Here is a 227,532-nt window from a genome sequence, read left to right as displayed (position 1 = left end):
CAACGGGCGAGATTCTCCACCCTCAGATTTCCTTACCTCGCGAATCTTGATGAATCTCATATCAAATCCATCGTTGATCTGAAACACGCAACACGGCCTGCCGGCTGGCCTCCACGAGGTTGTGGAAGCGATACTGTGCGCTCGAGCTGGGAATAAGAAGACCCGAACAATACTTTTCCGCCATTAGATTCTTACTTTGGACGAATATTGATGCAACAGCACCAGCTCGACTGCACTCTGATAGGATGCGCTCGGGTTCACTGTATCGTTTGTCTTTTATCACTCTTAACACTCGGACATCTACCTTACCCGCATACACTGTAACTATTTAGGTGGGGGCTACACACTATATCCAATAACACTTTAGGTAACGCAATTATAGGATATCCTATCCTTGCTCGAGTTATCTCCTCATCGACAAAGGAGAAGAGCTATTCAACGCTTTCTCGCCAGGGTTACGTCGTCGACTCGTCATCCCCCAAATCGGAGGTAGTTTCTTGCACACCTTGTTCTCTTCCAGGGCATCATCTGCTCGTTTGGCTCAGTGGCTGCAATCATAGGTGTCGAATCCGCCTCGTTTGGACGGATCCTTCGGGTTAGATTACGGAAATTTCGGTTCATCAGGCGTTGTTTTCTTTCCGACTGTCATCACGTTAATGATCTAGTCTCCTTTGATTTGATCGTTTCTTGGAAATCTAGGCTTTCATTTGATTGTACAACGCTGTGGCTTGTGAGTCGTATAAGCGCATTAGATGTACCTGATGTAGAGCTGAAATTCTTGATTCGTACATGATTGCTGCCGAAATCCGTTTCTTGGATAGTATAGTTTGTTCAGTGAGTTGAAGTCTCCGATCGGAGTAGAAGTTGGGACGTCTAATTTAGTGACGGTAGGGCCGCTCATGGTTTGCCACAATCTTCTTCACGAATGACTGTAGCTTCTTTTCACATTGCAGTATTTTCTAAATTACAACATGAATTTATATGAAACAAGTGTATAGTAGGTGTTTGATGTTCTTGATTTGACTTGTTTTAATATATAATATTCTGTCTATTATTGCTTTCTGAAAAAAAAAGGGCCTCCATACATGCTCTGTGAGTGATTCCGTGAACCCTTAATGATAAAGAATATCATAATACTTTTTCAATGTCTCTAACTATCCTTCATATTGTGTATGACAATACTGGGAAATTGATGCAGTCCTGTTCTGTGCCTTCGCAATTTGATTGTTTCTATTTTTCTGACTTTAACTTGGTAGTACGCTTTCTAGATTCAGGGTTTCTTTTTGCTATTTGCATGTTACAGCTTTTCCTTTTACCCTAATACAGCTCTTTATATGACACCTTTTCCTTTTGCTATGCTTGGCTTATCCCATTGAATTCACTATGCTGTTAGTTATCTAGGTTTATAATTTGTTGAGAGGGGGTATGTTAATATATATGTCCTTCAATTTCTTGCTGCCTGCAGGTGTTGTGAAGATCTGTGAAATTGTCTCCTATTAGAAGAAGAGATGGCTGGTTCTTTGGTTCAGTCAGCAATTCTTCCTACTGTTGCAGTGAACAGGATCCAAAGTCATCTCCAAGGCTCTGGAAAGGTTAAAAGAGGTTCCAAAATGATGTGCCAACCGCGAAAGCACTCGCTACGACTGCAAGGTTTTGCAGGCTTGCAAAGATCAGATACTGTGGAATTCTCATCAAGAAATCAACGGGATTTTCATTCAGTGGTTTCAGGATATATCTCTTATTCACGAGGAAAAGCCAGTCGAGGTGTTGCTAAAGCTATGTTTGAACGCTTTACAGAGAAGGCAATTAAAGTTATCATGCTTGCACAAGAAGAAGCTAGGCGTCTAGGCCACAACTTTGTTGGAACAGAACAGATACTGTTGGGCCTAATCGGCGAAGGGACTGGTATTGCAGCAAAAGTTTTAAAATCAATGGGAATAAATCTTAAAGATGCTCGAGTGGAAGTGGAGAAGATTATTGGAAGGGGAAGTGGTTTTGTTGCTGTTGAGATACCTTTTACACCACGTGCAAAACGTGTTCTTGAACTCTCTTTAGAGGAAGCTCGTCAACTCGGTACTTCTCTAAGACCTTCCTTTGTGGATTTTTGCCCTAAAACAAACTTTTTGGTCTTGTTTTTGTTAATTTGAAATACTTAAGTCGAAAGCATTATTCTAATGACTGCCTATCTTGCTATCTGCTAATATCATATTTGTCTGTTTAGGATATCTAGTTCATTCCAAGTTTTCGTTTATCATGTGGATCATACTTCCTTTGCAGCAGGGAACCTTTGTATCCACATGATTTGGGATGCATTAGAGATTTAGTTTGTTGAAGTGGATGCATTTGTATTCTATATGAAGAGTAAAAAGTAAAGCATTAATGGTTCCACCATAACTAGCAAGTAGAATACCATCAAACTGATGGAACTCTGCTGAAGCAAAATTTAAAGCTTCTATGTGTATCTATCTGAACAATGGTTCCACTTTTCATTATTCCAAGCTAATGGCATGTTCGATTGTTGCTGTTGGTCTTACTTGCACTGGTTAGGATTAACTGACAAATTACAGGTTGTTTTTTTATTATTGGATCTCATACCTTCTGAATTTTCCCATCAACATTTGTCGACAAGTATGATCACATGAATGAACAACTTCTTGTTATTCATTTTTCTATTCATCTTCCTTGTATTTAAGTTGGACTTAATGTCTGATTTTGCTGAATATACAGGTCATAACTATATAGGATCTGAGCACCTGCTTCTTGGGCTTCTTCGTGAGGGTGAAGGTGTGGCTGCTCGTGTGCTCGAGAGTCTTGGAGCTGATCCAAGCAACATACGGACCCAGGCAATTTTTTTATTAGATCTTGTTCTGCACTGTCATAAATTTTAGTTGTGACGTGACTTTTTGAGCTTCATTATCGAACAGGTCATTCGAATGGTCGGTGAAACAACTGAAGCTGTTGGTGCTGGGGTAGGGGGAGGAAGCAGTGGTAATAAGATGCCTACACTTGAGGAGTACGGAACTAATTTGACAAAGTTAGCAGAGGAGGTAATTTTTTTCAATATTTCACTCTGGAAAATGCTTGTTTGATCTTATTTATATCTGAGAAATATAATTACTCCACAGGGAAAGCTAGATCCTGTTGTTGGCAGGCAGGACCAGATAGAGCGTGTTACGCAAATTCTTGGAAGGCGTACGAAGAACAATCCATGCCTAATTGGGGAACCTGGTGTGGGAAAGACAGCAATTGCAGAAGGACTTGCTCAACGTATAGCTAATGGCGATGTTCCAGAAACAATTGAAGGAAAAAAAGTATGCAAAAATTTAAATATTCATTGAGCACTTTCATATCAGTTACTCTTTATGATATTTCTGTTGTAACATGAAGAAATTTATAAAAGCTTGTTAGTGGAAGAGATTTTTAATGCCTGCTGCAAATTCCCATGTCTCTGTCATTCTGCTTCTGTCAATTTAAAGATAATTAACTAGCTTTACAATCCAGGTGATTACTCTTGATATGGGGCTTCTTGTTGCTGGTACTAAATACCGTGGAGAGTTTGAAGAAAGGTTAAAAAAGTTGATGGAGGAAATTAAACAAAGTGATGAAATAATACTCTTCATTGATGAAGTACACACATTAATTGGAGCTGGAGCAGCAGAAGGTGCAATAGATGCTGCTAATATCTTAAAACCAGCTCTCGCCAGAGGTGAATTGCAGGTCGAGACTTGATAATTATATCCGTTTCTTTTGTGCCTGTCATATGTGATCTCATCCTATTTGTTAAGAATCAGTTTTTTTCACTACAGATTCTCTTATCTCAAAAGTCTTAAGGAAGTATCTTTCAAGTTTCAACATTAATTTCTTATATAATTTATTTCAGTGTATTGGAGCCACAACACTTGATGAATACAGGAAACACATTGAGAAGGATCCTGCTTTGGAGAGACGTTTTCAACCTGTAAGAGTTCCAGAACCAACAGTTGATGAGACAATACTGATTCTTAGAGGGCTTCGTGAAAGATATGAGATTCACCATAAACTTCGTTACACTGATGAGGCTTTAATTGCTGCTGCTCAGTTGTCTTACCAGTATATTAGGTTAGTGAATTATGTATTAATACGTCTGTTGTATTTAACAAGCCTAACAGATATGTTTGACATGCATAAAATATAAGACCTTGCCTCTTATGATTCTTCTTTTTGACCTGATCACATTCCATTGCTGCTGCACATATCGATAACGGTCGGCATTTAAAACCTTGCCTCAATGTGTTGTTGCTGTTTGTTATTTTCATGTGGATTGACATGCACCAGTTGATGCAAACTAATTTTGTGTTGTTTGTAAATTTGATATTTAAATTCAGGGCACGTGTCTTTCCACTGGGAATGATCCATTTTATTTTTCAGTTGATTGATTTCTTATTAAATGTTCATTATACTAGAATTGACTTATAATATACTTGCGGCAGTTTACGACAATACAAACTAGAAATACTTAATTGAGGATTATTATAGTTGAAGAATATAAATATCATAAAATGTAATAAATCCTAGGAAGTAGCAGTAAAGAACATGCATGGTTGATGATTTATGTATAAATTAGAAGGGTAGGAAATGATATTTGATGGATGATAATTGTTTCTAATAATGCTACTTGTCCTTTGTTTTTAATGTTAGACAAGACAAATTTAATTCCGTGGTGGAAGAAGTGGAGAAACATCTTTGGCTTTTAGGAAGTTTCTATTTTAGTAATCAGAGAGAGTTCTAGGTTGTGATCGATTTTCAAATTCATTGATATACATGTAATTTGCATGTAGGTCTTTGCAATACTTGCCTATTAAAAATATAAAGACCAAGCAGTTTGGTACACTTGGAATGTTCAAAACACTTGTTGGATGTTGAATTCTCAAGATTATAGTAAGGTTACTGTGGAGGTTCTAAAATTGAGTCGGGTACCAATTTTGGTCCTTAAGTAGATTGGTTTGATATCTTTATGGTGGGGTGTACACTATACGGCCTCATGCCAACCGTCTGGTGGATGTACCTTCCATGCCAACAAATATGGGTTCGGACGAAGGAGGTCGTGGAGGATTGAGAGGAGGTTGAGGAGGAAAAGGTGGAGAAGAAAGAGAATGCAGAGGAGGCAGAGGGGAAAGCAGAGAGCGGGAGATGACGATGCATACCAGAAGGAGGTGGTGACAATGATGCAATGGGGAGAAGGTGGTGGTGATACAACGGGAAGAGGAGACAGCAGCAACATAGTGAGAAGGCAGTGGCAGAGACATGGGAAGGAGACAATGGTTGGGAAAGAGAGAAAGCGTAAGAAAGAGGGAGAGATACGGAAACAACTATGTCGTAGCTGTCATTAGGAGGAAAAAAGGGAATGAGAGTGTCGGATGATAGAAGTATTGCCCAGGTAAGGTAAGCTTGGTATGGTGAGATCACCAGGTGGTGTGGTCAATACCAGATCGAACTTGGCACTTTCGGAAAGCATAAGAGTGAGATATGGAAATAATTGTATGACAACTCCTAAGAAAAAAGGTGATGTGGGTATCGGACAGTATGCTTACTTTCTAGTACCATTTGACATTGAGTGTTTATTGCTTGGTGAGCCGGTTTGGTGAGCTTGTCGGGTGGTACAATCTGTATGGGACCAAATCAATGTCAAATGGTACTTTTTAGTACCATTTGACATCAAGTGTTTATTACTTGGTGAGCCGGTTTGGTGAGCTTGTCGGGTGGTGCAATCTGTATGGGACCAAATCATGCAAAATTGCTCAGTTCATGTTCCAGTTGGTTGTCAAACCAATATAATCGGCCTGTACCAACTGGTATGGGCAGTATTTTATAACTTTTTCTTATATTTATATCAACAGAATGTTCGAGTATATAGAAGGGTATGTAAGGCTTTTGTTCTGCATGCTAGATGATTTATCTTTATCCTTGTGGGTGGTTTTGATCATCTGTCATTAACACCATAAACCCCTAACATTTTAATATTTCCATTGCCATAGACAACTTATGCTGTCATAACCATTGTAATTACCTACATTCAGATAATTCAGTGCTATTGGCATTTATTGCCATGGCCTATATAACTTCTTCATGTTAGCACCACATTGTGAGTGACAATATTGCCATGACATATGCTTCCACTCCTTTTTGAGCCTGTGTCAAGTTCACTGGACCTGCCTTCAGCACTCTAGCAGCCATCATCATATTTGCAATGCTATATATTGTCTTAGGACATTCATGGAACTTCCTTTCTTGATAATCTAAACATTTTGATGGATTTATTGTCTTTTTAAGTTGCTGGAAAAAACTTAATACTCCTTGTGGCATATGCTTAGATTCACAAATTCTTGTGATGCTTTATCATGCTATTCTATGAGTGTTATATATTTTAAAACACTTCATTCGTCTTGGTTTAACAAGAGAAGGAAATGATCATTCAGAAGTGCAATTTCTTTTTTTTATATTCAAGAGACTTCATATTCTACACTTAATACAACAGTTCAAGTCATTCTTATTCTCATTCAAATTTTTCGTACATTCTTCTGTACCTTCAGTGATCGGTTTCTACCTGATAAAGCAATTGACTTGATTGATGAAGCTGGTTCTCGTGTTAGGCTTCGCCATGCACAAGTAAGGCCTTATATTTACTGGTTCTTTGTTCTGTCACTGTGCGCTTCAGATAAAATTTTTGTTTTTGACAGCTTCCTGAGGAAGCCAGAGAACTTGACAAAGAGCTTAGGCAGATTACGAAAGAGAAAAATGAAGCAGTCCGCAGCCAAGATTTTGAAAAGGTCAATGATCTATTCTAATTTAAACTCAAGTGATTTGATTGCTTTAAAAAGCACAGGTTGGGAATAAAGATGTGGTTGTTCGATCGCTTTTAAATGATGTTGTGTTTTAAAGAACATGTTACGCCGAGATGGTGTCCAGGACGAGCGGTCAAATATGCATAATTGAAGTATTGTAGCCTAATTACATTACCTGAACTTATTTGTGTATCCTGTAGCTGCTCCTAGATATGTGAACCTAAAATACCCTGTACAAATCAACTTTTTTGACAGGCAGGGGAGTTGCGCGATCGAGAGATGGAGCTGAAGGCTCAAATCTCAGCCTTAATTGATAAGGGCAAAGAAATGAGCCAAGCAGAGAGTGAGGCTGGTGATTCAGGTCCCACTGTGACGGAAGCAGACATACAACACATAGTATCATCTTGGACTGGAATTCCTGTGGAGAAAGTATCGAGTGATGAGTCTGACCGTCTCCTCAAAATGGAAGAAACTCTCCATAAACGTGTTATCGGCCAGGATGAAGCTGTCAAAGCGATAAGTCGAGCCATTCGTCGAGCTCGTGTTGGTCTCAAGAATCCCAATCGTCCAATTGCCAGCTTCATATTTTCTGGTCCAACTGGCGTTGGAAAATCGGAATTGGCAAAGGCACTGGCTTCCTATTATTTTGGCTCTGAAGAAGCCATGATCCGGCTTGATATGAGTGAATTCATGGAGAGGCACACTGTTTCCAAGCTCATCGGTTCACCACCTGGTTATGTTGGTTACACCGAGGGTGGTCAGCTTACTGAAGCAGTTCGACGTCGCCCCTACACTGTTGTCCTCTTTGATGAGATAGAGAAAGCCCACCCTGATGTTTTCAACATGATGCTCCAGATATTAGAAGATGGGAGATTGACAGACAGCAAGGGGCGGACAGTAGATTTTAAGAATACTCTCCTGATCATGACGTCCAATGTAGGGAGCAGCGTCATCGAGAAGGGAGGACGGAGGATTGGTTTTGATCTCGACTATGATGAAAAGGATAGCAGCTACAATCGGATCAAGAGCCTTGTTACTGAGGAGTTGAAGCAGTACTTCCGACCAGAATTCCTGAATCGGCTAGATGAAATGATCGTCTTCCGACAGCTGACGAAACTGGAGGTCAAGGAGATTGCTGACATAATGCTTAAGGAGGTATTCGACAGGCTGAAAGTGAAGGATATAGAACTTCAGGTGACACAGAGATTCAAGGATAGGGTGGTGGACGAAGGTTACAACCCAAGCTACGGAGCTAGGCCACTTAGAAGAGCCATAATGAGGCTCTTGGAGGATAGCTTGGCTGAGAAAATGCTGGCTGGCGAGATCAAGGAGGGAGATTCGGCTATTGTGGATGTCGACTCTGACGGGAACGTCACAGTTCTAAATGGTGGGAGTGGTGTGCCTGAGCCAATCCCCCCAGCTGTTTCCGTATAGATTCAATATCTTTTGTGTCTGCGGTTCGGTGCCATGTTGTAGGTTGCTAGTGTAGGGCCAAGGAAAAAAACTGCTGCTGTTCGTTCAAATTTATACCATGTGATCTCCATTTATATTTTAGGGTATTAACATGAAAATTTGTTGTAAGAGAAACGGAGCAGACAAAAAAGATGGGACTGAAGTGAGACTTTGTTTGTTTACTTGATTGTTTACTTGAAGCCAGAAGAAGTACACTGCTTGTGACACTTACGGTCTATGTGCTCATGTATGTTGGATATGGGTGACCTCATGGAAATCATCCAAGTTACTAGTAAACACAAATCTGTCTTGTCTGTTTCCAAGAATAGTTTCGATGTGCTACTTCCTAAGATAATGTTTTTGAGCAAAACGATGTGCTTCTGCTGTGTTTTTCGTCGTCACTTAATCTTCTATGCAAACAATAATATCTCAGGATGTTTTCGATGATTACTCTAAAAGTGGTTCAAAAATGGAAGAATTTGATTGCCCCTCCCTTTGTTTTTTTAGCCTACTTTCTCCTTGGAGTGGCGAACAGTAAGTACACCTCAATGATAATGGACCTTCCATGCTACGTTACATTGAAAACGAGAGAGAGGATCTCTCTCTGCCTCTGTGCCGGCGAGTGGAGGAACTATACGAATATAACTCACTAAAAATCGAAACATTTTAGATTCTAGAAACCTATGAAATGATCAATTTTATTCACGTTTTGTAATGCTTTTATTTACATGGATCCGACGCACCTCCTTGGGTGTGTCATTTCACTCCACCTAATCGGAGGCGGCGAACGTGCCAACTGCTTGTTGGGAGAGAGACAGCTCAACGAAACACATCGCTTTTCCTTTTCCAGCGGCGAAGCTCAGTCCTTTAGCTTCGTAACAGTAGCTTTCTAAAATCACCGTCCGCGTGACGCGAGAAGAAGTCGTCGTGAATTCGCTGGATGATCTGGTCAACACAAAAAAGAAAGGCAGGGCGTGAGATGCAGGAATCACGAAAGTTCAACGCTCGGGGAAATCCAGTCAAGTCAATACCGCCAAAGAAGACGCAAGAGTGCCGTCTTCCTCCCTCTCGTCACGATCCATTTCCAGAAGAGAAGGCCCGGGAACTCCAAATTTGCGTCTGCTGCTTGGGAAGAAATGATATCTGCAATACGACAGCAGGAACAACATCAGGCCACGGAGTTCGACGCCGACCGAACATGCATGCTACAGGACGGTTTTTACCTCTCTACAGCAATCAAATTGGGTTGGCTACTCGGCCACACACTCGGAGTGTCGTCCATGATCACCGCGGCACATTCCAGTCCTAAAACCCCTTTCAGATCTTTGCGCTGGGAGACCATTCTATCACCATCGTCTCTCCCCGACATGACACGCCCGCCAAACAAAGACCCGGTCGGGTCAAGCAGCTTTGCCATCGCGGTAGCGTACGGCCTGCTTCCCAGAGTGTATATATGCAACTCGTAAAGCTCATTAGCCTTCTCCAGAAAATTCCAGATGCCCGGTCTCAGTTTAGTCCACAATCCCATGTGTCGGAGGCGGAAGAGATGTCGTTGTGGCTTCGCTCGGTCTTGCTCTTCTTTCCTCTTCAAAAGCTCTTCCTGCATTGGATCCACATCTACAAACTAGAGGGGCAGATCACTGTTTCAGCAAGTCATCGTCAACGTGCGTAAACAGTAGGGCAGAAACCAAGGTGTGGACGTTTGTGTTCTACCTTTGTTGAATTGAGGAGGGTGTGGTCCAAATCGAGGACGAGAGAGAGCTTCCTAGAAGCGAACATTCTATTCTGTTCCACGAGCCTTCTCGCTCTCTCTCTCTGGATAGCCGCTTTCCGCTCGAGACTACGCCCGTCCAGCGGATGATTTGCATTACCTTTTGCACTTTCTGGGGAAGCCACAGCAGGTGCGGGCGTTGGAGTCGGCTTCGCATCCTCCACCTTACTAGCTTTGCGTGGAGCGAGTCGGATGTGACCGTGAGGAACTGCCGTCGTAGAAGCAACGGTCGGTGCTTGTTTTCCATGTCCTGTGGTGTCGTGAGGACCAGCGATGACACGATTTACTTTGTTGGGTTCAGATGCAGCGGCCACATTGCGAAACAGAGAATGACGGGGCTCACGAGGTTTCAGGTGGATCGTCCTTCTGTCATTTTGAGAGCTCTATAAATACAGAACGATAGGTCATTCAGATTGCAGCAAGTAAATGCAGAGTTAAAGAGTCTGGTGAGCAATAAACAATATTACAATCAGAACATTGACATGGCCATTCAGATTGCAGCAAGTAAATGCAAAGGTTTCGAGTCTCGTGAGCAATGAACAATATTACAATCAGAACATTGAGATGACCATTCAGATTGCAGCAAGTAAAGGAATAAGTATCAAGTTTTGTGAGCAATAAACAATATTACAATCAGAACATTGAAATGGGCATTCAGATTGCAGCAGGTAAATGTAAAGATTTCGAGTCTCGTGAGCAATAAATAAACATTGACATGGCCATTCAGATTGCAGCAAGTAGATGCAGAGTCTGGTGAGCAATAAACGATATTACAGTCAGAACATTGACATGGCCATTCAGATTGCAGCAAGTAACTGCAATGGTTTCGAGTCAGAACATTGACATGGCCATTCAGAGTTTCCTTACAAATGGCTTCCGGGAGGAACAAATAAGAAAAGAAAAAGAAGTAAATAAATCTGTCACAAAGCGACTGACTGCCAGGCCTCACCATGGAAGCTGATTGTGGAGTTTTCCCAGTTTCATTGGATTTGAATGGAGAGTTGTTCAGTGACAATTCTGATCCAGTTAGTTTTTTTGTGGTATGGTCCAAAGGTACATACTCCTCAACTCTTTTGCGTTTCCTACTGTTTGTGGTTCCTCCCACAGATACAATCTCTTGTGTGGATGCAGAATGACTGCCTTCATTGTAATCCGCACAAAGATTCAGCAATGGATTACACTTCACTGTTTGTCTAGAAGGTGTGAGTAATCCCAACTCGGGCAAATCAACTGCTTCCGAAGCGAAATATGGTTGCTCCAAAGAAACCATACCGCCAGGAGAAATGGCGGGCTCTTGGGTCAAGTTTGTAAGGATATGATTGCGGGTGCCACCATACTGCTCTTTCTCTGTTTTATGACCCTCAGAAACAAATGAGTCAACTATAGCATCGATCTGCCAAAAGCAAAGAGAAATGAATGGTTCAGGGTTTACCAAATTCCGTAAATGATGGCTTAACTAAAATGCATGGAATATTCTAAGAACCTGTTTCGTTTGTTCAGTTGTTATAAGAGTGGAATACTGGTCTTTTATGTGAGTCAGCAAACTGCACCGGATACAACAGAGTTGGATTTAGTTCATAACACAATATTGTAGTAAGGATTGATAGGGCATAAGAACTAAGCAAACCTCAAAAGCAATTGCTCCTGCTGCTGCAAATTATCAGGATGAAGCACCTGTCGCAAAATTCAGAAGCAGTTTAAGCATCAACCACAAAAATCAGCAACTATTGCTCAATACCAAGTGAGTTTTTGTTGTTCTTACGGAAGGAACTGCTTGAGTTCCCATGAATGCTTGTGTGGACATTGGGTTCATGTCTTCAAAATATTTGCACAATCGTAAAGATCTGTATGTACGAGGAAACGAACAACATCAAAATGGTTCATTCATCACCCAAGAACCGCTAAGATTTCAGAATAATTCAGCAAAAAGGTATGAATTGCTCTTTCTTTATATCGATGAATTGTTTTCTCGTGTATTCTTTTTGGTGTTGCTTATTGCAAATTCTGATTTCTGTGGTTTCACATTATAGTCCCTGCTTCTCTAAACTTGGTCGTTTGCTCAAATTTATGCCGTAAACTCTGCCCCAATCATGGACCCAAGCTCACATTCCTGTCAGATTCTCCCCGTATCGTGCGATTCTTCCACCATCCGATCCCCTTTTCTATGGTTCGTTCTCCAATTTATCTAAATCTCGCCTTCCTCTAAATCCCCTTTCTCCTCTTCCCTTCCGCCGTCGCCCTCCTGATTGCTATCCTCTATTTTGCCATCCTATCCAAGGCCTTCTTCTAATTTCCCTTGCTCCTCCTCCATTCCACAGTCACCTTCATGTCTGCTATCCTCTATAATCGCATTACAAGATTTCTCTGCCGTCCTATCACCGAAATCATTTTATGAGGCGAGATCGCCGCCCCTCGCAGGCATCAAATCCAACTCGAGAGGCTTGGTTTGCACAGCCAGCGCCCTCGGAGAGCCATAGAGGCCGCACCTCATTTCTTTTTTTGACTCTAGCGTCCTTCTTGAAATTAGGTCTTCACCACCGGCGACTCCGACGAGTTGCCGTCGAACGCTTGCCCTACGGCCCTCCCTGGCATAAAAACCAACTTGTTCTGAACGCAATGCGCCCACGCAAAACCACAGAGGTTGGGGACCGGGGGCGCAGTTCTTGGACATGGGGAACCCATCCAAAACCTCGCCCTCCCGACGCTCGCGTCTACCCAGATGGGATGATGGGATGATCACGGAAGGAAGAATGAGAAAGATAGAAAAGACATGCCTGCGTCCGCCGAGCGACTTCGCTCCTCCTCGATGGCCTCCGACTCTCCGAGGAAGAGAAAGAAAGCGAGATGTCAACAAATAAACCCTAAAACCCCCACGGCGGCCAATTTATAGGGGAACTCCGCAATCCTCCTACAAGCGATAGGAAAGCCCATATCACTTATTGGATTTCAAATCGCCCACCCGATTATGGTTTGACCCCTGGCTTACCCGCCGGTCCACCGTGGGGCCCGGCACGACCCATAGAGAGGATAGGACTACAATTGGGCTTGGTTTTTGGGCTATTCTTAAGAGTAGGCGTGCATACGTTCCAAAAAGAAGGCTTCTCTTCTTCATCCCACCGTCGGCCAGAATAATTGGTCGGCAAGAAAGGAACCGGTGGCTGCACCAGCACAGAGATAGTGATGTGCCATCACAGAGAGATGTATGCTTGCTTGTGTTGCAAGTGGTTTTTGGGCTATGCATGCTTGTGTTGCAAGTGGTCTCGAATCATCGCCTGAAGAGATGTATGATCGTTTGCTCTGACCTCAAACATCTTATGATGTCTCCTTTCCCCTTTCCTAAGTTTTCTTTTCCTTAGTGGAGGATTTTGATATTGAGAAAGAAAAAGGACACCTTCTCTCTCTCTCTCTCTCTCTCTCTCTCTCTCTCTCTCTCTCATGGCTTATGATTGGAATAGTTCGCGTTATTCTGAACATTAATTTATTTGACAGGATGGATGCGAACAACAATTCAGTACCTCAAATATGTTCGCTCATAGCACAGATATCGGTGGCGGTAGGTCGCGAAGCAATGGGAAAGCCTTCTGCTCTCTGTCGATGGAATGTACTGATTACTACGACAAGCGAAGAACAGTACTGTTCCTATCTACACATGATTTATTCATCTTACCTACTCTCTGATTGATTCAATGCATGCGACAGTGATCTCTACATGTCAGTATCTCCGGAAAATACTTTGTTATTCTATTTTTCTGGATTCAGTAAGGGATAAAAATTTATCTGAAAATAACAAAAAAAAAAAAAGGCACCATCTCATCATTTCTTCAGGCAACATCGACACAACCCACTTGGCGCACAAACTCATGCATGCAGTCGGTGGCAATCATCAATCGTGCAAATGGGGGAAACCGGATCTTCTCTCTCTCTCTCTCTGGCGGTGTTGCCTTCGTCTCATTTGTTGGATTCATCTAGGTCAAACGGAGTTTCTATTATCTTCTCGACCGTGTGCCCTTTGTCTCTTCCCGAGTGTTGGGTTGATGACGAAGCTGATGATGGTGCCGTGACGCACGGAAGAGTGCAGGTTTTACCGAGCAAATAGTATACATTGGAGACGTAAAAGCTACTGCTACAGCCTCTCTTGTGGTGTTCCGAACAACAAAGGTAAATCTCAGTTTCATCCGCAACAATATCTTTCACAGTCACACGCAGTATCAGTTGATTTGGCTGCGTCTGTGGATCGGAGAAACCAAAGAAACTCATGCTCCATTAGAGGACAAGGTCGCAGATGTGCCTCTTTACCTATATGTCTGCGATGACGACAAGAACAAGCCTCGGATTTAAGTCCCAATTCCTTCATGAACCGTGGAGTATATATGCATTCGCAGTTCGCCGACAGCACTCCTCTCTTTTCGCTATACATGCAGGAATGAGCCGGAAATCGTCTGCTCTGCTTCGCATGAAGTCATTACCTCCCATCCGTGCCAAAGTGTAGGGTAATTAAGGCTCCCTTGTCGCCCAAGAGATCGATGATGCCCGTCGAAAGCCCAACCGGTAAGCGGTCTTTATCGCTTTCAATCGCGAAAGCGAAGGTTGTAACTCTCCTGCCATCGTAGCGCGAGCTGTGATGACTGTGCATGCATGAGGTCGACGCATGCATGGATATCGTTCGTTCGATGGTCCGATCGCCCAAGTTTGATCCATTAATATTGCGCTGAGATTGTCACTTACGTGAGACCATTTTTATATGTTGAGGCTGTCCAAATAATAACAATGATCCCCTATTGATCTGTACTTGGGTTGGCATCGCATCGATCCGATTGAATTCCTCATCAGAGAATTATTCTTGCACCGAAGGATGTGATGAGCTATGATCCCATTGAATCAGGGAAGAGATTATTGTTGGCGGTGGGCCCCGCAGTTAAGGCGATTGGTCTATTGGTTTTGTTCTTTTTTCTTTTTTGTATTTTTTCGGGTAAATGTTACATCAAAATAAATAAAAAAGTGAAAAGAAATATTGTGTAATTATTGTTTTTTTATTGGTTAGAATTTATATAAATAAGGGACACACGTCGTGGTCATCTCTTTCGACAAGCTGAGAAAGGGAGGTTAAGCCGGTAAGCTCACCACCCGCTCTTAGAATTCTCCTCCGCCATGAACATCTCATCCACCTCCTCCTCCTCCCCTAGTTCTCGTACCTACCGCGTCTCCTTGGACTTGGATCTGTAAATCGATTAGGTTGGCTGGAAGCGAAGGCGGGGAAGATGCCATAAGAAGATGGTCCAGGTTTGCAATCTCCTCCGTCGACAACACGAGGAGGCCTACGGAGCCCGTTTCGCGGTGGACGCCTGTTGCGATGATATCAAGAATTATTCTTCCTCGAAGTTGAGATCGATGGCCGAGGAGCCTTCTCGAACCATAACACCGGAAGAGGAAGAAGAAGAAGAAGAGAAGGAGGAAGAAGGCGACCCCGGTACCTCCTCCGGAGATTGGCTCCGATTAGGCCTGGCGTCGCCGCCGTCAGAGCGCGCTGAGGGACGACAGGTATTGACCGAGCTCCAGCTGTTGAGAGATAGGCCTTCGTCTTCGTCATCATCCGTGGTGCCGGTGGTAGGGTTGGCCCCGCCGCAGATGCCCTGGGGAAGTTGGAAGCCCGGTGAGATGATCGGAGCTGATGTGTCGTCTGTGCCGATGCTGGCCATTCCGGAGTTCACGACCGCCCAGTTTGCGCGCCCACTGGGGAGCCCCGGGGCGTCGGCGGAGGGTGGCTTCGGTATAAGGGTGGTTAGTCCACCGAGAAGACAAACGGGCATTTGGCTCATACTTCAGGCTGCTCCAAATCAGTAAGTTAACATGGACACTATCATCATCTTCTGCTGCTGCTTCCAAGTCGAGCACTTGTGCTACCACCGGGTGCACTTCACGTGTTTCGTTCTTCCCAATATTATGAGTTCTCATTCTTTCTCGCAGAGGAAGACAGCCTTTTTTGCCTCAGATACCTAGGAGCTACTTGAGGATAAAGTACTTGCAGCTTCTCCCTCCTCTGAAGGACTTCATGGCTGTGCTAGCAACGATTAAATCTCTTTTTGTTACTGCTTTTTACAGGGATGAAGGCCTGACGATTAGTTTGCTGATGAAGTACTTGGTGAAGAAGCTGGGCTTGGAGGACGAATCAGAGGTATCCGAAAAATCTGAGCTCACTTATCTTGTGTTGCAACTTTGTCTGTTTGGATGGAAAATGCATGGTCTTAGGATGTAGGATTACTCTAGCAATGATTTGATGAAGCATCAAGAATGCGATCGGAAGCCAGCCATGAACGGGAGCTGCTTCTAAAGCTCTCCTTCTTCCTGTTGCTGTTGTCTTTTTGATATTCGTAAATATTAATCCTGTGGTTTCCTGTGCATGGTTGGTGCCGAGATGCTGAAAGAAACATGGGAACTAGAAGGGCCACCCTAGAATGTGGGTTTGCAACTTGCATACTAACTTGGGTTTTCTGGTGAGATGTTAATGTCTGAGTGGCACATCATTTCTCACCATGATTAAGGCTTCCTGAGCTTTGCTTGTGGTGCAGCTTCGGTAGGGTAGATGGGGTGTGTGTGTGTGTGTTTGTGTGTGTGTGTGATAGAGAGAGAGAGAAAGAGAGAGAGAGAGAGAGAGAGAGAGAGAGAGAGAGAGAGAGAGAGAGAGAGAGAGAGAGAGAGTCTAAGTGGAGATCAGACACACAGATGTTTTCAGTGTTTGTTGTGGGTGTGGTCAAACTCTAGATAACATTTTCTATTGGAGGACTGGCATGCCATGGATGGAAGAGACACGCCTAAAGAGAGGGACCCTTTATAGGTTCTCATGGAATAAGACAACCACATGAAACATTGCATGCAAACATTGGATTCAGACTGTTTCCACACATCCCTTAGGATCATTCTTCACTGTCCTTTGCTGAAATCTATGCAGTGTCCTAGAACAGCACTGCATCTAGAATTCTGCATATCATCAGTATAATTTAGCAGACTTGTCATTAAAATGTTTCATATCAAAGATAAGCTAGTAAAGAAGTCCTCCTCTTTGTGCCCCCAAACATATGGATCCATCCATATAGGTTCCAAAGTGGGACATCTCCCTCTCCATTCTGTATGGTCCCATACTCATCTTCATGTTGATTTAACATGCTTTGACACCATGTGATTTTTGCACAATTAGCTACCTCTTCATCAAACTGAGTTGCTAACCTCTTCAATTAATTAGGGCTGATATTATGATAGAGGTGTTAGCTTGTTGTTTTCATCTACCAGAGAGAACATGATGTTGGTTTAATAGTTTATGTATGCATATAAGAAGGTAGAGATAAAATATCTATCTGATGGGTAATTACTGAGACAAATCTCCTCATGCATGTGTGGTTATTCCTGGAATAGCCACATTATAAGGATTGTGGGTAGTCACAATATTAGTTAATTATTTCTGAATGAACTGAATGATGTAGCAACACAAGTTCTATCTCTTGATCTAATGATCTCTATATGACATTTGGATGTCAGATTTTAACAAAGGACATTACATGAGGATCAAAATCTACAAAACTTTGTATTGGGTCTAATGCTCCTTGGACACATGGTTAGCATTAATCCACCTCTTATTAATTTTGATCATTACCTAAGGCTACATATATATGTATGACATGTATAATAACATTTACAATTAGAAGAACAAAGATTTTGAACTATATATGTGCAAAGGTAAACCTCTCTATCACACTTGATGATGTTGAGATATAGGTTAAATGCCTGAATTGATCAACAACTATGAGTACCTTGTGATGGACAATAAATGCCAACAATAGTGTCCTTTTCTTTTCTTTTTTCGAGTACTAGAACATTAATGTCCATATAAAACATCATATTTCATGTGTTTGAGATCAAGTTAATGTCAATACATTTCTTACTACTTATTTAATCATATAAAAATGAAATCATATGTTGGACCAGTGTGCTAAAAGTCAGGTTAATCATCTAACTTTGATCTTGAAGCCAGGCAAGAAGGTAAGGAACTAGATGTTGTTCAACATCATCTTAAACTCAGCTAATCATAGTTCTTTCTATTACCATAGTTGTTGTAACAATTATTATGTCTTTCTTAATAATATTTCATAGTATATTGCACCATGACTGATTGAAAGCTGTGAATAAATGAATTGACTTCCTATTTCTCTTGACTACAGCATAATATATATAAACCTGGTAGCTAGCATGCCTAGTGCAGCAGACTCAGATTACAGAGTCTAAATATTACTAAAGGGAGAGTAAGTTTTTGTACTAACAATAACATTTAGACAGTTCTTTTTTCCTTGCTGTTTTGATGATTGATGTAATTGGCAGTTCATATGATAAGACATTTGTGTCCAAATCTAAGAACATTACATCTTGTTTTTTTCTGCATTGAGTGGTAGACAAAGTAGAACACATGAAGTGCGTTTGAGGATTAGGGAATCCATGCGCAGTGAGGTTTGGATGGAAGAAAAAAGAATACATCATCATGGGGAGATTAATCAGGGTAAGCATGGAGGAGATGGAGTATTTGCATGTCATGCTCTTGCAGGCCTCACATCATTCTGACGTCCATCAACTGCATGATAGCATTACCCAACATCACATTAAAGGCTAGAAACATTGTTGGAAGACCCCATCAAGAACATAAGTGGTGGTGCACTTTATGGGAATAATCTCTGAGAGCCCCCACACACCATCTCCCAACACCATATATCGCAGGGATAATGCATGCATGGAGTGGGGACTACGTATCCGTAGCTACAAAGTGATGCATCATCTCTGGTAGGTGGCGAAGAAAGCATCAAGTCATGGACAAATCACAGGACCACAGTTCAGTACCGGTCGAATCACAGGCTCCAACACTGGCTGAGAACGAGACTCTCTCTCTCTCTCTCTCTCTCTCTCTCTCTCTCTCTCTCTCTCTCTCTCAAGACAGAAATGAGTTGTTTTCCCAAAGGGAGGAGGAGGGTTTTCGTACCCGTGGTGAAGGGGCAATGTGAAGGAGACAGCGCATGCAACTTTATTGTGATGTACGATTTAGGTGGAGAGGTTGATACATGGAGAAAACTAGTACCGGTAGGGTTCCGAAAGAGATGGGCTCATTGCTAGTTGTAGGACCAGTAACTTCCTAACACAAGTATGTTTTGATAGCTTATACATACATGATGGAGCATAAGTGACACTTTGTTATTGGAATTATAAGGAGATTGCAAATGATTGTTTACTTGTTTTTCTATCTATATTATTTTCATTAATACAATATTATTTTTTTTGTTGTGCTTAGTTCAAGAATAATAGTGAAAATGCAATTACTTGGACAGTGAGGGGGCAGCCCACATTGTGCAAATCGTAGTTGGATCCCTATCATCTTTGTCACCAACTTTATCTTCAATAATTGAGTGCTATAGATTAGTTGGAATGTCATTGGGATTATCCATATGCAGTACATGTTTATCATCCATCTTATGATTATGATGCAACTCATGTTTGCATGCCTGAGTTGATTGTTCAAGTCATGGCCAAAATATATAATGAGAATATTTTGAGCTTAAAATATAAAGCCTAATAAGATATTTAGATTGTCTCTTTACTAAAATTTGAGTTTTCATCATCACAATGTAATGTTTTCTCTGGTTTCAATCAAATCAAATAAGTAGATGGTAATATGAGTCATTCTGGCCTCAACTAGCTTTGGGGGAAAGAAGACCTTGTTTCAGATTGAGGCAATATGCATCTAGGAATGAAATGAATCAAGACAGCAAATTGTTGTGAATTATCAATCCAACTTTGTAATGCTTGTAATGCTTCTGCTATTGTGTACATGGATCTCAGTGAACTAGCCATGATAATTGCTGGTACATTGGAGATGACAACAATTTGATACAAACAGATCCTAAAGATGAAACATCACATCACATCACTCACATTTGAGTCATCATGTCCAGCAACAAGGATTTGTTTGCCAATCATTTTCTGGTCATTATCTCATTGATGTTTATTTCACAGATCTGCACTTAGACTGCAATTTTACTTATACAACTGTACGAGACCAGCATACTGAGAAAGATAACTGTGCAGATTCAATATGTTCATCTAATCTTGCATCAACTTGAGCCAGGTGGAGATTACATGCAGAGACCAGCAGCTTCTTCCCTTCTTGACCTTGCAATATGTTCGAGATAACATATGGTGTTTGCGGGATATGATGTCCATGCTTGTTGATCCTCCCAGCATTGATCATGTGATGACATTGCAGTATAGGAGAGGCAGGGATCGATATCGATCGATGTCTGCGCCACTCTTTTTGTAATCAACCATTCTGCTAATCTTTCCAATGCGACTCCTGTTATTTCTGTTCTTCCCAATATGATTCATTCAGCAGCAAGTGGAGAGAACATGACGCCTTATGAAGTAAAAATTTCCAGGTAATCTTACCGTGGTACATTGTTCCTCAGCTAATTCAGCAAACTCTGATGTCTGCTGCAATCTTCAATCCTGTTTCTGCTGACTTCCAACTTTCTCAATGTACAGCCAGATGGATACATATGATTTTGTTCCTGCTGATATGCTTGGATGTCAGGTGCTACAACCTCTTCTTTTTTGCTGCACTCAAACCTGAGAAAAGACCCATAAATTTCATCAGATAGTTTGTACTGAAGGATATGTAATGGTTCAATTACATGTACAAGCACAACTTACAAATCATAACAAGGTTTAAATTGTCAGTCCGAGACGGTGCGATGCCTTGTAGACCCATATATCAGATGGTCTATTCACTTGCACCGCTCCATATCATCAAACAATATGACACAAGATTGATCCTTGATCAAATTGATAAAAAGTGATTGATATGTATTGGTCTGATTCGTATTTAAAATCTTAAATAGTCGCACGTTGAAAAGAAATGAAACATTGAATTACCAAGATATTGCATCAAAAAATTGAGAAGATGAACACGAGAAACAAAACCAACTCTCACAACTTATTTCACTCACTGTACAAGTTGTAACATGACGCAAATAAGAAGTGTCAATTGGGGAAATAGATTCAATTTTCAAAGAACAGCCAAAGAAGAAGACGCACTTCAAACAGCATGGAATAAACATAAATGGTTGATATGACTCAGGTTGCTTCCATGGCATGATTTCCTGTGAATCAGTCACTGCCTCCTTTTCCATTATAGGTTCTTCTTTTCCTGTTCGGCATGCTTAGGTGGTTCTGCAGGGAAGTATTTGATGCCCACAAGGTCACCAACTTTGCTGATAACCTGGAGTTGCATAACCAAAGGATGAATATAACACCAGTGGCTATAATTTATCTGAGGATTTAAATCATGTTTGGGAAAACTGGATGTAGGATATTAATTTACCTCCAGACCTTTCATCAGGTCTTCTTTGGAGTGTGAAGCAGAAATGCATATCCGAGCCCTCGCAAGAAGAAGAGGTGTTGCTGGGAATGCAACAGTCACTACTGCAACCTGCAATGTTGGCAGCATAGTTATCACCATCTGGGATTCACAGGTCAAAAGGAAAATAAAGGCATATTGATGAACGATAGCCAAAAGTTTGGAATAGGATGACCAATGAATGGTCAAAAAGAGAATCTGAAGGTAAATGTGCAGGCACATCAAAGTGCCACCTCATAGATAGTAGCAGGTGCCAGACACACAGGCACTTGAAAGGCTGTTTCTCAATAGATGATGCCTCAGCTAGGCATGCATATCCTACAGTAATGGTGCAGTTTTGCAGGGAAAACTGTCTACATGGTCATAGGGGCATCTTATTGTGCAATTAACTGGTCATTCTGGCTCAGAAGAAGTTTGTGTAACATCATTATCTGAAAAACAATGCAATAATAGAAGCAAAACATAGAACCCACTCAATATATACTGAATCTCAGAAAGTTGTATATACTATTATCAGTTATGATAATATAATTGTCAATTAATTGTGTCACTTACATTTTGTCTGAGGCATTCCCTGGAGAAGGCTGGGATCTTTGCTGGATTGTAGAGCATTATTGGCATAACCGGAGAATCATTATCACCCAGAACCTCAAATCCCATTTTCTGAAGTTCTGACCTGAAGAAGTTGCTGTTTTCACGAATGCGTGCAAGTTTCTGGGCACCTAGCATAACCACACCAACCATAAATAAGAAACTTTTGTACTTTACAGGAGATCAATTAAGAAATCTAACTTTATAATAATGTAAGATGCACATGTGATTTGGTAAATACCTCTATTTGACCCATCTTCCCCAAGGATAACCTTAATTGCAGAGATTACTTGCTGCACAGCAGGTGGTGACATGGAAGTGGCATACAGATGTGCAGGGCAAGTGTACTTAAGATATTGAATGATTTCCTGCATAAGCCAATAAGTGTTAGGAAGTGCATCATAAATTGTCTCTATTCTGTTTGAGAGTTTGCAAAATTTGTTTCAACAAGATGAAGACCTTTGATGCTGCAATGTAGCCTCCACAAGACCCAAATGATTTTGTAAAAGTGCCCATCATGATGTCCACATCAGCTGGATCCACTCCTAGGAGCTCACAAACCCCCCTGCCTGATTTTCCAATAGCACCAATGCTGTGGGCCTCATCCAAGTATGTATAAGCCTATTTCATACAATAATTAAGTCATATTAGTTTAGTAAGTTCTTTATTTTTAACAGCAGCCTAACGTTTAACACTTAAGCATGAGAAAAGAAATATCTTTCAAACAGATTCTCTAAAACACATGTCAATTGATTATCAGAAAGCAATGTTAGCATGTAACTAATCAAACCTTGTATTTTTTACAGACAGCTATAATTTCAGGAAGCTTGCAAAGTTCTCCTTCCATGCTGTAGATGCCCTCCACAATAACAATTATCTTTTTCCAGGGTCTATGTGTCCGAGGCTGTCCTTCAGCTATCTGCTCTCTTAGAACATCTTCTAAATGTGAGGGGCCTAGATAACCATGCAACCAACTTATGAGCAAGGGAAAAAAGGGGATAGTATTAGCATGTGATGGCTTAAACATACTGTTGTGCTGGAAAACACGTACTGCTGCACCAGATCCTCGAGCACCATTGACAATAGAGTTATGGTTCAAAGAATCACTGATGATCAGTCCTCCCTAAATATAGCCACGATTAGCGTCAATCAGTAAGAACTACATGAATTTCATACTTGCAGGTCCAAAGATTTTAACAGGTTAGTGAATTTCGGAAATTATAACAAACCTTCCCAATCAGAGCAGGGATAATTGCTGAGTTTGTCACATAGCCCATGCCAAAAAGTATAGCAGCTGGTTTTCCCACAAACCTTGCAACTAGCTCCTCAAGCTCAGTGTGTAGGTTTGTTGTCCCTGGCACCAAACAGAACTTAATCAGATCAATCCAAAAACGGTGATATTTGTTCTCTATTGACATCACATAATATTCATACCACCATCAACACGAACACTGCAGGTACTGGGTGAGTATCTCTTCAGAGAGTCAATAACACGAGGTGTGCAGTATTCATCTGCTGCAGCAAACCCAAGGTAGTTGTATGATCCCAGATTTAAGCATTTTGTAGTATTTGATGTTCGGCTGCAAGAAGTAACAGAACCACATAAATCTTAACATGTTCCTATAGAGACTTATAAGTTCACAGAAGCATTCCACAAACTCGCTAATAGCAGCAATTTCAAGATAAGCTCTTCTCTAATGTTTTCAGGATTTTACAGTTCCTGCACCTTTGGGGGTTGAAGTACCACGTATTTCAGATAAGATACCTTGCATGTATATATATACATATATGTATGTGTGTGTGTGTGCGCGTATATATATTAGAGAGAGAGAGAGAGAGAGAGAGAGAGAGAGAGAATTTTAATTTATAGATATAAAAAAATTGCAGACTCTGATAGATCAACCCTATCAATATACTTACTGTAGTGTCTTGTTATTGTCATTAGAATAACGCTCAACAACATCAATCCAAGCATCTGGTGCGCTTGCAATTGGTCGGCTAAAACAGTCCTGCCAAATTAGAATTATTAATAACATTGTTCAAATACTAGCAGAATACCAACAGAAAACTTTGGTGGGAACTACTAATTTCTGAATGTGCATGAATATCTCACCGAACAGTTCAATCTTGTTTTGAGGTTTCTACTTCAAGAAAATTAAATATTCTAACTCATCTTATATCCTCTGGCTTAGAAGCTTATGACGATGACTAGATCAGGAATAGTACTCACAGAAAGAGAAACAAAGGAATGGATGCAATGTAATCTCATACTTGGATCCTGAATAATGTGGATGTCGAATGAGGCCGGTCAAAGGACACATTCGACTAAAATATTGGTGTCACAAGTGAACACTGGATGTTGAAGAAGCTGAGATTGTAAATAATGTATTTCATATTTTTATAAATAAAGAAGGGATATCCGACAGAAATACATGTTAATTAGGTCACAACTCTGTTATCTCAAATCTAAATTTAAGCACCATGTTCTATTAGTTGTTTTCAAGATTTAGTTATTAAGAAAGACACAGAAATAAATATAAGTTGGAAAATAGAAATAGATCAAACTTCTAATCATGTCAACACGGCCTTAGACTCCTACATCCATATAGACACTTCCTTTCATGAGACATGTACCTAGTGACTCTATCTCTCTCAATCTAGTTTGATAATCAATTATTTAATTTTCCCCACCTCTTTGTTATCTTTTTTTTTTGGTCCCCTCCAGATTATGATCTTATATTTTGAAACCAATGTTTTCAACATTTGATGGTATGAATTTTTTTTTTTTTGTCAATTATAGAGTTCATTGTAAAAGGCAGTTTATCATGTACTCGCCAAAACAACCCTTTCTTTATCAGAACATTCAGAAACTGCAGAATTCATTTTACAGCACTATATATAGGGTTAAGTAATGAGGAAACCAAGTAAGGCAATTTTTTCTTTCTTTAGTTAATAAACATCTAGGAGCAAAACGCCCAAAATCAACATTCTGAACAGGAAACAATTAAATCACAACAAGATGATAATTTAACGGAGAAACGGGATAGAGGAACAAGGAAAGACCAAACCTGAATTCGGAGATAAAGCCGGCGTGTGTAGAAATCTTCAAGCCCTAAGCAGATTGGCGCATACCCCTGTTCCAAGGGCGAAAAGAAAAAACCACATTAGAACCTCAAAATCAGGTGTACAATCATCGAAAAAAGGGCAAGCCAGAGCAACGGGATGCGAAAGGAGAGGGTTAGGGAGTAAAGGACAGACCTTGAGGTCCTTGGACTTGGATCTGGACCAATCGATGAGCTTCCTGAAGAAATCCCTCAGCTGGCCGAAGGCGAAGAGGAGGCCGTAGCTGAAGAGGGTGGTGAGCGCGGTGAGGTACGGCAATCTAACCATCCTTCAATCGCCGGTGTTCGGCTCCGTCGGAGATCAAATGGCTCGAGGGAGGCAACGTGGGGCCGAGGACAGAGGCGAAAGCGGACGACGGTACATATGGAGGACACAGAGAGGGACTGGTCATCATTGGCGTCGCGGGTTAACACAAACAACATACACAGAGATCGAACGTCGAATAGAAGGGAGGTAAGTTGACCGTGCATGCAGCCCAACCCTCTCTTCTCTCCTATTTTCGTCTTCTCTTAAAATTTATTATTGTGATTTATATTATTTTTGTATAATTACAATACATTCTTATTATTATTATTATTATTATTATTATTATTATTATTATTATTATTTACCTTCCCACTTTGTTATTATATATCCATGAAAACTCGACGCCACAAAAAGAATTTTAGTTATTATCATCTCCACAATATTCTCCATCAGAGCAGAATAAGTGCATTTAATTCTTTGATGGATGATAAACAAGAAAATTAAGTAGGGAAGGGTTTGCCGCCCGTCACACTACGAGTGCGTGCTGAAGACCCACGCCGTCCCTCCCTCAACTACAAGTTGACAAATGATGCTGGACTTGGGAAGTCAACGTCAGAGAAGGTATGTGTTTCCTGTTAGTCAACATCGTGTTGCGTACGATGAAACCTATTCGAGTCAACGGCGTGTTTTGTTTTCACTAAGAATTATTGTAATAACAGTATCGCAAGTTCCTAAATTTATGATTATGAATAATCGCAATCTAATACATTTGATTGGAATTGGCCAACGAACTGGCACCAGAAAGATCGATACCCACACCTATCGACTCCTCCTTTCCTCTCTCAGAACTAAACGACAAGAACTGGGACCCACCAACCCCCCCAAACTCCTCTTCTCCCCTTCATCAGCCTCCGATCCCATCAGCAGCCGTCCATCACGGTGGTGTACATGTCGATCCCATTCCCCTGATGCCATCATCACCGTCCCCGTCACGCGATCAACCAGATCAACCGCCGTCCTTTCCGCCGCACAACCCCCGAAATATTCGTTCCCTTAGAATAGTAAATAATTATTTTATCCTGTCACACCTAATCATTAGAGGCTAATGATTTCATTTAATCGCGATGGCAGAAGCCGCAATTTCATGCCGAGGAGAAGGGCTTTACTGGAATTCGGTACTCTCCGTTTCGCTTGTTCCCCTGCTCGCCTTGTCGGATGGGAAACGGGAATCGTGATCCGACGGCTTCTGTTTCTTCCTGGGAACGGACAAGCTTCTTCCGACCGTCAGATTGGAGCACCGGGGAGGTATACAAAGTGAACCGGAACGTCGACTTCGGTTGGATGGCCGTAGTAGAGGAGATGGGTGGGAAAGGAGAGTGTGAGGCGGATCTCCTCTTCCCTACCTTGGATCTTGATCTAAAAGTTCATCTTTTATGTGGTAGTTGAGATTCGTTCCTGCGTGTGCTGGATTTGTTGTTCTCACATGAATCTGTAGGTTTATCTTCTAGTTTTCTTGGGTTTTTCGTGTGATTTGTGTGAGTTCTCCCCCCAAAATTTCTCCTTTTTGTGGCCGATGTGGTACGACGAAAAAGGAGATGGGGGGGTTCTTGCTCGATTTGGCGCTGTGAAAACGTTATCTTCCGTGGACTATACAAGAAAAGAGGGCTTTTTAGTACTTCTGATGCAGATCTAAGCTTGCTGCCATGTGAAGTTCTGGAAAGGGGGCGGTAGTTGGCGTTCGTACTTTGTTCTTGCTTACTTCGGTAGCTTCTCGTGGAGTTTATCTACAGATCTGATCGATTACTTGTTCTCAGTCAGTAAAGATCGAATTTGCTGGAGTCTCTGGCCATGACTTACTTTCCGGAGGAGGTGGTGGAGCACATCGTTGACTTCCTTGGCTCACATCGGGACCGGAACGCCGTGTCGACGGTGTGCAAGGCGTGGTATCAGGTGGAGCGGCTCAGTCGCCGGAACGTGTTCGTAGGTAACTGCTACGCCATCCGGCCCGAGCGAGTGATGGCCAGGTTCCCTTGGATGAAGTCTCTAGGTGTCAAGGGAAAGCCCCATTTTGCTGATTTCAACTTGGTCCCCTATGATTGGGGCGGCTTTGCGCAGCCCTGGATCGAGGCCGCCGCTCGTGGCTGCCCAGGCCTAGAGGAGCTGCGGTTGAAGAGGATGGTGGTCACTGATGATGACCTCGAACTCCTAGCGCGCTCCTTCCCCAATTTCAAATCTCTTGTTCTCGTGAGCTGCGAGGGCTTTAGTACTGACGGGCTCGCTGCGATTGCCACTTATTGCAGGTGAGCTGCCTTTGCTAACTTTATAGAATGTGTAGCTTACAATACGTATCTTGACGTTCTACTCTCTGCTGGAATGTTCTTTGGTATATGGGCCATTGAGTTGTGTCGAAGGTTGAATAGCGTACATCTGTGTTTATCATTAGGTTCATAAGTTTCTTGATACGTTATTGTTGTGTTGGATTTGAATCAATTTTTTCCTCAAGCAGGACTCTTTTACCGAGCTTTACCATGTTGTTTTGCTAAAAATACAATTTTTGCTGTATGACAACATCAATCTGGATCAGTCTGTTGGATGATTAATCATTCAATTTAATTGGTAGTTGCTTGTTTCCTCATTTTTCTTATTTCTGAAGGGCTGATATGAATTTTGTATATGAAACTACTCACTTGCTGGTGTGGTAGTGATGATGAAATAACATTTTTTTCCTGTTGATCGAAGTGCTTGATTATAACTTATAATATTTCTCTTTTCTGATTCTGCTTTGTTGCTGCCTATCAGAGGTCTTAGGGAGTTGGATTTACAGGAAAATGAGGTGGAAGATCATGGACGCCAATGGCTCAGTTGCTTCCCTGATTCCTGTACTTCTCTCGTCTCCCTAAACTTTGCGTGTCTCAAAGGGGAGATCAATACAAATGCTTTGGAGAGGCTTGTTGCTAGGTGCCCTGACCTCAGGAGCTTAAAGCTTAATCGTGCAATATCCGTGGAGTCACTAAACAGGATACTTGCTCGGGCACCTCACTTGGTGGACCTTGGAACTGGTTCGATGACGGTTAACCACCATACCGAAGCTTATCACAGGCTGATCAATACCTTCCTCGGATGCAAATCATTGAGGAGCTTGTCGGGGTTCTGGGATGCCTCTTCATGCTGCCTTCAGGCGGTCTATCCCGTCTGCGTGAACCTGACTGCTCTAAACTTGAGCTATGCTCCTGCAATCCAGGGCGATGACCTTATCAAGCTGATTTGCCTTTGTTTTAAGCTTCAAAAGCTTTGGGTGAGATTTTGTTAATTCTTTGCTAAAATTTTATTTGTTTCCTTATGTTTCATATGATGACCACAGGCCATGGTTCCGCAGGTGTTGGATTGCATTGGGGACAAAGGATTAGCAGCCGTGGCCTCCACTTGTAAGGATTTGCAGGAGTTGAGAGTATTTCCTTCTGACATCTATGGTGCTGGAACGACTGCTGTGACTGAGGAAGGTTTGGTTGCGATATCTTCAGGATGCTCGAAGCTTACCTCATTGCTGTACTTTTGCTACCAAATGACAAACACTGCACTTGTAACCGTTGCAAAGAATTGCCCACATTTCACGCGGTTCAGATTATGCATCCTCGATCCAGGGAAGCCAGACCCGGTCACTGATCAGCCACTTGATGAAGGTTTTGGTGCAATTGTGCGTTCCTGTAAGAATCTCAGGCGGCTATCACTATCGGGTCTTTTAACAGATAAGGTTTTTCTATATATTGGCATGCATGCTGAACATCTTGAGATGCTGTCGATTGCATTTGCTGGTGATAGTGATAAGGGCATGGTATACGTGCTCAATGGATGCAAAAATCTCAGGAAACTTGAAATCAGGGATTGTCCATTCGGAGATGATGCACTTCTGAAGGATGTGACAAAGTATGAAACAATGCGATCCCTTTGGATGTCATCATGTGATGTTAGCCTCGGAGGTTGCAGGGCTCTTGCAGCAAAAATGCCAAGCCTCAATGTGGAGATTATAAATGAAAGTGATGAAGCCGATGAGTTTCAGGAAAACTTGAGTGATCTTCACAAGGTGGAGAAGTTGTATGTCTATCGAACTGTAGCCAGAGGAAGAACCGATGCACCAGATTTTGTTTGGATTTTATAGCTTAATATGATTAGCTGTTGGATGTTTTATTTATTTTAACTCGGTAAATGAGCTATTATGTTTTAGACTAGCTTTGTAGATCAAAGCTGGGGTAGCCAAACTGAATTCCAAGATATGTAGATTATGTTCTATGTAGTTCTTGTTGTACTTGTAGGTCAAAAAGGTTAGTAGGATTATCACTAAGCCTGCCTCTTTCTTCATGGATATGCTTGTTGAACACATTGTACCTAGGATCTATGTGAAATGAAAGAGTGAGTTTTCTTGTAGTCTTATACTCTTTTTGCTTCTTGCAACAGATTGATTTTGAATATGAGTTACATTTCTTTAATATTCATCAGCATCACAAAGAAAATGACAGGTACTTCTACTTCATTAGCTAATCAACTAGATGATGATCATAGTTTATTTAGAAGTCCATAAAAGCCACTACAAAACTCTATTCCCTCATTTCCTTGGTCCAAAGTCTTGATGATCGACTCCTCCATTCTCATTTGGCCCTATATTTAGTGAGTTTATTACTAGTATGTTTTAATACAAAAATTATTGGTCCAAGCAGAGTAGCTTTCTAAAGGAAAGCCAGTTTGCATTTTATTCATTTGCCACTAATGCTGCAACTCCTACCATTGCACCACTTTGATATAGTCTCCTATCTTTTAGGAAGAACTTTCCCTTGTCTTCTTATCCCACTTTATTTTAGCACTCATCACAACAGTGGGGGAGTGGGAGTAGGGGATAAGATTGTGAGTTGGATCATCCTTTTTGTAGAACAAAGCCCCATGTGTTTTGTCTCTCTTGGAGCACTGTATGAAACTCATCATTCCTTCCATTATCTTTCTTCATCTTTCCCAGCATTTGTGTAGACCAGCTTGGCTGACCATGTCCATTTTCTTTTGGTCTTTTCCTCTGTAGAAGCTGCTGCTGAATTGTTGCATGTGCTGATCTTTAACATAGCACTATGGTAATGGAAATGTGTTTGACATTTGTTATAGAGACTATTAGATATACAAGTCTATTACAGCACCAGCTTTCTGATTTATGCCATGGATGTGTTCCATGGAGACTGTAGACCATGAACACAGAGAAAGAAGAGAAGTTTGCTGGAACTTGAACAACAACAGATCTGATGTCCAAGCATGCTGGCACAAACTTTAGCAGCAATCCTGTCTTTAGTAGCAGCATTTCTCCAGCAGACAGCAGCAGCAGATAGCAGCAATGCTGCATTGAACATTGAGACACAGTGTCAGGACAAATGGGTGCCAGTAAACAGCATGAAAAGAAGAAATCCAGTCACACACTAAGGGCATAAGCTTTTGCATTCATTAGCCTCACTACATCAAATAGTTTAAGCTTCAAGCATATCAACAAGAAACTGCAATCACCCAATCATGATCATACTGAATACCAGAAACACAACTAGAAGAATCCCTTAAACCGTTGGAAGTCCTATCAAGAGATATACCATCCTTGCAGGAAAGAGAGGCAAGATCCATCATCATCATCGTAGGCCCGGTAGTATGGCTGAGATGGTGGTGGTGGTTGAGGTGGAGGGTATTCGTCGGTGAAGTAGCCCGGATATCCCTGGGGTGGTGGGGGTGGAGGGTACACCCCTGACCTTGATAGGGGAGGTTGATAAGGGTAGCCATACTCTAGTAGTGGAGGAGGGTAAAGATTTGAGTGCCCTGCAACCAAACAAATTGCAAACCTTCTAAATTCATTGAAGGATCAGGAAACCTGCAAGCTCAATGCTTCGTCAAACAATCAAAACAAAAAGAATAAGCTTTTGAAACCAATAGCTATCATCCCAAGGCATGAGGGGATGAGGATTTTTTTGCCTGTGGAACGGTGTGGCTCTGTGACATGCCTGTAGCTCATTGTTTCTTTGTTCTGCCGTTGCCGTTGCTGTTGCTGTTGCTGAGGAGACGATGAGCGAGGGGTATCTGCCGCTGCCGCCTTGCATGAGAAAAAGGTCAAAAGCTTCGGTGTTTATCCTCGCATCACTCTCTGGAAGTTTGTGCAGAAGGATAGAGGCACTCTAAGAAGGTCCTTCTTGCAGGTGGTGACAAAACAGTTGTTACATGGACTACTTGCTTAGGTAAAGAAGTCTTATTTAACTTGCTACTACAAGTTTGTATGTGAATGATATCTATCAGCATGAAATATTTACATCTGCAAGTGTTCTTTGGATCAAATTGAAGCTAATGAGCCCTAAAGATCTTTCAATGAAGTTAACAGATGGAAGCTAAGCCCTTGCAGAGCTGAAACTAAAAGTTGGACTCTGATTCCCCAATGCAGAATTGAATTGTGATAGAAGATAAGATTTTCCCAACTTGATAGAAGATAAGATTTCCTCAACTATATGAGGAAATCTCTCTATTCTGTTTAGGGAAATCCTTCCTCCTAATCTGTATAAATAGGAGAGGGAACATGTTAATATATTCAAGCTAAAGCTATTTCATTTCTACAATAAAGCTTCTTCAATTATTGTTCTTATCTTCTATTATTTCTATCATGGTATCAGAGTCGCTTGCCTAGAGCAAGCTCTCTTCTTGCTGCCAATCTTCTCCATTGCCACTCTGCGCCAACGTCCGTTCCCTTCCGCTACGGCATCTCTAGTGCTGCGCTCATCAGCACTGCCCCACCTTTCTTCCTCGTTGTAGCTATTTTCCTTCCTCTTCTGCTATAACTTCCTCTTCTGCTACAGCTTCCTCCTCTGTTGCAGTTTCCTCCTTTGCTGTAGTAGCATCACTGCAACATTGCTGTAGATTTCTTCTCTACCGTCGCAGCCGTCGTAATCGCAACCACGACCAACGTCATTGAGAAAAGCGAAGCTTCGCTCTTACCTTCGGCCAGCGACTAACGTCGCTGAGAAAAGTGAAGCTTCACCCTTTGGCCAGCGACCAACGCCGCTGAGAAAAGCGAAGTTTCGCCCTTGCCTTCGGCCAGCGACCAACGTCGCTGTAGTCACATTCCTGAGAGGCTCCACGGCCAATCCTCATCTTCCTCACCGCGGTAGTCTTCGCTGATCCGCCAACAGTCGGCGGACTTAAGGAGAACAAAGGGCGGACGCAAGGAGAACGAAGGGAACGCCTATGCCCTCACAGTAACAACAATCGCAGCAACAACAGCGATATGCTCTTGCCCTACTCACGAAGCCTCTCGCTTTAAACCATTCTTTGCATCGATCCAAGATTGGTATCCTTATTAGGAGCACCATCTTGCGGGGGCATGATAGAAGATAAGATTTTCCCAACTTGATAGAAGATAAGATTTCCCCAACTATATGAGGAAATCTCTCTATTCTGTTTATTCTGTTGAGGGAAATTCTTCCTCCTAATCTGTATAAATAAGGAGAGGGAACAGCTTAATATATTCAAGCTAAAGCTATTTCATTTCTACAATAAAGCTTCTTCAATTATTGTTCTTATCTTCTATTATTTCTATCAAATTGTCCATAGAACAATGAGCTATCAAGTAATCTTAATGCACTAATTGATCTCATTAGTAAGAACTAAATTCAGTTGACAAAGACCAGAGGCAATGCAGCAAGAAAACATAGAATGATCCATCTTGTTGAACTTTAAAAGCTGTGGAAAAGCTGAGTGATGTTATTTACCTGGGAAGCAAACGGAAAGTGCACATCAACATCATAAATATTTGAAGTGGGTAATGTAATCACTCTCAGTTTCAATGAGTGGTCTGTCATGCCTATGCAGAACAGCAGAGAACAGTGCATGAACTTAGACAAGTTTGAACTTTATAATATACTGAATTACTGATATCATTATTCTAGCAGCTGATTCAAACTCAATAGCAGGAATTGTTGTGAAACCAACCAATTCACACACCTTCTTCTTTGTTTCTGTCAATTGATAATGGAAATATAGAAGAGTAGCTGGCATAGCATGAAGGATGAGAACCAGTTAGAATAGCCAACCAAGGAGACTGCCTACAAACCACACAAAGATTTTGATTGCAATGCTGGAGATCTTGAAAAGGCCATAGGCAAGTCATCCTTGGCTATCAAAGACAGGGTCTTATCTTCATGGAAGGCCACTCTTCTGCCCGTTGCTTCAAGAATTGACATAATTCTCGATAGAACAGCCCTATTTATAATGCAAAGTGGAGAAGAGATTGGATTAGGCTCACCACGTGAAATTGTCAATGCCAAATTGCCTAATCCACAAGTCCTTTCCTCTGAGTCCTATTGTTGGATGTTTCTCCATGCAGAATATATTCCCCTGATTTCTAGGGACCGGTTTCTACGCGGACATTCATTCTACTCATTTTTCTCGTTGGCATCGGCAGGTAATCATATAAATTCCATACAACAAAAGAGATGCATTAAGCTTGTTGTTTCTCCCTAATCTTAGTGGTTCTAATGGCTGCATTAATGCTGCTAAGCATGAGGTAGGCTGCTACTTGCTTTGAGCTCTTACACTGAATAGTGAGTGTCATGATCTTGCCTAAAGCAGAAAAAAATATTCCATCTTTTAGCAACCTAATCTTCTCTGAACTGATAAGCCCAAGTGGAAGGAATTCATAAACTTTAGTCTTTGTTCATGCTTTGAGCATATATATTGTTCCAATTACAAATAAAGTTAGTGCTATCCACCACTCTTTTAGAGATTTTTGTTCTCTCCAAATCGGTTTTGACCCTTCAAATCCACTACCGTTAAGCCTTGCAAGTGATGGCAATCCAAGCCAGCCATATGCGAAACTTCTTTGATAAAAGAAGGTTCGCAGAATTATGATTTATTGCATTTCCTCAGCATTGGCAACCTTACCTGCGGATAATGAAAGGAGAAGAGATAAAGGATGTACAGGAAATGGGGAATGACCTCCTTGTGATGGATTCCTCTGTTTGTATGATTGCTAATATGATTAAATTATGCGCCTTGATCTAGAAAGGTTGACAATAAGTTCTTTGGGCAGGGAACTTTCTTTATGATTGCCAAATCTTCTAAAGAAATTAAGGCACTTCATTTAATTTATGTAGTAGCTTAAAACTAAGATCAGCCTCATTACATTTGCTATTTTACTAAATTAATTAATCAAAGCCAAGTTGAAACTCCAGTATCGGTGTTTAATAAGCAACTGGATGTTCCCAGTGTTCTTAGAAAGGACTTGTTTGTATTTCTCTGGTTGCAACATTTTAATGTTGACCAGATCAGCTAGACAGTGATGACCACATGTGTTTGACTTAACTTCACATGATAGTGATTCATTGCCATGGATCTGGATTGGATTTAGAACAGAAGGGATTACTGTTCAATAGCATGCCATAAACGTCTTCCAGATGGTTGAAGGAAGAAGTCAAAACTTCCATTCAGCATAAGAATATGGACCAACCTAATGGCTGAAGGAAGAAGTCTGAACTTAGATCTTTGACCAAAAGATCTATAGAAGTGAGCAGAAACTGCGTTCACGCACTGTGCCTCCTGGAGAAAGAAGATAGGAGGAGGAAATTGATACTGCAACTTGGAACCCCAACATCAATTAATCTGCTACCATGAAGATTCAGCATATAGCTTTTCTTTTGCTTGGACTTGCAAGTGCAACAGTGGTGAAATGCAACATAGAAGGTATGATGCAAAAATTATATATCAAATCTGTACTACTTAATCATAGTTCAGCATGTGTAAAGCTCCAATCAAACTTCTGCTTTCACCAATTCAGTAGAGAGAAAACTTGCCAAAGATTTCATGATAGTAGTATGGTTTGTTATTATCACAGAATTTTGTGAAGCATACAAATCTTTTGTTATGAAAGCCTAAAGGATTGTCGATTAAGAAGTGAAAGTTAAATTTAGTTGGCAATCAATCATCATCTAAGTTTGTTTGCAGACCATTTTATTCCTCAGAGAATTCAATTGTTCTTTTTCTTGTTGGATTAGCATGTCTTGCATAATACATGTATTTGGACAGGTGATATCCTCTATTCTCAGAAGAAGGCATGGAAGGATCCTAACAATGTCCTCCAGAGCTGGGATCCAACCCTTGTCAATCCATGCACCTGGTTTCACATCACCTGCAACACTGAAAACTCTGTCATACGAGTGTAATTTTTCTTCCTATGCTCTAATTGTTCATCATTTCTATTTCCAAGAAATCCAGATTTCTTATCTCATTGCTTTATATCTGATAGCAAGTTTACTTCATCGACAGGGATTTGGGTAATGCAGGACTCTCTGGAGGTCTTATTCCAGAGCTGGGAAGATTGACACAGCTTCAATACCTGTAAGAAACTTCTCTCTGCAACTCATTTGGAATACTGAGATTGGCAGAAAACCTCAAGATTGATCCAAATAACTTTTGTCTATAAAGAGAATGTTGTAGCCTACCTACCTTGAAGTAACTTTATTACTTATTTGAAGAATCAGTGGCTTTACCAAGAATGCTTGCTGATGAAAGAGGATGATCTTGCAGGGAGTTATATGCAAACAATATATCTGGGTCCATACCAGCTCAACTTGGGAAATTAACAAAGTTGGTGAGCTTGGATTTGTACCACAATCAATTGAGTGGGCCAATCCCTTCTTCTCTTGGCAATATCAAGTCTCTGAAGTATCTGTACGTTTGGAATACTATCTTAATCTCTCTTCCCTTTTCTTCCCAAAACATGATATACTAGCAGAAGAAAAAGGCAACAAAGCATCCTCAATTAAGACGGTAATAATACCGGACAAGAGTTCCTGTTTATGTGATGCATGTATGACACATCAACTCCTGAGTGGTTGGGGATTAGATCATTTTCCTTCATCCTGACAAATTGTAGAGCAAGCCATAAAAAGTGACAGAAAGTGATTTATACTAGTAGTACCACCAAAAGAAGATACATGATCAAGAGAAAATCTGACTCTAAAAACTCTTCATGATCAAGTAAATGTCTAAATTGCCGCACAAGGCCTTCTATTTTTCGGTATTGGTAATTTAGGCAGGCCAAGCATTAACTGGCATTTGGTCTTTAGTTTGGATCAAACAAAGACCCTGGATCAGGAAAAACATGGAGTGCTAGTTCTAAGCTTGCAGCTCTCAGCTTGGAGATGTTATTCTTCGAAGGCATTGCCTGACCAGGGAGCTCAGATGATCGATTGAAGTTCATTATTTTTTCTCATAATTCCCGTAGGACTTTGCAATCCTTTAATTGTTTCGGCAGACCTTTATCTGAATCTATGATTGACTCAAACAATGAATTGGTTTTCCAGGAGGCTTAATGGAAATGGACTCTCTGGAATAATACCCAAAAAAGTGCTTGATCTTGTCCTCACTGGCAACCTGACTGAAATGTAAGACATTCTGCAATCCCTCACTCATAAATTGTAAGATATGCCAGTTATCCTGAGTTTGGTATATCCAGCTGACTTTTTTTTATTATGTTCTGATAGGAATGTTTCAGATAATGAGCTGTTTGGGACAATCAGAACATCCAAGAAAAGGGGTAAATGATATCTTTTGACAGCTAAAATTGGCTAAATCTGAAAACATACATCCACAAAACTTTGATGTTTTAATTGCATCTGATCTGCAGTTACAACAATTACTCAGGACGCAAAGATTTCCAGCTAAGTTTGAATTCAGTGCAGCTCAAGAAATATCAAATTTGCTCATGTTCTTCTTTAAGGCTGACTTCTTTTCATGCCAAAAGCTGAAATGTTTGTGGTGTAACTTTGCTTTATAATGACTATAGTATAATATAAGAGGAAAAACAATCCAATAAGTTGCAAGTGAATCTGCAGAATCTAGTGGTAATGGCCCTATTGGTGGAAAGCACCTTCATGAAGCTTGTCCCTGGACTAACCACTAAAGCATCTCCCAAGAGAGATACTGTGATCAACAATGTTCTCCTTCTCTTAAATAATATAACAATGTTGCCAAGGACAGAGCTCAATCCTAGAAAACTGAAAACATCTATGTGCTTGCAATGAAATGGTGCTTTCAAGAGCAGTGGACTGTGTTCTCTAGGTTGGTCCTTGGAAGAGGTGAAAGAAAGCTATCAGAAAGAACAGAGCCAACACAGTGCCCATTACAGCAGAGCAGTTGTCACCACAAGGACAGCAGAATTTTGAATTATCCTTGACTCTAGATTCTCCTATTTGAGGGAAAGTGGGACCCACTAACCAGAAAGGTAACCACATTGGCCATCCTCTCTTGCTTCAATGCATTAGGAGTCACTGGATCTTGTTGTCATTGGTCAACACCAGAAAGCAAGTAGGAAGAAAGGAGAGGGGAAAAGATGGCAAAGAAGAGGGCATGTAAAGGTGCAACTTTCAAGAGCTTCTTTATATCCTTGATGATATAAAACACTTTCTTGGACAAAATTGATGTTTCGAAATCTCCTTTAGCATGCACAACTGATCAAATTGCCATTTCTTTCCATGTTAATGGCTTCACCATGATGTGGCATGATTTAACCCTGCATCTGCCAGCCCTCACATTGTTCATTGTTTGAAAGGCCATACAGCAAATATCCAGGGCTTGCAAGTGGTTCTAAGTGAATGTATCAACTAGCAAAGCTAAACACCTGGAATCAAAGAACAGCCATAATTGCATTCAAATACAAACTTGCTGTCAGATACCATTATTGACAGGAAAACCTTCAGAAATCAAGCATTTCTTTAGCATGCCAAACTTTGTTTTTGTCTGAAATAGAATAGAAATAGAGCCTTGGATACACATCGATAAGACAGCAATCTCAACCATCAGCACCCAAAGAGTACTGCTTAAACAAAGGAACATATCCATTCTTAGTTTATGCATGCCTTGTAAGCATGCTGATCAATATTTGAAGCTATCCAACAAACAGAGCCAACAGATTGCATGCTTTTCTTGGTTTCTACAGAAACAACAAATTGCATACTCATTAGGACAATCTTCTAAAAGTTACTGAGATTAAGAGTAGGAAATTAAAAAAGGATTTTCCATTAATATTATATCTGACCAATGGCAACTTGTTGCAATTGTTAGAAAGATGAGTAGGAAAAAATATAGGTAAACCACATGAAATTTAAAATCTAAAGGTCTAAATCACTGGCTTTCCACCACCTTGTTTTGACACTACTTGTGAAAGAAACAATGAGCTGAAGAACATCACAAAATGCCATGTCTGGGTTTAGTTTATGCAGAAGCGAAGCATTCTACTGAGACTATTGACAGCTCAACTCTCATGAAAGGGATTCTTTGTGATATCTTAATAGAACTCTTCAAATATGAACATTTGATGACAAGGACTCTCAATACCACAGACATATCATATCATAGAATACATACATGTACAGATGACTCGAGAAATGATGCTTTCTATTAGCTCTTGACCGATTGCTTTGTTGCATGGCTTATGAACTGCAGAACTTTGATTATTGAGCTGACTTTTAGATGGTGAATCCCATGCCTTGTGTTCCAATCTAATGAGCTTTTCCAAATTGTTGTCTGGTGCATATGTCTGTGTCCTGCTCCACCAAGTGCTCTGAGCCACAGCCATTTGTAGATAGACAAATGAATCTAAATTTATGACTTGAGTTTATCAACGGATAATGTACAAAATACATGGATAACACCTTCTCCACAGGACTCTCTCTGCCTACAGAGGTATTCAAAAAGGAAGAAAAGAATGGAACCAGCACCAACCAATAGGACAAGACTGCAGCTTGGTTTGTAAGCTTAGCTCAAACCAGTTGGGATTTCTTCTTATGTGTCAAAACCACTGCCATTTGGGATGTCATTTTCTCGTGATATTTCTTTCTTGCATTCATTTACTCTCTACTCTGTGGTACGCATGAGTGCATTGGATGTCACCGATGATGAATACCAAGGCAGCATTCATGCTTGCAGTTGAAGTTGAGGCACATTGGTCCCACTGACTTGCATCTCCATGGATTCTTCTCTCTCGAAAAAACCCTTCCCATCCATACGATCATGGAATTCAAAGATAGAGAGCTATCTTCAACAAAAAGGCAGCTTCGGGTTCATGTCATGCAAGATTTAAAATTAAACCCAATATTTATAGCAAATATATATCGTTAAAATAAGAATGTTGAGATTTGCTGTTTGCTGGGGGGGGGGTGAAGACACGGGATGGGGAGAAGAGGAAGGGGGACAGTTGGGGAAGCGGGTGGGGGAATGAATGCGATGGACAGGGGGCATTTAAAGCTCTCGACACGTGGCGGACTCTGATATGAAGTGTAAGCTAGCGTTCCTCCCGTCAGAGTTGTGCACGAACTCGGTGCCGTTGACTTCATTCCCGTCCGCGGCAACAGTGTTTTTGCAGTATGAAAAAGGCGTCGACTAATTAGCCCTGCTCTACAATAGATCTACGAATCTACCCTTGCCTCGACTCCAGTGGTAGTCATGCAGTAGCATGTACGTTGTGGTATTTGAAGGGAAATCAAAGGAATAAAGGAAATAATCTTTTGGTGTTTACTTGAATTTTGTTTCCATCCTTGAAATTGACTTTTGACTCTTCTTCTTCTTCTTCTTCTTCTTCTTCTTCTTTTATTGGGTGTTTTTTTTGGTCTAAAACTATGACTTGACTGATTCCACAACCTGCGTTCTTCTCTTTCATGTAGCAGATATCCTAAAAAGCCTTATCGCTTTTATTTTGGCTTCGGCCAGTGTCAATCCCGCAATATTCTTCGTTTTGGTTCCCTGTAAGCCGGCTGCCGTCTCTCTCTCTCTCTCTCTCTTCGGCCACCGGTGGTGTAGTGCCCACGCCTCAGCTCTGTGATACCAGAGAACTACTTCCCGTCATCCTCCATGTAAGTGGTCACCCATGGGCTGCGTCGTCAGCAAGCGCCAGGCCCCCGCCGTCGCCGCCGAGAAAGAGCGCCCTCCGCCGCCCCACGACAGCCCCCGCATCCCCTCTGCCCCCCGTTCCGACGCCTCCGGCTGGCCCGCCTGGCTCGTCGCAGTCGCTGGCGACGCCATCCGTGGATGGACGCCCCGCCGAGCTGACTGCTTCCAGAAGCTCGCCAAGGTACGGTTCCTCCTCCCCTCCCCGTTGTAAAGATCGAACCTTTGGCGCGTTGTGTTGAGGAAAGGTTCGACCTCGGCGTTGGCGCGGGGTTTCAGATCGGGTCGGGGACGTATAGCAACGTGTACAAGGCGCGGGACGTGGAGACCGGCCGGGTGGTGGCGCTGAAGAAGGTGCGGTTCGACGCGGTGGAGCCGGAGAGCGTGCGGTTCATGGCGAGGGAGATAACGGTGCTCCGCCGGCTCGACCACCCCAACGTCATCCGGCTAGAAGGCCTCGCCATTTCCCGCGTCTCCTCCGCCCTCTACCTCATCTTCGAGTACATGGAGCACGACCTCGCCGGCCTCGCCGCTGCCCCCGGCGTCCACTTTACGGAGCCCCAGGTCACCATCGGGAGTCTCCTTTACCCCTTTTCTTAGACCACAAAGTTGCTTCCTTTTCCATTCATTCGGAATTAAAGGGCTCTGTTTCTTTCCGCTAAGCTCTGTTCAACCATCTCACTGTTCTATTACCATACCCTTTTCCCTCCTGCAACGTACAGAGACACCATGTTACAGACATCTTGATCTCCTGTGATTTACCGCAGGTGAAATGCTACATGAAGCAATTACTCTCCGGTCTCGAGCATTGCCACAGCCGAGGAGTTCTGCACCGCGACATCAAGGGCTCAAATCTGCTTCTGGACAACGGAGGGACACTCAAGATAGCTGACTTTGGACTTGCTTCCACCTTCGATCCTGACAGAAGAGTGCCCATGACCAGTCGAGTGGTCACCTTGTGGTATCGTGCTCCGGAACTCCTGCTCGGTGCCACATATTATGGTGTTGGTGTCGATCTGTGGAGTGCAGGCTGCATTCTGGCAGAGTTGTTACTGGGGAAGCCCATCTTGCCTGGAAGAACAGAGGTAGCTCCATGGTATTACTCTTTAAGTTCCTCAGTTAAGATGCCACAACCATTGTCCTCTTCGTGTAGGTGGAGCAGCTGCACAAAATCTTTAAGCTGTGTGGATCACCTTCGGAAAAGTACTGGAAAAAGTCAAAATTGCCGCATGCTACCATTGTTAAGCCAAAACAAAACTACAAGCGTTGCATCGGAGAAACCTTCAAGGATTTTCCACCTTCTTCCCTCTCTCTCATCGACTCGCTCCTTTCGATTGAGCCAGCCGACAGGGGCACAGCTACTGCTGCTTTGAACAGCGAAGTGAGTACCCATTTTCCATTTTTCTTGGATTCCTAGCAAATCAAACAATCATTGATGGAGATTCATAAAAATGGCTTGCTGGTTTCTGAGTAACGAGTGTTAGCTAGGCATGTTTGTGGATGACCAATTAGCTTTTTTGTTGATGCAGTTCTTCGCCACCGAGCCTTACGCATGTGAGCCGTCAAGCTTGCCTCAGTATCCCCCAAGCAAAGAAATGGATGCAAAACTAAGGGATGAGAAGGCCAGAAGGTGAATTCTTCTCCTCTCACCAAAACCTCCATGAACTGTTCTCCATCTGATGGCCAAGTCCTGATTTCTACTTTTTTCTCCTCTGAAGGCCGAGTGCTGCGGGTAGGAAAGGCAATGCTGAAGCAACAAAGCCCCGTGCTCATAATCGCCGCAGAAGGGCAGTCCCAGCTCCAGAAGCCAATGCAGAGCTGCAAGTCAACTTGGAAGTATGTCTCTATACATTCTGTGTTCTTTTCCATATAACTTCTCAATCATCAAATAGAATCTGCATCATTTGGTTCTTAATTATATTAAACCTGGGTGGAAAAGATCAAGCAGAGGTTAGAATGTCAACTATCTTCTAGATCAAATTATCAAAATGTTGACGTTGACGTTACGACTATGTCCAATTCCACAAGAAAATGATAACTGTACAGATTGTATATTTAGCAGAGAAAATAGACTTCATGGATTGTTCCCTTTAATTTTGAACAACCTGAATGCAGACTTGGAGTCAGAATGAAGACTTCTTCTAAGAAGGGTTCCCCAAACAATTAAATATAAGAAGGAAAAGTGCAGCTATGACTAATAATGGAACCAGGAAAAAACATATGAAAGGATTGTTCTACATATATCTTTTTATTTGTGAATCAATTTGGGAGTTGGATCTTTGAATAATTTGTTCCCGATTTACGGTTAAATCTTGAATAGCATAGCATGCCGACGAACAAAGAGTTCTGTGGAATTAGAACTCTTGGAATAAGTTCCTGAAGAAAATTCTGGAGTTTAGACAACCTAAGTACGGTTTCGATTTCTACCACTTGCTGATAGGCCAAAAGAGACTAAGAATCATAATTTGGAGTTGAGATTCAGAAATGTATCTGAGCATCGTATTCTGGAATCAGTCATTAGTTCTTCTCTCTATTTACATATGCATTTATCGATCTATCTTTGAGCCATCGACTCTAGTCCCTATTTATTTTCTCTTGCTAATTAACAGAGAATGAGGCTGATGACTCGCATAAACGTCACAAGCAAAAGCGAGAAGTTCCCGCCACCTCACCAGGATGGAGCTGTAGGGATCCCATTGAATGACTCGTACAAGGGGCCATCATCTTTCACAGCATTTGATGCATCCTTTGCTTCATCAATCTTTGAATCAATGGAAGATTCTCGCAATACATTGAATGGATTACCAGAAGCCATTGTGAATGCTGGTAAAAGCGCTGCCAGAAGAACAAGCAAAGAGGGGACCCAAAAATTGGCCACTTCACTTGCTTTGAGGAGACTGGTGGAGCTCAACAGGAGTAGCAAAGTACATAGGACTAGAGGAAAAGAACTGGAAGTTTTTGGATCTGTCAAATAAGTGGCTGTCTCAGTAAAACTCCCCTTCTTACCATTCCACTGTTCATGTCCAATTTACACTGAGGATGTTGGTAGAGCCCCCCTGCTGAAACAAAGAGATATGATTAATATGTTACACAGTTCATCTAGATGCTCATGTTTTGGCTGTGTTTATGTATCTTCTTATAATGTAGGCTTGCATCATTGTGATGGATATTATACCCTCCTCACCTGCTTGTGGACTAGAATGAATGGATGTGCATCACTGTTATGGCCCATCACAGATAGTATGACTGGGCTTGATCATATCGGCCCACATTGACCCAACCCAGCCCAGTTCTGATCGGTTTCGATGCGTACTAGAAACATATTTTCTTTGAAAAAGTAAAAGATTTATTTTGAACATGATCCCAAGCACTTGAACAATTTAGGTATTTAATTATACTGGAACTTGGACAACACATCCAAAGTCATAAGAACAAGGTGCTGAACTTCATTTGTTACAAGGCACAATATACAAGTGTTGCTTTGGTAGAGACTGTCCTACACAAGATGGACTTTCATACTCATCGATTCATCAACTGATTATATACAACACTGGATCCCTTTGACAAAGCCTTAAATCTGTTTCCTTTGTCCTTCTTGGATGATTTGCTCTCAGGTTCCTGTTGATGCAAGCAAATGTGCTCTTAGGGTCCAAAGAGTAACTCATCTAAATCAAACCCCAGAGTCTAATAGAGGATATGACTGGAGCTCGGAACGAAGGTGAAAGATAAGGTGATAATTTCAGAACAATAAAGAAATGTAACAAAAATCACCAATAACAAGCATTTTAAATAAATCAAAAGCTTTCAAACGTTCATCTGAGATTCACACATTTCACAGAATTTCTACTGAGGCACTGTTCCATTCCATGAACGAAGTTTGAGGACTTGTCCATGATGACATTGCTATTAAAATTAGCAGTATACCTGGCTCATACTCGAGGATTTGATGGTATCATCCCTTGGCTGCAAACTATCTTCTTTCTTCTCATCAATCTTCCCTGCTTTTTGAAAATTGAGAAGCCAAAACCCAAAGAGAAAAAGAAATGTGCATCACTTTTGGGAGTCACTCACAAATATCACTAATAGAAGCTAGTTGTCAATCATTTCAAAGATGATCTCAAATCAAGAAATTCTTACAGGACACTGTTCTAGCCAGAGTTGCTAGTTAGGTATCGACATGGCTATATGTTAGATAAGGCATCTTTATAGCATAAAGAAAATGTAAGTAGCTAATGCAACTTACTGTAATGATATGGAGTCATAAATTCATGAAATTTATAATGCATCTAACCTGCTAAGGACCATAATGAATTCATTCATTCATTCAAGAGAGACACACACACAAAAGGCAATTATATAAACCAATAAGAAATGAAGCTATTAGACTACTCGTCTGCCATATTATGTGGTTGACTTAGATATGGACAAGCAGTCGTTCCTAAATGTTCTTGGAGAAAAAGAAAATCCAAGCATAATGTGACATTAAAATAGCTTCAAGAAACACCAAAAATAAAAAAAGAAAAATCATAAAATAGCCAATGGAAACATGTGAAAACAGAGAAAAGCCAATGTGCAATCCACCTCGGTAGTTTTACAATGCCTTTTTTTGCAAATGATAAGACAGAATTAACCATGTAATCAAATTCTCACATTTTTCGAGTCCAATATCATGGAAATGCATTCCCCATGAAGCTCTTTATAGAAAGATCCATTATATTTCCAGATAATTATGCATTATATATAAATGTATCCAAGACATCAACAAAAAAAGACAATGCAGAAGTTTCTCACTATTCTTGATCTTAAAGAATCATCGTTATAATATTTATGACTTATAATCCATATTTGATCTCCTATTTATAACGCAAAGAAAAAGGAGAGAGAGATTGAGGAAGACAATACCTTGGTCTGTCCCCTCGCCTGCGGTCACGGCCGAGTCTTGGTCGATCAACGGTTCATCGAAATAAAACCTAAAGCTCGGTGATCCCGGCGCCTCTTCCCCTTCATCCACCTTCGCACCGTCTTTCCCTTTCCCTCCCTCTCCAAGCCGCGGCCCTAATCCGGCCTTCTTCTTGCCCTCCGCGGACGATGGCAGCGGGGCGCTGGAGGCAGGATGACCAGCGGTGGTTCCCCGCGCCGGCATGGGCAAGTCGTCCGCTGCCTCGGAGCTCTCCGGGAGGACCTCGGCGGAGGAGATCAAGCTACCCTTGCGGTCCCGCGGCCTCCGGCGTAGGCGGAGGTCCTGGATACGCCGGCGGCCGGGGGCCCGCGGCTGGAGATTGGAGCGGACCTCCTCGTCCGGTTCGAGCCGGGATTGGGTGCAGCCCATCGAGGAGGGTGGGCAGAGAGGGGGAGAGAAGCGAGGGCGATCAGATGTGAAAGAGAGAAAGAGAAAGAGAGAGAGAGAGAGGGGTGAAGAGGTGATGGGAGATTGGATTGGGGAGGGATTTGAATGGAGGAGGGGAGGGATTTGCGGAGAGGACAAAGGTGGGATTTTTCTTCCGCAGGTGTGTTTCGGTCGGGAAACGGTTTCAGAAACGGTAACACAGGCTGTAACTACGCTGTGGTAATACGGGCGGCAGTTGGAGATTGAGACGTCATATGAACGGTTTAACCGTTGGCATGTTGGTGGACCGCTGCTGCAAATTGGGCCGACCCATTATTACATCATGTGGCCCTAACATCAGCATAAATTATTATTTTTTTTATGTTTATAATTGGATCTCATATTTGATGCATATTCTGAATGACAAAGTTTGTTTACTTTGCTTAGTCTATAGTGTATAGTGGACTCCATATGTTGCACAACCCTTCCCTTTTTTTTCTTTTTCTTATATTGTTATTTTAATTTTATTTTGTATGATATGTTAAGAACTAATCTTAGTTTTTAATATGAAAATAATAACGTGATCGACATTTTGATGCTAAGCGACCGTCACCTTACCACCAAATGACAGACACCTCGGTGCCACATGATTAACAACACATGAATAAAAAAAAATTATTATTATGTCTCGGATTCAATACACTGTAATTAAGTCTGAAAGAAGCATATCACCTTCTTTATAACTTATGCGAAGATAACAATATTTAGAGTCTATTATAAAATATTCGTAACTATTAGAAAGCTAATCAAATCTTGAGAATCAACGACTAACTTAAGTATCATAAAAGTATTATCAAGAATAACCCAAAGTTGTTTCGTAGGGCTCAGTAAATTTGGAGTCAATCCAAAAAAAGACATCGTTTGTATCCGAATCAACCCCTAATTTGGATAACAAAAATCTGGCTTAATGATTTATAACACCTCTTGCATTTTTTTACTTCATTGTGAAGAAACTAATGGTCTCAAACCCTAGTCCTAAGTATATATATATATATATATATCTTTCATTCTGGCCTGAGTCACAAGTCTTTTCTTCTCTGGATCTGTGCTAATTGGCTTTGTAGAGATTTACATGGAAAAACAAAAGTCTCAAGACCCCAGAGTTAGTATTCAAGCGTAGATCAGAATGGGAGAATGGGATCAACAAAAGAAGACCACTCGAGCAGTTAGTATACTGAGTTAGGCAAAAGTACAGGTAAATTAAGCTATCTAAGGCTTGTCTGTATCACTCTGATATATGTATGTATCTATTTGAGATTTGGAACGTTCAGCTTCTGGTTGATGTCAGAAGGACATGTACTGGATGTTCTTAATTGTCCTCCAATTCTTGTTGAGGTTGTACCACCTAATCGCATGCTTTTATAGTACCAAAACTGCACACACAAATGCAAGTTTTCCCGCCATGGATCGAAGCTGATTGAATGATTCATTGCAGTGGTTGGCAGCTGTCCACCCTGTTTCGAGTCAGAGATAGAATGCTACCCTTCCGAATGTAGCAAGATAAAAAGCTGCAAATGTTCTTTGAATCAGTTAGTTGTTCATCTTATCGAAGAACAAGGAAACCATAGAGGTTGAAGAAGCTATAATAGCAAAACCGGATTACTTGAACTGGTCGTCACGTCCCCAGCGGACGAGAAGGGAAACAGAGGAAGATGTCTGCACTAAGCGTGTTTGGTATTAGTGGCTACTGAAACTTCTGCTGCAAATCCCACAAGGATCGATATATAAAGCGATAATCGAATGGAATTGCATCTTCTGATGTGAAGACGATCGATCACAGAGAGTTGTTGAAGTAGAAGACAAGCAGTAATTGTTTATGGCCGAACAGAGTGTGTAATCATGGAAGCATCTGTTGATGGGCAGCCAATGATAAGCCAACAGAGTTCCTTCATGGCGCTAGGATAACACTAACATGGCAAAAGGATTGGGATTGGAATTGGACACACAACAAGGATAAGGTTTAATGGGCCATGATCGCATTGAGATGCTTATCACAGAAAAGTGTGCTGAATTTTCTTTCTAATATTTTCTTTTTACTCAAATGCATGGGTGAATCATCGAAAAAAAAAACTCTTTGCATTTACTTTTCTTTTGTATATCGGCCGTGTTTTTTTGGTATTATAAAAAATATCGTATCAAAATATTATAATTAAATCAGTTCATCCTACGGATCGATTAGTAAGAAAAGAGATAATTGAAGGTATTGGAGGTATTAGCTAAGAATGATGACATTATTCGAGAATTATGAAAACGAAAACACTTTTCTAAAGAAGAAGAGAGAGAGATAATTTTAGAGAATTGACCATGTAGTTTTCACCAAAAATGAAGGATCACAAAGCTTGGTATCAGCTTAACGCAATGTGCATGCCAAAAGATCTCCACCTCTGAAGCTATAGATAAGCCTATGAACTAAACCAAGCTGGTCTTCTAAGTTCCATATTTTTCGCTAGCTTTCAGGTTCAGCAAACCGATGCAGCAGCAGAGAGAGAGAGAGAGAGAGAGAGAGAGAGAGAGAGAGAGAGAGAGAGAGAGCAAAAGGAAACAAGTGTTTGCTTATGTCTCCCGCTTGCCTTTTGTGACGTCTCAGAGTAACGCTTGGAAAGCAAGAAAGCCATTCGCGTATGCGAACGGCATAGCCGCAGGGAACTCCACCAGAAACAAAACGACGCATACGCATTCGCAAACGAAATCAACACTGTTTACGAATCAATGAGGTGAGAGAAATCAACACTGTAGATGTATTGCGATGGAATGTTTACGTGTGCTCCTTGGGATGATACACATATGGATAGGCACCTACAGAGGCGAATATGAATTTTGGGGTGCGTATATGTCGAACAATGGGGTTCTAAAAATGCTACTAATTGACTGGAAAAAGAAAATTAGAATGTCCAAGAATCAGAAAGAGAGGAAAATTGGGGGAAGCAAAGGTGGCGGAGTTCTGAATTCATGGAGAGAAGTCCGGTCCTTTTGGTGTGTGTGTGTGTGCATGCCAAGGGAAGGGATGGGTGCCGATGAACTGATAACTGGGAAGGGCGGTGTGCATGGAATCACATGAAAAGGACACTCATCGAGTGTAACGTAAGTGCAAGCTCCAACATGAAGCCGCCTGAGCCTCGATTTTGATTTGTGTGTTTGGTGCATCGATTTGGATCTCTCTCTCTCTCTCTCTCTCTCTCTCTCTCTCTCTCTCTCTCTCTCTCTCTCTCTCTCTCTCCGAGTGGATTGTGGAGTAAGCCATCGAACCCTCATGTTAACCAAATGAAGATGTGCTCACCGATCGCTCCTCCCTCCTCTCCTATAAAATGGGCTCCGAACTCACATCTACTCGTGCCATCACCACTGCCGCATGACCTCGGAGGAGGTCAGGGAGCCTCCTCGTGATCCGTCACGAGCGCTTGGAGGAGGAAGAGTGCTTGGGTGGAGGACAAAGCTTGCTTGCTTGATTTGTTCCTTCCGTTGAGTGATCGACTCGTATTATTCTTGAAAGAGGAGGAAGAAAGAGATGGCGGGGCTCTCCTTGGACCACCCTTGGGCATTCACCTTTGGCATCCTGGGTATCGACGCTGAGACCTCACTTTCACCCTCTTCCATGGCTTTCTCTTTCCTTTTCTGTCTTAGGTTTTGTACTTGCTGCTTTCTTCATGTTTGGTCGAGCTAATGATATCGGAGCACTTCATCTTGTAGCTTATTCCTCCCTGGATATTTCACGTTTGATGGGTTATGATGAGATTTCTAATCCAGCTTTTTCTCATCTTGTTTTGGATCAACAGGTAACATCATCTCATTCATGGTGTATCTCGCTCCGCTGTAAGGATCCTCTCGGTGTTTTCCTTTCTCTGTCTCATCTTCTTGCCTTTCTCAACATTTCTGCTGATCTACCAACTCATAATGGCAGGCCAACGTTCTACAGAGTGTACAGAAGGAAATCTACCGAAGGGTTTCAGTCAGTGCCTTATGTGGTGGCTCTCTTCAGTGCCATGTTGTGGGTCTTGTATGCATTCCTCAAGACCGATGCTTTCCTTCTCATCACCATCAACTCATTTGGGTGTGTCATCGAGTCCGTATACGTAGTATTATACTTCACGTATGCGCCGAAGTTGGCAAAGGTACACGAAACGAGGCTCTATCATCTTCAACTCTCATTAACCATTTGCCCTAATGCTTGATCTTCCTTTGTTTGGATCGCAAGATACTTACTGCAAAACTGGTTCTGGTTTTGAACGTCGGCATGTTCGGATCCATTCTTCTGTTGACTCTCCTGCTGCCGGACGGCCTCAAAAGAGTTCGTGTTCTCGGATGGATCTGCATGTGCTTCTCCGTGAGCGTCTTTGTGGCTCCCCTAAGTATCATCGTAAGTATAGAATCTTCAGATGCATGGTTAAGCTTTTCAAGTGAGAGAGAGAGAGAGAGAGAGAGAGAGTCTAAGGATGCATTCATTTGTTGCTCAGAGGCTTGTGATACGAACGAAGAGCGTGGAGTTCATGCCCTTCATGTTGTCATTCTTCCTCACATTGAGCTCAATCGTCTGGTTCGCATATGGTTGTTTAACCAAGGACAAATTCGTTGCGGTAAATTACCAAAGCATCTCGATTCTATGGAGCACAGTACAAACTCTCTGATCTCCTTTATATGCTTCTTGCTTGATTAGCTACCGAACGTTCTGGGATTCGCGTTTGGGCTCCTGCAAATGGGACTCTACCTAGCTTTCAAGTGCATGAAGCCCACCGCTGTCGAGCCCAGGCTGCCGGAGCACATCATATCGATCTCGATGCTCGGCGTGGAGGTATATCCGATCGATTGGAAGACGCCGGAGGTGAACGATGAAGAGAAAGCAGAGAATGGAGACCGGAAGGAGGCGGATACTGGTGAGGAAAAGGTGGAAGGCATGGCAGCTCCTCATGAGGAGAATGAGGTGAACCATGTTGATGTCTGATAGCACATGCTGCTCTCATGAGGCGGAGGAGGAGGAGGAGGAGGAGGAGGCTCCCATGGTGGTGGTGGTGGTTTGAGTGTCATATATCATACTAAGCTCATTGGTTGATTATCCCTTTCATCCTACATCACAGTAAGGAAAGTGTGTTCTCTGCAGTAATGATGTTTTGCATGAGCAATATTAGGCAAAAGGCTTTGTCAATGAATTATTATTATTATTATTATTATTATTATTATTATTATTTGCAGTGAATGAGGTTTGGATGGTAGCTACACTTATTTAAGACGCAAAACAGAAACCTTTTCTTCTCTCCCATCTCTTTTGGTTATCAGACTTCAAAATTGTTTGTTGCAAATTTATGAGGCTGATGCAAATGAGCTGCAGATGCCGGCTCATCTACCATTGTCCTTCTCTTTCATCCTTTTAGGGTTAGGGCTTTGGAGTGTTTACTGCACAAGGGTGAGGCTTATGGTGGGTGGACCCCAGCTTTCGGGTGGCTGTGCAAGGATTTGGTGGTGCCCTGTAGTGGCTTAACTTGGAGTACCATTCACTGGCTGGAAAGATTTAACATTTCACCCAGAAATCATGAAGATACTGAATCATTATAAATATTACAAAATTCAACCTGAGAAGGAAAAGCCTCAGAGCTCGAAACAAGTGTAGTCTCATGTGACCAGACTCCAGAACAACAAATGCATTTAACTCGACTACAAACATGTTAAAGAAGATGACCCAATGGAAGCAAGCAATTCTAGCAACTAACAGATAGATCAGTTGTTGTTTTAAATCCTTCGAAAAACCCTCTCAGCAGCCTCGACTGTTTGGTCGATATCTTTAGATGTGTGTGCCAAGCTTGTGAATCCCGCCTCGAACTGTGAGGGAGCTAGATACACACCTTCCTCCAACATTCCCCTATAAAACCTTGCAAATTTTGCAGTGTCACTCATTTTTGCATCCTGGAAATTGTAAACCGGTCCCTCCGTAAAAAAGAATCCAAACATTCCACGGATAGACCCACCACACATCTCATGACCGGCTCTCTTTCCAGCATCCAAAATACCATTAACAAGATCAGAGGAGATTTTCTCTAGGTAATCATAAGACCCGGGCTCCATCAACCTTCTAAGAGTGTGAATGCCAGCAGTCATTGCCAATGGATTCCCGCTGAGGGTGCCTGCCTGGTACATTGGTCCTGCAGGTGCAACCATCTGCATGATGTCTTTCCTACCACCATAAGCACCAACAGGAAGGCCACCCCCAATGACTTTTCCAAGTGTGGTTAGATCAGGTGTAATGCCAAAATATTCTTGAGCCCCACCATAAGCCAGACGGAACCCAGTCATCACCTCATCAAATATGAGGAGAGCACCATCTTGCTTTGTGATTTCACGGAGGCCATTCAAGAAGTCAGGTTTTGGTGTGATGAAGCCAGCATTCCCAACAACTGGTTCGAGGATAACAGCAGCAATCTCACCTTTATGGGTGTCAAATAGACTCTTTATGGTTTCAAGATCATTGTAAGGTGAGGTTAGAGTATCTATCGTGGCTCCCTTTGGAACGCCTGGGGAGTCAGGAAGGCCAAGAGTGGCAACCCCACTGCCAGCCTTGACAAGGTATGGATCAGCATGCCCATGATAACAGCCTTCAAACTTGATGATCTTTGGTCGGCCAGTAAATGCACGTGCAAGGCGGAGAACACCCATGCAAGCTTCTGTACCTGAATTTACAAAGCGAACCATCTCAATACTCGGCACTGCTGAGATGACCATCTCCGCCAATACATTCTCTAACACACAGGGAGCACCAAAGCTTGTGCCTTTTTTCAGGGCCTCAATCAAGGCAGCATTCACCTGAAAAGAAAGAATCATAAGAACATACGATGCTTTTAGGATCAACATAGTTTAAATGTGCATTATATGATAATATGCTGTTGATATTTGCTCATTTCCTCATCTGAAACATGCTGCCTTTGTAAGAATCGATCATGTTATGTAGGTTATTAAAAATTGGGTTGGGATGACTATAGCTTCTAGTAAGACATGAAAAGCATGTGCAAGAGCCCTGTCATTCTGCAGATACTATTTTGGAAGGGCATGAAATTTGGAGGTCCAAAAGTTATTGAGAAGTATAGTGAACGAAAGAGGTACCTTCTCATCCGCATGCCCAATGATAGCAGGACCCCATGAACCAACATAGTCAATGTATTCGTTACCATCAACATCCCACATGTGAGAACCTTTAACAGAATCAAAAACTATTGGCTGACCACCAACTGATTTGAAGGCTCGAACAGGAGAATTTACACCTCCAGGCATCAATTCCTTGACAGAAAAAGAAAACCTTTCATCAGTTAACTGCAAAACCAACAGAAATTCTTGTCTGGAGCTTTAAGAAATAAAACATTTCCTATTGTAAGCAAATAATATTGTCAGTTTGTCAGCATATCAGTGATGAAAAGGAACATCAACAACTCCCTATGATTACGTATTAAATACTTTTTAACTTATATTTGCCAAAGAAAAGCTTCATTGCAGATCCAATTCTGTCTAAGCAGAGGAGCACATACACAACACTATTTCTAGACTATAAAAAGATAATAAAAAAACCACAACAATTTTCCCACCATCCTTTAATAGATTGGTACATGCAGTAAAAGTATGTCATCAAAATTGAAAATCATACAGTAGTATGTCTGCAATTGCTGACTCAACTTCACAAAAGATTGATGTAGTTTCTTAAGAATAATATAAAATTTTCTCTCGAACAGTGATCCTTCTAACCATTTGGCTAACATTAAGCTATTAAAATGTGTTTTAAGCCTTGTTGCAAAAAAATAGAGGAAAGAAATTCAAATAAGGCATAATACCTTAAAAACAAGAACATGACACAAAGAGATCAAATAATATTATTACAAAATTAGTTCATATCCTACTCAAAGTTATACAAGGACTGAGTATGGGGACTATACTGATGAATAAGTGCTTCATGTAATTACAGACATAAAGAACAGGATCACAAACACATATTTTCTCTAAACCAGGACAACAGCTACACAAGATTGCTACAAGATCACTTATGGTAAATTAGTACACATCATAATAAATTCCAGATCATTACCATCCAATTGTAGTTGATATCAGAAGGCCTTTGTTTCTACAAGGTATGATGATATCAAAGTGGCATCTCTCTCTCTCTCATATTCAAAGTAATCTTGTTTATATAAATGATCTAGATAAGGACCAGAACCTGTTTTGGTTTGAAAAAAAAAAAACCCTAAACATGTCGTATAGTTTTGTTGTTCAAGAAATGGCATGAGCTTTACTTATAACTAAACAGTGGAGTAACATTATGCAATAATTTAGGAAGAATATCATATGTGACAGTACATAATGATCAGGTACTTCAAATTAAAACAAGCAAAAAGTCTCTTATGGTATGTGATATTCTGGTATCAAAATTCAACCAATTTTGTTATAATTGAGAACTTCATACTAATTCAAGTAAGCTGAAACAACTAATATATAGATATCCCTACAGTCTAAGAGAACACTCCTTAGTTGTTAAGGCTGTCGGTGGAGTAAGGTTTCGACTATGTATATAACAAAACTCTAGTTATCGTATATTTCATACTAAGGCCCTCAGGTAAATATCCAATTAAAATCATGAGCAATCGTGACAAAAATAAAGCTATGAACTCTTAACCTGCAAGTGCCTTGAATTTCATAAGCATTTACTCATGCTTCATGAAGTAATCTGGAGACCTAAGAGCCTAGCATGGGGACAGTGTGTCCAAGTGATCTTACATCAAGCCATCATAATGAATTATGGCTTTCAGAAATTGCCGTCAGAATATAAATTGCAAAAACCAATATCTCACTCAACTGAAGTATAAAATCCTCAAGGACGAAATCAGTTAAGTCACCACAGCAATGACACCCAGAGTCCATTTAATCATATTCTTCAAATCCACTAATTCGTGGTCAACAAATGGCCAAAAGCTCATCTAATCATAAATCAATGTACGAATTGAACTTGGGGAGTGGCAATACAAAAAGTGGAATCAATATCTTAAGGTAAACGCGTTCTATTTCAGCAAAATCGTGGCTGAAGTCAAAGAGGAGAAAGGGAACATGGGGAGATCTAAAATCCCCGTTTTTAAACGGACAGGGGAGTAAAGAGAGGACCTTGGCGGCGTTAAAGATCTCCTCGGATTTCTGGAGCGTGTAGCTCTTCCCCTCGACGGAGATGGCGTTCCGCACGGCGATGGAAACGCGGCGACCCGCGCACGACGGCTTCGTGGACGTCAGCGGGACGAGAGACGGGGTCGATGACCTCCACGAGAGCCCAACGCCTGCGAGGCCCGCCATATCTCTCCCTCGCTCTCGCTCTCGCTCTTAGGGATGAAGAGATAAGAGCAGTCGATGTTGATTTTGGTATTATTTGTCGGGGGAGAGCAGACGAACTGCTATATATAGATGGCGATGATACACCGACGGTGGGCTTCGATGCATCTTCGTCCATTCGATGAAGATCAGACGGAGAAGGTTTGATCCCATTAATTAAAAGGCTTGGAAATTTCCTTTAATTTTACGTATCTATCCCTCGTAAAATTTCGAAATAACGAATTTGCCCCTTAACTTTTATTACCATATAAATATCCTTAACATCTATTATTAGATCCGCTTATCTACTGCTAGGAGAGCCTGTCTGTGTTCATGTACTTGAAGAGAAGTCAACGACATGTTCTGCTTATAAATGAAAACTCTAATCAAAAGCTTGGAAGGACTCTCACAGAATCCTTCAAGCATACTGTTCTCGGAAACATAATTGTCCCATCCGGCCATGCACTTCAATACAATCACAATTATCCAAATTAGATCGAGCTGCTCTTACCCTGCACACTTGTAAGCCGTTCTGGTTCTATCACCAGTGACTCAGTTGCAGGAGACATACTCTTCAAGGCTCTGTGCCATGCACGCCGGAACTCGACAGTGATCTCGTAGAAACAGATTGGCACAATCAACATGGAGTTGGAATGGTGCAGCGACACAGGTTGTCCACCTTCACCAAGGGATCATAGCCAGCCTAATGCCCGGTACCGGTCTGCTGCACCTGAATGATCGAGAGACCAAGGATACTAGCTGCGACGACATGGAGAAGAAGTACAGCAAAGAGGAGGTCGAGGATAGGAGCCACTGTAGCTCTCTTTGTTTCAAGATGGTGACAGCCTTCCCTTCGAGTGTATAAATCGAACTCGTCAAATTCCAATGTTTCCTATTGCGTCGATCCCTCTGAATTTTCATCAGAGGTGAGAGACGGTTGTTGTTCTTGTTCTTGCTGCTGCAACTGATAACTCCCGGCGCTGTTCCCGCTGCCCTGCGCTATATGCTGATAGAATTGACTCAGTGGCTGAGGTTTAAAAATCCCAACTTGCCCATGTTGCGAAACTGAGAACTCTAGTCCCGGCATCGGCTGCCGCTGGCCGCCCAGCAGTGGCACGAAGGTCATCGGGTTGATGCCACTGGTGGGCAATTCCAGCCCGCTAAACCCAAATCTCGGCATATTCGACACCAGAGGCACTGCCGCCGTTGCTGATTGTAAGAAACTAGCATTGGACCCGTCGACCGGCGTCATCCAAAATTCCGGGTGGGATCGCCCAAGATGACTGCCGGGCGTCGCCCAATTAGCTCTGCTCTGCCCTAATTCTTGGAGGTTGTAGTGGTGCAGGCCGACCGAGGCCGTGGCGGAAGCAGTCGGGGTAGAGCTGGCGCCGGCAGAGGACGACGTGAGGACCAAGGCCGGGATGGATCCGGAGCCCGTGGCGGCGATGATGGAGGGCTCCGCCTGTTGGAGAAGCCACTGGATGGTCTCGCCGTCGGTCTTGTGCCCGAGCTCGCGGGTGAGCTGGAAGATGCGCGCAGCGCATAGGGCGGGCATACGGACCCGGCGACCGCGGCCCTCAACCTTGGTGTGGCGGTCCTTGTTGGAGCTCCGCTTCGGCGCAAGGTGCCGCCTTTGCTCCCCCTTCTCTACTGTGGCTTGCAGTTGGGCATCCACGTTAGGTTGGGAGGCCATCACCACCTGCCGGTCTATGCTCTCTTGGACAGCCGAGCCCACCACCAGTGCCTGGGGCAGCTTCGGGGAAACCTGGGGATTCAATGATGGAAAGAAGGTTGGTAAGTACAAGAAAAGAAGAGAAAGTGATGAAAAGTTGGGAATTTGGGCTGTCAGAGACGGAGATGAAGGGGAAAATTTTCTCCTTTCTGCTTAAAAATTGAATTTTGCGGCGAGAGAGATGGAGCTGAAGACGAGCAGAAACCTTATGGTGCAAAGATTGCAGAGATGCTAATGTTTTGTGGGCTTTAAACGGCCTTGGCGAGGGAATGTCACTGGATTCGCCGCGGGCGGGGGGTGGGGTGGGGGGGAAGGGAAAGAGAGAACGGAGAAGGAGATGAAAACAGAAGAAGAACCAGATGCTCATGTATTAATGTCGTCGTCCTTTTTGGCTCTCACTTGGTGGGTCATTCTTTGCCTGATCCATCCACTGTCTGACCTGATTGGGTAGCCTATCCTGACCTGTTCAGAAGAAGACAATGTCGTGGATTAAATTCCATTCAGATCATTTCTTTGGATTGGTTCCTCTCCGCCTATGCAGCCTGTGTGCATCTTCAATACTGGAAGGCCGCCATCAGAGTATATTTTAAGACATTTTAATAGTTAGTGATCCTTGAGAACAGGGGAGAGCGGGTGAGTGGGACTGTCTGACCTTATCAATGGGGATATCATGGAGTCTGGGAACACTTGAGCTCCTTCCTTCCAGGTGGAGCTTTCAGCTGAATCTAGAATATGCAGTAGATCCCAATCTTATAGGCCCTCTGCAATCAAAATTCCACTGGATAAACACTATAAATAAATTGCAAAACATAATATTCTGAATGACATCAATACCCAGCTACAATCACCCATGAAAACTGTCAGGGATGATCTATGGTCAACCTTGCCTAACATCAATACATGTATACTCACTGTCATGGGAACCTGTTATGAAGGGTGATATCATCTCTCACAAATCTGATGTGTGGGGACTCGATACACTTATACACCACCATATGGCCTCCTGAAGGACTACATCAACCCCTCATGGTTCTCAGAAGCAATACAATTCACCTGGATATCATTTGAAAGAAAAGCATTGAGAGTAAAGGGAGAATGGTCAGCAGACATATTTAAAAGAAGGAATGAATGGAGAATGGTCAGCAGACACACTTAAAGATAGGATTACATGAATCTACTTGGGAGGCTTCATGACCTCAGCTTGCAACTCTAATTTAAGTAGATGATAAGACTTTGAGGAGATCATAACCTTTTTTTTTTTTTTCCGGCACACCATTGACTTTTGATTGTCATTTTCTTTGATTTTGCAAAAGAGATGGACAAATAAGGTTGCCTGATCTTTGTCTTTCAACTGTTTGGTTGGTTGTTGGATTTCTGACATGATTGTCTGGTGAATCACCTAATTATAAATGGATTGGAACAAACAAATATGATACATGTTTGTCTTCTTGAAATGCCTCCTTTCCCAAAAATTATTCCTCTTGCTTGCATTTGCTTTCAAGCCTTGGAAATACTTTTAGTTGCTATTATTTCATTAGCTGCCTAGTGAAAAGCCTGATTTCTAAGACATCCTGATGTGCCAGTGCAGCTGTAGAGGCCTTTCTAATAAACCATTGTGAACTTGTTCATCACAGTTCATATTTGCTCCAACATTTGTCATGAAACATAAATTGCTGTGAATGTAGAATCAAGAAGATAAAGGAAAAGACAGCATAGAATGAATTTAAAAACTGATGATTCAGACTCACCTCACTCGACAAGAGAAATCATTGATTACGCTTCCCGGGCTTCTCCTTTGTCTTTGTGGGAGAAGATTTAGAGCTTGAATGAACATGGTTGTCTTCGTGGGTGTCGTCCGAATTAAAGGGAAAAGGTACTCGATACATGATTCTTTATCTTTGCTCCACCATTTGTCATGAAAACCTTGCAATACAAATGAGCTGTTGTAAGTATAGAATCAAGACAAGGAAAGAACAGTAAAGAAAGGATCACAACACTCATGATTCGGACCCACCTCAGCCAAGGGAAGGATATATGACACCATGGATGAAAGGCTTCCGGGGCTCGAGTGTGTAGAATGTTGCAACCATTGCAACTTCTCCTAGTATTGCTTGATGCCTGTTGCTTGGATTGAAGGAAGAACAGAAATTTAGCCTCAGATGCATCAAGCATTCTCTTATTCAGAGCCTTGGCAGGTGGAGCACCTGGCACACTGCTGCAGCACCACCACAGATTCCAACCCACCCCTTCCTGCACAAAGAATGGCATCATACAAGTTGCATTGAACCACCACAGTGTCTCGGTGCTGTGCCGCGGCTTGTCCTCAACGCAGTCATCTTTGCGCAGTCCTCCATCCTCTCCACAGGGCATTGCCAAGTAGAATCTGTTGACCAGAGTATCATTGTCACAAGCAGTAACCAAATTCAGCAGTCACAATAGGTATAAACTTTGTCAGATCATATGCATATGGATCAACAACTATGATGATCTATGTTGCGCACTTCAAATAGTCGGGACTTGTTGAACACCTTCGAGCTGATAGAAGTCCACCATGAAATCTGTTGCCAGTACTGTACTGTACAAAGAAGAAACCCAACTATATGTCATGCTGATTACCAAACTTTAGATTCCTACAAGCCTATATGGCAGTGCATTTATGCAGCAAAATTAAAGAGGAACAACACAGTGCCCAAATGTTATTGCTTATCTGTGGTTCTCTTGAATTAATTTATTGGTGTGTCTCCTGCTAAAGTGGCAGCAAAAATATTACTCTGATGCACTGAGGTCACTACAACTGACATTGTATTTGGCTGCAAGATAATGGGCTCTTATTGGTGCATGGTTCCTGTAAAGGTAGAGCCCTGAGGCTATATTCTCCTCAAAATTCCTGAGCAGTGGCATGAACAGCTCTCAAGCAGCATCCAGTTCACCAGAACAAATGAACAGCCTTCATTCTACCTCCATGGCATCAAGAAGCAGCCACTCATGCACATCTGGTATCTCCTTGGAGTATCTAAACAGCCAGCATTTCATGACAAATCAAAATAGCATTAGCCTTCTCATGAGGATCATGATAATTAATGCCCTGCCTATAAATTGCTTTCAAAGAGCTCAATATATACTAATCTTAGAATGAAACTTCCTAGGCATTTTGACTCATATCCCAAGGAAAAAAAATGCTCAACAGAATAATATTATACTGCTGTGGTTAGTGATCAGAATTTAGGCATTTTAGGAATCAGCACTCTCTTTCATCGGAAAAACAAGGATAGCTTGTACCTTGATGCATAAAGAAGATATAAATGAGACTTTGGTCTAATCTCATTCCCAATCAAGGAATCTTGTTATTGACCTTCATGTGAATGAGCTTGTCGTGAGGCTGCACCCTGATGACAGGCTCATTAGTTGCTCAATCAAGATCAGTTCCAATTTTATTATTATTTCTCTAACCATTCAACATTGTTTTCACATAAAAAATACAAAAGGCTTAATCGAGATATTTTGGATGATCCAAACAAATTAACATTTGCTGAATGTCATCATATGTACCTTCATCAGAGTCAAACTTCTAAAATTGAGGATATCCTCATCTTATAGATACAAGAACTAGCCCGTCTTCTTTCAGCTTCTTGTCAGGCTTCGCAAGACATTGACCTGCATGATAGAAGCATCTTTTCAGAAACTGCTCCATCTTCTCACCAGAATTCTCCCTGGAAAAAGTAGCAGATCACTAGAGTCATGAGGGCAAAAGGGACATCAACAATCAATGAGCTTGATAAAAATGAAAACATTACATTCTAAGACAAAATCAAGTACAAGAAGATTTAGGATAACAAAAAAGAAGACACAAATCACCTTTTGTCAATTCTGCACGAAAGTGTCTTGCTAATCATCTTCGTTCGTGCATAACCAAGTTCAGTTGAATGCTGCGGAATAACATATACATACATCACATTTCCGAGAGACCAAAACATAAAGAATTCGAGTGCGATTCTAATTACATAAACCAGACGTCTGGAAGGCAGTCTTCATAATAAAGTGCGAAAAGGGCAGGAAGTTTTGTCTTCTTGGCAAAGTCGCCACAAGCTCCGAACACAGTGATGAACAGTAGATTCCCGTTCGCTTGCGTCTAAAATAACCACTTTATTATATTCTTCCGAAGACAAACCAAGCAAGCCACCATTTTCCAGAATCTTTAAAGGAGTTTCTTTGCAGTGGATATAGGTACAGTGACAGCTGCAATGCAATCATCAAAAGTTGGCAATCTCAAGATTAACAGCAGGAAGGAAGGAAGAGAACTTTCCATCGCAAACACAAGCAAAATGAATCGAGGAGAGAAAAATCCATCGCAGAAGGATGGGATTCCTGTTGAAGCACTTGAAGATCACGAAGCATCGAGATAAAAAAACACAAATAGTTCGGAAACGGGATTAAAAATTCCAAATTTACTTCGGTCACGAACAAAAAAAGTTTCAGAGAAAATCGTGAACAGGAGAAAACCCCCGAGATAAGCCAGAGTTGACAACCCGAGAGGCTAACCAGCCATCTCAAACGAACTCAAGTAAGACGGATCCAACAGGGCAACTCCAAATCAGAAGAAACAGACCTTCTTGCTTCAGACAAGGCTCAAGTTCCAATTTTTCGGAGAGAGGTCGATTCTTCGCGCAAGAACGCTTCTTGGAAATGATCGGAGGAGGGTCGACGACTCGGAGAATGGCCTAGGCGGCGGAGGAAGAGGAGGAGGTGAATTTGGTGGCATAGATGGCTCTCCCTCCTCCACAACGCCAAGAGAGAGAGAGAGAGAGAGGTGGCGAGTGCGTCGAAAAGAGACGTTAGGCGTTCTCAGAGGCTAGATCCGCTCCATTTCTTTGTTATTATATCACTTCTTACAATTTTCATCAGACCGCCAGTTCTGAAAGTTCGTGGATGGACCCCACAAGTGAGTTAAGAGTCGCAAGTCGAATGAGCGGTCTTGATTTGGGGACGATCGCTGAATTTAAAAGCATAATTGGATGGTATCCCACACCTTGAACAGATTCTCCACTAAGCCCGTCCGAATCTACCTAATGACTCCATTAACACCTTAACATTACCCCTTCTTACATCATTAAAAGATAGTAGTTTGGCAACAAGAAGAACTCCCATCGTTTTGAAGAGAATCTGCTTTCAAACCCTTGAAATAAATGAATTATTCTTGGAAGATACTGTGTGATGATGACATGCCAATCATTTGTCGTACATTTTATGGATAGTTTTATTATTAATGACCCGATGATTAATTGAGATCAGCAGTAGGCAAGAACAATGAAAGAGCTAAGCAGCTCATCTTCTTTGCCAAGAAGATCTCCTTCTTTTTTATGTACAGGAATTCTGATGATGAGATGTAATCATTTGTCGTCTCCCTTTTCTCTCTTTCTGCAACCATTCATCATCGTTATCAGATGAGCATTCTGGCTTCCAGCTTCCTCTGCATGTTGACCTTGGCAATGAAGTCCTCCACTCTCCTGTTCAGCTCCTCTGCAGGCAATTCCTCGTACTCCTCTTCCAGCAACTCCTCACGCTCTGTCACCAATTCCTCCTCTACTGCATCACCTTTCACCTCTTCCTCTTCTTCCGCGACGGCTTCCTCATCCTTCTCTTTGATCTCTTCGAACGAAGGCTCCACCATCACAGCTTCCTTCTCCTTGACCTCGACACTAGCCATCCTCTGCAGGCTTTGGCTTCGGCTTACGTAGTCCTCGTAGATGCCGGGGTGTTGTGCAGGAGACTTCGAGAGTCTCGACTCGCCGACGAGGAAGATGATGATGATGTTGGAGACCACGAATACGAACTTTGGCCCGGAGACAGTGGCGCCAATGTTCGGAAGACAAACTAAGAAGAAGAACTTTACAAAGGAGCAGATGCTGGGGAGCCAATTGGGGCATGACAGAAACAGACCGACCAAAACAACACGTAGAATGTAATGAAGGAACACCAAAAAGAAGTGATTCCTCCTGTAACTCCTCATCGCTTGAAGCTTCTCCATTTTAAGTGGGTCCATAGTTCTAAGGTGTTTGATTAGGAAGAAGGAAGGAGAAGAACAAGAGGTCTGGGACTGCTTTGAGATGAAGGCTTGGGAGAGAAGACTCACAGGAAAAGAGAGAAGCATAGGAGGATGCCGATCCGACTGAACGTAGAGCAGTGCAAGAACATGTATATATAGGGAGAGGAAAGGGAGGTCTTTATTGGTGGAATTCTCACAATCTTTAGCTTTCCCACTCATATTATTTGGTTGCCTTTAGTATGTGGAGGTTCTTTAAAAAAAGCCAAGGGATTGGTGTCACTTTCCACTCTTGCTGTTTGATGGTTTTGATCTGTTCTGAGTTCTAGTAATTTGTCATGGTGATTACAGAGCTAGGAATCTGATCTGTGATAACCCATTAATGTGATCCAACACATTAAAATACCTTGATAGACTTTCCAAAATACAAAGAACATATTCTGTGTGTGTGAGCATTGCTTCTTAAATATGGCATCTCATGTTGCTTTTGAGTTCTTCATTTTAACTTAATAAGGTTGCTGATTTCATGGCTTGTGGTGCATGTGTTCTGTGAAGACATCATATTAACTGGTGACTAACTATTTCTGTTGGTGCTGTCATGAAGAAGGTGCATGTTGAGATGACATTCCAAGCTAAGAAATGAATCTTCACAAAGAATATATGTGATGAAAAGCATGATGGAGACAACCAAAGGGTGATTTATGAAGTGAAACTTCAAATTTTATACAGACCTAAAAGGTGGTGATTACAGCCACCTCTTACCAACACCCATCATACTCTGTGGTTTACCAGCCAACCTTCCAAAGAAGAAAAAGATCTCACCTTTTGAATGCACAAGCAACCTTCCTTCCATTGGAGCAAAAGATGAGGGAGTAGGGTTTTCTGATAAGGACTTTGGTTTGAGGTGTTTACTACCTTTACATCTCTGAAGCTAGAGCTGCCACCTGTGTGGATCAAGAGAAAGAACTCTTGTGGGAGATGAACACAGAAGGGAACAACAACAATAATCCTATGGCATTACAAATAATGTGTTGATTGATTTAATATTCTTTTCTTTCTGGTGCTGCCTCATTCTCTCTCATAATTGTTTGATCTCAACATAGTTTATTTGAGAGTTTGTTCATTCTTATCTGGTTTGCTCCCTTTCATGTACCATAGTTTGCATTTGCACCATATAATATGACAATTAGCCTTTCGAATTATTCTAATCTAGATTGAAATTAAATGGATTTTGAGACTTTAAATTTCTTTGTCCAGAGAATAACCCAAGTTACACTTTGCATTGATTCCCCGAGTGGCTAAAGGCTCTAAACCTTAGGGACTAAGGAAACATGGGGAAAAATGGGGTCCAAAGCAAACAACATGTTTGATTCCTCCTCACCTTCACAAGAGTCCAAGACAAGTGGAATCAGGCTTGAAGTTAGTAGCATGGTCAACATCAGCCAACCCTCAAAAGAGGGTCACAGACAAAATTTTCTTGCCTTTCTACCTGAGTCTAATGGCTGTAACTTTGTACACATGCAATGTTTTGCTGCACAACACTAATTTCTTATTCTTCTCATAAAGTTGCTGCTAGAACATGAGGGATCATGAAGTTAATTGCAGTGTTGAATGTTTTGTGTCCAAGCTTATTATTGGAATAATTTAGTTTGGAAAGCAGTTTAGGTAGGATGGTGTGATCAGATGGTACTTTTGCTGTTTGTGTTTGTCTGTGTTCAGTTATTTTTATTTAATTTGATCTTGTTGTTTTCCTCAAAAGATTGCTGTTCTTATTCCTTATATTTCATCTTGTGTCTTTGGAATTAAGCTTGGTATAAAACAGAGTTGAATCATCACTTGAATGCACTTTGTTTTCCAAAGGAATAGACTTTTGGGAAGAAAATGATTTCACCAATCCTCTCAACTCTCCTTAATTGATGATTTAAAAGCTTATGTGACGGATGAATTGCTGGGATAAAATGATGGCATTGGTCTTGAGCTCTGATATCTTTGGAGCTCCTTGAATTCATTATTTTTTAATAAAATTCTCTAAAAATAAATATGGCAAATTTGAAGCTTTGATAATTAAGAGTAAATTAAGACATGGAAGAAGCATGTTTCTTCAATTGAATTTTTTTGCTTAAAACAAATATCATACCAAGCTTATTATACCTCCTTGTTTATTCTATCATTAGTCTATCATTGAGCTTGATTTCTAATAAAATCTGGTGATACGTGTGTGTGTTCTGACCTTTGATGTTACTAAAAAAAGAGATGTCAAATGAGTATTTTCCTAAAGGATATTAGAGCAGGAAGAATTATACTGGGCCTGAGAAAAATATGTCAGAAGATTGGACGTTGAGCCGAAGGATCGGTCGACGTATCGATAGAAGGCTTCGAGCCATAGATTCGGGCATTGGGCTTAGAAGAACAGATATTACGCTAAGGATATCAGAGTTGCGAAGATCAACTGACCGATTAAGCAATAGACCGCAAGATCGGACGAAGTATCGATGGACCAATGACATGCCATACGACATGATTCATGCTTAGTAATAATTGTCTAAATCGAAATATATTTTTATATGTACATGATTAACTGCGATAATAAGGCATAAAGCAAAATGAAGTCCCGGAGTCAAGAACATGATTTCGTTGGGAGTTCGAGAGTTTGTTGAAAGTTCGGACGTTCATTGGAAGTTCTACCGGAATTGACCGAGAAGTCCTGGAGCTTACCAAAGAAGCTCATCGGAACTCACCAAGAAGATTGTCGTGAAGTCCAGGAGCTTGCCAGAAGTCTGCCAGAACATTACCAAGAGATCGTCGGAAGTTCGTCAAAAGATCACCAGAAGCTCGCCGGAAGAAACCGGACTTATCTTGCTTAGATTATGTCTTAGGAATCGTAGTTAACACATACTTGGAGTTGGGATTGGGAGATAATCCCATCAACTCTGTTAAGGGCCAACTGGGCCCGAACTTGGGCTAGTTTGGGTCAAATTCAAGGCCCAACTAGGTTGCTGAAAGCCTGGCCGGCGATGGCACCGCCAGGGCCGACGGTGGCACCGCTTGGGGAACAACACTCCAGAAATTCTGGGCGGTGGTACCGTTGGAAGTAATGCTGCCAGCAGTGGTACCGCCCAGTGGTAGATCCTGCGACGGTAGTATCGCCCAAGAACGACGGTGGTACCGCCAGTACCCAGGAAACTTGGGATGAGACCTTTTTAGGCTCCGAGTTTGAATCAACTTGAAGCCTATAAATACCCCTCTCATCCTTGGTTAACTTACACAAGCATAGAGAGTTTAAAAGTGAGAAAATGCTATAGAAATCTCTTGAGAAATCCTCTCCTCTAGCTTAAACTTAGAATTCTGTTTAGAGAGGAGTGTGTGCTCGTAAAGGTTGTCTCATAAACCCCTGAAAAGGAGAAGAGGGGTGTAAGAAGGAGGTTGATCTTCGCCTATTAAAGGAAGATTGATAGTGGATGCCGGTGGTCTCAACGGAAGAGGAATCAGTAAAGTGGATGTAAGTCATAACAACCGAATCACTATAAAAATCTGGTTTGCTTTTCTTTTGTGCAACTTATCTTACTGCAAACCTCCTTACTTGCTTACTGCTTTCAACGTGTTTACGAATACACTTTCAAATTGAGCAAGTTTTCGAAATCGGTTTTATCGTACGAAACGAAAGAATTTTTCAAAATCGTGATTTTTACTGCTGCATTAATTCAACCCCCCCCCCCCCCCCCTCCTCTCTTAGTGCTGACTCGTTCCTAATACATACCCTTACGAGTGCATTGCATCATAAGTTAAACCAAATCATGTTTTGTTGCCATAGAAGATTTAAGATGATCCAGGCAAACAGCCACTTCTTCTTGTTCCTGAAGCCATGCTCCCCAGTATCCAATCATTCTGATTGATGCAAAGAAATCTGTTTCCATGTGAGCAACTCCCTGCTTCAGATTGTGGTTGGCTGTAGAGTTTCATTCCTTGAGAATCTCTTTAACAGTACATCCTTGCTAAAACATCTCTTAGTTTCAATTACATGAGGATTACACTTTGGTTTGCCGGTGTAAGGATGTATGCATGTCCCAAGCACTTCTAGACCATGTCTTTCTTCCTGGAACATGTTCATTTCATTTGGAGACCAACAATATCTGGAGAACATCATTCTTGAAAGAAAACTTTGGTACAACTCAATACATAAAACATTGTGTGACAAGGTTGACTATACACAGTATTTCCTATGGAGAAGGCAATCTACCACTGAACAGCAACAAAAGAGGATATATTTGTTCTACAGCTGATAATTAGGTCCATAGACAAGCACCCAAAGGATCAATTAATGTTTGCCTTCTTCAGGGTAACAAATGGTGCAAATTTATTCTTGCTGTTATCCTTGTCCTTGGAGGCTCCACTTCTCTTGCTGCTCATGTTCTTGTCCTTGGGAGAGGAAGAACTGCAATCTGCAGCTTTGCCCTCCTCATACTTCCTTAATCGTTGCCTTACAAAGTTGTCATACACAAAGGCAGCACCCCTGAACTGTGGGAGCACCAACCAAGCCACCAATACCAACTTGATCTGATACCAGACAGGTACCCTAATCCAGACCAGAAACACAAGCAATGGTTCACTTGTCAGGATCCTCAGAGAAGAATCAGTAAGGCTATAAAAGCAAACTTACCAGTACAAGATGGACTCAGCGGCCATCTCCAAGAGAGTGAGGAAGGAGTACAGAATCCAGTAGACTAGCCATTGCTCATCGTCAAGATTCGACGGGCTCTCGAGGGCCTGAATCGACGCGTACCTGATCGAATCAGCAGAATTCACTCAGCAGAAACATTGAGGATTAAAGACAAACAGGTGCTGGGCGGAGTGAAGTGACTCACAATGGGTAGACCAGCGTAATGGTTGGCCTGCATGCATGTGATACATCAACCAAGCAGACACAAACGCAGGTTAGAGGCAAAGAGAACACAGACAAAATTGAAGAAGAAGAAGAAGAAGAAGAAGAAGAAGAAGAAGAAGAAGAACAGAGATTTGGCAGCGTACCCAGCCAAGGAGTGGAGATGGGTGACAACAGTCCACAAATGACCCATGGGCTGATCTATGGAGAGGAGATGAAGTTTCTGTTATTGGGGAACGCAAGTGTTCGTTCTCAGAAGGTATGTATATATATATACATGTATAGGAGAAGCGGGACAAATGGCGAGGTGTAAGAGGGGTGACGTTGACTGTCACGTGGCAGCTTGCGACGGCACCGACCAGATGGGTGAGGTAATATAAAGCGCACCGTCCAAGTCAACGCTCCTTGGATCCGCGGTCACCACGGAAAAGAAATGAATGAAAGAAACCAAACCCCGAAGAGCGAACCCACCGGAGGGCAACAGGCTGGCTGACCGAACGGGGCCCACTCTTCTCATTACTCGTTTCGAGCTCTGATTGGTTGTCGTCGCGTGTGTAAGTCTTTGTTTACGGCGTTGCCACGTTAAATGCGACAAGCCCATGAGTCGGAGGCACAGCTCAGCAGCTCGCGTCAGCAATTCACAATCGAAAGGGGAATAGAGGGACACGTGGCGAACTGATGTTAAAACTTGAGTTGATTCAAATCCAAAATTATCAAAATATTAAGACAATTATCAAATCATTATGGTAAGAAAATTTTTCTTCTACTTGAATTCTTTATCCTCCAAATCCAAAAAATAAATATATGATGAATTATTTTATGATATTGATTCTAATTTTTAAAAATAAAAATCATCGATTCCGAAACCGAACCACTGTGTTATATCGAATGCAGACGCATCAAAACCGATACATTAGAACACCACAGAATGTACCAACTCTTTTCCAAGACACTACAAGATGATGATACTTCACAAAGAAGATCCACCGATCCATCCATCCTCCGTTAATCTAATCTTGGGAACATGGAAACACCTCTGCTTCAATGGGCAAGCGGAAACAGAGTTGCCAAGACCAAAAGGACTCGACGACGTCAATGGCATCGAGTTCAGATAATTACGTGCGATTACGTCCGTAAAGGTTGAGGTACACGATTCTAGTCCTGTAAACAATAATCATGCTGAGGATCACTGCAATGACGCAAAGTCCGGACATGATTAATGAACTGAAGAAGAAGCAGATTGCTCCTTTGCACTTCAATGGCTCCTCCGCATTCAGTGCAGTAAGTTGGAGCAATTTTCCAAGTTGAAGACCCCCCGAGCTTTGATGTTGGTGTGCTTGTTTTTCCGCTTCGTAGTCGTAGATTCCGCTGGCAACGAGACCTGAGAAGATTAATGATCCGGCAGGATTAGCCACGGTAAGAAAATTGTACAGGGCTCCGAAGTTCTTCAACCCGAACAGCTCGGATGCAGCAGCCGGAACGATAGCCCAGTGAGCTCCATATCCAAGTCCAATCAGCAAGGTTCCGATGTACATCGTTCCAGGCCAAGCCATGGCAAAGAACAGGTGCCCGATTGCCATTGCGACCTGAGAGAACGCCATGGCCACTGGCCTCGGATACGCATAGTCCCTGAGGAGAAACCACATTGTTGCTAGGAGGAGGAAGAAACCAAGAGATTGAGGTGGTGTGTCGGTCTCAGATAAGATGGAGGAGTTCGTACCTGACAATGATCTCAGATACATAGCCTCCGCCTACCCGACCAAGGAAATTCCAAATGCTAATCATGGAGACGAAGATGTGAGTCTCATCGTAACCCAAAGACTCGCTCATCTGCCCAAGATTGTCGATGACAGTCAATCCGGAACCGGATCCCAAGAGAAGGGAGAAGAACATAAGCCAGAAGTCCGCCTTTATGAGTGCCTGCATCAAGGTGAAGTCCTCTCCCCTGTGCGGGCCTCTCCTCTTCTTGACCCGGACAGCTCCATCAGCGGCTGCTTGGAACAGCTTTGCTTGCAAACGAGCGATTCTCTTCTGCCTCTCCAAGGCAGGAAGCAGGTCGACATCCTTGGGCTTTTCGTCCTCGAGCTCGCTGAAGACAACCTCGTTTTGTTGTCCTGATTTGCTTGTCTCCTCTTTCGAAGGTTCGGGCAAGAGAAGCTCTTGGACGGGAGAAGCGGCGTCCACACGGAATGCCAGCAGCAGAGGAATGGCGATAGGAACCAGCAAGAGAAGCATCAGCACCACCGTGAACAGGACGATCACGATGTGGCTGAGGTCAAGCAGATCTTCCAGAAGCATGACACCCATCAAGTAAGCAGCCAGGATCAAGCATACAATGTAGATGAACATAAAGCTAGACTGATCCGAAGGTCGCACTTGCCGGTGGCCTCCAACGGGCCTGACGATGAACGCCAGGGAGATGACCACCATGGATGGTCCGACGGCCACCATGAAAATGAGAGCAGCGTGATCAGGTGTGTGCATCATCGCAAAAATCTGCGTCAAGATCGCACCACTGAGCCCTGCAAACCCCTTCAGGATTCCCACTATCGGGCCTCTGCTCCTGGGGAAGTTCTGTACGCACGAAACCAGTGCAGCTGTGTTGAAGTAGGTCTCTCCGTTTGTCCCCACGAATATAAGAATGCACATCTGCGCAAAAGGATGAACACGACATAGAAGGTCACATATGGAATCTGTCTACTTCTCTGTTTCATGCAACGAGCAAACTGCGATTGCACGATGAAAGAAATGATGGATGATGCTAAGAACAAATCATAGAAATGAAATGAAGTGTCAACTCACCGCCCACAGTGGCAAACGGGGCGCTCTCCCGGTGACGATGAGCCAAACCCAGCCATACCCGAAGAAGTTCTGCAGCACACCAATAAAAAGAGCCGCCCAGAGGGGCAGGATCTCGCAGAGGGTGCCGGCGAGGAAGCCGATGCTGTCACCGAGATCCTTGGCGACGCCGAGGCTGGCGATCTGCCGCTGGTTGTAGCCGAGGGAGCTCTTGATCACGGGCGAAAGGCTGCCGAACAGGTACCCGATCCCAGCGACGGCTTGCACCCACATCCCGGCCACGAACACGAGCCATCTGTTGTTCAACAAGGATCCCAACCTTCCTTGAGGCTTGGCCATTGACTCCCGAACTCGAATCACGCGTTCTCCAGCAAAGATCCGATTTTTTTTTTCTCCGTAGAAATCAGAGTAGCGAATAGAATCGATACAAAAAATCGAACCTTTTCTTCCTCCACCGGCTTTGGAAGTTCTCCCTTACCACATCATGCCCGAAAGAATCAACAACAGCGACAAAAGACGAACAGAGGATCGATCATTCCGAATGAAACTTTCCTCCCAAGAGCCCGCATTTTTTATCTTGGAAGGCGCTTCGCAGTAGGAGTCAAAGCTGCAGCGGTGATTGAAGCATGACCATACGAATAAACTCGGAGGAAAACAACCAAAATTTCTGGGAAGGAAGAACGAGTCTTCCGGCGGATCGAGGGGGGGATGGAACCCAAGGGTCTTATTCGAAGCAGCTCGGGTAAAAGCGCCCACATTTGGTTGTAATTTCGTAATTGCCCCTGCTCTGTTCATAGTCACATCAGGCCATGTACTTGGAACATGGATTGTCGGTGCACACGGGGGCGTTTCTGATTTGATCGCCAGCCGAATGGGCTTCCCTGTGCGGATTGAGACGAGGAACACGTAGATTCGATGATCGGCCCCACTTCATCGGCCAATCCGACCTCGTCATCTACATCGCACCACCAAGTCAAATAATATACTCTTATATTCGACTCGATGGAATAATAATATCACAAGCAAAGCAAAGCAAAGCAAAGTCTCAGGCGACGACTGCGCCGCTACCCACGTTAGGCGTGCGACTAGTGTCTGTCAATATCACCATAAACAACACTCTGTTTTATGAAGATTTTTTATGATCATATTTGGCTGTCATGCCATCGCCGATTCTTTTTTGGTTTCTGTTGCTGCGAGTTGATGAAGATCATGAAAGAAATAAATCACAAATAATAACGATGATAGCAAGAGGCACAGATGTGATCGACAGAGATGTAAGCATAGTGATCAGAGGAACATGAACATGTTGTGGACAGCTCATGAAACTTGTTTATTTGGCCTTGGAAGGTCACCAGTTTTCCTTGTGCCTCGTTGGAACAACCCGAAACGGGATCTTGCTTTCGGCTACTTTGATCAGATCGAGTCACACTGAATCTATTTTAAAGGCACCACATGAAACATGATAATAAAGAAAGATTTGCTCGTTGACTCTAATTGAATACCGGTGGCGGCAGAGAGAGTTTTTTTATTCTTATGGTAGTACAATAGCCAATTTTATTTTCCTTTTCTAAGAATGGAGGAGAAGACTATACCGGAATTGAGTTGAGAAAAGGTGCAACACACGAGAAAAGAGAACGAAGAAATGGAGGGGTGAGAAGGACATCCAAATAACCAATAGGCTCTCTTGATCAATGTGGACCATTCAACATGCAGGTATCATCATATACACCAAGAAAGAAAGCCAAAGGTGCACAAATGGGGGGACATCTCCAAAGCAAAGCAAAGAGCCAACTGTACTGTCTTTGTTGGATGCACAATAAGTTCACCAACCACTATATCAACCATGTTTAATGGATCAGAGGAAAATGAGATGATTATAACCATAGACAAGCAGAGGGAACACTAACTGAAAATAATGCCTTTTTCTTGTAAGAACAAGAATTAACACATTAATTCTTAGCTAGTCCTCTCAGTTCATGTCATTGAGACAATTTGAGCCTCCAAATGGTTTGTGACTGGAAGAAGGTTTCCATCAATAGAGTATTCAACGAACAAAGAGACTGTTGAGATAATGAGGATGTTGATATTTGTAACCAGGTGATAATGAGGATGTTGAGATACACGAAGATACTGTAGTGGTGGAGCAGAAGGCAGCATGGTGTGGATTCCTGCATCGGTCTTGCTGACAATGTGGACAGGCAGAAACCTGCACAAGGAGCACAAAGAGATGCAAGTTCACAGTCCTATCTGAAGTTAATACACTTGTTTTGTCAGTCGCTTCACATTGTCAATAGCACCAACAAAGGAATTGAAGAAAGAGGAAAAGAACTAGAGGAGCTCTCGCTGTAAATATGGAGCTTCATCTACCATCAGTACATGCATGAAATGCAACTTACTGCGCCTTCACACACTTCACAGACACTTGAAGAAAAGGTGTCATACAGGTGAGGACGCACAATTGCTTTACTGAACGGTTGGTGGCAAAGAGAAGGCAGATACTACTAACACACAAGCAAGGACAGCTTTCTGGTGGAAGATTCAGCAGGTATAATTTTCATGCATAGCTCTGAGCGTTTATCAGCTTTCTGAACTCAGCACCAGAAATTTTCTCTTGCTAACTTGATCCACACACAACTCCACAATGTCTCTCAGCTTCTCCATCAGTTCTTCCAGACTATCCACCCCATAGCTCCTGTAGTCGAGGTCTTTCTTGTATCGCTGTTTGTACAGAGCCTCAAATGTGCCAAGGGGAACCGGACAGGAATAACAAACAAGAAGCTCTTGTACTTCGTGTCTTACATTTTCAAATTGGTCCTCGAATTCATCTGCTGCACCTAGAGCAGGATCGTCATTTTTCCCATCATCAGAAAGCTCATCAGAGGAGCAACCTGAATGAGGAGAAATGCTGATATCCATGTTTTCCTCCAAAACTTGCTTTCCCTTCTTATCCTTCCTCACCAAGGCTGGTGTTCCAGGGTACTTTTTCGCATCAAAATAAGCAGCATTGCGAAGGCATAGCAGCTTTTTGTGCCCTTTGCCAACCACAACCAATGCATCAGCCATTTTCCTGATGAGGTTGACCAGCTTACAGACTCCATACTCGGCCACGTAAAGTGGTCGTCCAAAGAACTTCAGATACTCTGAAGGAACCCGTACAAGAGGCATACTTCCACCAGACATCTCAAGCAGCCTCAATATTTGGCCCTTCAAACCCTGAAGATCTCCTGGCCGAACCCACCATGCTTGTTCTTGTGTGACATTCTGATCCATCCCTGCACCTTCACTTAAGCCAGATGGGAGACTCTGAGATCTTGATGAAGTAAAATAAGGCCCATTTACTGAGTTACTGCCGCTGTACTCAGTCATGGAATATGAACTTATGTCAAGTCCTCTGCGCATGTCGTTAGAATTGTAGCAATAGCCTCGATCATTGTTTTCTCCACCATATTCATTTTGAGAAACTCCTTTGTAAACAATGGCCTCCTCCTCATTCTGAAAATCTAGGTTCGCTCCTATATTGCAATTTGAGAGACATCCAGCATGATCAGGTACGCGGGGCATATAAGCCTTTGCAGGAACAAAACCTTCACCACGGGCTACACTAGGCCAGTCCCAAACAAATCGGCCAGCATTGCTGAGAGCTGAAGACACACCAACTCCAGCAGGGATTACAAGGATCACAGTGTACCCACGTTGGCCAAGTATATGCAAAGCAGGAGCAAAATCTACATCCCCTGAAATCAGCATGATAGATGATGGTGGTTGATTGTCTAGTGCAAACAGAAACATATCAACCAAGATAGCCTTGTCAGCAGCATCTTTTCTACCATTTGGGACATCTACCAGTTTAACCCCAGTTCTTTGGCAGCCCTCTCTCAGCCTTCGGGGAAAGGCATTGAAATCTCCATAAGCGGAGAACATCGTCACAGCTCCTTTAATGACAGGGTGAACTCGTAATGCCATTCGGATGTTGCCAGCAACATCTTCTGGGCGAACATCACTTGGGACTGGGCAATTTTCTATGTCCCAAAGGATTGCCACAGGTCCATGCAAGGTCCCACTTTGCTGGTTTTGTGTTTGAACTGGTTCAGTCTCTGAACTTGCGCAGATGGAGTTTGAGATATTTGGAGTAATGATTTTTGGTGAAGGGCTTCGACTGGCCATTGCTTTATCTTCGTAAGCCATATTCCTGTTTATGGATGATGATAACAAGTGAGAAAAAGGTAATTTCCAACAGAACACGGTCATCCAGGAAGAATAAAGGAGCTGCACAACTAACATAGAGCATGAAGGAAAATTAACTAGAACATCCAGAACTAGTTATAGAAGTCCTCAAGATAGAGATGATGCAATCATACTCAGATGCTTGTCCAAAAATTATAAATGATGTCTTACTATCATATTTTCAATAATGCCACGTCTAAGCTTCTTGGTTGATTTGTCAATCAGAACAGAACACTTAAATTAAATATATTTCTGCCAAAAATGGTTATGTTATAGAATAATATATAGCTGGCTCCGTGTTATACCTATTATTAGGTAACAAAAACTCATCTTTTGATGCACATCCAATTTACATGTCAAGTTTTAACTTCACCATATCAAAGAGCAAATGTGCTGAGAGCTCCAAGCTGATCTGTATCACTTGTACTAGTCATGAACCATTCCCATAATGTACATTATGGCAGCATTTAATAACACTAGGGAATATTTGACTCATCTAAGATACCATAGTAGCTTAATCACGTGTCATGATAACAAATTGATCCTTGCAATAACAAAATATGATATTCCCAAAATAACAAATTATGATACTTGCTGAATATTTACTTGATCTACAGTAAAATGATGATAAAGCTGGATTTGGTATTTTACAGTCTTTACATGCTTATAATAAATCTCATCTCTGGTTTGTAGTTTACACGGTACTTCCATTAGGGAGTGGAGAAACAAATTTTTGTGGTTGCAAGATAATAAAACCAGGGGCATGAAGTGACATGATCAAAAGCCGGTCTTGCTAGACTATCAAATTTTAGCATTTTAAGCATCAACTGTTGTTTAACTAAAGAATTTTATTTTATTAGGATTGTGTAACTAGAATATTTTATCACATGCCTTCCCCGCATAGGTTAGCAGGGGTTTTGAGCCTTTCTTTTTATCAGCATATACGATCTTAACTCAAACCAAAATTTCCAGATTGTCAAATAGACAATCTTCAATCATTCCCTATCAGTACTACACGGCATATGAATACTCTAGCACCACTAAGAAGAGTGACTGTTATCTAATCAGATATGTGAAATACTAATATCGCCGACCCGCTCAATATAGACTAGCATCAACAGATAACGAGCACAAGTCCAGATCTCCATGCCTGAAACAGTGTTTTGTACAAAGATGGGAAGAAAAATCTTACCTTTAAACCCTCGTGGAAATTGATTCCTCCGAAAGGATAGAAACCCTAACGAACCACCGAGCCAAACAAAGCCTGAACAGCGAACGCTTTCGAAATCAAGAACCCTAAACAGCAACCTCCCTCCGACCGATCATAGATCGTTCATCATACAGGACAAGGCAATTCCCCCGAACTCGCAGCAAAAAAAAGATGACCCCTCTGGAACAAAGAGGTGAAACGGGGATCAAAAACATCAGATCATTCCGAAGGAATAATAGGATTTTCATCCAAATTACAGCGGTTTGAAGCTTACCGACGATCTGATTCAATCGAAGATCGGGTGACAAGGCGACGATTTCGACGGAGATCGCAGCAGAAAAGAGCTGCCTCCGAACCGACTTCGATACTTTGGACTTGGGGGAAGCAGGCAAGACAAAAGCGAGAAGACTCGTCTCTCTCATCCTTACATAGCGGATACCATGTGAGTCCACTACACGAACAAATCCCACCAATCGAGCGCCGCACCCAGACCATCATACCGAGCACAGATCTTAATGTAGATCGAAACCGTCCGATCGAAGGAACCAAGAAAATGGTTATTGTATTAAAGAAAAGAAAGGCGGTGATATCAAAATAAGGAAATATAATTAAATTAAATTAAGATAGTTAATCAAATTCAGAAATAACAAATGATTCGTTGGCAAAGAACAATAAAATCTCATAATGTTTTTTTTGTTTTTCTGAAATTAATTTTTCTTCAAATTAAACTGACCATTACAATAATTAAAAGATAAAAAAACATATAATACCTTTTGTAACTCATTAAAATTATTATTTATTCCTAACCTTTTCCACCACCAAAATAAAGTATAGCAAACCTTCATGAAATTATTCTTTCTTGTCTAATTCTTTCATTTATTGGCATTATTTTGCTTGCAGATCCGAAGGAGTCAACTATTCGAGATGATCATGAGGTCGGATTGACATGAAGATGGCAGCGTACAGCCGAAGGCGTTGCTCGTTGTCACCGAGCTCGGCTGGCTGATCCCTCGTCGCTCTTGTCTTGGTCTTGTAGCGCCGCCAAGCGAGCTGTATGTTCACGGCCGCCCATGTTCTCCAGTTGGTCGAGTAGTATCTCGCTGTTCTCTTGAGGCGATCGTTTGCGAACTTGTATCTGAAGTGCTCGGTGATGTATCGCAGGTCGTTGGCGTCTAATCCGAAGGCCTCGGTGTGGTCGACGCACGCAAAGGTGGCGGAGGAAGCAGGCAGGCGATCGGTGAAGGGACGGCGAAGGCACCAGGAGAGGAGTTCATCGCCGAGGAAGTTTCCAGGGCCCAGCATACACGTCGCCACCACCCCTTTGCTGAGCCGTTGGCTGCTCTGCAGGCGCCCGCGGACGACGAAGACCATGCACTGCACGGGGTCTCCTTCTCGGATCACCTGGCTCCGACGTTGGGATCAAGGTAAGCGAAACTGCGATGAAGAACACCAGGTTGGGATCCCTTTGCAAGCGTACCTTTTCGTCCTTGGAGAACACCATGTGCTTAACTCTGTCACATATGTTGTCGAGGATGAGATCGTCCAAGTTTTGGAACAAAGGCACCTGAAAGATAGATTCGTCAGACATGGAATGACGCTGCTCGGATCCTCCAACATGTAGACCAAATGCCAGAGTTACCTGTTTGATGAGATCAAGGCAGAGATGGCGCCTGATGTCTCGCCGCAGCCCTTCCGGCAAGTCTTTAACCAGGTCCACCTCGTCCTCCCCTCTCATTGCAGCCCATCTCTGGCGTTCGTACTGCCTCACTCTCTGCCGCAATCGCGAGGGGAGCTGCCTCCGCTTCATCCACCATTCCATGTCTCGGCACCTCAGCTGCATCTTCCTCTTCCTAGCCATGACTGCATGCAAGAACACCTAAAATTAACTCACAGCTGTTAGAACACTGATCGCCGAGTATTATCCTATGTATGTGTCGATCCAAAGAACCCATATCGAATGCATTTCATGAACTATATGCAGTAGTTACCTGAATGTTTCCGATCAGCAAGGTGAAGAGCATGAGGCCACCTAACACAGTTGCAATACCAAACATCACCTCAAGCGATTGACTTGTGGGTTCGAGATTGTTGCCGAATGTGCTGTATCAAAAACAAGCATTGCATCAAAATTCTTTCAGCAGAATATGATTCATGATCTTTTGTTTTCTTTTCCCTTCCAAACGACTACCTGAGAGTCATGAGGCCCCAACATATAGGATAGAGAACCTTGACAGTGAGGGAGTTGCTGGAAATAACAGGGAGAGCCGCATCATAAATACCGTAAGCAAAGGGTCCATCGGCACTGAAGCATACACCATTCTGGTTTCTGATGGAGGTGACATTATTATAGCAGGACGCTCGATCCACCCCAGATGGCAATGGAAGCCGATCACAAGCTTCCTTGGAGCATGCCAGTGATGCAAAGCCACAGTTGTTCTTCTTCTGGCATTGCTGTTGGAGGCACGAGGAAACACGTTGGATTGCAAGAATGTACCAGCAACCCCCGGTAACCTGAGATTAGCAGCAAAGTGCACAACATCTACCCATTTTAGTAGCAGAATAATCTATGCCACATCTAGCAGTTCACTAGTATCGATCAAACATGACTGCACAAAAGGAAAAGGCAAAAGCGGTAGTATTTCTAGTTCATTGCTTACATGAGAGGCAATGAAATAAGCAATCAAATTGAGGGCGAAGCCCCACCAGATGGTTCCAAAGATGTAACCAGTGACCTGCTGCATGCTCCTCATCATGCATATGCTGTGGCAAACCTTGGGAATAAACTGGAATAAGAGTATCAGCAACAAAATGTTTGCTATCGACTCCATCTCTTCTTCTCTAATCAATCTCGGCAGAACCAACCAGAAGAACACCTGCACGGACATGGAAGATCACACAAAATACGAGGGCCAAACTTGTCCCCAGATTCCATGAGTAGAGTTTGTCCAGTCCTGATCTTTAGCATTGAACAGAAAAGTTACATAGACATGAAAATATTCCATGTTTTGTATCATGTGTTATCGTCATTGTAGTCATCAAACCAACATATAGAACTTACGAAAAGATCATCCAAAGAGAATGCATTTCTACCACCTAAGTTGTGTCGACAGGTATCATTCGAGCCCGAGAAACGATGAGAGAGAGTCTTATAATTTACTTACTCTGGCGAGCGTGAGTTACATCCAAAGGAAAACGGAATCACGGCCGACGACAGCGAATCTACTCCGTACATGGCAGCGCTACATCGCTGACGGTGTCAGATCGAACGTGACTCCGCGTGCCGTACGTGCATACATCTGGGTGAGGGGATGATGTTCTTCCCCCAGCACTCAATCCGATACGTTTATTGGATATATATATATATATATATATATATATATATATATATATATATATATATATATATGATTCTGCTTTTGATCGATGTTTCTCCAAGCATGCGTATTATTTATGGAGCATTATATGCAGATTGCAGTTGATAGCTATCACGATAATTACAGCAGAGGAAATGTTGGAAGAAGATTGAGGCATAGGAATTTAATGGATGCGATGATGTTCGAGTACCTGAGGGATGGGGAGGATGACGAAGAGGTCGAACCAGAAGGCGGTGGCGGAGCGGAGGTAGTGAGCGGCGATGGCCTTGGGGTCCCAGACTAGCTTGCCGCACCCCACCACCAGCGACTCCCGCGACACGTACGCCAGCCGCAGTTGCACCCACGCGTGAACTACCTGTGCCGCGTCCGCGCAGGTGCGCATAGCCGCCACCGCCGCCGCGTACCTGCCGTCCACCTCGACGCACCCCCGGTTCCCCCGCACCCCCACAGCGTACAGGAACAGCGGGTCCGCCGCCAGCGCCACCGCCCGCGCCAGCAGCAGCCCACGGTTCCACTGTTGCACGCCCCCGCTCCGCGGATCCAGCACCGGCCCGAACACCCAGGCGGGCCGCCGTCGCCGCCGCCGTCCTGCACCCTCGGTCGGTCTCCTGGTGGCCACGTGGTGCTGGATGGGTATCATCGACGACCCCGCGTTCGCCTCCCACTCGAGCGGGTGGGCACGGTCGCAGCTGGTGGAATGGAAGGCCGGGACGCCGGCCTGGGTGCAGGCGTAGCATTCCACCGCAGCCGAACCGGCGCCGCCCCCGCCACTGCCAGAGGCGTCATCGTCGTCGGTCCTCCAGCAGCGGACAATCTTACGCACCCACCTGGAAACAGAGATGAAGGCTGAGATAAAGATTGCTTGGATTTCTTTAAGAGTAGAGGTTAAGATTACCGGGAACGCAACGTGTCATCGGCGGCGGAAACGCCGGGTAGGTTCATCAGCCCGGCGTGATCACGAAGTGAGAGATCCGAGAAACTCATCGTCGCCTCTCTTTTCGGCCTTCTCCTTTTCCTCTGAGTCGTGGGTTCATAAAGTATAGATGCCACTGTTATGTGCGATAGGCGCTGAACTCAAGTGGCCATAGCAGGAGAACGAGAGCGGCGCTTCGGAGCCCCACTTACGCCACGACGTAAGCTCCGACAGGAGGACGTGCTCGCCGACTCCTTCGATATGACCGAAGTCGTGAGTTATGTCGGAACGCAAGTGGGATCAAGCTCAAGTCCCATCGACCACGATCTTCACGTTCCACCGCCGCTTCCTTGTCATGCTGTTGATCTACGACCAGGGTTTGAATGTACGGAGACGGCCACGGCCGGAGTACGCGAAGGAAGCTATTGCACGCAATAAAGGTGGAGATCGCAAAGTAGTTATGATGATGTCCGAGTATATGTACGTAACAAAGTAGGCGAAGGGTTCTTGTCAGAATCTTATTTCTCTTCCATCCTGAGTTCCTTCTGCCTCATTCTACTGTTGCGAAATCGGGAAATCTACGGCGTCATACGCAGCAATGGGTAAGATGCTTATTGAAGGCCGCAGTGGTCACAGTCTTAGCGACTATATATATATATATATAGAGAGAGAGAGAGAGAGAGAGAGAGAGCATATATACCGTATGCTATACGTAATCTTCTTTCGTAATGGGCATGTAAAATCCTTGTCGGGTAATCTACAATGGATTGGATTTTGTTCCCTTGTTCGAAACTTTACGTAACCACTTGTTTGCATGGCTCGATCACTGTGGTGTCACAGAAGGAAGCAATAATCATTATATATAACTTGCACAGTCCTGTAAATGTATCATCAGGTTACAGTGATATGGGCATGCAGAAGTAGAACACCATCACCAGATTTGAGCATGTAAAATATTGAGTAATTCACAGACTATATTATTCCATCATCACCATTCTGAGATTAGGACAAACACTGATTCAGCCTTTTGCAGCAAATGCATATGGAAATGCAGAATACAACATCTTCCTTGATGTATATTGCTGTTCTAGATGCCAAACACTGCTTACTTCAGAATCTAATCCTCGATGGTTTCAGGTTAAGCTCCAAAGATTTACAGGAACAGCGGATGAGAAGAGAGGAAATCAACCAAACAGAAGTCCACAATCTGAAACTATGCATCCTTTGATAAGGTCAAACAATTATGTTTTACTTGCAGCCATTGCAATGGGTAAATGATGACAAACATGTCCTCCAACATCATAAATCAAGAATCATAGGATGATCTGCAGCCACATCAAAACTCCTCTACGGTGATAGAATCGCGAGGCATGTCATACGCATCCTTGGGTCTTAGTTTCTTCACACCAGCCATGAAGCAGACCTTGTCGGACTTGTAGCTTTCTAGGCTCACCTGGGTAACTTTGACCCAGACCAGGACTTTCGTCTTCATGCCCTCTATTCCGGACAACTTTCCTCTTGACAAGGTCGCCTTGACCCGAGTCGCATACCTTAACACAGAAGAATCTTTGAAGCTGATCTCACAGGTGGAAGGAAGGTGAACAATCAACTTTGACTTTGATTCATCAAACTCGTAGCAGATGATGTTCCTGGGAAAGAGGCCTTGTGGTAGCCCATATTCACGGAGGAGATCTGGTAGAGATTTCGATGGTTTGCCTGCATACAAAGAAATAGAAAACTCTTTACCACCATTAAGTTGATGAAAGAGTTAAACTCATTAAACTCAGTTTGCTTGGATGGATATCAGGAACCTGTCTGTGAATGTAGTCTGATATGGAAGCAATTAGGAAACAGAGCTATGACATCAAAAGCATGATTTGCAACAGCAAATTGTGCATATGTAATATGGCAGAAGTAGCAAATCTATTTTTTCCATTGGAACGCAGAGTTCAGCATGGCACATTCACATTATATTACCCTCGAGTAAATGTTTTATTGAAGGATCATCTACAATCAAAGACATATTAGACATCACAAAATTTACAGGAACTCGACAAACAAACTTGCTCATGAACTATGAATAATATGATACCTTCTTAGGAGGTGGAAGAAAGTGCCAAGCAGCACAATTGAAATTATTTTGTGAATGCATGTTCATGATGTGAAGCAAAATCTACAATGACTGTATGATAACTAAATGAAGTTGGATGTGCATGATGACCAACTACATCGATTTGGTGGTTGATAAGATCAATTACATAGAACCATGACAAACATTGAGATGAAAATGAGCTCAGCCATCCAAGTAGTCATATAGTCATTCCATGGCATTGCTCTAATGTATGCACTACTGGGATACTGGAACTGTGGTGGTCATAGTGGTCATGCACAGAAAGTAAAGTATCTGCTTGATACAACAATCCAAAAGAATCCATTGCTATTAATAACGCAACAACCTGATTGTTGAGTAAAGCATATATGAGAAAATAGCTAAAGCAAAAGAGAGTTGCCAAGAAGGGCCCGCCGTATTGACACGGACTTAGCTGGTTTTGCCTAAGTCGTGCGGCACCCTTGCGCGTCCGTCCGCAAAGGTCAGCCTCCCCGAAGCCTCCCATTGTCCCTTAGGACCAACAAAAGAGAGAACGGGTTAAAGAGAACGCCTCAAACGGGATCCACAAGCAAACATGTCCGAAAAACACTTCATAGACAAAGCAAATTACAAACAGACTTTACAAGCTCTGAACAGTGGCACAACAAAGGGTAAAATGGTCCATTACAGACCGAAAAGCTCTCGCACGTGTCCACATGACACAACCTTTATTTACAAGCCTAAAGAGGCCACCAACCCAACTAAAATGGGACTTATAAGCCTTCGGCTGCCCCTTTACATTCTGTACAAGGCATGAACATGCCAAACGACACGGACAGATATAAGCATTAAATCAAACACCTTGTTTAGAAGTTTGTCCGTGACATTCTCCCCCACTTATCCCTTCGACGTCCTCGTCGAAGCCTTTGTGAACACTGCAACTCTTCACCTTTGCTGAGTCTTCAATCTTCTGCTCTAGCTGCAATGCGCCTCCTGGCTCCCAGCTGCTCTCCGCTGCTGTTTTTGAGTAGTCGAACCTTTGATCCGCCATGCTGCTTCAACTCACCAATGACTCTGACTCTGGTGTGGGGTTGGCTGAGTTGTGTTGATCCTCGTTGATTCCTGCGGATCCACCAAATGAAGGAAAAGACCATTCTTACTGCGCCAGTTTCTCAAAATTTCCACATGCTGCTTGAACTGGGTGGATGCTTGTTGGAGCTTTAACGAGCATCGCCTCGCAAACTTCTGAAGTTTTGGGTCCTTCCTCCACAAAATCTGCTCATTGACTCTTCTTTCAGTTAGTTGTCACATCCAAGTAGGTTCGCATCACTTCCGCTTTCGATTGGCATTTCGTTGGGAAATGAAGCGGACAATCTACTCTCAGTAGCACTGATCACCGTTGGTGAGGATTTGACAACTATTGTCTTCCATTATCTTCGAAGGGTCTTTGAACTTGTGCAGAGCTCCTCTGCTGGATAGATAAGAGAACTGGGGTACTCGGTTTCGCCCATTCTCTTAAGAGTTGAGAAGGCAAAGGTTACTTGACTTCGCCCGCCTCCTCGAGGTTGTACTTCATGCATCGAGCTGGTTACTGGCCTTCGCCTGCTCTTTGCTCACACTTCTGAAGCACTTGAAGTGTTTGCACTCCTTGCGTTGAGTTAGCTACTGTGATTCACCTTCTCAATGCCATTGAACTTCTGGAATGCAGGAAGTTTTCACCCCAACTTGGAGTAATTCTTTGATAGATGAGGTCGCCTCTGGGATTGTACCGTCTTCTCCATCAACCCTGCCGCCTACTCCACTGAGTAGAAAAGGTACAGCACCACGTACTGCCTGCTTCGTTCCTTGGTCGTGCACTCTTGCATGACCCGAAGTCCTTCACTTACGGCTATCTTGATGAGAAACTTGTTGACACCGGTCTTACGAAGTTTCTTGGCCTCTTCCCTTCAGCCTTGTCTCGGTACTTGGAGATTGCCTCTGCATGCTCCACCTCCTCGGCCCCTTTCACGACCAAGCGCTCTCCCTCCGTGAGAGCAAGGGATCAATGACTTTGACGAAAGTCCCGCCTCTGCGGTACCATGGTGCTGCCATGCCCATGGCCCTACTATCCGTCGCCTCGCATCTACATCCCTTTTCTTCACAATCAGTAGATATGCCTTCGTGACACTCCTCTGAGTCCACCTCCATTCTCACTGATTGCTTGATTTTGGGTAGCTAAGTCCCTCTGGACTTGTCGTCGCTTCCTCGCCCCTTTCGACCTCCTGCTTCAACACCTCTGTGTTCTCCAAGCAGTCTGTTTGGTCGATGGAAAGACAGACTGCAACTCCCATGCATGGCCTCTGCCATCACGTTGTAGGGTTTGCACCGATTCTGTTCTCCTTAGCTTCCTTGGTAGCAACGTTCGCTTACTCGGCCTTGTCCTCTGACTTGCCGGGCTCCCTTAAGCGAATATGAGCTCTGGAGCAGTCCAACTCTCCAGCTGCTTCGATCATACCTCTGCATGATCAAGTTCCTCCCATGGAACTCACTGGTACTTGCATTCGAACTTTTCCCTTGGTGGAACCCAGCCCCCATATGCTGATGACCAAGGCTTTCATCCGAAGCAAAATTCGATGCACGCACGGAAGACCCGCCTCTGCAGTACCATGGCCTTCACTCCTTGAATCCATAGCCCTTCTTGCCGTCGTGTTGTTCACCGAAGTGGAGCTCCCAGTAGCTCCCGATCATACCTCCATATGATCTAGTCCCTCCCGGGACTCTGTCGTGTGTATCGCATTGCCACGAACTGTCCCACCACGATCCGCTGCACCATGTCGCCTCCTGGTGACATCTCCATTGCATTCTGATCCTTGTGGAATAAACTCGAATTGTGAACCCTCCATGTGTGGCCTCTGCCAATACATCGCAGGGTCTCCTCCACCTTCGATTTTGTTCGCTCCTTTGGCAATCGACCTTCATCCACCCACTCTTGGGTCACACCTAGATGAAGCACCGCTCTAGGACAGTCCGTCGCCTAGAAGCTCCCGAAGTCCACCGACTTCGCTGTAAATTGTGCACCATTGCCTGGATCCTGGGCCTCTGCCCCTACCAGCACAATCTCCGCTGCGCACCGCTTCCTTCATAGCAACTCGAATGGCAACACTGTGGCATATTCTTCAAGAGTACCCGCCTCTGCATCCTCTTGCCCCGTGCTAAGGCCTTCTGAACTCAACTTCGCCTCCGCAAATTGAGTCGCCTTAGTTCCTCCATCAAATGCTCCTCCGAGATAAGGTGCATGTGCCCCGAAGCTCCCTTCGTCTTTGGCACCATGCAAGATGAGTCTGCTCCGTCAGAATGAAAGACCCATGGAACAACATGATCTTACTCTTGCCTCTGCAAGAGTTCATGTCCTTGACCTCTGTCTAAGGAAAGCACTGTGCCTCTGCTCCATGTTCCAACTTCTATGCTGGCTCCCTTCAAGCGGCTTGAGTACTTCGCCAAGTTACCCCCAAGTTGCTCCGCTCCTCGTTTTTTGCATTGAGTTGATGGTGGCCCTCACGCCCACCATTCCACGGGTCAGCCCTCCCTTAAGTCCGATCTCCAGATCGACTCCAAGTGTGCCTTCATTTAAGTTGCTTTAGGTTGCTCCCCCACTTGATCTCGCAATGCATCCACCAATGCATTCTCTCGAGCGAGATCATGCGACAACTCCTCGCTGCTTGCTCGGTCCATTGAGCTTCGTGGAGTTGTTGTTTGTGATGTACTCCTCCTCAACATGTGAAGTCCGTCTCACATGATTCTCCCTCTGGAGTGCCGAGACTTATCCCTCCTGGATAACTGTCCCGTTGGAGCAACATCTCTCTTCGTTTCGGAGACCACCATCCCCTTGGACTACTCCGATCTGCTGAACAAATTGTGCATTGTTCTGCCTCTTGCAAATGCACTTGCTAGATTGCGCCTCCACGTCAATACAGCCACCGCTGCACCCCTCCAGGCCTAGCAACATGCTGAACTCGTTGCACACTTCAGCCTCCTCCGGACGTATCCTTCGCATGCCGAAGAGAAAGTTTCAATGCTCCATGGCGCCGAGTCTCGGTCGCCTTGGGATGGCCACGAACAATCCATCGTCCGCATACAAGCCCATGCATGAGTACCGAATTCTTCGAGTTAGCAATTCCCCTCACCTCTGTGAGCTTTGCACAACTCTTTCGGTCGCTGAGCAACTCATTCCACTTTGCATGGTCTCGTCCTTTTGCCAAGCGCCTCGCTTGCCTTGAGCACCATCAAGTAAAGTTGTCAACGTTGAGCCGTAGCTCAAACTCAGCCATCCCAACCTTTGTGCGCTCCAGATTCTTCCAAGCTTGCCTGTTCTCGTGGTGCCTCTTGCGCGAAGGGTTGGCCATTCCTCTGAATGCCAATCTCAGATGCCCGCTCCTCTGAGCGACTCTTTTCCCTACATCTCCATGCCTGTTTTCCCTCAAACGGTCGCGCATGTGCTGACTGCCCTCAACGCAGCCCCGCTAGGTCCCCCACGTTTGCATGTCAAGTGTTTCTATGAGTGCTTGTCCCGCTCTGATACCATATGACACGGACTTAGCTGGTTTTGCCTAAGTCGTGCGGCACCCTTGCGCGTCCGTCCGCAAAGGTCAGCCTCCCCGAAGCCTCCCATTGTCCCTTAGGACCAACAAAAGAGAGAACGGGTTAAAGAGAACGCCTCAAACGGGATCCACAAGCAAACATGTCCGAAAAACACTTCATAGACAAAGCAAATTACAAACAGACTTTACAAGCTCTGAACAGTGGCACAACAAAGGGTAAAATGGTCCATTACAGACCGAAAAGCTCTCGCACGTGTCCACATGACACAACCTTTATTTACAAGCCTAAAGAGGCCACCAACCCAACTAAAATGGGACTTATAAGCCTTCGGCTGCCCCTTTACATTCTGTACAAGGCATGAACATGCCAAACGACACGAACAGATATAAGCATTAAATCAAACACCTTGTTTAGAAGTTTGTCCGTGACAGTATGCTGATCGATAACAATACAGAAGAAACAAGATTTGTTTATAACCACAAATGTTGCAGGACAACAATCTTTGGTGATCAATTCCAAGAAAAATCTAGATAAGCCACTTGTAGAAACTAAAATTCCTGGATTAGATGTTACCAATATGGAAATGAGTGTTTCATGTTGGAACACACAGAACTCCAATATAAATAACTCCCAAGCTCTAAATGCATAATACATGTGTGCACATAGGTATCAGATCTTAGCCAATGGATGATGTCATGCATTTATTACATAGAAAGAAGTTTCTGTGGGATTGTTGTGAGTAGGTATAGCATAACTGAGAAGTTTATGAAGCTTTACCAATTTTAGAAGTTCATAAACACTTTTAAATTATTCAACTCGAAGCCAAACAAATTAGGAAAAGAAGTTAAATATGTAAGGTTCCATCAACCTTAAGCAAAGTTTAGATGAGGCCCGATCCTTCAGTTAATAAGCTCCCTGCAGTGGATATTGCTTTAAAGATTCTGTGCGATAAAATTTTCTTTCTCCAAAGCAACTTAAAGAATTTCTTTAGACAATCAGTCTGGTTAAAAGCTTAAGAAATAAATGAACATATTTCAGAAGCCCACATAAAAGCTGAAGTATATTTATGCGGGATTTTGGTGGCAAGAAAAAAGGCTTATGTGGTTGGTCACAGAAGTCGACAGTAAGAAACTCATTTACTTCACATGCATACTAAATTACATGGATAATTAAAACAGTTTAATTGCTATTGACAGATTTAAGCCATCAATAAGGCAGACATTAAAGGAGATAAAGAGAGAAAATTATGTCAGAGGTGAAGAACTAAGTTTCTTAGAAGTAACAAGCGCAATAAGGAAACTGGAATTTCGTCAACAAAATATACGGAAACAAGAAGACAAATCAAGTTATGAGCAAAGGGAATTAACAATTGATGACAAAATTAATGGAATAGCAATTCACACCTTTCAGCTTTTCAAAGATCCACTTGGCCTTCTCCTCCACAGTGCTCGAAAAGCGCTGTCAGCCACCATAAGAAACTTATCAGCAGAAGATCATAAACATAGTAATGTAGGCGGGCATTCAATTTTTCCATTGCCTATACGAAGAAAAGAAAAGGCAAAATTTGATGGGAGTGCAAATCGAACAGCATTTTAGATCTAGATTGCTTCACACTCGTATGATAACATGCTCATACACGAGATGACCTAAAAGTTCCACCTTTCCATCAACCAGACACTACTAGATTTGATCCACCGCACAAAAATGGATCAGTGGGGCTTAATAATGACCTGGGTTTCATCACACTCCTCCCCTCCTTGCACATTACGTCAATAAATCTGAATCAAAATGTCATCTTTATCATATCTTACAGTCCTAAACGAGTCTTGAAAGATCGCAGGAAACCGAAGAGTAAAGAATGAAACTCAAAGAGAAAATCCAAGGGGATCTGCTTACAGAGAGATCTTCGCCGATGGAGGAGATCTCCTCTTTGGCTTTCTTGGGTATGGAAAAGCTCGCAACTTTCTTCAGCGCTTTGTCCATTTCCTCCCCCCTCTCTTTCAGAGGAAATACAGAGACCTTTCCCTCTTCTCCGAGCCGCTGCGCAGAAGAACAGAGACGGAGCCACTGGCAGGAGAGAGATAGGGACTATAAAGCGGCGCCTACCTCAAAAAAAGAAAAAGAAAAAGGGGGAAAAAGGAACAGGAATATTTCTTTCGAGCGGATTAGATGATGCATGCATTCGCTGCGCCAGAACAGCTGCCTCCAGCAAATGTATTGTCCTGTACATGCAATGTCTTTTTCCTGGTCAGTGAAGGAAATGTTTCTGCCACAACTTTAAGCCCGTCGGGCATTGTTTCTTTCTTTTTTGTTTCTCGAAACAAAAATTGGAAATCTTAATGAGGAAAAACCTCGTAAAAAAATGCTTTAATTTTCTGTATCTCTATAACTATGGAGAAGCTAATGACTTGCTAAAGTTGTTACAAAAAATCACAATTATCATTATATAGAAATCAGTTTTCCACTTCTCATTTAAGATTTTATAGATTTGATGTATGATACTATAATCTTAGGATATAAGTTCACTGCTCTTAAAGAAACACACTTTGCTTTTTCACTTCGAAACAAGGACAACAAATCCAAAAAGTGAATTCATGTTCCATGTTTCTTTATTGTGTGTGTTTTTTCTCTTAGCAAATCGAGCACTTGATTCTGTTTTCTAAAATTTTTCTACTGAATCAACAAACAGAAAATAATGTATAACAAAAACACTAAGAAGATCCAATGTTAACACTTGCAATTCAAACTGCTGTTGTAGTTAATGCACTGACAGCACACCTGACATTATTTTCCATGCATCATGAGCTTTAACATACAAGAAGTAATGCTAGACAAAAGGAAATAATTAGCAAAAAAGGACTCTTATTATTATCCCAACCAAGATAAAGCATTTCCACAAACCAAGTGTAACTCAGATAGGTGGGTGTTCATCTATGTCGGCCTTCAGCTATATTCATGTAATTTCCTCTAATTTAGATGCAGTGAAGTGGCATAAATTTCCTCTAATTTAGATGCAAATAAATGCAGAAAAAAGAGTAAACAATAAACTAATAAATGATGATGACAATAATGAGTTTGTACAACCACAACAAGTCATAATCATAATCATTTCGAGTCTAATATACACCACAAACTGTTTTACAAAGCAATATACCTACTTAAATATATAAAAAAAAAAGTTTTCAGATTTGTCACAGTATAATGAGTTTGTAAGCATAATTCAGGAAGTGTCTAAAATGTCTAAAAATCTTGCAAATTCATGTTTTACATGGATGAAAATGCTGACATTAGGCATCAAAAAAGGTTTTTTCTTCTTCTATACATCATCATAGCATGCCTTTTCGTGTGTTAATTCTTGCTTGGGAGGAGGAAGAAGAAGAATGGAAACAAAAAAAATAGGTGGCGGTACTGCAATGAGGAGGCATTAATGCAACGCAGAAGAGGGGTTGGCAGCCCGTCTCTTTCTCCACAAGTGGAAGCACAGATGCTCCATGAATGAGATGTCTTACCAAACCATAATCATAAGAAAGCAGAAACCCTAGGCCTGATTCCCAACGGAGGAGGAGGTTGAGGAGGACTGGAATCTCTCACTAACCTTTCTCGCTTGCGAGCGCCTGTGCCAACCACTACCACATGTCCGACATGTGGAGCTGTCTGAATCCGGTGAGAGGCTGCCAAGTCGCACCAGAGCGAGCACCGACATGCCCAGCTCCATGGTGGCGAGCTCGAGCTTCTCCTTCTCGCACAATGGTGTGCGTGTATATATATATATATATATATATATATATATTCACAAAAAAAAGATAATATATTAGTACTAAATTTAAAATCATATTTGATCTAAATAAATGGGATGGAAATAAATTAGATTTTGGACGACACAAATACAAACCAAGTATGAGATAGTGATAGATTATGATTAGGATGAATGCATGGTGAACTAAATTAAGTGATTGGTATATCTCTAAAAGATACTATTAGGATGAATGTAATCAAATATAAAAGAAACATGTTGAGGGAATACTAAATTCAACTTTATGATGCTTTTATGATGAGAAATTCCAGTGGATTAGTGAGAATATGATCCTTCCATATAATATACTTTGTGACATGTGAGATTGAGAGATTAGGAGAATGATGAGTAGAATTTTTATATTGTTCATGGATTCGGTCCATTTCCAAGATAAATCTTCATTTTTCATCAATTTTGATTGAAAATTGTGTGGCTAATGATGCCACTACTCTCTCTCTCTCTCTTGATTTCTTCTTTTTTATGATCAGTTTGAATCTTATCATGTATGAATTAATGAACATAATCTTCCATCCATGACCATGGATTTGGCTGATAGAGAGAGAGAGAGAGAGAGAGAGAGAGAGAGAGAGAGAGAGAGAGAGAGAGAGAGAGAGAGAGGTGTTACCAACTCCTGTTCCACCTCCATATCAATCATGTCTACCCTTCACGAAAGGGAAGGCGAGCAACGACAATCCCCCAAACACCTCCCTCTCTCACATTCCTTCTTCCTGCGAGGTGAGGTGATGTTGTGCCAACCACTTGCCCCATTCCTTGCACCTTCTCGCCGGCATGGAGCTCCCACAGACAGTCCAAAGAACAGGCTGTGGATCATGTTCGTAGCCTTTTGGGATAGGAAGCCTGCACACATACTCTCTCTCTCTCTCTCTCTCTCTTCCCCTAAAGCATGTAGCATCATCATCTGATGTCTCGGAAATTTCTATCACGTTGAATGCCATCTTTAACGAGTAACACTTTGTGAGCATCGCGAGGGAAGTATTGTCATGGGTTAGATTTTACTGTGTGTTGTCTCAAGAATTACCACTACAAATATGCATTCGATCGGATTCATTGCTTGAGGAAATGTCTCGTTCGAGACACGACTACAACGCCAACAATTCACGTAGATTTGGTGGTACATTTGCTAGAGGAAATGAGCAGATTTGTAGAGTGTATCGGTTTCGATCATCGAAAGAACACATCGATCGACCAAGAAAGTTGGATTACCCCAACTCGGTATCCATCTCTCCTTTTGGCGTTTTCCTTCCACACAACGCATCGATCGGTACGGGGAAAACACTTCCTCCTCTCCAAGTCACGTCCTTTTCACGTGACCCCATTGCCGACGACGAGGGGAATGTCTCCGACAGTACATAGCACAGGAGATGAGAGCATCTCATCATCCTCACGTGACTGACTCGTAATTACCGTAAAGTGCGAGGGGTATTCGTGGCATTCAAAACCATTCGGCAGAGTCCGGTACTCGTTGGCTCAGATCGAGTCAGCGGCGGAAATCCCAACGGTGGCGGATTTGCCCCTGGACTTGAAATTAATCACAGAAATGCCCCTGCATCTTTTCCCCTTCTTCGAGGAGTCATCGGAAGCAGTGGAATCAAATATCTGTCGATCATGTGATGATCGATTGAATCTGATATGGAAGGCAAGAAAAGATGCAGAAATGGAGATGATGAAGGGAGGACACAGAATGATTGAGATGTGTCCTGCAGAACTATTTGCATCCAGGGGAACTGAATCGTGTGGTCCTGCAAGAGATGAACGAACACTGTTCGATGTGATCAAGCAAAGCACCAAAAGGAGTTAGTGCATCCCTTTCTTCAAGTATCCCATAAAGATGATGTTCCACCCAAGTCGGGGATCCAAAAAAGCAAGGTTTTGGGTCCCTACACACACCGCAACAAGCATGTCTTGGTATAGCAAGTGTGTTCATGGGAAGAAACCATGTGCATGTGAGGTTTGGGATTGCTTTGGGAGTAAGCCATCCACAGATGGGTTAATGGCAGTTCTGCTTCTTCTGTTCTGCAATGGAGGAAAGCTTCTTGCAAGCTAAACATGGAGGTCTGAAGGGAAATCGAGCAGCTTGAATCCTAAATCAATGGGAAGAATTGTATGATGATATTGGAAATCAGTGCATCATTGATGCCTGTGAGCAAGACAAAAATGAACTGTTCCGAAGAGAAATCTGTTGGAATTGCAGAGAGAACTCGATATCCGAGCTAATCTTGTTGGTCCTCCGAGATGGAAAACTCCATTTGTATCTGCATCTGTACTTTTTCTTTGAGGAAGAGCTGTGGATTGATTGCATATGGCCCCAAGGATAATGTAATAGTGCTACAGAATTGCAGGTATTTGCAGATTTGTATGCAATGAATTGACATAAATGTTCTTTTCCTCAGTGTGATTGAATGGTGATGTTCTACATATTCGGTAAGCTTCAAATACAACAAGAAGATGCTTGATGTCACTGATGCTTATCCTCTTCTTTCTTCATGGTTTTTGGAAGCCTTGTCCTCTTGCGAACCTCAATCTTGAATCTCCACCTTCTCCAAGGAAAAATAGTGGTAGAGTGGGTGAGAGCTGGAAGTCCTCTTCCACCTGCAACAGCTAAAGAATGCCTGTCCAAAGACTGGTTGCTTTCACCACAAGGGTGCCAGAGATAACACCTCAATGATCTGAGTCCTTCATGCACCAAAAGGAATGACAACTTGAGCTTTCCAAGCTGTCCCATGTAATCAAAGCTCTCTCTCTCTCTCTCTTGTGTGTGTGTGGGGGGGGGGGTGGTGGTGGTGGTGGTGATGGTGGTGGCTAAATCTACAATATTTTCTACTTCCTCATAAAAGTTAATTCTGGCCAGTCCTTGAGCAGTAACACAGTAGTTTCAGAGCATCTTTAAATCCAACCATGATTCTCCTTGACCACACAATGGTTTGGAGAGAGAAAGGTTCATGCATTCTGCATGACTCTAACTGAGACATCAAGTGTGAAACATATTTTTAGCAGTTAAAGATCTATAATTAATCCATTCTTATCTGATCTACCATCTTATGCCATACAGGATCAAAAGATTGTAGTCAATCCCACTCACAATGCTTGGCTTTTCAGAGGATTTCAAGAATCTGAGATGATATATAAAGCATAATACTTTAGTTTCAGCAACATCATCAATTTCCATGAAAGGCCCACCTAACAGCTTTGTTCCTTTTATCTCTTGGCCAAGCAGCTTCCCATTCCAAGCAGACCTAACCCCTCACCCATCTGAACTTGTCATTAGGAGCAAAATCTTATTCCCCCCACCCCTTGTTTTTGTCTGCTATTCCCTCAAATCTTTTCGGATGAATCAAAGGTCTCCTCTCACAATGAGAGAGAGAGAGAGAGAGAGAGAGAGAGAGAGAGAGAGAGAGGGGCACATGAGTCAATCCAATTCCCATTCTGGTAATAATCCTCGAGTGGAGTGGCATTGCCACCAACTTTTGTTAGTCCCATGACACCCCCCCCGCCCCTTCTCCCTCATTGGCCCCCCACCCCACAGCTCAAATCTGTCCAAATCTGCATACCCATGAGAGTCATAAGATAGTACAATAAAATAAGCAATAAGAAGAAGGCTGGTTGTTTAGATTTGAGTTCTGTTGCTGTCCCTTTTTTGCAGCCAAACACAAAGACAAACAGCTTTGGCTGCATTTTTCTTGCTTTCTTTTTGATTCTTCCTCACTGTTCTCAGCAGCAGGAAACACCGATGATGGGAGAGAGAACGGAATCCAAACTCGAAAACTATTTATTACAAAGATATTGTGAGTTTCCACAAGAAAAAAAGAATATTTTGTAGGTGAGAAAATACTATATATATATATATATATATACACACACACATATAATATGAGAGAGAGAGAGAGAGAGAGAGAGAGAGAGAGTCAGTGAGACCAGAGGTTGACAAGTTTCCTGTCCCTGTGCCTGGAAGGTCGTTTATTCATGGTGGAGATTTCCTTATCTTGGATCTCTCTGTCCTCCCAAGTCTCAGACTTTTCTTCTCTCTCTCTCTCTCTGATGTGCCTTCCACCTTGATGAAGATCTGTAGCCTCTTTTTCTTCAAATGGTCTTCACTACTGCTTCTTGATCTATTCCTTCGCTCCTCCCCTCTCCTTCTCTCTCTTTCCTTTCCGGATTGACCGCCACTTTATCGGTTACACAGGTAAATTTGCGTCGCTTGGGCTGCATAACTTTTTGTTTGTGTGGATATTGGGTTTGGCTTTCTTGTCTGAGATTTTCCTATCGAATTGTTTCGTAAAGGCGAAAATTTTGGCTTTGGGGGGATGTTTCGTGTGTCGCTCGCTTCTTATATGTCTGTCTGGGGAGCGAAAAGTTCATTCTTTTGGCATTCTTAGCTATCGATGTTCCTTTCTTTCGTAGTTCCTCGGATGCTTCGATGGATTGCGGACTTGCATTTTGTGATACATGTTCTGGCTTGAGATGGAGAGCTTTGATCTCCTCATCTGGGGATCTCGTTTCAGGTTTTGTTTGACTATCTTCTCATTATGGTAAATAAAGCACTTAGATTTTGACCAGAATCGTGGTTTCCAGCAGATTTTGTTTAGATCTGATAGCTTAAATTATGCCGTGTAAAGATTAACCCGATTTGTAAGATTACACATTTATTCTAGATTTCTTTAATTCCCTGTTTCGATGACAATATTCATGAGCAGTATTTTGCTGCTAACCTGTTGCTTAGGATACATCACCGCCATGGATAAATGGAGATTTCGGTTCCATGACAAAATTGAAGGCCTAGCATTCCCCAGCATGGTGGAAGTCCAAATTTTTTATTGCCGTATTGGTAATGGAAGAAGGTGTACCATTGAGTTGACCGTGTTCTGGTCTTCGTTTAGTTTGATGAATGATGAGAACCTGGTCAACGTTCTTGACTTTGTTAAATTTTGCAAGACAAATTCTTCTCTCTCACAAACAGTAAATTGTCTCAGGGCATTGTTGAAAGTTTGAAATTAATGCCGAAAGATGGAATTTTTCTTGCTGCTGTTGTTAATATGCTCATACGAAATCACCCCGCATCCAAAGTTGTTCGTTCTTTTCGACTGGCTTTGGACATGCATATGTGAATGTGCTTGTATTTTCATTGTTGAAATTAATTTCTGTGGTTGTATAAAACACAGTCATGGGCACAAGGTGTTGCCAATTCGGCAAAGCTTTAGCTGTCGTATAAACACTTGTGCTTGTTTGATAGAGTCAATTGGATTTTTGAGTTAGATAATTGCTTCATTTTATTTTCGTCATCGAGAGACATGTCACTTGTTTCTCATCAGTTGCCTTCTCCATGTAGATATTTTTAGCTATGATTATAATGAATCATAAATGAACTACCTTTAAACTGTTATTCCGTAGGATTTTATTAATTGTGTTTTCTTCTGATTCGACTCTTCAACAAATTATTACTCGCCAAACTGTTTAGATCGATGATCTCAATTTGATTTATGAACCTGGGTAACCACTCAATGCTTATGTTGCAAGTTGGTATAGAAGTTGATTGGCAAGCACGCTCTCAACTTCTTTATAGCATTCCCGATTGTGTAAAATTAAACATCCATTTGTACATGATATACTTCTAACATGTGATTGCCTGGCAGCACTTTTGCAGGCAAAATAGCAAACAAACGAAGGTCATCTTCCCAGGCATGGAGCATATAAAAGTTCTAAGCTTTGCGGAAAATAGTTATAGGTGATGTGCAAGTTCTAGAAGTAGTGAAGCTACCGGTAGTTGCTTTGCTGGATACTTTCTACTGTGAGTGCCACTATTGCTGGTAATTTGAATTGTGTTCTAAGACAAAGTTCCCTTATCGACTTGATCTCACTTGTAATAGCATTGCTAATAGACTAATAGTGCGTGCTATTGAACCTGTCAATAGGAATGCTTTATGTCCAAAGATCCATCTGGAGATGTCCAGAAGATATCATTTTAACCCATAAAATAGCATTTATCAGATGGAGTATGCCAATCACAGAGCAATCCTGGATAATCATAGTCCAAGTCTGTTGGTGGAACTTAACTACATTGACAACATCTTTCGGAGCTTTTTCCTCATGTAATATAATAGTGCAAAAGCTATTAAAAAGTTCAGACATGCTCTTCTACCAGAAAAGCTGTCAAGTGAAATACTGAAATGTAACTTAAAAATTATGTGAGGTAGACTTCATCAACACACACTGATGTGAAGTTCATATTAATCAAATGAGTTGACTCAACACTAACTTCCTTTCACTAAAAGCTATGGTTCCTCATTTAATATTTCATTTGGGTGAGTTTAAAAGAAATTTGCATGAATCAGTACCCTTCAATTAGTAGAGTTTTGAATCTGGTGCATTTTTAGTGCAACAAGAAGGTTCGAGAACTGAGTTATATGGGATGCTTTTTGTGTAATCTACCAACTTCTGAAAATTAATATTATAGTCATGGATGGGGACATGTCACCAATCACATTATTTCATTCTTAGTTGCTGTTTCAGTAATTCCATATTCTGCGCTCTGAAAGGAATATTTTGGATCATAAAGATGGTATCTTCTTGATCTATCGCTATAATTCTTAAGCATCCAGATTTTTTTTGTTCAAGAATATGGCACTATGCTCCCTGTAACTGAAGATCTTCTAGAAAAATGAGATTCTCACAATCTTGGTTTAATGTCATATTTTTTTACATGAATACAACTATACAAGATGAAAATTTCACTCATGCATCTTATCACTATGATACAAGCAATTTTGTTCTTGAAATTTGTAGATCTCCAGTGTATAGTTGGTAGGATTGAAGAATTAGTCCCTTTAAACTTTCTTTTTATAATTCCTGTTTCAACTCTTACACTTGGGATTTTCATAGGGAATGGGAACAAAGGTGCAGTGTAAAAGCTATCTTCCAGGATATCCAATAAGTGATCTACATGAGGATGCAAACTACAGTTGGTCTCGTTTTTCTGAAGATAAAACATTCAGCAGGCAAATGCACAATAATTTCAAACTAAGGGGAGTTAGTAGCTGGTTAGACTATGACAAAGAAATGTTGAAGCGGACAATGCTGGAACATGAAGCTATATTCCAGAGACAGGTTTGTTTTTACATCAAAATAAATCGTAGTTGCAACTCAGTATTAAAACTGAGGCATTATCTTTTTGGATGTGCACGTGCTGGGAGTACAATGCATTTGATGGATACTACAATATGCAACCTTTTATCGTCCAGTAGAGACCCTTTAAATTAAAAAGCTATCATTATAATAGTTTGAAGAATAGGGAGTATTTTCTTTTTCTGTATAAGTTACTGCAACTATTCATTACAGGACAAAATGATTTTTTTTTGTCCCATTCCCAGGACAAATTCTTTTTCGATTTAAATTACAGCATTGGCCCTTGTCAGGGCAGAAAATTCAACATTTACCATTGCTTTTCGTGAAAATTTGGATCCATTTTTTTAATACTCAAGTTGTATTCTATGATTCAGGTTTTTGAGCTACATCGTCTTTATAGAACACAAAAGGAGTTGATGCATGACTTTAAGAAAAAACACCTGAATGAATTTTCTGGACCAATGGTGATATCTAGGTCAAGTATGTTTGCATCTCAGATGCATCCTGAATTTAGCGAAAGTGTATGGCATTTACCTCACCCACCTCTACTAAGCACTTGTCAGAGTACAGCAAATGTTACAGATGTTGATGACAGGAGAAACTTCTTAAATTTTCTCGAAGAAAGTGCAACACAATGCAATTCAATTTCAGCTAAAAATGGAGGGTTTGTTAAGGATGACAGACCAAAGGAGGCTAAGCTCAGTGGATTTCCTAGAAGAATTCTGGACCTTCACCTTCCCGCTGATGCTTATATTGAAAATGAAGACACAGAACATACAGAGGGTAAAATTGATGTTGAGCCATGTGCTATGGCTGCTGAGACTATTAACATGATTCATGGCATCGAGGCTGACAATGAGGTAAAGTTGTCTCTTGGCAGTGTTGAGGTTCCTGGCTTTGGAAAAGGTGCTCTAAAATTAAATCTGCATTCAAGAAATGGTCTACCCATTCACAGTTTTGCTGATCTGAATGAGCCTACTGAAGATTCATGTGAGAGAGGGACCGTAGGTTCAGGTAGTTGTAAATTCAATGGTTTGAATGTGGACTCCAAACAACTTCAAAAGCCTTGGACAACAATGAGATCAAAAACTAGTTCTCCACATACAAATCCTTTCATGGACAAACATGGTGATCAAGTGGTTAGCTCGAGTTACCTCAATGTAGACAGAACTGATAAAGGACAGGAACAGCAAGTGTTACACAACAATTGTGGTAAGATCAATGGCTGATATTCTTGAACTCACGAACCTTTTCTTTGTCTATAGAGATGCAATTCATTAATGGCAGAAAGTTCTTACATCTTAGACGACAGCAATATTCATGGATTGGCTTAATATGTTATCTGAATGTTTCTTTGTTGATGATATTTCTTGCACATACTAGATTTATTTTTTGAACTCTTTACTATAGTCCACTCTACCAAGCATTCAAGTCATATACATATATTTTTTTAATCAGTCAAATTTCTGTTGCATATCTATTTTTAGCTCTTTGCGACCTTTGTTTATGTGCTAGTTCTCCTCATGATCTGATATATAACTCACTGTCTGGTTTTTCACAGGACAAAGTAAAATTGCTGTGAGTTCCTACAATTCTGGCCTATTTAATGAGAAGTTTCCATTGTCATGCGGATCAATAAAGTTGACACTTGATACAACTCAAGAAAGCCACATTCCCATTGCAGTTCAGGCACTTCCAGGCTCTAGTGCATCTTCAATGTTGAATGGACAGAGCAAGAGTTATAATGCAGTTAAACAAAGCAACAATGTTGGTTGTGAGAAAGTACCATGCAATGTGGATCTGCAACCACAGTCGAGACTTGATAATAAATTCTCATCCCATGTGAACGCCCTTCATCATGGTAGCCAAATGAATTCTACTTCTTTAACTGGAACCCACCTTTTACCATGTAACCTAAGGATGCAAAGCCTTGGTAACAACAGTGATACTTCAGAATATGGAAACTCTGAAATCCATGAACCCCGGAAGTGCTTAAAGAGTTTGCACTTCGTAGATGTTAAGTATGCTAAGGATGCGCACTCGAACCAGGCTATCCTTTGTTGCAGCCAAAGTGATCTCACTGATCAGCAAAATTTAATCAGGAAGCATCATGAATCATCCAAGGGCATAATTTGGCATAGAGAAAAGCCGTCTCCCAGTGGTTCTACTGGCATAAAAGAATGTGACACTCGATTAGATCTGCGATTCAGTAGGGATTATTCTCAGCTAATTTTTTCTGAGTTTACAGAAGGAGTCAAGGACGAAGGTCCTTCCATTTTTGCAGCAAAGCAACCTATGCCATCATTCGACATCAAGGAAAGCAGAATTCAAACGAGCCAAACAGCTGACAGCTTGAATAGTAAAAGAATTTTTTGCCTACCTGAGAACTCCTGTAGGAATTTCAACTACTCAAATTCTATTTCAGACGATGTACACTCTCTAGTTGATGATGCAAAGGACTACGGAAAAGGAAAGGCAGGCAGAAATTTCTATCCAGGTTTAAGAAACGACATCAATCTGAACTCTGATCTAACGCCTATCATTGATCCTCAGTCGTTTAGAATGTCAGCTGAAGGTGAGACACAGATTCCACCATCATTTCCTTGGCCAAGAGTTGCTGGCAAACCAACATGCAAAATTGATTTGGAAGCACCAGCTGATGAACTGGAAGAAGAAAATACATTTTCCGGGGCCAAGCTTGTAGATTTTAATCACTCAAAGACAACAGTTGAAATATCACAAGAGAAGATATCCTCTCAAGATCCTCATGTCATACTGGCAGCAGATGCTATTGTTTCCATGTCAATGGATGTACATAAAGATTCAGATAAGGTCGCATGTCACCCCTTTGCTCCGTCCTCATGTGATTCCTTGTACATGTTGGCAGAGTTGGTTACACACGATGCAGAGTCAAAAGGAAGTGGAGAAGGCAACTGTGATGCTTCAGAAGATGATGGATTGGATGTCTTCGAGTCAATGACCTTGAAGCTTGAAGAACTCAAGGCAGATGAATATTGTTGCAAACCATGTCGACAAGAAAAGCCAGAGGATGAGAAGTCCATGGCCGCATTGCTTCTCACCAAGCCTCGTAGGGGCCAGGCAAGAAGAAGAAGGCAGAGGAGAGATTTCCAGAAAGATGTCCTACCAGCACTTGCATCCCTGTCAAGGCATGAAGTGACTGAGGATCTTCAGGCTCTTGGAGGGGTGACAAGATCCGGCAAGTCATGGCAAATTAGCTCCACTAGGAGCACGTGCCAAAACAGTACCAGTTTCCAAACAAGGGGGAGGAGGCGGCCAAGAGACTTGGCCATCACCACCGTGGAGGTTACAGACAGTCCCCCTCGAACGCAGCAGCCTATTCACTCCGAGTTAGAAAATGATGGGAGAAACATAATGGCATGGGGAAGGACAACAAGAAGGTGTCGCAGACAAAGAATGCCATCAGGCAACGCGCCTGCTCCTCAGGGATAGAGGAGTTAAAGAAGTATGGTAGTTGGGATCAAAGGAATGACAGTTTTTTTGGTTAATTGGTAGATTTAGACATGAGATGCACTGTAAATGTTGGTCTTTATTCAGGCTTAGTACTATGCACTTTAAGATGAAATAATTGGCGAACTATATCTCCAAAAATAGGACAGTAGAAATAGTTGGTTAAAAGAGCTGTATAACCTCTCAGTTTATGTCAATGATGTTTAACCTTTGAAATGAAATATATAGAGTGGATACTGAGGACAGATTCAGACAGGTTTCTTGTACTGGTGTCATTCAGACATGTTAATTATCATCATATCCATCAGTATTGTCGGTTTGTGGATGGGGATTTATCTGCAGTTTAACTGGTGAAATAATGTCAGTGTTCTGTTTCATTCAGTTTATTTGGTCTTTGGAGGAAACAAAGTATACAAAATATTCATCTTTACTATTTCCAATAATGTTGATAATTTCTTCTATGTTTTCAACTTACAGGTCGAGCGGCACAACTAAACTTCAAATAATGGACCAAAGGACGGCGTAGATTTGTTGGAAGTACGAAGTCGAATCTATGAGAGCACAATCCATGTCGATGTTAACTAAATCGTATCAGTGTGATCTTATTATGATTCGGTTGGCTGTCGCTGGCCGTCCATCTCATCTCCGCACGACAAATAACGCACCATGTGTCAGACTTCGACAAGACCAGGATCTTGGTGATGGTCCCAATTGGCGGCTGGCTCAGCTGTCTCGTCTCAGCCACCGCACAGGACTCTGATCCGCCGTGGTATTTCCGCCTGGCCAGCGTTTCAAGTTAACGACCGTGGGTCCCGAAGAAGCCTACCAATTAGAAAAACGCCACGTCTACCACATAACATGTTCCCTGAAGACGCGAGGACAGCAGGATTCCACCCATAAGCAGCGATCTCGGAAAAAAATGAAGAGTACGATAGCTATTAATCACAATTTTTATTAATGATCATTAAATCAAATAGTATCAAGACATAAAGCCAAGTGGCATTGCTCACTGACGAAAGAAAAAGCAAAAGAAATGGTACATTGGAATTGTTCCAAGAAAACTTCATCTTGAATGCAGAGGCTAAATAGTAAACATTCCAAGATACTACAGACGGATGCATAAATAGCTTTTCCTCTCAATCGACAGCTTTAAGGGCTGCACCTACATAATCTCCAAAAAGAAAAAAAATTGTGACAAAAAAAAAAGACAAATTATATAACCTGCGAATGCTAGCAGATGTAGCATTAAGCCTCTACAAGCCCTTGCCGGCGCGAAGCTTTTTTCTTGTCTTTGTTCTTGTTTTGGACCACCTCATTTCCATCGTCAATGTTTTCGATCCTTGCAAAAACTGGCTTAGGCTCTGCCATTATCTGACCTGCCTTCAGCCCTCCCCATTTGGTATCATCCTGCGGTGGCAAGAAAAACAGGTTAACTACACAAGACGAATTTAGAATTCATGAAACATAATAGAACTTATGAAAGTTGGATGAATGCTCTGGGAAACTTCAGCACACCAACAAGTTTTATTAAAGACACGAAGTAGCTCCTTTCAAGGATGTGATCAGCATGTTACTTTGGTTTGCTGTGGTAACAACTCAAATGATCGAGTCATATAACGATTCTGTTTAGAAGGATGGAGCCCATCATAACAAAACAATACAACTCCTTTCAAGGATGTGATCAGCATGTTACTTAGGTTTGCTGTGGTGACAACTCAAATGATCGAGTCATATAACAATTCTGTTTTGAAGGATGGAGCCCATTGTAACAAAGCAATACAAGGTAGAAAAGAGCTGCTCATTGTGATTTCAGGACACACTTGTCTTTGCCCAAGCAGTCAGAAGTGTGTCATAAGAAGGAAAAAGAGAAGATCCTTAAAGATTTAGATCATACCCATGTCGCTGCTTCAAATTGTTCCTTTGAAAACCCAAGTTGGCTATATATTCTGGAACACAGGCTTGGAGTGATCGGAGATAGAGCAGTTGCTATTATTCTCATTACTTCCAGTATTATGACGAGATCCTGAGGTCAAAATAAATGCAACATGATACCATAAATTGCATAAATACATAATCTAGTTCTTGAGAAAACTACTTAACAGGATTACAACACAGTCTTGTTATAGTGATCCCAATTAAAGAAAACACAAATTAGCAGGATTATGTATCTTTCGGGTTAATGATTTAGTGTTATCGAACAGATGAAAATATTTCAAGCAGGAAAGAACCTTTTTGTTTTTATCTTTACCAATGCTGTATCTCAAGAGTTTGAATTCTCGGTCATTGTTAGTGTAGCGGATATGCTGTCTAGACATTAATAACATTTTCGCCAAACATAGGAGTAATTTCCATAAAGATATGCAGAAAATTCCCAAGTAAAAGTAGCATGTGATTATAACAAACTAATTGAATACAAAGATGAAAATAGCCAGTTTCAAAGCTTGCCTTTGCAGCCATTTCAGAACTTGCACCACCTTGCTTGAAAAGAGACCATGGAGCACGTTCATCCATATAAAGGTTACCAGCATTCGCAATATCTAAGACAGATTCGCATGCTGATGATAATGAAAGGTTCTCATAATGGTATTTGGCCTTCTCTACCTACACAAGCAAGCTATTCATGAGAAAGTGCAAACTAAAATGGAATATTTCAAATATGCCAGAATCCAGATGTAAAAAATTCATATTGTCTGAAACTGGGATCTCTGTTTATTTGTTGTCTTTGAGATTATCACTGTTCTAAAAAAGCTCGCCATGTTGCCTGCTTAATCATGTCTAACATGGCACGATATTCTCCAGTTATCTGAGTTGCCATGTTTGAATGATATTCTTGGACTCGAGAAAAGAAGAGTGGGTCAAACTAAATTCTGAGGTGTATTCAGACATCAGAGTACAGAACAGTATAGACTCGATTAGAAGCCCTTGTGGAAGGATCCCACAACTCTCAAACAAATGGATGATATCATAGAATGACGTCACATGTCATCCTCAAGAAAGTTAAACAGGAGGAGAGAAACATCTAAAGGACCTTAAGCAGCTACAGCTTAAGACTTTGATGCTAATTAATCGTTCTTTTTGTTTGTCAATAGAGTAAACAGCTATTTCAACATACAAGAACAATACTTACTGTCTGCTATACTAATACCAAAAGAAAACAAGAACACCATGTCAAATAAGATACAGAATACATATTGTCATGGAAAATCATTGGACGCTTTGACTGAATCATAAGCAGGGATCAGATTAAAAAGGTTGTAAAGTACAATTCAAGAGAATGGTAACATCAGGACATGAGTCGGACGATCAAGGACACGTTATTCAGACTTACCAATTGGTCTACAGAATCTTTAAATGAGTTTCCTTCAGCTGCAATAATGGAATCAAAGGCCAACATTGACTGGCAGTTTTTCTTTAAAAGCCCAAGGGTACGGTTCAGAAGGTTTCCTGTACGTAAATGATATTATTACATTCCAAGATTACTTTGTAACAGAACTGATGTCCAGAGACAAGAAAAAGATCAACTAAACTCAACCAAGAAAAAAAGATACCAAAATGGATATTACCAATTGTGTTAGCAAGATGTGCATTCACAATGTTGATGAACCGATCCTCTGAATAATCCCCATCATTACCAAATTCCACTTCCCGCAAGAAAAAATACCTAACAGCATCAGCTCCAAATCTTTGCACTAGATCCTTCGGTTCAAGTGTATTTCCTAGTGATTTCCCCATCTTCATACCATCCTAAAATTTCAAAATAAAAAGCATTGCTGCATGAAATGGAAATAAATATATGAGATAAATAATCAAGATCCACAATTTTTGAACAATTTATGCTGACAAATGAAGTACTAGAAGCAAGTCCTAGCATCAACGATTATAGAAAATGAACCGACACTGACAAATTATTTCAACTATTTTGCTTATGATTACCAAAATAATCATTTCCTTTGGCATATTTGCCAATGATACTAACAATTTTGCTCAATATTCAAGGACAAAGCCTAGGAACCAACATTATGCAACACAAAACCGAATAATGGAAAGTTCAGGGAGATGATATGAAAGCATGAAGATGAAACTATAGCTGCACTGAGCATCAAATAAGTTGCTACACGCTATTGATGATTTATTAAGATAGATGTATCCTTGTTTCTTCATTCTTAATATATGAGGAGTTAGGTTTAGCCTGAGCACCCTAATAGGTTTTCTTCCATCACAGATCATAAGCAACAGTGCAGAAAACCAGAGTCCAGGCAAGAAGTCCATTTCACATACAAAAAAGTAAACTAAGAGGAAGAATCATAAAAAAAATATCTACCTATCAAAATGGAAATTGAGCTCCTAGAAAACAAGGACAACAAGAGTCGTTCAAAATTCTATATATGCATATGTATATATATGGAAGTTTTTTGGTGTTTTCACTAACTTAAGTCAAACTACAGTACATGTGTCAACCACAACCTGAATAAAAGCCAATGCTAAGAGCAACAGTAAGAGCAGCAATACCTTCGTCAAGAATCCATGCCCAAATACCATGTTTGGAACACTTAATCCTGCTGATAGTAGCATAGCAGGCCAGTAAACCGCATGAAACCGCAAGATATCCTTCAGATGTGCAGCACAAAGTATTAGCAATGCATATAAGTGAAAGAGCCTGGTGGACTTATAAGTGAAAGTCATGTCCTCAGACATATTATGTTCTGTGTGAGGAGTTGAGACCATAAAGACAACAATGAGGTAACTATCACTCTGATGAGAAATGAAGATAACAATTCATACCTTGCCTATTAAGTGCAGTGAAGCAGGCCAACCAGAACAAACAGCTTGTTCTAAATTTGTTTGCTCACCCTCCTCTAACAATGCAGAAACATACCTACACAATGAACTCAGTGTTCAAGAAGGCTCAGCAGTTTCATCTAAATAGTATTTATATGCACATATTCTGTAAACTATGGGCTTTTCAACTGTAACAAAATGGAAACCGAATGATAACTTACCCCAATAAAGCATCAAACCAGACATATATAGTTTGTTTATCATCATTAGGCACAGGTATGCCCCACTCTACAGATGAGCGGGATATAGAGAAATCTCTCAGTCCACTTTTTATCCAACCTTGCACCTAAATAAGTATCATGATGGGTAAATGGAGTAAGAATCCATATTTGTTTTAGGATACAGATGCATGGGATCACATAAGCTAAAAGAATGCTAACACAAGATATTATAATATTTGGATGAGTTAAACTATACAGTGCTCAAAGAAGGAAAGCTTCAAAGGAATCTCCCAATGGCCTTCAAGGCTCATGACACATTTTTCTTAAAATTTTGCAAAGCATGACAATTGTTTTTAATTTTAATTTAAGCACTGTTGGTTACAAAATTCCATCTCAGCGAATATATAGCTAAAGAAAATGGCCATGATCATGTTGCAAAATCATAGACATATCTTATAAAAACCGTACATTCTTGGTGGGTAGAAAGACGTAAAACTCACGCAATCAAGAAGTCAAACAAAAAAAGTATCTGAATTTGAGAGCTAATGAAAAGGAAGCGAATTATACTGCCCTCTAGTGCACATCTTGGATCTCATGACTGTGATCCAATTGTATCAACAATAGTAGTCTGCTCAATTTCCATGAGTAAATTCATAATGCACCAAAGGCGAGAACACATTTGAACTCTCACCTCATTCAGGCGGAATAAAGGCTTCACAAAATCTGGATTGGATGTTAAATAATCTTCCAGTGTTTTCTGATACTTTGATAATGCAAAAAAATAGTTATCTTCCTTCCGATGAACACAAGGCTTTAAATGCATTGGGCAACAGTTATTCTCAAGCAATTCTTTTTCATCCTGCATGTAGTACCAAAATGATAATACAAAGAATGGAACAACAGATCAACTTACTTGTAAAACATCAATATACTGGACATGGATGCATAAATAATGATGTGTTGCTCATCAAGTTATCATTACAAAGATATATCCTAGCATATTACACAAAATCTCAAGAAAAAATTGAGTATATGCCTAATCACCTATGATGACATAAGCATTTAATGATTCCAATTCAATCTATTCTGATCTGAAGCGAAAATTTGATATCATTATACCTATAAAACTTATTCTCTCCAACGTAGTTAGCTGACAACCAAATGTCAATCGTATTATCATCTCACTTAGAATCATTATAAGTAATTCTTTCTCAACAATAAAAGTATGAAAACAGAACTCAGGATCATTTTGACACAAATAAAAACTAGTGACCCTGAAACTGCCCCATGGTTAGCCAATCTTTTGGTCTTACTACATAACCATAGTCCTATGTCAGCTCCCATGACCTATTCCATCATGACAGTCCTGAAACCACATGAACTTAAACCCAAAAGGACTACACAAAAGTAGCTCTGTAGGATTAGATAGTAAGTTATAAAGTTTATTAGTTCATATTAGGTCAACCGTGGGAGTACAAAGGCCATAACATATACAACACACGACCATCAAATCAGACTACTACATGGACCAGATTCTTGACTAGAGATTGCATCTAATTAGTATAATTCAAAAGGATCACAGAATAAGTATGCATCTGCAGAAAGTTCCATTCCAATCTGCACAGTAAAACACGGTACTTCACACTAGTATAAGTTGGAAGAAAATTTAACAGTTTAACCATACTTCTTGACAAAACTTTTATTATTGTAATCAGCTTAAGATAATTGTTTATAGTTGAAGAAGAGAGACAAAAAAGGTACAAGTGGTTTTAAACACCTAAGCCTAGAAAAGAAATGAAATGATTCTAGTGGACAATGACATGCTGACTTGACTTGTGCTTCTGCATAACAAATTTCACAGTAAACATCACTTAGATCTTCAAGGGTAGAATAATCTCTTTTTCCCTCTTTTGCTGGAGGACCTGTAGTTTTGGTTGCATGTCATAATTTTAAATCATTTTGACACATTAATATAATACAGGCATTTGAAATAACCTAATGAAAATTTGCAGATACCAAACCTTGTACTCCTCGCAGTTCACACAGTAGAGACCCTCATAATCAGCCCTGTATATATCGCCATTGTTAAGCACTCTAGAGTAAAATTCTTTGACTATTGCTTCATGCTTCAAGTCAGTAGTGCGGATAAACTTGTCATATGCTATATCTAGCTGCAACCAAACAATGGAGGGTAATATTCTCTTTACCGGATACCAAGAACAATTAAATTCATCATGGACTCACATAATTTGAGCCATAACTTAAAGAAGCATTGTAAAGAACTTGTTCTTTAATTAATACAACAATGGTAATGAAATTGACCTCTCTCCACAGAATCCTATAAGACTGGGAAATAGTATCACAATGTTCTCTGGGGCTCCTGCCACTAGCTTCTGCAGCAGCAGCAATTTTTTCTCCATGCTCATCGGTTCCTGTGATGAATACAACTTTCTTTCCTAGGAGCCTCTGCGTAAAAGAAGTAACGAAGACATTAAAGTTCAACTACATGGTATGAGTATGAAAATAAACTGTAGTTTAAAATAAATAGATTTAAGTATTTGTGAACATGCATAACAATAAAAGAAAGCATCAGGGCTTCTTCTAACTAAATGTTTCATTCCCTTTGTCATATGGATCCACTTCTGTTGTTTATTGAGTTAAACTTAACAATACCCATTCTTGCGTAACCCCATAAATTTCAAATATTGTCGGACAAGCCTATGACATAATTGATTCTGTCTTTGACATGAATGGAATAAACAATATCATTTTACTGAAAGCAAATTTTCAGGAATGAAAGAATGGCAGTCTCAAAGTCAATCAAGATTCTTGAAATCCAGAAAATATACAAATTAGTAATAGCAGCCTTCTTTTTTCACAACGTTTACATAGTCTGCAAAGATAAAAAATACAAAAGCAACCACCTTTGTCTCATTCAAGCACAAGCTGATCACGTACAACAAATAAGGCATGAATAAAACAGCAAAACATATAGACATGGCTAATAAAGAGGGTTTACAAACACCTGGAATCGGGCAATGGCATCAGCGGCGATGGTGGTATAGGCGCTGCCCATATGGGGCGGCGCATTGACATAGTAAAGAGGGGTGGTGAGCACGAAAGCCTCCTCCTTTTCGGGTTTCATGACCCGTTCCCCGGCGCCCTCGCTATGCGGACGACTGCAGCAGCGCGCGGAAGACGAGGCGAAAGCGGAGGGGCAGCGGCGGCGGAGGAGGGGAAGGGAGGAAGCGAGTCCTCTGGCTCGGTAACCTATGGAGGACAGGGGCGCAACAGCGGCGAGCCCGTTCTGGGACGATAACAGAGCTCGACCGGCGGCCATGGCGAGGGACGCAGTGGGAGCTACCGATCGACCCCACTGCGAGCGCTGTGCCCGCCTCTCTCCTCTCGCTCTCTCTCTCTCTCACTCGCCCCTGCGGCCTAATCTTGAGGGAGATCGGATAACCCTCGGCGAACCGATCCACCATCCATTAGCGGGCAAAAGGGTTCGGATTTAGTCCGAACGTGGCTATTGGATTCGGGTTTGGATCAGCAAAGGGGAAGGAGACAACTCTTAAACGTTCGACACCCACGACAAGAACTGTGTAGTCACTTCGCTGCTCTTCTCTCTTCCTCGTGTACCGATCGCTTCTCTCTTCCCCTGCTGCGTGAAATTGAATCGACAACCAAATCTACAAATCAATGAGAGAAAGATGTCAAATTCACTGTAACCAGTTGACCTTGTCGCACCATCTTGATCATTCTGTGTCCCGATCACTCCATCGCCATCGAGAAGATATGCCTGCATGCATGGAAATGAATCGGCCTGTTGTTCTACGGTCTGAACCGAAGTTACTGCTTCAAGAACAGTACAAGAATCACGATAGAGGAAAGCTGAAGGCAGGTGATTGAATTATGTGGTGATTCCGTGCTGATCTCGGATGTCAATAGCCATTCCCGAGACTGGAGGCCACATCCGTGCCTGCTGCGAAAGCAAGCACGGATGAACAGACTAAAAATACTGAAGGTCATCAAACTGCTTGTTGGAAGCTCCAAGCCATGGATGGACTCTGGAATCGGTAACCAACCAAAACATGTAGGATGGAGAAAGCAAGCACAGATGAACAGACTAAAGTTATTGAAGGTTATCAAACTGCTCGTGGGAAGCTCCAAGCCATGTGTGGACTCCGGAATCGGTAGCCAACCAAAACATGTAGGATGGAGAAGATGAAGAGACAGTGGACTGACTGGTTGTCTGTACTCCGAACAACTTGCCATGGTGAACAAGGCCCTCTTCTAACAATTTAGTCCTTGTTCTGGAGATGTATCAGTTGGCTGCTAGTCATCCATCAAAATGTCTTTCATCAAAAGCTTTGTATCAAAGATTTATCCTCAGAACTCATGAGTCTGTAGTCACTGCTACCTTCTCCTCCTCGACTGTAGAAGATAGATTCAGGATATAAAAATGCTTCTTTGCTATATTCCACTTGCAGGAAAAGGGAAATAATCCAGTTGTTTGCTTTCAAAGAAGCAGAAGAGGTCATCTTCTACAAGAGCAACTTGGACAAAGAATTATATGTCATGCATGCATAATTGCAGCATCAATGTCTAACTCAGCCAGTACTATCCTCTAATTACATAGTGTCATTTGTTCATCAGTGTTAGCCCCACTTAAATCAAAGTACTTATTCTATGCTGTCTTGTTTGGCTAGCTCACAGGTGTCCATGATATCTTCATGGATGCTGACTACTCACAAGTGGAAATCTCAATACTCTTTAAGAATATAATATGATTTGATTATTAGGATCTATGGAAAAGTTAATGACTCCTATTCAAGCAAGAAATTTTGATCTCCAAGTTATTATTTGAGATACAGTACTATCAGGTTTACATCAGATTTGGTCCTCAATCATACACTGTTGTGTTCTTCTTTCCTTCTTTTTATTTTTTGTAATGTGGTCTTGTCTAATAGGACTGCAAGTCACAAAAAGAGGCATGAGAGTCTTGTTGTGGGGACAATTATGAAATGCCATTATTGTGGAGTAAGTAAGCTTTGTCATATTGGAGAAACAAGAAGATGAAGGACAGGGATAATGGAGACAAAGGTGTTTTTCTTTGGGAGTACTCAATCTTTTACACAGACAAGAAAGTCCAAAGATCACAGCTCACAAGGCCTAAACAACTCAGGACTGAGATAAGACTTGTACTGACCTGTTCTTCCTCCAAGCCAAAAACCAAAACCCATAATGTCCTGTTTTCAGCAACACATTCTCTAAGAAGGCATCTCTATTTGAACTCAGAACATAGATAAAAGATTCCAAGATTCAGCTTGCAGCATAGATACATGTAGAACAACACATGTAGAAGGAGTCAGAAGCCATTGGCATACTCCACTATTTTAAGAGGAAGCAGTCTTGTCTGTGAATAAGCATTTGCAGTGTTAGGGATGAAGCATTCCTCATGCATTTGTTCTCAAATGATTGAATAGTAGCCAACTAGCATTCAACACAATATGCCATGGAAGAAACACAAGAGGGCCATGCTAGTGGCAATCATTTTCCACAATTACAGGCTTTTGGTGTTGTCAACATGGCAGAGGAGATGGCAACTACTGAATTATAGGGCATTTACTCTTCCCAGCATGGCTAAAGCTTGGACTCACATCAACTGCTTTTAGATGCTTTACCCTTCTCAAGAGAGTTACTACTGGTGGATACATTGCCATTTAAGATATTAGGACCCAACCACTAGGACTATATGTACTCTAGATCTTCTCTGAGGGCACTCCTTTCTACAAAATGAGGAATTTATATCATTTTTCTAGCAAAAGTCTTGGAGAGAGAGAGAGAGAGAGAGAGAGAGAGAGAGAGAGAGAGAGAGTAGATGGTAGTGATTGCCAAAGGGCTAAGGGCAATTGGGGAAGCACAGCATCCTCCATGTGCTTTGACCTGAAACCCTAGCTCATCCCTGAAGAGAAGGACAACATGGTGGGGAACATGTTGCTCCAGAGAGCCAAGGAGGTGCCTTGGTTATTGTGTGATCAGGTTTAACAGTAGCATAATCTCAACTCTCTATCTTGATGCTATCAACCTCAAGCATAGATCTTTGGTGCATTGGGAAAAGGGTCACAAGACAATAGCAACGCAACAGCTCATTGCTTCTCCCAATAAGTCTGAACCTCACTACATTTATTGTTCCTGAAGCAAGAATTCCCTTTCCCTCTTCACTTCTCCAAATGCTCCTCCTCTTCAGCCTCTCTTCTTGGGCATTTGCTATCCCTGCTGAGGTTCCGGCATTGGGGACTTGTGGTTTCTATCTGTGGCCGCATACGTTTTTCTTCCCTGTTCCACTGAGAAAATAGATTTAAGGGGAAGAGAACACCTCTCTTTCTCTCGCGTGTATGTGGGCTCAAAGCTGGACTTGGGCTTCTTCAAATCTAAATCTTCAACCATCTCAGCTGGGCACTTCTCCTTCGAACCAGGATCTGAAGAATGAGGAAGCATGGGTGGCAGCTTCCCTATCATCCTCTGCAGGTAATGTTACGTTTTCTTGTGTGCCTCTTCCCTTTGGTTTTCTGGATTGGCTATGATTTTTCCGCTTTACTGACTGCAGGTGGTAGCAATAGCTGTTTTTCTTGCGCTGGGGTTTGCTTTCTATGTGTTCTTTGTCCCATTTGTTGGGAAGAAGCTGTTTCAGTATGTAGTAATGGGGCTTTACACTCCCCTGGTAAGCCATTTTACTAGCACCATTCTAAAGTGTTTCTTCCTTTGCTTTTCTCTTCTATTTTGTAAAGATCTCAACTTGTGCATATCTCTGAGCGGTTCTTGCTGTTTTCTTCGTTCCATTAAAATCGTGGTTTTCCAATCAGTCTTGGCGCTATGTCAATCTTCATTTATTCAAGGATTTCTTGAACTACACCTAGAATGCATCAGTACTATTGGACTCTGCAATGTCCATGTGTTGTTCATAAGTTGAATCTGTCGGGTGAAAGTTGTTTTTTTTTTGTTCAAAATAACTTGACTGAAAGAAAATGGCTAACCTGAAAGGAGAACTTAGGTTAGATTAAAAAGGATTTGGTTGAGGCAAGATTTGGACTCTTTCTCCTTAAGACGTATTTATCGGTTCAGCGGCAATCAGTCTCCCAAGATACAGCAATCACTTCTTGCAATAGTAGCACTCCAAATTGCGAACTTTAGATGCTTTTGTACTCTCTCTTTGATCTTTGTCAAATGAATGCAAGAATGGAATTCTATTTTTCATTGAATGAATGCATGGGTGATATCTATTTATATATGTTGGAAAGACTCATTAGGGTGAAAAAAACATGTCTGTTCATATGAAAAGACATGTCTATTTGGGTGAAAAGTCATGCTTATTTGGGTGAAATGTTATGTCTGTTTGCTCAAAAGAACATGTCTAATGCAAGTGAAAATTTTTCATTCATTTGAAAATAGCTTTATCCTACTATATACAACAGAATCTATACTTGATTAGGAAAGTAAATAGTGACTATCCTTGAAATTGTTTAATAAACTACATCTACAACACACCATTTCAACTCTAAAAGCTTTTAAAATTGCTCATGTTTTCGACTGATTAGGTGGTCTGCTAGGAAGGAAAGGATTCATGCACCTGGCTCCAATAAGATGGGTTTTACTTTAATGTCTTTGGTTGAAATACCCACTGGAACAAGAGTTAGCCATGATTCATGGCATAAATTTTGGAAAGCTATCGATCACCAGTAAGCAAGTAGATGTAAATACCCTAGCTGATTAAATCTCACAAATATATACAATTTAACCTACATGGGAATCCTTTCTACATTCCAGAACCATCAGTTGGGCAGTATGTATTATGATTTTAATAGTAGAATCTTTAATGATCATAAAAGATGCTTTGTCTAGCATGATGCCTTCCGCAGCAAAATTCACTTTTTAGAGGATCTTAGTATTTCCTGTAAACTTGGTTGCCAGGTTCCTCAATTCTGTTATTCTTTCTTCCCTCTTCAACTTGTTTTCTTTGGCATTCAGTCATTGGGAATTCAATCTAACATCTAAGTGTATACTATGAGAAATAGCCACTGAGGAGATCTTCTGACAACGTACTTGGTCTGTAATCTGAATAATTCTAAAGGACAAACATAGAAATTGCCAAAGGTGCCAAGCAAACAGATAATAACCTCAATGAGAAGACTGGACATAATGCCATATGCAATCTGTGCATTTATCAGGACTGCTCTTGAATCATTATCAACATAAAAACTATTCAAAGTTGATTTTGTTTCTTTGACCACATTGCATTTTTTTAATGATGTGAAACTTGTGGTACATTTCTCGCAATGCCAGAAATTTCCTAACTACCACCTATGGTTGATACGATTTGAAAACTTCATGGTGTATAATGTGTGAAAATGATAAATATGCATTCTTATATTATGAAAGTGCCGTTATATTACAGCTGTTATATTCGAGATATCTATGAGTCCATATGTACAATTTGAAAAAAAATATTGTGTCTTGTGATGATCTGATTGCAAAAAGAGTTACAGGTGGCTACTTACAGAGACTGATTTTTTGCTCTTTCTTCTTTATCAGATTGCATGTGTTTTCTTCTTATATGTGTGGTGTGCGGCAACGGATCCTGGTGACCCTGGTATATTCAAATCAAAGAAGTATCTTAAAGTAGAGGACTACAAAGAACAGTTTGTTTCCAAAGAGTGTAAGCAAGAAGGCTTAACAAAGGAGCTAAATGTTGAAACAACTGCCGAAAAGCAACTTGATGGGAGCATTGATTCAGATGCTGCTAGGGATGAGTTACATTCTAGAGTTGAAAGTGAGAGATTGCCTGGCAGCACTATAACTTGGTTGGCAATACTTTTTAGCTGGTGTGGTCTGTCTTTTATGTGCAATTGGTGTCAGTCACATGAGCAGTCTTCTGAAGAGCAAATGAGTGAGGAAGGAATGTTTTACTGCAGTCTATGCGAAGTTGAGGTATGCCCAATGACCAAAATATCTAAGTTTTATAGCATTCTCCTTTCTTTAGCAAATATATCTTTTCTGTCATCCTTCAGGTTGCATCGTATTCTCTGGACCCTCTCCTGAACTAAATTTACTAGTAATTCTGCTTCAGAAATTAACTAATTAGATTTTTTTTCCTGGAATAATTGCTAATGGCTATTTCCTTGAATAAAAAAGTGCCTCTAATTCTAATTGCTAGTAGCTACAAACTAAGAACGATATGGTTTACTAGTTATGTTTTCACCTTGTTCTAAACAAAATGGTGTCTTTCGCAATATGCACCTTTAGCCACATTGAGGTATGCGATGAGGTAACTGTTAAATAAGAATATCTCTGTTATAGTTGTTAAAAGAAATTTTATTTTGGATTGTTGTTCATTTCTTTTCTGTTGAAATGCTTAATAAACTTGGAAAACATTGAATAAAGCACACTCCAATTCTGTGTTCACGACTATTTGAGCAATCAAGTCTTGTCTCCACACAAGGTCTGCCTATACATCCCCTCTTAGTTGGATCTGTAGTTCTTAGTGTCAATCCTGATTACAAGGAGAACTGCATTTCGTGTTCAATGCAGTCAACTATTACTGACAGATGTCCTCATCCCTGGTTTTACAGGAAAGCATTTAGTAATCTCTGACGATTTAAATTCGTAATGTTTCGATTATGTGTAGTTGACATTAATGTCCAGTCTATTTATTGACTTTATTTCTATATCTTTTGCTATTTACTAAGGTTTATGCATGAATTGAGATGTTATATTGAAATTCAAAACTATTTGGTCTAAAGATGCAAGTTGCATATTTCTTGCAGCTGTTCCTGGCAAAATTTGACTAAAACAAATTTAAAGTGTGGATTAAAGTTACACATCCCTCTCAAGAAAAATGATAATTTATCAACAATAATCTAATGTGCTCTCTGTTAACCTGGTTTTTCTCCCTTATCACATTTTGCAGGTATTGAAGTATAGTAAGCACTGTAGAGTTTGTGACAAATGTGTCGATGGCTTCGATCATCACTGCAGGGTGACTTTTCAAATTTAAAATCTTTCTTCTTTTCCTCTTGATGGCATGCAATGCTTAATATCCTCCCTTGATCTTCTAGTGGATCAACAACTGCATAGGAAGAAAAAACTATAAAAGGTTCTTCACCCTAATGGCGTCTGCTCTTCTCTTGGTAAGCACAAGTCTTTTTCTCTATTAGGACGGTGGTCTGCGTAGACATGTGATAGTATGAGACTATTTTTATTGTGCCTATTGACACCTCAGAAGACACTAACTTTGTAGTGCACCATGGACCTGATATGTAGCATGCATCTTGTTGGGTCCTTTTTGTTCTGATTGACTATTGACAGGTCTCCATGCTTTGTGCACCTTGGGCCAGCTTATTCTGCAGTGGTCAATTGGACTCCTTGTGTTGATACTCTGCTTCCTTGAGCGAAAGCGGTTCTCTGCAGAAATCATCTCAAAGTTGGGAAGCAGCTTCTCTTTGGTGCCCTTTGTTATTGTGGTGGTGAGTACTTGAAGTAGGGGTTTACAGTTGAATAAATATAGCCTATGAAAACTAACAGTGATTATCATATGATGTGGCTCTACATCTGCAGGCTTCCTGTACTTTCTTAGCCATGGTTGCGACCCTACCAGTTGCACAACTTTTCTTCTTTCACATTCTTCTAATAAAAAAGGTAAATCTTGCTGAAATTATCTTTCTACTAGATTTCATACTGCTTTCATGAAGATATATTCTTTTATGTTTTGACATCATTTAGATGCATCCATGTGGACAAAGCATCCAACCATTCTTCTAACAACTTGTAATTTAAACAAAATAAATCTGATATAGAGGAATGGACTAGGCAGCTAACCACATGATGTGGTGTTGTTGACTTATGAGAACTGGAAAGAAGTTGTTGATTTGGACTACCTCGTTATGATTGATATCTGCATGAATGTTGGTGCAGGGAATTAGTACATATGATTACATCATAGCTTTAAGGGAGCAGGAGCAGGAGCAGGAACAACATGCTGTTGGAGAACAGCAAAGTCCACAAATGTCTCAAGTAAGCTCTTTTACTGGACTAAGCAGCACCAGTTCCTTCAACGTGATTCATAGAGGTGCATGGTGTACTCCACCAAGATTATTCCTCGAGGATCAGGTACTATGTATCTCTTTCTTCTGACAGGCCCCTTGTGCACAGAACATAACTAAGTGAATAAAATAAGAAGAACTTAAAGATGTATTTGTAGATAACAGTTAGTAGATACTATCTTTTCAACCTTTGATGGAAACCAAATTTTTTGTCATTTATTGCGTATATGATGACTGAAAAAGTTGATTTTTTTTCATACGGAGAAACAAAACCACTCTTTGTCAAGTTATTTTAATTTCCTTTGACGTTTTACTTCAAAAATAAAATCACAGCTGACTTTATTTGCTGGTTGATAAAAACTGTATTTCAAATCTTGTTTGTATGTTCCCTTTTCTCCATCTATGGAATTGTAAATCGCATGCAATTACATATTATAAGCCTCCTGTATGAAGAATTTTCTGAGGCTAATTAAGAGTAAGCATGGTTAACTCAGTTCCCAATCTCTAGAGTTGAGCTACTGTTGAATCCCGAGTCTGATTGTTCTCAATAGCAATTCCCTATATTGCAAGTTTTAATCAGAAAAAAAAATGATGATATTATTTGATGGCTTTCTTAAATTTTTAATTATTAACATTGATGTTCATTGAAAAGAGGTTTCATTCTTTTCCTAGTTTGATGTTGTGCCCCCAGAGATTGGCACATCTGCAAATCACACAAGCAAGAAGTTGATGGCAGAGGAACCAGTCAAGAGGAAAAATGCCGGACCTGTCAAGATCAGTCCATGGACCCTTGCAAGACTTAATGCCGAAGAGGTTTCGAAAGCTGCTGCACAGGCAAGGAAGAAGTCCAAAATCCTTCAGCCAATTGTTAGACGAGATAATCTGCAGGGACAAGATACAGAGAGTAGTCTCGGCAGTGGCAGTGGCAGAATGGTTCTGAGATCCGATAACCGTAGGCGGATGAGCAAAAGAGGAAGAGTTCCGTTGGATCTTCCTCTTGAATCTCTAGCAAAAATATCTGCTAGCGCAACTGAGAGTAATGCCAGCGATCTGGCTCCCGAGACATCCACCGGTTTGGCACCTCTGCAGCTTGAAGCCAGGAGTGCTTTTCGACCCAACAAGCCAATGCCATCAGCTAGAGTTGTTGCTTCTTCTCCTGATAGTAGTTTAGACTCACCTGATCTGCATCCATTTCGCGATTCTTCATCCGGAGCTGAGGAAGCACAAGGTCTCAATTCTATTTCTATCACAGGCATCATTCCACCGAATGGAATTCAGCGCTCGAGATCTGCCAGTGATGGGTATGAAGCATCTGGGGGCGAAGACAGTGACCGGATCCCATCTAGGATCGTGCACAGGTCATCCAATTGGGCTAGCATTGTCCTCAGCTCCGAACATAGTCAGATTGCAGATGATATGAAGGCCTCATCCTCTGCAAGCTTGCTCTAGACCTGCAGAAATGCCGCAACCAGGTCGAAATTTACTTTGGTTTTCCTCTGACTGGATGTAAGGATTGAAAATGGTCGATGAACAATTGCTGACCATTTGAGTTTCTTAATCTACAAATGGCTGGAAACTGCAAAGCTGGAATTTGTTTCTCCACAAGAAATGTTTTGCTTGGATTGTAATGGTGCCACTTTGGCACGTACTTGTGTTACAGCACATACTAAATTTTGTAGTTCACGGTAGCAAAAAGCTTGTGCTACCAGAATTGAGAATCCCAACTGCTCTCTCTCCCTCTCTCAGTCTTGTGACCAGAGGAAGTGGCCCATGGCGTCCTTCCTCTTCTCGGCAACATCTCCCCGGCAAGGCAGCCCGTACTCGTTGAGCAAGAAGTCCAGCTGCGCCTCTTCCATGGCCTCGTACTGAGCCTTGGTGTACCTGGGGTAGTGCAGCGGCATCTTGAACGACTCCTCGCCATCGTGCCACTGCCCCCGGAACGCCGCCCATGGCTTCGCGGCCACCTCCGAGCAAGACGGCTTCTTCGTGGGCGAACTCATCTCTCTCTCTCTCTCTCTCTCTCTCTCTCTCTCTCTCTCTCTTCTCCGCGAGGAGATGAGGAGAAAGCTGAATCTGAGACGAATAAAAATGATGTTAAACCCGATCGATGGAGTTGCTCTCTTCACACATTTTTGGCCGCGGATTCATGCGATTTCCGAGTGCATGCATGTAGCCTTCGTTTAGTACCGTACTACTTGGGATCCTAATCTGTGTGACTCCTCGTAACATATGATCTCATCAATATATACTTCCTTCTTTTCTCTCTCTTTTCCAAATATTCTGTCTCTCCCACCATCTTAGACAAATCATTCTGTCCTGGAAATGCTTTCACTAAAAAAAAATGAAGAACCTAACCCAAAACCCAATCAAAATTAAAATATTTATAGTTCATCATGATGTCAACATTGCATGTGTTCTAAAGTGCAGCATCTTATCATCAGGATGTGTATCCTCTCTGGCCTACTCTGAAGAGATTCAATCATCGTACCAACTAATCATGGTTGGGTCAACAAAACCGTGCAGATTCTTATCAATGAGTATAATTATTCTCAAAGTAATGTTCATTGGACCCAACAAAAATAAGGCCAAATTTCCAACATCCATGTGTTTCTTGTACTCAAAACCTTTGTTGTCTCCTCCCCATTGCCTTCTATTTTTCTTGTATTGACTAATCATCAGACGAGTGTAGACTTGGTCATGTTATTTGTTTGTTTTTTCCTTTGATGGCTATATGTCATCATCCAAATTGTAGGCCATTATTATCATATGTTGAGATGCAACTCATCTATCTCATTTCTGGCACATTCTCACCATCAAAAATAGAAGATAGAAGATCTCAGCGAGACGAGCCCTCCTCATCTCTAACTCATCATCATGCTCTTATCCCTGTGAGCATGAACATGATCTAATCCCTTTTTTCAGCCTTATCTAAAGTTTTAATATTGTTTAACGTGACCTCAAGACTTGTTCTTAAGCTTTAGATGTTAATTAAGTAAAAAAAAGAAGGAGATCATTTCTCGGAAAATGTGGAATCATTCAATTTCCAAGACATCAATCATGCAGAAAAATATATTTTATTGAGCAGCAATTTTGATCACGAAGTGATGACTTGTTTGAACTTTTCTCTCCTTGTCATTACGATGATGGATTGCGATTAGAGCTCGGATGGAGGATCAATATTGCTTCGGAACTATCTTCAATATTTTAGGTCATGAAGTCTATTTATATTATGGTTGTCATCAACAACGCGATAATTATTTTGGATTAGAACAATTGCCGAGACTGATTGATTGAACAGATTAAGATGATGCTGTTGCCAATAATTTATAGCTTGTCATGAATATAAAAACCACTCACTCTTAACTACTCGGTGAATATATTTTGTCTCCAATTATTTTGATATATGGGCTAATTACATATTACCCAATATAGTTAATTACTCGGTATCTATATTTTAAAAAATTATATTGACATCTCTTGGTTATGAAAGTAAAATATTTAGATCCATTTATTATAGCATCATTGGTTTTACTAACGAAAATATGTAAATACAGGGTAAAAATATAATTTTAATGTTTCAATTGATGGTAATAAATGACAATGTCGCCGAGGGCTACAGGTGGCTGTTGTCGATGAGAAATACAATGATAAGAAGGGAGGGCTACTTTGCATCTACATCGATATCGATGTAGTTGTCAAACGACGAAAGGGCCATCGATACATATATCGAGCGATGCTGACATAGATGCAAAGCGGCATTCATCTCTCGACATCACTCTTTTTATCCATAACAGTCACTTCCGATCCACGACATTGTCGTCTAACATCACCGATTAAGATGTAAAAATTATTATTTTTATTTATTTTTATATTTTTATTAATAAAATGGATGATATTAGGATAAATGAATCTAGATATATAAAGATGTTAATATAATATTTTAAAAACATAAGGGTTGAGATACTAAAGATAACTAACAATCCATAAATGTGTGTTTTTGGAGGAAAGCGAAAATGACACGTCTGTCCTTCCCCTCTGCGGGACCCAAAGCATCTGTTCCATCCCACAACCGAGAGCTTAAGAATAACGCGCTCCCGCGCCTCCGGCTTCCGGAGCTCGACTTCTTCGTCGTGTCTCAAAGCTCAGCCATGGCGTCCCTAGCGAAGGCTCCCCTCCTCGATAACCGGCCGGGAACCGACGAGCAGCCCGAGGCGGCTTATGATTCCGACGAGAAGGTGGTCATCTCCGTCTCCGACGATGACGGCCCGGAGGCGGCTGCGGAGACGGAGGAAGTTGACGGCTCCCTCCCGCCCTTCTCGTGGCGGAAGCTTTGGCAGTTCACCGGCCCGGGGTTCCTGATGTCCATCGCGTTCCTGGACCCCGGGAACCTCGAGGGCGACCTCCAGGCCGGCGCGGCCGCGGGGTACGCACTCCTCTGGTTGCTCCTCTGGTCCACCGCCATGGGGCTCCTCATCCAGATACTCTCCGCGAGGCTCGGCGTGGCGACGGGGCGCCACCTGGCGGAGCTCTGCCGCGACGAGTACCCGCGGTGGGCCACCGTCGCGCTCTGGCTCATGGCCGAGCTCGCTCTCATCGGGGCCGACATCCAGGAGGTGGTCGGGAGCGCCATCGCAATCAAAATCCTCAGCGGCGGGGTCGTCCCCCTCTGGGCCGGGGTGGTCATCACGGCTTTGGACTGGTAAGCATCGATCTTCTGGGGTGGGTGTCCTCAATCCAAGAATCGGTTCTTTATGTTTGAATTCAGCTCTTGATTCTGTTTTTTCCATTTTTATTATTTTGTTTTCTTCAGGGAATCTTTTTCGTTTTGTTCTGGTTAAAAAGGAAAGAACTTTGTCGATTGTGAGCACTTGGATGTTTCTCTTATAGTACTATCATCAAGAACTTCTGTTTGATGTCCACTATCTTCCATCTGATTGGCAGCCTCGTCTTCTTGTTTCTTGAGGACTATGGTGTGAGGAAATTGGAAGCTTTCTTTGGGGTTCTTATTGCAACCATGGCGGTCTCATTTGCTGTAATGTTTGGTGAAACCAAGCCTAGCTTGAAGGGACTGCTGATTGGTAATTATTCCGCGAGCATTTTTCTTTAACGGGTTTTGTTCTTTGGTAAAGTTTTCTTTAGATTCTTGTACAAATAGTACTGATATACACTGATCTTCACAGGTGCTGTTGTTCCAAAACTAAGTTCGAGTACAATAAGACAGGCAGTGGGGATCGTTGGATGCATTATTATGCCCCACAACCTGTTCTTGCATTCTGCTCTTGTGCAGTCAAGAAAAATCGACAATTACAAGAAAAGCCATGTTAGAGAAGCAATGAAGTACTATTCCATAGAATCCACTGTGGCTCTTGCGGTTTCCTTCTTTATCAATGTTTGCGTCACTACAATTTTTGCAAAGGGATTCTATGGTACAGAAGCAGCCAGTTCTATAGGGCTTGAGAACGCTGGGCACTTCTTACAAGAGAGATATGGAGGTGCATTTCCCATTCTGTATGTATGGGGTATTGGACTATTGGCCTCTGGACAGAGTAGCACAATTACTGGCACTTATGCTGGGCAATTCATCATGGGAGGCTTTTTGAATCTTCGACTGAAGAAGTGGATCCGATCTGTGATCACAAGAAGCTTTGCAATTTTGCCAGCTATGGTGGTTGCTCTTTTGTTTGATACCAAGGGCTCAGCCATGGATATTCTGAATGAGTCACTTAATGTGCTTCAATCCATTCAGATACCATTTGCTCTTATCCCACTGCTTACTTTGGTCTCAAAGGAACAGGTTATGGGAATTTTTAGGATTGGCACTATTACAAAGGTGAGTTCTTGACGAAGTCAAATGTCGGATTCATTTCGTGACATCATTTACTGCACCATTTAATTCTTGTATTATCATTTGAGGTTATTTGATTTCTCTAACATTTATTTCTTTTGTTCCATCTGTTTTATTTCCTCTCACCACACTACACACACTCTTAGAAGAATGTTCTGCATTTATGTAGTTTATAATAGATTTGATATAACGATGCCAATGACAACATTATTTGATTTTTACCTCTCTAACATTTGTTTTGTTGCACCTACTTTGTTTCCTCTTACTATACCACACACACACACACACTTTTGGAAGAACCTGTCCCAAGTAGTTTAAGATTTGATTCAGTGACCTCATTGTTTGATAATTGAAGTATAAGCTGTCCGGCAATAGGCAAAAGGAGTGAGAACACAGAAGAATGATATTTGGTTGCATACATATACCTGGTAATCTGCTGAGCAGGGATTTTAGTTGTCAACTAAAACATGTGGAAAGGTTTCTGTTGTCCTTGTGTAGGTATCTCGAATTATAGATTAGTTATTTGACCTAAGTAAATCTGTGTATAGGTTAAGGAAGTGCGAAGCTGTGTGAAAATTAGATTCCATAAAACATGGATAATTCAAATTACTTGTCGTATATGTATCTTGTGTGGCAAATACGATACGATTAGGATTCTTCTTGGGCATGTGTCAGATGCTTCTTCAAAGGATTCAGATTTTTAACAATCCGATACTTGAGAACTATTTTCTATTAAACAGTAACCTTCTAATTATAGACAAGATGAATATATCTACTTGCTCTGTGAGTTCTTTTGGGATAATCAGTAATAAATATAGAAAAGCATTTTTTGAGAAAATAAATATGATAAATTTTGAATGACTAGGGGCAGGAATATTTGAATTCTGTTTTATGTTTAAACTGGAAGATAGTTTTAGCTTGATGATAGAGTACAAAACATGAGGAGGCTTTGGTAATTAGAGAAGTCAAAAGATCACAGAAGCTTAGGCCTCATGACAGGAATCATCTTAAGATGTTTGGTCAAAGGTTATTGGTGATATTATGGATCCCAGTGGTCATCTTCATGTTCATTTCCCGCTAGGGATCATTAACTTCTGATCTTTAACGATGCACTTGTCTCTGTTGTTTGGTTCTTCCTGCATAGCTATTCTTGTAATGTTCTGTTTCTTCAGGATAGAAAGATTAGCTTAGTTGAAAACAAGTTCCGCATGCTGTCTTACACTACCAGGTTTTCTGATGCAGGTGGTAACCTGGATCGTGGCAGGTTTTCTAATAGTCATCAATGGTTACCTTTTGCTTGATTTCTTCTCTGCTGAAGTACATGGCGTGCTCTTTAATTCTCTTCTTTCTCTCATCTTAGCACTATATGTTATGTTCATCGTTTATCTTGTCTTGTGGGGTAGCACTTTGTATGCTTGGGTTACTATAGCAATCAGGAAGAGTTTCCGCAGTGGCAACTGACAGCACGGTTATTACAATTTGCAAGGAAGTCACTGAATACATGCCTCAGGAAAACTGCAAGACTGTGTGGAGCTTTCACATCAGTTTGGTGTCTTCTTGTTATCCAAACTGTTTCCATTCTGCAACTTAATAATGGTGCACCCTATTGCTTTCCATACCACAACTCTAGCAATTAAGAAGCTGATGCTGCTTACAGGGATGGATGTGTATTGCTCTTCCTCCCACAGCTGTTGCGTTGTAGGTTTTCTGCTATTTTCCAGAGGTGTCATCAGACAGTATTGACTCCACCACTATCATATAAACTCTTAGATCAAACAAGAAAAATTGTCTGATGTACATAATGGAAAACATTGTTTATAGATTTGTATGGTGAAATATACCATGATGATATACTTCCAATTTCAGTACAGTCCACATTATGCTGCGCATGTTACCTGGTGTATGATTTCTGTATAGTTTCTACCTGACTTGATGAATGTTATGTTCCATTTCAAATCTAAAAAGACACCACTATGGAAAACGTAAAACATATTTTGGCATGCTTCTGAGCTTATTCTCTTGAACTTTTTGGACTGAATCTGATTTCTTACAGCACTTGAGCAGAGTAGTCACTTGTGTCATTCTAAACTTAAGGTCCAAAAAGTTTGCAGTGGCATGGAATAGACAAGAAGAATGTTTAAGCAGCTTGAGTGGTGAATTGAGGTTACTTTATGATGGTTCAAAATGATAATGGCTCAAAGTGTATCAAAGAATAAAAGCTCCAAGAAGAAGAGGACCCTCTCGATCCTCTCCAGAAACGACTTGCTCAACTTGAACTGAGCAAGTTATGCTGCAAAGTTCCAATCTAACTGGCAATGCATCCCTACAGCCTTTTTGATCATAGGGACCATATTGTGGTGCCATCTATACTTGCTGCATATGGGCAAGAAGCAGATGCTGAGAGCGGCACATCACTATCAAGATGACAGAGCCCCTTCTGCAGCATATGGGAGAGACGGTAAAACCACATTCCATCATGGTCCTGCAGCTGTTCTAATTGTATGAACACTGGACTGCCATCTGCTTCATCAGCCTCTGAGAACTATTCTGGCAACAAGTTCCAGTCTTTACACCAATCAGGTATGTAAATGAGATCAGGAGAAGCTTGGATGCACTTTGCTGCTAAGTTAGAATTTGATGGTAGGCAATGAAGATTTGGCAGCAAGCGTGTGATTTAAAGTGTGTGATCTTGAATTCTTCCTTGAATCTTATGATTTCTCTGTTACTCAGCTCTTGATCTAACCTCAGGATTGGTGATCAATCTTCTTGTTCTTAGTTTTCCTGGATTGCAAATGACTTTATTCCAGACAAAGGATGACATCTTGTCGTTCCAGTACATTCCCCACGAGAAAAAGAGAAGAGTACAATGAGTTGAGTGCTTTCGCTAAGAGAGACCAGTCATGGGCACTTGGACTTCTTCTTGTCGTCCTTGGTGACCTTATCCCTGTAGCAAGGGCACTCATCCTTGTTCCCGTAAGTCCCAGAAGGCACACACTTGCACTCCTCGCAGCACATTCCGCAGTAGTACAGGCACCGGTCCATCACTCCGGCCTTGGCGCACCTCACCTTGCACTTGGATTTGCAATAGGCTGACAGAGAAAAACGACATCCAAGAAACAACACACGTCAATGCCATCTTGATGACACATTACGAGGATCTTGCCATGGCGACGGGTACAAGTGTTTACCTGAGTCTGCAGCCATGGAACCACGGAGGTAGGAGGAAGTCAAAACGAGCAGCAGGAGGAGGGTGGCGGCAGAGAAGAGCTTCATCTTCAAGCGAGAAAGTAAGAAAGGTCGGAGGGGAAAACAGAGAGAGAAGCGTGGGTGGGGTGTCAGCGTGGAGAGGCGTAGTGTGCGTTTATAGGGTGACAAAGGAGGGTGGGAGTCGGTGGACGGACTTTATGGGCTGGCAGGCGTCCAAATAACAGGACAAAGCTAAGTGGTGTGAGCATCCCCAGCATGCATGCTTGGGGAATCAAAACGCGCAGGATTGGTGGCAACTGGTGTTCTTTAATCGGAGTGAAGCTACCTGGAATCAGCACCGTGCAAGCTAATGTCATTTGGTACGGACTCGGGATGTATCCCGAGCTTGAGAGAAGGTGCATCACGTGATCGTGCAGAGAGCATGCCGCATGTTATTTCTGTAGGCCAGCAGCGAGTTTTAGGGCAGGAGAACAGACCAGAAGCGATTATTGTAGAGAGGGAAGAAGACAACAGATTAGCTTCAAGCAGCGGAAACGAAGTCGATACTGCCATGAACACAGAGAGATTAGCTTCAAGAAGCAGAGGATCATCGTTCTCTTATTCTCACAACGAGTGACCAAATTTTACTAGGCGGGATGTGGGTTAACTGGGATATCAGCCGTCCGATCAAGAAAGGACAGTCGAGATTGATGAGTTGAGCAACGGACGGTGGATAGGTTGCTCCCGCGTTGGGGCCGGTCGAGATTAAGGTTCTTAGTGGTGCTACAAAAGCTTAGCGCTGCTCCTCGCCGCTGGATTCGTGCGATCGAGCTTGAGAGGGGCGAGCACGGAGAGATGGGGCACTCGAACGTGTGGAACTCGCATCCCAAGAATTACGGCCGTGGGTCTCGGTGTTGGTGAGCGATTTTGCCTATTTCTGCTTTTATTCTTCTCTTCGAGTTTGGTGCTCTTTTCTTGTTAGTTTTGTACTTCTTGTTAAGGGTTCTTGAGATCTTGTTAAAATATTCTGAGCTTTAAGCCCTTGCAACTTGAATTCGTATGATGTAGTTGCTTTAACCGATTTAATCAGAGATGAGAACTTTCGAAGGATATGCACTTCAAATTTGGTCTCCTGGACTTGTTAAGGGTTCTTGAGATTTTGTGGAAACATTTCGAGCTTTAAGCGCTTGCATTTTGAATCCATATATAGTTGCTTTAGCTGGTTTAGTCAAAGATGAGATCTTTGGAACAACCCTACATTGATCTTTTCCGCCATCGATGATGAGGGCAATACAATAGCAGTATTTTCTTTTATTTCGACTCCTAACTGACACATTAACTTTGTTGAACCCAAGTTAAGTAATATATCATCAAGCCCGTATAACCCAATTCCGTTCTTCTTCCGCTTCCAATGTGGAAGTTAACTAGGGGTGTTCCAATAAGCATTCTTATTTCATTTTTTCTTCTATGTACTATGGACTTGCATTTGACTAATTAGGATCCGTTTGACCTTGTAAATGACAGATGATGGTCCATATGCGGGGTTTCAATTTTTAGATGCAAACCCCTTGTGCATCATAGCGTTTACGTTTTTTCATTGTAAACCCCTTATAATTTTAAATTCTGAATAATTTCGAAAATAATTAGGATCAGGGAACATTCCATCCCAACAAATATTTTATCAGTTTTTGATTTGATTTAGATGATTAGATTACCCCAGAGGAGATTTAAACTTAATCCTAATTTTTTAAAATTAGGAAATAAATAAGATTTGATTGATTAAGAATAATTTCAAATTATGGACAAAGGCCTCCCTGTTCATCACCGATCTGAGCATAGAGTTGTGAGGTGATTGTTGGAGAGGTGGGCTCTCCGACTCTCTCCATTTTATTATCATGTAAATTCGTATTTTCATAGTTAAAAACTTACATAATCTGATTTGGAAGTTTAGGGATTTTTTTATAATTTTTAAAATGATTAATTATTGTGTTTAGATTAACTACCTGAAAATCCTGATTAATTGTCGTAAGAATTCTTGATTCTAATGATTATTCTGTCCTCCTTATTTTGTAAATATTTCATAGCTTTAAATTTGAAATTATCATAAATTATAAAAAAATTTACTCGAATTTATTGATTTATTACACTTCTTATAAATTTTTCAAAATTACAGAATTAACATAGTAGAGTTCTAATCATGTAATACAATTTATCTAAAACAAAAACATGATAAAATAGGATTTTGAAGCTATTTTTATGAATTAAAAGTGTAATCAATCAATATATTTACGTAAAAATTCTTACAAAATAGGAAAAAAGCTTTGAAATATTTACAAAATAGGAAAAACAGAATGAAATTAAATAATCTTTAGAATCAAAATTTCTAGTAATAGTTAATCATGATTTTCATGTGGTTAATCTAAATACAATAATTAATATGTAGATTATAGAAAAAATTTAAAATTTTAAATCAAATCTTGTAGGTTTTTAACTATGAAAATACTAATTTATATGATAATAAAATGGGAAGAGTCGGAGAACGTGCCTTTCCGACGATCTTTTCGTGCCTCTTTATATAGATCGGGGCCTCACTCAGTTGTGATGAATAGAGAGGGCACTGCTCATCTTTCTATAGAAGAGGGGGAGGGGTTTCAATAAATTTAAGACTCTAATAATGATAATTTCAAAATTAATCTTAATTAATCAAATTTTATCTATTTCCTAATTTAGAAGATTGAGTTTAGGTTTAAATATCCTTCAAGATAATCTAATCATCCAAATCAAATAAAAAAGGATAAAATATTCTAATTGGGATGACTATTTTTTATCCTAATTGTCTTTGGAATTGTTTCGAATTTAAAATTTTTTGGGGTTTACATTCTTCCCCTTAAGAGAAATTTGGTCCCAAATTTAATCATACCTTAGTGAAACATAGTTGGGTGTTGGTCCTTGATGTCATCTTATCTCTCCTAAGCGGCTTCGTGGTCGAAGTGGTGCTATCATTTGACCTTCACGAGGGGGTATAACCTTATTTCCATAGATGTGCTCTTTCCTTTCTAATATCTGGATTGATTTCTCCGAAGTAACAGCATTTTTCAGACCCAAATGTTGATATGAAATGACATGAGATGGTCCTGACATACCTCTGGAGCATAGAAACATGGAACACATCATGTATATCACTAGATGTAGGCGAAAAAGGGTGGATTCCAATAAGCACTCTTATTTCATTTTTTTGTATGTACTGTGGACTTGCATTAGATTGATTAGTCTCCATTTAACCTTGTAAATGATAGATGGGGTACAATTTTGAGATACAAACCCCTTATGCATGATAGTCGTTACGTTTTTGCACTGTTCTTCATTTGATGCTATCTAGTTGTGGTTTTCCTTCCATCTAGCGGAGTTTGTGGGAATCCTCATGGACCGATTAGGAAGCATGGACTTATGTGTTGCAGACAGTGCTTCTGCAGTAATGCCAAAGAAATTGGATTCATTAAGGTAAATTTATACTATCTCTCCTACATCTAGTGGTATCTCGACCATATAATTAGTTATCGTGCTTCTAAATTGTCTTTTGTCCTTTTTGAATTTTTTTGTTTCCTTGGTGAATAGAAGACCCTTTCCTCAATGTATGGTTTATTAGAGGAAGATATTTTTTTAGTTGGTGGAATTAGGTTTACTTACATTTTATATATATATATATATATATATATATATATATATATATATATATATATATATATATATTCTTTTTTTTTTCTTTTTTTTTTTGGAACAAAATATTGTTTGATCATTTCAAATAAACATGTAATCATAGAGATATCTCAGTTTTGATCTACTTACGCAACCATCAGAAGATACCCTACAAGTTGATTTGAAGTTCATTTCTTTAGGGTATGCTAACTTTAAAGATTTATTAATTGGGTTGTATATGTTGACAATGAAATGAGAGGTCTTTTTTAGATCTTTCATCACATCAAAAAGCTGTAAAATGGAATTAATATGTTTTGATAATACAGCATTATAAGATTATGATCTGTTTATTTGAGGCTGTGCTCCTTTTAGTCATCATGTCTGGTTCTTCATGTTCATGTGTTGCATAGGTTAGTGACAAACATCTTCAGTTTTGTATAAATGGGCCGTATTCCAAAAAAGTGCTCCTTGTGGAGCTCTCGCCAATTGACGTATGCATATACTGATGATTTTTCTACAACATGAGAACCAAATATATCTCACTCATTCCAGGTTTGAGAATTGTGCAGATGACAAGATTAGTGGAAAGAAAGTCATATTCATTGCCAACCATGCTTTTACTTTGGCTTTCATTGTTTACCTGAAATTGAAGTTTGTGATGTCATGTTCAAAGTATTCTAGTCCTACAATTCCAATTTTGAAGTTTCACTAATTAAAGTTTGAATATGCATTTTTGTTCTTTTCAGTGGATCCCGATTTGCTTGTCTTTCATATCTACAATTGCTGATTTTTTTCACTTTCTTTTGGTTAATGGAGGATTTTTTTGGCAAAAACCTTCCTTTTAACTTCTTTTGTTTTTAGATTGTGCAGTACCACTGAAGGTGTTTGTTTTCATTGAGATTGAGCCTCTGGAATGGTGCTCTTCTATGCATCAGAAGTAGCACTTATCTTTACCAAACTCTAGATATGTGATCTGCTGGATTTTGTTCATCTATTGAACTTCAATTTAGTTAAACAATGTACTAAGCCGAATTTCATGCAATTATTTTGGTTGTCAATGTGCTATTTTGCCACTTTTTTTTTTTGTTTCTTGTCATACGTGAAGTGCAGAAATTGGTTCATATGTTTCAATTGTTGTGATTGTAGCATTGACTAGTCCATCGCAGATCGTGCAAATTCATAATTGTGTACAGAAGACCTTGAGCATGCTTATTTTCTATTAAAATTGTTTTTCATCCACATTCATGCCATCAACAGTAGCAGCATGTCTAAGAGCAGGTTCCAAGGTGTACTGTATTTTCGTGTCGGTCACCAGTGGCTGTTCATGTGAACAAAATGTTAGCTACTGGATTTTTTGGATGCAGTCATTTTGGTCTGATAACACATTCATCATTGACTTTGTTGCATGATGGTGATTCAAAATATCATGAAGGTATTTGAACTATGGTTTCATGTGCCATATCTCTTGATTGGAAGAGATCTAGACAATGATCGAGTAAGACTTGAAGGTTTTGAGAATCTTTAATTTGGAAAGATTTAGACTGTTACATGATAATTTTCTGTTCATCAATCCATAGTGTTCAAAACACTAAAATGTATGGCTTGATGTGGTTTAAGATGAATGAAGTCCAGAAAGTATGTTTGCACTCTCAGTCTGATGGTTTTGCCTTGTCCTTGGTCTTTATCTAGAACTGAAAGAAGTAGAACATAATAAATGTAAATTCTCACTATATGTATACACATAATGCTTGTTGGACTCAATGCTCATTTTTTTGCTTTGGATTTGGTTTACAGCTTCATCCACCTGGAACAGTATGTGCATCAGACTCATCAAGTCATTATTGGCATTCTTGTCCAAGCCTCGGATGTGATGGTTTGCGTCACAACTTATTTTTTTACCAATTCAGCTTCATCCATCTGCCCAATTAATGATTGATTAGAGTATTGATTCTTGATAATTTGATATTTGATGATATTCTGTATATGTTTTAAATGAGTTTACAAAGTTGCACTGGACGATATGACATGTTATATAAGATGATACGAGCAGAAGAGGACTATTCTTGACCTTACCAAGGGCACTAAAAGATTAATATATTGATAGGTGATTTCCTTTGCAAATGATTATAAGTTATGGTAATTAGATTTTTTTTTTTGTTCGTTTGTTTGTTGTTGAGAGGAATATGTTTTTTTCATATTAATGAGTAATGTGTGGATATTATATTTCCTTTGTGAATATAGGGATTACAAAATGTGATAATTAAATATTGTCAGAAACATGTTTTCATATTAATAAGAGATATTACACTACTTGAGCGTCTTCATTTGTTGAAAATGTGGAGATATTATATTTCCTTTGCGGATGTAGGGATTGTAAAATATGATAATTAGATGATTTCTTCATAGAAGAACATATTTTTATGTTAACGGTGTGAGGGATGCAACACTATCGAGTGTCCTCATTTGTTAAAAGTGTGATATAGGTTTTTGGCTGAAGAGGGAATATAGAAGAACATAGCGAGATAATAATAATAATAATAATAAAAATAAAGTCTATTATTTCAATCTTGAAATTATTTTTTTTATTGATTAAATCAGCCTTTGATATCATATTTCTTAAATATAAATAATTCAATTGTGAGAGAGGAGAGGGGGAGCCAAAAGAGAGACTCAGAACTGATACTAATCTTGGCAAATTAATCACTGGTTATTGGGAACAAATGCTAATCTAAGCAATATTAAATCAGCACTCACAGATGCTTTCTTCTCATGCAAGTTCTCTCAGCAGGGCACCCAAGCTGCGGCAAACACCACATCGTGCCCCTTCCAAGTGAGCACCAACTCCTCCTCCTCCTTCTTCAACCCCCAGCCGGCTGCGTGCTCGTCGAGCATGCTCTTTACCTCCACGGCCACCTCCTCCGTGAACCCCGCCGACCGGAACCCCGCCGCCCTCATCCTTTGCGCCCACCTCCCCTTCGGCTCCACCCGTTCCACTCTCTGCAGCCCCTCCTGCGCGATCACGTTCCCGATCTTCCAGCGCACCCCGGCCTCGTACCACCGCCGCTGCTCGCTCCCCCTGGGGAGGAACGTGTCCACCGTGTCGTATGGTATCCATAGATAATTGAACGCCGACCGCAGTCTTCCTACCAGGTCACTCTCTGTGAAGTCGGCGTCCTCGTCCACCACCGTCACTAGTGTAGGCTCGAGACCCCGTAGAGCCTCGAGGAACATCTTCCGGACGGATAGTGTTGGTGAGTTGACGCTCATGGTGGTGGCGATTGCTCCGACCGTCTCCTCCGGAATGTAATGCAGCAGCATCTGGCAGTTCACTATCACGGCCTCGTCTTCGGAGACTAATCGTTCGACTCTCAACTGCTCGATCAACGAATCAAACGCATCGCTGGGATCGGAAGGGATCACCCTGAACTCCATAGCTACGTTCCTGGAACGCGCGAAATTGACCAGCCGCGATCCAAGTTCGTCGTACGACATGTCCAGCATCGGCGGTGGTGGCGCAGTTGTCGTCAGGCTCGGCACGGTGAGCCTTATGAGCGGCGGACCTTCGGGACGATTGGCCAGCAGGTCGATCAGGGTTGGCATCTGCATGCAGTGCGTGGTGGTGAGATCAACGATGTGAATCGCAGGTACCCCCTCGACAGCCTCCGCGATGGCAGCGTTCGCCGCGGTGTAGCCGAAGCGGTGCCAGGGAGTGAGATCGATAAAGCTCGCGAGGTCGATGGCAGAGAAACGGTGGACGTGGAGGGCGAGATCGGCGTCAGCACGGGCTGCGACAGCCGTGAGCATCTTGCAGGAGCCGGTCTTGGAGGCCCGGGCGATGAGGGCCCGGAGGAAGGCGGACGTCAGACGCTGGTTGGAGTCGCCGTCGGGGGGTGCGATGTTGTTGAGAACCCACAGGATCTGCTGGGCAAGGGTGGCGTCGTTGCTTTCGACGGCGTTGGCGCAGTTGACGAGCAGCTGCTCCATGCAGTTCACGGAGTTCAAGCTGCCGAGGGACTTGGAGGAGGAGACAGGGAGGCCGGGCCACGGCCGGGAACGGGACAAGGAGGGCTTCGATGCGTCCATGCCCAAGCACAGGCCTACCCCATTGGGGTGCAGAGGAGGAGGCGCCGGTGCACTTCTAGTGAATTGCGTCATATGTCAAGAGACAGAGACAAAGATCTAGAGAGGGTAAGCATGAGAACGAAGAAGCAGAGAGTGCAGAAGGCGCAGCAGAGGAGTTGAATTTGGTGCTTGCACAAGGAATATACAGAAGGTTGTGTACTTTGGGATCTCATGGCAAGAAGATAGCAACTAGATCTGAAGATTCCAAGGAATGACTGACCCAGAAACACGAAACAGTAGGCGAAGAGAGAGAAGAAAGAGTCAGAAACCTGCAAGCTGACTCTTTTTCATGCTCGAGTGCAGCGCCTGAAAGAGATGAAGGTTAGAGACGGTGAGCTCATATAAGGCGGCTTTGGTGGCATGTGAAAAGGCCGGCTATGGATTGGCTGTACATGAGATGTGTAATTTGTCCTCTTGTCGGGGTGACGAACGAGATGAGAGAGAGAGAGAGACAGAGTATTCTGTGCTATGTTATGTTGATGAGAGATGGTGCAAGTAGGGTGAGCTTAGGAACCGATCTCTCCTTGTTGGCGTCGACAAGAACTCTTTGTAGGATCCATGCATCTTGCCAAGTTTGTCCGCCACTTTATCCCCCTCTCCAAATAAAAGAATGACTCGATTCCACACCTTTGTGTTTGTCCAAATGCATCTCCTTGATACCCTCCCTGATGTGCACAAACTTAGATGTGCTCATCAACCACATCATTTTGCCCACATCATTCATGCCAAGATTCAAAAGTGCTCACCGGTAGAAAGAGACCATATTCCTCCACACATGAGGTGATAAATTTGATCTTTCTGTTGCAGCAGCAGAGGACACTCCAGTTCTTGGTGTACTCTTTCATGGTGGTCCATGGAGTCCACCATACTTGTCTTATATAAATGCTGTTCTTGTCCTGTTGTCATCCATGATCCATCATTCTTTTTCTCCGCATTATCTGACCATTTGAAGGCTTTGGTTTTGGCTGTCATTTATGATCATGTTTATTCTGATGAATATGAAAAGTACATAGAGATTTTACGATCTACCATGTGTTGTTTTGATTCCTAGTGGCAGAACTGATCCATTTCTTCTGCAACTTATCATCTTGTTTCATTTGGTGCCATGGAATGGGCCAAAATAGAGAGATTTCTCTATTAGATCTGATCTTGCATGGAAAGCTGACCACTTCATTATTTATATCTCTATGTTGCCTGGAAAGATCTGCAGGATATCCATGGCACAGACAACGAAAACAGAGCAGGAGAACAATGTAGGTTAAACGTGAGAGGTTTGATAATAAATCCCCTTATGACAGTACTGCATGCGTGGATTAATCTTAAATCGAGGGAGAATTCTCTTGCTTTCCTGCATGCTTTGTTGACTTCCAAGAGGACATCAGATAAGCCAAGGGTTCAGACATGAAAGTAAGGAATGCGAACATGTGCTCAAGGTGTCATCGTTAGCTCTCCGTGGGGTGCTTGCAGACGAGACTGGTTTGGCAGCACACAAGCTTAGGGTATACTAATGTGAGGGCAAACATGCCCATGACATGAGGAGGCCAAAGAGATGAAGACAGTCTTCTGGGATGTCGAGCTGTGCAAAAAGGGCAGGTCCTACTCTGAAAGATGCTACTCGAGTTATGCATGTTACTCTAGAATGGCTGCCCAATCATTGCAGAAGAACAGTTCATGCATGTGAGAAGGAGCGGAACAACAGTGAGGGATTCAACAGGAGAAAACAAAACGCATGAATCTTTTATCACCCTTGTGACATGGAAAATCAATGTGAATAGTTGTCAATGTATCCGATCGGTTTCATCTTGGTTTTTCTTGGGAGTTGTGGGAACATTGGCTAATGCTCAGTGGTAGGAGACAGAAGAGGATTCATCCGGTAGTTTGAGTCCTGTAAGAAAGAAGATTGAACTTGGAGAGGGAACTGATGGCACTGAAGCAGTAAAGATATCAGAGGCTCAAGTTTTCTGATGGGGAACAGCTTCACTCCATGTATCAATTGTCATTACCAGGAACAGTTGGTGGATATCTGGCAAATCTTCTTCCAGATGTTAACAAGTTTGAGGATTGAAGCTTCAAATGGTCATCTGCAAGTGTTGGATTAGTCAGCCCAGCTGAGCTTGTACTACTCTCCATTGGGCCATCCAAAAACCTCTGCCTGTATCAAAGAATTTGATGGAGTGATTGAGAAAATAGACTAAAATTCCACTTGGAATTTCTTAATCTGAATAGAACAATCTGGCATGGCCATAGGATTATTTTCAGTTAAGGAGAAATTATCACTGATTAGGATATTGTAACAAATCATCATTGGAATCCATAACTTCCAACCAATAGAGACAGCTTACTAGTAGGAAATCTTTTAGCCTACTCCATTTCATGCCAATGGAAGAGCATCCTTCACTGTTCGTTCTTGTGATTCCTTAAGTAGTTAAGTGCCCATAAAGATACTTTGCGAGAAGGATGCTATCTGCCCCAAAAAGATCATCAATGGCCTTTGACATGATGGGTGGTGAGCCTTCACATCTAGAAACCTGCTTCTTCTTCTTCTTCTTCTTCTTTCTGAGAAGAAAGAAGAAGAACATGCATTGCTCAAGAACTGAAACATGATTATGTTTGATCAAAGATGTTGCTTTTCTAGCCCTCTCACTTCATAAACTTTTGAAAAGCAACTGTTCTTAATAATTTATTGGAGAGATACATATATCTGTGAGAGTTATCTGTCACCTACATATCTGATAAGTAGATTTTGCTGCAATATGTCAGGTATAAGAAGCAATGGAATTTTCTTCTTTTTTCCTGTAGATTTTTTGTACATGGTTCTTGAGTGAAAGTTACAGAAACATATTTACAGGTGAATCTAATGGCAAAAGACAGTTTGACTACTTGTAGTAGTCTTCATTCTCTGGAGTAAAAATGAAGAAACAGCCACAGAGTAGTGCAATGGAAATGCAGGGGACTAGATGACTCTGGTGTTGACAGGGAGCACTCACATGATCCAGCAATGCAAATACTCAGAAACTGGGAGCACTGGGATCATGACAATAAAAGCTCATATAAAGAAATAAGAATCTAAATCTCTATATTTCTTGAAAAAGATAGGACCTCAGTAAAATAGGGTCAGCACACTGCATGTCATCATGGCTTCAGCCAACTGAGCTGCCATACAAAGTACAAAAGCTCCACTTGGTGGGCTTGGTGCCACTGTTTGATGAACTGTGACCAACTGTAAAAAGACAGGTGGTGGGACTCGGAATGCAGCATACAGTAGTGCTGTGAACAAAACCTCACTGAAAGCAAAAGAGGAGAGGGGAGGAAGGAGAAAGATGCTTGACACCAACTCAGAAAGCTTAAGCTGCAAATTACAATGACTTTGGGCTAGAAAGCTAGTTGGTGGTGGTACAGGTTTTATTTCTCCAGCCACACTGTTTGAGGGCTTAGCATCTCTAAGGCCATAGCTGTGATGTATGCATGGTTTGAAGTGGCTTTCTTGGCTTGCATGCTCTTCATCAAAGTAAGCAACTGCACCTGTGGCCTTATATCTTGGTTCTGAATTCATTCTTCTTCTTAGATTTGTCACAATGGGTTCCTTTTTCTTCATGAATTTATGTAATTCTTGATCTTGTCTCTTAAATGCAAATTGATTAATGACATAAAACATGAGGAAAAAGCTAAATTTTCCAATATTAGTGAAGCTGTCACAACAGCTCTCAATTATCAGAGTTTACTCTGCAAAATGTTCAGTAATATAATTCAAGTGCAGGAAAAGTTGCAGATATTTATCCCTTTGAATTAGTGGTTTTTGCATTTATTCTTCTAGATATAAGTTTTACATGTATAATTTCTAGAAACTCAAAATCTGTATGAAAATATCTTTTTGATTAATGCTTGTTACTTTGAACCTTAGAAACTTCAATTAATATCATCATTACTCATTAGTTATGTGAGAAAGAAGAGGGGACTTCCCTTATCGAAGTGAGAACAAGCATGGCTTGAAGGCCATCAGAATTTGATCTCTTTCAAGCTTGTTTTGGCACATCTTGATGTGATCTTTTAACCCTCATCTTCTGCTATAAAAGAAATTTAGGTTTCTGATTTGACTTTCCATGAGTTTTTTTCCAATCATGGCACAGTATTGACACCTACATTTGCAGAATGTCAACAGGATTTGGTTGCTTCTTTTCTAAGTCAAACATCTATAACCTAATACCACTGCACATAGTTTGACCCAAATGCACTGCAATCAGAGTTCCATGGGGTTGCCACCAGTTAGACTCATCAACTGAAACCTTCTCATAAATCATATTCCTTTGTTGGAAGAAATGTAGATGTGTTCTCAGTTCATTACCTTTTTGCATTACCAAATGTTCTTAGCTGTGGAAGATACTGATTCATTGCATCAAATCTTTTGGTTCAGTGAGTCCAAATGTACCCATAAAATAAACTATTAAAATGAGGTGCCCTCTTTGTTCTTCCAACACAAGTATGAAACAAGTCAAAGGGAATTACTAACTACAAACATTTAATGGGGCTCTCTCCTGTCCTCTTTCCCATCACAAATTGTTTAGCTTGCAGATGCAGTCTCCAATCACATGATGATTTTGACTCTCTAGCAAATAAAAATTCCTCTCTCTCTCTCTATACACACACACACACACACATGCATCAATCTGACACTGAAAGACTCCAATCTTAGCAAAACAGCAAAGCCTTGCATTACTTGGCAGCAACACTACACTGACTACAGCCATCAACAACAATACAACAGCAACAGAACCCAAGAAATCAAGAGAAAACAACAAGAGTGATGTAGAGAGGCAGTGCAAGAAAAAATACTAATAATAATAGAAGAAACACAAACAACAGAGCCAAGAAATCAACACAAAAAACAATAAGAGTGATGTAGTGAGGGAGTGGAAGAAAGAAATTGGAAGAGGAAACAAAAACAAATCTAAGAAACTTCTTCTCATGTCTCCCTGTTGTGTGTGTGAGTGATGCAAACTATTCACTCTTTTGCTTTACCTCACTCCTCTCTTCTCTTCTGTTAGGGGAGAGTTAAGTATTGGAGGAGCACGAGTCCGGTGCTCCGCCAGGTAATGTAAACCCCCCAAGTGTTCTGGCGGAATTGGAGGGAGGGAAGACACGAGGCACGAGATCGAGACGGCGCCGACGAGATCCATGGTGGCCACCACCCCGGCCAACACCGCCGCCTCCCGGAACCGCCCTCCAAGCCCCAAGAACCCTCCTCCTCAGTACCGCGACGATGCCGAGAACCCCCACCGCCTGCCGCTGGTCCGCTCCGAGAAGTACAATGCCGCCCCCAGGCGGCCTCCCTCCAAGGAGATCTCATCGCGCTACCTCCCCTCGAACGCCCCCTCTCCCTCTCCCTCCTCGTCCACGGCCACTTCGTACTCCACGCCCACTACCTTCTCTTCTTCCAGCTCTTCCTCGAGTTCGCGGCGCCTCCCTTCCCCTCCCGTGCGGCCGCGGCCCTCGACGCCGCCGGCCTTGCCCCAGTCCGTTGCCCAGAGGCGATCTCATTCCGTCGATCGCGCACGGCCTTTGACGCCGCGACGTGATCCCCGGCCCGCTCCGGTTGAACCCTCCTCTGCCGCTCGAGCCCTAAGCACGACCACCCGAAGCCTCTCGGTCTCATTCCAAGGGGAATCCTTCTTCTACCAGACCAGCCGCGCCAAGACCGCCTCCCCTAGTCCGGCACGCAGGCCCAGCCCGGAACGCCGACGTGCCAGTGGCGTTTCCGCAACACCAGCGAGGACAGGAGATCACTCGGAGAACACTGTGCCCTTGGACAACCACCGCCTGTGGCCTGCCGCAAGTACTCGAGCGCCAAATCCGTTGACGAGGAGCTTCGATTGCTCGTTGGAGCACAAAGACCCAATCTTGCTCACCGTCCGGTTGCTGCAGCAGTCGATGGTGTTCAATGATGCCCCGGGGAAGGTTTCATACGATGGGGGCGATCTCTCTGCTTCCTCTGACACTGATAGCGTGTCATCAGGGGGCAATTCGGGGACGCCGGAGCTCGGCATGCCACCAAGGGCGAAGGTCACTCCTCAGGGAATCAGTGTGCCTGCGAGGTTTTGGCAGGAGACAAATAGCCGCCTTCACCAGCCTCCGGATTCGGGCTCGCTGCAGTCTTCAGGTACGAGGCACATGGTCCATCCGAAGCTTGGTTCGGTGAAGAAATTGTCAGTGGAAAGGTCGTTATCGTCGTCTCCAAGGTCGATTTCTTCGCCACTCCATGGACCCATGAGACCTTCTTCTCCTGGTAAGCTCATGACTTCCCCATCAAGGGGAATGACTAGTCCTTCGAGGGCAAGGATTGGCACAACTGTGACTGTCTCTCCAATCAGTCAGCCAGCTAATGCACCTTCAATCCTAAGCTTTGCTGCTGAAGTGAGGAGAGCAAAGAAAGGAGAGAACAGGATTGAAGAGGCACACATGTTGAGGCTATTTGATAATCGACACATGCAATGGCGATTTGCTAATGCGAGGGCCACTGCAGCATTCCTGTTGCAGAAGGTGACTGCAGAGGTAATGTTGATTTCATAAAATGGTTCCAAGTTTGCTTTTTTTCGCACAATCTTGTAGTAGCTTGTATTGGATTTCCAATTTGTATTTTCTGATTGGATAATTTAGCTTACGGTTGATATATCCAGTAAGTTGTTATCTCCATCAAGTAACAGCTAAAATTTAAACACAAGCTTCGCCAATCATTTTGGTATATTATTTTCCTCAGTTCAATCTAACTTGTTTCCCTAGATCTTAAATTATGTCACCAAAGTTCCGTTTTGTTCACACAGCTGTCACCTTGCAAGATGTTTTAGACTGATTGATATATAATTACAAGCACTTTTTGATAGTTGTACTAATTTATAATTGAAGAATAACTTCTCGAAAGAACTCTGGAACTTGTATAAGTTAAATGTTCTTGAATTTTAGCACCATTCATATTCTAAATGCACATCTTGCTTTAACTATTCTATCCAGATATTGCATTCCTTTTTAAATTTAGATCCTTCACGGTAGTGTGGAAAGATCTTGATAGGATGATGTTGTTTTTTATGCATTTAAGTACTAGATATAGTTTTAAAGGCCAGCAGAATGAACTTGGTGTAGTTTCCATGATGAGCTCTTTTGTCCTTCCCAGCTGACCCTTTAATTTTAAGCCATATGCATATATGAAGGCTCAAAATAGAGAACTCATGTATTCTATTTTTTTCCTTTCAGTGCCTTATAGATTTAGGTCTGTACTAAAAGAAAGATGCCAGCTGCACTGATATCACCTGGACCTCCCTGTACAATTAATTTGATTCACCTCATTAATCAGATAGGATTCTGAACTAGCTACTTAATTCCATGTGGTAGAGTTGTCTGTAATCAGCTATAATGTGAGAAATATTGTTTGGATGATGTGGTTGGTATTCATTGATGCAGTAAGAGTCTCTAGTCAAGAAATCCCCTAAAACAGTGTTCCTTTCGAAATAATAATATTATTTTGAATAATATCATTTGTGAATAGCAATAGTGTTGCAAAGACTTCACAAAATCAAGTGATGATTTTGGCATGCTCAAATGTGTTTTTCAACTAAATTGAATTTAGTAAGAAGCCAAAATTAAATGAGAGTAGATGTGTAGATAGAATCTCTTCTTCATGTAGAGCAAGAAACTAGCCATCCTTATTCTTATTTGTCTCTCTTCTCTTCCTGCTCACTGTTTTGATCTCATTTATAATGGTCAAGCCTCAGGTACTTTTGCTAATGGTTTTCTTTTAATCTGTATCAGAAAACTATGTATGATGCATGGGTTACTACCTCAAAATTGCGTGATTCTGTTGCTTTTAAGAGGATCAAGCTACAACTTCTGACACAAAATTTAAAGCTAAATTCTGTTCTTGAGGGGCAAGTAAGTCGTCTCTCATCATTTCTTCTGTTCTCAATCAAATTTCGTTTAGTTATTTAATCAATTGGATTGATTTGGATCAGAATTATTTTTCATGTCACCGTCAAATATCAAGGACTGGAACCGTAAGGTTATATATTATTTGTTCTCGAATATACTGAAAAGTTTCTCTTAAGTGATGCTGAGAAATAAAGGGACACTGCAAGACGTGAACATAAAATATTGAATATGTCATTTTGTATTCTGCATTTGTTTATAATTGATAAATTTTTAGAAGTTCTTTTTAAGAGAATGAATTCTTTTACTGACATATTTGGACAACTTATGAGATGTATGATGTTGAACAATGTAAAACTTGATTAATGCAGATGACCTATCTGGAAGAATGGTCTCTCATGGATGGGGACCATTCAAATGCATTATCTGGAGCTATTGAAGCACTAAAGGCTACAACACTCCGTCTTCCTGTTGTTGGTGGAGCCAAGGTTCGTGCTTCAAGATTTGCAGTATTACCATATGAGTAATGATCTCTATACAAGTGCTTTTGGAATCACATAGCTGTGTTTTATATAAGTAGGCAGACATCCAGAAAGTGAAACATGCTGTTGGTTCGGCTGTGGAAGTGATGCAAACAATGGGATCCTCCGTATGCTCTCAGTTGTCGAAGGTGACATCCTTAATGACTTCCCATATTCAACCTGTCTCTTCTGTTGTTTTGTTTCTCAATTTAGCTTAGTTGATTTTGATATTCTATGATGTGCTTATACTTGTTTTAAAATCTCTCTTAGTGACATATAACTCACTTTATCTGTCTGTTTCATCATCTACCTTCTTGCAAGTAGCAGCATTCTTGAATAGTATAGGATAGAACATAATTTTTATTGCATTAGTAATTAACACACAAAAGGAACTGTATTTGCTTAGAAGATCCCTTCTTGATTAGCAAATATCTGTTTGCATGAGTTGACATATAAAGAATGACAATTAAAAATCAGTTCTCTTCACATTTCTCATTTTAACAATTCTATCATGAAAGCTTGATTTGTTTAAGAATTTGTTCTCTATATTCTTATTCAAGCTCTAAACCCATCATCATTTACAGGTACAAGAAATGAGTTCCATGATATCTGAAATTGCTAAAGTGGCTGCTGAAGAACGCCTATTACTTGATCAATCCAGAGACCTCTTGTCCACAGTCGCAGCTATGCATGTAAGTGCTGTGATGGACCTTTTTATTTTTTTCTCGTTTCCAGTTTCTTGAATTGTTTGTTGACACAAAAGTTCATGACAGGTCAAACAATGTAGCCTACAAAGTCATACGATACAAGTAAAACGAAAAGTCAGCCAAATGCAACTGTAGAGCAGATTTTCTTACAATCTTCTTTGATCACTAACATCAAAGTAACCTCCTCAGTTTCTAACTGGAGATTATGCGAAGGTAACAATAATGACATTTGGGTTTTCTTGGGTGCAAAGCAAATGCAGGCATTCATCTTTCTAGGGCAGTTGATTCATGTAGTCTTTTGTATGCATATCACCACAGTGTTGCTATTTTTCCTTGCAGGAATTACCTTGCTGTGTATACAGATTATGTCTTCATATGTTAATCAAAGTGAAGCTTATGTATATATGTGTTTTGGCACCTTCTTTTTTCTTTTTCTTTTCACAAAGTAAAAGAATCACTTGTTTCTTCATTTAAGACATTAGAAGGATGTTTACGTGTCAGAGCTGTTTACTAACTGTGAAAAGGAGCAATAATTTTTTGGTATTAGAAGTTTACCTATGAAAACTGTTTTCAGCTTAAGCAAAATGATGCTGGAATTCTAGGCCCTCTGTAGTCAAGAATATTTCTTGATGCAATGACCTTGGCTAATTTGTTCGCACATTTCATCAAAGCAAAATTTCCTTTGCTCATTCTTCAGTTTATTTCTTATTTATGTACAATCATTGGCAACAAATGTCATATATATGTTCTCGAGGATGAAGTTGGCGAACAACATCACTACTTCACGATCACGATCTGGCCACCGAGGTTAACAGGTGCAGCTTGTATGTCCTGATATTTGTTCTGATGTTGAATGTAACATGGAATTCTTTTGAGGCCATATGTCTCTACCAGGCCTATCTTTAGGAATCTATGCACTTTCAACATCTTGCTGCTTTCCCAAGACTGAGATTCTTGGACAGATTGTGATTCAGTTGTTCCATTTCTCCTTTTTTCTGTTGACATGTTAGAATACTTTGGGAGGGTTCTTGCACATACTAATTCAGTTGCCTATGTGTTCTTTTTTTGTATAATCAACTAACAGTGCAGGAATATTTTGTGCATCATCATAGATGATGAAATAGTTGTTAGTCTTTAAACAATCTGATCTCTATGTTACCTACTACCTGATGCTTCTTTGGTGGCAAAATGTACCAAGATTTCAAGTGTTATGATTGAGTTACAATAAGCAGCTGTGGGTACATTGCATCAGCAGATATCTAAGACCATCTCTCTTGTTATTGTTGTCCATAGAACTTTTACTTTGTTGCAGAAATCACATGCGACCAAATCTGAGCAATTCTTCATGACATGTTATATTGTGTGTCTCTTAATTAATGATGTGGCATGCATGACTTTCTAATGCTGGTAGTGAGTGCAATAGCATACATAATGTCATAAAACGTGTCTGGTCATTAACAACAAGGTATATTCAACAGGATAAACCATAGTCATCAGTGGTGCAGTCAAAATCATGTATGCTTTCAGGTACAGATCTTGTAACTGTGATATGATTTCGGATTTGCATTACAATTTGAGGTCTCTGAACAGGTAATCAACTTGTTAGTCCAACATCTTCATAGAACATTCAGCTGATATTTTTTAATGTGAATGTTTAATGGTTGTGTTTGTGTTGTTCTGAAAAAGACTGGAATGAATTATTGATATTTTTGAAGACCAAAGAAAAATAGCTAATAAAAGTGTAATTATTAGGTTTGGTATGCATTTCATAGACCGTTAGATTTCGAGGTTTTGGACTGAAATCTTTCTATTGTTTTCTTAGTTTTATTTGAAGTGGTAACTAAAACGACCTTTTTTTATTATCATTAATTTGGTAGCCGCCAAAAGAATCCCACAATATATTTATTTACTTACTTTATTAGACGAAAGTGGATTACACTGTACGAGATGCGGTCACCGCCGGTGGTCCCACCTCCCTCCCCATACGGAGGGATCGAGTCCATCCATTTGTACAACAGAATATATATATATATATATAGTATGGCGGGCGTGCGCGCGTGCGAGCGCACTCGTGAAGCTGAAGTCCTTCCACTCAACCGAAGAGGTTGAGCAGCGTCGGTGCGCCGCTGGCCGTCGCCACCGACCCCTCCGAGTTCATATATGGCGTCTCTTCGCTGGCGCCAGCGGCCGGCCTCGGAAACAACCACAGGTCCATGTCTCGGGGGAAGAAAGCGGAGGAGGAAGACGGGGACGCCGCGCTGCGCCGCTTGGCGTCGGACACTGGGGTCGGCGGGAAGCTGCCGGTGGTGGGATGGCTGGGAAGGGGGGCGAGGGCGTCGCCGTTGAGGACGGCGTTGACGGCGGCCTGGCAGAGATGCCAGTTGCCGGTACAGAGCAGCCCGACGGCGCCGCCCACGGGGTTGATGGTCCGGCCACACGCCTCGAAGAGCAGCGACTGGAACAGGGCTGCGACCGATCAACCGGAAGGGGTTTTGAGCCAAGAAGAGGTGGGGGAGGAGGAAGGAGGAGAGGGTGCGGGAGCAGAGGACGTACGAACCGGGGCGTTGGGAGTCGGGGACAGCGGAGAGGAGGGACATGAAGGCGGCGCGGCCGAAGAACCTGGCGACGAAGGCGGTGGCGTGGCCCTGCGCCTCCGCCGTGTCGATCCATCGGAGGCACGGCCGCAGCACGCACGCGCGGCTGCACCCCTTGCGCAGCACCCTGCACCCGTTGCAGCTCATCTCCTCCTCCTCCTCCTCCTCACGACCCGTCGCTCAACTCCGTGAGGGAGAATACGGCCGGCCATTTGTATCTAAGGCTGACATGCTCTGCTTTCCTCTGTCGGTATCATTGCATGGCTCCTTTGGAAGGGACAGCGATTTCCCATGAAAGTTGATCGCCACAGGGAACAAAGAACATTCACCTGTGAAAGAAGCCTCAGAGTTGACTTCAGCAAAGTTGATGATGACACTGTCAACCGTGCACCTCATTTTTGATCCTCTGTGTTACTTTATTCTCTTGAATCGGGAATTTTGTTGCTAAAAGTCTATGTTAGTATCCTTCCAGCTTCATCAGACTAATGAAAATAATGTGCAGTTTATTGCTTTCATGGAAGTTTAGCTCCTCTCAAAGAAATAATCTTTGTAATCATTGAATTCATTTACTTGGATTATGAACTTGCGATGAGATCACTATGCACACTCGAGATTGAAGGAGTGCACGAACATAAGGATTTATAGGAGTAAGAAATCAAACCAGGCACTGAGATCCCGGACACAACTATCTTCGTGACCTCCAGAGCCCATGATGACTCCATTCTTTTATTTCTTCTTCTTCCTCCTCCTCCTCCACCTCTCTCTCTCTCTCTCTAACAACGTAGAAATTAATTTGTCTTCTTCTTCTCCTTTCTTTACTCTGTGGAACCACATGTTAATTACTGCTGCAATGCCTGATTCACTGAACGATGGAAGAAGGCTTTCATGGCGTGCAGCCTCTCTGCAGGACAAGGATCGGAATCTTTGATGCTTTGTCTCTCCCCCACAGCCTCGGTGTGTGGTGTTCTTGGGAATGTCGGGTGTCCCTCTCCACGACATGCCGACCTCTATCCGTATCTTCCTCTCCTCTTTCTTTTTATTCTCTTCATCTCATCCTCTGGTCTACAATACTTCCCACACGTCCCCTCCATTTCCAGATGATGGACTTCTTAATGACTTTCCTTAAACCTCATCTAAACTAAGCATCAGCTGATGACCCTTCGATCAATCATTCTCATCTTAAATCACCTCTCCTGTTTTCTATTGCATCATTGCATCTACCTTAGCTGTATCGCCCGATCCCCGTGCTCTCGAGACTGTTAAATGCCTTGAATTATATATACCATGGAACCTTGCTAATGTGTCAGCAACCTGTTCCAGCACTCCTCGTCTCCTCCGGATATGTTCATGGCGATGGAGGCCGAAGGAATGGCTTCGGAGCTGAACTGGAGCTCCTTCGATCCATCATTCTCCGTCGAGGAGACCGAGGAAGCCATGGCGCAACTCTTCGGTTCTCAGCACATGTTTTGGTCTGACTCCGATTACGATGGCTGCTACTCGAGCAACCCCGACATGGCTGTTACCTCGACACCGATGAATTCTAGCGTCGGGGGAGAGGGAAACGCCGGCCCATGGTTTCCTCTTGGTGCTTATGATCAACACGATCGAGCGATCTCCGTGAACGAGGAAACCAGCAGAGATGAACTCGTCGATGCTGTCGTGAAACCTCTTCCTCCTCCTCCTCCTCCTCCTCCTCCTCCTGCTGATGCCTCACAAGGCACCAAGAGAAGGTTGCGTGGTGGTGATATCCAAATAGAAGTTTCTCGAAAGAAGTGGAAGAAGGCACAGAATAGTGCCGGCACTGCCGATGAGGAAGACAGCAGTGCTGACATTAATCCTCGGAGCTCCTATTGCTACGGCTCTGAGGATGACTCGAATGGTTCCCGGGAGCTGAAGGGAGCAGTCTCCATGAGCTCAAGCTCCAAAGGATCTGCAGCTCTGAATCCAAATCCTCAGAGCCTCTATGCAAAGGTAAACATCTGACTCGCATTTAATGTAAAGACTAAATTAATGTTCCTTTTTTTCCCTTCACTTAATGCCGATCAATATGTTTCACAGAAGAGGAGAGAAAGGATCAATGAGAGGCTGAGAATTCTGCAAAACCTGGTGCCAAATGGAACAAAGGTAAGAAGAAACTGATCCTTTTTTGGCTTCGTTTCAATCAGTTTAATGCAGCTGACTAGAATCTCGTTACTCCCACAGGTAGACATCAGCACAATGCTTGAAGAGGCAGTTCAATACGTGAAGTTCTTGCAGCTCCAAATCAAGGTCAGCACTGATCTTCTACTCTTCTTTGGCTGTTTCATGAGATCTGAAACATTGATTCGTGCAGCTTTTGAGCTCTGATGAGATGTGGATGTATGCTCCCATTGCTTACAATGGCGTGAGTCTCGGGTTCGACCTAAAAGATCCCTCCATCGTCTCAGCAGAGGAGAATGACTCTGGGATATGATGGTGTTCCTACTCTTCGTTCTTGTCACAATTGTTTGATCTTTTCTTTCTTTGGCTCAGTTCTACATTGCAATGGCAATGTCTCGAGAGAAGGATTAATGGTTCGAATGACAAATCTCATTCCAGTGATGAGCAAAAAACAGTGCTGATGGACTGCACTAATAAATCTCAGCAGGAAATAATCTCATTAAAAGCTGCGTGTTTGCAAAGCCAGCAGCTTCAGAATTGTACTATGTGAGAAGCAATTCACAAATGAACAAAACAAGGAGGACAATTACAAAATCACAAAAGGATTGTATCATCTTTTGGTCTCGTTTGATTTGAACATTCCACATAGTCCAACACTACAAAAAAAGCAATAAGATTCATCCCAATGGAGATGAGTTTGTGGTGTGAGAGTAGAGTGTTGTTGCAGCAGGCAGCTTCATCTTACAGAGATGGAGATCCTCTAATTTTGTTATGGTCAAACTATGCCCAATGGCAAAGGAACTAAATCAAGATATTATAATCTCGTTAAAAGTATTTAGGTAGACTAAGTCGGGATATTATAATCTCGCTCTAACTATTTTATGATAGTAGATCCATCTTAATTGTCATAAGCTCATTCAAATAATCTCTTAGAGACTAAATCAGGATATTAATTGTCATTATTTGACTTGCTCTAATACACTTTCTGCTGTTAAAAAGAAAAAAGTCAACTGAGCTTCACATCAAGTGTTTCACCAAGATTAGTGGATCTACCATCAATCATTGAGAGGGATGAAGACACAAGAAAAATTAGTTATCAGATTTCCGACAAGAATGTCATTTACATGTCAACTTTTACAAGATCATAATGACCAAAATAAAGATGGGAGGCCAGAGGGAGAATAATTCTTCGAAGTGCTTTGCTCTTTATTCTTCTTGAAGGATGAAGTGGTCTCGTTTCCATTGCTGCAGACGTCACATGATTAACAAATGATCGGCATCGAAATGCATGAACGAAACATGACTTCTCATGTAATTCAATGACAAGTAAATTTATTAACAAATGATCGACATCAAAATGCATGAATGAAGCATGACTTCTCATGTAATTCAATGGCAAGGATGAAGTGGTCTTAGTTTCTATAAATATAAGGTAAATTTATTACTGGTCCCCCACATTGATAGTGAGCAAGATTAAAATTAACTTATAAGGGTATGAGAGGGTTATTGCTATCAACTTTAGCTTAAGTATTTTAGTCAATGATTTAGGCCAAACAAAATTGATAAGCTAATTATCCTACCAAGTCGGATCGTGATATTTGGTATCAGAATAGACTTAGCATTGAGCATGGTGAGAGGGCTCGAGTAGAAAAAGGTTACTCATGAATGGAGTCAAATGACTCATTACAACGTGGAGCCATCAGTGTGTTATGTCTTACATGCACCATACTAGGATTTAATCTAAGTTATGCAGAGCCTTAACAAGGACATCAAGCTCTTAAGTGGAGGAGATCGTAACACCACAATTAATCCTATATCGAAAGTGAGAAAGACTATGATTGAATTATAAGGATCTAATGGATGTATTACCATTAACTTTATCTTAAGCATTTTGACAAGTGGTTTGGCCAAACAAATTGATAGGCTAGTTATCCCATTTAGTCGACTTCTGCACCATGCTAGGGTTTGATCTGGACTGTACTGGACCTTGACGAGGACAACAACCCCTTAAGCGGAAGAGATTGTAACACCCTAATTGGTCCTGTATCGAGAGTGGGAAAAACTAAAATTGACTTATAGGACTTGAAATTTAGAAAATCTTCATAAACTCAAGAATGTATCTTGAAATAAAAATAGAGGTGGACATTTAATGGAAATCCTAATTTCTTAATTAGATTAGAAGTAAGAATCAAATAAAGTTAATTAAATTAGGACTCTCAAACAATCCTCCTTTGTAGAACCTCTCTTGATTGAGTTACTGTACTGCCGTAATAACATAATAGATCTGCAGCAAACCATAAGCAAGCCAGAAATGAACATTTTTGAATAACCATAAGCAAGCCATAAGCAAGCCTTAGCCAACTCGGAGATAACAACATTTTTATTACTTCATATAACCAGGCTAAACTACATGCAGATAAGGTTAGCTTTATTATAATTATGGAAGAATAAACATTGCTTGAATGTCAAGCACCAGAATTCCATTTATAAGCTTGGTTTCAGAAGTTTATATAGCTGAAGAATTTGCTTTGCCAAATCAGTTGGATATGGGCTTAAAGAGGACAGCTGAATCTCAAAACCATTGGAAAATCCTATGATGTTACAACTAAGGTAAACTAAAGAATCTATAAAATATCAGAAAATAAAGCATATTTTGGTGCTATCATACTAGCAATCCTGCTAAATTAAACTCACTTGTTTTCAACAAATTTTAGGAGATCAAGCCCTTCAAATGCATCGATGGCCCCGGACAAAGCTTTCTCTCTCGTAGATCCCCTGCATCATGACATCAACAAGTTTAATTCAGCTGAACTCAGACTTTGAAAATCACAACAATACCAACTATAATCATAAAATGAAATGCTAGTACAAATAAACAGAAACATGGTAGCAAATGTCATGAGATTTTTGTCTAGTTTTGACAATCATTCTTGCAGCCACTTCCGTTGAAAAGAATATATATATATATATATATATATATATATATATATTAGACGCTAAATTTTGGACGCAGTGGGAATAGAAAAACCGTATTGTATAGAAGAAATTTATTTGAGCGCATTGACAGAGAAATTAAATTTGCGTCACAAGAGAACAAACAAAGGAAGCATAAAGAAGAGGAAAAGGATTCATTTCGTAGAGAAATCCAATATACTTCTCTAGATCGAAGTCTTGCAAGTCCACGCATTCTGTCTCGTCATCATCCAGCGTTAGCTCCGAAAATCTCGTCGAGATGGAGCTCACGCTGCCAGTACAGCTGCTGTCAAACTGATGACTACCAGCCGTTCGCCGGTGACGTGCACGATCAATATCCCTATGAAACCCTTACTTTGTTCCGAGTATAACCTAATCCAAATTTAAGCAAATCATCATCCCAATTCGAATAAAAACCGCATCTTTCACAAGCCCCCAGCACAAGAGAATTCGATCCTTTAACAAAGCGACATTCAACGAGGTGAAAACTGAGCATCTAACACGGAATTTGCCAGATTCGCTTACCGTTTGCCATGGCGAAAGCCCTGAAACGTCAAAACCAAGCTTTCCAATCGGAACAGAAGCCGGGACAAGGCCAACAAGACAGCGGGAATCGAATGCCGAAGATAGCCGGTAGGAGAGATTCGCAAGAAGCACCCAAAGACGGAGGGGTCAGCTATATCGTAAAAGCGCAGAGCCATGTAAGGATCGAAGTAGCCCTATAGAGCGCAGAGCCCTCTTAATTCCTCCTCCCGTTCGACTTCAGTTTGGAGCGGGCGGAAGAACCAAAGAAGCCCTAATTCTACTAATAGAAGTCCAATTGAAGTCAGCGACAACTTTCCGAGTCAACCCACCGCAAGTCGTCGCCCAGTGATTTGGACTCGAAAACAAATAAAAGCGATAACACGGAGCTAAATGCATATTTACATCCAACACTACAATAACCGCTTCAGATTTGTTGGATTTATATCTAATTAAGTATATTCCGAGGACTTATATAAAAATTTACATTTGTACTGGGGCCCGAACCCAACACGGCCTAATATGAGCCCATACATGAGCGCGGACTAATTGAATAGAATGGACTAAGTTGGGCTCTACAAATGGGCCCATATTTAGTGGAACATTATATGATATTTCTTGAAGAACCAAAGCTTTTTTTTTTTTTTGGGATAAATCACTCTTCATTGTTCGAAAGATAAAACATAACTTTAGTTTTTGATCATTCTATATTCTTGAAGAACTACTTAATTCAAGAAATGAAGGTCATTTCTAAAATGCTTCAGGACATAGATAGGTGGCCTCTTGGAACCCTAACAAGCTTTAGCTGGCAAACAATGGTGTGGGTAGAATAGATCCACCTAACAATGGCCTTCTTAAAGCCAGAAGATATGGAGTAGTCCTCCATTTCAATCTTTAGAGAGGCACGCAACAGCTCTTTTCCATGGCTTTATTGAGAGCTAAAGGAAACGATGCTACGTGCTACCTTTCTGTTTCACAGAGACATGCACACCTTGCTCTTTTCCAAGGAGCAGAAAGGACCCATGACATGACACCCTTTGAAATGTAAGCACTTGCACCTCCTTTGTGGAATGGGAGTAGGAACCAGGAAGGTGAAGAAGAGGTAGGGTCTTCAAATCATCCATCTGTTCTTTCTTTACTAGCAGCATTCAAGAGGGTGAAAGGTTCTTTTGGTAACCATGAAGAAAAGGAGAGTGGCATTAGATCTGACATCCTCCACATGCTTGTGCAAATGGTGCTCTCTCTCTCTCCTTGTGGAGGAACTGATTCCAAAGCAGACAATGACTGAAGGTCATTAATGCCAGCCTCATCATTAACGCACATACACATACACAGATGGTTTGATGGTGTCATGGCACTCTGCCGCTGCTAGATGGAGAGGCTACAACTGTAAACATCTTTTTCAGATAAGCCCTGGCACAGCTTCATGACAATGGATTAGTTGGCCTCAGAAAGACTGTCCTGCTCAATGTGTGCTTCCTGAATCATGCTACTGTTAGAAAGCAAAAAAATCCAACTTTGTTATCTTAAAAAGTTCCCTGGTGGCCATTTTGACTCCTTTCTGGGATTTTAGGTCAGATGGAGAAGGCCAAGTACATTTGTGGTGTTCTCATCATGAACCTTTTTCAGAAGAACCTGTCTTTACTGTGCTTTTGTACCTCAGATTTTTCTTTATACAACACATCATGTGTGCCTACCAAAATGTCCTCCATGGAAACTCTCTGCTGCTACCTTGGCATACACATGCTTTACAGGTGCAATGGAGTGACGAAATGAGGTATGTCCCTTGGGATTTCTTCGTAGAGTAAGAAACATGAGAGATGAACAGTTCCACTTCACTTCTCTGCTCAGGTCACTTGCAGCTTGCAACAGAAGCAGATGACAAAACAATGCTTCAACCAGGAGTTAACAAAGAACAAAGCAGTCAGGGCAAACCCCCTCAGGGCTCAGGCCATGAGACAAAAACTTGGATGGATGGTTGGCAACTTGGTCAGGCTTTGGATCTTGTGTAGCTTTCTGTCAATTTTCAGATTACCAGTTTGACTGTGTGCATTTTAATCAAAACTCCATTGAGATTCTTAATCTATTCTTCCTAGGTTAATGCCATCAACTTGGAGACAATCCTATAAGCCTAGATCAGATGCCATATCAACCAGGGATACATGCTGAGAGCTACAACATTTACAGGATGATTGGGCTTCCTGCTCTCTTCCTCAAGAGATTAATTTTATACTAATGAGGGAGGAGAGAATTTCTGGGCCATGCAGACAGAGTCAGAAGGATCAAGTAATATATTTGGCTATATTTCTCAACATTAAGATCCAAAGCATTATAGAACATAGCTAGTGATTGATTCTGAGGAGAAATGCTACTCTATTTTCCATATCAAGAAACTTAGGTAGGGGAACAGATTTATGAGCATTAAAGAGTTGGTGATGGCAGTGGGTAGTCAGCAAAGTATAAGTAGCATCACTGGATGTAAGGAAAGATAAGATGTCACTCCTCCCTCCTTTAGATAATGTTCTGAGAATAGAGTCAATGATGAACTCAAACTGTTCTTCCTGGATCATATGGAAGATAAACTCCAAGTTGAAACCCTGGTTTAGGACTTCAATCAACATTTTGATGCCAACTCCAACCATTACTTGGGTGATCTCTTCACCAATTACCATGTGTTTGACCTACCTGCAATGCCTACATATTCACCATCCCATTTTAGGAAGAAATATTATATGGTCAATGGTCCCATCAAGCAAGATGGTACTTTCCACACCTTGCATTTGCTTAATGATTCCTTTTCTCTAACCCTTTTTTTTAATCTTTTATTGGACTATTATTGCTTTTGCCTCACTCTAACAATCTAAATATCAATTATTATTATTATTCATGGACAGTGAAGCTTTTTGAGAGAGAGAGAGTGTGTGTGAGGACTACAAGCAGGGAGAACAGCTTGCGGCCACCATATTCCACACTCCTGCACACATATGGGGGGATCCTTCAGAGGAACCTTTGTCTCTTCTCGTGTAACCACGAGAGCTCTACAAAGGCACTGCTTTTACTAGGCCATCTTTTAGGCTCGAAACCTCCTCCTCTATATCCTCCATCCAGGAAACAACTCTGACCTCCGGCATGGCTGATTCGGGCTACATGGTTTCTCTGTCTACTCTCATCTGCAAGGAACATGAAACATGCTTCGATGTGCAGGAAACTGAGGAGGAGGAGGAGGAGGAGAATGCAAAGGTGATGTTGTGTGAAGAGGACTCTGATGAATACGTAGAGATGCTGCTGAACAGAGAGAGCTGCTTCTGCAGCGCAACTCCTGATGCAGCAGCTGGAAACTCAGTTAACTCTGCTCGTTCTGATGCGGTTCGATGGATTCTCAGAGTTAGTCTGCGTTCCATCTGCGAAGCAAGTCATTTCGGTTTCTGTGTTCTTGATTCTTGTGTCTTTGCTGTGTGCTGATGCAGACGAAGGCCTTCTTTGGATTCAGCATGAAAACGGCGTACGTGGCGGTGATCTACTTGGATCATTTCTTCATGCATCGAACTACCGATTCGATCGTAAGTGCTGCTTCGGATCTTCTTCCTCCTCTTTGTTTGGGTTGCCGATCCTTCTCGTTGATTAAGCTTGTTTGGGTGCATGGATTAGAAAGGCAAGAGCTGGGCCATTCGGTTGCTGTCGGTGGCTTGCTTATCTCTGGCCGTGAAGATGGAAGAACGCAAGGTTCCGGCGTTGTCGGAGTTCCAAACAGAAGACTACCGATTCGATACCGAAGCCATACAGAGGATGGAGCTGCTGGTTTTGGGTACATTGGAGTGGAGGATGAGCATGGTCACGCCTTTCTCCTATCTGAGCCACTTCGCATCCAAGCTCCAACAGCATGCATCGGAGGGCGTACTGTGGAAGGCCATTAAGCTCGTATTTGCAAGCATCGAAGGTCAGAGGCTGGCTAGACAGATTATTCTTGTTCTTTCTGTAGATCTTTAATGCCAAAGGAGTTCGAACGTTCGATCTTTTAGCGTCTTGTCATTGCTGTCGATGAATGCAGTAATGAATTTGGTGGATTATCGAGCTTCAGTTATAGCTGCTGCTGCAGTTCTTGCTGCATCGGATGAAGGATTAACTCAGAAGTCAGTGAAGTCCAAGATGAGTACCGTCTCATCATGCAGATCTTTGGACACCGTAAGTGCTAAAACCTTCTAGATTCTTTCGTCTCCAACCTTCAATATGAGGTGCCCAAATAATATGATGGACAATCTTGTGGCACAGGATCATGTCTTTTCCTGCTATAGTCTGTTGATTCACGAGACACAAAAGGAGAAGCTGAAAACATCAAAGGGTTTGGCTCCTCCTGATCACTCGGTGGCTGATGGTTTGAGTGTCGACAGTTCGGTTGATACTGACGGAACCATCTCTTTTGTGGTTGCAAGCAGCAAGAGAAGAAGGTTGCAATAGTATTGGAATAGCAACTTGAGAACTCGGACTCAGGCAATGGTTTTTATGGTTGTCCATGAGGATTGATTTGATTCTCTTAGTAAACATATATATCGTATAGTTGATTGATGGTTTAGTTTGAAAAGGTTTGGATGTGTGGTGTTGAGAGGGTGTTTCACACACTCACTAGTTACTGGTGTAGAGAGAAGGGAAAGGAAGGAGAGAAGAGAGGTTAAAGCTACAGCTCAAAGTATAAAAAGACTGACTGAAGATAAAACAAAGAAAACTGAAAAAACAAGAAGGGATGAGTTTTACTGTGAATAGGGTGGCAAGCAGTGGAGTTGGTTCTCAGCTTCTTGTTCTTGATTTGAGGATCACTTCCCCTTTATTCATTGTAATATGGCTTTTCATTTTTGTTCTTCCGAATGCGAGGAGTGGAGATGCTGATTCTTTCAGTGGAGGGAGTCTGGTGCTTTGATTGTTTAAGAGATCCTGTAGCCATGCACTTTGGGTGGAGGTGCTTGGGATGCTTTCTTGATATCTTAAAGGCTGTGATCAGATGCACTTTTGCTGCATGCTGGCCAGATGATTGTGTAATGTGGGTGAAGGGTTTCTTTTTCTTTCCCCTACTTTTTTTTATCTTCTTTTGCAGTGAGCAAAGTATAATGTTGGATGAATTGTAATTGGGTTTGCTTGAATCATGGGAATGAATTTGGTACTGCATTCCATTGGTGCTCTGTGATGTTTCACAGGTCATATCTAAGTTTTGCTGTTGGAATCAGAATAATAAAACTGTTCAAAGATGGGCTAATATTGCTGCTATTCATGGAGATTTGTCTGTTGTACTGATCAAGATGCCCACTTCAAAAGCTTCTTATCCATATGATAAGTAAATTGATCCATGGAGCTCAACTTTGAGATCTAATGTTTCATATCATTCAGCAGCAGATAAGATAGAAGAGTTGGGTGGGGGTCAGTGATGAAGAAAGCCAAACTATATCCTCAGCTTCTACCACCTGCAGCTGTGGGTTTCTTTTCTTATGTAAGCATGCTGACCAGAGCAGCATGTGATGGTGCCATTATCTTTCACCTTCCTTCACTGAGGAACATGTGTGAGTCTCCCATCCTTGTCTCTCACCACTCTCTGATCTCAGATCAGATGGCTGGTGTTGCTGCAGTGGGGTTTCCTTGCTCCCTGATTGATGTATATGCAGTCAAAAACAAAGCCTGGGACATGGTTTGGTAAAAATGAGTGGGCTGGCCCTGTCACAGCAGCAGCAGAAACGAAGGATTTAAAGAAATTGAAGTGAAGCTTGACCTGTGCAGCTGGAATTTACACAGCAAACTGCTCCCCTAAAGGAGAGGCTGCTGCATATGGTGGCCTGCCCACCTTTGCAAGCCAAGGATCTCTCTCTCTCTCCTCAGGAGCAGCAAGTAAACAAATCAATATTACCAAACTCGATGTGAAAACAATGGCACATCCATCTTGACTTGGTCAAGAGAACACTTCTCCAGGTCCTGATGAATGATGCAGAGAAATTTTGAGAGTGCAGAGGAAAAGACAGCAGCTGATCAGTTTACCATGAGGTAGAAAGTACATTAAGCCTTTGGTTTATCATTGTAAAAAAAAGGATTAGATAGAAGTAAAGAATTTACTGGTGGCAGTGATGATTGTGGTGTATACAGTGGCTTAGGACTTCTAGTATATGCAGTGATGATGAGTCTTGTCCTTTCCAAACAATGAATTCAGTGATATCTACTAGAAGACTTGAGCAGAAATTTTACTGTCTTGTTTTACCAATGAACATCTTTGGCCAACATCTGCCGCAACTAAAGAAACTTTCATGTAGCAAGATGCATAGGTACAAGGAAACCTCCTCTTCTTCTCGTGAACCTTGAACAAGACTAAAGCATCTATCCTTCCAACATAGCTCTGCAGTGTTGTCACACACATCTTGTTCGTTTCTGTTTTCTGCCTTTGCAATTCCTCTGTCACATGGATCAGATTTGTCTTAGCATGAAACTGAGATCACATGAAAGAAGTAACATCAAATTGACCATGTAACCACCCAAAGGAAACAGAACTGCACGAGCAAAATGTACTGACCTGTGTGTGGAGCAAAATGCAAGATCACCTCCTTGATCTTTGTTCTTTTTACTGCTTCCAACATGTGGGTAGCATAGAGGGAAGAACAAAATAAAGAGTTCTGATCAAGAATATAATCATTCATTAGTATATTAATGTATTAGTTTTATTGGTAATGAATACAGGATCAAGTTGAAGTTAAGAGGAAATCACATTTGGAACTAATGTAGACTTGTTTGACCCATTATGGATCAGTGAACAAGAAGAGATCGATCTACTGGTCATTTCTTGACCAAAGAATAGGAATCTGCAGTTTAAAGATGGTTAGACCTCTGCATCTAGTCCTAGTGCAAATGATCTGAGTTCCATGGAAAACTCCCACAAACCATCACCAGTGATTTAAAATCCAATTTGCCATAGAATATTCTCATGGCTGGCTTCATATGTCCTTTTTCACAAACACCTGTATCAAGTCATGTAAAGAAGCCATTATAGCATAAAATCAATACCTTCTGCACCAGTTTGGCTTTTGGATTTTCAGATTGGAATATATCGGAATCCTTTTAACTGTGGCAGAAATGGGTATACCAAGGAATCCAATCAACATGCATACCACTCACTAGGAGAATGACAATGGTGTTGTATTTGTGAAATCTCCAAGAAATTTGACATTTATAGATTGTAATATGATGGTGCAATTAGTGACACACAATTACACAGCTATTCGATTACTATGCCCTGGAATGCATCTATCTTCTCCATCTCTCTAGAGCTCATCGAATTGACGACCTGCACAAGAAGCTCTAGATATTACTGGAATTATATGCCTTTGCTAATGCACTGAGAAAAGATTTGCTGACTTCTAATCAGCAATTGATGTATATGAGAAAAAATTAAAATAATTATTCATAAACTAGATAAGTTGTACCAATCAATGGTCAGTGCACAGTTGTGTAGACGGTACAACATCAGACTGTGAAGTTAAATAAGTAATTGCAGCTAAATGAAACTGGCTTAACAACTATCCAGACAAACATCCACATTTGGCTTTCTGGGAAAAAGTCAAGGGTTTAAATAAGTTCATCCAGATTATGAAGTTATATGTGCCTTTCTAATCTGATCCTGATAAAGTGACATCAGTTGCCCAGAAAGAGTTCAGATAGATCTTTTTTCGCATATCTATATTATCCGCTAATGAAAAATCTCTGGAACAGTGTACGATAATATTCAAAGCACCTTGTACTCGCAGAGGAGTTTACATTACTTGTAAATATAGTGCAATAAAGTCTTCAACTGAAAATAATCATAGAATTTCCTATGTCTAAAATATCCACAATCGTTAAAATATTAAGTTCTCTTAAAGAAACAGATAAAAAAATAAGTGAAAATTGTTGAAAGTCAGATCGCATTCTATTAAACCTGAAAAGGCAGAGTGGGAAGGAGAACATGATTCTTTCCCCCCAAGCAATAGAATCCATCATTCTTGTGAAGACAGATGGAAAACAAATGATTTGAAACATTTCGTTGAGTGGTTATATATAAACATTCTCCCTATTTATAAGCTATTGGAATGATTCAGAACATTTCTTAAAGCATTGATTTGTAAGCCATCCTTACATGGATGTGCCTGTTCAATTATTTCAGTTTCACAATACTGCAGTAAAAATATAATCCTTCATTAATCATTCATCATATCATTTACACAGTTAAAAAATAATGTGGAGCAATAAAGTTATAGGAGATCCGCACAAGCCATGAATTTATCTTTGAAAAGACAAAAGAATTGGGATATCATATCACAATTAACTGATTGAAGGCTTGTCCAGAAGTACCTCTACATTGCATTGCTTATATGATTGCCTTCCCTTCCAACCGGAGCTTGCTTCATTTACTCATCATTAGGAGGCCTAGCGGTTAATGCAAGTGCTCCAAGTTTGTCCATAACCAAGTTTACCCAAAGCAGCTGAACCACTCCGGTAGGAGCATGTTCTAACATGAATGCGGCAAACCAGAGAGACTAATGAGGGATCAAGCTTTGAAAAACACAAGCTTATGAATTATTCAGTATCATTAGAGGAGTAAACTTACCTGTTAACCATGCTGATAAAAAGTTTACAATTAGAGCAAAGTCAGCTGAAATTGTGCAAATTTCTGAATGCTAATATGTATACAGAAAAATCCCCTTTTTCCAAAGTCAAAATAGTTGAGATTTTTTCATCCATGATGATGACAACAATGGCAATCTTTTCTCCACCTGCATAATCACAGATTGATGAGAATAAGTATCTTTCTGTGTTTTTCTGAAACACTGCAGACACAATAAAGCAATAGTGGAGAATCTGGCATAAACAGGCCTAAGTTTCATTTAGGATACGCCTGGACTATTATCTAACATGAAGCTACCACATGAATAGCTAGCTACATAGATGATTGTAAACATAGAATTAGCAAACCTCAGAGTAGCATCATGGAACCAATAACAATATCACTTGCACAGCTTCATCATATTGATGTAAATGAGAGAATGCCAATCAAACTATGGAATATAACGGCTAAATTTACAGACAAAATCTATGTTTTGGGAACACACATCAGTTAAATCATTTCATGTCTTCTTTACGAGGCATTTAAGCCATCAGAAAGAGGCTACTATAGTTTATTTCCCCTTTCCATGCAGAAGTAAAATGCTTTGGTGTTACCATAAATCACCTCAGTTCCTGCAACACCTATTGCCAGTAATACAACGATAACTTCATCAAACATGGTGCGCGCAGATGTTTTGCCAAGGCATTCCCTGTTAATTTCATACACTGGAGAGTCAACCCATGGAATGTCAACCGAAGCAGTGCAGTAGATACCAAAAACCAACACCCGGCGACGACGCCGCACAGTTTCCGCCGTCGATGGACGGCCTTCTCCCACTAGTGGTTCTCCTCCTCCCTACCGAAGTTACCCTTCATATAGCTAGCCATTCCCCAACTCCTCTTACCAAAAGCCGAACTTTTCTATAGCCCCTACTTCAAAGAGCTACCTTTAAAGACGCACTACCACCGGGGAGGAAGGGAACGAGATGGAGAGGTCTCATCATCGTTCGACAGAGATAAGAAGAACGGGGGAGGAAGACAGATCCGGGATATATCGAGGAACATAGCAGATTGCCTCTCCGTGTGTTCGACAAATCGAACGAAAACAGAGGCCAAGTCAGCGCTGACCGGGTGCCTATTAAACGGCACTGTACTGATTCGAGAACCTAATCGAACCGAAGAATCCGGTTCAGGTTACGGTTCGATCTATAAATCCGGCTTGCAAAATTACCAAGGTAAAGGTATCTGATCAGTTTCGACCGTTCCTCGTCTTCTTGCAGAAGAGGCGAGGATCGAGCGTGGGCTTCCTCTGCCGCAGGGAGAGTGAGAGTCGCGGAGGACGCAGGACCAGTGACTGTTGACAACCTTAGGCTGCTGCGGCGGCGGAAGACACTAGCATGGCTGGCTTTACTTTTGGACTGACCGATGGAGAAGTAGATGTGGAAGGCAGCGAGTACAGGTGAAGCGAAGCTCAATAATATGTCTAGCTGAGACCAGTATCCGTGGGAGGCGAGTGAGGCTTTACTGATCAGTGAAAGATAGGACTCTTAAGCATGTACCATCGTTGGCTCAGCTCAGCTAGAGTTGATTCTTTCTTTGGTTGCCTACATATATTATTCCTTCTCAGCTAGATTGATCCAAACATGATTCCTAGGTTTGGACCAAGTTTTCTCTGCTCAGGGCATCCAAAGCAAAGGCACGTGGACTTTGTATTGATCAGGTAAAATCTGTATTTGCTCAAACACGGAGCAGTCATGGAGATTGCATACCAGACAGCTCAAGGTGTTTGATTAGAGCTGTGGCTGTATGCTCACTAAGTTTGTAGCTTGGAGAAGATGGCTCAGAGTGTAATTAACATGAACACACAGCGACTCAGCTCAGCTTGAGGGAAGAAACTGCCTGTGGCTCTTTCACCACAAACAGGGTCACTAATGTTAGATGGCTAAAAATCCACAGGTCCAAATCACTTGGTTTCTTCTTCCTTTGAGGTTTCTGAAAGATTTGATTTTATCAGATCAACCTGTGATCGATTTCGGATGATAGCTGTTTCATGTCCTGACCCGCACCTCGATTGACTTCTGCAAACAAAACTGGAGATGGGACTGAGTGCTTCGCTATGTTCTGCTGGCTATGCCATTCAATACTATTCCATATTCTGCATTTGATAGCACGGTCTGTCTTCAGCACATCATTGCATCTTCCTCTCCATTTCCTAAGTTCATGCACCCAATTCAGCAATCATTAACTGCATGGACTTAGATTTAGCCAAGGTTTCATAGATAGAGATTGTCAGCCTCGTTCCATGCTGGGGCCAGGACAGCAAAGCTTGGAGATTTCCTTATCATCCCACGACTTACAGAACCACGTTGCTTGCTCGTACTACTGCAAGATTTCTCTCGGTCCACATGCATATGGAGATGGTTAAAGTTCTTCAGACTTCATGATCTTTATGACTGCGTCACGGTTTCAGTGTGTTCATGAGACATAGGCCCAGTATCCTTGTTAAGGTGACTAGGAAGCCATTATGAAAGAACAAGGAAAAGATATCTTACCATTTAGCCATTGGGGAAGAGACTTTTCCTCCAAGGATCCAACACTGGGACACTCGGAACCCATTGATGCTTACTTTTAGTTTTCGTAAAGGACGAAGCAAAGAGGAGCTTATGTGGAAGATAAGGTCAATGAGTCATCAAACATCCGGCAACCAATGGCTGGTAGATATCTCTTTCTCTAACAATGGGAGGGTGATGAATGGGACCCAGAGATCATGATCATGAGAATATCGGCATGGCTGTCTATTTCTTGAAGACTTGCAGAGATTGGATTGCATTATCTTCAGGAGCACCTCATTCAAATCAAATGAGACCGAACTTCGCTAATTTGACCTCGCTGTGGTCACTACAGTTCATCTGTCGTTCTTCTGGGAAAAAGAGCTGGAAAGATCTTATCTGACATGCCATACCGATAAAAACATGTTTGATCTAAAGATCTGGGTTAGATTCAAGACTACCAAAGACAGTTGTCTCATGATCTAATGGAGTACACCGCCAAGATGCTATAAGAGGATGAAAACTATATCTGAACAAACAGAAATGTCCACTTGTCTCATGATCTGTTTGACCTTACTGCTTGTCATGTGTTGATTTCACAGGACATCTTACTATTTACTGCTCTGAGATGTATGCAAAACATGTTATGTGGATGGTACTTGATGTGATGACACAGCATGTTCTAGAAATTCCTCAATCAAACACTGCAGGGGTTACTTGTCATGCATTCAAGGTAGGAAAAGGATGTTTTCCTATCCTCTACACCCAGCAGCTGAGTCACCAAGCACTGCTGCTATATAGTAATGGTTGTCTGTTGTAAGGAGAAGAAGAAAGAGTGCCGCTGGGGCCTGACAAGAGTGAAACAGTTGCCCCGGGAATCTAGTCCATGTGACACACACCAACCAAAGTAGAAGAGGATAAGGACACAAACCAAAGAAGTACTAACTCTGTGGATGAAGATCTGAGTAGTTTTCAGATAAAAAGTTGGAGCAATTTATATATGGTTCAGGAAAACTGACATCTGATATCTTCTGAAATTTTGAAGGGTGGATTCGAGTTTCAATCAAAATCCACACTTGTTTATGGCTGTATTTTCAAAAGATAAAGTTTTCTTGTTCGGTTGTAAGATTTCATACACAATTATTGTTCATCTGGGAATTTCCAGCTCCACTGTTCTTGAGATTATCAAGTTCTAAGGAATACCATTGAGCTGCTCAATTCCAAGTGCAGGTTAGGCAAGATCTCAGTGAAATCTCGGCATGGGGGTATCTCACTATTGTGTGCTAAAAAGCAAAGGATGGATGTGAAAAGATCTCCTGCATGAAATATTACCATGAAAAAAATGAAGATTTCATTGCAGCACTCTCGATGTTGTGAGTGTAAATATGAAAACTGTAGCACTGTAGGATGCATATGCTACTCTTGTCAAGAGATAAAGAGGAACAGGAAATCAGGTCCCGGTCAATCCCCATCAGTAGTTTGGGAGATAGATGAGGGAAGACACAATTGATCAAAGGTGAGGGTGGGGTTGGGTCTCCATTTTTTTCATGGGGAGAATTAGGTGGATGCGGCTACAAGATAACGAGGGACCAAAAGCAGCAGCACCACTACAATGGAGAGAGCAGGGACAGGCGGTGAATCAGATTCTTTGCCAATTAATCCACTTCTGTGACCAAAGACTGTGCTCTTCTGGCTTTTGTCAGAAACTGCGATTAGACTAGCAACAGTACCATCATCCCATGGCTACAGTATGATCAGTGAATGCAACTGCTAATGAGATGCAAAGCAGAAGAATGGTCTGTGAGTGTATTTGCCAGTTCGATGCATGGCAACAGCAAAATCTCTGACTGCATCTGCGAAGACGATGCAATGGGACTTGCTCTGCATCAGTTTCGTCGAGAAAGAAGGTCCACTCTGTGCTTGATCGACAGTGGTTGACAAAAGATTTCTAGGCACGAATATAGTGTCTTAATTCTCCAAACATGCCTGGGAATAGGCAGAGCATTGAAGAGGCAATTCAGATCCGATGGCGAAAGGAAGGATTTGGGTTTGAATTTTTGGTCCCCTTGCATGACCTTAATGTTAATCCTCCTTCGAAGCTTTTGGATCAAAGATCCACTTTTCTTCAGCATCTACGTAGACAACACCACCCAAAGCACGAGAACCATGCATTCGCTCCACCTTCCACAACAACCACACGCAACCCTTCGAGGTCAAGGAACAGAGCCCCACCCGTTCCCCATCACAAATCGTCCTTTGACAGTGCTTGGAGGTGTCTGAATGAACGTTTGTCGGATAGGTAAATGTGTTCATGAGGTAAGCCATCGGTGAGAGAAAAGACCACACAACTGACTTCACCCCACCAGGCTACAAGAGTTGGGAACGGGGACTGACCGCATCGACGTCTGATCACAGGGCAATAGGACGAAGGACAGTGTGATGCTCACCGTTTCTGCAACTGGTACCTCAAATTACACACGAGAACGAAGGATGCCACTTGGATGTTCTATCACTAGATATAAATAGAAGAAGCAGAGAGAGAGTACGGTGGGCCGGTAGATGGCGCACAGTGGGAAGGACAAAGATAAAGAAAGATATTGCGGTATGGATGACTCCTGGCCCCGCCTCCCCTCGGGAGGAAGATAACAGGGCAAGAGACAACGGTGGGATGGAACCGATTGGAAGGCCCAGGAAGCAGGGGTAGGAGAAGGTGGAACACCTCTTCCTCTCTCCACCTCGCAAGCCATGTGTATCTATGTATATTTACATATCACGGCACTTGAGAAGCACATACACATATCAACTCATATATATATATGATATATAGATATGCATATAGTAGCCAGTTCTCACCTTCTGCTCTCTAGTCTTTTTACTCTATTTAAGACGAGTAATATAGGGTGAGCGTCAGACATGGGGGGCAGCAGCATCGTTAACGCAGCAGCAGCGGCGGCGGCGGAGGCGGGAGGCGGTGGAAGAAGCAGCGGCAAGCTGCTGGAGTTGCTGAACGTGCGGGTGGTGGGTAGCGGGGAGCGGGTGGTGGTGCTGTCGCACGGCTTCGGCACGGATCAGTCGGCATGGAACCGCGTCCTCCCCTACTTCCAACGCGACTACCGCGTCGTCCTCTACGACTTGGTCTGCGCCGGCAGCGTCAACCCGGACCACTTCGACTTCCGTCGTTACACCACCCTCGACGCCTACGTCGACGACCTCCTAGACATCCTCGACGCCCTCCACATCGACCGCTGCTTCTTCGTCGGCCACTCCGTCTCCGCCATGATCGGCATCATAGCCGCCATCCGCCGCCCTGAGCTCTTCCTCAAGCTCATCCTCGTCGGCGCCTCCCCCAGGTATCTATATGAAGAACAACCCTGTCTCCCGGGGGCTGATCGACTTGGTACAGCAGTTTCTGGCGACTGATTTGGGTGAGGTGTTTGCTGTTCTTGTCTGGGATGCTGGGTAGGTTCCTGAATGATGGAGACTACCATGGGGGCTTCGAGAGGGAAGAGTTCGAGAAGGTATTCGCGGCGATGGAGGCAAACTACGAGGCATGGGTGCAGGGGTTCGCGCCGCTGGCGGTGGGGGCGGACGTGCCGGCGGCGGTGCGGGAGTTCAGCCGGACGCTGTTCAACATGAGGCCGGACATCTCGCTGTTCGTGTCGCGGACGGTGGTCAACAGCGACCTGCGCGGGGTGCTGGGCCTCGTCCGCACCCCCTGCGTCGTCGTCCAGACCGCCAAGGACGTCTCCGTCCCCGCCTCCGTCGCCGCCTACCTCAAGGCCCACCTCGGCGGCCGCACCACCATCGAGCTCCTCCCCATCGAGGGCCACCTCCCCCACCTCAGCTCCCCCGCCGTCCTCGTCCAGGTCCTCCGCCGCGCTATCGCCTCCCACCGCTGATCACCATCACCACCAGCCACAGCAGGGCCCACCACCTCCGCTTCCGAGTCAAACTGGGAATGGCTGATGATACGTGGAGAATAAAATTTGGTCGGTCGTCCCTTTCGTCTTAGATGTATCCACAAGAGACATCCACGTGGAGGTCACGTGATCTCATCATCTTCCTCCTCCTCCTCCTCCTCCTCCTCTGCCCTTTGTTTTTTCCCCAGTGTATCGTCCAATAGTAAAAAAGCTTTGGCAAATCTGCTTGTTTGCTTTGGCGTATCCATTGTCTTGTGAGCAAAATGGATGTGTGTTGGGTGCACGCGTCAGTAAGCGGGGTCGTGATATTGATAGATGCAAAGTGGGGGGTTGGATAGAACTGGAGTTATCTCTGGGTTTTTCTTCCCCGGCAAAGCAAAGCAAAAGCACCGACTGGAAAGCTACTCCAGGCTTCCATCAGTTTGTCATTGGTGCCTGTCGAAGGAGGATTAACTCGGGAGGAGGCAATCCAAGTGTGTTGGGTTTGGAGATAAGAAAGGGGACCAGAGACAGGTGTCACCCATATCCCGGTGGTAGGCCTGCTGTAGTGGTGCTTCTGCTGCTGTCTCGCACAAGTCAAGTCTTTAGTTGGATTACATCAACAAATGGATGGGTGGAAGAAATGGGGGCTTAAAGAGCACAAACGATCCTATTCGGATAAGAATCCAGAGGTTTATTAATAGTATAAATAAATGCTGTCTTTATAATGAAAATATTAATCGTTTACTCGAATGTCTCGGTGAACTTTGACTCCGTCAACTCTATCTATTTTTCATCTATTAAAATCGATCACTGCCATCATTTGGCCGGTTCGGTCCGATGCAAACCCGTAGCCGGTCCGACTCAACCCAGTCGCAGATAAAAATTGACTCCAGCGCCGGCTGTCGATATAAACGAAGACGAAGCCCGCGTCGGGCTTTCGGAGAAGCCGAGGCGAACAGGAGGGCGGCGCCGGAGGTCGCCAGATGCTTCCCTCCTGATGGCAGACGCCTCCACTTTCGGCCCAGGTGCCCCCTCATCTCCCTCTTAAGTTGTAGCTGCATGCTGTAATTGGAGTTCTTGAGCCCTATTTGACTAGAAATTCCACATGCAGATGAATAAAATGCGTGATTAAGGAAGGAGAACCGATCCGGCATATATTGTCGCCCTTTTGTAGTTTCAGAACTTTGAACAAAGTTCTAGGGTTGTTCATGGGCATCCGAATTTGTGACCGATGAAGGAAATGGATTGGGTTCTTCAACTTTTTCTTCCGTGCTGGATTTTGATTTTAGGGTTACACTAGTAACAGGTTCCTAAGCGTCTTACTGTGGGTGTTAATATATAGAGATTATTCATGGTTGAAGGAGGGGAATATTTGAGCTGATGTAATCTGCCATACTCAGAATATTGTAGAAAATTTAGATTTAAATAAAAAAGAAAAAACTAAGAAGAAACTTTCAGTACTTTAAAGAGGGACCTCTCACTCGTGCAATAATGCACTGACCACTAGAGACGAAAGTTTGTATATTTGTTTTCTCCTCCTTTAGTAAAATTACATCTTTTGGAGCTTAGGAATTGACCTCCACCACTTTATTGTGTATGATGCTAACGCATTATGAGGTTCATTTATCTCATGCTTGTCATCTTGCAATTGGATTCCGGAGCATTGTTATATTAATTAGTGGATATCTTTCTACGGTTGGCTTTTTATTTTAGCTTTTCCAATCATCTCATTTTATTGTTCCTCTGAAAGCTATGTGGTGATGTTCACTTTTGATGATTGTCTGTATTTTTTTTTCCTTTTGGGTAGTGATTGTTTTTGTTGGAGACTTTTGGTCAGACTGCACATATTTCCATTTGAAACTAAACCTTGTCTTCATTTTTCTTTTGTGTTCTATTTGATGCTACCGAGCATTTTGCGTGATTAAAAGGTTACTAAGAACTGTGATTTGCAATCTATATTTCTAAACTTAAGAATTAATATATAGCTTTTTGGTGGTGCGAAAGGTTTTAGATTTTTTAGCAGCCTTTGTCACGGCAGACTTCTTAAGTATAGCCAGTGAAGTATACAACTGTGTTATTTTTATTCTCTGTACTGTAGGTTGGCCTCCACGCCTAGAAATCTATATAATAAATGTCTCTTCTCTGGTAGCTTTAGTCCAGCAACATATAAACTTGTCTTTATATGAACGTGACCTTTCATTGATGTGTGTCTTAAAGAAGCCACTCCTTAAAGATTGTTATCTCCTTAAAAAAAAAGTTGTTTTTTGTATGCTTTCAGTCATAAACTTAAGATTTTAACATAGTTTATTTAGATTTGTATGTGAACTAGTGATTTAAAAAACGCTAGATGTCAAACGGTGCCGAGGTCCCAAAATGCCTAAAGCACTAAGCGCTCGCCCGACCGAAGCGAGACACTCTAAAATATTAAAATATAAAAAATATATTATATTATTAATCTAATGAATAAAAATTATTTTGTATAGTTATTAATAATCTACTGTTAATAGTATATTTACTGTTAACCGTAGTTAGAAGGGAAGAGTAGAAACTGATAGTGAGAAGTCACGGTGAGAAGTCAGCGGATAATAGTCGCAGCAGTAGCAGTAAAGTCGCGGATAGCAGGAGGCAGCATACAGTAGTGGAAGCTGCGGAGTCGCGGACGGTAGGAGGCAACAGACAGTAGCAGCGGCGGCGGCAACGAAATCACGGACAGCAGGTGGCAGCAGAGTCGCGTCATGGACAGCAGCGGCGGCGGCAACGAAATCGCGGACAGCAGGAGGCAGTAGAGTCGCGTCATGGACAGCAGCAGGCAGTGGACAGGGATAGCGAACAACAACGAAAGTTGAGGAGACTCGGTCGGCGATAGAGGAAGACTCAGAGGCAATAGGAGAAATCGTCAGCGATGAACGCAGAGGGAGAAATTGTCGGCGGCGAACGTAGAGGGAAAAAGCGTATGGTTAAGAGTCGGGGTCGCGTGTAGGTTTTGATATAACTGCACGCGTTAGTTAGTTTAATCGAATCAACTAATGCAAATTTAATCGAACCATACTTAAAAAGTCTAGTTCGATTGCCTTATATGAACCGGGTGCTCGCCCTAAGGTCCCAAGCGGCGCCTTGCACCGCCTGGCCCTGAAACAAGGTGCTCGAACCTCGTCTCGCCTCACCCAAGCACCGAGGCGAGCGCCCGAGCACCTTTTTAAATCACTGATGTGAACATATGTCAACATTTGTCTTCTTAATGGCCTGGCTCTTTTGGAGTTAAGAGCTAGGTGGCTCTTGACCACCGGGATAGGGCTTAGGGTTTATGGCCCTCTTAGCTTCTAAAGTCGGTTATTTTCCTTTGTATTACTATTTTCATAGGTGACTACATTATGTTGATACAAGTACTGTAGTCCTAGTGATCTGTAGAAGACAGTGTACCAGTTTTGTTGTTTGCTTACGGTGTAATGTATGTTTCTTTTGTTAAGGGTAATCAGCTAGTCCGACTTGTCCAGGTAAAATAAGCATGAGCAATTGTTGCAGTAGCTTACCCCATGACTGGGCTCATCTTCTTACATGTTGCTTTAGCATGTGCATTTGTCTCCTCCACAGGACACATTTTTGAGACTGAACCGCATTCCTAATCCTATTATGATCGACATGGGTGATGGGTTATACTGGTCTGAGTGGGCCAACTCAACCAACCCTTGCTGTATTGGAACAGCAGAAATACCTTCAACTCATTCATGCATGAGCAAACATAAGCAGGTGATTTTTCTTATGTTTATATTATTCATTTATTTTAGCACTGTCTCAGTCCTCAATCAGACGTTGCATACGATCTATGTCTGTTTTTGTCAGAAAAGAGCTGGGAGGAAAAGGAACTTGCATCTCATTATGTTTTGATGTTGTTGGTCCTACTTATGTAGTTCATTGCATACAAATCCATTTTCCTCCTTGTGTAGCTGCATCCTTGTTCGGACCCCTTCCTTCCATTACTTAAATCTATATATCAATCAAGGCTATCTATGCAGCATGATGATTGTAGCAGTGCTGGGCATGGTGGTCGAAGCTCCAGTTGTAGAGCCACTGATAATTAAACTTTTGATGAGAGAGAAATAGTTGATGCTATATTTTGGAATGACTTCAGTTGTGCTTTGATAAACATGACAAGGGGGTAGATAGATATTTTCAAAGAAATTAAATGCATGATGGAAGCAACATGAGGGTCAGGGAAAGATACAGTGGAAGATATGGTCAGAAAAATGGAGGCAGATCGACAAAGTGGCTACGAAGTAGAAAAATGCAAGATCTTTTCTGATGAAGCAGATAGAAGACGGAACTCCAAAGAATGAAGAACTGAGAGCAAAGATTTCATATCAGTGATTCTGACCGGTAGATCTATAACCTGTTCTGCTGCTGCTGAACAAAATCTTTATAGATCTATGAGACTATATAAATTCATTACATAAAGAAGGATGATCAGATTTTGATGCTTTAGTTGATTTTTATAGGGCTCGTCTTTCACGTTTTTTCTCTGTGAAATATGAAATTGTTTGATTTTATGTTATCGTTATAGCGAAGTGATATGCTTCTTATTAAGTTGATAATATTAATGATGTATTGGCCTATTAGCTCAGTTGGTTAGAGCGTCGTGCTAATAACGCGAAGGTCGCAGGTTCGAAACCTGCATGGGCCATAATTTTTATATTAATTAAATTATTTTTTTTATTCAAAAGTTAGGCTATAAATTTATTTTTTATTTAAATTAATGTAATTAAAAATTCAATCATTAATCTTAGTTAAATATTTACTGGAATTAGTTTTTCTAATTTTAATCATACCCTTTCAATCTTTGCTGAATTTGTGCACTGGGCTGTTCAATTTAGCCTCGCTTTGATGTTTTAAGGTTTTTATATACTTAAATACTAATTTTTATTCTATGTTAATTAATTTAGCTTAAATTTATCTTTCTTTTTTAACCTTTTGGTTTATTAGTTTCAGACACTATCTTGTTTAATTAGGAAAAAAACAGACGCTTCAGAAATAAATGTAAAATGTAAGAATTTATTTACTGTTAACAACATACTCATTGTTTGTTTCTCTTAATTAGCTTTTACAGAGCTCATTCACTAGACGTACTTATCGAACCCTATCCTCCAATCACATTTCTCACATTAAATAAATGCCCGCTATATGTATTCTCTAATTCCATACGACGCCGCACACGAATTTAATCCCTCAGTAAACCACAACGTTGGCGGCTGGCGAGGACAATGGATCGTAGCCATCCAAATCGAAGCACGTGAATCGATCCTCAACCCGATGCAGTTCTCACGAAATCCATAAACAAAGAGCGCCGCGCCGGCTGATGAGAAAAAAAATGATGTTTATGTGATACTTGGATTGAAAAATGGGCACGCGCACGCATGCATGCACATATCCTCCATCTGCGGAACCACACAAAATGACGTCTCATGCATGCATGCATGCACATATCCTCCATCTGTGGAACCACACAAAATGACGTCTCTTCTGCCTCCTTGGCGGACAAGGAAGAGTCCACCATGTCGCCTCACATGACACAGATTCCATAGTCAATAAGATAAACCCTGGGTGTCGGTTATGTGCACATCATTACTGTGGCAATGCAAGCGGCCGCCATAAATTATCAATCCCCCACTTCCCCATTTATTATTATTATTTTTAATAATGTTTACTAATTTTTTATCATCACCAAAATAAATATAAAATCCAAATAACGTTAAATTTTTTTAAGATGATCGTGTTATTCTTATCGATCATTGTCCTTCATCGACCATCCCTCATCCGCTTTATACTTGATAATCTCACCTATCAATCATCGTTCATACTTGATAATCTCACTTATCAATCTTCGTTCGTTCGTTATCGATTGCCCCACTCTTCTTCCTTGATCGCTTATATCTTCACGCATAGGTTGACAATATCGATCATCCATTCTTCTCCTCCCCTCATTGTACCTCCACAAGTGAGCTAGCTCCAACTGATCACTCCCCTCTCCTCTCTTAGTTGTTTGTACCTCCATCCGAAAGCTAACAATACCAATCACTTATGCCTCTACAAGGGGGTTATAATTGACCACAGCTAGAGTCGATGAGCGGGCGAGAGCTGACGGATTGAGCGACTAAGTACGATAGAATTTTTTCAAAGTTATAAGACCAAAATGATCCTTTTAGACAATCAAATCAAAGGATATTCTGCCGAGATTTTCAAACTTGGGGATGCTACACAAGAAAAAAAACTAAAATTAAGAAAATTTTCTTGCACAAGCAACAAAACAGAAAGCCCTTTTTTTTAAATCGCTTTAAGAAATGTACACTCGCTTGCAGCCACACACTTACATGGGGTCCACGACAGGCCTCGTGATCTCGCCACGTACCGACTAGTGGTGTGAGTTGCCGGCCGTCCGTCGTTGGCGCAACAACTCGATCAACGCCTCCGCCTGCTTTGTTTGGATTTCTTTTAGTTATTATTCCAATTTTTAGGGGAATAGATATACAATATTTGAATAAAGAATGGGCGGGGCTAACGTCGGCGAGACACGCCGGCGTTGGAGGTCGGAGCGGGAGCACAAGAGCGAAAGGGGGCGGTGAGGTTACCTTCTCCTTGGCCTTCTTGGTGGCGGACTGGGAGAGGGCGACGAGAGGGGGGATGGCGCCTTCCTGGGCAACCATCTTGCGGTAGGCGGCGCTCTCCCGGCAGATCTCGAGGAGGGATCGGACGGCGATCTCCTTCTGCCGCGCCGTGCCCGTCTCCACCATCTCCACCAGCACCGGGATGCCGTACTCCTCCACCGCCGCGGCCCGGCCCTCCGGCACCTCCACCACCGCGTGCAGCACGTAGGCCGCCTTGTCCACCATGCCCGACTCGGGATCGGCCATCAGGTCCAGCAACGGCCTTACGATGCCGGCGTCGACTGCCCGGATCTTGTTGTCGCGGGAGGCGAGAAGGGTGAAGAGGGCGGTAGCGGCGTCCTTTTTCCCGCGGGGGCCGCCGGTCTCGAGGAGGGTAACCAGTGGCGGGATGGCGCCGGAGCGACCGATGGCGGCGCGTAGGTCGTCGAGCTGGGCGAGGCGAAGGAGGGCGCAGGCGGCGTTCTCGCGGGCGGCGGGAGTGCCGGTGCGGAGGGCGTGGACGAGGGGGCGGATGGCGCCGGCGGCGGCGATCAGGGTCTTGTTCTCGTCGCAGAGGGAGATGTTCAGTATGGCGGTGACGCCGTGCTCCTGCAGCTGAGGGTCGGAGTGGTAGAGCAGCGCGACGAGGGGGCCGACCGCGCCGGCGGCGGCCATGCGCAGCCGGTTCTCCGGATTGTGCTTCGCGAGGAGGCGAAGCTCCATGGCGGCGCGGCGCTGGGACTCGACGGAGGCGGAGGGCGACTCAAGGTCGGAGATGAGCCCGCGCACCACCTCGTCGGAGTAATCAGCGGAACAGGCGACGAGAAGTCGCTGGAGGCCACCGCCCCCGGAGGAATAAGACGACGAGCTGGGTGATCCGTAGGAGGGGAACTCGCCGGAGCGGTCGCTGTTGCAGTCGCTGAAGGCGCCGGAAGAGTCGCCTCCGTCGCTGTAGCTCCGCTCCATGTACCGATAGCTCGACGGGATCTCCATTTCCATCTCGATCAGATTCGATTCGTCCTCTTCTCGATCCAATTCGATCGAAGACCAGCGGAAGGAACCTCCGAGGGTTTTCGTGGAAGGATGCCTTGCCTCCGAAAGAGGCAAGACGCGGAAGGGAGAGGCCGCTAGCCAATGAAGATCACGTGCGAAGCACGTGAGAATAACTCAGTAGCGGCTTTCCCTCTCGATGCCGCGCGTCGTCGGTTTAGGGTCACCGTAACGGTGAGAAGACCGCAACAGAGAGCCCGGCCTCACAGTGAGAAGGTATTCTCACCCCCCTCTCTTTCGTTCAGCATTTGATGCATACCATTTCTTCTAGCTTCAATTCATGTTTCTTAATCCTTAGTGATGCCGATTTAAAGTTGGAATAGGATTTTGTTGTTCATCTTATCAATCACCATATGAAAATAGCTCTGTTGTTTCTGAAAGCAATGCGTTTTCTTTTCTTGTTTTAAGAAATGCTTCGCTCTGTCTCTCTGTCTCTGTCTCTGACAAATTCTGCAGTTTATCATATGCACTTCACATGCACATCCAGTAAACTAATTGGTGAACATATGACATGTCGCAGGACACACCCGAGTCTCTGTCGAGAAGAAATGGATCACAAATCTCGAGAAATTATTGGGCGATGATTCGGGCTCGTCCACCCACACACACATTTGGTGTGATGTCAAGCGGTGGCATCGCCGTCGCATTTAAGCTCCGAAAGTGGAGTTTGTCAGCTTCTTCCTGACTTTGGCTCTCATGCTTGGTGGCAGGCGTCGGACAAGCCTCTGCCATGGTCCTTGGACTCGTGCAATCACTGTAGAAGAAGCAAAGCAAGCAGATAGTTTAGATCTTGTGTTCGCCGTAGAAGGAACCAAGACACTGTGGTAGAATGTGATCGGGGCAAATGCTTTAGAGACAAGTGGCTGGTCTTACGCTTGCATGTCTGCTGGTTATGCATAGAATTCTTTACATGAGATGATTTAGAACAATGACTCGAGACTGGAACTGAAAGCTAAATTGCAGGTCCTGATGCAAAGATACAAGCTGGATTATGACATGAAAGAGGAGATGGACTTGAGGATTGGGTTCCATCCCGGCCAATCTAATCTTGTTCTCTAAAATATCAAATGCCAGAGTTCTTCTAAAGCAATTAAGAGGAGATTTGATATTTCCTAAGTCTTACCTTAGAAGAGAATTTATGAAATTGATCTTATTTACCATTTAATTATTTTTTATCCTGTAAAATGAGTTATCTCCGTTTATCTTTTCGAATTCTTCTTTCGATTTTCTCATAATTTTCTTTTCGTAGTATCAGAGTATATCATGAGTTCTGTCTCTCTTTCCGGTTTCATCGACACATCAAACCTAACTGGTTTGCTCGTGATAGAAAATATCAAAACATATATCACATGTTTTCCTAGCAGCCTAAAGGTCTGGAATGGTGAGACGAGGCAACAAACACTTTTAGTCCTTCACTGATTAGGGGGTAGAAAGTCAGATCAATGAACAGATCACGTTGTCTAAGAATTTCTAGCTTGCTGCATTGGCCCTTATCTCTTCATCACGACAACTTCGATGGCCTTCAGCAATAACTCCTGACGTACTCTGCAAGACACCACTAACTTGTCGTCCGGGTTGTATCAGTTGATAATGATGAGCGAGTGAATCGGAGAACGTCATCGAACCCAGTCACATCGTATGAGGGAGTGAAGAAGACAAAGAGGAGCAGCAGCCAAGTCGTCACTCGCAACGGAGGGTGAAGTCTCGCACTCTTTTGCGACGCTGCACTCCAACTTCACCTAACTCGCCATCCTACGGGCTTTCTGTGGTTAAAAGCAATCACACGTCGTGACCAGCGATAGACGCCAACTACTCCCTCTGGCATCACCCCCTGCTGGACCCCTTGAGGCGAAGGACCCTCGATAGGAAGTGTCGCCTCGGGCCAACACGGCTTGGTTCGGGCCCGATCGACGAGGGGATCTTTCCGAGTTGGGCTTCGATGAACGTCCGGGTCGGGGGCATGCGAGGTCGTCGGCTCCTCCGGGGGGTGTTCCCTCGTTCGATGGCCTAGCGGGAGGTCGTCGTCGTCTTCGTACCTGCACAAAGGTCAGGTCGGAAGTTCGGCTCGACCCCTCCGACGATCCAGTCAGTGGAGGTGGAGAGGGTTTTGAGTGGAGCAGCCGAAGTCGTAGTTTAGTTGGAGTCCAAGTCCACCAGTCCCCCGGTTCCTTTGTTCGTTTAGAACTCCGGGGTATTTATAGATGGGTTTGATGTTACCTGATGTGCCCGCTTGCAGGGGGCAGGACAATACCTCGCGTGGTGTCTGATATTGCCACTGGGGTTGCGTAGAGAACCGAGCTGCCGCAGGGTATGGGCGAGCCTCGGTTGACGTGCTTCCGTGCCTCGGCCAGGCGTACGGGGTCAAATACTGAGAATGTCAGCCGAGAGCTGGTGACGTTGGCGCACGTCAAGTCGGCCTTAATGCTAGCTTTCTCGGGCAGTGCGCCCTCCTGGCATGGCTGACGTCGTGATGCGTCGCGTTGCCATTTTTACCCATATCATATTCTCCACCGGAAAGAAGCTATGCGTCGGTCGTCGTACTGGGAGTCTGATGCATGGCTTTAGCTCTGAGATCGCCCGTTAGCTTGCCGCGGGGGGGCACGGGTATCGTGGAGGTTCCGCGATAAAAAACGAGGGGGGTGGCGTGCGTGTGGTCGCGGGAATCGGAGGCCGAGGAGCCCGCCGCAGGCGTGTCTCGGGAGCGAGAAGCCGAGGAGCACGATGCAGGCGGGCTGGCCACGCAAGCGTGGAGCAGGAAGCCGAGGAGCACGGCACAGGCGGGCTGGCCGCGCAGGCGTGTCTCGGGAGCAGGAAGCGAGGAGCACAGCGTAAGCGGTTTTGCCGCGCAGGCGTGTCTCGGGAGCAGGAAGCCAAGGAGCACGACGCAGGCGGGCTGGCCGCGCAGGCGTGTCTCGGGAGCAGGAAGCCGAGGAGCACGACGCAGGCGGGTTGGCCGCGCAGGCGTGTCTCGGGAGCAGGAAGCCGAGGAGCACAATGCAGGCGGGTCGGCCGCCTAGGTGTGGTCTCGGGCATCGTGCGACCGAGTAGCACGACGCAGGCGGGCAAACTGCGCAGGCGTGGTCTCGGGCATTGTGCGACCGAGTGGCACGACACAGGCGGGCAAACCGCGCAGGCGTGGTCTCGGGCATCGTGCGACGACCGAGTGGCACGACACAGGCGGGCAAACCGCGCGGGCGTGTCTCGGGAGCAGGAAGCCGAGGAGCACAACACAGGCGAGCCGGCCGCCTAGGTGTGGTCTCGGGCATCGTGCGACCGAGTAGCACGACACAAGCGGGCAAACCACGCAGGCGTGGTCTCGGGCATCGTGCGACCGAGTAGCAACTTGGGCAGTGATCGGTGACTTACTGTTCAGTGACAGGCGCGCGCGCGAGAAGTCAAATCGTTTTTCTGGGGGAGCCCAGGAGGTTGCTTCTTTTGGGCGGTGCTGGGTTTCGAGGCTGATGAGGTTTAAATGCCTCGGGTTTCGTATCGAGGGCGGGGGAGACGCCACGTCAAGCCATATTTTATGATGACGTGTTGTTGGGGTTTTTTCGAGGCGGCGCAGGGGGAGAAGGAGAGTCGTCTTTTTGGCGGGATTTGGCCTATAAATAGCGTGCAGTTGGCCACACGCACGTCTTCTTTATCGGATTTTTTCCCTTATGGTGGATCCCGTTTTTCCATCGGTCGTCCTTCTTCTCCTTCCAGCATTTGGTATGGCCTCTTCCTCTCCTTCCCCTTTGCCCTTATCAGTTCTGCTGCCTTCTTCAGGCACCGCCGGAGAGGGGGGGTCACCGGCGAGCCCTTGTTCGTTGTCGGACGGGAAAGCGGCACGAGCGCTTGAGTCGTTGATGTGGCCGCACGATCTTGACTCTAGTGTGACCGAGTCGTTGCTAGGCCATCTCCGGGGTCGCTATGGTATCCCGGAGGAGTTTTCGCTCGTCATCCCTGAGCCGGGGCAACGGCCGTACGACCCCATCCCAAGGGGTTTTGCCCTGACCCTGGATGCCTTCGAGGCCGGGCTGCGTCTGCCACTTCACCCCGTCGTGAGCGCTTGCGTCTCATGGTGGCGTATCTCTCCTTCCCAAATGGCGCCGAACTAATGGCGTTCCTGGGGGAATGTCATTACGCCAATATTACTCCTAGTCGGTCTCTCTTCCTTTCCTGCTTTCGCCTCTCCAAGGGGTCGGGGGGCTATTATCTGTCCGCCCGGTCGGGTTTTCGATCTCCCGACCGGGACAGGAATCGAGATAGAGCAGCCAGCCTTCCATTCAGCCGCTGTAGATCATTAACCGTCCGAGGGGCTTGCATGTCGTTGATTGCCTGGACTTTTTCCGGATCGACGTCGATTCCCCTTTCGTGTATCATGAATCCGGGGGGCTATTATCCGTCCGAGGAACTTTCCCGAATCGACGCCGAAGGCGCATTTCGCCGGGTTGAGTCGCAGGCCATAGCTTCGAAGGGTGGCGAACGTTTCGGACAGGTCGGCTAGGTGGTCTGCCGGGACGTGACTTTTCACAATCATGTCGTCCACGTAGACTTCCATGTTTCGCCCTATTTGTCGGGCAAACATCTTGTCTACAGTCCTCTGGTATGTTGCGCTCGCATTCTTCAGCTCGAAAGGCATTACTTTGTAAAAATATACTCCCATGTTAGTGATGAACGTCGTGTGCTCCTGGTCCTCGGGCGCCATTCGGATCTGATTGTAACCAGGGAAGGCGTCCATGAATGAGAGACGGGCGTGCCCAGCGGTTGCATCCACGAGCTGGTCGATCCTCGGGAGCGGGTAGCAATCCTTTGGGCATGCACGATTGAGGCTGGTGTAATCAACACACATTTGCCAGCTCCCATTATGTTTTTTCACCAAAACTACATTGGATAACCATCGCGGGTACTTGGCTTCTTCTATGAAGCCTGCCGCTAGGAGTCGTTCCACCTCTTCGCGGATGGCTCGTTGCCTGTCCGGGGCCTGGGGTCGCGGTTTTTGCTTCACTGGCCGGGCGTCTGGTGATATGTTGAGGTGGTGTTGGGCGGCCCTTGGATCTACGCCCGTCATGTCGGAGGGCGACCAGGCGAAGATGTCGTCATTCTCTTGTAAGAAGCCGACGAGCTATTCCCGTTCCTCCGTGGGCATTTCCGACCCGACCTTGACGGTTCGGTCTGGGCGGTCTTTTATTAATGGCACCTCGCAGGTGGGTGCCGACGGCTCAGATGTGGGTTCGGCCGCTTCTTTTCCCTCAGGTCATCCAGGGGTCGGTCGATCTTTGCCCTTTTGCCCAGGGAAACTACCGCCAGATAACACTGCCTAGATTCCCGAGGGCTCCCCCAGACCTCTCCTGTTCCCGCACGGGTCGGGAACTTCACGGTCTGGTGGTAGGTGGAGACCAGGGCTCTGATCTTGTTGAGGGAGGGGCGACCAAGGATGGCATTGTATGCTGTGGGGAGATCCACTACCAAGAAGGTGGAAATCACCGTTTTGGTCCTGGGCAGAGTTCCCAGGGTCAGAGGCAGGGTGACGGCTCCCAATGGTGAAATCGAGTCGCCAGTTAACCCAGTGAGGGCCGAGCGCGTCATCATGCTCTGGTTGCTCAGCGCCCTCGGGGAGGAATGCGACCCGGGGGTCGGGGGCACCACAGAGAGTGTCCTCCCTGGCCGAACGGGCGTATGCCTTTCTCCCAGACATGCTAACTCCGTTGGACGCTGGGCCCCCCGTGATGACGTTGATGAGGCACTCAACGGGGTCGTCCGGGCAGGCCGATAAATCCCTGCCCGCTTGAGTGTGCGGGTCGAGGTGTCCTCCGCGGCGTAGCTCATGGATCTGTCACGACAGCTCGCGGCATTCCTCGGTATCGTGTCCGCTTTGCCGATGGAAACGGCAATACTTGGATCGGTCAGCCAGCTCCCGCGGGTTCTTCATCGGGAAGGGGGTTTTGAGATGGCCCCTTTCCCTTATCTGGAGAAATATCTTCGTCCGGGAGGCACCCGGAGAGGGTAGGTGGGTTCTCAGCGTGGGAGGGTCGGACTGGCTCAGCTTTCGCCTGGGCGCGGGAAGCGGTTGTCCCTGAGCTGGCTCCGACCTTTCCCTCTTGTGCTCCGGCCGCTTCCCCACCATCCAGGCCTCGGCCTCAACGAATTGGTTCGCGCGCTGGAGCAGCTCGGGAATCGAGACGGGAGGTCGCTCCACGAGAGACCAAAAAAGCTTGGAGGGGCGCAAGCCTCTTACGAACGCCTGCATTGACAAAGAAGGGTGAGCGTCCGGCAGCTCCCGGATTTTTGATGCGAAGCAATTTATATAAAGGGAGAGGGGCTCGTCCTCCTTCTGGTTGAGTCCGAGGAGGAACGCCATGGAAGGCTTCGGCCGTGCGGAGGCTATGAAGTGGAGCTCGAAGTCACTGACGAGCTGGTCGAAGGATGCGACCGTTCCGGTCTTCAAGCCGCCATACCACGCGAGGGCCGGTCCCCTCGGAGTGGTGGGGAATGCCCTGCATGTCAGGGCATCAGAGGTTTCGTATAGTGTCATTCGGGCGCGGAAAGCCGCCACATGTTCGGTCGGATCGGTGGAGCCGTCGTAAGTGTCCAGGGGGGGGATTCGGAAACTCGGGGGGACTGCGTGCTCCAATATTTCGGGTGTGAACAGAGATCTCCGGGGCGCGTCTCCCCCAAGCTCTCCCCTCGCCCCGTGGACCTCCTTCTGCACATCGTCAAGCCGCTGGTTGACGAGGCGCAACTGGGCGCGCAGGGAATCCGCCGAATCCAAGGAGAGTGCCTCGGGTTCCTAGCGGCCTCTCGGGTAGACCGTTGCCTGCGCCGCAGGTGGGGAAAACGGCACAGGAGGCGAGGCGGGGAGCTCCCGAGGAGTAGTGGGAACTCGACTGGGCGGCCCCTGTTGATGTAATGGTTGGGCGGCCAAGGCACGCGATGGGTGGGAGACAAGGGGAACCATGGATTGCACCATGTTGGTGAGTAGTCGGACCTGATGAGTGAGGTCGTGGAAGGCCTCAGGCGATACAGGCGAGGAATTGACGGGGGCCCCGTCGGGCGGTGATAGGCCCGGATCGTTAAATATCCGCCAATAGCGCTCCGAGGCCATGGCGGGACCTTCATCGCGAGTTCCCCGAAGTGGGGGGCGTTCCCCCGAAGCCTCGACCGGGTATGGTCCCCCAACCATCGGTTCGTCAAAGCTGACCTGATGATCCCTCGACATGCTGGGGCGGGCCCTCCTTCTAGCGCCAAAATGTTGCGGGGAACAACTTTAAGCCGTGGCCTCGGGGTCGACGCGGCTTGGTTCGGGCCCGGTCGACGAGGGGATCTTTCCGAGTTGGGCTTCGACGAACGTCCGGGTCGGGGGCGTGCGGGGTCGTCGGCTCCTCCGGGGGGTGTTCCCTCGTTCAGTGGCCTAGCGGGAGGTCGTCGTTGTCTTCGTACCTGCACAAAGGTCGGGTCGGAAGTTCGGCCCGACCCTTCCGACGATCCAGTCAGTGGAGGTGGAGAGGGTTTTGAGTGGAGCAGCTGAAGTCGTAGTTTAGTTGGAGTCCAAGTCCAGTCTCCCAGTTCCTTTGTTCGTTTAGAACTCCAGGGTATTTATAGATGGGTTTGATGTTACCTGATGTGCCCGCTTGCAGGGGGCAGGACAATACCTCGCGTGGTGTCTGATATTGCCACTGGGGTTGCGTAGAGAACCGGGCTGCCGCAGGATATGGGCGAGCCTCGGTTGACGTGCTCCCGTGCCTCGACCGGGCATACGGGGTCAAATACTGAGGTTGTCGGCCGAGAGCTGGTGACGTTGGCGCACGTCAAGTCGGCCTTAATGCTAGCTTTCTCGAGCAGTGCGCTCTCCTGGCGTGGCTGACGTCGTAATGCGTCGCGTTGCCATTTTTACCGTTACCAGGAAACAAGGCGACCACTATAAGGTTGGCAAGCACCACCAGTTCACAACAATACGAAAGATGAGCACAGTGGCTCGCAACATAATGGGGCAGAAGATACCTACTATATGCCCACCCAAGGAGATAACGGCAATGAGGGCCTCGCAAGTGCAATGCAGTAGGGTGGAGGCGAACGATGGCAAGGGAGAGAGGCGACTATATACTCTTTTACTACTTGTTTTCATGCTTTGCTTAAATCTTCCGAGCATAAAGTATTGAACATAGCCAAAAGTTATTGCCTTCTCGTCTAAAACCAAAGTTTGTTCTTGCCAACTCTCAATGCCCAACAACCAATTATCGCAAGTTTGGAAGGCTGTGCCTTGTGGTTTAGGGTTTCCTCTTCGCTGCAATGATAACAATATCAAACTTGTAGGATGAAAAAAAGGCATCAGTGTTCTTTTGCACTCGGCGGAATGCGTTCTCCAAAAGCCTTAGTTCTTTCTCTTTGTTCCCATACACACACAACCTTCCCCAAAAGAATCAGCACTCAGTGCATAAACTCAAAGCTTAAACCAATTAAACGTATCCTAAGTTGGCTGCTACACAAGGCAACGCAGGGCGATTGCAGCAGGAGTTGGGGTCCAAGATGACAACACACTCCATACCTCGCCAACCCATTGAAAGGGATCACTTTTGATCCCCTCACCTAAACCCTTCTCGATCATCATCGTCGAATCCATCCTTGGTCTTCAAGCAATCACCCTTTGCTCATCTCAGCTTCATATATGTGCACTTGTAGCACACAGGAAGGCTTGATCCGACTGTGGTGAGAGAGGAAGGAAGCAGAGATGGGAAGGAAGCTGGACGCTCTACTAGGAAGGAAGTCGAGGCAGATGTCGAAGCTGAAGACCCTGCTGGGCCTCACCGTCTCCCGCCTGGCCGTCCTCCGCAACCGCCGTCAGGTCCGGTGCAACCAGGCGCGCACCGACGTCGCCCAGCTACTCCAGCTCGGCCACGTCGACCATGCCCTCCTCCGCGTACGTACCGACTCCTCCAAGGCACCGCACCAGTGCTGGTTGCTTCCTTGTATGCGTGCGAGCGACCACTGACGCCGTTGCAGGTGGAGCATGTAATCAAGGAGCAGAACATGGTGGACGTGTTCGTTATGTCGGAGCACTATTGCCAACTGCTGATCGAGAGATTTGTGCTCTTGGATCACAAGTGACTGCTCTCATCTCTGGTCTCCTTAATTACTTTAGTGCAGCAGCTGCTCCTGTTCTTGTTACCCCGAGCCGAGTTCGATGCAGGGAGTGCCCGGAGGAGCTGCGGGAGGCGATCTCGAGTCTGAGCTTTGCGGCATCGAGATGCGCAGAATTGCCGGAGCTGGATAAGGCCCGAGGCATCTTCTCCTCCAGGTATGGCAAGGAACTCGTGTCGGCGGCCGTGGAGCTGAGGAACAATTGCCGTGTCAATCCCAAGGTATACAGTAATGCTTTGGTTTAGAGCAGTGTTGTCGTCTTCCATGTTCTGTAATGAGAGCGATCATCTCCTGCAGATGATTCAGAAGCTGTCGACCAGGCAGCCAAGCCTGGAAATCCGACAGCGGGTGACGAAGGAGATCGCTGCCGAGACGGGCATCAATCTTGATTACTATGATCCTTGTACTGAGGATGCAGGGGTACGTATGTATACCAATACATCCGAATTCATCGTGCTTCGCAGTCATACATGCCATGCCTAATCTGCAATGATTCAGGGAGATCCACCAGTAAATCTCGTACAGGAGCAGCTCAAATCTGATGAGAACCTTTCGATGAGAACGCCTCAGAAGTATGAAGATGTGGCCAGTGCAGCGAAGGATGCCTTCGAAGCAGCAGCCTTTGCTGCGGCAGCTGCAAGGGCCGCGGTGGAGCTCTGCCGATCGGAGTCCCAAGGAAGAGGCTCTGATCCCGACAATGAATCCGGTGGCCAAAGCAGAATTGAGGAGGTGGAGGAGCCCAAGGCAGCAGCCAGCGTCGACAATTCTGGTGATCAGATCCATGGTTCAGATTCAGAAGAGGAAATAGAAGCAGAACAGCATGATTTGCTTGGGGAAGACAGGTTTAAGGAGAAGTTCGTCAAGCAGTTCCGGAGACCACCTTCTTGGAGCTCAGATTCGAGCGAGGAAGAAGATGATACGAACGAAGAAGATGGGGGGTGGCTCCATGCATCCTTAGGAGGTGGTTCACCTGACGAGCATCCGGAATCTTACTTGGGTCCTTCCTACAGCAGAGGGAACGAGAGAAGCAATCCACCGCACGAAGCGAAGACAGAATTAAAATCCGGAACTGAAGGTAACGATGAAACGTATGATACTGAAGCTAGCTAACCTTTCAACTCCTGAAGATAAGTTTAGAGTCTCACAGCGGTTGAGTTGTGCAGGAAAGAAAGCCATCTCCGTGAGGACCCGAAGAGGACTTTTCGAGTAGGACGGCTGAACGTGCGAGGAAGGAGCTTCAATGACAATGCCCAAATAACAGAAATCTTCCTTTCGCTCTTCTTTCCACTATCTGAGACACTGTGAATCGAGTCTTTGTAGGCGTGCAAACTTTGTACTCTGCTTTTCTGCTCGTGTGTTTTGTCGACGCAAAATGAGGGTGGCGATGCTATTGTTCTGTGACATGAATAGGAACGAAACGTCCTCCCCGTATAAGGGAAAAATGTTGTATGAAATGGCATGCAGAATGTGGATGAAGACGACAAAGGGAACTTACAGCGCACGTGTGGTCTTGTACGGCGGAACTGCATCACGATGACCAGGTTCAGGATTGGCCTATGATTATGCCACGTGACACCAGAAGTATCTCATCCGCTAGCTTCCATATTTCCCGGCGAGGGGACGTTGTTTTCCAAGTGATAAGACCCCTGTCCAAAACACCACACGTCACAAACATCTCCCGCGAATCGCCTACCATAGACGGCCGAACTCTTTTTACGTACCATAGACGATACCCTCCTCCGTAGTATCGCCGACCCACCCAAGAATTGAAGCATTCATGGAAATATGCCAAACTCTTGACATCGTCTGCTGTCGACTGCTTTCCAAGCGACGACTCCTCCCCGGTCCAAATCTTTGGCCTTGTAATGGATAGTTGCCAGCCTTCGACCAACCCGGGCGGGGCCCATTCCTCCACCACCCTCACTCCGACGCCTATAAAAAGCCTCCCCCCCCCCCTCCTCGGAGCTTCACAAACGAGATCTTCACCTCCACTGCACTTGCTCGGAAGAGTCGGTCTTGGCTTCTGAGCGGGGCGTTGTGATGGCTCAGGGAAGGGGCAGTGTCGTGGCTCTGGGGCTGGCCCTGCTGTGTCTCCTCATCCACAGCGAGGTGGCCGAGGCCGCCACCTACGTCGTCGGCGGCAACAGCGGATGGACCTTCAACGTCGCCAGCTGGCCCAGGGGGAAGAGCTTCAGAGCCGGCGATGTGCTCGGTAAGTGATGGCTGCCCTGCTGCGTGCATACTTATTTTTGCATTATTACTAATGGTACTGACCGATCTGCGGCAGTGTTCAACTATAACCCGTCGGTTCACAACGTGGTGGCGGTGAGCGCGGCCGGCTACAATAGCTGCTCGGCTCCCAAGGGCTCCAGGGTCTACACTTCCGGGAAGGACCGCATCACGCTGGCCCGAGGCACCAACTACTTCATCTGCAGCTTCGCCGGCCACTGCCAGTCCGGCATGAAGATCGCGGTCACCGCAGCGTAGCATCGCTATTTGATCACAATCTGCATGAAGGACGGAGAGCAACATGAATGAAGTATGAGAATAACCTGGTCATCGAATGAATAAATCAACAGATTGTTAGTAGTAGTTGATGAGCTTCTGCATAGCTTCTGCCAGCAGCGTTATCAGAATTGCTTCCTATAATAATAATACTTGATACTTTTCATCATCCTCCTCCTCGGTGAGCTCCGACGACAAATTGTGTGGCCCGTATGGAATTCGCTGTTTTGTCGAACGTGTTATGTGCACTCAGGGATGCATTCCACCTTCTTTCTCCACGAAAAATTCCTGAGGTGTTCCCCCTGAACGCTTTTCCAAGATAAAATAAGCAGTCATTCTCGAACAAAACAAAACATAAATTGTAGCATGTACTAAGAAAAGATGGAGAAGAAAGAATTACCTCAGCCATTAACCGATACAGGACAGGGTTGATCAGATTGAGCCCTGTATTCTTGAAGCTTCACCACAGTTTCATTGCGTGGAACAAAAGGCATAAACCATCTTTGCCGACCCATATATATGAAAAAGTTGGATCAGGCTTTTCCTACAACCGTCTTTGATCAGACAGTTATCTGCATCATTGTCATGACAGTTTGTTTATACAAATAGAAATACATCTGCCAAGCCGTCATCCGGTGTCCAGATTTACAGTGGAATATGGGGGAGAGCTATTCGACTTGAGAAGGATGTCAAAAACACTTCCAAGCGCCAAACCATACCTGATACTCAAAATAATTATAGGCAGAAAGGAAAGGAAATTGTCGAACAGACTATACTCTTTACGATAATTTGGGAGAACATAACCAAAAATATGATATGGATTCATTACTTCAGTTTCTAGCAGGGGTTAGTCTTCCTCTCAGACGGAGTTGCCCTTTCGATAGAGGCAATATGTCATCATCATTGTCATCAATTTCATCATTATTATCATCGGTATCTCCAAACTTTAAAGTGTTGTTCTTGGTGGACCTTTCCAGATCTCCATGAATGGTCATCAAACAAATTGCTCCGATCGTCAGGGCGGTCACAGTTGCACTTCTTGAACGCCTTGTTTTTCCTGAAGTTCGAGTAATAGCATCTAGACAAAACAATTGTCAGTGTCGGAAAGGTAGGTCAGAAGACATTTGAAACAAAAAGGTGAACAATCCTGGCATAAGAGACTTACGAGGGGCACTCCCACTCTCCGGGATTTAACTCTCTTTGGTTGTGGTTCCTGGCAGCAAAAGCACTTGCTATTGCGAGCAAAGTTCACAAACACACCTGTGGCCACACAAGAGTTGTTAGTTAATTTCAGGCTCTCAGGGTGCTGATTCCTTGTAGAACTATGGGAAAGTTGAGCAAGGTAAATTTACTGTGGACAAGTCCAGTCTCCCAACAACATTTCAGCAGCAGCACCTACATTTACTCTCTTTGGTCCCATCTTCATTGCACTCTAGACAGCAAAGATTTCAGGTGAAATTGAGAAAGTTGCAACTGCATGAGATATACACCAAAAAATTTGTATTGCTTGTATATACATTTCTAACAAAAATATACTCCATAACTAATTTGTTATTGCAATCTTCCAATATCACCACCATCACAACACTTGTAAGCAGAAACAGTAAAAGTTCTGTTCCCTATAATTTGGAACTGCACATGTACAGTTTGCTTTCCATTTAGAATTGTAAAGCAACATCCTTATGTCTCATTTCTCACTATTGCTGTCGTACGTGACCCTGATTATAGCCAAGCATGACATCACTAGGAAGCAGAACACAAACCGGACATGCATTTACGTTCCATTTAGAATCGTAAAGCAACAACGTTTTGTATCCTTTCTCACTATTGTTGTTGGAGTACTTGACCCTAATTGTAGGACATGACTAGGAAACAAAACATAAAGTGGACATGCATTTACCAGGGTCTGGTTGAGCATACAAGACTATGGAAATCAACCATCCTATTTCAATAAAAGAGGTCTGGTTCGCTTTATGGTCATGACCAAGTTGAGCTGAGACAACTCAAATAACCAACAGGTTAGGATGACATAATTATCTGCCTAACCAATTTGCAAATGTCAACTGCATGTCCTTTTCAGAATATTAGCAGAAATGAGTGGAAACAATAAAAAACTGACTGGAAGCTCAGTTTCCAAAATTTCAGGTGTCCTCCATTCTCTGACAACCCTTACTCATAATTTTCATTAGTGATAATGATCTTCATTGTATTACATTATTATCAACTCTCATTTTGTGAAAAGCCTTTACCATTATCCACCCATATTCTTCCTGTTTCTGTTGTCGAATTATCTTGTTTGTTACGATTACTAGTTATTTCCATTAGAACAAACAAACATAAAAGAAGACAATGCACCACAGACAACTTCGTTGAGTATCTCCAGCACCATGAAATTTTGTCAACTAAACTCATGTGGGACACCTAAAGAACCAAAGTTTCAAAAGCTAGTTTAAATGAAACCGATAACTAGTTTAAATGAACCAGAATATAAGATGAAATATGCCATAGAAATTGTAAGAAGTGAAGCAACAAGAACTTACTTTGGACACAACCAATCACCTCTCTTCATCTCCACATTAGCTGCCCTGTCGCCCTTACCAGTAGCCTTTTGAGATCGTTCTTTTGGAATAGAAGGCTTCACTGCAGATTTCGGAACAGACGGATCAATGGCTGTATCACTAAGCTAAACAAGCTCCAATAATAGATGTCTAGCAGACTTTTGAACATGTTCTTTGATACAAGAAATTTCCTCTCCACAAAGATGCTTTGGATTTACTGCATAGCTCAATAAAATACGAACTGCATCCAAGGTATGGCCTCGATCATCATATGGTGTTATGTATGCTTTGCCGCAAGATTCTCTTAGGTTGCAGGTACTACAGACCTGCAGCACTGAATGAAACTTGAATCAAGATCATGGTATTCCAACTGGACTGCAGAAATGGTTCTATATCATAATTGAACTTTTAGATTATCGTATCACTTCAAATATAAACACTCAAACATCATTGCTTCGATGGTTCGATCAACAACAACAATAATTTCCAAGTTTCACTCAAGTAAACATCATTCATTACATTTGTAAATTAGTGTGGCAACTGCAATTAGTAGATGCACTTACGTCTCGTTCATCAACCTGGAGAAATGCTCTCAATCTTTTTGCTGAATCGACAGCTTTGCGGAACACATTACGGCATCCACACTCCACAGCAGCCCGAATATCTGCTCTAGGAAGAGAGTTGCGCAATGAAGTGATCAAACAATATATTATAAGAAGCAGAAAAAAAAAAAGAACATGAACATCAAAATGAAGTTGATCCTATAGTAAATTGAGCATAATCATTAATTAAAAGTATAAAGCACCAATATACAAAGGTGCCAGCAAATCTTTAACCAATATTACACACAAATTAGGACAATGTAACAAATATATGAACAACTATGACCTGATGGTATGTGTAATGCTAAACGAACATTCAGATCAAGAAAGCGATGCACAGCAGATATTCATTGACACGCACGCCTAGCATTCAATTAGATGGAATACAAGTAGCTAAACCTCAGGGTTACCAATACATTTTAACTCAAAGATACCACTAGTTACTAATCCAACCCTATCTCACATCCCAAGAAACTCAAAGATACCACTCCTGAGAAACAGAATCACTTTCAAGAACACCATCTTTGATGAAGGCATCTACTCGAGCACATTCATGTTTATTTGAATTCTTGACACTGCTTGGGGGTCAAATCTTCCCGCTTCTTAATCTGCCATTATCTGAACTTTTCTTACATGCTAATCTTCTGATCTTTTTGATTCTCTTAAATTTTATGATTATTATATGGATTGAATTGTGTCTTCTGGCCTACCTTTCCTTTTCAAGAAAAGATATCAAGCAATCATCCAGTGAAAGGAAAAGAAAAAGGAAAAAGGAATACTACTCTTGGAAAAAGAAAAGGAAGGACCTGAAGATGTTGAACCGCCCGCGAGCAAACTTGAGGCATGCGTTCTTGACATGGTTCACCTCCACGGACGAGCCACCGTGCCCCGCCGAGACACTCGAGCCCTCATCCTCCACATCTCCTGAGGGAGCCGCCGAAGTGGACACCTCGAAGTAACCTTTTCCCCTCAACTTGCCGAGGAACCGCTCCCATTCGGGCCAGTGGTGGGAGGAAGCGGAAGAAGAATCGTCGAAGCTTACGGGGGGACCGTCGACGGTGATGGACGCCGCGGAGGGGGAGGAACGGAATCGGGGCCCTGGAAGAGGGTGTCCGGGGGCGAGGGATGGTGCGATGGGGAAGGAGAAGAGGAGGCGGCGGCGGGAAGGAGAAGAGGGGAGGAGCAGGGAAGGGAAGAAAATGGAGCGGGCGCCACGCTTTCAGGTGAAGAAGAAGAAGGAGGAGCTCAGGTGGAGAAGCCTCGGTCGGGCGGCCATGGTGGAAATTAGGGAAGAGAAGGACTTCCACTCCCAGCCATCCTACCCGCCTGCCCCATTTCTGGGGATGACGGTCCCGGGACCGTCGGTTCGGGTTCTGCCAAATTTGGGTTCGGAGCCGAACCAGGCGGTTCCGATTCCAGTTTAGATTTCGATTTCATCCTATTTCGATTGATAATAAATAAATCAATAAATTATTCTATCAATATTAAAAAAAAATTAAGTTTTGAGTTTAAAGTATTAATCAATAAATTATAAAATATTCTTATATTTTCCTCTCTTTTTTTTTCATATTTGGTCCGTTCAAAATTATTAAACTAGAACCGAATCATATAGCTTTAATTTTGATTCAATTCAGAATCATCGAACCATTGATCTAGTTTGGCTTCAATTTAAATTGAACCATAATCATCCCTACAAGAGCTAATTATATATTATCTGATGTAGTTAGTTATTTTAGTATTTTAATTTTATATTTTTTAAATTTATAGTTAAGAAAGTTAAATATTTAAATTCATTTATCTTAACGTTTTCAATTTTATTAATAAAAATATGAAAAAAAAATAAAAAATAATTTTAATATTTCAGTTGGTGGTAGCGGACGATGACATCGCTAGAGAGCAATGATGAGAAGTGAGGACTGCTCGACAATTACATCAATGACGGGTACGATGGCATACCCAGCATCAAATTCTAGGACCTATATTTTTCTATCATCCTTAGATACATCCATCGAGAGCCCAACAACCACTCGCTTACGAACCTTCTAGAGCTTTCCTTCCTGATCGATGATAACTACAATAAACAAAACTCTTCCGATGAGCCCCTCATCTCCCCTTTTTCATGCCCATGTCAAAATTGACACGAAAGCGAGGGGAGCAATAGGAGCTATAGCAACCCCAACTTTGGGTCGAGTGATCTGCCCAACGAATTAGCGATGAAGCGATAACCATCTTCGTCATATACGTCGCTTGGCATCTGTGTTGGTGCTAATGCAGATGTCAAGTGGTCCTTTAAACGCTCAACAATTACGTCAACGTCAATGCATATGATGGTGGTCGTTGTGACATCTTCGGTGAAGATGGTAGCCACCTTGGTATTGACCCATTGGATGGATCACTTGACCCGAAGCTAAGGTTGTTGAAGCTCCTACCACTCCCCACATTGCTACATCAGTTCTAACATGAGCATGAAAAAGGGGAGATAAGGGGCTCGTCGGAGGAGTTCTATTCACCACAGTTATCATCGACCAGGTAGGGAAGCTATGGAAGGTCGGTAGGTAAGCCATTGTTGAGTTCCCGATGACGACAGTAGAAAAATATAGGTCTCAAAATTTAACGTTGAGTATGTCATCGTACTCGTCGTCGAGGTAGTTGCCAAGCAATCCTCACCTCTCGTTGTCGTTCTCTTTATCCACAATAACCACTCGCGGTTCCTAACATCGTCATCCACCACCAATTGAAATGTTAAAATTATTTTTTTACTCTTCGTTGTCATATTTTCATTGTAAAATCGACAACGATAGGATAAATAAACCTATATATTTTACTTTCTTAACAATATATAAGAATCCGGATACTAAATGTACCTAACAACATGGAATGATATATAATTAGCTCTCCCTACATTGACCAAAAGTTATGTTAGGTTTTGGGTACAATGGTAAAAGTGGATCTGATAATATTGATCCAAATCTGTTGACTTTTGTATGGTCGAAAGAGTTATATAAAGGGTCTCCCTCGTGACTGCATCTATACATTGACTCGAATAGATTCTCTGATGCCTCTTCTATTATTACCTTGCAAATCTAATACACATTTTGCATCGATTACAATTCTATTCTTCACAAAAGCTAGTACAATGTAGCGGATGGCTCGGATATTTGAGATGCCTGACTTAGAGCAACAAAGCTATATATTTGTGTGGGTTGAACGCATCACACCTGAAGTAGCAACTCATTCTACCACAATAGCATTTCCACAACTCACAGCAACAAATGAGAAGCTAATTGCCTCGCCATTGACGGGATGGATCAAACAAATAAGTCAACCTGCCAATCTAACAAACAGCTTTCTTTATCAGGTCAAAAGAATTTAGTCCCTACAACGGGCTACCAGTTTGCACATTGCTTCGATTCTGAGAACGAAGGAATACAAATCACATAATTTCTAAATGGTACAGAAAAAAGAAGGCATAGCTTAATTTGGCCCTCATGATTAACTCAACCCAATCCCCTCCCTCCCGTCTCTTCTCCCTCTCTTCCCAGTAATCTTTACCTTGTGCAGCACAGAAGGGAGCATAAGTGGGATTCGATACGATCCGTATGCAGGGACAAGTAATACAAGCTCGAAAGTAGCTGCTAAGATCACAGAGATAGGAAGGAGAACTTCAATTCAGCAACTGGGCTACTCTGTACAGAAGGATGCTTCCCTGGTTCTGGGTCACTTTGAAGAAGAGATGATCTTTTGGGATTGGAGAGCAGCAGCTGTTGCATATCCTTGGGAAGAACATTAAACACCACTCGAAGGTCTCCTTTCAGCTTCTGGCATACTACTGCAGAGTCCTCGCTAGCATCTCCCAATTGCTGCAAATGGGGAAAAAATGTTGAATATCAGCAAGCAGACCAAGTCCCTCTGAAGATTTAAATAATATCAGGCAGGGTCCAGTATTTATCAGATGTGATGATCACGTATCTAAATTATCCATGTTCGATGGTTGCACAGATATTAATGAATGAACAAGTACATACAGCATTATTAAAGAATAAAGAACCCTGAGAAAACATATGATCAGATTACCTCACATAGTCTTAAGCATAACAAGTTGAACCAAACTTTCTCCAACAGGTGCAACTAGCTTGCTTCATTTAACATCTACATCAGGCTAAAATAGATTTTTTACAAAATGCTCATGAACTACTAGAACAATATAATAACCTCGTGGATGTTAGTGCAAGGAACTAAAAATTAACATCAAGAATCATTGTTTAACCCCTAGATTCTGCTGTGAATGAGCTTTCGACAATCCAAAGCTAATCCAAGCAAGGCTCACCAAAGAATAATCCAGTCAAGATATCACGTCCAACCACATATAGAGCTTTATTCAACATTCTTGTTTATTGATGTGTAACCACATAATCAGGCCACCAGATCATGGCTGCAGATTGCCAGGTCCTGATGTCTTTTTTATTTTTTGAATTTCACTCTACTTCTGTGGTATATTTCACACATATATGCATGTATGTACCGTATTCACATCAAGTCCACCATGCCATCAGTGCAAAAGGGAAGTTGAATGGCTATGCATGTCTAAAATGATACTAGGGCACCACCATGCCATTACTTTAACATGATCTATTGTATTAGAGAATATGATTATATACTGTCATCTACTTACAGACTTCGTTTCCTGTTTAGGTGAAGCCATAAAACACACTGCCGAAAGAAAGATGTTAAAAAAAAACTCCTCTCTAGTCAGAGTACATATTGGAATACAGGTTTGTCAGGTTGTCACGAAGGTAGATAAGAATCTTCATATGTGTAAAAGCAACTATCGTCAGGCACTTCTTGCTACATTCAAAAGACGCAGCATTTTGCAATAACCATACAAGAAAAATTAGACACTTCACATGTGTGCTAAAGGAAATTGCAGGGACAGTAAATTAGAAAGGGTAAATAATAGAAATAACTTTGAAAAAAGAGCTTGCTAGAAAGCTTGAGCACTAGCGAAAACTCAAAAGAATGGTAGTTTTAGCAAAGGTACCAATCAGAAGTTAGAAAACGTATGTTATAAAATTATTAGGGTCCACCACCTCCGCCTTCCACCACCATTATCATCACTATCATCACCAACATCATTAATGGGAATCAAAAAAGACAGAGAGCGAACTATTTCACAACAAGATGACAAAGTGTGATCCATCTTCTCTTGGCTTCTCACCAAAACTAGTACTATGGCCATCACAACTGTTATCACCATACACAACCACCCTCTTGAATCAGAAAACAAAATGAGAAAAATGTTGCCCATAAGGCCATTTTACATAAAGTAAACGTTTGTAAGTTAAAAATCCAAACATATGTCTTTGATCATGCAGTTTTATGTTCCTGGAACTGGATTAAGACATAAGGTGTAATGTTCAGGACTGAGAGATGAGTCTGATTTCTGAAGTTTAGGAGATACAACCACAAAAAGTTGAAATAATAAACATACTAGAATTTCTTGATTCAAAACAAATGCACCAACTTATGCAACAATTCATATGAAGAAAGCATTGGAAGTTCATACAAATCCACATTCATGAAGGATAACAAATTCGAATATTTACTGAATGTCTTATGATCAACTGAATAGTTGCATATACCATGTATTAAAAAATAAAATGCCTTTATTATTTCAAAATTTTGTAACTCTGAAAATTATGATATAAAAAATACAATATCAATAAAAAACACTTCAAAATTTCAATCATCCAATGTTAAATGATTGTTTATGATAATATATGCTATGCATACATTTCTTGTATGCTTTTCTGCTTTTCTTTACTGCTTAATGGGAGTGGTGATGGTGGTAACAACTATGATGATTATGATGGGCAGTCAAGAAAAGAGACGAAAAATAAAGAGGCTTTCAACTTTCTCGGGGCAGAAAAGGTTTCTTCTCTTTGTTAAGAGAAAAATGATGATCATGGTGGTAGTGGTGACAATAATGCTGTTGGCAAGTGATGGTAGACAACTAAGGGGGGGATAAACAATCTGGTACAGATTATCTGATAAATATTCTTCCCCATTTTCAGTGAGGAGCATAAAATGGTAGCAACTATCATCATGATAGGATAGGGAATGATTCCAGAAGTTAAACAGTGTACTCAAGAAAAGAAATAGTATAGCTATGATAAACATGTTGAGACGAATATGTAAAAAAGATACGATAAACAATAAAAACATTCTAGAGAATCTAAAGGGTAAACTATTAATAAGCATAATTGATAGACTTGTATCAAGGTATTCGCCAATGCAATGAAGAGAATAGGTTTACAAGAGAACTTATTTTATTGCATATTTTATTTTATTGCATCTGCCTATCTGATCTACAGATTTTATTGCCTAAAAGTCTCATAATCATACCAGAAAAGGCTTATACTAATAGGACTTATGGGAATATTGTCAGTCTCCAAAAGCAACTCCTAATAGCTTTATTACTCTTGTAATCTATGCTAATAATCATTTTAGGACTCGGAAGCCAAATAGACTTAAACTTTGACTTTAAAGAGTTCCAACAGATCAACTTAAAATAATAACGAAAATACATCCAAAAATAATAAAAATTATAAAATTCAGTAAGGCTATAATTACTAGAACTTCGTGAGAGAGCTTTACTAGACATCTCCCTTCCTAAGTTAAAAAGGAGTGGATTCAGCAAGCTCCAATCTTTGCATAATGAAGATAAGGAAAGTTCTCTTACCGTACTCCCAACATATTCAAATGCCATGATATATATTGATAACTGACTTCCAATATATTCAGATGTCACGAAGTGTCTTGAAAAGAAGCCAACCACTTTAATTAAAGAAGGCATAGATCAGAAAGTGATCATGATGAAAGCAGAGAAAAGTAGTGATAAGCTCTGTTGTTTTTTATTTTTCTTCTTGTTCTACTTAACACAAATTTATACGAAACTGTTATTATTGTTGGTTAGTTTGTATTAATTGTTGTATCATATGCATCATGACTTAAGCAACTACCTTGACTTAACTATAAAGTTGGATAGCAATATGTTTAACTGTCTAAACAGCATCATCTATCCATGATACTCCTACAGCAACAGTAGATTCTACGGATATTAAAACACAAGCACACACACACATGTGCACCTACCAAGGACCAAAGGATACAACAACACATGGCCCATTATCAGCCTAGAGTCCATATCAAGGTATTAGTCAGAAAAGGAACCTAGCATCCAGATCGTATGCAGAAAGCACGGTTAGGATGGACGTCTATACATATTAAAGAAAGGATTAAAATATTGTATGCTCCGTGTACATCTATACATTTGATTTCATATTCCTCATCAACTTAACATGTTAAGTTAAGGGCAGATGAGTTGCATTATTGCAGGTTTAACATTTAAATGGATGAAAACTGATCCTGTAAAAACATTTCAAAGTAATTCATGTCAAGTGTAATATGAAATGCATGAGATATTTTTTCACATTGTGTTAGTCATATCAAATGGAGCATAACATTTAGTATTCACCAACCATTATCAAACATCAAAAGAACAAACCTGTATCTCTGCAAGCAAATGTCTTTCAATAGCATTAAAAGAATCAACGATCTCCACTTCAGACATTTTAGATATAAGCTTATTCATGTCAGTGCTCATGCGAGCCTGCCTCCATAGCCTATGTTGCTCTTGCTCTGCAGCAGCACGCCTTCTATGGAACCAGGGCATGAAATTTTGTCCTTCCAAGAAGGACCTGATGTAAAACAAAATTAGTTGAAGTCAAATACAGAGTGGTGATGATATCAAGTGGAAATATCCAATAAAAGACTAGGATACTAAACTTCATCAACAGCACTATCACCTGTACAATTCCAACCAATTGGACCTCATCCTCTTTGACAAGAACTTCCCTGGCCCTCTTGTGGCCAGCCCACTGAGAAACTCGTCAGCATGAAACGGAGGCAAGGGTGGCGGGTCGACAAAAGGGGAAGTTCCCTTTGAAGGGGTGGTTGCCCTTAGATAGGGACCGAAGGGTGCAAGGAAATTGGTTGTTAGCTCCAGAAAGTGCCGCCGCAATATCTCATTGTTGGCAACAGACATGGACTCCTCAATCCTTGGAGAATCGATTAGCCTGTTCAAAATGGCGGTGTCTGGCTTCGTCGTCGCTGTATAAGTGCTCCAAACAGCTTCCTTGTGCTCCGTCATGAGGCAAAGAGGGCCCTCCCTCCTTAGCTTCATCGCATTCAACAAGCCCGAGGGGGAAAACTTGTTCAGCGAGAGCTGCTCTAGGTTGAGCTTTCCAGGCCGAGAGTTCCTTCCGGGCATCCCAGTCGAGGCCGAACGGCTGGCCACGGGAAGAGCACGGCCGGTATTAGGCCCGGGACTGCCCACCGAGACGACGTGAGGGATGTTCCGCAGGGCCTTCAAGAAGAAGAGATTGGTCACTCCGAGAACCATGGGGGGGAACTCCTCGTCTTCGCCTAGCGAATTGAGCCGGGCAAAGCCGGGGTCGTGGATGGTAAAGTAGGGCCGGAAGTCGACGGAAAACGGGAGCGGTGCAACGAGGCTGACGAGAGCGGCGACTGCTTCAGAGCATTGCGGGGGAGTTGGGGCGATCACCAGGAGAGGTTCGCCAGCGAGCATCAACTCCCACAGGGTCCAGAGGTGGAGGAGGAGGCCGCGGAAGCTTCCGAATATGTCGGCGTCGTGAAAGAGGCCGTGGGGGACGGATGGGTTGGCGGGAGGGAAGGGGGCGGCGGCGTCATAGAGGGCCGGGGGAAGGTGCACGCGAAGGGCGGCGCTGCCGATCGGGAGGTCCATGGGGGCGCCCGGGGCGGGGGCCGGCCAGGCGGCGACGTGGGAGGCGACCAGGCCGAGGGCGGAGGGGCCGATGTCGAAGCAGAGGGGTCCGAGGATCTGGAGAAGCGGCCGGAAGACGGAGGAGTATGGGGAGCGGGAGAGGATGACGACCGACTTCTGCTCGCCACCGCGCGGGAGGCGCTCGTCCTGCCGCCGGCGGTTGAAGACGTATCCGTAGAGAAAGTCGCCGCCGTCGGCGGCGGCGGCGGGGAAGCGGAAGGAGAAGATGCAGTCGTGAATGGAGGAGGAGGAGGAGGAGGAGGGCCGGTGGGCGGTGTTGGGGTTGACGTGGTGGTGGGACATGGAGTCGGGGAAGGAGGAGAAGGCGACGAGGAGGAGTTGGTGGTGCGGGAGGGAGTCCGGGGGGAAGCACTCCTCCACCAGCTGCCCCTGCTCCAGGTCGAAGCGGATGATACAGAAGGCCACCACCCATCGCCGCAGCGCCTCCGGGTCCGCGCTCGGCCGCGGCCCCGCGGGGTCGCGCCTCAGCGACACCGACGGCAACCGCTCCATACGGATCAGGCTCGGAGCCTCCTCCTTCTGCCACTCCCGATCTTATGTACAGTTCATCTGCTGCCGCTGCTAATTGAGAGATCGGCGTTGTGAATTGGCTGCATTCATCTGGATCGGAGTTGCGAGTTGGGGACGCGAGAGAGAGAGAGAGACAGAGAGAGAGAGACAGAGACGGAGGAGAAGAGGTGGTGGGTTTCAACGGCAATCGGATCGGACTTGCCCCGTTTACTGCTATTTAACATCTGTTAAAACATAGAGACGGTGGTGGTCGCATATTGGGTTCGGATACGACTGGATCCGAATCCGTAGTTAAATGGTGGGATGGAAGTTAAAACGAAAAATTACACAAATAGCCCTCTAAAGTTAATTTTTATATTTATTCTTTAAATGTTAAGTCTCAGCATTAAATAAAAATAAATATCCTTAAATTTTAGCCATTGTTGGACTGTTAAAGCAATGATTGAATGAAACCCTACACTTGATTATTACCATGGTAAGAATAAAATATTATGTGATGTGATAATGTTTAGATGAGCTCGGTTGGGTCTGTAATTTAGGTTATGATTTTTTATTTATTAATATTTTTTAGAAATTAATTATTTAATATTTTAAGTAGGATGATTTTATTTTTGTTAATAAATTAAATATAAAATAAATATAAAATTTAAAATAATATTTCTTATACAAACGATTTATCTCTTCTTATTTAAGGGGACAGATTCTTCTTCTTCATTAGTATCAACCTTAAATTTTATTTTTAAATCAAAATATATTATGCGGGGTTCTAAAATATTTTTTTATTTCTTTAAGTATTAAAATTTTATTATTGGATTATATTATATGAAATTTCTAATATTTTTAAGAATAAAATATTAAAAAAAATTATGTGATGTGATAGATGTTAATGATGTTTAGATGAGCTCAACTCTATTGGGTCCACATGCTTAAAAAGATTGATGTGGCTAAAAAAACAATGATTATAAGTCTATAGTAAATTATTACTGATCTCAATTGATATGTTTTGAAAGGTTTTTATAATCCATTTAATTAAAAAAAAATTGAGATATGAGTTGAATATTTTCTTATCCTCCTCATGTTGATTGAACTATCGTGCCCTAATTAATTCAAATATTTATCTTATTATTATATAATATATGTTTCTAATATACTTTAATCTTAAACTATCAAGTGGTATATGATTAATTTGAATATTATTAATAAAAATAAAATGCATATGTTGTTTTAAAATTTAAAGAGATAAATGCATTATTTCCAAAGTTTAGCCAAAAATAATATGAAGAAAGCACTAAGGTAACATTTTAAAACTAAGTCGATTTATTAGATCTTCATGGAAAAAATTTTATGGTCAAATATTGGCTTTGGCTAAAATTCGGTTTAGTCGGATTAAAACACATGAATGCATCCAAGAAAATATAGTGATGATGAGATCATTGCATGCACTCGTTTTTTAGTGAGATTAGATGGGAAGAAGGGCATTTTATATTACTCACATGAATATGGGATAATGATAGGTAGAGCATTTTTTTTTATTTTTTACTCATTAATATGTTGACAAAGTTGCTAAGCCTAAATTCTAAACATGTTAAACTTTCTTTATTCAAATTAAACTAGATGAATATTAATTGAATCAATCATAATTTAATTAAAAATTATTTGACTTAATTGAATTAAATGAAACATCTTATCATTTAACAAGAATAACTCTTCATCGTGACCTCATACGTTAAGTGACGTTGTGGTGGTGGTTTGACTTTGTCTTCATTGATCCTCCTCTTTTCGTTGACAAATAATAGTTTCTCGTCATAACAAATGATGAATAGTGAATAAAAATAATGATTCTTTAGTATTCTTCTTTTTTTTCCATCACATATTTTCTTATCTTTCCTTAGTTTTTCTACTTTTTCTCTTCATCATAATGCCCCCCCCCCCTCATCGCAATCATCCCCACCCACCCTATTGCTTTTTCTTGATCCTATTCCATCTTCCCCTTATCTCTCATGATAATTTGATAATTTTGATTTTATTTATATTTAAATATATTTATCATTTATTATATATAAATTTTAATATTATTAATTAAGTTTAATGATAATTTTATTTTCTTAAATTGAATGAATGAATTAATTATGAAGATACGAAAATACCAAAGGTTCTCCACCCCTAATAAGGATTCCCAGGGAATGATAATAGAAGAAGCATTTCTCGTCGTGTCCTATCACATTGACATCACTAAATATAAACTTATAACATAATTTATTAGTATTTAGATAAAGAATATAACGCTTGTTTAGTTCACCAAATAAAATTGGGCTTTTGGGCTTCGTTAGTTGTACGTCACAATGCCTTATGGCGAGAAAAACCACCCAATCCACAAAAGCTCACAATGCCTTAACCCAAAACCAAACCCCTAGTGAGCTGTTAGTGGAAAATTCGATCAACATTCTAAAATGAAAGGGTCGAGTCGACTTGATCAATTCTTTATTAAGGAATTATTATGGTTGGCATATGAGTTATCTCATGAACTCTCGAGAAGTCTTCTACGAATATATCGGAAGCATCCGACGAGATTCCTTTAATGCTCAAGTTATTATTTTATTTAAAATAAAAAGTATATATTAGATTCTAAATCCTTTTTAACTTTACACGAGGGTAAAGTATTATTTGAAACAATTTGTTTGTGTTTGTACACATTCTTTGATGCACGTCACGCGAAAAGAATCGTGATGATGATTGATGGTGGATGTGAAGTTGATCATCCACCACCAAAATAGGTATCGGGTCAACCATGGCCTTGAAATGATTTATATTTTTGACTCACCAATGATCAATTCTAAAGCAAAACATGATTCATAAGGAGTCCAAACATATAAGCAATTGGTACGTTTCATCTGCTAAAAGTGTTCCTTCTTAACAATTTAAACATGTGTCATTTTGTGGTCAAAATTGTGTCACTATGTGGGAACATATCATGCTATCAAATCTTCCCTTTTATTTCATTAATATATAATTCAAACTATTATATCACTATCTTCATTGGATAATACTTTATAAGTTTGATGTATCACAAGCATTTAGATTGTTCATTTGCATTATGACATCATAATTCAAATATTGAATTCAACAATCAGGTTGTATATATTGATTCTTCCCAAATTCTAAAACTCACTCATATTATATATATATATATATATATATATATATATATATATATATATATATATATATATATATATATATATAAGGTGAGAGAAAGGTGGTGAAGAATAATAATAATTATATTTAATCTTCTAGTATCTTTTTCTCTATAAAGTTAAGAGGCCTACTCTCTTCCAAGCTTCTTTCCCAAACCCTAACAGTGAGTTTGGTGTGCACAACTCTGAAAGCAATGAGAAAACAACCCCAATGGCATTACCTATTCCTTTGGTGGGCCAACCATGAGATTAGGTAATAAGCGGCCAGGTTGTCTGCGGTCTTGATAGGAACAACTAGTGAGCATTATGGAGCATCATTTACTCACTAATCTGTGCTTACAATTAATTAATTGCATGTGGAAAGTATCAAAAGACATTCTCAAGGACCACATCTTGTCCTTGAGGGACACTGCATGTAAAACATGTAATATATATTTCAAATCCTTCCTCAAACATCATCATACAACTACCACTTTCCCTCTCTAGGAAAGAAGTTAAAGAAAACAAAGAACAAATGCAACTCTCTCTCTCTCTCTCTCTCTCTTTTATGCTGCTGTATACCTGGACTTGGAGCTGGCACTGGAATATATATGTATATATATATATATATATATATATATGACTTTGTACAGCTTTGGAAGCTATGATTTCTGCCACAATCACATTGTGAGTGGCTGCCCAACCACCCCTCTTTGCCTCATCCCCCTTTGCTCCACAGCAATGGTGATGGACCCCTACAACAAAAAAAATAGAAGGAAACAAAACAGAGAAATGGCCCACAAAAAACTTAGCCTGGAGAAGCAGCTTCCATCCATTGTCTGCTTCTATACACTTACAAAGACACCAACAAAATACAGATATCAGGAGCTCAATTTCACCTGGTGTGACCATCTTCCTCGCTGGAACACACTCCAATAATGTAGCCTCCATCTGTCAAAGATATTAATTCAGAGTTAATGCTGCAGTACAATGATTTCAAAGCTATTATAATCAATGTCGCCATAATGATAATATCAGACAGATAGATGGCTTCGAGAAGGGGGACATTTTATGTGTCTTTGTCCTTTGCGTTAGGTGTGAGTGTGAGTGAATGCATGTGGAACATCTATTAGGTGCACATTTCTTTATGTCGAATGGAGTGGAGAGTAAAATTGTAGAGGAAAATTGTTACAAGTAGCAAACCGTAACTCAAGTCCGATGAATAAGCAGCTTATGGCTGTATCATAAAGAATGTGATGATTGAAGGTATGAGACAGAACCAAATTACCTTCATCGTTTGCATACTAAGCCATCAATGAAACAAGAGCATTGCACGAGTTCCTCGCTCGGAGTTCCACGCTCCTCAGATCACGAAGGTGCTCTAATATCTCTTGAAGAAGATGTATTCCCTTGTCTCCTTTCTTCAAGGAACTGATGCAATGTTTGATAAACTCTCTATCACCCTCGAGGGCATGCAGTCTCTCGTGGATGTTATCGAGCTCTTCCACAATTGCAAGCTTCTTTTGCTTCTCTGCAAGATATGAATTTGTTTTAGTCGAAGCATCAACTGCCGCCTCGTTTTCCTCGCTTATGGCATCAAAGAGAGGAAGAAGCCTCTTCCCGTTACAACCCGAGGATCTTTGTTCACCATGTAGGTTCCTGCTAGCCTCTAGATCAACTGACAAACCATTTGCATCGTCATGTAAATCATCACCTGAAGGTCCATAATTTCCATTTGAAACATGACAACTTTCATCCGTAATATGCTCTATGGCATCTGAATCATGAGTGTCTTCATCATCCAATGTCAGAAGTTCACTCTCCAATGCCTTGAGTTGCTCAAGTATTGAGAGCCTCTCTTCCTCAAAATCATCCAACGATTCCCTAAGTGTGATTGTATGCGTTGCAGTGCCTTGATTTGCCCCTGAACTTAACACATCATCAACAAGAGTATTTTGATTGTTTTCATCAGGATCATATGCAAACCCGTTCCCTTCATGGACCTCGAAGGAGAGATCATCACTGTCTTCAGCACTTGATGAAGTAGAGAATGTTCCAGCAATACCATTGACCTTGTGCTTTGCGGTTTGTCTCCTCTCCTTGGCCTTGTATCGAAGAATTTTCTTTCTGTACACTTCTAGCTCCTTCTCCAAGTCTTGTTTCTCCTTCTCCCTCTTCATCATCAGCTCATTTAAAAGTTGCAATGCTTCCTGGTCATAATCCGACTGTTCTTCCATCATCCGCTGATATTGCAATGCTTCCATCTGCATAGCAGCTTTCTCTTGTTGAAGCCTGGTTATCATTGCCATTGTTTGGTTTGCAGCAATGGCAGAGGCACTTCTCTCTTCCTCAAGCTCAGTATATAATGCACTCAGAGCTTTTTGTTCTGCCTTCAAAGCAGCTTTAAGCTGATCTACGGTCAATGTATCACATCCTTCAAACTCACCGGCAACGCTTCCATCTAGAGACTCTGTTCCCGATTCTCTCCTTCCAAGAAAAAAACTTTTAATTAAACCATGAATACCATCAAGATAAGTTGGCGTCTCAGGTACTCTCTCCTCCTCAATCTCATTATTGTCTGCAAACACAGCAACATGGTCTGGCCTTTGTGCAGCAGTCACCACCATTGGTTCAGTTTCAGTAACCAATATTTCTTCAACAAAGAGGAGGCAATAATTAGCACATAAGAGTTAAGCGTATGACTGTGCGGTCATATGAAAATGAAAATTTGATTATCTTGAAGATTCATAAAAGGGATGATCTGAAGCTGGTACCTTGGTCTATAGTAGTCATCTCATTATAGCTCTCTGAGAGTTGATCTTTTGATCTTTCTGACAATAAAATTGGCTCAAGAGGATGTGCATGATCACTGTTTTCCTGGTTGCATATCTCACTTCCTGTAGATATTCCACAACCAGTGTCCACATCGATCAATTTGTTGTCTTCTTCAAAATCTATAGTCATCAATAAAATGTATGTTTACAACAAGAAGATAGCAATATTGATAAGCACATAAAATATGATTAACTATATCAACAAAATAAGGACTAAAATTGCTTTCCTAATCATCTTACCTTTTGTTTCAGGAAGATCTTCTGCGCTCCTTAATGATTCCACTTGAACAATATCTTCAAGTGATCTAACTGATGTTGCTTGAGGAGCAATGGTTTGATGATCAGATGAAGCATGAAGATATATGGAATTCTGTTTGACGATATCATCCCCTTCCATCCTAGACAATGGTATCTTTTCATCTTCTAAGACGCTCCCTGTATCAAGAGTGATTTCACATTGTTGAGCTCCATTCATCTCAGAAAAATTCTCTACAATGGTATCAGCCCTCTCTTCGGGAGAGGCCAATACCTTTTCCTCTCCTGATATGGTGAGTTGTTGGGCTCCATCCATCTCAGAAAAACTCTCTTCAATTGTATCAGCTTTCTGTTTAGAAGAGGGCAATGCCTTTTCCTCTGATATGCTTCTTTCATCAACAGTCATGGCACATTGTTGAGCTTCGTGTATGTCGGAAGAATTATCCGTAACAGTATCAGCTGCTTCTCCGGCAGAGACCTCTGTCGCCATGCTTCTCATGTCAACATCATCAGCATGTTGCTCTGCTGCAACATCAACAGAACAATTCTCTCCAAAGATATCATCACTCCCTGCAGCTGAGGCCAATGGTTTCACCTCTTCCATAACGCATCCAACATCAAGAACTTTTGCTTCTTGCACAGCTCCAACATTCCCCAAAGGATTCACTTCAACAATATCAGCCATCTTTGTAAAAGAATCCAATCCATTTTTCTCTGTAATGCTCCCGATATCAAGAGCCATGGCATCAGTCCTCTCTGCAGAGAAAGCCACCGGTTTCCTCTCCTCTGCGATGCTTCCGATGTCGACTACCCCGCCATCTTTTTCCCCTCCAACAAGCCCAAGCTCTTGCTGGCGTTGTTTACTGAGCACAAACGAAGCAGGGCTCTTCGTCATGGTTGCAGAGTCGATCAGCCGTACCGGAACCAACCGTTCCTCATCGTCATCGCATATGTTTCCCAGACGCCGAGTGAGGACTTCAAAGGAAGGGTCGTCTACCAAACAGCAGGCGTCGGAGAATTGGATGAGGGCCTCTTCTTCTTCTTGTTCCTCCGCCGCCCTCTCTGAATCGGCAGCGCACGTTGCCTCCTTTCTTCCCACCTTCTCTTCATCATCATCCTCCTCCTTTTCATGGCATCGATCAGATGGATCTGGAGGTACCAACTCCCACTTGTTCACCTTTTCTCGACCAAAGATGGCGTCTTCCTCGAAACCCTCCTCGCGATCGCCCACCGCAATCTCCTCAACCGAATTCCCCTTCTGGTCATTCTCCGACACGTCCCAGTAAGGCTTGAAGAAGATGTAGGGCGAGTAGAATCCGCTCTCGATGACGACGTCGCAGCACGAGCACCGCAGATCCTTCGCCCCCTCCTCGCTCCGCTTCATCCAAGACAGCACCGCGGCCTCGACGGGCCGCGACGACGACGGGCAGCAGTCCTCGCACATATCCCCGGCCTCCGCCAGCCGCTGATGGCGGGCGCAGTAACCCATCCCTGCGACCTCGGCGGCGTGCTCGTCGCAGAGTAGGTCGCGGCAGGCGCCACGCTGGCGGCGTCCGCGACCATCGGCCCGGTGCTCGAAGTAGTGGTCCACCCGGGAGCAGAAGACGCAGGGGGGCTTGAGGCCGAAGAAGTCCGCGAACCGGGCGATGAGGTAGGCGAAGAGCCCGTTGAGCAGGAGCAGCAGGATGAGGGTCCATTCCAGGACGGCGTACGCGAGTACCACCGCTATCTTGTTGCCGTTCCTGTGCAAGACGGTCGCGAACTTGTTGGCCGCCATGGCTACACGGATCTTCCTCTTTCGTTTATATGGAGAGAGAAACAGAGGCGGAGTGGTGCTCCCGGATGCGTCGAGAACTGCCAATGTAGATGCGGATAGCGATCGCAGAAGACCGGGGAAACGAGGAGCCGCCCAAAGAAGACCGAAGGAAGGATCAAGAAAGAAATGTTCAAGTCAGACAGAGGAAGATGACACAGGAAAAGGAAAGAAGAAGATGAAAGCGCCCAATTTTATCTTGGCCATCCCAAACCAAAGCGAGAACGAAGCTGCCGACCGGATTACTCGATCAAATCCAGCTTTGGATTCTAAACACATGGCGACGCCGTGATTCCGCGACAAAATCCACCGCCTACGAATTGGATCTGACGGTGGGGAGGACCCACCGTGGCGAGTTCACCTCTCTGCTCTGGTCTGGCACAAGTAACCTGCAGTCGAAGTGGAGTTCTCAGTTCTGACGTCCTCCTCCTCCTCTCCTGGCCCACGAATTCCAAGGCGCGCTGTGGAATCGTCGAGCGACCGAGCACGCCGAGATGCGTCGAAAACATGGCATGGATTCGCCCCTTCGTCAAAGGAGGGAGCGGGGTGGGGAATACCTCGAAAACTACACGGGAATTCACTCGTTTATTATTAGAGCGAGAAAGCAGCACGGAAATGACTGCGCGACGAGACGGTCGCCGTCGTTTTTGTGGACGACTGTTGAGACCCTTCGTTATGATCGGTTGACGTATCAGATGGGTTTGGCATCCCGAGGCAGTGACGTACCGTATCGCCTCGTTCAAGAGAAGTCAAACGTATAAGATGGTAGACAATGTAGACAGAGTATTTGATGAAATGACCCGATGACCGCATTGTCAATGGCAGGTGATGAAGTTTATCTTCTTCTTTGTTTTTTGGTTAGTAATCGTGCATAAAAATGGATTAACTCGTTCAGCTCTAAATGAATTAATTAAGGTATAAAATTATCTTAAAATTATTACGAAACTAAAAAAACTTAAGATATTCTTTAAAATATATTAATTTTTATATAAAATTATTCTTCATAAAACTAATCATAAAATCTTATATCTTATATTTTTTATGTTGGCTTAGTGGCACTTCAAACTGAACTAACTTAAACTAAATCATCTATCTTATTTTTAAAAAATTAAATAATTTTAAAATAAAATTATCACAACTTTGATAATTTTACTAAAATATGCTTCTAAAATTTTTATGATAAATTTAAAATATTTTATATAAAAATATTATATTTTTAATAAATTATATGAATGAATGTAACTTAACTATAACTCAACGTGTAACTCAAATGTAATAAATTTTATAGATAAATCGTAAAGAGTCCGAGGCAGACGAGAATGTCACGAAGGAGAGAACAATAAAAGATAATTAAAAATAAAATATGATGAAAAAATAAGAAAGAAAAAGAAGGAACTCGAGGGAAAAGAGGCCAAAGAAATGATTCATGGGTTAATCAAATGGATTTGACTTTGTTAGGAAAAGAGTCAGTATTAAGAGGGGGGGTGAATTAGTGTAGCGGTAAAAATTACGTCGGTTTGAAAAACCTTCATACGATAAAATCTAATTTCGACGAAAACTGTTTTGAAAAGATCTTTAAATTGAAAGCATACGGAAGTGTAGTTGATGTAAAGCAACGAAGGCAATTTGCAGTTAAGATAAATAGCAAAACAGAAATGCAAACCGATTTATAGTGGTTCGATTGTCGTATCCTACATCCACTCCTCTGATTCCTCTTCCGTCGAGGCTATTGGTATCCACTATCAATCTTCCTTTAATAGGCGAAGATCAATCTCCTTCTTACACCCCTCTTCTCCTTTTACTTAGTTTAGGAGATAACCCTTACAAGCACTTACTCCTCTCTCAAACTATTTTAACACTTAGACTAGAAGAGGAGGATTCTCACAAGAGATTACAACAGCGTTTTACCCTCTTTAAATTCTCTATGCTTGTGTATGTTAACCAGGGATGAGAGAGGTATTTATAAGCTTCAAGTTGATTCAAACTTAGAGCCTAAAAACATCTCATCCCGGGTTTCCTGGGTCTGGGCGGTACCACCGTCAATGTTAGTCTGACACTGACACTACACTAGGCGGTACCACTGCCCAGTCTGGCGGTGCCACTGTCTGGGAGGCTGTGCTAGGTAGTACCACTGCCCAGACTGACGGTACCACCGCTTGACACCCTGCTAGGGGCAGTACCACTGCCCAGACTAACGGTACCATTGCCCAGACTGGTGGTACCACTGCTTGACACAGTCTCGGAGATAGTGCCACGACGGTTTCACCTCTTGGGTCATTGTTTGGGCCTTTTATTGGGCCCAACACAATCCTTACATGGGCCCAACTGACTCATAATTGGCTTTGCCCAATTCCAAACATAATTACATGCTAATTACGAAATCTAAGATATACTTAAGCTAAATAAGTCTATAAGTCTTAGTTTTTTCTGGCGAGCTACCGACGAACTTCTGATGATCTCTCGGTAATGTTCTAATGGATTCCCGGTAAGCTCCTAGACTTCACGATGATCTTTTTGGCGAGTTCTGACGAGCTTCTTCCGGCAAGCTCCTGGACTTCTCGGCTAGTTCCTGTAGAACTTTCGACGAACGTTTGGACTTCCGACGAATTCTCGAACTCCCAACGAAATCGCATCCTTGACTCCAGGACTTCATTTTGCTTCATGCCTTGCTATCGTATTTAATCCTGCACATGTAAAATATACTTCGATCTAGACAATTATTACTAAGCATGAATCATGTTGTCCGGCGTGTCATTGGTCTATCGACGCTTCGTCCGATTCTTCGGCGCATCGTCCTCTCTTGCGGCCTATTGCCCAATCGGTCAGTTGACTCTGCAACTCCGATATCCTTGGCTCAATCTCCGCTCTTCTTGGCTCGATGCCCGAATCCATAGCCCGAAGCCTTCTGTCGATACGTCGACCGATCCACCGGCTCGACATCCAATCTTCTAACATGTTTTCTCCCGGCCCAACATGATTCTTCTTGCTTTAATTGTCTCATCCTGATCGAAGCATCCTGCATCACTCAAAACATAGATCAAATCATAAACATTTATCAATTGGTTTCATCATCAAAATCCAAGATTCAATATACTCGAATACATAGACAACTCGATCGAACCGAACTAACCCACGAATCTAAATCTATCTGGCATCAAAGAAATTGATTCAAGCACATCGTCCATATATTAAATAAAAAACATGTTCTTGGTAAAAATTAAATATAAGAATATTATTTGGATTACTAAGGGATTTTTGGGTAAATTGATTAATTCTTTTTGTTATTTGAGAATTATTCTATCCGTTTCTATTTATGCCACGTCAGCTGCCAGCGAGGAGACTGCTTTTAAGTAACAGAAACTAATAGAACGATAACTTAAGCGAGGAAAAGGAAAAAGGAAAGGGCTTTTTCGGAAATTTCCCAAAGAATTTGTATCGAACACATAGCGGGCGTATCTCCTTGGAAGCGCACCCGAGTCAGAGGGCTCTGACCTCGCCTTTCCTCGCTCTTCCCGTGATCGACATGTCGAACACGATGGAGGACTCCGGCGCCATTCTTCGCGAGATATCCTCTTTTAAGGACATGCTCGACCAGGTGACGAGTCTCTCTCTCTCTCTCCTGTCAAGTCAATTCAACAAACATCTATCGCCTTGCGTCTTTGTCGCTTTATCTCTCCATCCAGGACGATTTAGGTCTTCCATATCCTAGACAAACCTACCAAACCAGAACCTGAACAGGTTTCCCGATTATTGTTTGGTGGATTACGGGTTCAATTTCTGATGTTAAACAGTATGATGAATTGTTATTGGAGAAATCCTCGCATCTTACGTTATTAGGTAAGTGATATGCTTTGGTCATTCACCATATTTATGAGGCAGCTTTACGGATGCAAGCAACCTGATATAGCATTTTTCGTTTGTGTTCCTTTCGTTTACGTTTGATTGGAAAAGTTGTTCTACGACTCACAAATCTAGCAAGCTTGATTGGTAATGCCAAAGAAGAAGAATAGTTGGAAAGTGCATTTTTCTAGTTCGCTCATAATTCTTGAAATCGAAAATGCAAGAAATCAAGTGACTTGAGTGGTAGGTTGAATTACTAAAACTGACAAGGAGGTAAAGACATTCTTGGATTCAATAGACCGGCCATGTCTAATAGATCTTAACCAACCTAAATATGTAAACGGCCTCAATATTTCAGCAATCCTGGATGTCAAATTAACCCATTATGTTAGTGATGTTTTATGATATTGTTTCTAACTAGGCACGACATTTAGTTGGTTAGATCTCATTCTTTGCCGATTGTAACTCAACTAGTTATTCCTTGTTACCACCGGATGACTCGGTGTGATGTCATGTTAAATTTAAGAATACTAATAGCCATTTGATAATTGTGGCATCCAGATTTGCCAAATTCCTTGCATTTTTCGACTTTCCTTCTCTTGTGAACTTGCTTTTTTAATATTTCTTATAAACTATAATAGTTTGTCTCAGAATCTTTGTTTTCCTGGACAGGAAGCAAAACTGACAAGCTATTTTCGAGATAGTAATGGATTGTTCTGAATGGTGTTCGGTAGGTCAATGAAGAGATTGAGAAGAATATTCAGAGGACAAGAGAAATTGAGTCAGAAATTTTAAAGCTTTCTGAAATTGAAGATGGTCATATCATGAGGGAATGTGAGTTGTCAAAGATCATAACAATTAGGGGTTTTGAGCTTGAAGCTTCAATCCAAGTAGCTGGTAATGGTTTGTGCTTATGATGTTTTCTTCATATTCTTATTTATAGTTAGTCTGACTAATTTAGACTAATGTCTCTTTTAATTCATACTTTCCGGGTTCTCTTGCCTAGAGTTCTTGTTTGACAATGAATAGAGTATTGTGCTTGTGCCATTCAGGGGCTGAAACAAAAATGTATATCTCAGTAAGGTGCCCAGCACACTTGCTGCGACTCCTTGGATATAACTATCTTTCACATACAAATTCTGACATCCTTTTTATATTGCCACATACAGCCCAGTACACTCTTGGATCTCATGGTGGATCAAGTCTGGATAGTCTTCCACCATGCTCGTTTTATTTTAGTGGTTCCGGTCCCCTCATTGGCACAAGACTGAAGTCAATTGACTGTCAGCTGTTACCTATCGCATGGGGCACATCAAGGGGCCATTTTTAGTTACTCTGATACTTATTCTTTTTAACTAGTTAAGTTTGTTGTCTTTTAACTTGTCCTAAATTTTGCTTGTTGGTGATTTGCTATTGTCAAAACCTGAAATATGAATACTATAGTAAGCATAAGAAAAATTATAAAATATTCATTTGCTTACACCTGATATTCCTCTCTGAACAGCCATTTCAAGGGCCTCTGCAGAATCAATGGAAAGGGAATCAGGATCTCTAAAGATTAACCGTGATATCATTGAGAAAAGAATTTATGATAAAAGGTATTTCCTGGAATCTTCATTTGCAACTTATATATGTTCTTACGTATGGAGATTTTTAATCGATTATTCTTAGTTCATCTCTGTTGCCATTTTTTTGTTTTTTTATTATCTTGAAACTGCATGATCTTTTCTCTTCAATCGGAAAACAGATAGTGAACCATAATTACAGAATGAGCTTAAGGTTATAAAATGTCTTCAGTATTTATTACGTAGATGAACTAGAACATTAGTTTTACCTCATTGAAAAACTGACAATACATGTCTATATTCATGTTTCTACTCGAATTCTTGGATTTGCCATTTGGAGTGTCTAGGATTTTGGAAACCCAAGAAATGACACAGACACGGCAAGCTGAGGTCGTTCAACAAAATTCCCTTGTCATGATTCCTATGAAACCTGAAATATTTTCAACTAAGTGCTTGCAATGGTAAATTTTTTAGTGGTTCACTTCTCTCTTCACCGAAGCATCTTAAACATGAGAGTAGTCCTTAATCATTCAGCATATTGTTAGCATTTTTTTATCTAAGCATTTATGATACATATTCTTATTTTGTCCACTTTTGACATATTCCTTAAATAACTATGATGACTATGTCTGTACCTTTACTGTTGATTTCAAATTTCATAGATTTTTATGTCCCTAACGCCATATTTGTTCATTCTAGTATCGTATATTTGATTGATAAGCCATCTTAAGAATGTGTTCCTTGTGTTGCCTTTTCCAGATGATCGAATAATATTAGTTCCAAATGTATGTAAATTTTTATGTTCTTATTATCAGAATTGTACCTTTATTTTGATCCCTCAAGAATGTGATCAGTGAATAATCTTGTAAGGTCAAATTTTGATTTATATATTTTTTTTATTAGGGAAAAGTTCATTCTTCAATGTTGTGAATTTCAAGATGATATGACAATTGCGAAAAATAACGAATTAAGTCGCCTTTTATCAGAAAAAAAGGCACTTGAAAATGAGAAACAAACTGTGACTAAGAAAATGACTGCCCTAGAAAATTCTACTGAGGAACTTATTGAAGAGATTCTTCAAGAAATTCACAAGTCTAATTCAGGTAATTAGTTAATCATTTCTTGTCATAGAATATTTCTTTCTTAAATCCTACCTGTGATAGGTGTAAAAGTTCTACACTATTTGTTCTTATGTTTTTTCTCTTTATGGTAATATATGTTTCTTGTGACTCCCAGTTCTTGCCTTTTGCTACAGAAAATCGTTATCAAGACTGTCGCTAATCAAACTAAGACTCAAATACATATTGGTTAAAGCTAAAGACGGTTCACGTTGCACGAGCCACAAGATGAGAGTACTGGATCCTTATTCTGGTTCATTCGCAAGCTTACAGCTTATTTGGACTGTGAGTCATATGATGGGTGATGGTTTTTGCCCACCAGAGAGATAGGATTGTTCTCTTCGTTGGTCCACAACTTGAAAACACAACATTACATGACGTAGGTACCATGGGACTGTGGTGAAAGTTGGCTATACATTGCATTAAGTTTTGTGGTGGAGGACAGATAACTTTTATATCTGAAATAACTTAAAAAATTTGTGTTCAGTGTTGCTGAGAGGCTAATATGAAGATGACAGAGACTAATAATTTGGTCATGCCATAATGGAAATAAAGGTTAACAATAATTGATGGAATGTTAAAGCTGGAAAACAGTGTTTTAAGTTGTTTGATACTGCCACATGGTACTGCTAGCCATTTGGAAGTGCAAAGAAGTGGAAATGAAACATGATAGGGGCTGTTTAAGAGCTAATGTAATTGAACCGAAGATATTTGCTCACAAAGCTGAATTTTTAAAGAGCATCAATAATTCATAAGGACTTTATTTTATTTCCTTTATCAACAGTGTATTTGATGGAAATCCCTGAAGGTGTATTATTTGATAGTTTATGTTGTCGACTTTCTGTGTTTAGATGAATTTCTGGTACATTGGCCTTTAAAAGTTAAAATTATGATTTTGTAATTAATATCTTAGTATAAGGCAGACATGCAACTCACTTTGTCATATGCTAATACAAACATTAATTTCTGAATGATTGCAGCATTGGATGCTGAGATACATAATCAAAGATCAGAATACATGGGAGTGATCGATGACATCAATGATTTGAGGATTCTGTTAGGATCCATCAGTTCGTTTGAAGATTCTTAAATTTCAGCAACCATGTTTCCCCTCAAGTCACATGCTTTGAGCAAAATTTAATGCACAAGGAAGGCTGCAAGTTTCTTTTTGTTCTTCAAAGAATTGGTTCAGTTTGAAGATTTTTTTCTTCCGGTGCTTCTTTCTTCTACAAGCTAGTTTTTTCTTCAGTGGCATTGTATCGACGGGCAGCCATGGTCCATTATATTTTTCAGAAGATGGTACTCTTTGCTTACAGAAAACAATTGATCTACAGATATTGTCACTAAACCAATAACATGCTCTATGAAGGATAAATGCATCTCTGTATGTGGTTCCTATTCTAAAAATTGAACAATTAGCACCGATCAAGTATTTTTGTGCCGCCATGAGTTTGCTATGATTTAAAGATGTCATTGGCTTTTCTTCCAATTATCTCATATTTTCATGGACCAGCCATTGCTTCATGATGAACAAAATATCCCGTGGCTTTCAGCATGATAAATAGATTTTTCATAATTTTCTTCTCTTCTTTTACGTCGGATGTCTGCAACTTATCAGGCTATTCATTCTTGTTCATGACAACTTTTTGCGAAGATTCATTTATACTCTGTTAGAATGTTTCAATTTGAACTGTATTTTTTTTGTTTTCAGAATTTGAAAGCGGAAACTGAAGGGCAATGAACTGTAGGAAGAACTTGGATATTGTATATTGAGATTTAGACATATTGTTGTATTACATTTATTTCTTCCTGTGCTATAATTTTTTTATTATTGTACAGATAACAAAATGAGTATTATATATATATATATATATATATATATATATATATATATATATAAGAGACTGAAGCATCATAACGTGCGTTGCAGTAGTATTCTTTTTTGCTGGCACGTTTCTGCCACCTCCTTTGTTTCGTTCTCTTCCTCTATATGAGCAGCTCGACTCTTGCTGTGGTGGGAGACCGATAGCGGCTTGGGAGGAGGAGGAGGGGCGTGATGGTGGAGCACTTGCTGGGGCTGCTGAGGGTGCGGGTGGCGAGAGGCGTAAACCTCGCCGTGCGAGATGTCACCACCAGCGACCCTTACGTCGTCCTCCGAATGGGCAAACAGGTTCTCCTCCCCAATCTCTTCTCTCCTGTTCCTCTGAGTTCTGCTAGCTTTGGCGTTTCAAGTTCTTGACAACCTTTCGATGCTGCAGTATGATGGTTATTGAATGATACTGATCAAAACCTGGCATCATTCTTTGCCGCCGAGCCATCCAGAACATATGATGCATCTAGTGGTTTTCTCTTCGGTTGTTCTTCTCATTCTTCTTCATTTTGCTGCAGAAATTGAAGACCAGAGTAATAAAAAAGAATACTAATCCTGTTTGGAACGAAGACTTGACACTCTGCATCGAGGATCCTTCACTTCCAGTCAGGCTTGTGTGTTCCAAACTAAGAATTCGAGCGATACTATATTTCATCTTCCTAGTCATTAATGCTTCATCATCTTCCACCGGTGACTGCGTGCAGCAAGTGTTCGACAAGGACCGGTTCACCAAGGATGACGCCATGGGCCATGCGGAGTTCGACATCCGCCCATTTCTGGAGGCCGTGAAAATGAACCCGCAAGGCGTTCCCGAGGGCACCATAATACGGAAGGTGGTGCCCTGCAGACAGAACTGCTTGGCGGAAGAGAGCGTTGTGCGCTGGTGCCATGGGCAGGTGACTCAAGACCTCGCTCTCAGGCTCAAAGATGTGGAACGAGGTGAAGTCGAGCTGCAGCTGCAGTGGGTCGACATTCCAGGTGCCAAGGGCTTGTAGAACCCTTCCTCTGCTCTGTAGAGCACTTGCCATCCGATCGCCACCACACCTGCGTTCTGTTGTTCTGCCTTACTATGTATCTCCTTAATTTCTCCTACAGATCCTTCTCCATACTTTGCCTTGTTGATCTGCTACTGAGGTAAATGTACAGATTTCTGGGTGAAACAATGCTCAGCCTGAGCTATGAAGTCTCCTCCTCGTGTAGCAGTGCCGTCACATTTGTCCATATTCCATACTTGATTTTATCTTAAATCTATATAAATAGTGAGGGGAAATTAGAGATACATAAAGTGAATCTATTATCATTAAATTGGGTCAGGTCATAACAAATGATATTTGAGTGACTGAACAGATCTAAAAATGAATAGGACTAAAAGCACATCGTAATTAGACTGGGGGAGTTAATCTTAAGCTATGTTAGGTAATTGATGAGGGAGTTAACACCATAACTATCAATGTCGTCATAATGTTGTCATGTGTAGTTATATTTCTAGATAGGAAAGGGTTGTGTCAACGACACTTCGTTTATGTTTAATGTTTCCGGTCATTTGAATGCACCCACAAAGTCAGAATTCTCCTTTTTCTTTGGCATCTGCATGCAACGACAAGCGAGACTTCAGCATCAAACTATGCCGTCCATTCCGACTGTTTCTTCAATGTCCATGGCAGCAATGAATCCCATGTTGGAAGTCTCTTGTCCAGGTTTCAATTTGTCTTCCAACTCTGGTGTGATGAAACCATGATTCATGCAAGAAAGGATTGCCAACACGTCCAATGTAGTGGGAGGATTTATGATTCGACGCCAGAACAGGATGGACCTCTCTCTCTCTCTCTCTCTCTCTCTCTCTCAGAGTCAAGGTAATGGCGCTCACGAGAAGGGCGCGGCTTGCGGTCTCCAGTCCACGACTCGCCTTCGTGGCCGCCAGTGAGCGCGCCTCGCCTGCGGTCAAACCACCGCCTCTCTAGCATATTTCTCTCTCTCTCTCTCTTCTCTCTCTACACATACACAAATTCTTCCCCACGGTCTTTGAGTCTGAAGAGAGAGAGAGAGAGAGAAGGATGATGGGGGAGAGATGGAAGGGTAGAGTGGGTCCAGTCAAAGGTGTTGACAGCTTCTCCAACATGAAGCTCGCCGGGGTTATCGGAGACGGCATTCATGGCATCGTTTTTATTGTTCGCACTCTTTTGACTCGCCAAACCCAACACCCTCTGCTCGCTCTTCACCATCCCCCCCTCCCCCATCGTTCCTTCTTTACCTTCGTCGATCGCGACTCTTTCGTTCTTTCTTTCTGTCCGTATAATAATCCTCGACGGGGTCTTCATCTTCTTCTTTCTTCGTTCTTGTTCGGTCTCCGGTGGCCCCCACTGACGCACCATCTCCCGTCACGCACAAGCCGGCCTTTCTTTATTGCCCGCCCTGTCCCCTCGGTCAGCGACTTCCGTCTTCCATATATACCTTCCCTTCGTAGTCGCTGCATATGGATGGTCGAGGTGGTGCGGCAGCAGGGCTCACGTTGGCGACCGCCTCCTCCCTTTTACTCACCTCTCCTTCACACCAAAATCAGCCGATGAACTCCGACCATCACCGCTCCGGCGTCGGGTTCAAGGATGCTCATGTGGAGGAAGCATCGACGACGCCACCAAGAGAGAACCGGGCCGTCGTCATCAGCGAGATGGATTTCTTCTCGAACGAGAAGAAGAAGATGACGATGACGAGCGGTGCCGCGCCGGAACTCGACCTCAAGGTGCCGAGCCTTTGTATCAAGAGAGAAGACCTTTCCGTCAACGTTAGTCAGAACTCGATCCCCTCAAGTTTCTATTTTGCATGCATGTAAGAGAAGGTATTGATCGCAAGGTTTTGCATGTTGTGTAGACTGGGTTGCACTTGTCCAACACGCGCAGCGACCTGTCGACGGTGGACGACGGGATGTCACCACCTGAGGACGATAAAGAAGGCAAGAGCGAGGTAAGAACGATAAGGCTAATTGTGCATCCGAACCATGGCGTTCGAGTGAAGTGATTTGGGTTCCGCGCTTGATTGTTTCAGTTGACCGCCGTCCAAGCAGAGCTGGCGCGCATGAACCAAGAGAACAACAAGCTGAGGTTGATGCTGAACCAGTTGACCACCAACTACAACGCCCTTCAGATGCAGCTCGTCGCGCTGACGCAACAACGACGCACTTCCGGAAACCCACAGGAACCAGAGAACAGGAAGATGGAAGAGAAGAGCCATGATAAGCATGACGGAGCTGTGGTCCCGAGGCGGCAGTTCATGGATCTTGGACCGGGCGGGGATATCGATGAGCCATCCCACTCTTCTTCCACGAGCAGGGACCCGTGTTTGTCGCTGCGAAGCCACACAGAAGTTTCACTCGATCATGAGAAGCATGTCAGGGAAGATGATAGAGCAGAACATGGCTGGAACAGTAACAAAACACCCAGATTAGCTCCTTCCAAGTCCGCCGAGCGAGCCGAGGACGCCACCATGAGAAAAGCCCGTGTGTCCGTTCGAGCAAGGTCTGAAGCTCCCACGGTAAGGCTCTCTACGCTGTAGGTGTGATGCATCTGCACAAAAAATCTAGATTGGTGATGGATGTTCTCTCTCGTAAGGTAGATCACCGATGGATGCCAGTGGAGGAAGTATGGACAGAAGATGGCCAAAGGAAACCCCTGCCCTCGGGCTTACTACCGATGCACCATGGCCACCGGGTGTCCGGTCCGCAAGCAGGTGATTTCCCCTTTCTTCGTCGGTGCAATTGTATGTCATGACAATCGGACAACCAATTGTGCGGAGCTGAACATGGAGAATCCATGAACAGGTACAGAGGTGCGCCGACGACCGTTCGATCTTGATCACAACGTACGAGGGCACTCACAGCCATCCGCTCCCGCCGGCAGCCATACCGATGGCGTCGACCACTTCCGCCGCGGCGTCGATGCTCGTATCGGGGTCGATGCCGAGCGCCGACGGGCCGATGAGTTCCAACTTCCTTGCAAGAACCGTTCTCCCCTGCTCGTCGAGCATGGCGAGCATATCAGCCTCGGCGCCGTTCCCCACCGTGACGTTGGACCTCACCCAAAGTCCCAGCCCTCTGCAGTTCCAATTGCCATTCCCGAGCGCCGCTCCGCCGCTGCCGCAGGTCTTTGGGCAGCCGCTACAGAACCAGTCCAGATTCTCGGGCCTTCAGATGTCACCGGAGATGGATCCCGCCCAAATGGCGCACCCAAAGGCCCAGTCCGTCGCGCCACCTTCTCTGGCCGATACAGTGAGCGCGGTCATAACGGCGGACCCCAACTTCACCGCAGCGGTTGCGGCGGCCATATCTTCGATCATCGGCGGCGCCGGCAATCATCGAACAGGAAACGATGACAATAGCCACAGTAGTGCCAACACAACCAGCTGCAGCAAGCAACGACGAGAACCGGAACAGTACCAATAACAGTTGACCATCTCAAGCTTTGGCTTCTTTTGTTTTGTGGCGATAAACAGAACCAATCATACTTTCTTTCCTTTTTTTTTCTCTCGTTGCTTACTATTTTAGACGATCGAAGACCAAACTGCTTCCCCACTCTTGTCACCATTTCGTTCACGCATCAGCATTGGATCAATAAAGACCATACACGTCCACATCTCCTTTTTCTTTCCATCTAATCCTCAATGTTCTCTTGATGGGGTGGGTCAAAGGATGGCCGCCTCCGTGGAGCACACGAGGAGAGGAAGCGAAGACAGATGCGACGACCGACCACATCAAAGTGACGCGGCATTGAATGATGCCTCGGACCGGATCCGGTGCCGCATCGTCTACGGAATAGCGAATACCAACAGGTGTAGTCATGGATGGAAGACTCGCTGTGTGGTTGTTCCAATCAGCTTCCTTTTGCTCCTTCACGAGTCATTGGATTCGGCATGGACGAAGCATTATTCTAGTTTCTGCGAGTCTACGCACGTTCTTCTTGGACTGCTTTGCGGTGCAAACAAGGTCTTAGTCATGGTGGGACTTCTACCGAATGCATCCAACATCATATCAGACAAACGGAACCGGTATCTTAGGTTTCATCCAACATCATATCCAGAAACGAAGTGGCCCGTCTGATCTCTTACAGTTTTGACACTGCCGTAGCACTGACATGGTGCACTCTCCCTTCCCCACATTGGCTTCACTGCATTTCACTGTCATACATGGACTTGGTATCCCACCCCACTTCCTGCCACAGATATTCCTAGTCTTTCCAAGCCGTTCCAAGCTGTATATATACATATTAGAGAGAGTGAGAGAGAGAGAGAGAGAGGAGTCGCTTTGTGGCTATTGGATTTCGAGAGAAAGAGAAAGAATAGATACATTAGGCATTCATATAAATGAAGAAGATTACATAAAAAAGATAGATTTGTACAGTTTATATAGATGTATACGTATGTTCTTGCAGCATAGGGTGGGCAGATCAAGAGGCAGATAAACTCCCAGTTCATTGCATGTTGTTGAATGAGCACATAAAGGGGTCGTCATGGGGCAGTAGGTCATTGGTCTTTATCGCCGTAAAGACCATCAGCACAAGGGTGACCACCACGGAGAGCACCGAGAGGACCAGCATGAGCACGTTGGCCACCACCCCCTTCGCCTCCTGGGCGTACTCGGTGGCGGCCAGCGCGAGCACCGACAGCGGGAAGGAGTACGCCCACCACGCCACGCTAAACCTTCTCATAGATCTCCGGAACAGCGCTGGCCTACACACCTGAGCCACCACCACCACCACTATTAGGCACCTCGAATTAGAAACTCGAGCTAAGATGCTGGACGAGATCATACAAGATGTGCGTGTGAGATTAAATGATAAGATATTCCATCTCTAGCTAAGAACAACTCTGTTTCTATCTCTCGATTATATTCCATGGATGCTGTTCGTTTTTGGTGGTGCCATCAAAGAGTAGGGAAAGGTAGCAAGTGGAATTAGTACGACGACAACTAAATATTGGTCAGTGAGGTGGTGATATGTTTTAGAGCTATCGAGGCGTTGTGGAATCATCAACATGGTTGATGGCTTGCTACATAAGAAGCGAAGTAAATTTGACTACCTGTTTGTTAGTTGACTTTGTATAGTAAAGTTGAGAACGTATAATGAAAACCAAGCTAAGAAAATTACGTAAGAATTCAGTAGTGGGGGCGCTGCGAAGAGTATTAGAGCAAAGAAACTAGTGGAAGGAAGCTGAAGTATGCTGCTGATTGAGTTACCAGAGAAGCAAAGAGGAAGAGGGAGAGGAAGAAGAGCATCTTGCAAGGGGTGTCAAACGTGGAGGAGATGGAGTCCCAGGCCAAGCTGGCCATGCTCGGCGCAGCGAAGAAGAGGAAGAACACCGGCCGCAACATGGCTGGCAGCGAGTTGCTGCCCAGGAGCCGCTGGTATAGCGTCACGAAGAGCACGAGGTAGTGCGCGATGCCCAGGGAAAACATGCATAGGGCGCTCTCCCTCCACCCCATCTGGGCCGCCGCCCGCGCCCCCACCAGGTTCCCGATCACCGAGATCTGGCTGGTGGGGTTGGCCACCGTGGACAGGAACTTCTTCCCCTGGGTGAACCACTGCCCGTAGATCTTGACGTCGAGGGCAAGGATGGGGAGGGAGAAGAGCCACCAGAGGAGGAGGTAACCGTTGGTGTTGGGGCGGAGGAAGGGCGCGGACTGGAGGAGGAGCAGCCAGGAGATCCAGGGGGCGAAGAGGTAGTTCATGCCGACGTGGTGCGCGAACTCGGCGCGGACGCTGCGGAAGCGGAGGACGCAGCGGGCCATGTAGAGGAAACAGAGCGCGAGGAGGGTGAGGAAGGCGAGGGACCAGAAGAGGACGAAGGCGAAGGAGGGGAGGCGGCTGACCACGGCGCGAAGGGCGCGCGCGTCCGTGGACGGCTCGATGAGCGTCTTCCACAGCAGCGCCTGGCCGCAGAGGGAGAGGCTGATGCGGAAGTAGCCGGCATGGAAACGAGTGAGCATGGAGAACTTGGACAGGGCCCTACCGGTGGCGGCGGCGGCCACGGGTTTAAGGACTTGGAGTTCGATTTGGTGGAGCTCGACGGCGGCTTCCATGTATATATGTGAAAGTGAGAGTGGTGAGGATGAGATGTTCGTCTTTGCGTCCTTCATGGGGAAGTGGCGGTTGTAGTATTTATAGAGGAGGTGGTGAATCGCGGTCGACGGCACTGGCCATCGATGTTGGATCCCTCTTATCATCTTTCTTATAGGCCAAACCACTTATGAACGGCTGGCTATTCATCACATATCTCTACTAGAATATGAAGCAAGTGGGAACTGCAACTGCGGCTCACCCAACCAACCCACCATCTTCACCTTCGGCTTCCTCACCTTCCCAATATTGTGTGAGATGAATGTATGTTTCACATATTCCCCTCGAATCTCCTTCTTCTTCCTTACTGTCTTTTTCTTATACCAACGTGACAACTTGGATGGAGAAGATAACAAGAGGTAGCAGTAGCTTGAGCATGACTGAAAGAAAAACAAGCAGTGTTTGTATCATCTACTTGTTATTTACAGGTTTTGGAGTGCGTCACGGCTTTTATTGCGGCCATTTCTCGGAGGGCATCAACGAGCTAATGCGCAATAAGAAGAGTGAGATGGATCATATCCATTTGCAAACTTGCTCGCCAAAGAGCGATGGTAGTGCGTCAGTAGTGATCCTTTTCGTGTAACACTTCACCGGTTGAGAATCGTAAAAGAATTTTTCTTAATTTGGTGACCAAATCCCTCGGTGAGAGCTTCTGATCAGCTGGCAGAAGAAGCATCCAAGGCAAAGAATCAAACTGCAGTTGGCTTGTTGAGCTGGTCAGACTGCTTGCGAACTCTTCCCAGCTTCTCCGAGAGCAACGTATGTCTTGTAGTACTCCGACACAGTTTGGAGGATGAGGGGCGTATCTATCTATAAATCTATCTGTCTTTTTCCAGCCACGCAGATGCTACTTAATCTGTTCGCCGCGTGCGACGCCAGCGAGCGGGAGCTGTCAAGCTTTCTTGCTTGAGGATGATTATTGATGCACGATCCGATCGAGCTTACGTCGAGGATGACTGGTTTAAGGAATCAGGAACCCTAGGAATAATAACTTTACAGTGGTGTGCAGATGGTACCAATCGGTAGGCATATATGCCTGAGTTCACTCTCCTTAGCAGCATCTCACCTTAGCCTATGCCGATACAATCAAGATTAATTAGCCTGTAAAATCAGAAGCTCATCATAATTCTTTCCTTTATATAATGATGACAGTTAGATCATCTGGGCATACACTCACAACCAATAAATTTTTACGCCTGTATCGTATCTAATCTTTCGATCCTCCCAGACAGATTAATGTGGATTATTGGGGTGTCATTTGGAAAAAGCACAGCTAGCTTTACCTCATCTTTGGATCACCTTTTCTAAGTGGTGCGGGCATTAGCTTCTCCAGTGGTGAAACTTATTTGAACTGCGGGGAACTTTGGTAAGTTCCTATCATGCCTCTAAATGCCTTAGGTAGGTAATATTAGGTCTGCCATGGAACATCCATCCCATTAATCGAGGATGGGAGCTCTATCTGTATCCCTAGGCAGTCAGCTCGTGTCTTGTTCTTCTTCTCTTTATCTCTTTTAACTCGGATGTCAGTCAAAGTCTGCATGTTGATGATGATGAGTTATTGCCTCGCTCATTGAGCACCATGAAAGAAGGTCGCATGAATCGATGGATCAAATCTCTTTGCCTTGGTTTGATAGGATAAGATCATACAGATTGGCATAAAAGTTTATTACAATATAAAGAGTTAGGAAGGTGTGGATCCTTCGATTCTTGAGTGCCCAATCATTCTCCAAAAAGAATTGGAAACAAAGCAAAGATTCTCGAGTGCTGAACACAAGGAAGAAGACGTGGAAATGGTGGCTCACTGCATGAATCACAGGGCATGAAGTGATCAGAAGATTGGTGAGAGTGCTGTGGTTTTGGCCTTCTGTAGTTGTTAATGTGATCATGCAGACGTGCATGCTTCTTTTTCGTACGATTTCAGGCAGTGCAATCTCCTGCACCAACTAAAAGTTCCAAAAGATCACACATCTCTCGATCGCACTACGCCTCTCATCTTTTTCTACATTACAAGGTGGTGGCAATCGTGGATCGTTAGCAATTGCGCATATGGCAGACCTAATCATATTAACATTCAATCTTCTTCTCCTTGTCGCTTAAACTTTCTCCTAGTAATGGCTGACTTGATCCACAACACCGTATCCTAAATTTATTCTACTTTGAGGCCAATTGCAAGACCTCCAAATCAACATGGAATGAGCAATTCGGTTTCCTGTTTTATTGGAATTTTATGCATGAACTGTTGGAATCATCATAACCTGTGAATCATGAGATGTGGTTGAGACGAGTCAGAAGCAAGCAGGCTCTCTGATCAGGAAGAAATGCTGGGTCTTGCTGGGAGAACTGATCATCCTCCACTGGAGGAGAGGTCTGATGGCTTTGTCTGGGCTCACAAGATTGTCCACGAAGGCTAATTGGTCTTAAGACTTGTATGTGATGTGGTTGTTCATCAGACATAAAGATCAACTATCTGAATTACGAGCAATGAAGTCGATCATTCTTCGTTTCACCAAATCCATCTATGCCATGAGCACAATCAAGTTCATCGAACCTATTGGATCCACAACGATCCCTTTAATGCGTCAAGATAGATCTGTCTCTGCAATCTTCCTCCAATGTTGATATCTCAAAACGATGGACAACCCAATCAATAAATGTGGTGTTTATGACTTCTTGGGCCCCGCATGGGGCCGTTCCCTGATCTAATCCCAGGCCAGGTAAGATATGCGGGTAAACTTAGACACTCGGTACTACTAGTCTTTAAGTACTACTGCTAAGTTGGTGCGCAGATCCCTGACGACATCCGTTCACCGTTACCTTGCTGCGATGACGACCGAGTTCCACGTCATCAAACGTCAGCCCTCGACAGGCGGTCATAATATAATATAATGTTCTGCGGTGGTCTATTAGATTCGGAGCTCAACAGATTGGCACGAATCATGTGCCGAGCGCCGTGCATTGAAAGCAAGGCCAGACTGTGTAACTTGGATTGCTCAACGCCATCTTCTTCTGTAGTCTGCTGCGCTGTGACACTGACAGATTTGTAATACCCACCGCTGTTTCTCCCAGCCGACTATTCCTACTGTCAACGTGATCGCCGTTCTATGCGTGGTAACCAGTTTTTGTTTTCTAGTGACTAAGGAGCTGTAGCGGCGCATTAATCCGTAGCTCGGAATTGGACATCACAGATGGAAAGATTGGAGTTCGATGGCCAAAAGGAGCTCGAGTGCGTTCCTTGTTGTTCATCAAGGAAAAGTTGGCATTCTCGAATGTACAATTCTCTGTTTTACATGTGAGGATGAGTCCCTCTGCTATTGGAACGACACTTGTTTCAGATAAGTTATGGTCACTTGAACTGTTGTCACGGACATGCCCTGTTGCCATGGGGTTCGTGCTGAGCAGGAGCTGTTCGCTGCTATCCGTGATTGGATTTGTTGATCTCCCGTCTTCGGTGATGGATTCGGTCACCGGAAAGCCACCATTACTTCTCACCGTCACCCAGTTCTCATCCCACGTCCAGTTGGGAGCAGCGTCTCCGATTAGGCTCTGCATCCTCTCGAATGGGTCCTCCTCTGTTTGGTCCATCACCTGGCCGTCGTCGTCGTCGTCGGAGAGCGACTGCAAGAAAGCCTGATCGAGAGTGCTTTTAGGAGAAATCCAGTCGGATTTCGATGGAGGATTGGCGACACGAGACGCGGCAACGAACGGGTGTTGGAGCAGCTGCTCCGCCGTCCACCGCTCCAGAGGATCCCTCCTCAAGCACCTTCTCAAGAAGTCCCTTCCCTCCTCGGAGATCCATCGCGGGAACTCAGGCACGTCGGTGGAGAAGGCGATCTGGTGGAGAGCGCTAAGGGCGTCCGAGACGAGCGGCCATGGGGGTCGACCGGTGGCCATCTCGATGACGGTGCATCCCAGGGCCCAGATATCAGCTGGCGCGCTCTGCTCTTCCCCCCGCGCGACCTCCGGCGCCATGAACATCGGCGTGCCCCTCATCCATCCCCTCTCGTCCTCGTCCTCCTCCTCTGCGCTCCGCGCGCACCCAAAGTCCGCAACCTTGGCCCGCCCACCGGAGCAGATCAAGACGTTCTGGCTCTTCAGATCGCAATGGACGACGCCGTTGGAGTGCAAGTAAGCCAGCCCGCCGAGGATGTCGCATGCGTAGGATCGGATGGCGAGCTCGTCAAGCCGACCGCCCTGCTTCCTGATCTCGTCGGACAGCGAACCCCGGGGAGCGTACTCCATGAAAAGATTATAGCAGAGACCGGCTTCTGGCGTCTGGGCGGCGACGTCGAAACCAAAATAAGAGACGACGAACGGCGAATCCAGCGCAGAGAGGATCCTCTGCTCCCTCTGCAGGAGCCAAGAGCGAGAGAGCTCCGACGACTTGACCGCGAAGACCTCCCCCGAGGGCACCGAAGTGGCGAGCGAGACGGTAGCGGAGGTCCCCCGGCCAATGATCCGCCCACGGCGCCACCCGCTGATCCCCATCGTTAGAACTCCAGCACGAGCGAGAGAGAGGAAAGAGATGGACGACTTTGTGCGCGGGGAGGTAGCCGATATAACAAGCAAGGAAGAGAGCGTCCCCTTTGGCTTCTCCAAAAGTCAATGCTCCGCCGAGGCGGCCGTCCACGCTCGCGTTGAAAGAAGGCCGCGTCCGCGTTCACCGGTCCACGTGTCGAAAAACGAAGCCATTCCTGCCACATTACATTCACTATTATCAGCCATTGGTCTACGATGCCGTGACCGAGCATCGCGTTCTCAATAGCCACAAATGAAGACGATATATATACGACAAGAATAGAAGCAGTCACAAGTCATCAAGTAACCACGGAAGTACGACTACCGCAGATTTTTCCTATACTGAGCTGTGAGTGGGGCCCAATCGGCAACTGGTGACATTGCGGAACGCATGGTTCACGTTTCCGAGCCATCCGGTGTGAACCGAATGGAAGTCGCGGATGGAAGTCGCGGCCGACACTTCGTGGTTTTTTCCACGTGCTCCAAATCCGACAACCAAATCAACGGGCCGTTGACTTCTGAGAAGTCTCCCCGTGGCGTTGGATGGAGCAAAGGCTGTTAGGTCGCCCAGCTAAGTCTTTGACTCGAGTAGATTCGGTGAGTTTTAGGCCGCCCACCTAGTATGGAATGCAAAGCCACTTTGGACAAGACATGGTTGGGATGGTTCCTCGATTTATAACCTAAAAGACGCTCGTGGATTCGTTGCATCTGTGTTAGGGGAGCGGCCATATCATGAATCGGACATGCAGCTGTGTGCATGCATGAACATAAACAAGGCTTGCATGTCTAATTTGGATCACAAGTGCACTTTCACAAGATATGAATTTATTGGATCGGGTGGAGACAAAATCTCGATTTGAGTTT

At 42.8% G+C, this 227,532-nt stretch overlaps 41 protein-coding genes, 3 long non-coding RNA genes, 1 other non-coding gene and 1 pseudogene across 81 annotated transcripts; 20 read left to right on the top strand and 26 right to left on the bottom strand.

Moving 5' to 3' along the window:
• The first annotated feature begins 446 nt into the window (after positions 1-446).
• Positions 447-8,500, top strand: LOC103987263 (chaperone protein ClpC1, chloroplastic). Its single transcript, XM_009405513.3, has 10 exons — positions 447-595; positions 1,466-2,073; positions 2,728-2,843; positions 2,925-3,047; positions 3,126-3,311; positions 3,502-3,717; positions 3,881-4,098; positions 6,570-6,645; positions 6,717-6,806; positions 7,077-8,500. Exons 2-10 carry the CDS (start codon positions 1,509-1,511, stop codon positions 8,253-8,255), a joined length of 2,769 nt encoding a protein of 922 aa, XP_009403788.2. The 5' UTR covers positions 447-595; positions 1,466-1,508; the 3' UTR covers positions 8,256-8,500.
• A 480-nt stretch (positions 8,501-8,980) lies between these two features.
• LOC135675971 (RNA polymerase II C-terminal domain phosphatase-like 3) lies at positions 8,981-10,110 on the bottom strand. The gene is made up of 4 exons (XM_065186675.1): positions 9,987-10,110; positions 9,497-9,897; positions 9,305-9,416; positions 8,981-9,218 (listed from the first exon to the last, which is right to left on the bottom strand). Exons 1-4 carry the CDS (start codon positions 10,050-10,052, stop codon positions 9,141-9,143), a joined length of 657 nt encoding a protein of 218 aa, XP_065042747.1. The 5' UTR covers positions 10,053-10,110; the 3' UTR covers positions 8,981-9,140.
• Positions 10,111-10,645: 535 nt separating this feature from the next.
• Positions 10,646-12,897, bottom strand: LOC135675406 (uncharacterized). The gene is made up of 5 exons (XM_065185559.1): positions 12,819-12,897; positions 11,807-11,888; positions 11,672-11,718; positions 11,528-11,588; positions 10,646-11,437 (listed from the first exon to the last, which is right to left on the bottom strand). Exons 2-5 carry the CDS (start codon positions 11,855-11,857, stop codon positions 10,646-10,648), a joined length of 951 nt encoding a protein of 316 aa, XP_065041631.1. The 5' UTR covers positions 11,858-11,888; positions 12,819-12,897.
• A 2,226-nt stretch (positions 12,898-15,123) lies between these two features.
• On the top strand, positions 15,124-20,810 carry LOC135675970 (protein LAX PANICLE 2-like). 3 transcript variants are annotated; one of them, XR_010514093.1, is made up of 5 exons: positions 15,125-15,881; positions 16,009-16,059; positions 16,144-16,216; positions 20,201-20,507; positions 20,614-20,810. XR_010514093.1 is itself a non-coding variant. In XM_065186674.1 (4 exons), the coding sequence occupies exons 1-4, from the start codon at positions 15,316-15,318 to the stop codon at positions 20,390-20,392; spliced, it is 882 nt and encodes a 293-aa protein (XP_065042746.1). In that variant the 5' UTR covers positions 15,125-15,315; the 3' UTR covers positions 20,393-20,810. The 3 variants fall into 3 exon arrangements, 1 of the variants encoding a protein (XP_065042746.1); XR_010514094.1 differs by lacking the exon at positions 16,009-16,059 and having other exon boundaries at positions 15,124-15,881; XM_065186674.1 differs by having other exon boundaries at positions 20,201-20,810.
• LOC135675969 (long chain base biosynthesis protein 2a) lies at positions 20,518-25,613 on the bottom strand. 2 transcript variants are annotated; one of them, XR_010514092.1, is made up of 13 exons: positions 25,337-25,613; positions 25,147-25,212; positions 23,999-24,087; positions 23,513-23,658; positions 23,308-23,432; positions 23,108-23,201; positions 22,869-23,032; positions 22,538-22,699; positions 22,320-22,446; positions 22,043-22,209; positions 21,452-21,559; positions 21,166-21,349; positions 20,518-20,697 (listed from the first exon to the last, which is right to left on the bottom strand). XR_010514092.1 is itself a non-coding variant. In XM_065186672.1 (12 exons), the coding sequence occupies exons 1-12, from the start codon at positions 25,466-25,468 to the stop codon at positions 21,260-21,262; spliced, it is 1,470 nt and encodes a 489-aa protein (XP_065042744.1). In that variant the 5' UTR covers positions 25,469-25,613; the 3' UTR covers positions 21,041-21,259. The 2 variants fall into 2 exon arrangements, 1 of the variants encoding a protein (XP_065042744.1); XM_065186672.1 differs by lacking the exon at positions 20,518-20,697 and having other exon boundaries at positions 21,041-21,349.
• A 1,184-nt stretch (positions 25,614-26,797) lies between these two features.
• LOC135675968 (transport inhibitor response 1-like protein Os04g0395600) lies at positions 26,798-29,875 on the top strand. Of its 3 annotated transcripts, none has more exons than XM_065186671.1 (4): positions 26,798-27,174; positions 27,262-27,747; positions 28,247-28,742; positions 28,824-29,875. In XM_065186671.1, the coding sequence occupies exons 2-4, from the start codon at positions 27,296-27,298 to the stop codon at positions 29,601-29,603; spliced, it is 1,728 nt and encodes a 575-aa protein (XP_065042743.1). In that variant the 5' UTR covers positions 26,798-27,174; positions 27,262-27,295; the 3' UTR covers positions 29,604-29,875. The 3 variants fall into 3 exon arrangements, with proteins under 3 accessions (XP_065042743.1, XP_065042742.1, XP_065042741.1); XM_065186670.1 differs by having other exon boundaries at positions 26,798-27,183; XM_065186669.1 differs by having other exon boundaries at positions 26,798-27,747.
• A 687-nt stretch (positions 29,876-30,562) lies between these two features.
• Positions 30,563-33,260, bottom strand: LOC103987258 (protein CYSTEINE-RICH TRANSMEMBRANE MODULE 11-like). Its single transcript, XM_065186668.1, has 4 exons — positions 33,217-33,260; positions 31,391-31,553; positions 31,063-31,282; positions 30,563-30,818 (listed from the first exon to the last, which is right to left on the bottom strand). Exons 2-4 carry the CDS (start codon positions 31,473-31,475, stop codon positions 30,770-30,772), a joined length of 354 nt encoding a protein of 117 aa, XP_065042740.1. The 5' UTR covers positions 31,476-31,553; positions 33,217-33,260; the 3' UTR covers positions 30,563-30,769.
• A 1,673-nt stretch (positions 33,261-34,933) lies between these two features.
• On the top strand, positions 34,934-37,879 carry LOC135675967 (disease resistance protein BAK6-like). Its single transcript, XM_065186667.1, has 7 exons — positions 34,934-35,185; positions 35,528-35,660; positions 35,768-35,839; positions 36,029-36,172; positions 36,808-36,888; positions 36,988-37,040; positions 37,131-37,879. The coding sequence occupies exons 1-7, from the start codon at positions 35,113-35,115 to the stop codon at positions 37,166-37,168; spliced, it is 594 nt and encodes a 197-aa protein (XP_065042739.1). The 5' UTR covers positions 34,934-35,112; the 3' UTR covers positions 37,169-37,879.
• A 1,947-nt stretch (positions 37,880-39,826) lies between these two features.
• Positions 39,827-43,497, top strand: LOC103987257 (probable serine/threonine-protein kinase At1g54610). Of its 2 annotated transcripts, XM_065186666.1 has the most exons (8): positions 39,827-39,958; positions 40,165-40,571; positions 40,667-40,951; positions 41,155-41,472; positions 41,541-41,768; positions 41,917-42,017; positions 42,106-42,223; positions 42,997-43,497. In XM_065186666.1, exons 2-8 carry the CDS (start codon positions 40,368-40,370, stop codon positions 43,360-43,362), a joined length of 1,620 nt encoding a protein of 539 aa, XP_065042738.1. In that variant the 5' UTR covers positions 39,827-39,958; positions 40,165-40,367; the 3' UTR covers positions 43,363-43,497. The 2 variants fall into 2 exon arrangements, with proteins under 2 accessions (XP_065042738.1, XP_009403778.2); XM_009405503.3 differs by lacking the exon at positions 39,827-39,958 and having other exon boundaries at positions 40,056-40,571.
• A 261-nt stretch (positions 43,498-43,758) lies between these two features.
• LOC135677677 (uncharacterized) lies at positions 43,759-46,024 on the bottom strand. Its single transcript, XM_065190047.1, has 3 exons — positions 45,290-46,024; positions 44,312-44,385; positions 43,759-44,005 (listed from the first exon to the last, which is right to left on the bottom strand). The coding sequence occupies exons 1-3, from the start codon at positions 45,714-45,716 to the stop codon at positions 43,907-43,909; spliced, it is 600 nt and encodes a 199-aa protein (XP_065046119.1). The 5' UTR covers positions 45,717-46,024; the 3' UTR covers positions 43,759-43,906.
• A 3,031-nt stretch (positions 46,025-49,055) lies between these two features.
• Positions 49,056-50,950, top strand: LOC135582449 (bidirectional sugar transporter SWEET14-like). Of its 3 annotated transcripts, none has more exons than XM_065186663.1 (6): positions 49,056-49,330; positions 49,547-49,583; positions 49,672-49,882; positions 49,966-50,127; positions 50,225-50,344; positions 50,425-50,950. In XM_065186663.1, exons 1-6 carry the CDS (start codon positions 49,279-49,281, stop codon positions 50,707-50,709), a joined length of 867 nt encoding a protein of 288 aa, XP_065042735.1. In that variant the 5' UTR covers positions 49,056-49,278; the 3' UTR covers positions 50,710-50,950. The 3 variants fall into 3 exon arrangements, with proteins under 3 accessions (XP_065042735.1, XP_065042736.1, XP_065042737.1); XM_065186664.1 differs by lacking the exon at positions 49,547-49,583 and adding an exon at positions 49,461-49,546 and having other exon boundaries at positions 49,312-49,330; XM_065186665.1 differs by lacking the exon at positions 49,056-49,330 and adding an exon at positions 49,372-49,456.
• A 351-nt stretch (positions 50,951-51,301) lies between these two features.
• Positions 51,302-55,173, bottom strand: LOC103987255 (glutamate-1-semialdehyde 2,1-aminomutase, chloroplastic). Its single transcript, XM_009405501.3, has 3 exons — positions 54,894-55,173; positions 52,857-53,030; positions 51,302-52,559 (listed from the first exon to the last, which is right to left on the bottom strand). Exons 1-3 carry the CDS (start codon positions 55,074-55,076, stop codon positions 51,492-51,494), a joined length of 1,425 nt encoding a protein of 474 aa, XP_009403776.1. The 5' UTR covers positions 55,077-55,173; the 3' UTR covers positions 51,302-51,491.
• Positions 55,174-55,458: 285 nt separating this feature from the next.
• On the bottom strand, positions 55,459-61,615 carry LOC103987251 (transcription factor TCP20-like). Of its 8 annotated transcripts, XM_065186655.1 has the most exons (14): positions 61,430-61,615; positions 60,825-61,059; positions 60,679-60,749; positions 60,373-60,533; positions 60,103-60,209; positions 59,623-59,836; positions 59,325-59,398; positions 59,028-59,206; positions 58,838-58,941; positions 58,572-58,746; positions 57,736-57,876; positions 57,476-57,584; positions 57,029-57,285; positions 55,459-56,856 (listed from the first exon to the last, which is right to left on the bottom strand). In XM_065186655.1, exons 13-14 carry the CDS (start codon positions 57,188-57,190, stop codon positions 55,984-55,986), a joined length of 1,035 nt encoding a protein of 344 aa, XP_065042727.1. In that variant the 5' UTR covers positions 57,191-57,285; positions 57,476-57,584; positions 57,736-57,876; positions 58,572-58,746; positions 58,838-58,941; positions 59,028-59,206; positions 59,325-59,398; positions 59,623-59,836; positions 60,103-60,209; positions 60,373-60,533; positions 60,679-60,749; positions 60,825-61,059; positions 61,430-61,615; the 3' UTR covers positions 55,459-55,983. The 8 variants fall into 8 exon arrangements, with proteins under 8 accessions (XP_065042727.1, XP_065042731.1, XP_065042726.1 ...); XM_065186659.1 differs by having other exon boundaries at positions 58,838-58,947; positions 59,325-59,836; XM_065186654.1 differs by having other exon boundaries at positions 59,325-59,836.
• Positions 61,616-62,038: 423 nt separating this feature from the next.
• On the bottom strand, positions 62,039-63,004 carry LOC135677676 (uncharacterized). The gene has a single exon (XM_065190046.1). The coding sequence runs from the start codon at positions 62,969-62,971 to the stop codon at positions 62,261-62,263; it is 711 nt and encodes a 236-aa protein (XP_065046118.1). The 5' UTR covers positions 62,972-63,004; the 3' UTR covers positions 62,039-62,260.
• A 3,988-nt stretch (positions 63,005-66,992) lies between these two features.
• Positions 66,993-68,015, bottom strand: LOC103987249 (protein HVA22). Its single transcript, XM_009405498.3, has 4 exons — positions 67,889-68,015; positions 67,726-67,752; positions 67,521-67,643; positions 66,993-67,436 (listed from the first exon to the last, which is right to left on the bottom strand). Exons 1-4 carry the CDS (start codon positions 67,933-67,935, stop codon positions 67,175-67,177), a joined length of 459 nt encoding a protein of 152 aa, XP_009403773.2. The 5' UTR covers positions 67,936-68,015; the 3' UTR covers positions 66,993-67,174.
• Positions 68,016-68,608: 593 nt separating this feature from the next.
• On the bottom strand, positions 68,609-71,229 carry LOC135675966 (protein NUCLEAR FUSION DEFECTIVE 4-like). 2 transcript variants are annotated; one of them, XM_065186652.1, is made up of 4 exons: positions 70,982-71,229; positions 70,545-70,836; positions 69,463-70,391; positions 68,609-69,371 (listed from the first exon to the last, which is right to left on the bottom strand). In XM_065186652.1, the coding sequence occupies exons 2-4, from the start codon at positions 70,812-70,814 to the stop codon at positions 68,858-68,860; spliced, it is 1,713 nt and encodes a 570-aa protein (XP_065042724.1). In that variant the 5' UTR covers positions 70,815-70,836; positions 70,982-71,229; the 3' UTR covers positions 68,609-68,857. The 2 variants fall into 2 exon arrangements, with proteins under 2 accessions (XP_065042724.1, XP_065042723.1); XM_065186651.1 differs by having other exon boundaries at positions 70,545-71,229.
• A 1,560-nt stretch (positions 71,230-72,789) lies between these two features.
• On the bottom strand, positions 72,790-76,408 carry LOC135675965 (uncharacterized). The gene is made up of 3 exons (XM_065186650.1): positions 76,250-76,408; positions 75,958-76,155; positions 72,790-74,730 (listed from the first exon to the last, which is right to left on the bottom strand). The coding sequence occupies exon 3, from the start codon at positions 74,724-74,726 to the stop codon at positions 73,119-73,121; it is 1,608 nt and encodes a 535-aa protein (XP_065042722.1). The 5' UTR covers positions 74,727-74,730; positions 75,958-76,155; positions 76,250-76,408; the 3' UTR covers positions 72,790-73,118.
• Positions 76,409-76,658: 250 nt separating this feature from the next.
• Positions 76,659-80,378, bottom strand: LOC135675964 (cyclic nucleotide-gated ion channel 2-like). Of its 2 annotated transcripts, none has more exons than XM_065186649.1 (8): positions 80,257-80,378; positions 79,540-80,176; positions 78,633-78,848; positions 78,164-78,486; positions 77,964-78,075; positions 77,615-77,851; positions 77,453-77,539; positions 76,659-77,376 (listed from the first exon to the last, which is right to left on the bottom strand). In XM_065186649.1, the coding sequence occupies exons 1-8, from the start codon at positions 80,331-80,333 to the stop codon at positions 76,891-76,893; spliced, it is 2,175 nt and encodes a 724-aa protein (XP_065042721.1). In that variant the 5' UTR covers positions 80,334-80,378; the 3' UTR covers positions 76,659-76,890. The 2 variants fall into 2 exon arrangements, with proteins under 2 accessions (XP_065042721.1, XP_065042720.1); XM_065186648.1 differs by having other exon boundaries at positions 76,664-77,376; positions 80,245-80,378.
• Positions 80,379-81,446: 1,068 nt separating this feature from the next.
• On the bottom strand, positions 81,447-90,659 carry LOC135675963 (uncharacterized protein At5g01610-like). The gene is made up of 4 exons (XM_065186647.1): positions 90,525-90,659; positions 88,826-88,996; positions 88,333-88,387; positions 81,447-81,978 (listed from the first exon to the last, which is right to left on the bottom strand). The coding sequence occupies exons 1-4, from the start codon at positions 90,642-90,644 to the stop codon at positions 81,599-81,601; spliced, it is 726 nt and encodes a 241-aa protein (XP_065042719.1). The 5' UTR covers positions 90,645-90,659; the 3' UTR covers positions 81,447-81,598.
• Positions 90,660-94,625: 3,966 nt separating this feature from the next.
• Positions 94,626-101,603, top strand: LOC135582436 (uncharacterized). Of its 5 annotated transcripts, none has more exons than XM_065186646.1 (6): positions 94,626-94,923; positions 95,461-95,565; positions 96,371-96,525; positions 97,617-97,841; positions 98,234-99,071; positions 99,421-101,603. In XM_065186646.1, exons 4-6 carry the CDS (start codon positions 97,620-97,622, stop codon positions 101,328-101,330), a joined length of 2,970 nt encoding a protein of 989 aa, XP_065042718.1. In that variant the 5' UTR covers positions 94,626-94,923; positions 95,461-95,565; positions 96,371-96,525; positions 97,617-97,619; the 3' UTR covers positions 101,331-101,603. The 5 variants fall into 5 exon arrangements, with proteins under 5 accessions (XP_065042718.1, XP_065042714.1, XP_009403768.2 ...); XM_065186642.1 differs by lacking the exon at positions 95,461-95,565 and adding an exon at positions 95,142-95,242; XM_009405493.3 differs by lacking the exon at positions 95,461-95,565 and adding an exon at positions 95,142-95,242 and having other exon boundaries at positions 96,371-96,544.
• A 677-nt stretch (positions 101,604-102,280) lies between these two features.
• LOC103987244 (methionine--tRNA ligase, chloroplastic/mitochondrial) lies at positions 102,281-109,799 on the bottom strand. Its single transcript, XM_009405489.3, has 12 exons — positions 109,374-109,799; positions 108,671-108,814; positions 108,370-108,519; positions 107,040-107,207; positions 106,349-106,473; positions 106,131-106,224; positions 105,858-105,956; positions 104,912-105,092; positions 104,677-104,792; positions 103,794-103,949; positions 103,243-103,371; positions 102,281-102,755 (listed from the first exon to the last, which is right to left on the bottom strand). Exons 1-12 carry the CDS (start codon positions 109,686-109,688, stop codon positions 102,594-102,596), a joined length of 1,839 nt encoding a protein of 612 aa, XP_009403764.2. The 5' UTR covers positions 109,689-109,799; the 3' UTR covers positions 102,281-102,593.
• Positions 109,800-112,184: 2,385 nt separating this feature from the next.
• On the top strand, positions 112,185-119,159 carry LOC103987242 (probable protein S-acyltransferase 22). Its single transcript, XM_009405487.3, has 9 exons — positions 112,185-112,879; positions 112,959-113,072; positions 114,941-115,336; positions 116,316-116,384; positions 116,464-116,535; positions 116,743-116,871; positions 116,963-117,043; positions 117,320-117,514; positions 118,120-119,159. Exons 1-9 carry the CDS (start codon positions 112,838-112,840, stop codon positions 118,894-118,896), a joined length of 1,875 nt encoding a protein of 624 aa, XP_009403762.2. The 5' UTR covers positions 112,185-112,837; the 3' UTR covers positions 118,897-119,159.
• A 2,383-nt stretch (positions 119,160-121,542) lies between these two features.
• Positions 121,543-125,181, top strand: LOC135675960 (metal transporter Nramp2-like). Its single transcript, XM_065186636.1, has 4 exons — positions 121,543-122,146; positions 122,389-122,525; positions 122,628-123,277; positions 124,535-125,181. Exons 1-4 carry the CDS (start codon positions 121,596-121,598, stop codon positions 124,751-124,753), a joined length of 1,557 nt encoding a protein of 518 aa, XP_065042708.1. The 5' UTR covers positions 121,543-121,595; the 3' UTR covers positions 124,754-125,181.
• Positions 125,182-126,055: 874 nt separating this feature from the next.
• LOC135675962 (peamaclein-like) lies at positions 126,056-126,638 on the bottom strand. Its single transcript, XM_065186641.1, has 2 exons — positions 126,481-126,638; positions 126,056-126,381 (listed from the first exon to the last, which is right to left on the bottom strand). The coding sequence occupies exons 1-2, from the start codon at positions 126,563-126,565 to the stop codon at positions 126,191-126,193; spliced, it is 276 nt and encodes a 91-aa protein (XP_065042713.1). The 5' UTR covers positions 126,566-126,638; the 3' UTR covers positions 126,056-126,190.
• Positions 126,639-126,659: 21 nt separating this feature from the next.
• Positions 126,660-132,295, top strand: LOC135585596 (small ribosomal subunit protein uS14-like). Of its 2 annotated transcripts, none has more exons than XM_065186639.1 (3): positions 126,660-127,395; positions 129,880-129,979; positions 131,969-132,295. In XM_065186639.1, the coding sequence occupies exons 1-3, from the start codon at positions 127,334-127,336 to the stop codon at positions 132,101-132,103; spliced, it is 297 nt and encodes a 98-aa protein (XP_065042711.1). In that variant the 5' UTR covers positions 126,660-127,333; the 3' UTR covers positions 132,104-132,295. The 2 variants fall into 2 exon arrangements, with proteins under 2 accessions (XP_065042711.1, XP_065042712.1); XM_065186640.1 differs by lacking the exon at positions 131,969-132,295 and adding an exon at positions 131,036-131,962.
• Positions 132,296-132,816: 521 nt separating this feature from the next.
• Positions 132,817-134,589, bottom strand: LOC135675961 (scarecrow-like protein 32). The gene has a single exon (XM_065186637.1). It carries the CDS (start codon positions 134,327-134,329, stop codon positions 132,956-132,958), a length of 1,374 nt encoding a protein of 457 aa, XP_065042709.1. The 5' UTR covers positions 134,330-134,589; the 3' UTR covers positions 132,817-132,955.
• A 3,022-nt stretch (positions 134,590-137,611) lies between these two features.
• LOC135675959 (QWRF motif-containing protein 2-like) lies at positions 137,612-144,085 on the top strand. Of its 3 annotated transcripts, none has more exons than XM_065186635.1 (7): positions 137,612-137,804; positions 139,339-140,842; positions 142,094-142,213; positions 142,579-142,695; positions 142,788-142,877; positions 143,313-143,420; positions 143,502-143,768. In XM_065186635.1, the coding sequence occupies exons 2-7, from the start codon at positions 139,469-139,471 to the stop codon at positions 143,568-143,570; spliced, it is 1,878 nt and encodes a 625-aa protein (XP_065042707.1). In that variant the 5' UTR covers positions 137,612-137,804; positions 139,339-139,468; the 3' UTR covers positions 143,571-143,768. The 3 variants fall into 3 exon arrangements, 2 of the variants coding, with proteins under 2 accessions (XP_065042707.1, XP_065042706.1); XR_010514091.1 differs by lacking the exon at positions 137,612-137,804 and adding an exon at positions 143,775-144,085 and having other exon boundaries at positions 139,180-140,842; positions 143,502-143,648; XM_065186634.1 differs by lacking the exon at positions 137,612-137,804 and having other exon boundaries at positions 139,180-140,842.
• Positions 144,086-145,527: 1,442 nt separating this feature from the next.
• Positions 145,528-146,268, bottom strand: LOC135675405 (LOB domain-containing protein 38-like). Its single transcript, XM_065185558.1, has 2 exons — positions 145,993-146,268; positions 145,528-145,901 (listed from the first exon to the last, which is right to left on the bottom strand). Exons 1-2 carry the CDS (start codon positions 146,174-146,176, stop codon positions 145,528-145,530), a joined length of 558 nt encoding a protein of 185 aa, XP_065041630.1. The 5' UTR covers positions 146,177-146,268.
• Positions 146,269-147,371: 1,103 nt separating this feature from the next.
• Positions 147,372-148,822, top strand: LOC135677675 (transcription factor bHLH84-like). Its single transcript, XM_065190045.1, has 4 exons — positions 147,372-148,000; positions 148,088-148,153; positions 148,232-148,297; positions 148,362-148,822. The coding sequence occupies exons 1-4, from the start codon at positions 147,377-147,379 to the stop codon at positions 148,479-148,481; spliced, it is 876 nt and encodes a 291-aa protein (XP_065046117.1). The 5' UTR covers positions 147,372-147,376; the 3' UTR covers positions 148,482-148,822.
• Positions 148,823-149,240: 418 nt separating this feature from the next.
• On the bottom strand, positions 149,241-151,962 carry LOC135675958 (uncharacterized). 2 transcript variants are annotated; one of them, XR_010514090.1, is made up of 4 exons: positions 151,667-151,962; positions 151,323-151,513; positions 150,863-150,943; positions 149,241-149,413 (listed from the first exon to the last, which is right to left on the bottom strand). It is a non-coding gene; the product is annotated as an uncharacterized LOC135675958 (long non-coding RNA). The 2 variants fall into 2 exon arrangements; XR_010514089.1 differs by lacking the exon at positions 151,323-151,513 and having other exon boundaries at positions 151,667-151,955.
• Positions 151,963-154,626: 2,664 nt separating this feature from the next.
• LOC135675957 (cyclin-D5-2-like) lies at positions 154,627-156,834 on the top strand. 2 transcript variants are annotated; one of them, XM_065186633.1, is made up of 5 exons: positions 154,627-155,029; positions 155,131-155,223; positions 155,312-155,600; positions 155,712-155,845; positions 155,933-156,834. In XM_065186633.1, the coding sequence occupies exons 1-5, from the start codon at positions 154,793-154,795 to the stop codon at positions 156,116-156,118; spliced, it is 939 nt and encodes a 312-aa protein (XP_065042705.1). In that variant the 5' UTR covers positions 154,627-154,792; the 3' UTR covers positions 156,119-156,834. The 2 variants fall into 2 exon arrangements, with proteins under 2 accessions (XP_065042705.1, XP_065042704.1); XM_065186632.1 differs by having other exon boundaries at positions 154,627-155,047.
• Positions 156,835-156,907: 73 nt separating this feature from the next.
• Positions 156,908-163,090, bottom strand: LOC103987234 (uncharacterized). Of its 3 annotated transcripts, none has more exons than XR_010514087.1 (9): positions 162,820-163,090; positions 160,893-162,720; positions 160,272-160,437; positions 160,016-160,172; positions 158,397-158,972; positions 158,205-158,304; positions 157,754-158,120; positions 157,416-157,615; positions 156,908-157,324 (listed from the first exon to the last, which is right to left on the bottom strand). It is a non-coding gene; the product is annotated as an uncharacterized LOC103987234 (long non-coding RNA). The 3 variants fall into 3 exon arrangements; XR_001978336.2 differs by having other exon boundaries at positions 157,754-158,086; XR_010514088.1 differs by having other exon boundaries at positions 157,754-158,086; positions 161,499-162,720.
• Positions 163,091-165,607: 2,517 nt separating this feature from the next.
• LOC103987233 (probable strigolactone esterase DAD2) lies at positions 165,608-166,979 on the top strand. The gene is made up of 2 exons (XM_009405475.3): positions 165,608-166,166; positions 166,280-166,979. The coding sequence occupies exons 1-2, from the start codon at positions 165,730-165,732 to the stop codon at positions 166,713-166,715; spliced, it is 873 nt and encodes a 290-aa protein (XP_009403750.1). The 5' UTR covers positions 165,608-165,729; the 3' UTR covers positions 166,716-166,979.
• Positions 166,980-171,322: 4,343 nt separating this feature from the next.
• On the top strand, positions 171,323-171,396 carry TRNAI-AAU (transfer RNA isoleucine (anticodon AAU)). Its single transcript has one exon. It is a non-coding gene; the product is annotated as a tRNA-Ile (tRNA).
• A 1,618-nt stretch (positions 171,397-173,014) lies between these two features.
• Positions 173,015-174,352, bottom strand: LOC103987232 (U-box domain-containing protein 4-like). Its single transcript, XM_009405474.3, has 2 exons — positions 173,339-174,352; positions 173,015-173,181 (listed from the first exon to the last, which is right to left on the bottom strand). The coding sequence occupies exons 1-2, from the start codon at positions 174,350-174,352 to the stop codon at positions 173,122-173,124; spliced, it is 1,074 nt and encodes a 357-aa protein (XP_009403749.2). The 3' UTR covers positions 173,015-173,121.
• Positions 174,353-174,451: 99 nt separating this feature from the next.
• LOC135675956 (uncharacterized) lies at positions 174,452-175,608 on the top strand. Its single transcript, XR_010514086.1, has 2 exons — positions 174,452-174,619; positions 174,924-175,608. It is a non-coding gene; the product is annotated as an uncharacterized LOC135675956 (long non-coding RNA).
• A 4,613-nt stretch (positions 175,609-180,221) lies between these two features.
• LOC135675404 (uncharacterized) lies at positions 180,222-181,568 on the bottom strand. The gene is made up of 2 exons (XM_065185557.1): positions 181,374-181,568; positions 180,222-181,127 (listed from the first exon to the last, which is right to left on the bottom strand). The coding sequence occupies exons 1-2, from the start codon at positions 181,566-181,568 to the stop codon at positions 180,222-180,224; spliced, it is 1,101 nt and encodes a 366-aa protein (XP_065041629.1).
• A 1,151-nt stretch (positions 181,569-182,719) lies between these two features.
• On the bottom strand, positions 182,720-190,555 carry LOC135675955 (zinc finger protein VAR3, chloroplastic-like; annotated as a pseudogene). The gene is made up of 12 exons (XR_010514085.1): positions 189,995-190,555; positions 189,150-189,250; positions 188,569-188,912; positions 187,379-187,501; positions 187,194-187,288; positions 186,858-187,106; positions 186,429-186,747; positions 185,245-186,337; positions 185,019-185,169; positions 184,635-184,918; positions 184,404-184,527; positions 182,720-184,289 (listed from the first exon to the last, which is right to left on the bottom strand). The product of XR_010514085.1 is annotated as a zinc finger protein VAR3, chloroplastic-like (transcript).
• Positions 183,114-184,924, top strand: LOC103987230 (uncharacterized). Its single transcript, XM_009405470.3, has 6 exons — positions 183,114-183,302; positions 183,386-183,486; positions 183,573-183,744; positions 183,821-183,943; positions 184,022-184,598; positions 184,687-184,924. The coding sequence occupies exons 1-6, from the start codon at positions 183,114-183,116 to the stop codon at positions 184,731-184,733; spliced, it is 1,209 nt and encodes a 402-aa protein (XP_009403745.2). The 3' UTR covers positions 184,734-184,924.
• LOC135675954 (basic blue protein-like) lies at positions 185,564-186,197 on the top strand. The gene is made up of 2 exons (XM_065186631.1): positions 185,564-185,735; positions 185,811-186,197. Exons 1-2 carry the CDS (start codon positions 185,564-185,566, stop codon positions 186,008-186,010), a joined length of 372 nt encoding a protein of 123 aa, XP_065042703.1. The 3' UTR covers positions 186,011-186,197.
• Positions 190,556-192,523: 1,968 nt separating the features above from the next.
• On the bottom strand, positions 192,524-198,779 carry LOC135675953 (uncharacterized). Its single transcript, XM_065186630.1, has 3 exons — positions 197,054-198,779; positions 196,753-196,945; positions 192,524-193,048 (listed from the first exon to the last, which is right to left on the bottom strand). The coding sequence occupies exons 1-3, from the start codon at positions 198,562-198,564 to the stop codon at positions 192,830-192,832; spliced, it is 1,923 nt and encodes a 640-aa protein (XP_065042702.1). The 5' UTR covers positions 198,565-198,779; the 3' UTR covers positions 192,524-192,829.
• Positions 198,780-202,190: 3,411 nt separating this feature from the next.
• Positions 202,191-207,216, bottom strand: LOC135675952 (myosin-binding protein 2-like). 2 transcript variants are annotated; one of them, XM_065186628.1, is made up of 4 exons: positions 204,830-207,216; positions 204,530-204,709; positions 203,044-204,408; positions 202,191-202,706 (listed from the first exon to the last, which is right to left on the bottom strand). In XM_065186628.1, exons 1-3 carry the CDS (start codon positions 206,619-206,621, stop codon positions 203,060-203,062), a joined length of 3,321 nt encoding a protein of 1,106 aa, XP_065042700.1. In that variant the 5' UTR covers positions 206,622-207,216; the 3' UTR covers positions 202,191-202,706; positions 203,044-203,059. The 2 variants fall into 2 exon arrangements, with proteins under 2 accessions (XP_065042700.1, XP_065042701.1); XM_065186629.1 differs by having other exon boundaries at positions 204,530-204,652.
• A 2,912-nt stretch (positions 207,217-210,128) lies between these two features.
• On the top strand, positions 210,129-216,233 carry LOC135582386 (GTPase activating protein 1-like). 6 transcript variants are annotated; one of them, XM_065186625.1, is made up of 8 exons: positions 210,129-210,252; positions 211,170-211,394; positions 212,002-212,095; positions 212,966-213,165; positions 213,318-213,559; positions 214,161-215,350; positions 215,569-215,664; positions 215,755-216,233. In XM_065186625.1, the coding sequence occupies exons 6-8, from the start codon at positions 215,237-215,239 to the stop codon at positions 216,043-216,045; spliced, it is 501 nt and encodes a 166-aa protein (XP_065042697.1). In that variant the 5' UTR covers positions 210,129-210,252; positions 211,170-211,394; positions 212,002-212,095; positions 212,966-213,165; positions 213,318-213,559; positions 214,161-215,236; the 3' UTR covers positions 216,046-216,233. The 6 variants fall into 6 exon arrangements, 5 of the variants coding, with proteins under 5 accessions (XP_065042697.1, XP_065042698.1, XP_065042699.1 ...); XM_065186626.1 differs by lacking the exons at positions 212,966-213,165; positions 213,318-213,559; XR_010514083.1 differs by lacking the exons at positions 215,569-215,664; positions 215,755-216,233 and having other exon boundaries at positions 210,135-210,252; positions 211,232-211,394; positions 214,161-215,237.
• A 1,275-nt stretch (positions 216,234-217,508) lies between these two features.
• Positions 217,509-219,673, top strand: LOC135675950 (probable WRKY transcription factor 31). Of its 2 annotated transcripts, none has more exons than XM_065186621.1 (5): positions 217,509-217,832; positions 217,919-218,011; positions 218,093-218,578; positions 218,660-218,773; positions 218,865-219,673. In XM_065186621.1, the coding sequence occupies exons 1-5, from the start codon at positions 217,524-217,526 to the stop codon at positions 219,483-219,485; spliced, it is 1,623 nt and encodes a 540-aa protein (XP_065042693.1). In that variant the 5' UTR covers positions 217,509-217,523; the 3' UTR covers positions 219,486-219,673. The 2 variants fall into 2 exon arrangements, with proteins under 2 accessions (XP_065042693.1, XP_065042694.1); XM_065186622.1 differs by having other exon boundaries at positions 218,656-218,773.
• A 789-nt stretch (positions 219,674-220,462) lies between these two features.
• LOC103988280 (S-type anion channel SLAH1-like) lies at positions 220,463-222,146 on the bottom strand. Its single transcript, XM_009406829.3, has 2 exons — positions 221,274-222,146; positions 220,463-220,776 (listed from the first exon to the last, which is right to left on the bottom strand). The coding sequence occupies exons 1-2, from the start codon at positions 222,114-222,116 to the stop codon at positions 220,510-220,512; spliced, it is 1,110 nt and encodes a 369-aa protein (XP_009405104.2). The 5' UTR covers positions 222,117-222,146; the 3' UTR covers positions 220,463-220,509.
• Positions 222,147-224,748: 2,602 nt separating this feature from the next.
• LOC103987224 (mitogen-activated protein kinase kinase kinase 18-like) lies at positions 224,749-226,692 on the bottom strand. The gene has a single exon (XM_009405464.3). The coding sequence runs from the start codon at positions 226,636-226,638 to the stop codon at positions 225,280-225,282; it is 1,359 nt and encodes a 452-aa protein (XP_009403739.2). The 5' UTR covers positions 226,639-226,692; the 3' UTR covers positions 224,749-225,279.
• Positions 226,693-227,532: the final 840 nt, after the last annotated feature.

Source organism: Musa acuminata, chromosome BXJ1-6, assembly GCF_036884655.1.
Source record: "Musa acuminata AAA Group cultivar baxijiao chromosome BXJ1-6, Cavendish_Baxijiao_AAA, whole genome shotgun sequence".
Lineage (NCBI taxonomy): Eukaryota > Viridiplantae > Streptophyta > Magnoliopsida > Zingiberales > Musaceae > Musa > Musa acuminata.
Note: the sequence above shows the minus strand (reverse complement) of the source record. Positions and strands in the feature narration are given on the sequence as shown.

What these genes read in the sequence shown, in the direction of transcription:
- LOC135675965 (XM_065186650.1), bottom strand. Translation starts at nt 74,726, where the DNA reads ATGGCTTACGAAGATAAAGCAATGGCCAGTCGAAGCCCTTCACCAAAA.
- LOC135675971 (XM_065186675.1), bottom strand. Translation starts at nt 10,052, where the DNA reads ATGTTCGCTTCTAGGAAGCTCTCTCTCGTCCTCGATTTGGACCACACC. An exon ending in CCCTCCTCAATTCAACAAAG is followed by an intron (nt 9,898 to 9,986) that starts GTAGAACACAAA and finishes CTGCCCCTCTAG; the next exon opens with TTTGTAGATGTGGATCCAAT. An exon ending in AATTTGATTGCTGTAGAGAG is followed by an intron (nt 9,417 to 9,496) that starts GTAAAAACCGTC and finishes GTCGTATTGCAG; the next exon opens with ATATCATTTCTTCCCAAGCA.
- LOC103987257 (XM_065186666.1), top strand. Translation starts at nt 40,368, where the DNA reads ATGGGCTGCGTCGTCAGCAAGCGCCAGGCCCCCGCCGTCGCCGCCGAG. An exon ending in GCTTCCAGAAGCTCGCCAAG is followed by an intron (nt 40,572 to 40,666) that starts GTACGGTTCCTC and finishes GCGGGGTTTCAG; the next exon opens with ATCGGGTCGGGGACGTATAG. An exon ending in AGCTGCAAGTCAACTTGGAA is followed by an intron (nt 42,224 to 42,996) that starts GTATGTCTCTAT and finishes GCTAATTAACAG; the next exon opens with AGAATGAGGCTGATGACTCG.
- LOC135675950 (XM_065186621.1), top strand. Translation starts at nt 217,524, where the DNA reads ATGGATGGTCGAGGTGGTGCGGCAGCAGGGCTCACGTTGGCGACCGCC. An exon ending in ATAAAGAAGGCAAGAGCGAG is followed by an intron (nt 218,012 to 218,092) that starts GTAAGAACGATA and finishes TGATTGTTTCAG; the next exon opens with TTGACCGCCGTCCAAGCAGA. An exon ending in GGTGTCCGGTCCGCAAGCAG is followed by an intron (nt 218,774 to 218,864) that starts GTGATTTCCCCT and finishes ATCCATGAACAG; the next exon opens with GTACAGAGGTGCGCCGACGA.
- LOC103987263 (XM_009405513.3), top strand. Translation starts at nt 1,509, where the DNA reads ATGGCTGGTTCTTTGGTTCAGTCAGCAATTCTTCCTACTGTTGCAGTG. An exon ending in TGACAAAGTTAGCAGAGGAG is followed by an intron (nt 3,048 to 3,125) that starts GTAATTTTTTTC and finishes ATTACTCCACAG; the next exon opens with GGAAAGCTAGATCCTGTTGT. An exon ending in TTGTCTTACCAGTATATTAG is followed by an intron (nt 4,099 to 6,569) that starts GTTAGTGAATTA and finishes CTGTACCTTCAG; the next exon opens with TGATCGGTTTCTACCTGATA.
- LOC135675960 (XM_065186636.1), top strand. Translation starts at nt 121,596, where the DNA reads ATGGCGTCCCTAGCGAAGGCTCCCCTCCTCGATAACCGGCCGGGAACC. An exon ending in GTCATCACGGCTTTGGACTG is followed by an intron (nt 122,147 to 122,388) that starts GTAAGCATCGAT and finishes TCTGATTGGCAG; the next exon opens with CCTCGTCTTCTTGTTTCTTG. An exon ending in GGATTGGCACTATTACAAAG is followed by an intron (nt 123,278 to 124,534) that starts GTGAGTTCTTGA and finishes TTTCTGATGCAG; the next exon opens with GTGGTAACCTGGATCGTGGC.
- LOC135675970 (XM_065186674.1), top strand. Translation starts at nt 15,316, where the DNA reads ATGGTCCAGGTTTGCAATCTCCTCCGTCGACAACACGAGGAGGCCTAC. An exon ending in CTTCAGGCTGCTCCAAATCA is followed by an intron (nt 15,882 to 16,008) that starts GTAAGTTAACAT and finishes TCTTTCTCGCAG; the next exon opens with AGGAAGACAGCCTTTTTTGC. An exon ending in GCTTGGAGGACGAATCAGAG is followed by an intron (nt 16,217 to 20,200) that starts GTATCCGAAAAA and finishes AACTTGAGCCAG; the next exon opens with GTGGAGATTACATGCAGAGA.
- LOC103987249 (XM_009405498.3), bottom strand. Translation starts at nt 67,935, where the DNA reads ATGGGTCATTTGTGGACTGTTGTCACCCATCTCCACTCCTTGGCTGG. An exon ending in CATCTCCACTCCTTGGCTGG is followed by an intron (nt 67,753 to 67,888) that starts GTACGCTGCCAA and finishes ACATGCATGCAG; the next exon opens with GCCAACCATTACGCTGGTCT. An exon ending in GCTGAGTCCATCTTGTACTG is followed by an intron (nt 67,437 to 67,520) that starts GTAAGTTTGCTT and finishes GGTCTGGATTAG; the next exon opens with GGTACCTGTCTGGTATCAGA.
- LOC103988280 (XM_009406829.3), bottom strand. Translation starts at nt 222,116, where the DNA reads ATGGAAGCCGCCGTCGAGCTCCACCAAATCGAACTCCAAGTCCTTAAA. An exon ending in TCTTCCTCTTTGCTTCTCTG is followed by an intron (nt 220,777 to 221,273) that starts GTAACTCAATCA and finishes GTGGTGGCTCAG; the next exon opens with GTGTGTAGGCCAGCGCTGTT.
- LOC135675405 (XM_065185558.1), bottom strand. Translation starts at nt 146,176, where the DNA reads ATGAGCTGCAACGGGTGCAGGGTGCTGCGCAAGGGGTGCAGCCGCGCG. An exon ending in CCCCGACTCCCAACGCCCCG is followed by an intron (nt 145,902 to 145,992) that starts GTTCGTACGTCC and finishes GATCGGTCGCAG; the next exon opens with CCCTGTTCCAGTCGCTGCTC.
- LOC103987255 (XM_009405501.3), bottom strand. Translation starts at nt 55,076, where the DNA reads ATGGCGGGCCTCGCAGGCGTTGGGCTCTCGTGGAGGTCATCGACCCCG. An exon ending in AGATCTTTAACGCCGCCAAG is followed by an intron (nt 53,031 to 54,893) that starts GTCCTCTCTTTA and finishes TTTTCTGTCAAG; the next exon opens with GAATTGATGCCTGGAGGTGT. An exon ending in TTGGGCATGCGGATGAGAAG is followed by an intron (nt 52,560 to 52,856) that starts GTACCTCTTTCG and finishes CTTTCTTTTCAG; the next exon opens with GTGAATGCTGCCTTGATTGA.
- LOC135675963 (XM_065186647.1), bottom strand. Translation starts at nt 90,644, where the DNA reads ATGGAGCTGGGCATGTCGGTGCTCGCTCTGGTGCGACTTGGCAGCCTC. An exon ending in CCATCGGCGAAGATCTCTCT is followed by an intron (nt 88,388 to 88,825) that starts GTAAGCAGATCC and finishes GGTGGCTGACAG; the next exon opens with CGCTTTTCGAGCACTGTGGA. An exon ending in GATCTTTGAAAAGCTGAAAG is followed by an intron (nt 81,979 to 88,332) that starts GTGTGAATTGCT and finishes CTTTGTATGCAG; the next exon opens with GCAAACCATCGAAATCTCTA.
- LOC135675953 (XM_065186630.1), bottom strand. Translation starts at nt 198,564, where the DNA reads ATGGAGCGGTTGCCGTCGGTGTCGCTGAGGCGCGACCCCGCGGGGCCG. An exon ending in AATTGGTTGGAATTGTACAG is followed by an intron (nt 196,946 to 197,053) that starts GTGATAGTGCTG and finishes GTTTTACATCAG; the next exon opens with GTCCTTCTTGGAAGGACAAA. An exon ending in ATTTGCTTGCAGAGATACAG is followed by an intron (nt 193,049 to 196,752) that starts GTTTGTTCTTTT and finishes CCCCATTTGCAG; the next exon opens with CAATTGGGAGATGCTAGCGA.
- LOC135675964 (XM_065186648.1), bottom strand. Translation starts at nt 80,333, where the DNA reads ATGAGTTTCTCGGATCTCTCACTTCGTGATCACGCCGGGCTGATGAAC. An exon ending in TCATCCTCCCCATCCCTCAG is followed by an intron (nt 78,849 to 79,539) that starts GTACTCGAACAT and finishes ATGTCCGTGCAG; the next exon opens with GTGTTCTTCTGGTTGGTTCT. An exon ending in GCCTTGATCTCATCAAACAG is followed by an intron (nt 77,540 to 77,614) that starts GTAACTCTGGCA and finishes TCTATCTTTCAG; the next exon opens with GTGCCTTTGTTCCAAAACTT.
- LOC135675968 (XM_065186671.1), top strand. Translation starts at nt 27,296, where the DNA reads ATGACTTACTTTCCGGAGGAGGTGGTGGAGCACATCGTTGACTTCCTT. An exon ending in GCGATTGCCACTTATTGCAG is followed by an intron (nt 27,748 to 28,246) that starts GTGAGCTGCCTT and finishes GCTGCCTATCAG; the next exon opens with AGGTCTTAGGGAGTTGGATT. An exon ending in TTAAGCTTCAAAAGCTTTGG is followed by an intron (nt 28,743 to 28,823) that starts GTGAGATTTTGT and finishes ATGGTTCCGCAG; the next exon opens with GTGTTGGATTGCATTGGGGA.
- LOC103987244 (XM_009405489.3), bottom strand. Translation starts at nt 109,688, where the DNA reads ATGGCCGCCGGTCGAGCTCTGTTATCGTCCCAGAACGGGCTCGCCGCT. An exon ending in TGAACTGCGAGGAGTACAAG is followed by an intron (nt 107,208 to 108,369) that starts GTTTGGTATCTG and finishes TACTACATGCAG; the next exon opens with GATGAAAAAGAATTGCTTGA. An exon ending in AAGATTCTGTAGACCAATTG is followed by an intron (nt 103,950 to 104,676) that starts GTAAGTCTGAAT and finishes TTGCTTGTGTAG; the next exon opens with GTAGAGAAGGCCAAATACCA.
- LOC103987233 (XM_009405475.3), top strand. Translation starts at nt 165,730, where the DNA reads ATGGGGGGCAGCAGCATCGTTAACGCAGCAGCAGCGGCGGCGGCGGAG. An exon ending in CTCGTCGGCGCCTCCCCCAG is followed by an intron (nt 166,167 to 166,279) that starts GTATCTATATGA and finishes GATGCTGGGTAG; the next exon opens with GTTCCTGAATGATGGAGACT.
- LOC103987224 (XM_009405464.3), bottom strand. Translation starts at nt 226,638, where the DNA reads ATGGGGATCAGCGGGTGGCGCCGTGGGCGGATCATTGGCCGGGGGACC.
- LOC135582386 (XM_065186623.1), top strand. Translation starts at nt 210,181, where the DNA reads ATGTCGAACACGATGGAGGACTCCGGCGCCATTCTTCGCGAGATATCC. An exon ending in TTAAGGACATGCTCGACCAG is followed by an intron (nt 210,253 to 211,231) that starts GTGACGAGTCTC and finishes GGTGTTCGGTAG; the next exon opens with GTCAATGAAGAGATTGAGAA. An exon ending in AATTCACAAGTCTAATTCAG is followed by an intron (nt 213,166 to 214,160) that starts GTAATTAGTTAA and finishes GAATGATTGCAG; the next exon opens with CATTGGATGCTGAGATACAT.
- LOC103987258 (XM_065186668.1), bottom strand. Translation starts at nt 31,475, where the DNA reads ATGAGCTACAGGCATGTCACAGAGCCACACCGTTCCACAGGCAAAAAA. An exon ending in CCTTGGGATGATAGCTATTG is followed by an intron (nt 31,283 to 31,390) that starts GTTTCAAAAGCT and finishes GTTTGGTTGCAG; the next exon opens with GGCACTCAAATCTTTACCCT. An exon ending in CTCTCTTTCCTGCAAGGATG is followed by an intron (nt 30,819 to 31,062) that starts GTATATCTCTTG and finishes TGTTCAATGCAG; the next exon opens with CATTGCTGCTATCTGCTGCT.
- LOC135585596 (XM_065186639.1), top strand. Translation starts at nt 127,334, where the DNA reads ATGGGGCACTCGAACGTGTGGAACTCGCATCCCAAGAATTACGGCCGT. An exon ending in GGCCGTGGGTCTCGGTGTTG is followed by an intron (nt 127,396 to 129,879) that starts GTGAGCGATTTT and finishes CCTTCCATCTAG; the next exon opens with CGGAGTTTGTGGGAATCCTC. An exon ending in AAGAAATTGGATTCATTAAG is followed by an intron (nt 129,980 to 131,968) that starts GTAAATTTATAC and finishes TTTGGTTTACAG; the next exon opens with CTTCATCCACCTGGAACAGT.
- LOC135582436 (XM_065186644.1), top strand. Translation starts at nt 97,620, where the DNA reads ATGGGAACAAAGGTGCAGTGTAAAAGCTATCTTCCAGGATATCCAATA. An exon ending in AAGCTATATTCCAGAGACAG is followed by an intron (nt 97,842 to 98,233) that starts GTTTGTTTTTAC and finishes TCTATGATTCAG; the next exon opens with GTTTTTGAGCTACATCGTCT. An exon ending in AGTGTTACACAACAATTGTG is followed by an intron (nt 99,072 to 99,420) that starts GTAAGATCAATG and finishes GGTTTTTCACAG; the next exon opens with GACAAAGTAAAATTGCTGTG.
- LOC135675959 (XM_065186635.1), top strand. Translation starts at nt 139,469, where the DNA reads ATGGTGGCCACCACCCCGGCCAACACCGCCGCCTCCCGGAACCGCCCT. An exon ending in CTGTTGTTGGTGGAGCCAAG is followed by an intron (nt 142,696 to 142,787) that starts GTTCGTGCTTCA and finishes TTATATAAGTAG; the next exon opens with GCAGACATCCAGAAAGTGAA. An exon ending in TATGCTCTCAGTTGTCGAAG is followed by an intron (nt 142,878 to 143,312) that starts GTGACATCCTTA and finishes CATCATTTACAG; the next exon opens with GTACAAGAAATGAGTTCCAT.
- LOC135675966 (XM_065186651.1), bottom strand. Translation starts at nt 70,880, where the DNA reads ATGGCCAAGCCTCAAGGAAGGTTGGGATCCTTGTTGAACAACAGATGG. An exon ending in CCCGTTTGCCACTGTGGGCG is followed by an intron (nt 70,392 to 70,544) that starts GTGAGTTGACAC and finishes CCTTTTGCGCAG; the next exon opens with ATGTGCATTCTTATATTCGT. An exon ending in GTATCTGAGATCATTGTCAG is followed by an intron (nt 69,372 to 69,462) that starts GTACGAACTCCT and finishes GTTTCTCCTCAG; the next exon opens with GGACTATGCGTATCCGAGGC.
- LOC135675969 (XM_065186672.1), bottom strand. Translation starts at nt 25,468, where the DNA reads ATGGTTAGATTGCCGTACCTCACCGCGCTCACCACCCTCTTCAGCTAC. An exon ending in CCAAGTCCAAGGACCTCAAG is followed by an intron (nt 25,213 to 25,336) that starts GTCTGTCCTTTA and finishes CCCTTGGAACAG; the next exon opens with GGGTATGCGCCAATCTGCTT. An exon ending in GGGAATGCCTCAGACAAAAT is followed by an intron (nt 21,560 to 22,042) that starts GTAAGTGACACA and finishes CCAACATTGCAG; the next exon opens with GTTGCAGTAGTGACTGTTGC.
- LOC135675967 (XM_065186667.1), top strand. Translation starts at nt 35,113, where the DNA reads ATGAAGATTCAGCATATAGCTTTTCTTTTGCTTGGACTTGCAAGTGCA. An exon ending in GGTGAAATGCAACATAGAAG is followed by an intron (nt 35,186 to 35,527) that starts GTATGATGCAAA and finishes GTATTTGGACAG; the next exon opens with GTGATATCCTCTATTCTCAG. An exon ending in ATCAAGTCTCTGAAGTATCT is followed by an intron (nt 36,173 to 36,807) that starts GTACGTTTGGAA and finishes TTGGTTTTCCAG; the next exon opens with GAGGCTTAATGGAAATGGAC.
- LOC103987251 (XM_065186659.1), bottom strand. Translation starts at nt 57,190, where the DNA reads ATGAGCATCTGGTTCTTCTTCTGTTTTCATCTCCTTCTCCGTTCTCTC. An exon ending in TGCAATCTTTGCACCATAAG is followed by an intron (nt 56,857 to 57,028) that starts GTTTCTGCTCGT and finishes TTGAATCCCCAG; the next exon opens with GTTTCCCCGAAGCTGCCCCA.
- LOC135675962 (XM_065186641.1), bottom strand. Translation starts at nt 126,565, where the DNA reads ATGAAGCTCTTCTCTGCCGCCACCCTCCTCCTGCTGCTCGTTTTGACT. An exon ending in TTCCATGGCTGCAGACTCAG is followed by an intron (nt 126,382 to 126,480) that starts GTAAACACTTGT and finishes TTTCTCTGTCAG; the next exon opens with CCTATTGCAAATCCAAGTGC.
- LOC135675954 (XM_065186631.1), top strand. Translation starts at nt 185,564, where the DNA reads ATGGCTCAGGGAAGGGGCAGTGTCGTGGCTCTGGGGCTGGCCCTGCTG. An exon ending in CAGAGCCGGCGATGTGCTCG is followed by an intron (nt 185,736 to 185,810) that starts GTAAGTGATGGC and finishes GATCTGCGGCAG; the next exon opens with TGTTCAACTATAACCCGTCG.
- LOC103987232 (XM_009405474.3), bottom strand. Translation starts at nt 174,352, where the DNA reads ATGGAAATGGAGATCCCGTCGAGCTATCGGTACATGGAGCGGAGCTAC. An exon ending in CCAAGAAGGCCAAGGAGAAG is followed by an intron (nt 173,182 to 173,338) that starts GTAACCTCACCG and finishes CAAACAAAGCAG; the next exon opens with GCGGAGGCGTTGATCGAGTT.
- LOC103987242 (XM_009405487.3), top strand. Translation starts at nt 112,838, where the DNA reads ATGAGGAAGCATGGGTGGCAGCTTCCCTATCATCCTCTGCAG. An exon ending in GCAGTCTATGCGAAGTTGAG is followed by an intron (nt 115,337 to 116,315) that starts GTATGCCCAATG and finishes CACATTTTGCAG; the next exon opens with GTATTGAAGTATAGTAAGCA. An exon ending in TGCCCTTTGTTATTGTGGTG is followed by an intron (nt 116,872 to 116,962) that starts GTGAGTACTTGA and finishes CTACATCTGCAG; the next exon opens with GCTTCCTGTACTTTCTTAGC.
- LOC135677677 (XM_065190047.1), bottom strand. Translation starts at nt 45,716, where the DNA reads ATGGGCTGCACCCAATCCCGGCTCGAACCGGACGAGGAGGTCCGCTCC. An exon ending in AGGCGAGGGGACAGACCAAG is followed by an intron (nt 44,386 to 45,289) that starts GTATTGTCTTCC and finishes TTCAAAAAGCAG; the next exon opens with GGAAGATTGATGAGAAGAAA. An exon ending in AATCCTCGAGTATGAGCCAG is followed by an intron (nt 44,006 to 44,311) that starts GTATACTGCTAA and finishes TTGCATCAACAG; the next exon opens with GAACCTGAGAGCAAATCATC.
- LOC135677675 (XM_065190045.1), top strand. Translation starts at nt 147,377, where the DNA reads ATGGCGATGGAGGCCGAAGGAATGGCTTCGGAGCTGAACTGGAGCTCC. An exon ending in TGGTGCCAAATGGAACAAAG is followed by an intron (nt 148,154 to 148,231) that starts GTAAGAAGAAAC and finishes TTACTCCCACAG; the next exon opens with GTAGACATCAGCACAATGCT. An exon ending in TCTTGCAGCTCCAAATCAAG is followed by an intron (nt 148,298 to 148,361) that starts GTCAGCACTGAT and finishes TGATTCGTGCAG; the next exon opens with CTTTTGAGCTCTGATGAGAT.
- LOC103987230 (XM_009405470.3), top strand. Translation starts at nt 183,114, where the DNA reads ATGGGAAGGAAGCTGGACGCTCTACTAGGAAGGAAGTCGAGGCAGATG. An exon ending in TCGACCATGCCCTCCTCCGC is followed by an intron (nt 183,303 to 183,385) that starts GTACGTACCGAC and finishes ACGCCGTTGCAG; the next exon opens with GTGGAGCATGTAATCAAGGA. An exon ending in CTTGTACTGAGGATGCAGGG is followed by an intron (nt 183,944 to 184,021) that starts GTACGTATGTAT and finishes GCAATGATTCAG; the next exon opens with GGAGATCCACCAGTAAATCT.
- LOC135675961 (XM_065186637.1), bottom strand. Translation starts at nt 134,329, where the DNA reads ATGACGCAATTCACTAGAAGTGCACCGGCGCCTCCTCCTCTGCACCCC.
- LOC135675406 (XM_065185559.1), bottom strand. Translation starts at nt 11,857, where the DNA reads ATGAACCCAATGTCCACACAAGCATTCATGGGAACTCAAGCAGTTCCT. An exon ending in GAACTCAAGCAGTTCCTTCC is followed by an intron (nt 11,719 to 11,806) that starts GTAAGAACAACA and finishes ATTTTGCGACAG; the next exon opens with GTGCTTCATCCTGATAATTT. An exon ending in CAACTGAACAAACGAAACAG is followed by an intron (nt 11,438 to 11,527) that starts GTTCTTAGAATA and finishes TGCTTTTGGCAG; the next exon opens with ATCGATGCTATAGTTGACTC.
- LOC135677676 (XM_065190046.1), bottom strand. Translation starts at nt 62,971, where the DNA reads ATGCTTCTCTCTTTTCCTGTGAGTCTTCTCTCCCAAGCCTTCATCTCA.
- LOC135582449 (XM_065186663.1), top strand. Translation starts at nt 49,279, where the DNA reads ATGGCGGGGCTCTCCTTGGACCACCCTTGGGCATTCACCTTTGGCATC. An exon ending in TGGCTCCCCTAAGTATCATC is followed by an intron (nt 50,128 to 50,224) that starts GTAAGTATAGAA and finishes TTTGTTGCTCAG; the next exon opens with AGGCTTGTGATACGAACGAA. An exon ending in CCAAGGACAAATTCGTTGCG is followed by an intron (nt 50,345 to 50,424) that starts GTAAATTACCAA and finishes TTGCTTGATTAG; the next exon opens with CTACCGAACGTTCTGGGATT.
- LOC135675952 (XM_065186628.1), bottom strand. Translation starts at nt 206,621, where the DNA reads ATGGCGGCCAACAAGTTCGCGACCGTCTTGCACAGGAACGGCAACAAG. An exon ending in AGATCTTCCTGAAACAAAAG is followed by an intron (nt 204,710 to 204,829) that starts GTAAGATGATTA and finishes TGATGACTATAG; the next exon opens with ATTTTGAAGAAGACAACAAA. An exon ending in GATGACTACTATAGACCAAG is followed by an intron (nt 204,409 to 204,529) that starts GTACCAGCTTCA and finishes TCTTTGTTGAAG; the next exon opens with AAATATTGGTTACTGAAACT.
- LOC135675957 (XM_065186632.1), top strand. Translation starts at nt 154,793, where the DNA reads ATGGCTGATTCGGGCTACATGGTTTCTCTGTCTACTCTCATCTGCAAG. An exon ending in ATCGAACTACCGATTCGATC is followed by an intron (nt 155,224 to 155,311) that starts GTAAGTGCTGCT and finishes TGCATGGATTAG; the next exon opens with AAAGGCAAGAGCTGGGCCAT. An exon ending in CGTATTTGCAAGCATCGAAG is followed by an intron (nt 155,601 to 155,711) that starts GTCAGAGGCTGG and finishes CGATGAATGCAG; the next exon opens with TAATGAATTTGGTGGATTAT.
- LOC135675404 (XM_065185557.1), bottom strand. Translation starts at nt 181,568, where the DNA reads ATGGTTGGGGGACCATACCCGGTCGAGGCTTCGGGGGAACGCCCCCCA. An exon ending in TCCACGACCTCACTCATCAG is followed by an intron (nt 181,128 to 181,373) that starts GTCCGACTACTC and finishes CTGCGCGCCCAG; the next exon opens with TTGCGCCTCGTCAACCAGCG.